Source organism: Odocoileus virginianus, chromosome 10 (genome assembly GCF_023699985.2).
Source record: "Odocoileus virginianus isolate 20LAN1187 ecotype Illinois chromosome 10, Ovbor_1.2, whole genome shotgun sequence".
NCBI classification, from domain to species: Eukaryota; Metazoa; Chordata; class Mammalia; order Artiodactyla; family Cervidae; genus Odocoileus; species Odocoileus virginianus.
Genome location: NC_069683.1, coordinates 51,082,080 through 51,366,783, shown reverse-complemented (window position 1 = coordinate 51,366,783; position 284,704 = coordinate 51,082,080). Strand labels below are relative to the sequence as shown.

The 284,704-nt window shown below is 49.4% G+C and overlaps 2 protein-coding genes, 2 long non-coding RNA genes and 1 other non-coding gene across 11 annotated transcripts in view; 4 read left to right on the top strand and 1 right to left on the bottom strand.

The window, feature by feature from the left end:
- The window catches only part of HTR3A (5-hydroxytryptamine receptor 3A), a 14,541-nt gene extending 1,002 nt beyond the window's left edge, over positions 1-13,539 (top strand). The window contains exons 2-9 of one of the 5 annotated variants that reach the window (XM_020872789.2): positions 1,504-1,670; positions 3,045-3,089; positions 4,229-4,338; positions 5,736-5,905; positions 8,665-8,825; positions 9,131-9,341; positions 9,444-9,665; positions 13,325-13,539. In XM_020872789.2, the coding sequence (XP_020728448.2) occupies positions 1,504-1,670; positions 3,045-3,089; positions 4,229-4,338; positions 5,736-5,905; positions 8,665-8,825; positions 9,131-9,341; positions 9,444-9,665; positions 13,325-13,416 (1,178 nt within the window). In that variant the 3' untranslated portion in view covers positions 13,417-13,539. The other 4 variants (XM_070473561.1, XM_020872788.2, XM_070473562.1 and 1 more) reach the window with 4 other exon arrangements.
- Positions 13,540-40,359: 26,820 nt separating this feature from the next.
- On the top strand, positions 40,360-40,432 carry TRNAG-CCC (transfer RNA glycine (anticodon CCC)). Its single transcript has one exon. It is a non-coding gene; the product is annotated as a tRNA-Gly (tRNA).
- Positions 40,433-44,689: 4,257 nt separating this feature from the next.
- On the bottom strand, positions 44,690-48,177 carry LOC139037179 (uncharacterized). Its single transcript, XR_011490026.1, has 2 exons — positions 46,607-48,177; positions 44,690-44,904 (listed from the first exon to the last, which is right to left on the bottom strand). It is a non-coding gene; the product is annotated as an uncharacterized lncRNA (long non-coding RNA).
- A 30,427-nt stretch (positions 48,178-78,604) lies between these two features.
- Positions 78,605-278,359, top strand: ZBTB16 (zinc finger and BTB domain containing 16). 3 transcript variants are annotated; one of them, XM_070473559.1, is made up of 7 exons: positions 78,605-78,902; positions 82,212-83,569; positions 174,564-174,661; positions 209,448-209,534; positions 264,937-265,107; positions 270,361-270,528; positions 272,764-278,359. In XM_070473559.1, the coding sequence occupies exons 2-7, from the start codon at positions 82,302-82,304 to the stop codon at positions 272,991-272,993; spliced, it is 2,022 nt and encodes a 673-aa protein (XP_070329660.1). In that variant the 5' UTR covers positions 78,605-78,902; positions 82,212-82,301; the 3' UTR covers positions 272,994-278,359. The 3 variants fall into 3 exon arrangements, with proteins under 3 accessions (XP_070329660.1, XP_020728461.2, XP_020728465.2); XM_020872802.2 differs by lacking the exon at positions 78,605-78,902 and adding an exon at positions 78,928-79,162; XM_020872806.2 differs by lacking the exon at positions 78,605-78,902 and adding an exon at positions 80,366-80,569.
- LOC139037178 (uncharacterized) lies at positions 218,982-247,350 on the top strand. Its single transcript, XR_011490025.1, has 2 exons — positions 218,982-222,474; positions 246,072-247,350. It is a non-coding gene; the product is annotated as an uncharacterized lncRNA (long non-coding RNA).
- Positions 278,360-284,704: the final 6,345 nt, after the last annotated feature.

Genomic DNA, 284,704 nt, shown 5'->3' with positions numbered 1-284,704 from the left:
GAAGCCAGGGTGGGCACAGTTAGGATATGCTTAAACATGCAGCTCTGAGGGGCTTAGGGGCACGATGGATTTCCTCGTGTCGTTGGGGGTGGCCCAGTGGGATGAGCAGGCCCGGGCTGTGTGAGTTAAGACTGTGGTCTGGGGCTGCTCTGGCTGAGGGGGAGCTCTGTCTCTCCCGGCACTGATCCTCGGCTCTGAGGTCTGGTCAGAATCCCAGACGATAAGACCTGGGCTGTTGCTGGTGCAGTGAAGACACGCAAGGACCTGGGTCTGAATCCCAGCTCCCTTGCCTGCAGGGCACGGTACTCGCCTGTCTGAGCCTTGGGCATCTTTATCTGTAACGGAGGCTCTCGTAACAGCCAGCCCAGGGGGGCTGATACTGAAATGAACAACATGCTCATTGACATTATTCCCAAAGGGGACGCTCAGTAAACATCCTCTCATCTTCCTCGCTCTCTCTGCTGTTGTTTTTCTGAAAGTTTATTGGGGAGCGGGGGAGGGGCAGGACCAATTTTCTGTAGGGATTGCACGCACGGTAGATGAGGTGGGAGAAGAAGCAAACTTGTCTGGAGAAAGCCCAGCCTGCCGGCCCCTGGGCTGTGAAAGGCCCCGCACCCCGCCACCCCCAGCAGCGCCCTGTTTCCTCCAGGGTGCCCCCTCCCCCACCCTGTCTTTCACCTTCGTGTTTCTGGCATCTTTCAAGAAATGCTCTTACTGTTTCCCAGAGGGACAACTGAGGCACTCGTGTGAAATCCCCGCAGCGTGGGGCGAGGACCAAGGTCTTGGGTTTCACGATTTTATCCTTGCAGGCCTCTGGCTCTGGGAGCAGCTTGGCTTCTACCTGGCTTCCTCCACACCCCACCCCAGCCCTCTTCCCAACCCTATGAAACCAAGCCCAGAAAGCTAGACTAAGGAGGAGCCCCGGCAAGGACTCCTCGGGAGTTTGCGTGAGCGTGGAGACGGGGCGGGCTCTCCCCGGGGTGGGTTCGCTGGGTGCCCACCCCTCTCTCCTCGTCAGCTGTGGGCTGGGGTCCCAGGGACTGTAAGCTGTGCAGACGCTGAGCTCTGACCTCCGCTGAGGCTGACACCCTGCAGACCGCTGGGCTTAGGACCTGTGTGGGGGCCACACTCTCTAGGGTCTCATGCCAGGGCCAGCTTCCCTCGGCTCCCAGAGTCCCTCGTCCAGGCCCCAGAGGCCCACCTCCTCTGGACGAGCAGTGACTCTCAGCCCTTCTCATCCTCGGCCGACTCGGGGCCTCACCTGCCTCAGGCCACCTGCTCTCACAGCCCAGCTTCCTTTCTCATATAATCGGGGGCCGGGGCTACCCTTATGAATACCTTTGGGTTTTGGCAGGAACCTCTGTAGGCAAAAAATTCTCCGGAGATGGGAATTTCAGTCTGTGGGGCTATCTGGGAGTTCTGGGAGGTGGGATTAAGTCGGGACACAATTTACTAGCTTTGAAACCCGGTGCAGACTCAGGCTTCGCTGTGTGTCCTTCCCAGCCAAGCACAGGGGGGACCCCCAGCCCCCCAACGCCTCCAGGCCGGCTCTTCTGCGGCTGTCAGATCACCTGCTGGCCAACTACAAGAAGGGTGTGCGGCCCGTGAGGGACTGGAGGACACCGACCACCGTGTCCATAGATGTCATCCTCTACGCCATCCTCAGCGTGGTGAGCACCCGGCCCCACTGCCCTGCTCCAGGGTGGACCTTCTGAGTGGGAGACCATGTGAGACCAAGTCCAGGGTGGGCTTTTGGGTGCCCACAGCCCCTGAGCCCTGATACCACACACAGCTCAGGATGCTCCCCAAACTGAAAACTGGGGTCACCTGCGTGGCTGCCTCTCCCACACCCTACAGCCCACGGGTTGTGCGTACATGTGGTTCACACATCGCACCTCCCTGTGTGAGCTGGATGAGGGTGCAGACTCTCCTATTCACCTCTACGCCCTCACTGTCTTACACACGTCCCTGGTACATGGCGGGTGTTACTAAATCGTGGTTGAAGAGTTATAAATAAAGCAGTTAATCAATTACTGAAGTAGGGTGGAGTGCATTACCCAGCTGAGGAGGTTAGACGCTGGACAGAGATAAATAAGAAGGCAACTGCAGAGATGCAGGTGCTGCACTGGGGTAGGGTGGGCAGAACTGACTGCTCTGGCCATCTCTACTAGAGTCAACGGGATGTTTCAGGAAGGGAAATTGGGAACTGGATGGAAGGGAGGGAGAGTGATGAATTTTTCATTCTATGTCGGTCTATACCTTTTGACTTCATGCCAAGGTAGGAAATAGGTGTAGATACATAGATACAGATATAATTGTACAGATATACGTCTATATGATGTTATGTTGTTGTTTAGTCGCTAAGTTGTGTCCGACTCTGCGACCCCATGGACTGCAGCACACCAGGCTTCCCTGTCCTTCCTCAAACTCATGTCCGTTGAGGCAGTGGTGCCATCCAACCACCTCATCCTCTGTCGTCCCCTTCTCCTCCTGCCCTCAGTCTTTCCCAGCATCAGGGTCTTTTCCAATGAGTTGGCTGTTCGCATCAGGTTGCTAAAGTGCTGAAGCTTCAGCTTCAGCATCAGTCCTTCCAGTGAACACCCAGGACAGATCTCCTTTAGGATGGGCTGGCTGGATCTCCTTGTTGTCCAAGGGACTCTTAGGAGTCTTCTCCAGCATCACAGTTCAAAAGCATCAATTCTTTGGTGCTCGGCCTTCTTTATGGTTGTTATATATGTCTTCTATTATTATCTTTTACTATGTTATTATTTATATATGTTTATGTAAAATATACACAACAGAAGATAATAGAAGACATATATGGGAACACACACACACGTGTTAAAAAAGAAATCCTTGAACTTCTTCCTAGGTGTCTCCTAGTAAAAGACCGATTTTTTTCTGGCTGGCCCCTTTCCCAGCCCCATTTCGTCATTCTCAGGGGAGCAGGGACACAGAGCAGCAGCCCCCATTGGGGCTGGTGTGTGCCAGGTGGGCTCCCAGCCCACAGGGCCGCCTTTGCTGAGCTCCTGTTCCTTCCACAGGATGAGAAGAATCAGGTCCTGACCACCTACATCTGGTATCGGCAGGTGAGCCAACCAGCCCCTCCCCCACCCCCATGTCCTGGGACTGGGGGGCGGGCAACCCTTCCTGGGGGCACTCCTCTGTCTCAGAGGAGCCGGGCCTTCAGCAAGGGAAAGAGGGGAAGAAAGGGGAGAGGAGAGAAGGGAAGAGGCATGCTCATGAGATCTGGGGTCTCCTGGATCTGGGCCCCTCTAACCTCAGGACTGGGAACCGGAAGCAGCTTAAAGATCAGCGGAGGAGAAATCCCCCATCCTCCCCTCTGGTTTCCAAGGTTTTTCACAGCATCTCTAACAAGTGCTTGTCCTGCTTCTGCTGATCAAACACCTTGGTGACTGGCAGCTCACAAGGCAGCCACTTTGCTTTCAAACAGCTCTAATTGCTAGAAAGTTCTTCCCTCCTTGAAAGCCAAATTGAAAAAAAAAGAAAGCCAAATTGGACGACAACCAAATCGGGCGATTGAAACAGGATGATCCCGTCACTGAGTCTTCCCATGCCCAGCCATGTCCCCACTCCTCCAGCTTCTGATGGATGCTGCTCAGGGAAGCTGCGAGGAGGACTCTGCGACAAAGCAACACAGTGGCGTTTACATTTTAGACCAGTCATTCTGGCAGGGCAGTGGAGGAGGCATTAATCAAAATTTAGCAATAGGCATATCTACCCTGTGAGGTGCATACTATTATCCCCATTTACATATGTGCAGATCAAGACCCAAGAAGGGATTTGTCTAAGAGGAAATGGCAACCCACTCCAGGATTCTTGCCTGGAAAACTCCATGGACTGGTGTAGTCTGGTGGGCTACAGTCCAAAGGGTTGCAAGGTGTCGGACATGACTGAAGTGACTTAGCCCACATACCTCAGTTGATGGCTAGGTGGTTTATAGCATTAGAAAGGATTGGATACCTTCCCCGAGGGAGGGGCTACGTCTGTCTGTGTTGTATATATTCGCATGTAGGGATGTGTGAGTGCAGAGGGGAAGGGACTCTTGGGTACCAGTGAGTTACCTGGGCGACACTGACTCCCAGATTCTCCCAAGAAGATGCCCGCCCTGTTGCGTGGGCTCTGAGCGGTGAAGTTGGCCTGAGTTGCAGACGACCCCGCCCATGATGGACTGGGTCACCCGTGATCATTCCTGCTTCTTCCCTAGTACTGGACCGATGAGTTTCTCCAGTGGGACCCCGAGGACTTTGACAACATCACCAAATTGTCCATCCCCACAGACAGCATCTGGGTCCCAGACATCCTTATCAATGAGTTGTGAGTACTGTCATCAGATGCTTGGCAGCCAGGGGCATGGGGGCTGGGGATGGCGGGGGGTAAGAGACAAGATCCCTGCTGTTGTATTTGAGATGTTGCACCAGATCTGCAGAAATGGAGATAAAGTTGCATTGGGCCCTCATTCCCCTTTATCTTTTTCTCCCTTTCTTTTCTTTTAAAAGCTCCTCTTTTTCTATGTCTGATGCTGAAACTTTGCTCTTCTCCCTGACCCAAGGATCCCTTTCCAGGAAGAAAGGAGGCCAGTGAATGAATCCACGTTGCTATAATAGTCTAATGAGGAGCAGTGTTTTTAAAAGGGACAGGAATATTTCTGAAAGGAATAAAGTGCCAGCAATGGTTACCACCCCTGGCCCAGAGGAGGCTTGGGGCCAAGAGACACTCAAACTTTTAAGCCACACATGTGTCTGAGTGGGCACAAATTGCACCCCAGGGTGAAGTGGGTCCCACCGGCCTTTATTCCCAGCAGCCAACATTCCTTCTCCTCATCCTTCAGGCTCCACTGCCTGGGCTTCTGAATCCAAGGGCTGGGAAGATGGCTGGGGAGACAGATGGAAAGAGAAGGTGGCAGGAGCCAGCCGTCCTCCACCCAGTACCCAGTGCATCGCCCACGTCCAGGGGGTGCCGCTCGCAATTCAGGGAGGCAGCTGACTCAGAGCCTTACTCCCTGCAGAGCTGAGGCTGGAGGGACCGAGGATCTCCAGTTTCAGGCTGGATCTCCATTTTCAACACTGAAGGAGCCTTGGTCTTGACTTCTTGTCTCTCAGCCTGATGCCACAGAAGGCCACAGGCTCAGCGCCCCTGGCTTAGCTCCAGGGCTCCCCTAGGGGAGCTCGGCCTGGGGTCTGCCCAAAGAGAGTGGGATGAGCTCTTATAGGACTTCGCCACTTGCCCTAATTCTTCTCATTGATTTCTCCAGTTCTGTTCCCACCCCCAACCCCTGGAAATGATTGTTTTCATTTCAAGGATTCCTAGGGATGGAACCCAAGGGTCTGCTCTCCCACCAAGCCTGCCCATTGCTCCTGGGAGCTGAGCTCTGCTCAGCCCGGGTGGGCGGCATATGGGGGACCACTGGGTGTTTTCCTTACGGCCTGGGGCTTTGGGGCCCATGGACTCCTGGCTTGCATTTTGTGGCTAGGTATCCAGGGGGATAAAGGTGAAATGCTCTTTAACTGCTTGAAAAGTGGCCTTGGCAATGGCAGGTAAGGAAGCCTGAGATAAGAAGCTTGGACAAGCCGAGGCCAGACAAAGCTGCCAGGTTGTCCTGTTGTCCGGACCCTCTCTGCATTTCTTTCCCTGCCAAGCTGCTCAGAGACCTTCTGACATCCAGGGCTTGACCTGCTCCTTGAGCCCCAAACCCACCCCTCTTCCCTGGCCAGTGTGGACGTGGGGAAGTCTCCAAACATCCCGTATGTGTACGTCCGGCATCACGGCGAGGTCCAGAACTACAAGCCCCTCCAGGTGATGACTGCCTGTAGCCTGGACATCTACAACTTCCCCTTCGATGTACAGAACTGCTCGCTGACCTTCACCAGCTGGCTGCACAACAGTGAGTCCAGGGGCTTTGGGAGGCGGGAGAACAGGTGGGGGCCCAGGGATGCCTGCATGAGGAGCACTCCCAGGGATGTAGTCTCCCTTCTCCAATTCGCCCACCTGTTATTTGCTCAGCCTCTGTTTCTTCATCCTCTAAATGGCACTTGTTGCCTCCCTCAGCTGTCCTAAGGATGGAATGAGGCGGTGTAAATTGAAGGCAAGATGCTCGGTCAGGGATGATGCTTTTCCCAAATCACAAGTAGGATCTGGCATGAAGTGTCCTTCAAATCTACGCACTTCTTTACTGATGGACCCTCCCCCCAGCGCCAGCTCCCCTCATCTCCACCCAGGTTACTGCAGCAGCCCCTAGCAGTCGGCCCCCATTCATCCTCACCCCCATGCCAATTCATGCTCCTCACAGCAGCCAGAGAGGTCTTATGCAAACGCAAACCTGGGGACTTCCCTGGCAGTCTAGTGGTTAAAGCTCAGAGCTTCCAGTGCAGGGAACTCAGGTTCCATCTCTTGTTGGCGAAGTAACAGCCCATGTGTATGTGGCCCCCCGCTACCCCAATTTTTTTAATTGAAAAGTCATGAAAACCTGATCATGTCTCTATTTACTTAAAACTCCCAGTGTTTCCCCAGAACTCCTGAGACAGGATCCAGGTCTCTTTCCTGGTCTCCAGGCCTCTGCGTACAGACACCACCCGGGCTCACCTGCTACTCACTGCCCGGCCAGCTGCCTGCCTTCCGGGGCCCCAGCACCCCTTGTTTTTTCCCTTACTCACATGCTGCTTCCTCTCCTTGGACACCTTGCCCCTCCCTCTCCTTTTCTCCTTCTGGCCCCACTCCTGCCCTCTGACACCTGTGGCATGTAGGATCTTAGTTCCCCAACCAGGGATGGAATCCATGGCCCCTGTATTGGAAGCGTGGCGTTGTAACCACTGGACCGCCAGTGAAGTCCCTCCGTGAAAGAAAGAAAGTGAAAGTGTAGTTACTCAGTCCTGTCCGACTCTCTGTGACCCCATGGACTGTAGCCCACCAGGCTCCTCTGTCCATGGGATTCTCCAGGGAATACCCTGGAGTGGGTAACCATTCCCTTCTGTCCATTCCTTTCTCCAGAGGATCTTCCCAATCCAAGGACTGAACCCAGGTTTCCCACATTACAGGCAGATTCTTTACCGTCTGAATGACCAGGGAAGCCCTAAGTCCTTCTACACAACTTCTAATCACAGCGTCCATGTCAGTCACTCCGTAAACCCCCTCGCGTCCCCCAAACAAGGCACCTCCATCACCCAATTTTATAGGCTCTAGTTTTCTCTCTACTTCTGTTCATTTGGAAAGACTTATTTCAATGTCTACTCCTCCACCAGATGGAAACTTAGAGAAACTTAGAGAAAACGTGATTTCTGGCCATGATTAGCTCCCCAAGGCAGTGCTTAGCACAAAGGAAGATGCTTGGCATCTTCCACTGAGTGGATGCACACTAGGTGCCCTCCCAGGTCCAGTGAAGTGAGCATCACCCTACTGCACAAAGGCACCCTTCCAGTTCTATCCTGATTTTATTGCATTAACTGTAAATGACAAAGGTAATACTTAACTCCCTTGAACAAAAGTCATCATTGCAAATAATCTTTGACCTTTGACCTCTACTCTCAATCCCAAACTCTTACCAACAACTCCCTGCACCAAGACTTAATTTTTATCAGTATATATATATATATATATGAAATGATATATATATATACTGATATATACTTCATATGATATGTTCTTCCAGATCCTTCTCTAGCCTTTGAATACAAACACATACACACACATCTATGGAAGGTGCCCAGAAATTGCTTTATGGGTTTTTATTTTACATAAATTTAAAATATTTTGTGCTCTATTATATACTGGCACCTGAGTCTTTTTGCTTAATAACCGGTCTTGGGCATTTTTCCAGTTAGTGCAGAGTTAGCTCCTCCTCATCAGTGTTGACTGCTGTAGAATAGTTCATGGTTTGGACTGCATAAACTTTATAAAGCATTTCCCTGATTTGTGGGAATTTAGATCTTTCACAATATTTTACTGCAACAGATACTGCTGTCTTCTGGTGTATATGCGTATCTGTTTCACTAGTATAGATGCAGAGCAGTGAAACTCCAGTTCTGTAAGTGAGGATTTTGCTTATTTTTCTAATTTATCTTTAAAGATAGGCAGCTCAGGGACTTCTCTGGTGGGCTAGTGGCAGAGACTTCACGCTCCCAAAGCAGGGGGCCTGGGGTCGATCCCTGGTCAGGGAACTGTATCCTGTATGCCACAACCTAGATCTCTCAAACTAGATCTCTCACATGCCATAACAAAGATGTGGCATAGCTGCATAAATAAATATGAAGGCAGGCATCTCTATCAAGGCAAAGATGAGGAAAGCTGCCTCTTGCTCCTTGCTCGTTGCCTAAATGAGAAATTCTCACAGGAAACCTAGAAGGGTGCTTGAAGGTATGAGTGTGTGTGAGAGACACAGAGAGACAGAGACAGGAAGAAGATATTCTTATAAATACTTTGCCCGGTTGTTTGCATTTTGCTGGTCTCCATCCAAGACCCGTGCCCTCTGTACAGCCCCACTGCACGGACAAGTACACAGTGCACTATGACCTCAGCTTCCAGCCAAGAAACAGGCTGCAGATTAACAGCTGAGGCTTGCGCCACGCCACGTGGGTGCTGCCCCACCACCACAGGGTCCGGCATGCCCCTGGCCTGGGCTTCAAAGCCACCCAGTTTCTCCTGTCTCAGTCCAGGACATCAACATCTCCTTGTGGCGCCTGCCCGAAAAGGTGAAGTTCGATAGGAGCGTCTTCATGAACCAGGGCGAGTGGGAGCTGCTGGGGGTGCTGACCCAGTTTCAGGAGTTCAGCATAGAAAGCAGCGACAGCTACGCAGAGATGAAGTTCTATGTGAGTGGGACACACCCCGGCAGGCGTCAGGAGGCACATGGGGAAGAACCTCCGCAGCCCTTTCCCAAGTGCGGGGTGCCCTGCAGCCTCAACGAAGCGGTTGGGGAAACACAGCTGCGCTGTCTCTTAGCTTTTCCTGAACGGCCAAGAGCCCGGATCCAGAGACAGTATATGGGGTTTGTCTACATCTTTCAGCCGTCCAGGCTGAAAGCTCCATGCAGCAAGAGGCTCTGGGATGGGGAGGGGGGTTCCTGGGCCCAGAACCTGTCTGCCCCCACTCCCCCGAGCTCCTCTCTCGATCCCAGGTCGTCATCCGTCGCCGGCCCCTCTTCTATGCGGTCAGCCTGCTTCTGCCCAGTATCTTCCTCATGGTCGTGGACATCGTGGGCTTCTACCTGCCTCCGGACAGTGGCGAGAGAGTTTCCTTCAAGATCACGCTCCTCCTGGGCTATTCGGTCTTCCTGATCATCGTGTCCGACACGCTGCCGGCCACGGCCATCGGCACGCCCCTCATCGGTAAGGCCGACTCCCGGGGAGGAGCTCCCCGGGGCTGAGGGACCGGGGCCTCTCCTACCTCCCGTGTGTGTCTCCCGCCCCGCCCCATCCTGGGGCACATAGGTGTCTACTTTGTCGTCTGCATGGCTCTCCTGGTGATCAGCTTGGCCGAGACGATCCTCATCGTGCGGCTGGTACACAAACAGGATCTGCAGCAGCCCGTGCCCGCCTGGCTACGCCATCTGGTTCTTGAGAGAGTCGCCCTGCTCCTCTGCCTAGGGGAGCAGTCGACTCCCCGGAGGCCCCCGGCCACCGCCCAAGCCGCCAAGACCGATGACTGCTCAGGTGAGACAGGATCGGGAGAGCCCCACGTGGAGGGGAGCTTCTGGCCCGGAGGCAGGGACTTGGGGGTGCGGGAGGCTCTGGAGGGCTCGCCAGGCCAGGGAGCCAGGGCAGGGCCTGCAAACGGTATCATCCTGCACTAAGAACTCATGGCAGACTTCAGCCCAAGGCGTCAGTCAAGCCCCTTCCTCACTTTGTATTCACTCATCAGCCTGGGTGGAGGGGAAGAGGGTTTAGGAGTCCCAGAGACTAAGCGTGTCAGGACCCAAGACCTCTGGGCTGAGGGTGATCTCGCCTGCGATGAATCCCAAGCGAGGTCAAGTGGATGCCCCTCAGGCACTTATTGGGCTTCCCTGCTGGCTCAGCAGTAATGAATCTGCCTGCAATGCAGGAGACGCGAGCCTGATCCCTGGGTCGGGAAGCTCCCCTGGAGGAGGAAATGGCAACCCACTCCAGTATTCTTACCTGGGAAATTCCATAGGGTCTACAGGGGAGCCTGGTGGGCTACAGTCCCTTGGGTACCAAAAGAGTTGGACATGACTTAGCAACTAAACAATGACAACAGGCACTTACGGGACAACTACCCTCCTGTCGTTCAACACTGCAGCCTGGTTCCTAACACTCTCTCATTGGAATGAGCCAAAGAGCAGGCCCTTTAGAATTTCAAACATCTATGAGGCAGAGAGACAGGGCATAGAGGAATACTCGATTCCTCCTGCTTCTGTCGGTGGTGGTGGTGGTGATGGATTGGTTGGTTGATTTCTTGAGCACTTTACCAGGTGTGTACGAAGCATCTTCTGTGCATTATCATAGGTGATTCTCATGGTGACCCAGTAGGATCCTCATTTTCATTTTTCAAATGAGGAAACAGAAGCATAAAGAGGCCTAACAGCTTGCCCTAACCCACAGAGCCAGGACCTGACGAAGCCATGATTCAAACTCAGGCTCATCTGACTCCGAACTGGTGTTTTAAACCCTCCACCCTTCTCCCCTCCTTTGCATCCTCCTCTGGCTGGGGCCTGGCCTTTCACAGAGGTCTGGTTAACCTAAGACCATCTCATCATGAGCTCGTAGGATAGACTAATGCCTAATTCTACTGCTCACCTGGTGAAGGCAGTGATCCGAAGGTGTATTTTCTGGTCCAGAAGGATTCAAAGTCATGGAGAGGAGTGCAGGGAGGTGATATGATGTAGTGGACAAAGCAGTGGATTTGGAGCCCGGATACCTGGACCTCGGTGGCCTCACTGTTAAATGATGCTCTGCCTGTGTCGTCGCAGGCTAGTCACTTAAACTCTCTGAACTTTCACATCTTCATATGAAGAGTGTGGTTAGTAATCACTCTTAGTCTGCCTCTCCATGGGGCTGCTGGGAGGTTCTAATGATATAACGGATATATATGGCTAGGGAAAGCCCTTGACTTAAAAAAAAAAATGCGTGTGTGAAGGATAAACATCAAATTCATGGTCTTGCTGACCTGGGGAGGGATGAAGGATGTGACTAAGGAGGGAGGATATACAGCGATCTTCAACTGCATCAGCTTTCTTTGTTTGCTTAAGTTGGATGGTGGGTACCCAAAGATGTAAGTTATTCTCTGTACTCTTTAGGTCTGAAATCATACATCATAAAAATGTCTGAGGCCTTAGAAACGTAAAGGTCAGTGTTCACACGAGCCTGCTGGGCCTCCCTCCTTTGCCAATGCTCTGTCCTTCTTCTAGACATGGGAAACCACTGCAGCCATCTGGGGGGACCCCGGGACTTGGAGAAGACCCCGAGGGGCAGAGGCAGCCCTCCCCCGCCGCCTCGGGAGGCCTCCCTGGCGGTGCGCGGGCTGCTGCAGGAGCTGACCTCCATCCGGCACTTCCTGGAAAGGCGGGAGGGGAGTCGGGAGGTGGCCCGGGACTGGCTGCGTGTGGGCTCCGTGCTGGACCGGCTGCTCTTCCGCATCTACCTGCTGGCGGTGCTGGCCTACAGCATCACCCTGGTCACACTCTGGTCCATTTGGCAGTATTCCTGAGTGGGTCCAGCCCAGCGCCTGGCCACAGGGGAGTGGGGAAGGGGGGATGGCGCTTGTTAGGATGGGGATGGGGGAATTTCAGGACCAAGGGGCACCAGTGATGTTCTCAAAGCACACGTACAGTTCCTGCCTGTTTCCAGTGCCAATGCATCTCAGCAGTCCCAAACCAGGGCCTTCACTCTCCCTCCCCCAAACTTGGTGTTTAAGATTCTTCCATCCTCATCCACTCCCCTACAGGCCTATTATAGCTTTAAAACACACTCCTGGATCAGAAGAAACACACACATGGCCTGACTTCACTCTCTCTAAACATCAAGCCTCAGTTTCCCCAAGGGCGTGTCCCTGAACTGGCTCTTTGGAATTCTGCTCATCCCCGCAGCCTTGTTTTGAGGTGGAGATAAGCCAGCTCTCTGCCACATGGGCCTCATTACTCTGCATTAGGTTCATCCAACCCTAAGGTCTCCCTGCTCACCGGTGGCCACTTCCCTGAACACCCACCAGATGAAAGAGATAATAAAATGCAATGAATCCCTAAACTCTCTTATTGGCCCTTTGTCAGCATCCAGGTGGATGGAAGATGAGGTCTGAAGTTATTGGTGGTAAAGAGGTTGGGAAATTAATCTGTGGTTTCAGATGTTTGGTGCTTTCTGGCCCAAGGAATGAAGAGGTGACCAAATGGTGGCTGTTCTGAAGGAGACAATTGGAGGTGGGATTCAAGGTGTTAGGATCAGAACCATGAACACTTAGCAGTGGGGAGGTGGGGAGAATGATGCTCAGTTCTGTAATCCCCTGGAAAGATGATGGAAGGGTCTACATAGTCCTGTTATCAATGTGGGCTCACAGCCTCTTGGGAAGCTGGGAACCCGCTCTTTCCGGGCAAGAACATCAGCACCACGGCCAGCACCCACTGGTTTGGTGTATGAAAGCAGAGAATGCTAAGTCTTGTGTTCATCTAGCTCCTTCTCTCAGCAGCCGACCCCTGGCATATCCACAAGAAAGCAGGACCATGAGGGAAGGAGAGTCCAAGGCATGGTCTCTGATCTTACATATCAGATCCTGGCCCCTCTCTCACACATTAGGGTTTCAAGATATGCTAAGAACATCACAGGCTTCCTCAGTGGCTCAGCAGTAAAGAAACTGCCTGTAATGCAGGAGACACGGGTTTGATCACTGGGCGAGGAAGATCCCCTGCAGAAGGGCATGGTAACCCACTCTGGTATTCTTGCCTGGAGAATCCCATGGACTGAGGAGCCTGGCAGGCTACAGTCCATTGGGTCTCAAAGAGGCGGACACAACTGAAGCAGCTGAGCATTCAGGCATGCACAAGGAACATCCAAACTCCAACACTCCCTCCACCTAACAAGTATTCAGAGGAAAGGAATGCTAGAACACACTAAGAATGATGGCTGGGAGTCTGCTGTGTTTGCCTGAGACTTTCTCTGGTTCTTCCTTTCTCATTCCAGTCTTAGTCTCCCTGTCTCGGGCTGCCTGTCTCTTAGGAACTGAAGTCTTCCAGGCTAAATGAAAAGGACTTCTTAAAATATCTAGGATGAGCTGTTTCAGGCTGGCCAACTATAAGGGGTTCAGCGCGGAATACCTGAACTGATACCTTCCCTTGACCCCAAGCTCTTGCATCTCTAATTTTCAGACCATCCAAGGAGGCTGGATGGAAGGCAGAGCCTTGAGAACTTCATGTCTGAAAAAGCCCAGAGGCTGAAGAAGCAGGCTTGTCTGGTTTAGATTCCCGGACCTGCTTCTCACCCAGCCTCCCCAGCAGAAGGAACTCATGAAATATCATCTAACCGGTTGCTGGTTTCTAAGATAAGCTGGGATGAGTTTCATCTGCTGCTTCCACCTCAGACATATGTGCTCTTGATATCAGTAAAGGATTTTCCTGTGTTTTGTTGATGCGTAGGTTTTCCAGAAAAAAAGCAGGAGACTATAGGGCTGGAGATTGGCTCCCATTCACAGTGGGCTTCCCAGGTGACGCAGTGGTAAAGAATCTGTCTGCCAATGCAGGAGAAGTAAGAGACGCTGGTTGGATCCCCGGGTTGGGAAGATCACCTGGAGGAGGAAATGACGACCCGCTCCAGTATTCTTGCCTGGAGAATTCCATGCACAGAAAAGCCTGGTGGGCTACAGTCCAAGGGGCCACAAGTGGGACATGACTGAACGACTAAGCACATGCGCAAGCACACAACAGTTGCCTCCTGCTGAGCAAAGGCTGGGCTAAAGATGCTTATCCTGTTTATCCCGACTTTCTCAGGATGATCCTGGCAGCCCATGCTTGGGAGCCTGGTCTTGGGATCAAAGCTGTTCCACGCCACTCTCCACTTGGACTTGCTGGGCCAAGTCATGCAGTCATGGGCCAGTCATGGGTCTCATGTCTCAGGCCAGAGAGAGAGAGAGAAAGCAAGCTGGATGGTCTGGCACCGTCCATGCACCGCTGATCAGTAAGTGGGTGGCTATTGACAAAGTGTCCAACCAAAGAGCTAGTAAGACACTCATCAACCTATTGATTCCCCATCTCCCCCTCCCGGCTCTTCACCTACAATCAATGGGGCAACAGAGCCCAGCGTGGAGGCAGCCAATTAACCACCTGGAGAATGAGCTGCCACGTGTAGCATCCTCCGCTCCACTAGCCACAGCCAATCAGCTCATCGATCCAGCAACCAGGCTGGGAAACTGAGGCCCAGGGCCGAGATTCACCGGGTTTACTCACTCCTGTCCATCGGTATCGATCTAGGGCGCTGCCCAAGCAGACCTTTACCCGGTCTGGGATATGAGAACACGCAGAAGCTCCCTCCACCTGAATCTCTCCCAGAACTTCCCTTCTGCTCCCTCCCTCTTTTTCTGTCTGAGGCAGAGAGAGAAAACCAGAAACCACCTGTGTCTTTTTTTTTTTTTCTCTTATCTTTCTATTTTTATTTTCAATTTATTTTTTGTCTTATTTAAGCCAATTTTCTCTGTCTTTAAACTTTTAATTTTATATGGCGTATAGTTGATTAACAATGTTGTGATAGTTTCAGGTGAGCAGCAGAGGGACTCAGCCACACATACACATGTATCCATTCTCCCCCAAACTCCCCTCCCATCCAGGCTGCCGCATAACATTGAGCAGAGTTCCCTGTGCTAGACAGTAGGTCCCTGTTGTCTATCCATTTTTTTTTTTATCCTTTTTTTTTTTAATCCATTTTTAAATATAGCAACGTGTACATGTCCGTCCCCAAATCCCTACCTATCTCTTCCCCGGTAACCACAATGTTCCTTCTCTTAAGTCTGTGAGTCTGTTTCTATTTATAAATAAGTTCATTGTATCATTTCTTTCTAAATTCCACATATAAGCAATATCATATGATATTTCTCATTCTCCACCCAAGTCTTTAAAAACAAGTGCTTCTGAGAAGTGCCCAGTTCAGTTCAGTTCAGTCGCTCAGTTGAGTCTGACTCTTTGCGACCCCATGGACTGTAGCACGCCAGGCCTCCCTGTCCATCACCAACTCCCGGAGATTACTCAAACTCATGTCCATTGAGTCAGTGATGCCATCCAACCATCCCATCCTCTGTCGTCCACTTCTCCTCCTGCCCTCAATCTTTCCCAGCATCTGGGTCTTTTCAAATGAGTCAGCTCTTCGCATCAGGTGGCCAAATATTGGAGTTTCAGCTTCAGCATCAGTCCTTCCAATGAATATTCAGGACTGATTTCCTTTAGGATGGACTGGTTTGATCTCTGTGTTGTCCAAGGGACTCTGAAGAGTCTTCTCCAACACCGCAGTTCAAAGGCATCAGTTCTTCAGCGCTCAGCTTTCTTTATAGTCCAGCTCACACCCATCCATGACCACTGGAAAAAACAGAGCTTTGACTAGACAGGTTCTCTATAGCTCATCTCCACTTCTCTGCTGCAGCCTTCTCCACTCACCTCCCAAGAGTCCCCGTTCTCACCTCCTTTCCCATCCACACTGCTTTCCAAATCTGTCATTTCTACTCAAAAGATTGCCTTAAAGGACTTGAAAGAGCCCAGCCTGAGCGACCCAGCCCTGTATAGAGCTCCCAGCTGTGGAGCTCACTGCCTGCATTTCAGCGAGGCTGCCTTTCCCGCGCGGTGGGGTTCATCTGCGCTCCACGACCCCAGCCCCCCCTGCAAGAGTGGACATTCCGCGGCTCTGGCGAGGGTCCAGGCGAGCAGCGGAGCTCAGAGTCAGGGTTTGCGCTTAGGGGAGATTCCGCTCAGGGCCCGGGAAGGGAAAGTTGCCCACTGCCGGGAGGGGGAGGGCGCGCCCTCGGAGAGGTGTGGTTCCGCACTCCCCAGCCACATCCCTCTCCTCCCCCACCCCCACCAGACTCTGAATCAATACATTTTGAATCTAATCTAATAACAGAGATTTAACGAGGGGATAATGCTTGTGGAGCGGCCGGGCGCTTTGTCTCTTCTTGCAAGCGGCAGCTGGGGCCCATTATGTGGGGACAATGCCCCATGCTAATCACTCCCTCTCTCTTCCCAGGATTTGGGGGGAGGGTGTTGGGCAAGAGAGGGCAGCTCCTCCCCTGATTGGAGGGGAGTGGTGGGGTGGCAGAGGGGGGAAGACGTGAGAAGGGTCTGGCTGGGGGCCCCTCTCAATTGTCTTGGCCTGACACCAACCCCGTGGCCTGGTCCCCACACTGTCCATCCCGAGTAGTCAGGGCTGGAGCCCCAGTAGCACAGCGCACAAACAGCAGATAATTACCCATCAGCTGCAGTACCAGGGGCTGGGAGTTGGGTGGGTTTTGTTGGGTTGTTTTTTTTTTTTCTTTCGTCTATCTTGGTCCTCTATAATTTAAGCTCTCCCATTAAGGTCTGTGATTGGCCGGCCCTGACTGTCATGGTTAGAGAATTAAACCCTGGTTTTAGAGACCAAGAATACCCTTCTCTGAGACAGAAGCCTGTCCACATGCTCTCTCTCCCCTATCTGGGACCTTATATCTGGACTTGACCTGAAGGAAGATGGGTGAAGGTTAGACTGCAGGAGGAACTTCCTGAGAGCCATATTCCTGACATGCATGAGACTGGGAGTCTGAAAGGGAAGACTGGAACCTCGTTTCCTAGAAGCCTTTGAAGAGAGACCTTTATCTAGGTTGGGAAGGGGCAAATCAGGGAGAAAACTGCATCATTTTCCTGTCAGAGCTCAAGTTGGGAGAGACCCAGAGCTAGGACACCAGAAGTGCGGTCACCCCGTTCCTTTTGCAATACAGTATGAGCATGCTATGTGGAGTGGACTACTCCACATTGGGATTTTGGCCCCATCACATGCTCGCTGTGAAACCTTGGACAAGCACTTCACTCCTCCGTGCCTCGATCTTCTCATCTGAAAAATGGGCACACATTAGTACCAGCTCATAGGGGCTGCGGAGAAAGCTGATTTTCACACTCCCAACTTGGAGATAAAGCCCAGGGAGATCATGAGGCTGGAGTGGAGGGATGTCGCATGGCATATGGACCCTTCCTTGATCCACTCACATCACATTGTGAGTGGGTGAGAACTCCCATTTCCTTGTCCCCATTTTAGAAATGGGCAGGAGGAAGTGAGCTGGTCACTCACTCACTATAAGGCCAGCTCTGTCCACACCAGGCTGAATCCAGATCTCTATGTCCCATTCCTTCCTGTTCCTTCTTCTGCTACTATTACCCCCTCTGCCTTGCCCCTGAGCACTCCTAGTCTCCTTTGTACAGAGTTCCTTCCTAAAACCACATCTTCAAGTTCTCTGGGAAAGCCTGTGGATACTGGGCAACACTTGGGTGGATTATCCTGATTCGAGTTGGACGTCTTCTCTTCAAATCCACCTCCTGTGTTCCTGTCTGCAAAGATAACCAGATTCTTGGCAGAGGGACACATCATGAGTATGACATCCGGAATCATGGGCGCCTAGGATTCACTTCCATGTGCCCTGGAGAACCCCCGACTCAAAGCTCAGAAAGAAGTACCATCCTACGGGGCCTGGCGTGAGACTTCAGCCAAGGGCAGCCACAACCCTGTCCTTCTAGACTCTGTCCACAAGGTGGCGGCAAAGTCCAGAAGGTCTATGGAGGGGCCTAGGAAACACTTTTAGACCCCACCTTGCCCCACTTCCCCCCAAATGCCCCATCTCCTCGGAAGTCCTGAGTCCCCTTTTCTCAAGGTAAGCCCCTTCCTTTTGGCCAGCACCAAGGATCATGTTTCAGAGAGCTCGGTGCCCTGTTCCGATGCTCTGGGCAGAGGCTGTGCCCATAACTGATCCCTCAGCAGCGGCCTCCTTTAGTTTCCGTGCTCGGGCCTCAAGCCTACACCGCACTGCACACCTAGTTTATTTTCCCCTTTCTGTTTGTGTGATGAAGATATCAGTGCCCAGTGGTGAAAGGAGCCGTTTTGGCTAAAACCCGTACACACACAGGTCCATGGAGGACTCCTGTTTCTCTTCTGCTCATGTCTCTAGGGCCCCGACTCCAGCCCACTTCACACAGGCTCTGAGATGGTCCTCGATGGTCCTAGGAAGAGAAAAGTGAGAGTGAGGGGCTGCCCAGAGCAGGAGCCGGGAAGGTGTGGGAGGGGGGTGGAGGTCAGTAGTTAGAGAAGGTGCAGCCTGCGAGACACTCATCCAGTGGAACCAGAGATGATACTGGTCCTAAGCAGAGTGAATGGCTTGATTTCTTCACCCATCCCAGAGCAACAACCATAACTTTTTGCTATTGCCACATGCTAGCTGTGTGTATTAGTCTGCTGCTGCTTCTGTAACAAATTACCAATTTACTTATTCATTTTCTCTGTTGGTTCTTTTTTAAAATTAATTTTTATTGTAGTATAGTTGCTTTACAATGCTGTTAGTTTCTGCTGTCCAACAAAGTAGATGCCTTACACGTGTACATATATCCCTTCTTTTTTGGATTTCCTTTCCATTTAGGTCACCACAGAGCACTAGAGTTCCCTGAGCTATACCATAGGTTCTCATTAGTTATCTATTTTATACAGAGCATCAATAGTGTATGTATGTCAGTCCCTATCTCCAAATTCATCCCACTCCCTTTCCCCCACTTGGTATCAATATATTTATTCTCTATGTCTGTATCGCTATTTCTGTTTTGCAAATAACAAACTGCCAATTTAAAAACACAAATTTCTTATCTTACAGTCCAAGTTGGATTGGCAGGGCTCTGTTCTTTCTGGAAATTCCAGGAGAGAATGTGTTTCCTCACCTTTTCTGTATTCTAGAGGTTGCCTCTATTCCTTGGCTCACTCATGGCCGCTTCCCCCAGTCTCAAAGCCAGGAGTATAATATCTTCCAGATCTCTCTTTCTCACATGTCTCTCTGTGTTTTGCCTCCCTCTTCACTTATAATGACCTTTGTGAATCTGATGGGCTCACCCAGATGATCCAGAATTAAGTCCCACTTCAAGATCTTTAAATTAATCACATCTGCAAAGACCCTTTGACTTGTAATGCAACATAATCATGGGTTCTGGGTGTTAGAAGGAAGTTATCTTGGAGGGGGGCATCATTCTGCCATTTTTAAAGTCTTTATTGAATCTGTTACAATATTGTTTCTTTTTTATGTTTCGGTTTTATGGCCAAGAAACATGTGGGATCTTAGTTCCCTGACCAGGAATGGAACCTGCACCCCCAGCATTGGAAGGCAGAATCTTAACCACTGGACCACCAAGGTGGTCTCCCTAGGGCTTTTTGAGGCAACAGGTGTTAAACATAGAACAGGGTACAAAATCACCTCCCACCTGAGACCTTCATAGAGACAAACACCTCCTTCTCCTGATCCGCCCTGTTTGAGAAAGCAGTATGGGGAGGAGGGGTTGGATAGAACAACCCCTGGAGGATGTTCCGAGGTTAGGGTCCAGGAAATGGTGCCTTTCCGCTAGGTGACCCTTCATCACGGCCCGAGGTGCCAGCTCTGTGCTCTATCCTTTTCTCTTTGCTGGCATATCCACCCCCTGCCCTTTCCACCCAAGGACTCATCTTTCTGCTCTCACTCATGAAACTCGAATCTAGCCACTGGATGGGTGTGTCACTGGGCTTCAAATTCCCATGAGAAGTTCCCCCTTCAAAAGTCACGTGAAGGTGAGCGGTGTGTTTCTCTCACTGCTTTAGCCTCGCTCAGTATGTCTCTTTCAACTCCCACCCTGTTTCTTTACTCTCTCCAGGACTGTATTTCATTTATTTATTGTCGGGTGATTTCTTTAGCATTTATCCTGAGTCCCAGCCCGTAAGGTCTCCAAGGCAGGTTCTCATTTCGTTCACCACTCACACAGGGCTAGCACATAGTTCATGCTTGGCCTTTAGTGGGCAAATGAGAGAATGAGCTGTGGTTGGAGAAAGACATCTGGTGTGCAATGGGGAGCCCTTATCTGCAACCCCTTCTCTCAGCTTCTCTTCACCTCCCATCACTGCCAGTTGCGGGGGGGGGGGGGGGTGGGGGTGGGGGAGCAGGGAGGAAGGTAGAAGACAGACCCAGGCAGCCAAACAGCACCGAGGAATCTGGAGGTGGGGAATGAAGAGAACGAAGCACTTTCCCCCAGCACCTCCGTGCTGAGCCATAGTTGGTTTGGGGCTGTAGCAGCCAAAATCTATGAGCTCCCATAGCCGGGACTCAGGCAGAAGGCAGGTGGGCCCCCCTAGGGTAAAGCAGTTGGAGATTCATTCCCTATGGACTGAGAAACTCCAAGAGGAGAACAGCAAGACAATTAAGGGAGGAGGCTGGGCCCGGCCCAGACCACGTATTTCTCATTCTCCAAGTCAGGAGAGCTCTCCAACCACACATGTGCCGAAAGGCTCCTTGGAGGCAAAACGTGAGCTACCCACAGACCTTATTGGTAGGGTCCATTTTGGCTAAGAGATGTGCGCACGCAATTGGAAGGATCCTGAAATACACCAAATATGGACTGTGAACCAGGGAAATCAAAATGATTGGCCAAAGAAAAACCAGAAGTGCCTCATATAAGTGATTTAAACTATCACTAGGGCGCGACTCAGGGACTCTCCATCTGAATCTGGTTGTGTGCCTATCCACACGTACTGTACTCTTTTTTCCTCTTAATAAATACTTTGCTTGCTTCACTACTTTCCATCTTTGTGGAAATTCTTTTCTGCAAAGCCAAAGGGCCAGGCCCTTGTCACTGACCACTGGTCTAGTGGCTAGGATCTGGTGCTTTCACTGCCGTTAACTGGGCCTCATTCTCCGGCTGGGAACCCAAGCCCTGCTCCAAGTTGTTGCAGACTGAGGGCACCCGAGATCAAGACTGTCTGCCTCTTACTCGGCTCTGTGTCTCCAGGACCAGACCTGTGCCAGGCTCAGGGCGGGAGCTCAATATTCCAATGAATGAAGGGGCTGGCGATGTGGATTCCATGTGAGTCCCCCTCCGCCAGGATGATCCTGTAATTACCACCCAGACCAGAGCATTTCTGTCCTGGAAAAGGAGGCACAATTAATTGTAGAGCCCCTGGCGGGCTACAGACCATGGGGTTGCAAAGAGTTGGACACGACCGACTGACTAAGCACAGCATTCGTGTCAAGGTCACAGATGTGGAACCCGGTACCAATGTCACAGGATAAAAGTCTCCGGAACTGACCAAGCCCCATAGCAACTGTTGCCATGAGCCTCGGATCTAAACTGGCCAGTTCCCTGACCCCGTATTAGGTAATATGCCCACCCTATAGCATCCTAACCTCCACTTAATGCCACTGTTCCAGTAGGAATTGTCTCTGTCTTGAAGCTATAAAAATTGGCTACTAGCCTGTGAAAGGGTTCGGCTCTCCCTTGAGCCAGCCCGCTATTCTAACAGCATCTCCCTCTCTGATAAACTTTATTCTCCTCTCATTCTGCCTCGTGTCCAGGAATTCTTTTCCAACCCGCGCACAGACCGCGACATTAATAATTACACACGGGCTGTCCTGAGCCGGCAGCATGCAGGAAGCTTCTCCCCCTTTCTGGTTCCCCTGGTCCCCTGCCCAGGCTGAGGCCTAAGCGGGCTGGCTGGCTGTGAGAGTCTCCACCCCTGCAGATGGAGAGTTGAGCCGTCATGGGCTGGGGGAGGGGAGGAGAGGCCTCCGCACTGCCCTCTGTCCATCCTGGGGTCATGGTTTCCCTCCTGAGGTTGGTCTCAGAGGTTGGAAGGATTTCCTGTGGGGGTCATAGGTCAAATGCCGCATGTCCTCAGTAGAGCGAGCTGCACTGAGTCCTCCCTGGGCCTCTGCCCTCCTGCCCCCAGGAAGAAGGATGGGCTGATTCTGGAGCAGGAAGTGGTTCGGGGGTGGGGGGGGCAGGCAGGGAGGAGCTCTGAGGCTCCCACTCCCTGCCCCCCTCCCCCACCCCCGCCAGGCGCAGGACAAGGTCCTGGGGGCTCCCTCACCCTCAGAGATGCTTGAGCTTGAACGCGGGGGTGGGGTGCTGTGTGGAGCGGACACTGCTAGCAGGAGATGTGCCCCAAGGGGTTGAAAGTTGGGGCTGGATTGACAAGGAATCCCAAGGCAAACCATTGTCTTAAAAGTTTACTTTTTTGTTAAGAATCCCTTTTGTGGAGGAGGAAACCCATATGCCCTCCTGCAGAGTAGAGAGAAAGGGCAATTTCATTGCTAAAGGGGAAAATGGATTGGGCCTTTCCCTAGCTTCCTGACAGTTCCCTGGGGGTTCCCCAAGTTTGGCAGTAAAGCAGAAATCCCCTGGGGCCAGCCCACATTTAAGCAGTAGCACCCCAAGGGGCCTGATACAGGGGAACTGGTGGGAAATGGGGGTGGAGGTGAGAGGTCCAACCCCGAAGGTCTGCTGTGGTGCATGCAGGGGTGTGGGACCAGCCTCGCCATCCCCGGCAGGCACCTGGGCCCCAGCTTCACGGGGTGGCTGTGTTAGGCTGCACAGGTTGTGCACTGTGCAACCCCAGAAGGAACATTTACACAGACCCCAAGTACCACTCAGGAAGCTCTGATCCTAGGCCTTCTACACATGCTAGGCTCCCTGCCTAGGATGTCATTCTGGCAAGTTCCTACCCAACTTGTGTTGACAAGATGCAGCTCAGATGTCATCTTCTCAGAGAGTTCTGAGTATCCATAACACCCACGCATGCCTCTGTTCCACAGCATATTACGTGGGAACTGCAGCGATCGCCACCTTTCTCAGAATCTTAGCCTTCCTCCCTCCGCCTTCCTAACACGGTGCCTGGAATGTGGGGGCACTGGGTGGGCAGTGCTGGAGCTGGGAGAACCCGGGAGGTCACTATGCACTCTTTTTTTTTTTTTTTTTTAATTTTCCATTTATTTTTATTAGTTCGAGGCTAATTACTTTACATCATTACAGTAGTTTTTGTTATACATTGAAATGAATTAGCCATGGGTTTACATGTATTCCCCATCCCAGTCCCCCCTCCCACCTCCCTCTCCACCCGATCCCTCTGGGTCTTCCCAGTGCACCAGGCCCGAGCCCTTGTTTCATGTACCCAACCTGGGCTGGTTATCTGTTTCACCCTAGACAATGTACATGTTTCAATGCTGTTCTCTTGAAACATCCCACCCTCGCCTTCTCCCAGAGTCCACAAGTCTGTTCTATATATCTGAGTCTCTTTTTCTGTTTTGCATATAGGGTTATCGTTACCATCTTTCTAAAGTCCATATATATGTGTTAGTATACTGTAATGGTCTTTATCTTTCTGGCTTACTTCGCTCTGTATAATGGGCTCCAGTTTCATCCATCTCATTAGAACTAGAACACTTTCTAACACCATACACAAAAATAAACTCAAAATGGACTAAAGATCTAAATGTAAGACCAGAAACTATCAAACTCCTAGAGGAGAACATAGGCAAAACACTCTCCGACATAAATCACAGCAGGATCCTCTATGACCCACATCCCAGAATTTCAGAAATAAAAGCAAAAATAAACAAATGGGACCTAATGAAACTTAAAAGCTTTTGCACAACAAAGGAAACTATAAGCAAGGTGAAAAGACAGCCCACAGATTGGGAGAAAATAATAGCAAACGAAGCAACAGACAAAGGATTAATCTCAAAAATATACAAGCAACTCCTCCAGCTCAACTCCAGAAAAATAAATGACCCGATCACTATGCACTCTTATCCTTCTGAAGAACATGCTGTGGTCCAGGGCGGCAAAATGACTTGTCCACGGTGACTCAAGTTGTCTGCAGCAGTGAGTGAGCGGCAACTAGTCCCTGAGAACTGGGGACAGGACTGCCTTGCAGGAGTGACAGTGGTCCTTCCTCTGAGACCACCTGGGGCCCCAACCCTCTTTCTGGCAGAACACCCCCTCCTGTCCTTGACCTCTCTCCCTCTCACTTTCCAATGATGGCTATTTTAAAGGCTATTTTGACTCTCTCCACTGTAATAAGAAACTAGCAATTAACTATTAAAAGGATGCTTTACAATCACACGGAAGCCCCTTTCATCCACTTTGCTTTAAATGGTTATATCTTTTATCCCTAGTTTTCAGGAATATAAAACTTTACAGCATTTGCAGCAAACTGTCATACTTTGCTTCACAGTTTATTGCTCCCTCTGTAGATATCTTTCACATAAAGAAGACTTTCATCTATACAGTACTGGGCTTGGGCCACTGTGGCTCTGCAGTTTCATCAGTGGGACCCAGCCCTGGACGCAAGGTGATTCACACCAAGTCACTGGCCTGGCTGGCCTCTCCTGGTCCCTTGTTGTCTGATCAGGGCTGGATGGGCAGCCCGGCCTCAAAGGAGGGCATGGACCCCAGGGAGAGGGAGACGTGATGGGGAATCCCTTACGGGGTGCTACCATTCCCCCTGTTCCTGATCTGAAGTTTGCATCCTGGAATAAACCAGCCAAGAGTGTCCTGGCCTCTGCCCTGGGCAAGGAATCTTCCTGGAAGGCAGCCAGGAAGCAGCAGAGGTATGCTCAGTCAGAGCTCCCCAAGGCGTGCCTGGAGCAGAGCACAAACCTGGCTCTTGGACAGCCCTGGCCCTCCGGAGGCCGGCCTGGAGAGCCTCTCTGAGCAGCGGCTCCATCTAGAAAAGCCACGGTGACAGAGGGGACCGCACAGCCGATTCTGTCCCCAGGTGAATTCTCCATGTTTGAACAGTTTAATCTGTTTTTTATTCTGGAGTGTTTGTATCAACTGCAAAAATAAACGGCACCTCCTAGGGCAGCCGTGAGAATGCCCCGTCCCTGGGCTGAACTGAGGGTAACTGATCAAGGGCCTCAGATGCAGCTCTGAAATCCCCAGGTGGGGGTGGGTGGCGGAGAAGGTTGGTGTCGAGGCCACACCTCCCAAGGACTGCTCCAGACCAGGGACTGATCCTGGCAGAGAGGCTAAGAAAGACCTGTTCCTGGGAAACAGGGACCCCTCTGATGAACGACCAGCTATAGGACTCCCCAACAGCCTTGCCAAATCTTTTCTCCATTGCATGGCAGTCGAGAAAGACTTCTCTCTCCTTCACTTCAGACCAGTGAAGCAGTCTGACAGCTCTCCTTACCTTCCCTGTCTCCCTCTCCAGACCCCATCACAGGCATTCCCCTTAGTAAAATACTTGCACATTTAATCCCACATAGGCATCTGATTCTCAGACGACCAGGACTAGCACACCTCTCATTTACATAAGGAGAGAAAGTTGTATATATCAATGTCGCCGCTGGAGATTCTGGCCTCCCTGTTGTTTATGCAGTAGCTGCTAGAAAGATAGGTAGACAAGTAGAAAGATGTGTGTATGTTTATATGCAATGCCAGAAGCAAGTGTTTTTCTAGGTATAGACATATGTAGGTGGGTATAAGTTGATGGCTATAAATATACTTTTTTTTTTTAAAGACATTTTAGAGCAGTTTTAGATTCATGGTGAAATTAAGTGGAAGGCACAGATTTCCCATGTACCCCTCTAACCACCCCCAGACATAGCCTTTCCCATTATCAACTTCCCCCATCAGATTGGTGTGCTTGTTACAAAGGATGAACTTACACCGGCACATCCCATACCCACAGCCCACAGCCTGCATCAAGCTTCACTCTTGCTATTGTACCTTCTATGGGTTTGGACAGATGTATCCATCACTAAATGTCCTGCAGAGTAGTTCCACTGTCCTAAAAACCCTCAGCGCTCTTCCTGTTCATCTCCCGCACCCCCATCCCTCCACAAGCCCTGGCAACCACTGATCTTTTAATGTGTCTATAGTTTTGCCTTTTCCAGAATGTCATATAGAGGGACGCATACAATATAAACATACCTTTAAAACTGCACTCATCCATCACTTGGGAATCACTGTCAGTTGGCTGACGATGTGATGTGTAGAGGGAGTGCAGCCATAATAACAATTCCATACGCCCATTTTTATTAATACAATGATCTCAAGTCTCACAACAATCCTGTGAGAGGTGCAGTTGCTGTCTGTTTCACGGCTGTGACAATGGGGGCCAAGAGAGGTCTTCCAGTAGCAAACGCCAGAACATGGACTTGTCTCTAGATCGCTATGTATACACGTGAAGCTACACAATAAATGTGCAGAGAGAAGCAGGTGGAAAGGGATGGTCCATAGGCACGTCTGAACATATGAGGAGACAGATGTCTGGACGCAAATACATGAGGATGTACTAAGCTTTCCCCCACAGTCACGACCTCGTCTGTAACTCAGAACTCAGGATGTGGCTAGGTTTGAACTTGAGCTCCAAACACTGAGTTCTGTCTCAGTAAATCTGTTTTCACCACTCACCAGTAACTCAAAACCCACTGCCCCCTCTTGTCACTCACCTAGTTACCTGGATTCCAGGAAAACCAGCCAACTCTAGGAACTGACTCTTGGGCTGGAGGTGAGGCCTGGGACTGTCGTTGACAGGTTTGATCGTGAGGAAAGCAGCCTCAAGCCAAGCCAGTAGGTTGAGAAAGGCAGAGCAGGATGATGGAAAGGGTCTGTCACGGGCTGCAGATGTAATTAATTAAGGTTATACTCAAGTAGGATGTGCCCGTAGTCCAATCTGACTGGTGTCCTTGCAAGAAGAGGAGACACAGAAAGAAGATGGCCCTGTGACGATGGAGGCAGAGACTGGTGTCTCTCCTGTGGCCTCCGCAGGAACGTGGCCTGGCTGACAACTGATTTTGGACTTCTAGCCTCCAGAACTATAAGGCAATAAGTTTCTCTTCTTTGAAGCCATCCAGTGGGTGCGATTTTTTAATGACAGCCCTAGGAAATGAATCCAGGTCCTTCCCACCTATCCACCAGCCCTACCTTGAGACCGCTTGTTATGCATAATACATAATAGCATTTTTTTCTTTATCATCCCATCTATTTGGAGAGGGCTTTTTGTTTTGTTTTTGGGCTTTTACATTTTATTTATTTATTTTTGGTTGTTCTGGGTCTTCACTGCTGCGCGCGGGCTTTCTCTGGTTGCGGTGAGCAGGGGTTGCTCTCTCGCTGCAGTGCGCAGGCTTCCATAGCAGTGCCTTTTCTTGCAGAGCACAGGCTCTAGAGCAGGGACTCAGAAGTGGTGATGCACCGGGTCAGTTGCCCCGAGGCATGTGGAATCCTCCCAGAGCAGGGACTGAACCCATGTCCCCTACACTGGCAGGTGGATTACTATCCACTGCACCACCTGGCAAGTCCTGGTTTTGTTTTTTAATCGCAATAGTTTCTGGACTGACAACCATTAGGTCTTTATATTCCTCAGGCTGCTGTCCTTAACCTCTTCTCTGGACAACACTCCTTCCTGGGGAGATCTCAGCCACTCTCACAGCTTCAAATATCACATATCCTAACTCTGTATCCCCCAACCCACACTGCACTCCTGAACTACATATCCAGAATCTAGCCAACATCCATCCTCGGACATTCCCCTCAAACTCAGTGGGTCAAATTTTGATCCCACCTCCCCCCCCCCGACCCCTTCAGCTGTACCTTCCATGTCCTCTGTTTCCATGAATGTTACAATTGTTGACTCAGATGTCCAAGCAAGACACCTGAGCAAGGATGTCAGCCAATCATCTTTCCTTCATGTCTGGAACATCCACAGATTCTGTTGATTCTGCCTTTTCTCCCTAAAATCTCTTCTATCCATCCTCTCTTTGCCATCCCATTTTTACTGAAAGAACGTTAAGGCTCCATCATTTTCCCCTGGGATCTTATAACATCTATTTATAATGTTGGCCAACTCTCCACATTACCGAGTTTAAAATGCATCTTTGAAAGTTTGGTAAAATCCCTAGTGAAGTTATCTGGGGCTATAGTGCTTTTTGTGGAGAAATTTTTTTTAAATTACAGATTCAATTTCTTTAATAGATATGCTGCTGCTGCTGCTGTGTCATCTCAGTCGTGTCCGACTCTGTGCGACCCCATAGATGGCAGCCCCCCAGGCTCCCCCACCCCTGGGATTCTCCAGGCAAGAACACTGGAGTGGGTTGCCATTTCCTTCTCCAATGCATGAAAGTGAAGAGTCAAAGTGAAGTCGCTCAGTTGTGTCCGACTCTTTGCAACCCCATGGACTGCAGCCTACCAGGCTCCTCCGTCCATGGGATTTTCCAGGCGATGACTATTGGAGTGGGGTGCCATTGCCTTCTCCTTAATAGTTATGAGGATTTCAAAATATTTATTTCTTTTTTGTCAATTTTCTAAGTGTGTTTCCCTAGGTATTTGTCTATTTCATTTAAATTTTTGAATGTATTAGAATAAAATTGTTATAACATCTTTGTATAAGTTTCCTAGGGCTGCTGTACCAAAATCTCACAGACTGTGTGGCTTAAAACAACAGAAATTTACCATCTCGCAGTCTGCATTCTGGAAGCCGGAAATCAAGGTGTCAACTGGTCCATGCTCCTCTGAAACCCACAGAGGAGACTCCTTTCTTACCCTTTCTAGTTTACGGTGGTGGTCATCGCCCTTCACTGTCCCTTGACTTGCCAGCGCATCACTCTAGTCTCTGCCTCCTTTGTAATCTCTTTCTGTGTGTCTGCTTTCTGCTTTTCCTATAAGAAGCCTATTCATATTGGAGTAGAAGCCACCCAACATACTGGCGCACCCTACTCCGATATAACCTTATCTTAACCTGATGACATCTGCAAAGACCCTAGTTCTAAATAAGGTCAAATTCTGAGGCACTGGGAGTTAGAACTTCTACATATAATTGGAGGAGGGCATAATTCAATCCGTAGCAGACTAATTATCCTTTTAGTATTTTCATTTTACTTTAAAAAAATTTTCTGGCCAAGCTGTACGGCATGTGGGCTCTTGGTTCCCCAGTCGGGAACTGAACCTGTGCCCCCTGCGCTGGCAGCAACAGAGTCTTACTCATGGACACCCGGGAAGTCCCTGTCCTTTTATTATCTGATCATATTTTAATGCGCTTGTAAAAAATGTTAAAAGCGAAGAAAATCTTACAAGAATAACAAAATTGGAATATTTCCATTACTGTTTTTTTTTTTCCAAGATTTCTTGCATAATTACAGTAATAAAGACAGATTGGAGCAGGGGCAACCATAGGTACATAGACTAACGGAACAAAATAGAAACTCCAGAAATAAACACAAACATATATGGATACTTGGCTTATGACAAAGATGACACTGTATAGCAATGGTAAAAGAAGGATCTTTGTGGTTGCCAAGGAGGAACGGGAGGGGAGGGGTGGATTGGAAGTTTGGGATTAGCAGAAGCAAACCTGTATTATACACAGGATGGATAAACAATAAGATCCTAGCACAGGGAACTCTATTCAACAACCTGTGATAAATCATAATGGAAAAAATATGAAAATAATGTATACATACACATATAGAGGAATCATTTTGTTGTAGAGCAAAAATTAATACAACATTATAAATCAACTTTGAACTGTGGTGCTGGAGAAGACTCCTGAAAATCCCTTGGACTGCAAGGAGATTAACCAGTCAATCTTAAGGGAGATCAACCCTGAATATTCACTGGAAGGACTGATACTGAAGCTGAAGCTCCAGTATTTTGGTCATCTGATATGAACAGACGACTCATGGGAAAGGTCCTTGATGCTGGGAAAGATTGAGGGCAAAAGGAGAAGAGGGTGTCAGGGGATGAGATGGCTGCACAGCATCACCGATGCAATGAACATGAACTTGGGCAAACTCCGGGATATGGTGAGGGACAGGGAGGCCTGGTGTGCTGCAGTCCATGGGGTCACAAAGAGTCAGTCAGACATGACTGGGCAACTGAACAACAGAAAATCAACTATACGTCAATAAAACAAAATTTTAAGAAACCACAATGAAATGCCATTTTACATCCACCAGGATGGCTAAAATAAAAGAAAGGCAGTAACAAGTGATGGTGAGGATGTGGCAAAATTAGAGCCTTCAGACACTATTGGTGAGGATATAAAATGGTCCAGCCACTTTAGAAAACGGTTTGGAAGTTTCTCAGGATGTTAAACATAGTATGACTTAGGTTTAACATGACCTAGAAATTCCACTCTAGGTATATACCCAAGAAGGAAGAAAATATATGTTCATAGAAAAATTAGTACACAATGTTCACAGCAGCCTTATTTATAATAGCTAAAAAAGTGGAAACAATCCAAATTTCAATCAAGCAATGCATGATCAGTAAAGGTGGCCTATCCATACAAGCGAATAATATTAATATTATTCATAAAAGGAATGATATATGGGGGACTTACCTGGTGGTCCAGTGGTTAAGACTCTGTGTTTCCACTGCAGAGGGCACTGGTTCGATCCCTGGTCAGGGAACTAAGATCCCACAAGCTTCATGGGGTGGCCAAAAAAAAAAAAAAAGGAATGAAGTATTGACACATGCTATGACATAGATGAAACTTGGAAACATTACACTAAGGGAAATGAGTCAGTGACAAAGACCACATTTGTTTGATTCCATTTACATGAGCTGTCCAGAACAGACAAACCTATAGACAGAAAGTAGATTAGTTGTTGCTTGGAGTTAGGACTGGGTAGGGGATAGGAAGGGGAAAGAAAAGTGACTGCTAACAGGTGTGATGGAAGTGTTCAAAAATTAGGTCATGGTGGGGGTTGCTCCGTTCTGTGACTATAGGAAAAATCTGCACTGTATACTGAACATGGGCCAATGTTTGTGGCATGTAAATGGTATCTCAATAAACCTGTTTTTTTTTTTTTTAAGTCATTAAAAACCGTATTGTCAGGGACTTCTCTGGCAGTTCAGTGCTTAAGACTCCACCTCGTCAAGGAACGAGGTGTGCTGCAAGATGTGACCAGAAACACAAGAAAACCTACTGCCAGCCTTCAAGCTGCCAGTTCCAGAGGCCGCTGTCCCCTCCCCCACTCTTGCTTGACTTCTCAGCAGCCTGGTGGCTGCCCATCCCTCCTCTTGCCTTCCATGACATCACCCCTCCGGGCTCTCTCGCGTCACTCACCACACCTGCTCGGTCTCCTTTGCTGGCTCCGCCCCCAGCCTCTGAGTGCTGGAGGGCCCAAGGCTTTGCGTAGGGCCTTCTGACCATCTCTATTGATACTTTAGTCCTTTTGGAGTTTATTCAATCCTCTCCCATAGATTTATTTTATTAATTTTTACTTTTTGGTCAAGCCTCGCGGCGTGTGGAATCTTAGTTCCTGACCTGGGAATGGAGCCTGTGACCCCTGCCTTGGAAGCACAGAATCTTAACCACTGGACCACCAGGGACGTCTCTCCCATGACTTTAAATGACCATGGCATGACTTTAAATGCCATCTTATTGGCTGATGACTCCAAATAAATCAGAACCTCTCCCCAGATTTCTCTAACTGCTTATTCACTATTTCCCTTTGGTGATCTGGTTATCTCAAACTTAGTATGTTGAAATATAAGCTTTATATTCTGTTTCCCACTCCACCACCAATCCTGTTTCCTGGTGTGACACCACCAGTCACACAATTGCCCAAGTCAACCTCAATAGATGTATTTTCCTCCTGCCCTATACCTGATCATTCAGCATCTTCCACTTCCAAAATGTGCCCAGACCCACTTTTTCCTCTATTCACGCTACAAGTCATCATAATCTTTCCACGGCAACAGCTTCCTAACTCTTCTCTGCATGTTCACTCAATATGTTACTTTCCCGATTAAGGTCCCTCACTGACTTCCCGACACATGTCAAGCCTGACCTGCCCCAGGACCTTTGAACATGCTGTCCCCCCGCCCGAAATGCTCTTCCCTCAATTCTCCATATGGACAATCCATCCTCTGCCTTTCTCCCTCAGCCCATGTCACCTCCTCAAGGGAGATTTCCCTACACTATCTGTGTTCTTCCCTCAGCCCAATTAATCTCTAATATTCATGATGTCTTTTCCTTAATGGCACTTACCACAACCAGTAATTAACTTCTGTATTTTACTTACCTTGGTTCATCAATGCAATAATTATCTATCATGTCTCCTCTGTATCAGGCACTGTTTGTTGTTGTTGATTAGTCATTCAGTCATGTCCAACTCTTTGCAACCCCATGGACTGGAGCCCACCAGACTCCTCTGTCCATGGGATTTTATACAGAAGAATATTGGAATGGGTTGCCATTTCCTTATCCAGGAGAGAGTCCCAACCCAGGGAAGGAACCTGCGTCTCCTGCATTGGCAGGTGGATTCTTTACTACTGAGCCACTGTGGAAACCCCACCAGCTACTGTGGCACTGCTAAGGATAAAGTCGTCATCAAGTAGACAGGGTTCCGGTCCCAAGGCAGCATACAATTTAGTAGAAGATAAAGATATTAATTGGAGAAGGGAATGGTAACCCACTTCAGTATTCTTGCCTGGAGAATCCCATGGACAGAGAAGTCTGGCGGGCTATAGTCCATGGGGTCACAAGGAGTTGGACACGACTGAAGTGACTGAGCGCTGAATACTGATATTAATCAAATAATCCTACAAAGGACAACATAGCCACAAACTCTGATCAGTGCTCGGATGAGAAACTGTTAGAAGATCACATACCTAGCATTTCCTGGATGCTTATGTGCCAAACACATAAGTTGCAACCCATCAAAGCAGGGACTTGTAACCCAGTTGACTTGTGGGGAAACCAAGGCTGAGTGCATATAAGAAATCCAGAGTCACATAACTAGCTGGTGTCTGAGCTGAGGTCAAAGTCAAGTCTGTCTGCTCTCAGAGCCAGAGTTCCCGGCCACCATGACACCCAGTCTCATGACACTCCGTCTCATTTTCTGCTTTCCCTCCTTCCTCTGTGAGCACGTTGATCAGAGTCTTCACCATCATATCCACCCCCTCTGCTCACTCCCCAGATTCTGGTGCTTCTTTGGTTTCTGTTCTCAGCCTTCTCTCCCCAGGGGCATCCCAGCTGGGTTGGAGCTGAAATGTGTACGTCAGTCACGAAGAGCCAGGCAAATTTTGGAAAGCAATCTGGTACTACTTACTTAAATAAAAACCTGGCAATTCTGTTCCTGAGATCCCAAAGTAATTCTCCCAGGAGCTCTGGAGGTTTCCTGAATGAGAGTAATCATGACAGCTTGTCCTTTGATGGGGTGAGGCTGGGCACCTGGGCATTCATCACCAGGTGGGTGCATGGGTACCTGTGGAGGCTGCATGACTCGGAGGATTATGCATTCACTGGAAGCAACAGAATCCAGGTAGACATGAACAGTGCTCAGTGAAAAAGGCAAGAAACAGAAATAGATCTATAGCAAAGTATCAGTTACATAAATTAAAGATGCGTGCTCGCAAAACAAAAATACACATTGTATGGAAACATATCAAAGCAAAACACAAACTAAACAAAATAGAGCGGTTGTTAGAGGGATACAAGATTGCATGCAGGAATATGCATGGACCATGTGTCCTGGTTTGCCCACAGCCATCCTGGTTTACCCCTGAGGTCCCAGCATAATGATTTTTAAAGTCCCTCTTTTTCTTCTCGAAAGTGTTCTTGCTTGTGTGATAAATGGTCGCTCTAGGTATGGAAATAAGGGGAAGAAATAAATAAGAGGAGATCATATGCTGATTTGGTGGTGATAACACAGAATGAGGATTGTGGTTCCCTCGAGCCCCCACATCTAAGATCCCAAAGCAAAATCAAAGAGTAAGCAACCACAACAAAGCAAGCAAGCAAACAAAAAACCCAGACCCCAAAAGTACACCCTAGGATTTGAACAAGACTCGTGTCTCTGAGCATCTCCCTCCGTGCACTGACCCACTGGGTTGAGGACTGTTTGTGTGTGGGGACAGACACTCTGTCCACATTTGGATTCCACCCACATAGAGGCATGTCAGGTGCGGTGGGTGGGGTGGGTGGGAGGTTGGGGGCAGCTAGCAGAGGCCACATTAGAACTTCTGGGCCTCTGGGAGAGAATTCACCACATATGGAGACATCTAGTACAGTAAGGGACATCCACCAAAAGTGCCCAGTGGTCATAGGAGGGCAAAGATCTAGGTACTGATCTGGGTGCTGCAGGGCAGCTGGTTCGGAGGAGCCCCCAGAAGCTAGCGGATGGCAGGTATCTACCCGGGGTACAAGGGCTCCAGAGGCGACACTGTTATTTTTCTCAGGGTATAACATACACCAAGTACGTAAAATTCTCTAACCTTAAGGCACAGCTTGAAATTTTACCAGGGAATCACCTACCAGAGTAAGATACAGACCTTTTCCAGCATCTCAGAAAAGTCCCTCTTTTTCCTTTCCATCTCTTTGCCCCCTCTGACCCAGGTGACTACTATTCTGATTTCTGGAACCATAGAATAGTTTTGTCTGCCCTTGAAACTCCTATGAATGGAATCATACGATATGAGCTGTTTTTGTGTCTGGACTCTTTTCATCCACATACCATATGTGACTGTAATCTATAGCATCACGTGTGTCAGCAGCTTGTACTTTTTTTCTTATGCTGCACCACACAGGCTGCAGGCTCTCAGTTCCCTGACGAGGGATTGAACCCAGGCCATGGCAGTGAAAGCCTGGAATCTTAACCACTAGACTACCAGGGACTCCTAGCAACTTGTTCTTTTGTATGTAAAACATTGTATTCCATTGGAAGGACATGCCATAATTTGCTTCTCCATTCTTCTGGTGATGAATCTTGGGCTATATCCACTCTGAGCTATGAATAAATCTGCTATGGAAGTCCTTTTTTTTAAAAAAGGATTCTCACTGTGAGAGCTGTATGGTCTATGACATTCTCATCACCAAAGGGGAAGGAACTTTCCCCTCTGACCTCCCAGCAAGTGGCCACATGCCTGTGAACCCCCTACAGCTTCTGCATACCTGGGCAGAGCTCCATGAGGCTGCTGGTGCCAATGAGAGGGCAGGCACAATGGATCTCTGTCCTGCACAAGTAGCGTTCATGTCTAATGACTCAGATGGATTTGTGAATGTGGGTCAGACGTTTTAAGATGCCAGGAGTTCTTTGAGAAAACTTTGCAATCATCCATAGGTGGAGCTTTGAGTTAGTAAAATTGATAGTTATCCTGTTAATGTGATAGCATTTGTCTCCATGAACTGGTGATGCTAAGGCACAACCAGATGACATTATCACAGTAAAAAGAACTACCTTCACTTAGTCTCCCCAAATCAAAACCCAGGTGCTATCACAGACCCTCTCTTCCATCTTTCAAAACTAATTGGCCACCAAATCCCATTCAACTTGTAACAATTTTCTGATCCATAATTTCCTGTGTATTGCTGTAGCCAGTGTTCTCATCCAAGCTTCTGTCATTTCTCTTTGTGTGATGATTAATTTTATGTGTCAGTGAACTGGATCACAGAGTGCCTATACATTTGGGCAAAAGCTATTCTGGGTGTGTCTGTGAAGGTGCTTCGGGATGAGATTAACTTTTGAATTGTCAGAACTGAGTAAAGCAGATTGCCCTCCCTACTGTGGGTGAGCCTCATCCAATCAGTTGAAAGTTGGAATAGACCAAAAGGCTGACACAAAAGGGGAACTCCTCCTGCCTGGGTGCATGATCTGGGATTTTGTTTTGTCTGGTCTTCAGAACTCAGACTGAAACATCAGCTCTTCCTGGATCTTAAGTCTGCTGGCTTTCCAATCAGATATACACACTGACTCTTCTGTATCTCCAGCATGGCAACTGTAGATGTTAGAAATTCTCAGCCTCTCTAATCTTATCAACCAACATATAAACCTCTTTATACAGAAAGAGTTTATAGAGAGAGGGAGAGTTCTCTGGAGAACTTTGATTACTTCCTTGACCTTCCATACTACTTTCAGAGTGATTTTCCCAAAACATAATCTGAGTATGTCTTTTAGATGTTTTGCTTTCTTCAATAACTTCCCATGGTCTTCAGGATAAAATTAAAACTCTTTAGTATTTATTAAAAATCCTTTACGATTAACCCCTCCACTGTTTTGTCATACCCTCTCTTACCTCTTTGCCCAGGTTGTCCTTCAAAAGGACTGTGCCACCACATGCCTAGGTCTTTGCACAAACCTCCCCAGATGCCCTGCAGGTCTGAGGCTTGAGAGCTCATTCGAGGCCGGCTAGGTAACTACTATTGCTCCAGGTCCATGCACAGAGCCCAGGAATACACATGACCAGGCTATGCCGGAGAATCTGAGTCAGGTGTAGAGCGTGCCTCAGTGTACTATGTACACGTAGCAGCCACTGTTTGATACGCACTTGGTCCAGGCAAAGGGACCATTCTCCTCTGAGAATGCTGTGCGGGTTACAAGCCGATGCTCTAGTCTTGGGTCTAGATATGGATATGTGACTTACTGGAAGCTGAATTCCAGGACTTCATTTTTTGCATAAGAACCAGGAAAAGATTAATGTTTGCTTAATATGCTAGCTTTTTAAAATGCATAATTTTCTCTGATTTTTTTCATTCTAATATTCACTCTGCACCTAATCATGTATCTATAATTGCATTATTTTTCTCAAAGAGAACCCTTCCAAACTTCCACATTTCAAACCCATAAAACCTAGAGATATGTACTCGTCTGGAAGGAGACAGGCTTCCAGAAAATCCAATGGAACCCTTATTTACACAGAAGTCCTCACCTGTAACTATGGGCCACTGTCCTAGGGAAGGTTGTTGGTATCTCTGCCATGTGTCCTGACTTCCTTCCTAGCTGATGAGTAAGGACACCCTGTTTGGTTTACCTACTAAGTGGGGTCTGCACCTGGTCTTTCTCTCAGTCCAAACCTAACGTGGACACAGTTGTTACCCACTTCTTTCATCTGGCTTCATCCTTATTGCTCTTTTGGATTCAGCTCAGGAGCCACTGTCTCCTGGGAGCCTTCCCTGATGCTCTCAGGGTAGGCTGGGTGTCTACTCACTGTAGACCTTCAATAATGGTTAGTTGAATGAATGAATGAGTAAATGAATGAAGCTGATCCATCAAATGATCACTCTCTGGCCCTAGAAAAATGTGTCCTTTTTGGTTGGCTCCCGTGGAATCCAGGCCTTCCATGTCCAGCAATGCCCCTAGTCCTCTGCTTCCTGGATTGCTCCTTGCCCAGCATCCTGAATCTCCCATTCCTGATGCCTCCAGACAAAGGCGGTTTCTTTTTCTGTTTTCATACTTGACCTCCTCTCTTACAGCTCCTGGCCAGGCACTTACTGTGGCAAGAGACTTCACTTCCTGTCTGTCATCCAGGTCGCCCAGCACCTCCATGAGGTGTTATTTTTTTTTTTTTTTTTCCGCTAAGTTGTGTTTGTTTGCTAGAGCTGCCAGAACCGAGTGCCACAGATAGGGCGACCCAAACAACTGAAGTTTATTTACAGTTCTGGAGACTAGAAGTTCAAGGTCAAGGTGTCAGCAAGGTTGATTTCTTCTGAGGCCTCTGTCCTTGGCTTACAGATGCCGAATTCTCCTCCCTATGTCTTCACAGGTTCCTCCCTCTGTGCATGTCCGTGTCTTAATCTCTCTTCTTATAAAGATACCAGTCATACTGGCTTAGGGCTCATTTTACTATAATTATCTCTTTAAAGGCCCCCATTTACAAACCCATCAAATAAATTAAAGTTCTGAGATGTTAGGAATTAGGAATTCAACATATGACTTTGGTGGGAGGGGCATTATTCAGCTACATAACAGAGTTTTCTTCATTCTATGTATAAGGAAACTGATACCCAAAGGGATTAAGTAACTTTCTGTTACTGTGTGAGCTGCTATAACAGAGCTAGCATAGACTGGGTGGTTCAACAACAATAATTCATTTTTCAGAGTTCCAGAAGCTTGGGAAGTTCAAGATCAAGTCATCTGCAGATACATGTCTGAAGACAGCCTGCTTCCTGGCTTGTAGAGAGCTGCTTTCTCAATGTTCTCACAGGGCCAAGAGAGGGGCCACGTCTCATGTCTGTTCTTATAAGGGCACTAGTCCCATTCATGAGGTCTCCACCCTCATGATCTAACTACCTCCCAAAGGCCCCACTTCCAAAAAGCAAATTAGGCTTCAACGTATGAATTTGGGGGTCACAGTCTAAAGCACTTGCCGTGGTCACTCAGGCAGCAGGCTGAGGAGTGAGGCCTTCTGACCCCAAGTCCTGCTGATTTCTGTCCCACCCACAGCCTCTGTTCCCTGGGCTTCTCTAAGAGCTCTCTGTTCCCACTGTCATTTTCCCACCATTTCATTTCCTACAAAGTGACATATCTCTATGTGCCACGTGAACACTGGTGGCCAGGGCCACATAACTGGAGGACCCAGGATGGGGAGTTCTGAGGCCAGTCTAGGCAGCAGCAGTGGTTGGCAGGGGCGGAGGTGAGGTTGCAGGATAAAGGAGAGGCCAGGGGCCCGGATTTTGGGAGCCAAACCACCTAGGTTCAAATCCAGGTTCACTCATTCTCTAACCCTGTGGTCCCGGCCAAGTTACTCAAGCCCTCAGTGCCTCCGTTTTCCCACCTGTGAAATGGTGATAATAACCGTACCCACATCATCGGTTACTGAGTCCACTGGATGAGTCAACTGTGAACAGCAGCCAGCACTTAGTACGCCATGACTGAGTGAACGCAATGATGATGGTGACTATCATTTTCTAGGGATGAGGTTTCCTGAGTTTGGTATTCTCCATGCTCTGTTGAGTGACATTGCTCTGAGGAAGGAGTGGGCCTGGATTCCTGTTGGAGGCTCGTGGAGGGAAAGCACAGGCTGAGATGGATAGACGGTCTGGATTATGCCCGGAGCTCGGGCGTAATGACGCTTGCTCACCTTAGAGCCAGGAGACACAAGGGCCTTGGGGTTTCCAGTGGGCAGTGCCCTGCAGAGATCTCTGTGGCCATCCCTCTGCCTCCAGGTAGCCCTTTTGTATTTCCTCTGCTAGGATGAGGCCTTGAAGAGCTGGGTGACAGCGTATGGCTGCCAAGAAGTTTTATGGTGCCTCATACTAGCTGTGACTTCTATTTCGGGACCCACAAAGGTCAAAGTCAATCCCTGCCTGCAGGAATGACGAGACGCATGCAGGGAGCAGCTGGGTTCCCCAGCCTCCTGGGTCCCACTAACCGCGAGGCACGAACCTCGAACCCATCAAGCACAGGGGTTGACATAAACTCCAGGGCTGAGCCCCAAGGCGCTGCTCTGTGTGAATCCCCAGTGAGCCCCAAATGGAGAGAAATACAACTTCTCACAGCTCATTCTGAGCCCTGCCCACCCCCCACCTTCTCCATCACTCAGCCAATGGCAGAGCTTAGCTAACAATTAAATACAGTAGCAGTTTAAAACCTCCCCGCCTGCCTGCCCAGCCTGCTGTTGGCTATGGCGGGCCTGGGCTCCCCACCCAGCCTGATGTTGGCACTAAAAACTGGATCGTAAAACACCCTGTAAAAGAAGGTCCAGGGGCCAGTGGGCCAGGATCATGACCAGGGCCGCGTCCTCACACCTTCTCGCTGTCATGGGAGCTTGCTTTTGCTTCACCCCATTTCCCGGGAGTCTGGTAGATCTATGGTGGGCCCAGCTAGTCTACTCGACTTACAGGTAGAGCGCCCTCAGGGTGCTGATGGAGATCCTACCCAGACCCTGTGCAGAGAGAAGCCAGCTGAGGTGGATGGGAAAGGACACCCTTAGGATCAGAAGCCTGGGGTTTCAATCCCGGGTCTGCTGCCTGCTGGTCGCAACCCTGGAAATCAGTGGTCCTCAAACTCTGGTGCCTGAGCAGCAGCATCTGCGTTGCCTAGGAACTTCTTGGAACACCAGTCAACAGGCCCCACTCTAGACCCACTGAGTCAGAAACTTAAGCTGGAGCCCCGCCATCTGAGTTTTAACAAGCCCTCCAAGTGACGCCGGTACTCGCTGAAGCTCCAACCACTGTCTTAACTCATTTCCTTTGTCTGAGACTCACTTTCCTAGTCTGGAAAATGGGAAGAAGACATATGTTTTCCAGGTGTTGTATTTAACGAGATTATAGTACATGACAGACAGGCATCACCTGGTCACAGAGAAGATGCCCGCAAGTGTTGCTGCTGGAGGGCTGAGGATGAGGGATATCGCTGGCATCTGAGCCCCCATCCACACTCGATGCAGGACGCTGCCTCTCGCTTGGCCTTGGCTCTGAGGGATTCTCAAGTCAGACCTCATGTCACGAGCCATCAGAGGGACTGAGTGAGCAGGTGACACCAAAAGTCTAGCAAAGTTACAGGCGGGAAAGATCAAGAAGGCAGAAGAAGAGACACAACAGGGTTAGGGATCAAAAGAGAACAAGAAAAGGTGCAAGGAAAAAGGAGAAGTGCTGGTAAGTGTGCGATGCCACACTCACTTTGTTGCCTTCGGTGCCGATGGTCACTCATTCGGAAAAATACTTGTGGGGAACTTCCCTGGTGGTCCAGTGGCTAAGACTCTGCACTCCCAATGCAGGTGCCCCAGGTTCGATCCCTGATCAGGGAACTGGACCCCACACGCCACAATTAAAGCTCCTGAATGCTGCAGTGATTGTTGACGATCCTGTGTGCTGCAACTAAGACCTGGCTCAGCCAATAAAACTTTTTTTAAAAATAGAAAAAGAAAAACACTTGTGGTCCTAGGGTTGTCACCGAGGAGAAAGGCCTCATGTGTCGTTGCTTCCACACAACTCAATTTGTGCCCTCTACCCCATCCTGCCATAGTCTCCCACGTTGCCTGCCCCTGGGTTGCCTGCCCCTGCTCCCCATCTTTGTCATCAGGAAAGTGCTTACTAGGCATCTTCTCTATGTAGGATGCCAATGGTGTATTTTTTAAGGGAGGTGACATGTTTCCTGCCCTCTAGGGATTTCTTGTCTGGTAACTTCAGAAGAAAAATATATTCTGGCATCTACACTGACCCATAGCCCTTACCAGAAATTGCACTGGCCACAGAGTGTCTGTTGGGTTGGGTGTGGTCCTGTGGGACTGTCTTTATGTATTTGTGAGAAAGAAAGTGAGACGAGGAGAGAAGGGAGTAGGCTGCAGACCCCACATCTCCTGGAAGACCATGTGACATGTCTGTTTCTCTTATACTTCAGTACCTGCTGCTAGTGGTAAAGAACCCACCCGCCAATGCAGGAGACGCAAGAGCTGCAGGTTTGATCCCTGGGTCAGGAAGATTCCCTGGAGGAGGGCATAGCAACCCACTCCAGTATTTTTTTTTTCATTTATTTTTATTAGTTGGAGGCTAATTACTTTACAATATTGTAGTGGTTTTTGCCATACATTGACATGAATCAGCCATGGATTTACATGTGCTCCCCATCCCGATCCCCCCTCCCGCCTCCCTCCCCATCCCATCCCTCTGGGTCTTCCTAGTGCACCAGCCCTGAGCACTTGTCTCATGCATCCAGCCTGGGCTGGTGATCTGTTTCACCCTTGATAGTATACTTGTTCCAGTGCTATTCTCTCAGAACATCCCACCCTCACCTTCTCCCCACAGAGTCTAAAAGTCTGTTCTGTACATCTGTGCCTCTTTTTCTGTTTTGCATATAGGGTTACCGTTACCATCTTTTAAAATTCCATATATATACATTAGTATACTGTATTGGTGTTTATCTTTCTGGTTTACTTCATTCTGTATAATGGGCTCCAGTTTCATCCATCTCATTAGAACTGATTCAAATGAATTCTTTTTAATGGCTGAGTAATATTCCATGGTGTATATGTACCACAGCTTCCTTATCCATTCATTTGCTGATGGGCACCTAGGTTGCTTCCATGTCCTGGCTATTATAAACAGTGCCACGATGAACATTGGGGTACACGTGTCTCTTTCAGATCTGGTTTCCTTGGTGTGTATGCCCAGGAGTGGTATTGCTGGGTCATATGGCAGTTCTATTTCCAGTTTTTTAAGAAATCTCCACACTGTTCTCCATAGTGGCTATAGTAGTTTTCATTCTCACCAACAGTGTAAGAGGGTTCCACTTTCTCCACACCTTCTCCAGCATTTGTTGCTTGTAGACTTTTGGATAGCAGCCATCCTGACTGGTACTCCAGTATTTTTGTCTGGAGAATTCCACAGAGAAGCTTGGCGGGCCACAGTCCATGGGGTTGCAAAGAGTTGGAAACGACTGAAGCGACTTAGCTCACACACACATACCTGGCTCTCCCAGACATCAGGTAACAACCACATTTCAGAGGCAGTGGGAATGCAGAATCCTAGAATCCCAGGGCAGGCAAGCAACTTACATTTTTGTCTATCCATCCTTTTGCCTCTAGGCAGGGCAGTCATCAAACAATCCTAAGAGAGAACTGTCCATCCTTTTTGTGTACATTCTCCATAACTTTCTGAGTCTGAGTGGTCCACGTTACCAAAAAATAATCATAAAAATTGCTACTATTTTTAATCCACTGAGCTACATGTATGGTCTTGCATAATTGTTATCTGTTGTCTTCCCCATTGCACTGGAGAGTGGAACTATTCATCTTTGTTTTTCTTAGTGAGAAAAATTGAAGCTGAGAGAGGTCACATTACCTGCCCAAGGGCACATGAGAAGGAATAGGTTCAGAGTTTGAACCTAGTTCTAATTCCAATGCTCTTTCCACAGCATTGCCCAACTGTAAAACTTTCCCTGTCTTATCACTCATGAATTCACTCAGTTAACATAAATTTTTGAGCACCTGCTTTATGCCAAGCATTGTGCCAGCAGAACAGCTAAATGGAATTTCTTCTATTTTTATATAAGCTAACTCTTATTTACCTTTGTTAGTAGGGAAAAAGATGCAGGTTGATCAATGAGTGATTATTTGGGGGGTTGAGTCAAACATGCTTCTGTTGTTCAGTCGCTAAGTCCTGTCCAGCTCTTTGTGACCCCATGGACTGCAGCACCCCAGGCTCCTCTGTCCTCCACTGTCTCCGAGAGTTTGCTCAAATCCATGTCCATTGAGTTGGTGATGCTATCTAACCATTTCATCCTCTGCCACCCCATTCTCCTTTTGCCTTCAATCTTTCCCAGCAAACATGGGAACACGACAGATCCAAAAAAGGAGTTTTAGGCCCTTAATTCTCTCTTGTTTGTTGTTCCCACACACATTTCCACCAGCCTGAGAGGCAGATCAGAGTTATTTATGACTAGAAGGGGGAACGATGGGAAGGTCTTCAAGGGCAAGGATGAGAAGGTCCTGTAAAGGGGCGCGCTCCTAGTGTTTGGAATTGAGATGGTTATCTCAATTCAGTCAGTTTAGTCACTCAGTCGTGTCCGACTATTTCCAACCCCATGGATGCAGCACGTCAGGCTTCCCTGTCCATCACCAACTCCCAGAGATTACTCAAAATCATATCCATCGAGTAGGTAATGCCATCCAACCATCTCATCCTCTGTCATCCGCTTCTCCTGCCTTCAATCTTCCCCAGCACCAGGGTCTTTTCCAAGGAGTCAGTTCTTTGCATCAAGTGGCCAAAGTATTGGAGTTTTAGCTTCAGCATCAGGTCTTCCAATGAACAGTCAGGACTGATCTCCTTTAGGATGGACTGGTTTGATCTCCTTGCAGTCCAAGGGACTCTCAAGAGTCTTCTCCAACACCACAGTTCAAAAGCATCAATTCTTCGGCCCTCAACTTTCTTTATAGTCCAACTCTCACATCCATACATGACTACTGGAAAAACCATAGCTTTGACTAGATGGACCTTGGTAGGCAAAGTAATATCTCTGCTTTTTAATATGCTGTGTAGGTTGGTCATAGCTTTTTTTCCAAGGAGCAAGCGTCTTTTAATTTCATGGCTGCAGTCACCATCTGCAGTGATTTTGGAGCCCCAAAAATAAAGTCTGCCACTGTTTCTACTGTTTCCCCTTCTATTTGCCATGAAGTGGTGGGACCAGATGCCATGGTCTTAGTTTTCTGAATGTTGAGTTTTAAGCCAGCCTTTTCACTCCCCTCTTTCACTTTCATCAAGAGGCTCTTTAGTTCTTCTTCGCTTTCTGCCAAAGGGTAGTGATCTGTGATTCTGAGGTTATCGATATTTCTCCTGGCAGTCTTGATTCCAGCTTGTGCTTCATCCACCCCGGCATTTCACATGATGTATTCTGCATATAAGTTAAATAAGCAGGGTGACAATATACAGCCTTGATGTACTCTTTTCCCAATATGGAACTAATCCATTGTTCCATGTCCAGTTCTAACTGTTGTCTAATCTTGACCTGCATACAGATTTCTCAGGAGCCAGGTCAGGTGGTCTGGTGTTCCCTCTCTTTTTAAGACTTTTCCACATTTTGTTGTGATGCACACAATCAAAGGCTTTGGCGTAGTCAATAAAGCAGAAGTAGATGTTTTTCTGGAACTCTCTTGCTTTTATGATGATCCAATGGATGTTGGCAATTTGATCTCTGATTCCTCTGCCTTTTCCAAACCCAGCTTGAACATGTAAAACATCTGGATGGTTATCTAAGTTTATCTAAATATTCCTCATAGGTGTTTCCAGTCCCTTCCATTTCTGGATCCTGCAAAAGAAAGAAAGAGGGAAAGATGGAGAGAGTTTGTTCTGAGATGGACTGGAACTTCCACAAGGGCCATCAATACCTGCCTGCAGTCGCTGGTCTCTTGGTGCTGGAGACGAGTGATGGCTTCCCCTGACACCTGCTCTAATCCAAGATTGCACTTCCCTGGCTCCACCCTGTAAGGATTGTCTTTGACCTTCGAGAGACTCCAAGGTCTTCTTGGTCACTTCGGGTAAAAATAAGTAAATCAAGAGGAGACAGCATGGCAGATTTGTCCCCTTTAATGCAAAAAGAAATATAGCAAAGGCCTTGTAGAGAAGATGTCAAATGTGCCATTGTTATGGAACAGGCTGCTTGGCCATGGGCAGTTTCACAGCCTTTTGGAGTTGGTGAAGAAGATTGTCCTGGAAGCCCCGTTTGGGTTGCCATTTCACACAGCTGCTGTCTGCTGAGGCTGGCTTCCCTCCATGTCTGATGAGCCTAGGAGGGGAGAAGCTTCTGGTGATTGACAGCCACCCATCCCTAGGCTGCCTGACTCCCAAACGAAGGGGGTGATTTTACTTTGGACCCCAGTGAAGGGTAAAAGACTCCTTTCTTTGCTCCATAACAGTAACAAACTTCCCTAAGCCCCTAAATAATAAGTTCAAAAGGAATAGGATTGAGATCCTGGGTGTCATGATTATGCCCCAATGGAAGCATTTAAGGAAAGAGATGAGCAGAGGGCATTAGCTGAGGCACCTCTCTCTGGAGGGTGAAGCTAGGAACCTGACATTAGAAGCCCTCAGCATTTGGCCCTTTCCACCTGTGGTGGAAGCCAGAGATCCTGGTCACTACAGAAGCTTCAAAAAGACTGAGGACTGGTTGGTTGTGTGGATAGTTGGTGCAATGACTGGTCTGTGCCTAGGGTACTTGAATCCATTCATTAAGCAACTACTTATGAGGCACCAAATGTGCCTAAGATAGTCCATGCCTCTGAGATCTGATGGGACTACCTTCTAAACTTTCTCTAGGAAGAGGACCTTGGGTTCTTTTGTCTAAACCCATCTCCCTCTCTGGTTCTGTGGTTTATGCTTCTCCCTCTCCAGATATGACTAGGAAATTGGCGAATTCCAATAAAGTCTACAGTTTAGCAATTAGCATTGTACCAATGTCAAGTCCATACTTCGGCCACCTGATTTGAAGAGCCGAATCATTGGGAAAGACCCTGGTGCTGGGAAAGACTGAAGGCAGAAGGAGAAGTGGGCCACAGAGCTGAGATAGTTGGATGGCATCATTGACTCAGTGGACATGAGTCTGAGCAAACTCCAGGAGATAGTGAAGGACAGGGAAGCCTGGAGTGCTGCAGTCCATGGGGTCCCAAAGAAGTGAACACGGCTTAGTGATCGAACACCAGTGTTAAGTAGCAACAATGACAGTGCGAAGTCCTGTCCTGGGTAGCTGTGCCATGGTTGTATAAAAGGTTAACGTCAGGGGAAGCTGGTATGTGGGAAGTCTTTGTACTATTTTATTCAACTTTTCTGTAAGTCTAAAGTTGGTTGGAAATAAGTTTAGAAAAGAAGGAAGTCTCACTAGGAGTCTCACTGATTGCTTCTTTTCCATCTCTATTTGGGCCTCTGTCATTTTCTACATCTTTCTATGGTCCTTTTTTTTACTATCTCCTTGCCTTTCCTCTCTGCCCATTTCCCTTTCTTAGTCTCTGTTTCTGCCCTTCATTTCTCCTTCCCACAAAAAATCTGCTCTCCTTCCAGATTTCTCCTCCTCACATGTAAACACCTAATCAGTCACTGAATTCTCTTAATTAAACTTCCTGAATATCCGTCAGCAACTCCCTCCCCTCCGGTGTGGCTTCCAAGGCTCCTGGGTTGCACCATCATCACCCACACCCTGATTATTCCAAGGGCCCCCTCGCTGGACTGGCCCCCTCGGGGATGGGCTCCAGCTGGTTCGTTCTCCCCACTGGGCAGCTCTGGCTCACTCCAGCCCCTGCTTCCCACCATCACTGTATCTACATCACCTCCTGAGAAAAGCCCAACTAAAGCATCATCATACTCTGGTCCCTATTTCCTCAACTTCAATTCCCCGCCAGGGGTTTCACTAAATCCCAGTTCAAAGTCTGACAAGTGCTTCTGCACACAACAGAAAGAACAGTGATGCTTTATCCTGAGTAAAAGAGGGTTATTACGTGTGAAGTTGAGGTTCCTGGGCTGGTAGTACAGAGACAGGAGGGGAGAGAGGGAGAAGAGAGAGGTTTTCCATTTCAGCGTCGGTTAGAGGACCCTGAGGCAGGAGGGGAGGGAAGCGTCTCAAAACTTCCCAGAATCACAGTCTTGATGGGCTTGGCTGGGGCTGTGATGAGATTCCCAGAGATGCCAGAGCACCCCGTCTTCAGACGGATGAAGAAATGGACCGACATCCAAGCAAAGACCACGACCGCATCCTTCCATGTCTGTATATTGTCCGTTTCATTCACAAGCTTTCAGCAAAGCCACCTCCAACCCATTGGAACCAGCTGAACACACACTTTAAAAGCCCACAGATCCTGCAGTACATGCATGATGATGGTGAAAGTCACTCACCCGTGTCCGACTCTTTGTGACCTCACAGACTGTAGCCCGCCAAGCTCCTCTATCCATGGAATTCTCCAGGCAAGAATACTAGAGAGGGTGGCCAGTCCCTCTCCAGGGGATCTTCCCAACCCATTGAACTCAGGTCTCCTGCATTGCAGGCTGATTGTCTACTGTCTGAACCACAAGGGAAGCATCAAGTATGTGCATATTCCTGGCTTTAGAGTGAGCTCCTCCATCCTCAAGGTTTTATGTTTCAACAACACCAAACACATCGCAATGCAGTAGCCCCAGGAGGCAAGGAAGCCAGAGGGTTCATGGGTTTGTGTCCACCAGTCATTGGTTAAGGGCTAGCCCTACTGGGGTCTGAGTCCTCTACCAAAGGGGGGCTGCCGTATTAGATGAAAAGCCGAGGGATGACTTCACTGAGAAGATGACATTTGAATCACATCCTTCAGGAAGTGCAGGCAAACTACTCGGGTGGCCCTGACGTCCATCACAACACCCGGGAGAAAGCAGACCCTCCGTGTGCTTTGCTGAAGAGATGAATGGATGGATGAACAATGAACGACGCTCAGTGCTCCTCTTCCCCTGCGTGGGAAGGGTGCTGGACTCCAGGCCCCCACCCTGAGGTCCAGATCGGATGTTGCAGCATCCACTTGCAAGCCTCTTTCGGCGTCTCTCCTGCTGACCGCCAAGAGCCGGAAGAGGAATGAGCACCCCGGGTCCCCGAGCATCCTCGTGAGGAAAGCACTCCAAGTGGTGGAGAGTTGCAAACTTGCTGGGTGCGTGTGGGCTGCCTCGGGAGCAACAAATGAGCCTGTGCAGATGGCGCTGAGATAAACGGTGCCATCTTTTTACTGTAGCAGTGCAGTCGTAATTTTCCAGAGACATTTATTAGGTGGCGTCTCCCTTCTGCGGGCCTGTGCTGTGGCTGGCGCGCAGACCGCTGCCAGCAAGGTGGAGTGAGGTACCCAGCGCTGATGGTGTGATGGGAACCCAGAGCGCACCCATTCCTTTCCTCCCATTCTTGCTTCTGACAATTTATAGGTTAGTCTGATTCTTACATAGCTGTGTCTCTCTAGTCATCTGTATTCTTTGCGAGTATTCCCTGCTGTGGCATATCCTAAGAGAACTCCATCAAATAATTATCTTCCCTTTTATTTATTCTCCTTCTTTTCACTGGATCTGCATCACTATAAAATATTCGATGGCCTCCTCAGAAAGCCTTCCCTGTGATTGTAAAGTGTATTTATGTACAGTGGTAAATCTGCTCCCGGCAGCTCTGGGTCAGACAGGGCTCAGGGTCCAAGGTGGGTTCCCACCACCTTCTGTTGGGAGAAGACCTGGGCTCTGCCTACCTGCCGCAGTGGCATGGAGAAGCCAGGTCAGGAGCTTATATCCAGGGACGTCCCTGGTGGTCCAGTGGCTAAGATTCCATGCTCCCATGGCAGGGGGCCCAGGTTCAATCCCTGGTCAGGGAACTAGATCCCACAAGCTGCAGCTAAGGGTTCACATGCCCATTCTAAAGATCCCCCAGGGAGCAATGAAAATCAAGGGTCCTGTGTGCCGCAGCTACAACCTGGCACAGCCAAATAAATAAATAGATGGACAGATATTTTTTAAAAATGAGCCTATGTTCAGCTGCAACCCCTGACTTGGAGGATGCAGCCCTTCCCCCAGGGCCTGTGGATCTTTGCCCAGGACCCCCAGGGAGCCCCCTTTGCCACTGGGAACCTTGGTCCAAGTTTCCACACTTCTCAGAGTCTGGAGAAAGCGAAGCTCACTGGGGGACCACAGCAGCTGAGTGTCTGGATCCCCTGCCAGGCCTCAGGGGCCTGCTTGCCCTGGCATCCTCCATGCCTCTCAGGGGCACATCGCTTCTTTAACTCCACCGAAAGCTTCCATGGGCAGGCACAATATCCTTGCTTTTTTCCCCAAGCCTCTAGCACAGAGCTGGGTGGTCGACCAGCTCACAATTAACAGGAAGCACTTATTGCTTCCGGTCCTTTTCTAGGAAACATTCTCTGATAAGGTCCTTTCTTCTATGAACCTTATGCTATAATAACTTTAATAAATGGCTTTATAATTTTGTGAGAATCTCTCCAACTAGATGGCAAGCTCCTGTAGCATCTTATTCCTTCAGAACTGTGAATCTCCTCTGGGGACTCCCAGCCCCTTCATATCCACTATATGAACACAAATCCTAGATCTTCTTTAGCTCTTGTTTTATCTTCCCAGTGCCCAGAATATATAACTTGAAATTTAAAAAAAATTCTCTCTAGAAAGAGTACATAGAGTCAAGACATGTGGGTTCCAGTCAGTTTTGATACCACCCTTCTTAGGAAGAGTCACAGAACCTTTTTGGCCTTCATTTCCCTCATCTATAAATATGGAAATGCCATCAAGTTACAGAAATGAAAGATCTGAAGGCCACTGTCATCTCTCTGCCTCCAGATGTGTATCTGTCTAACTGAAGAAGCCACCAGGGGTGGAAATTCAACAGCCTTACTTGGGCCCTTGACCCAGAGGTTGGTTAACCACCCCAGAGCTAAGAATGCCTTCCTTCTGCGTCTCCATCTTGCTCACTGTTTAAGCAGATTCTCAAGTGTTCTGTCAACTGCTTACCAAGGACAGTGTGGGTATTTCCTTCCACAGTCTGGAACTGAACGGGGAGGTCAGAGCGAGCATGAAGTTAAGGTGCAGAGCCATCCAGGGAAATAGTTTTCTACTCACTACTGTGTCAGGACCCCCTGAGCAACTTCAGCACCTACTCTTAGATCTGCCAGATTAGGGTCTTTATGGTGGGGCCTCCCCAGTTGATTCTGAAGTTCCATCAGGGTTAGGGAAGGCCTATGGGGCTCCTGTGGCCTTTCCTCAGTTCCCTATCCCCACATGGGGGAACCTCTGGGGGTTCAGCTTCTATCACTGACCCGGGGAGGCAGGATTCATAGATAAGGCAGCTGACAGCATCCACTTCAGGACCACAACCATGGCTGAGCATCACAGACCCAAGACAAGCCAGGACAGTACAGAAGGTCTGCACCAGGAGACGGGCTGAACATGAGGCTGGTCCTTCCCTCTCCAGCAGATTGTGAGGGTCTCAGACCCTACCAGTGCTGCCTGGAGGACCTGTCACCCACACTGATCACCTGGCAGGTGGATGGACAAGTGGACTTTCTCTCCTGGTCACTCGTGCAGTTTACTCCTCTGAGAATCAACTCACTCAGCTTCCTGTGTGTGTGCAGGGTGCTGCAAAGATCAGTTTTCTTGCCCTCCAGAAACTTAACCCTGACGGTAACGTCTCATCCCCCATCTCACCCATAAGCCATGAACTCTGCCATGTGCACGGTATTTCCTGATGCCACAGCTCAGGAGACTTGTCCCACAAGCCCTACCTCCGGGATTCCAGAGCCCGCCCAACAACCCAGAGGAGGCTGAAGCTACTTTAGTCCACAGCAGGAAAGTGGGCTTTGTCCTAAGCTCCTTGGGAAGGATCCACATGGCCATCCATGATCATCGCTTGAGAGGTCTCACATCTGAGGCCAGGCCTGCCTCTGCCTCCTGGTTGGTCTTAATGACCCTCCAGATTCTTCTGTACATTTTTGGTTTTCCCAGCTTTATCGACCCAAGCCTCTTCCATTGTCCCCTTGTTTGTTTATTTATTTATTTTTGGCTGTGCTGGATCTTCATTTCTGTGCGTGGGCTTCCTCTCGTTGCAGCAAGCAGGGGCTCCTCCCTAGACGTGGTACGCAGGCTTCTCATTGCAGTGGCTTCTCTTGGTCCTAGGGTGGGAGGGCTTCAGTAGTTGGGATGCCTGGCTCACTAGGTGTGACACACAGGCTTAGCTGCCCTGCGGCATGAGGGATCTTCCCAGACCAGGGATCGAACATACGTCCCCTGCACTGGCAGGCGGATTCTTAACCATTGGACCTCCAAGGAAGCCCTCCATTGTCTTCTTGATTTATGGGAAGACTCCTTATTCCAAATACCTACTCCCACCTCTCAGCCTGCCATGTTCACTCTCCCTGAACACCGGAGGGCCGGGCACACAGAACTCTGCCAGGCTTCTCCTCTCTGTCGAGTGCTCTCCCAGAAAGGACATTTCTGAGCTGCTCTCCAAACCACAGCCTGGGCATCCACAGCGGGATGTGGGCTGTGGATGGGGGGACCGCAGCCTCGGAGCGTTCCCTCCCTGCACACCTGGCTTGATCTGCTCTGGGAGACTCTGTGCCTGATCCTTCTCCTCCATCCTGGCCAGGGTGGGTGGGTGGGCAAGGCTGTGGCAAGCTCCAAAAAGCAGGGGCGGGTGTGGGGGGTTGGGGCGGTGGGCGCCTCTCCTGTTGCTGTGTGCCTCTCGCCCAGGGACCAGACACCACTGAACGTTCAGCGGCAGCTGTTCGGCATTTACATTTTCCACAATGCAAGGTTATTTGACTGGCACGATTTGATCTTTTCTAGTTAATAACCTTGACTTATGGAATAACCGCAGCAAAGGCTCAGCTCCTTCTCCTGCCAGGATTCTCGCTGCTGGTGAGCACAGACCCCTCTCTCCACGACCCTCTGTCCTCTTGTCCCACAGGGAAGGGGACCCTGCAGGACTGGCAAGTTCCAACACCCTGCGCCTGTGCCCAGGTCTCCTGGCAGCATCTCCCCGGCTTCCTGTCTTCATGGACCAGGATCCTTGGCTTTGGTCCCTTTCTTTGGGTACCGCCCCTTTCCTGCCTCTCGCTGTCTTCCTCCACTCAGAGCCACAGGTAGAATGGGTTGCAATCTTGATCCCTCTCCTCTCTCTGCGTCCTTCCTGGCAAGGGTTAACTGTGTGTATAAAATTGATTGCGATTTTAGTAATTCGGTATAATCACAGTCTACCAGCAGGTTGCTTTTCCAGCAGGAGGGTTTGGAATTATTTTCTGGAGTTTGCAATATAGAACTTAAATTAAGCCTCAGAAGTCAGGGGAGCTCCGTAGCATCCCTAATGTGGTGCTAAATTCTCAGCAGCACAGTCTCTGTATTAAAGCCTTTGCTGGCAATTAGGTTCATTAACTATCACAATACCTTATTTATTACTCGTCGTGCCATATGGTTTCCCAGCTAAAGAATGGCGCCCGTTCTCCTACAGACCATTTGGCATCATAAAAATGTTAACAAATAATATTATGGCTCTCGGGGGCACAAGGCCTCACTGGGTTGTGGGTCTGAGCGGCGGGAGAGAATATGAAAACATTTTTCTTCTATGGCGAAATAAAAAATTCCTCCAGACAGAAGTATTCAAAGAATATAGCACTTGCATAACATAAATGGGAGTTTTATTTACTCCCATAATGGTTAAGTCAATATTTGCCTTGCTTAGGACTTTCACTCATCTTCCTCTCCATTCTCTTTTGGGGCTGTTTTCCCTTCCGTGGTTCCCCTTCTTCCTTCTCTACTTCCATGGCATGAAGCCAGCTCTGGCCAGCACCCCCCAAGGCGAGAAGGTGAGCTGCCCAAGCCGTGAGGGTTGCATGCGGGATTCTCCCATGACTCATCCGATTTCACGCTCCATCGAAGCTCAGCCACCTGAATGTGGCTGCCTTTTCTGCTAGAACCCTATCTCGGGGCTTCATCTCCCAGTTCCATCTTCGGCGAGTGTTTTCAGCAGAAATAGGGAAGTTGACACATGTGCCAGTGTTGGCCCCTTATGCAAAAACATTCTGCGGCTGAGGTCTTGCCAGTCATCCCCCCGGGGAAGGTGGGTGGGCACGGAGGTGGCCGGAGCAGGAAGTGAAACCTCAGGAAGATAGGAGAGAGATGCCTCAGAGGGCAAAGCATTCCGCTGTTCCTTATGCTCTGGATGTGGAAGTACAAGGCAGATGCCTGCAGGCGACTAGCAAAAATCAGAGGGGAAACTCCCTGCCCATTCTTGTGTGTGCACAAAGCAGGCGCTCAGAGGTCAGAGGTTCCCTCTTCCTGTCCTTGGTCTGTCTCTGAAGTGGGCAGCATCCAATGAGGGTACCAGAGATGACTTGGTGATTTACCTTCTCCCCAAAGGCTCCTTCATCCTGGATGAAGATGTTCTTTGGGAAGCAACATAATTTAATGACTAATATTATGAACACTGGAGCCAGATTCCCTGAGTCTTGAATCCTAGTGTTGCCATCAACCAGCAGGTAAACCTTTATGGGCTCAGTGCTTTCATCTGTAAAATGGGGGTTATATTAGTACCCACCCCCACAGGGTTGCTCCAAAAAAACTCAATGAGTTGGTTTCTCCAAGGGTCAGGACAGTGGCTGGCACCGAAGTTCTATGCAGGGGGCAGCTGTGATTCAGAACCATTCTCTTGGGATATCTACCCTCTTTCTTTGTCTCATACTTCGTTTTACTCCTTTGAGGTATTGGAAAGAGAGTAACTCCACAGCCACACTGCATTATCCCCAATCCCTGATTCTGACCCTGAGATCAAGCCACGTGGACAGGGGCATTGCCAGGATGGCATTGGCTCCCACTCACCCACCATTTCCTCCACTGTGATGACACAATGTCATCTGAGGCTCACAAATGCAGTGACCCGCCTGAACACACTACTCACGTTACCTGCTACCAACCGGAGTGGACCATGGCTGATGGAGACCTGATTAGAATCTTATTAGACTGAGAATGTCAGGCTGAATGGGACCTGAGAGCTGACCAGAGAAGGTAATGACATGGCCACAGTTTTACAGCTAGAAAAGGGTGCAAGCAAGTCCCTAGTCTAAGTCCCCACCCCCAGCTCCAAGCCGCAGACCACTGGGGAAGGGACCAGAGTGCATGCAGCAGAGAAGAACTGGCAACTGAACAAATTCCATTAAGTGTCAATCACATGCAAGGCACAGAAGGGATCAGGCCCCTTGTTGGAATGAGTGGATGAAGCTCTGGGATGAGCTGACTGCAGAACGGTAATGCCATGAGCACTGCTCCTCAAACAGCTGGGCCCCGGAGTCCCTAGAAAGAAGCAGGCTCATCTGGGCAAGGATAGCATCACAGGAAGCCTGGTTCTCTTCCCGTGAGTTGGCTTCACAATCTGAGGTGTGGGTGGCCTGGCTGGTTCTTGGATAATCTCTCCCTCTGTCCAAAGGCGCCTGGCTTCCCTTCCCGCTAGTTTTCTCCTACCAGCTCCAGTGGCTAGCTGGCTTCCTCTTTACTTCTCCAAGAGGTGGCCTCCTGAGGGGAACTCCTTCTAGGAGGAAAGCTGCAGGGTCTCTGGTTATACAGTGCAACGTGCAAAGACGTGTGTGTACGTGTGCATGTGTGTATACATGCATGCACGTGTGTGCACATGAATGTGTTGTTATATGGTCACATACATGTGTGCAGGCATCACATTGTGTGCGTATTGTGTTTGCATATGTGTGTATGTGTGCATGTGTGTGCATGTGTCTGTATGCATGTGTAGGGGTGTGCACACACTCTCACATGCAGAGACAAGCAAGCATTATACCTCAGTCTGGGCACAACCCAGTGATACATTCTCCCAGGAAATGTCAGATTTCCAGGGCTCACATTTCACGTTCCAGGTCCCCCACTTACTGTGTGCCTTTGGACACATCTCCCAATACCTTCTAACCTCATTTTCCTCATTTGTAAATGGAGATAATAAAAGGATTTGCCTCAGCACATTGCTGTGATGGTTAAATGATACATGCAAAAAGCCTAAAACATAATCCTGTAATGTGCCTTCAAGAAACACTATTTATTATGTATTTATACAGCTATCACTATAATCATTAACATTATGTGTGATCATCTAATGGTTCTATCCATTTTATATCTACATGTCATAAACATATTTTTGTCTACATATTATCTCATTTAGTCTTCACAACAACCTGGAGAACAGTCTCTTCTCCATTTTACAGAAGACAGGACTAAGGCTCGGAGGGAGACGAGCTGGCGAAGGCAAGCACAGCGCGTGAGCGCACACCCTCCACCCCGTCTGGTGCTTGTTCTAAGGAGGGGTTTGCCTTTCCTTTGCTCCCTGGAAGGACAGGCATGGGATATACAAGGTTCCACTTCCCTGGGAATTCCGTGAGGGCTGAGCCACTCCCCACTGCCTGTCCAACTCCTGAGGGTCACGCTGCACCCCCGAGGTCACCCCAGTACAGCTCCCTGGGCAGGTCCGGGAAGGGACGGGTCTCCCGAGGGCTGTGTCCCCAGTCACACCTACAAGGAGGGAGGGCAGAGGACCAGGAGTAATTTACCAAAAGCTGAGACCATGAGGAAGAGAAGAGTCCAAGTGGAGAATCAGGAGATCGTTTTCAGGAACACTAGACAGAGACCAGCGAGAAGTGGGCAATTTTAATCCCATGCAGCTGCTGGAAATTAATTGTGCTGGGGCTGGCTCTTCTCCCTTCTAACCCACTTCACCGAGGGCCTGATGGAGTTTGGAGCCTGGAGAAAACCACCCAGCCCATCCAGGCAGGCAGCTGCGAGTTCTGCAGCCTCAGGCCGACTCCCTACACTGCAGCTGCTACCAGAGCTGATGGGTAAACTGGCATTTTGGTTTTTTTTTTTTCATTCGAGACTTTTCTTAAGAGGTGACAAGGTGAGACCACAGGAAGAACCTCCCAGGAGCAAAGAGTGTAAACTATGCGTTTATGGGAAAGCTTGTAAACCATCTTCACTAACTCTTAGGACAAATTGACAGGACCCTTCGCTTCTTAAGTCTTTTCCTAGGGTCTGAGTCCCACCCAGATCTCTCGCTGCATGTGGCCACACGCTCACGCATAGAGATCCCCACGGGATGTTTTCAAAGGTTCCAAGTCTACCGCGCAAAGCAAGGATGAGAACGCCGAGGTTGAAAACAAACCCCGGTTGCCCACTCTGGCCCAGAGTCCTGTCAGTTCCACCATGTGACCACTAGAGGTCAGCAGGGCTTGGAGGAAGCGGCCGCGGGTGGCCGGCCAAGCCCCGCCGGGCTCTGGGCTCTCTGGGGGCGCGCCGTCCAGCCTTCTCGCCCCCGCGGCCTGGAGCTAATGGAGGTCCGGTCCCCGGCTGAGAACGGACACCGCGAGGGGGCGGAGGCGGCCTGCTGGCAGGATCACGGCCTGTGAGCCATGGAAGGTCAACTTCACTTACAACATTTTTTAAAAAGTGTTTCAATTAAAAGCTCTCAATCCCGGAGCAAGCGCCTCTCCACCTGGTCACCGGCGTGCTCCGGTGCAGGTGGGCGTGCCCTGCACACCGAGAGAGCCTCTGTCAATTAAGAGAAATTATTTTGCTTTTTTGGTAGGAGGAGTCAGCGTTTGGATTCCAGGGGTTGTTTATTTTGACTCACTGTTGCTTTTGCTGGAGAAGGGCAAAGCTGAAAGTCCCTTTATTTTGGCATGCAGAATCGCACAGAGCCCGAATTTCAGATGAACAACCGGAGGTAAACCTGTGGTTCTATCTTCTTTCATCATGTGCAAGGATAATGTCAAGGGTGGACACATGTCCCCTTAAGAGAAGAGAAAGCTGAGGTATTACCACCTTCTGCTGACAGTATTCCGTCTCAGAAATGAAACATTTGGAGATCCCCTTGCTCTGCTTCCTGTTCCTGCTTCTGGACACCCTCTGGCACACAGCTCATGCCTGCTTCTGCGCTGCTACCACGACTCCCTGTGGTAGTAACTCTTTACCAAGTCCACCCGGCCCTCTAAGCTGAGAGGCAGCTTGAGGGCAGAATTCGTTCCTGGCACAGAGCAGGTGTACGGTAAACATTTGTCAGACCAAAATGTTTGTTGCCAGTCTTGTCTTCAGTCTAACTTGCATGGTATTTTAAAATCAATCCACAGGGGAAATATTCTAGATCTTTTTTCTGTTCAACCCTAAAGACCCTGAAACATTTGCGGGAAGTTTAAATATACAAGCTTCTGAGTCTCATGCTCCTGGGAAACAATGAGTGGGTATGTTTTAGGGCAGAGTTCAGGGTCATGCATTTTTGGCGAAAGCCTCTGGTGATTCTGAAATTGTCAGGCAGGTGAGCTCTCCCATCCCCAGTTCCTGGCTGGGCTCTTTACCCAACCTTGACTTCAGGCTGATCCAGGATGGGTTTTATGATCCCACAGTTGATTTGAACATTCAGAAAACTAAGATCTTGGCATCTAGTCTCATCACTTCATGGCAAATAGATGGGGAAACAATGGAAACAGTGACAGACTTTATTTTCTTGGGCTTCAAAATCACTATGGGCAGTGACTCCAGCCATTAAATTAAAAGACACTTGCTACCTTGGAAGAAAAGCTGTGACAAACCTAGACAGCATATTAAAAAGCAGAGACATCACTTTGCTGACAAAGGTCTGTAGAGTCCCAGCTATGGTTTTTCCAATAGTCATATACAAATGTGAAAGTCGGACCATAAAGAAGGCTGAGCACCAAAGAATTGATGCTTTCAAACTGTGGTGCTGGAAAAGACCCTTGGAGTCCCTTGGACTTCAAGGAGATCCAACAAGTCAATCCTAAAGGAAATCAATACTGGATATTCATTGGAAGGACTGACACTGAAGCTGAAGCTCCAATACTTTGGCCACCTGATGCGAAGAGCCGACTCATTGGAAAAGACTCTGATGCGGGGAAAGACTGAGGGCAGGAGGAGAAGTGGGCAACAGAGATGGTTAGATGGCATCACTGACTCAATGGACATGAGTTTGAGCAAACTCTGGGAGACAGGGAAGGACAGGAAAGCCTGGCGTACTTCAGTTCCTGGATTCACAAAGAGTTGGAGATGACTGAGCGACTGAACCGCAGGGATTACAGCCTTCCATTCAGCCAGCGGGGAGGACTGTGGAGTGCCATCCTCATTAGCAAAGACAGCCGCAGCTTCTGTTTTCTCTTCCACCTGGTCTGTTCACTTTCACCAGCCCAAGTTTCTTTCTTTAGTCGTCCTATTATATACTGCCCCTTTCCTTGGATTCATTTATCAACCCCAGCAGCTGGGGCAGGACAGACATGCCAGGTCCCCACCCCAGCATGGAGTAACTTGTTGGGGGGGTCCTGGAAAACTACGCTTGGGACCCTTGTGGACCCTTGTATACTTAGGAACTTGTATTCTTACGTTCTGCATCTTAACCTGGTCCCTAATGGAATGAAAGAATTTAGAGCAGTCAGAGGATAAAGGGGACTGAGGGACTAGATCAACCTGGTTCCCACCTGGTCACTGCCTGGACCTCCACCAAGACCCTATTCATGACCGCTTAAGAGACATAATTAGGATGAGTTATACAGTCCAGTCTCCCTTCTCACGAAGACAATGTCAGAAGGGTCACTTTGCAGGGAGCCATCTCCATGAGCCCAAGTAGGCTAGAGAGAAAAAAAGAAACTATAGTAAAAACAGCCACAGTATTGGGCAGTGATTGCCCTGGACTAGGCACCTTACCAGACATTAGACTGAAACTCATATGACAACTTTCCATTTTACAGATGACACTGAGAGTTCAAATAACTTGCCCAGGACACAGCTAGTAATCGGCAGAGACCAGATCTAATCTCTGATGTGTCTGGTCAAGGCTATACCTCAAAAAAAAAAAAAAAGGCGGGGGCGGTGGGGGGTGCGGAGAGCTAGCTCCTCTGGTTCTTCAGGCTATTTGGGCAGAGTCTTCCAGGCTAAGTGCCCGGGGCCACAAAACTCAGCAACTGCTTAACACCTGGAAACCTGCACTGACTCCAGAACACAAAAGGAAAATGACAAACTGTAAGTGTTTAAAAACTCGATTTAAATGACAACAAAACAACAGTAGTTAACCACAACTCACATCAGGTAGAGTTTTATACAAAGGATGTTGATGAGGGGCCTGTGCACATTCTGAAGTCCTAAAGGAGGAAAGCCCAGGGGCTGCCCTCCATCCCCACTGCCGAAACCTCCTCCCCCACCTGCAGGGCCCTACTCATCTGTCAGTACTGTCACCTGCCCAGGATGCTGGGATAGAAAAGGAAGGAACACAAAGATGACCAGAGTAGATGGCAGGAGCTCCTGCTCTGACCATCTCCTGACAGCCACTCTGATTTCCATTTTCCTGCCTGCAGAAGGGGGATATACATTTGTCCTGCCTAACTCCCCAATAGTCATCAGGCTCAAATAAGACCATCTTTTGAAAAGCGTGAAGTCCCACAGCCTGTCCAAAGAGCCTGGATGGTAAAGGATGATCACCTCTCAAAATAGAAGACAGTTTCCAATCACAGTAAGAAACAGAAAAAATAATCTTCATATGTGAAAAACAATTCCCAGTAATTCTGTTCGATCCCAGATCTCAGGGGGGTCTCAGATTTCATAAAGATAATTACTAACCCTTACAAAGCACCTTACATTGCTTATCCCATCAACCACCCTAACTGGCTTGTAAGGTAAGGAGGACCAGCCTCCTTATTTCTTTGTCACAGATGCAATTCAACTGAGATGCAAAGAGATGAAGTATGTGTTCAGCATCTCCCTCTTAGTAAAGACCTAAAGTCTTTGGGGTCAGTCTAGACATTAGCATTCCTTACTATTTGACCCTGGGTTAACTGTATGCGAGCTTCCCTGGTGATTCAGATGGTAAAGAATCTGCATGCAATGCAGCAGAACCTGAGCAGACTTAGGTTTGATTCCTGGTTCAGGAAGACCCCCTGGAGAAGGGAATGGCTACTCACTCCAGTATTCTTGCCTGGGAAATCTCATGGACATAGGAGCCTGGTGGGCTACAGTCCATGAGGTCACAAAGAGTTAGACACGACTAAGCAACTAACACTTTAAGTTTATGTAACTGAGGCTTGACTTTCTCATTTAGAAATGGGTACAATAGAAACCATCTTTTTTATATTTATTTAGTTGGCTGTATCAGGTCGTAGTCGCAGTACACACAATCTACCTTGCGTCATGCAAGATCTTTCATTGTGGCATGCAGGCTCTTAAGTTGTGACATGTGGGTTTCATTGTGCCGTGTCTGTGGGACCTTATTTCCCCAACCAGCGGTTGAACCCATGTGTACTACATTGCAAGGCAGATTCTTAACCACTGAACCACCAAGGAAGTCCCATGAACCATTTTTAAAATGGATACACAGCAGTCACACCTAGGAGGTTGAATGAGAAAAAGCATAAAAAAATCACTCAACCCAGTTACTACGTAGTTAGTTCTCAGCAAATGTAGGTATCATTATTATTTATTATTACTGCCATTATTACTATCCAGCCTGCATGGATATCCTTTCTTCTCTAGGCCTCTCCCACACCAACACATACAGTAATTTTCTTTCCAGGAGAAAAAGTTCTCAGATCTGAACTCCTTGGGGAGACTGGGCCAAAATGTCAGCCTGACTTTGGATTGATTCTCAAGATCATGCAAAACAGACAGAAGAGTTAGACATGGAGGAGGAAGAAAAATAAATAGATGAAAACTTAGAAAGTAGAGGTGAGGGGAGCCAGGCAGAAGCTGGGCTCTGCAGTGCCCGTGTGTTGAAGCTACAAACCAGTTAAACATCCTTGACCCTGACAGCTTGGGAAGCTGATGCCAAAGGACAAAGTCTAAAAGTAGGCCCTGAGTGAATGAGGAGTGTGAAAAAGTTGGCTTAAAGCTCAACATTCAGAAAACAAAGATCATGGTATCTTGTCCCATCACTTCATGGCAAATGGAGAAACAGTGGAAACAATGGCAGACTTTATTTTTGGGGGCTCCAAAATCACTGCAGATGGTGACTGCAGCCATGAAATAAAAAGACGTTTACTCCTTGGAAGAAAAGTTATGACCAACATACACAGCATATTAAAAAGCAGAGACATTACTTTGCCAACAAATGTCTGTCTAGTCAAGGATATGGTTTTTCCAGTAGTCATGTATGGATGTGAGAGTTGGACTATAAAGAAAGCTGAGCGCCGAAGAATTGATGCTTTTGAACTGTGGTATTGGAGAAGACTCTTGAGAGTCCCTTGGACTGCAAGGAGATCCAACCAGTCTATCCTAAAGGAGATCAGTCCTGAATATTCATTGGAAGGATTGATGCTGAAGCTGAAACTCCAATACTTTGGCCACCTCATGCTAAGAGCTGACTCATTTGAAAAGATCCTGATGCTGGGAAAGATTGAAGGTGAGAGGAGAAAGGGATGACAGAGGATGAAATGATTGGATGGCATCACTGACTCAATGGACATGAGTTTGAGTAAACTCCGGGAGTTGATGATGGACAGGGAGGCCTGGCGTGCTGCAGTCCATGGGGTTGCACAGAGTCAGACATGACTGAGTGACTGAACTGAACTGAACTGAATGAGGAGTTTCCAGGGTACCTGAGAGCCTAGTTTCTTTTCATTGCCAACAACTAGGATCCACATTATCAAAGGAAAATATAGTTAGTTCAAAGACTGGAGTCACGCCGAGCCTATCTATAAAGTCAGCACTGCCTAGGCTGAGTGCTGGGGGTTACCCTCCTGGCACGACCCCATCTGTGCAGAGAATGTGGGAAGGAGACCTCAGAGGCCCTGACTCCCCGGCTTGCTGAGTCTCAACCCTCTGCCTGTCACTCACCTCCTAGATTAGGTACTCCTCTGCCCATCCCTGGCGAGCTGGCTTCACTCAGCTTTGCTCTATGTCTTGAGACTTCCTGAATGTTGTAGTGACTTTGGGGTTAGACTTTGAAGGGCAAATGATTCAGACCCAGACAGACAGGGAAGGGGTCCCCTGGGCCGAAGGCATAGCCAATCTAAAGTTGTGGAAGCATGATAATGTTCTGGAGGCAGAAAGGTGCCAATGTGTCAAAATCTTAAAGGCCTTGCCAGGTAGTTTAGGTCCTAAAACAATGTAGACATGGGAAGAAGCACTGAAGGGTTTGCAGTGGGGCAATGACCGATCAGCCCTTTAGATAAATAATTCCAGTGGCCATTTGGAGGGAAGGAAGCCACGAGGTGGCTAGAAGCTAAGTTGGAAATGAGAGCCAAGTCCTTCCCAAGAGCCATCTAGTCATTTTGATAATATTTCTAGACAAAGAAGGAGTGTATGACATGAGAGAAAAGGACAGACAAAAATGCCAATGAGCAGGACCAGGATGAGGTGAGGCAAGCCTGGTGCCTGGGATACAAAATTTAACCAGGCATTTCTCAGAATCATGCAAGGGCCTGGAGAGTGATACCCCCTTCCATTCTGTCCCTGTTTTCCATGCCTGACCTGCCTCCCGGTCCTGGCCCTTCTAAGGAACCTCTTACTACCACCCCCATCTGTGGGTAGGCACTCGTGGTCTCTCCTAGGGTGGGTATGCGGAGCCAGCTAGCCTGTGTTCATTTGTCGATGCTGAAATGCAGAGGCCAGAGCACCCGGTGCAGGCAGACCTGGATTCAAGTCCCGACTCTAGACTTGATCTTCCTCAAAAGGATGAGCCTCGTGAGCTTGGGTGTCTTTATGAAACAGTCAAAAGAAACTTCCCTCACGGTCCGGTAGTTAAGAATCCACACTTCCACTGCAGGGAGCACGGTTCCGTCCCTGGTTGGGGAACTAAGATCTCACATGCCCTGTGATGCTTGCATGCGTGCTCAGGCATTGCAGCCAAAAAAAGAGAGAGAGAGAACCGGCCGAATGATGTGAAAGTTCTGAGGACACTGCTATCCACATTGCAGGCGTTGTCACTCAGCCTGCCTTCTCCTTGGCTGGCACAGCCTCCGAGAACGGGGACATCGTGATGCATAAGGAGGTTTCTTTTGGAAATAGTATAAGTAAAAATAACTAGCCTCATCAGCCTTGTTACCTCAGAGCCCGTGGAAGGACAGAGTCCTCTTACTTCCCTGGCTGGTAATGATTTGGGCCCGAGTCTCTTGGTCTCAAGAACTTGCTGCCTTTTTGTTTAAAAGAAAAAAAAAAAAAGTCTTCCTGGGGAGAGGGAAAAAAAACCAAACCCACATTTCTTGCTCTGTTCTTTCACTTTTTGAACAAATATTTATGAGCAGCCTACTATGTGCTGGCATTGTCCTCGAGCGCTGGATGCGGCTGTGGTTTAGCCGCGAGCTCTGCACACAGTGACCTGCAAGGGGGTCCAGCCCTCTGCCCTCACAGAGCTTACAGTAGGTAGGAGGACCAGGGAGGCTCCAGGAGAGAAACCAGGAAATAAACACCAGTCCTAGAAACACAGGAAACAATTGCCGGTAGTAACAAGTGCTACAGAAACAATAAAAGCAGGGCAGAGGGCCTGGGGGCAGGATTCTGCTCCAGATAAGGCAGTTGATGAGTTCCAAACTTGGCAACAAGTGTGTTGCCTGGTGGGAGGAAGGTCTGCCAGGGGCTGGGATGGGGGTGGTGGAGGATGGAAGGGAGAGCTCAAGTGCAAAGGCCCTGAGGTGCGAACTAGCAGCCTTTAGTGATGTCATCTGCTTTGAGTCAGGTGCATAAGGTTTGGGGCATGACTTCTGAACAAGGGGCTTCCCAGGGGGTGCTAGTGGTAAGGAACCCAGGTGCCATTGCGGGAGACCTAAGAGACACGGGTTCGATCCCTGAGCTGGGGACAAGGGAAGAAAAAAAATGTGTTTCTAGACCTGATTCAAAGTGGTGTATCTGTATTTCTATCTAGTTCTCCACCCCCCTCTCTGTTACCAAGCACACCTTATTTGGGTCACAGCTGAATCCCTTTACTAGAGCTGCCCTGCCCCCCTCCTTCCTCTATGACCTGGCTTATGGCTTCACCACTGATTATTTCCTTTCCTTTCTAGAACCACAGGCAGTCATCACTGACAGAAGCATTTCCTGCATAAGCTGAAGCGCAGCTCGCCCTCCTGTGTTTTGCCTGCTTCTGTGTACAGGTGGATGGCTCCCCAGCACCTGGGTCCCTTCATGCTGGGAATCAAAGTTAATGATTAAGAGAGATGTCTTCCCTTAAAGACACCCTCATCATTCCTTCTCTCCATCAGAAGGTGCTGGCACCTGATTTCACTGTATCTGAGGGAGTTCAGAGAGTATTATAGGATTTCATAGCTCGAGTTGGAGATTTTCACGTTATCCACAAGGAAACTGATGCTCCAAGGAGGGGGAAGTAACTTGCTCAAAGGCAGACAGTAAATTAAGACAGGTCTTAGGGCTGTTCTCAGGGAACTGGGCAACACTTTTAAATGCTCACAGACATTTCCCATAAATATCTATGTTCTTACAGAGGAAAATATTGAAGAGACTACCTTGCATAAGGTGGCACAGGAGGTGTTTGGCAAAGCTGGCATTGAATTCAGGTCTTGAAATCATTGTTCTTATAATTTCACCATGCTCTTTCCAATCTGCTTAACTGAAAATCAATAAGTAAACATTCCAGAATGTTCCAAAGAAATATTAGGGGAGAAAAAAATTGTCATAATTTACTATTACATTTTTTCTTTGTTACTAAAGGCACTCAATAGGCAGGAAACTCAAAAGAAGGGAGCTTCTTTCTCTCTTTTTGGGAAACATGACTGTCCTATCAAAGATAGGATGTGAAGTCTTTGATGAGAAGTTCCACACAGTCAAATATCAGTGCTTATTTATTTGAATGATTCTCCTTGAAAGGAGCTCCTACAGAACGAATGGGGCTTCAATAAACCAGAGAAATCCATGTCTTGCAGCACACTCTGCAGTCAATTTATAGTCTTTCCTGCTTTTTCACCAAACTTCTTTTCCTGGTAGTATTTTTGGCATTTCAATTTTAGACACTGGTGAGGGAGTGGGAGAGGCTTTTTTTTTTTTTTTTTTTTTAACTTGTCTAACATATATTGGGTTGGCCAGAAAGTTCATTTGAGTTTTTTCCATACACTCATACAGAAAAACCCACACTCAAACTTTTTGGCCAACCCAATACATTGCTAGAATCATGTTTGATCTTAACCTACTTGCTTCTTTCATGCAGGGTGTTAAGAGATAGCTTTGAAAGGACTGGGCAGGTTACAGACCTCCTCTCCAATCTTACTGGCCAGCTTCCTCATGGGGATTCACCCTCTGCTTCCCTAAGCCTGGGGAGCAGGCAGAAAAGAGTCCAGGACCGAGGTGGTTTGGGGAATCCAATAAACCAAGGTTTCTGTCCCAGCTTTGTCCCTTACAAACTGTGATCGTGGCCAAACTCTTTTAACTTCTTTAAGGTGAGAGAGATCTTAGACAGCCTCAATATACAGAGCAAGAAACCAAGACTTGAGTCAAGAAATATGCCAAATTTTACATTACTATTTACAGATCTGGGTTTGAGACCCCTGGGGTCTGATTTCACAGCTAAGACCGTTTGGCCTGCTGCTTCTCTGTAAGATCGTCATCATTACTAACCCCCAAAGGAACACATTCATGGATTGTGCACCTAGGAAACATGATTATCAAGTAACAGATTCAATTTTAAGCTTATAGTCAGAATGGATATATATATATATATATATATATATATATATATGCCTGTACATATATATATATGTACATACACTCAGATATAGATAGATAATGTATCTCCAAATATATTTTACATGCTTTTAACTTATCATTTTGGGAAAGATGACTTCGTTTTTATAACTGTATGGCTATCATTGGTGGATCTGGATCCCTAGAAGAATCTCAGCCTCGCTGCTTTCTAGTCCCTCAAATTTTCTTCTGACCTCAAATTTTCTTCTCCAACTTCACCTTCTTGAACTTTTAAAAAAGTCAAATCTTCCCTCTTATGGGCAAGTTATGCTACAACCAAAGACTCCAAAGATTACTGCTATGAATTCCCATGAGGTGGGTACCATTGTTATTCCCCTTACAGCTAAAGAAACCGAAAGAGAGACTTTGAAGGTAATTTCACAAAATTTCCAGGAAGGATTGAATGGCTCTGGTGACATTTCTTGTGATGGCCCCCAAAAGCTCTCTGGCCCCAAGTCCTGGCTCTAACTGACCACACGACTTTGGGAACATTGTTCGGCCTCTCAGTTCTGTTTCCTCTCTTGTAAAATGGTGAGATTGGACGAGATGGTGTTTTTAATCCCTTTCAGGTTTGAGTCTATCAGGTCATCTAAGCCCTCGCATGCTCATCAAAAAGTGGACTGCCTTGCCTTCTTGTCATGCCTGATGGCCCTAATGAATGGTCGTGAGGACCTCATAGTCCTCATTTAGAAGTAAATGTAACAGCTCCACCAGCCTATCTATTTTTCATATTAGCCCATCACCTCATTTCATTCTTTCACCCTAGAGGATACAGGGTGCAAAAGAAAAATATTAGATGTACCACCTCCTTACAACCAGCACCTTCAGAGTCCATTCACTACTTCCTTCAGACATCTGGGCTCCCTTCTCTCGATTCCTGCGGCGTTACTCTAGCACCAAGAATATCTGTCCCTGAATTCTCTCACTAGGAAGGATGCTCTTTGGTAGGATCTTCCGCAATGTTTCCTTTTCTGCTTCCCCAATTGTTTACGCTGGAAAATTGCTTTTCCCTCATTGCTTATAGAGAATTGTGAAGAAACTCAGAACAGCTTGTTGTTAATAACAGACCTGCCCTCTTGCTCCACAGCGAATGGGTGAGGGTCCCTGAGAAACAGAAGCATCTCATGGCCAGGTGGTTAGAATGGGAAAGCTCGGTGCCTTGCAGATTGGTTCAGTCCCCCTCTTTCCCTTCTGTTGATGAAGGACCAAGAGACCCTGCCACCAGGAATGGAAATTAACCAGAGAGGAGAACATGGCAGAGGTTCCATAGGTGGCTTTGGGAGGCTGGGAGCTGGCTGTTTCCTCCTGTTAGCTGTGTAACTAAAGGGAGGCTGTTTTCTTTCTCCATCTTAATGTCTTTAGCTGTAGAATGGGAATAACAACAGTAACACCTCAAGGGGATTATCTAGGAGAGTAAAGGAAATGACCTATGTCAAGGGTCAATGTGCTTGCTTATTAGCCATGGTTATTACCTTGGAAGTAGTATTCAATGCATATCATGGAAAAAATAAAATGAAGGCATGATTTAAATTTGTTTAAGCTTATCAAATAATATTAATTCTACATAAACTACAGTGTTTATGTAGTTGGCAGCCCTGCGGTCCCACCCCCCACCCCCACAACAAACTGTGGGAAGGGGCTTAACAAAATCAGAGGAAATGAGAGGTCAGATTCAGGCTTCTTTGGTTACTCTGTTATCTTCATTCACAAGAAGGTCCTGTGCGGTGCCTATCTAGTCAAATGCCTCCCCCAACCATTCACTTTTTTTTTTTTTCAGCCATGCCTCTGGTATGTGGGATGTTAGTTCCCTGACCAGGGATCAAACCCTTGCCCGCTGCATTGGAAGCACAGTCTTAACCACTGGATGGCCTGGGAAGTCCCATTCACTTTTATTTTGAAAGGAAAAATAAAAGAAGCAACACTACAACACCCTACCCCACCCCCCACCACCACCTGTCCTATTTGACTCCAGCCTTACTTATTAGACTGTAACTTTCTGAGGGCAGAATTGTTTTTTCTTTGACTGCATCTTTCACCCAGTAAGGGATCACAGGTATACTTGAATTTTTAACAAAGAAGCAATACAAACACCCCCAAGGCTCCGGGGTGGCCTCCTTTCTTAGAGATTTTGCAGAGATGAAATTGTTCAGAAAAGCAAAATATAAAGCTGCCCACACTCAGGGGTCTGCCATCCCTGCCGACTCCTGATTAATCAACAAGGAAGAAGTTTCCTTTAAGGAAAAGAAGTATGGACCGGGAAAGAGAGCGAGCTTGCTTATCACCCTCCTCCGGCCCTGCCACCCTCTGTAATGCTTGGTCTCCAGTACAATCATGGCTAAATAGACCTGGTCCAGGCAAACTAGCTAGCAATGGACCCAGCAGGGAACAGCTGGATAACTTAGTCTCTGACTAATAAATACATGGCCAAGAGAAAAAAAAAAATAATCTGAATTTCAAGGTTAAGAATCCGCCTGCCAATCCAGGGGACAAGGGTTCGATCCCTGGTCCAGGAAGATTCCACATGCCATGGGGCTACTAAACCCACACAGCACAACTACTGAAGTCTGAGTGCCCTAGAAGCCACAGCGCTGAGAAGCCCAAGTAGGACAACTAGAAAGTAGCCCCTGCTTTCCACAACTACAGCAAGGCTCTGCACAGCAGCAAAGACCCAGTGCAGCCAAAAATAAATAAATGAGTAAAAAAAAAATGTAAAGGCACCTCTAGAACAACTCTTTCCCCTCTTTTACAATTTCCCCACAATCCCTGGCCAGATGCAACAGAAAACACTCAACATTTCCCCATTTCCCCTAGTACAAGGGGCTTCCCAGGTGGCGCTAGTGGTAAAGAACTTGCCTGCCAGTGCAGGAGACATGTGAGACAAGGATTCGACCAGTGGGTGGGGATGATCCCCTGGAGGAGGGCATGGCAACCCACTCCAGTTCTTGCCTGGAGAACCCATGGACAGAGGAGCCTGGCGGGCTACGGGGGTTGCAAAGACTGGAACACAATGGAAGCAAGTTAGCACGCATGTACCCAGCACCAGAGATTACTTACCGCACCCCCCCACCCCCAGGCTGGTGGACAGCAGCCTCTTTGTAAGGAAAGTGAACAATGGTGTGCAGGCTGGGTGGACGTGAGTGGGTGTCTGCAGTCCGCGCCCTGCCTCATCCTGGTCTTGCGAATGCAATACGCGATCCTAAAGGTTAATAATAATCACAACAGGCAGCCCATCATTGCCTCCCTATCTGGCTGAGAGGTTTACAACTTAAACTCATGGCAGAGGGAGAAATTGGCTCAATCACTTGGAGTAATGGTACATGGAGAGCCAGTTGGGCATGACTGCTATTTAACTCAAGGAAACTGGGCTGCTGCAGCGGAGTCTAGGTACACGTTAATAAACACGTCATGCTCTGAGGTGAAAATTAACACTGCCCCCTGCGCTTTATACTTTATATATGCACTCCCCAACTCCAATCTCCATTTGCCCGCTTGCCTTGTCCCAACCAAATAAATGGGACAAGACTGGGAGAACTGGGCTGCAAACCAATGCTTACGGCTATCATTATGTCAATAATCACAGGTCATCCTTCATTCTTTCAAAGAGCTTTTGCTTCTCATGAAACCTTACCCCGAATATTTATAATCCGGCATTTTGTAGGGGGAAGGAAGAAAAGAAAGAACATCTGACATTATTGCTAATGATAGCTAACATTTTCGGAACTTTCATTGTGGCCAAGCACCCGGGGCATATTCCCAGCCGCTCTATCAGATGGGTACCATTATTTGTCCTCGATTTAGCTGCTGAGGACAGTACAACTCAAGAGTTTAAATGATGGACCCCAAACCCCCCAAGATCTAGGAAATGGGATGTGGTATTTGAATCCAGATCCACGTGAGTAAATGAGAGCCCAAGTTCTCAGCCTTTTTGTTACACTAGCTGTTTAAGGGATGAAGGAAAAAGTGGAGGAAGACACAATGATTGGCTCAACAGTGTTTTCAACTAGTCCTCGTTTTAGCCTCAAAAGCTCAGATAGGTCCACATTATGATGCCTTCCCATCCGCCCTTCCCTAGCGGGCATGCTGCTCTTCCACCACAGATTAAGGGCTTAACTTTATCATGTGCCAAGTATGGCAGATACAGAGGTGAAACTCACAGCCATCTTTGTCCCCAGGCTTACAGTCTAGTAGAGAGGCAGCTAAGAAAAGTATGTTCATAGGAAAATGGGTGAACTAAAAGCTGTTGGACTCTTTCTTGGTTTTCCCCTTGACCCTGTCCATACGAGATGCTACATTCTCAGTGGATCTGCTCCATGTGTAACCCAAGTTGTCAAGAGGGCCTGGGGTCAACCCCTTGTCCCAGGCCAGGATCCCAGCTCAGGCGCCATGGCCCTGCTGCTCTGACAAATGAAACTAGGTGTATTGTATTAAGGTAATGCTAGTTACTATAATAAACAAACTGTAAAATACATAACAGCTGAAAGACATCAATTTAAATTTGAATTTCAAATAGTTTTAGCATTACTATGTGCTGTGCAATATTTGGGACACGCTTATATTAAAAATTGTTCATTATTTATCTGAAATTCAAATTTAACTGAGTGTCCTGCATTTTCTTTGCCAAGACTACTCAAGACATCAAAGGTTTTTCGGCTTGTTTGTTTTTTATATTTATTTATTTGGCTGTGCCAGGTTTTAGTTGTAGCATTTGGGTTCAAGTTCCCCGGCCAGAGATTGAACCCCAGCCTCCTGCCTTGGGAATGGGGAGTTCTAGCTTCTGGACCGCAAGGGAAGTTCCTGACATCAAAGGTTTTTTTCTTGTTTATATAAAGCCCACATTGGGAGTTCTCAATAGACAGGTAGGCACCCTCCAAGGCTCCTTCCATCTTGGCTCTGTCATTTTCATCACTCAGTTTTCAAGGTATTTGTAGGCTCATGGGGCCAAGTCACAGGAAGGGCAAAGGCTTGGGGAACTCCACATGGGAGTCTTCATAGGTTGGCTCTGGTAGAGGCATAATGGACTTCTGATCACAATCCATTCATTGGCCAGAACACAATCACATGGCCTGTACCTGGCAGCAGGGTAAGCTGAAAAATGTAATCCAATGTGTGCTCAGGAAGATATCTGGAAAACAGCTAGCCAGTCTCTGCCACACTGGGTAATAGCAGAACTCACCTGTCAGTACTGGTGCCTAATCTCCTATGCTAGTTTCAGGCTTAGTCAGCAGTCCTCCACCCACTGAGGTCCCCAGCAGGAGATCAGATGCTTCTTCTCAGCCCTGGACTAGTTAACTAATAGCCACAGGGATTAGGGGTACAAGGCCACTATGGGAGTAGTAAGTGTTACTATGAATTAATAACAATTCATTTTGATCCAATGCAATTTAATAAATATTTATTAATGCTCTTAGGATACTGAGAAAAGTCTGGTTCTAGGCCCCCAAGGGAGATACAAACTGATCTAGAACCCAGTTATATCCTCAAGAAGCTGTATACAATTAAATTCAACAGTTATTCTCCACCCTTATCTATATCCTTTGGATTTTTCAAAAGCTGATGAAAAACCCATAGGTTTTTACATACAAAGAATTCTGCCCTAAATGTTAGGGTACAGAATGGTTCCTCCTCTCCTAAATTCCTAAAACTTTTGGTGTCTATGTCCATTTGTTCATTCATTTATCCATGCATATATGCATTCATTCAATGCGTTTATTCATGAACAATGGTTGAGACCTCTTTGCTTGACAGTATGAAGGCTCTAACGACAGGGATGGGGAATCTAAGTTGAACAAGACTGAGACCAAGCCTTCCAGAACCTCTCAAAAAAAGGAGTGATCAGAATGCACATAATTCAGCCAGATACAAGGCAGATGGTAGTCAACATGGAGAGGAAGGAGAAATTAATTATAAGCGGAGGGTGGAGTGGAGAACACTGCATCAAAGATCCAATGAAGGGGACTTAACTGTGGTCCAGTGGTTAAGACTTCATGCTTCCAGTGTAGGGGGCTCATGCTTGATCCCACAGGCCACGTGGCAGGACCAAAAAAAAAAAAAAAAAAAAAAGGCCCGAAGATCCAACAATGAACTTTCCGGAGACAAATGAACCTGCCCTGCAGACAGGGCCTCAGGCAAACCCTTCACCCACTGGGCATCCGCCTGTCTCCCACCCACTCAGGCCCAATGGAAAGAAAGGCAGTGAGCTCTCCTCAAGGGAGAACTCCAAGGCAGTCTCTCATTTTATCTTAAAAATTCACACAAAATTTGAATTCCACTCCACAGGTTACTAACATTTGTTTTGCTGTGATAATTTTAACATAATTGGCTTAAATTACCTGTCATTGAGTAAAATCATTTCATCTTGTGGCTTATGTACCCTCAACACACCACTTCTGTTTGAAGAGTACCTTTTCGGGAAATTTGGCTTCCCAGGTGGTTCAGCGGTAAAGAATTTGTCTGCCAGTGCAGGAGATACAGGAGATGCAGGTTTGATCCCTGGGTAAGGAAGATCCCCTGGTGAAGGAAATGGCAAACCACTCCAGTTTTCTTGCCTGGAAAACCCCATGGACAGAGGAGCCTGGCGGGTTACAGTCTATGGGGTCACAAAGAGAGATTGAGCATGAATGCATGCATTTTCCAGAAACTTAGCTTCTGCAAGCGTAGGGCTGGAAATTCAGTTTTCACTTATTTTATCTCTTCTCTTTTCTCCCTCAGAATATAGGAAAGATTCCGCTTTAAGGATTCCGAGGCTAGCCATATGCTTTGTGAACATATAACACAATAACCATTGGTGAATTTTGTATTAGATAAACAGGCTTGTTTTCATACACTTCTCTCACATCTGGTAAGAAATATACAAAATAATACAACTTGGATACGAGTTGTTATTTCTGGATGGTGGTGCATCTGGGGACACCTTCAAGGAGCATGACCCTTCTCCTGCAGCTCCTTCCAGGTTATGCAGGTTGCTCCTGCTGTCAAACAGCTGCCCTGGATTCCAATGTGCAAAGTTAAATACCTCACAATGTAAACAACTGACTAAACTTTAAAAGCACAAGAAAATGTTACATATTTCCCTTTTTCCTGACCTCCTCACAAAGAAACACCAAAGTGTTAAAAAAAAAAAAATCCTTTTTCTGATGAGGACTCAGGGGTTAATTTTTAGCAGGATGCCTGGGAATTTTGTGGCTCAGCTGGTAAAGAATCCGCCTGCAATGCGAGAGACCTGGGTTCGATCCCTGGGTTGGGAAGATCCCCTGAAGGTAGGGCATGGCAACCCACTCCAACATTCTTGCCTGGAGAACCCCCATGGACAGAGGAGCCTGGTGGGCTGCAGTCCATGGGGCTGCAAAGATTTGGACACGACTGAGCGACTAAGCACAGGACAGGGGATTTCATCGTGGGACTACCGTTACTTGTAATGGGAGTCTTGCTGCTTCATTTCATGCATACTGTATGCGCCCCTCGACAGCCACAAAATTTTAGTTTTGAAATTGAGGCCATCTTTTTCAGAACAAATCAGATTACAAGAAAACGCCAAAACTACTCTGTGTTGGCCTGGTGCCAGAGTTTGTGCTTGTGTGAATCTGAAGGGGGAGAACTGCCTTTCCCTGGCATGCAAATGCCCCTTTCAGAGACAACAACATTAAAACATTATGCCCAAGAGCTGACAGCCATGGTGTGTGCCTCACCCCAAAGCTTTGTTTGGAACCCCATAAAACCTGGCACATGGTTTGTGACACCCAGTGAAACACAGGGCTTCTCCCTGATAACCTGAGCCCTGCTGCCTGTCGTTAAGGGACCTCGTTTATTAAGCATCTCTTTTTTAAATGGCTGCCATCATCTGGTCCCAGTGTACATTAAATCCCATTATAATTATAAGCACACTTCCCCATAACATCCATTGCAGATTTCATCCACACTGCCTACCCCCTCAGGGCATCTTTGCACTAATAACAACTCAGATTTTCTATTTGAGTTGACAACATTAGGTCCCAACACCATTTGCAATATGCTGGTGGGAGAGAGTGAAGAAAAAGCTTTCTCTTCCTCAGTCACAAAGATCTTGGGGTCACAGTGACTCAAGGCCTCTGGGGCTAAAAGAAATAACCCCTCATGTCCTCCTTTTGAAACACTCTCTGCCTTACAGAAAAGACGGGCAATCTTAGTACCTGGAAGAGAAACCTCGGTGTAAATATCACTAGCCAGACGTCCACTGGGAAAAGATGACAATTACTAGTCAAAGCAACTATCTTCTTGTTTTCTTTTCTACACTTCAAATATCCAGAAGCTACACCTCACCTGATTTTTTTTCCCTCTGCTTTTTAGAGGGGGGATGAAAGGAAGTGGGATGAAATAATTAAATTAAGAAAACAAACAAACAAAAGAAAACTATCAACATATGCTGCTGCTGCTTCTAAGTCGCTTCAGTTGTGTCCGACTCTGTGTGACCCCCATAGATGGCAGCCCACCAGGCTCCCCTGTCCCTGGGATTCTCCAGGCAAGAACACTGGAGTGGGTCGCCACTTCCTTCTCCAACGCAATCAACACATGCATTGAGGGCAAATATGACTCTGCTTAGCTTTCTTCTTCTTCTTGTTTTTTTTGGTTGAGTCTCGTGGCTTTCGGGATCTTAGTTCCCTGACCAGGGATTGAACCTGGGTCTCCTGAAGTGTGGAGTTTTAACCACTGGATGGTCAGAGAATTCCCAACTCTGCTTAGTTTTTGACATTATCGGTATCTATCTAGAGGATATCTCAATGATGGCCGAGAAGCATCATAAGATCATTTGACTCCAAAAATGGACACAATAGGCTTGCTGTGTTTTTTCCCTCAAGAGTCCCCAGTGGGGTAAAGAGCTGAGAGTACGTGTGATGGCCTAAAGATCTCACCTGCCAATACAGGAGACCTGGGTTCAATCCCTGGGTCAGGAAGGTCCCCTGGAGGAGGGCATGGCAACCCACTCCAGTATTCTTGTCTGGAGAATCCTATGGACAGAGAAGCTGGAGGGTTCCAGTCCATAGGGTTGCAGAGTCTGACTCAACTGAAGTGACTTAGCATGCACACATGACTGCCTGGTGCATCTTCTGTGGCAACCTGGAAGTCTCCATTGTAGAGGAGACTATTTACTTTTTTAATTTTTTTTCCATTCAGGGCCTTCACTGCCAGCATCCCTCCCTGAATATTCTTCATTCTGTATCACAAGGTTTTGGAGAAATATGAAGTGGCTGGTTCTCCCCCAAAGACAGGAGTCTTTGATTTCATTTTCATGATAGGAAATTTTACCTTTCAATTTTAAGACTATTTTCCAACGAAGGAGCTGAAACAAAATGGTTTGGAACATTTTGTTAACCCTCAAGCAGAATATTCAAAACAACACAATCACTTTCTTCCTGGGCATCTACTTAATTGGAATTTTATTGTAATTCCAGACTCCCTTCTCAACTTTTGCTGAGGGTTTTTTTTTAATTCCCAGTGCTGCACCACTCAGCTTTCGGCTTGCGGTTCTGACTGGGGAGTGAACCTGGGCCCCTTGGCAGTGAAAGTGTAGAGTCCTAACCACTGGATCTCCAGGGGACCCCCTTGATTGAGATTTCTGAGGAGGAAAGAAAGTGCAGAGATCTGGGCATCTAAGTCTGCCTCCTTGGTGGCCTGATTCAATGCAGAACTGTTCGGTTCCCAGCTTGGCTGGCTGTTGTGGAGGCCTTGATCTTTGTGGAGTAAGAGGAGAAGGGAAATTAAATGCCCTTGTTTCCTTCTTAATCCTACTAGAGGCTATTTAGGAGCTTCCCTGGTAGCTCAGTTGGTAAAGAATCCGCCTGCAATGCTGGGGACCTGGGTTCGATCCCTGGGTGGGGAAGATCCCTTAGAGGAACATATGGCAATCAGTCCAGTATTCTTGCCTGGAGAACTCCCACGGACAGAGGAGCCTGGTGGGCTATGGTCCATGGGGTTGCAAAGAGTTGGACATGATTGAGCGACTAAGCACAGCACAGCACAGAGGCTATATAATCTAGAAATTATGATCATGAGCTTTGAAGTTGGAATGGTCTGATTTAAGTCTTGGCTCTGATAAATAATAGCTCTGTAGTCGGGTAAAGTGCTTAACCTCTCTGAGCCTCAGGTTTCCCATCCACAGAAATGGGGGAAAGAACAATACTTGCATTATGAGAGTTGTTACAAGGATTAAATAAATCAATACAGGTAATGTGTTAAGATTCACAGACAGTGCTCAGAATGAGGTATAATCCTCATGGTCTCCGTCCTGTACGATCACTTAGACCTGACGTACCCTTCTCTTCCACAACCTGAGTTCTGAAGGGCCGCTACCAGAGGGAGGCACATGAGTAAAGGAGGAGATGAAGGGATAAGATGTTTTAGCGATGCAATTCCACCCAAAGGTCAACTCATCTGTTCCTCTGTTTCCAGCAGGATGATGTCCCTAAGATTGAAGTCTCTCCTATTTTTAGGATCTGTCAAAACTGATGTCCCAGTTTCTCTTACCACACCCAGGAAAAAAAAAAAGTTAAAAAAAAATCTACTACAGATCCATGAACATGAGAGAGAGAGAGAGAGAGAGAGAGAGAGAGAGAGAGAGAGAGAATGAGAGTTTTCTGCTGTAATTTTCCATTCTGCTGGTTTTTAGGTGCTGCCATATGAAATCTCTGAACTGGAGATTCTCATCAGCCTTCCCGGGGCCCAAGGACACACAGCTCTGGCTATAAATGGTGCCAGTTTTGGTGGGGGAGCTGCTGCCACTTTATCTGGGCCCAATAAACCTTATCAAACTGCTGTGCAGTCAGCCTTCAGCACTAAGTGGAAATGCTTGGAGCCCAACGCTGGCACTCAGCCCAAAGCCTCGCCTGCCTTCCTCCTTTTTGTTACCTTCTCCACCTCTTAAATTCGGGCATTAATCTCTCTTTAACACTTACTAACAAGGGCCGTGCTTTTTAATGGGTTGAGTTTATGAAGCAAGGGATATTTTCACATAGCGTGAGTACGGCATGGAGGTTGGGGGGGAGGGGTCCAGGGCCACAGAGGATTTCTTCTTTCCCATTGTTTCCCCAGAGAGTCACCCTGCCTCTGATTGAGGATTAATAGGAGATTAGATCAAGGGTTAATTGTGTGCTTCGCTTCTTACTACACTCAGGAGGGGCTGGTAGGTGGACATGGAGAGAGGTAGCAACCTTCGGAAGGTACTATCTAGGCAGAAGCTAAATGCTTCTGTTAAATGCTTCCTTCTATTTCCCCGGTAAGGCACTAGGACCATCCTCTCTTCTTCCATCTCTCTCTTCTTCTCCTTGCGGATCAGTTCCTTTTTTAAAATTGAATTATAGTTGACTTACAATATTGTGTTAGCCTCAGGTGCATAGCAAAGTGATTCAGTTATACGTATATTTAGATTTTTTCCATTACAGGTCATTACAAGATACTTAATATAGTTCTGTGTGTGTTAGTCACTTAGTTGTGTCTGACTCTGCAACCCCATGGACTGTAGCCCGCCAGGCTCCTCTGTCCATGGAATTCTCCAGGCAAGAATACTGGGGTGGGGAGACATTCCCTTCTCCAGGGGATCTTCCCTACCCTGGGATGGAACCTGGGTCTCCTGCAGTGCAGGCAGATTCTTTACTGTCTGAGCCAAGCCAGAAGCCCTCCAGTTCCCTGTAGTGTATAGTAAATCCTTGTTGTTTATCACACCAGCTTTTTCTCAACTTTCCTTAAATTTCTTTCTTCTTACAGACTATAGACCTTAGGTAGAAAAGTAGCCTTATCATAGACTGGTCTTTTCTCCCCTGACTCTTGCAGGCAGGTCTGAGCACTATTCCTGCGCGCAGGAGACAGGGGCAGGCTTGCTGGGATGGAGCTGCCTGTTCTCGAACTGCTCCGTTGGTAGCTCTTGTGAACCCGGATCCGTTCTGATGGAAACTCCGGCCAACTGGCCTTGCCAGGCCGGAAGTGGATTTTTGCCTCTAGCAGGCCTCTGCCACCTTCCAAGACGCTTCAGTTCTTGGGGCCTGACCCTCGTTTTGGGGCAGTGCCAGAGGGCGCATCGGGATATGCTCATGCCTGAGTCCGATGGGAAACCTTTGACCCACCCGCTTGTCAGGGACTGAGTGTGGGGACCCCGGATTCAGTGACTGCAGCCCCGCGTTGAGAAGATTGTATGACCTCCAGGGCCAACTGGAGACCCAGCGAGGGCGCTCTCAACCACCACCCTCACCCTAGCCGGAAGTCAAGGTGTGTGCCCAGAAGAAGGGCGTTTTCCACCTCTCGCCCACCACCTTCGCCAAGTTCCAAGGAAAGGGCGAAGACCGGGGCTCTCCGCAGCCCGCGGAAGGGCGCGTTACTTCTGGTTGCTCTAGGGATTCCTGACCTCAGCTCCGCCCTCTAGAGTGGAGCGGTCATCAGAGAGGAGGCATTTTGGGGAGCCTTCTCCAGGCTCTCACTCGCCCCCTGAAGACTTTGTCCCGAACTGAGCGCAGTTCTCGCGGAACTGCTCCCAGCCAAGGTTCCCTGAGGGGACGGGGGCTGGGGGAAGGGGGACGGCGGAGAAAGGAGGGGTGGGGGAAGCCCAGGGGATGCACAAGACAGGGAAGAAAAGTTTCCCTCGTGCCTCGACCTTGGCCTCCAGGGGTCGCGACAGCTAAAACGGGGGCGTCTCCCCTCGACGACAAAGCCCCGCGGGAGCCTCTGGCACTCTGTTCACCCGGGCCCGCGAACTCTGCGCCTGGAGGCGAATCGCAGTCTGGATGCTCAGAAGGCCTGGAGGCCCCAAAGCGCTGGGTTTGGGCACCGCGAAAACGACCTTCTAAAGCTGACGCCGGGGTCCAGGGGTGCCGTCCCAAGCCCCGAGAAAAAAGTGAAAGGCGAGATGACACGCACTCCTGGGGCAAACGCTGGGAGACCAAAATCCCGAGCCTGGAAGCAGCAGGGAAACACGAAACCTGTTCCCACTGGAGATTAACATTCTGGGGGTTGAAGATGGGGGCAGCTCCTAGCCCCTCATCTCCACTGCCCCCACTGAGGCGCCCATGTCCCTGGTGCGCCTCTCCACGAGCTCCTTCTCTCTCCGCTTGGCGGGTGAGCGGCGGCCGCCAGCGCCCCGGCAGCAGCTAGATGTCAGGCGAAGCCCGGAGCGCGGCGCACGGGGAAGGGAGGGGACGGCAGGGGAGGGGAGGGGTGGGGCGGAGAGCGCGCGCGGGCTCGGCCAGTGCGGGGGGGTGGGCGGGCGGAGCGGGGAGACGGGCGGGAGGGGGGGAGGGAAGGGGGGCAGCTGTGGGCAGGGAGCCGGGCTCGGCCGCCAGCACTAAAGATGGAGAGGCGCCGGGGCCTCGCAGGGGAGGGGGCTCGGCGTTGACGTGGGACGCGGCGGAGGCGCCGCAGCCGGTGGTGATTTGCTAACCTCGCAGCACAGAGGAGTTGAGGGCGATGAGAGCGGGTACTGCGAACTGCCGGGCGATGCCGCCGCTACCGCCGTGATACCGAGAGCAACAGTTCCCCAGCAACACCCCTCCCCGACAGAGGCACACACCCCCAAGAGGCACGCACACCCACCCCACGGCACCCGGCTCGGCAGTGGTGAGTTGGGGGCCAGGGAGAGGCGCACTGCCCAGACATAGCTGTGCGCCCGGGCGCCCCAGGGCTGGAGAGGTCTGGGGGGGCGCGCTCGCTTCGGCCACTCGACCGCTGGGCTTCTGCCTTATTTTATTCGGCTTGTTTCCTTCCTTCTGCTGCAGCCGTCGCCGCCGGCGGTTGGGGGTCGGCTGGAAGGGAGAGCCCTGGCTGTCAGCTTGGGCGCAGTTGCCTCCCCAACCCTTCCACTCCAGGGCACAGTCGGGGTGAGAGGTGGGGGCCAGAGCGGTCTGCGGGGCCGGGAGGCACAAGCGGAGGGCTGGGAATTGGAGGCTTTGTACCAGCAGGGGCCGGCGGAGGAGCCGGGAGCCTGTGGGTGCTCATATGTATGCCGACCGGTGCGCGGGCGCGAGATAGGGCTGTGGTTTATTTGTGTGTTTATTCGCCCGCCAGCTGGGAAGCTAGAATCGGAGGATCGGAGGAGTGGTTTGGGGGGCGGAGGGGAGCCGGACTGGGACTCACTTGGGTTTTGTTTCTCTCTGGAAAACGTGGTGGGCTCCTTTTTCTTGATTGGACTTGATCCCCCCGGTTTTGGGGGGGAGGGGCTCGGTGGTGGAGCGCTGGAGTGTCTCCAGCGCTCCGGGCCCTCTTCGGCTCTCGGCGGGACCGGCCGTGGCGCCGGAGCTCGCTGTGCGCTCCCGGCCGCGCTCGGTGGGTGCTCCGCTCTGCACCTGATGCGTTCGGGATGCCTTTCCCACCCCGGCGCGCCAGCAGCTCGCTCTCACAGCCCCTCGAACACTCCCTCACGCGCTCGAAATGCGCACGGTCTCGCCGGCCCGCGGACCCGCTGGAACGCACAGACGCGCTCAGCACCGACTCACTGGCCGCTCCCCGGAACGCTCGCAACGTGCCTGGGCCGGGCGCGCCTGCTGCTGGCGCCACCCGCCCGAGGCCGGGGACCTTGCCCGCCGCTCCCGGGGATCCCCGCCCTGGGTCGGAGAGAGAGGGCCCTCAGATCCCTTCTTGCCTTTCCTCCCACAACTCGTTGTCGGGCTTTTGTGCTTCCCCTTCGCCTCAAGGCGAGTCCGCCTTCTCGCCTCTCTCGCCCCGGCGTCCGGCCCGCCTGGACTCTTGCCTTTCGCCCGGGTCTCTTTCGCTTTTCTTCTTTCCTAATCCGGCTCCCTTTCTTGTTGCCATCTGGCTTCCCCAGAAAAGTTGCTTCCCCAAGTTTGCTGAAGTCGTCTCCAAGTCTCCGTGGGGGGTGGCTGGGAACTGGGTGGGGGGTGGGGGGCGGGAAGGTGTGAGCGCGCGATCGATCCCCGGAGCTCGAGCTGGTTAGCGCTGGCTTTCCGCCGTGACGAGGGGCACGGCGCTGCAGCCAGCACTAGCCGGCTCCCGGGCGCCGAGCCGCGGGTTTCAGGGACGGCTGATCAGGGCACCCTGATTTCCCTCAGGACCCACGGTGCTTGTTTTGGGGAAGGAATTCGGGTAGACCAGCTTCCATTCTTTCGATTCCTACCTCCTAGTTCTCTGAAACCCGAAGTCTGCGGGGAAAGCGCATGGTGCCAAGGCACTTGGGAATGCTCACCGCCCCCCACCACGGCCTCCGTTCCCACCCCAGGGTGGGGAGCAAAAGTGTCTTCTTGATTGACCGTCCTGTTAACCCTTTCTAAGTAAGATTTGTGGCTCTGGAGTCAATAGGGTTCCTTTTGGGGGCGGAGGCCAGCAGTATTCCAAGAGGAAGAGCCCTTGCTCTGCGTTGCTTCCAATTGATTTCACAGCAGTGCTGGCCACAGCAAGGCCGAGGCTGGGAGGGACCTGGGCCTGTGAGGTCTTTCAGACAAGCTTTAGACAGGTTTGGGAGACCCAGAGCCCTGTTACTGATCCCAAACAGCACTTCGAGAGAGGCCTTTGTCTCCAGCCCAGTCTTCCCTTCATGCTGGTAACTCACACCATAGATGCTGGTGCCAATATCACCTCTCACCCCTCTGAGCCAGGTCTAGCAGTCTGGCATCAATTCCTCTTTGGGTCATGGGACTTGCCCACTCCAGGGAGCCTGTGGGACACACTGGGAGTTTGTGTTCCCAGCACATGCACTCCTGGCTTTAGGGGTGCATGTTTCCTAGGATCTCTCTGTAGGTCCTTCAGTACCTAGCCTGCATATTACAAATCCTCCTCACTACTGGGCACTTGTGGGCAGGAGTTAAGTGTGGCACATTATATAAGTGTGGCACATTATGTAAGTGTGGACACGTGTACTTGGGGTTTCCCAGGTAGTGCAGTGGTAAAGAATTGCCTCCCAGTGCAGGAGATACAGGAGACACAGGTTCAGCCCCTGGGTGGGGAAGATTTGATGGAGGAGGAAATGGTAACACACTCCTGTAGTCTTGCCTGGGAAACTCCTTGGTCAGGAGCCTGGCAGGCTACAGTCATGGGGTCTCAAAGAGTTGGACACGACTGAGCATGCATGCACGCATGTGTGCTGTTTCTGCTTCTCTGGCTGGTGCATGCACACATACGTGCACACGACACAGTTGAGATTTTGGATTACTTATACAATCACTTTGAGGCACCCATGATTGGAAGTGAGCCAAGCTAGTACATAGACTATGTGTGTGTATTTCTCTTAGGGCCTAAGGAGAGGGTCAGGGCGTGGGTTCATCAGTCCTTTGCAACCCTGAGAAGAGTGGAAGGGCAGAGGCCCAGGAAGGCATTAACTGAGGGTGAAAAGGTGGGCTGGAGGAGAAACTTGCCTGTAGATTTCTTTGAGCTGTGACTCTAGGCTGCTAGCCCCAGCTAGGCTGGGCGTTGTTCCTGGGGCTACCACAATGAGGCAGGATTTAGAGAAACTTCGTTTTGAAGATGAGATTTGCTGCACAAGGGGTTGAAAGTGAAATTGAGTGCTCACACTGACTAGAAGAGGGGGTTAAATTCTTACTCATTTAAATTAAGCACTGGACATCTTCTCACAATCATTGTTGACTTTGCACAGGAGCCCCCCACCCTCAGACTTAAAGAAAGCTCAGGACTCACAAGACTTCACTGTAATTTTCATTTTACTTCTTCTAACAGATGTCATAGACCAGTGAATTAGGCATGTGCTATGTAGCAGAACCTTCTCCATCATCCTTGGGCGTGTAAAGGCAGTCATGTAGATTTCTAGAAAGCCCTTCCCTTCTCTTAAACTCTCCAGGACTGTCTTGCTGCAGGTTTGGGTCAGGGGCTATTGATTGAATTCTTACTTTTAGGGACAGTAACTAATTTATCTTTTGTTCTTGCGTCTCTTTTGCCTCTTTCCCGATTTCTCCCCTCTAGCCCTTCCCATTGGCCCAGGAAACGCACCCTGCCCCGCCACGCAGAGCCAGGAAGGAAAGAGAGCCTCATGCCTAAGCCTCGGGGAGCACCATGGATCTGACAAAGATGGGCATGATCCAGCTGCAGAACCCCAGCCACCCCACGGGGCTCCTGTGCAAGGCCAACCAGATGCGGCTGGCCGGGACGCTGTGCGATGTGGTCATCATGGTGGACAGCCAGGAGTTCCATGCCCACCGGACTGTGCTGGCCTGCACCAGCAAGATGTTTGAGATCCTCTTCCACCGCAACAGCCAGCACTATACTCTGGACTTCCTGTCTCCCAAGACTTTCCAGCAGATTCTGGAGTATGCATACACGGCCACGCTGCAGGCCAAGGCGGAGGACTTGGATGACCTGCTGTATGCCGCCGAGATCCTGGAGATCGAGTACCTGGAGGAGCAGTGCCTGAAGATCCTGGAGACCATCCAGGCCTCAGATGAGAATGACACGGAGGCCACCATGGCAGAGGGCGGGGCCGAGGAGGAAGAGGACCGCAGGGCGCGCTACCTGAAGAACATCTTCATCTCGAAGCATTCCAGCGAGGAGAGTGGCTATGCCAGTGTGGCGGCCCAGAGCCTCCCTGGGCCCATGGTGGACCAGAGCCCTTCCGTCTCCACCTCATTTGGCCTTTCAACCATGAGCCCCACCAAGGCGGCGGTGGACAGTCTGATGACCATAGGACAGTCTCTCCTGCAGGGGACTCTTCAGCCGCCCCCTGGGCCTGAGGAGCCGACCCTGGCTGGGGGTGGGCGGCACCCTGCAGTGGCCGAGGTGAAGCCGGAGATGATGCAGGTGGATGAGGTGCCCGGCCAGGAAAGCCCTGGGGCCGCGGAGTCTAGCATCTCAGCTGGGATGGGGGACAAGGTGGAGGAAAGGGGCAAGGAGGGGCCCGGGACCCCTACTCGGAGCAGCGTCATCACCAGCGCCAGGGAGCTGCACTACGGACGTGAGGAGAGTGCTGAGCAGCTGCCGCCTCCGGTCGAGGCCGGCCAGGGGCCCCCCGGCCGACTGGAGCCCCCTGCGCCCCCGGCTGAGAAGCACCTGGGCCTCTACCCCGTGTTGCCCAACCACAAGGCCGATGCCGTGCTGAGCATGCCGTCCTCGGTGACCTCCGGCCTCCACGTGCAGCCCGCCCTGGCTGTCTCCATGGACTTCAGCACCTACGGGGGTCTGCTGCCCCAGGGCTTCATCCAGCGGGAGCTCTTCAGCAAGCTGGGGGAGCTGGCTGTGGGCATGAAGGCCGAGAGCCGCACTGTTGGGGAGCAGTGCAGTGTGTGCGGCGTGGAGCTTCCTGACAACGAGGCCGTGGAGCAGCACAGGTAGGCCCCTCTGCCCCCGTCACCCCCAGCCTGAATTTCTGTCCCCGGGCCCGCCTTCGTTCTCAGCTGTCCTCTAGTCCTGGGGCCTGACTCCCTTGTTCTCTTTGCTATTTGTGAAAAACCATCTGTGGGGGGCACTTTCCAGGTATGTTGAGAGAGCTTCGGGTCTTTCCTAAACAAGGGGGATCTTATGTGCCCAGTTTCTTTTTAAAAAAAAATTATGATTTTTGTTTATTTATTTTTTGATCATGTCAGGTGGCTTGCAGAATCTTAGTTCCTCGGCTGAGGATTGAACTTGCGTCCTCAGTAGCGAAAGCTTGGACTGCCAGGGAATTTCTTTCGCCCAGAGTCTTCACTAAGCTCTTTCTGCTCTTTTTCATTTGGGCTCCCGTTTTGATTTTCCTGCTGTTGGGTCGCTTCTCCTCTGCCTGGAGAGACTCCTAAAGTGGAGGGAAGGAAAGGTGGGGTGAGGAGGAGGGGCCCATGGCCGGGGTCTGGCCACTCTGCCGGGTTTCAGGTACCTGAGTTCCCCTGTGGTGGTTCCTGCCCAGGCCAGCGCGTCTGCAGCTCGGGAGGAGGGGAAGGGCTGGAGTCTGCTTAGACCCCAGAGCAGCTGCAGGTTCCAAGCGTTGTTCCTGGTGAACCTTCATCACCAGGAATGTTGCTTCCTCTCCCTTTTCATTCTCTGTCCCTGTAAACACATTTCTGGGGAGCTGATTTAAATTCAAGGGAGAAAGATGTATATGAGAGACATTGGTTTTGCAGCTTGCAGTCTTATTCTTAACCCATCCTTACTCACATTGAATTTAATACCACTTTGGGCCAGCATCGGCTTCCCTCTGGCTTCTGTTTCCTTCTCTGTGCAATAGCTTTTATGATGTGCCTGGTTCAAGTGCTTTTCGTGGGATCATATTTTTGTTAATGGCAGTTTTCCCAAGTAGATGATGTTCTTGTCCATAGGGAGATAATAAGACCTTTTCCCAGGGTCATGTAGATACTGAGAGGTGGAGCTGGATTCAAATTCAGGTTAACCTTCTTGCACGTTGCTGCCTTTCGGAGTTATTCAGTCTGAAAGAGTGTCTTGTCTGCAGAACGGAGGGTTTTGAAATTGCTCATCGGAAATGGAGTAAACACAGAGGGACTCTGTAGTGAGTATGATGTGCCCGTCACATTACCCTCCAGTTCCTGGGTCAGGCAAGGGATGTCAAGAAACCCAGTTTCTCTTTGTCATCTGTGGTAACATTTCCCTGCACACTCTCTTGCCTGCTGTGCCGCAGATCTTGGGTGGATTCTTCAGTTTTGCACTCCTCTCCTCGCTGCCCCCCCCCCCAATTCTTCTGTTGACCATTCAGGAGGGGGTGTGGGGGAGAGGAGGTGGGGACATGGAGTTAGAGGCACCTGGAGGTCATCTGATTCCACCAAACTGAGTCGGAACCTCCTCCAACACTGCTTAATCCGGTCTTCTGAGACTTACCTTGCGGAAAGTGCCGCTGAGCTCCACGTAGCTGATTCTCTTCCGGTTGGGTGCAAAAAATAACCGCCACTAAGGTGTGTCTTCGTGATGCCTGTACTGCTCAGAAACAGACCGAGGTTGTGTTTGGTTTTGCTCACACTTTCCTAAAGAGGAAACCCTCTCCCCAAACTTGACCAGATACGTTGATCGCCTTCTCCGGATGTGAATTATCTCAGTTATGTGCTCTGAGAAATGGGGTATAGTGGAAAGTAATTTTAAAATGAATATATCATTGACGTATAACAGTTTCAGGTATATAATGATTTGGTATTTGAATATTTTATGAAATGATCACTATGATAAGTCGATTTAGTTAAAATCCATCACTCTAGATAGTCTGAGAATTTTTTTTCTTGAGCACTTCTAAGATCTACTCTTTTAGCAACTTTCATTATGTAATGCAGTGTTGTTAACTATAGTCCTCATGTTGTGTGTTATAACCCCAGGACTCATTTATTTTTTGACTACCTTTGACTACCTTTTCCCATTTCCCCCAACCCCTGTTCCCTGAAAAGTAGGTTTTTTTCCCTTGGCTTCCTGGGTCCTTTTTGCGTCTCTTTACCTGAGAGGGCTGCAAAAGATATTCCTCTCCCAGGAGTTTTCTGTGGGACCCTTGTTCCTCTGGGGAGAGCTGGAGGGTTGGCTGTGTTCTACCCGCCCTCCCCACCAGAGCATGGGTAACAGAACTAGCCATGTCTAGCACTGAGAGCTTGGCAACGTTATTTAACCTTTCTGAGTCTTGCTTTACTTTCTTTAAAATGGAGGTGTTCTGCAGGGTGGGGTGCTGAATTAACGAAGTAACATCTGGAAATCCCTGGAGCCGTGATTGGCACTTAGTAACCAAGAGGGTGAGGGCTGGACCCTCAGTGTCCCCCTGTCTCTCTTGGGTCTTGTCTCTGCTTTGCCCTCGCGGCTCTGAGTTTTACGGTGTAGTGTCCACGGCCCTGCCATTGAGGGGTTGAGTTGGCTGGGAGGTGGTGCAAAAGATGTTGCCGTTCTTCTGAGCTTGTGATGGTGAGGCGCCCGTCCTGGCATCCTCGGCGTCATGCCCTGGGCTGCTGACATGGGAGAATGTGCTACTGACTGAGGATGGAAAGTGGGCTGCCGCCGCCCCAGAGGCTGGAGCCTGGGGCTGTGCCCTGGGTGGAAAGCTGTGGGGTCCGAGGAGATCAGCGATGGAGAGAATGTTCCCGCGTGCTTTCCTCCCTGGCAGCCCCTGGCTCCCGATCTGACGCGCTTTCAGGAGGCTTCACCTCTCTCCCTCTCTTTCTCAGACCTCCAGGATGAGGGTGCTGCTTCCCAATTTCCTACTGTTCTCTTGTGTAAAGCTGCCAGCATAACACAAACAAAAAAGTCAAGACAAAAAAATCAGAGTGGGAGATTTTGATGTCAGGAGGCTGTGGATGTGATAGTGATGCACATGATGAAGTAACAGTCTAGAGGATTTATTTTATTTTGTTGCTAAGCCAGTAGGTCAGAGCGTTGGAAAGGTTAGGTACCTGCTTGCCATTGTAGTCGCTTTTCTGATTGGGGGCGGGGGCTGCAGGTGATGGGCAGAAGGGCTCGGAGAGGAAGGAGGGGGAGAGAGCAGAGAAGGGAGGCAGGCAGGAAGGGGTGTGATAGAATCATACCAGTGTGCTTTCCTTGTGACTTGGTTCCAAGCTGGGGAGAGGGGAGCCTGTCAGGTGACAGACAGTTGGAGTGAAACTTTGTGAAGTTATGGTCCCTGCAGTGCATGATGAGATGTAAAAGCAGTGTCAGATGTAGTCTGATGGATTGATGGAAGGCCCACACAGAGATGCTACCTGGGTAAATCAAGTGGGGCTTACCTGCCTAAAGGAGAAGGAAGGAAGTCAGAACAATCAGAGGGCCTGCTGGATAAGCAGATCTGTCTCCAGGCAGATGCTGGAGCAAGTGCTGGATTCTAAAACCTCCCCAGCAGGCTCACATCGCAGAAGACAATGTCTGAGGGAGGGAGGGTCTCTTTGGGAAGGTTGGACGACTCTTCTCTAAATTTCCCTGGTTGCTCAGATGATAAAGAATCTGCCTGCAATGTGGGAGACCTGAGTTCAGTCCCATGGCTGGGAAGATCCCCTGGGGAAGGGAATGGCAGCCCACTCCAGTATTCTTGCCTGGAGGATTCTGTGGACAGGGGAGCCTGGCAGGCTACAGTCCATGGGGTCTCAAGAGTCGGGGACGACTGAGTGAACGAACACTTTGTTTAAACTTGATCTCTGTTCTGTCTCCTTCTCTCCCTGAAAGGCTGGGCCTGTTCTGCATGTCACCTTGTCTGGATCTGATCTGGGGACCAGCTGAACTAGGCCAGGTGCAGTCTCTGTCTCAGAGTTATGTACATGTGATAAGATGATCTTGAATAATGTGATTGACTTAGGAGTCAACGCAGCCCTCATGGGCCTCAGTCTCCCCAGGTTCATGAGCCTAAATCTTTTTTCTTTTTTATGGCCATGTTGCATGGCTTGGGGTATCTTAATTTCCTGACCATGGATTGAACCCTCGTGCCTCCTACAGTGGAAGTGAGTAGTCCTGACACCCTGGACTGCCAGGGAATTCCCAGCCTGGTCTTAATATGTTTCTGAATTAAAGTGCCACAGAATCAGAGTGGGGTCTGGCTTCCCAGGAACCTCTGGATCTCCTGCAGACAAACCCTCGGATCAGCACTGTGTGTCCTGCATACACACAGGAGGAGCTCTTGTCTGCTTCTTGCAGGCATGCTCAGGAACCCCAGAGGTGGTCCCAACCCTGTCAATGCACTCAGGAGTTCAGAAGCTCCCCAGGCCAAGTCTAGAGTGCATGACCATGTCACTGAGCCCTCAGGTTCTGCCTGGCCCTTGCCTTGGCCTCTTTCAGATGGCCAGCTGCACGGTTTTCAGTGGTTGACCATGTAGAGGGCCAGTCACTGTTGACCTTGGTTTCGGCCACTTGGAGAATTTAGATGTTGCCCTGAACTCTTGGTCTCTTCTCATCATTCTGCCAGCTTTAGGCACCACTGAGGTCATACCAGATTCTATTTGGAAAAGAGCATCCAGTGGCATAATGATAGCCACAGTAGTAATATTTTTTTTTAAAAGGTAGTTAAATTTATTTTTATTTGTTTATTTTTTGACCATACCATGCGGTATGCAGGATTTTAGTTCCCCAACCAGGGACTGAACTCATGCCCTCTGCAATGGAAGCGCAGATTCTTAACCACTGGAAGATCCCACCCTGGAAGTCCCAGCAGTAATATTAACAATGCCTTTTATCAGTTGTCTCACTTTTTCCTTTGCGAAGCTCCTGTTTTAAAAATACTTCATTTATTTTTGGCTATCCTGGGTCTCTGATGCTGTGTGGACTTTTCTCTAGTTATGGTGGTCAGGAGCTACTCTCTGTCGCGGCACACAGGCTTCTCACTGTGCTGGCTTCTCCAGTCGCGGAGCATGGTCTGGAGGGCTCATGGGCTTCAGGAGTTGCAGCACATGGGCTTGGTAGTTGTGGTTCCCGGGCTCTAGAGCACAGGCTCAATAGTCGTGGTGCGTGGGCAAAGTTTCTCGGCGGCACGTGGGATCTTCCTGTACCAGAGCTCGAACCTGTGTCTACTGCATCAGCAGATGGATTCATAACTCCTGGGCCACCCAGGGAAGCCCCTGCCAAGCACCTGTAATGACTTTGTCTCTCTTAACCTCCCAGCCTCCCCTCAGGGGGTGCAGGTCTCTCATTCCATACCTGTGATGAATTAGTCTGAAAACCTAAAGGCTTTGTGTAAGTTTGTAGTTAACTCACTTAGCGGCAAAACCTGATCTGAACTGATGTGAGGTTATATTTATCTCGCCTATTTTGAATATTCATGTATTTTGCTGCAAAAATATTAATGCGTTTGATTACGGAGTGGTTCCCTAGACTACTCTGGGCCTGGTGAACACTCAAGTCCCCGTAGTACCTTTTTAAAATCTGAGCAGTTCGGATTTCCAAAGCACCAAGGATTTGGGTAAGGGATTGTCACCGTCATCAGCTCCAACTTACAGATGAGGAAAATGGGCTTTGAGTGAGTAAGTGACATGCCCAAGGTCACATAGCTGTCTATAAATGGCTAGAGACAGGAGCTCGGCTCACCTTCTAATTCGCAGTCCTGGGTGTTCCGCGCCAGGCCATATAAGCACATGGGCATTGCCATTCTAGGTCAGATCCATCTGACCTAGTCTTTGGGTGCCAATACCATCACTAAGATACCACCGTTGGAGGCTGCAGCTCTCTTCGTTGACGTCAATCGTAAAGGTCAGGTGGAGCCCGGCTTCTCTTAATAGCTATTTATGGCTGCTCTGTCATTCACAGATTTGCCCAAATCCTTTCTGAAACCATTTCTGTTTCCAGGAAGTATCCTTTGGGGGATGATGAATGACTTAAGTTTATAAGCTCCTGGACTCCTGGAAATCTAGTCTGTTCAAGAGGTCACTGGCTGTGAAGATGGGAAGGTGGCTTTGTGGTGTTGTGTCCTGCCATTTTGTAGGCTGGTTCTGTATTTTTTGTTTTTCAGTTCTGTCATTATTGTCAGTCTCTTTTTTTTATCTGGAATTTAACGTCTTCATTTGTAAAACCAGGCCCTTGGATGAAGCTATTTCTGGTTTGTTGAACTCTTAAAAAAAAACTTCTCCTTTGCTCTTTCGGCACTCACTTATGTCTTCATGAAGTCATTTTGGTTATTTGAATTTTGCTCTGTTTTGGAATCTGGTTTGGCAGTCAGCCAGCTAAAATAGGGGGTCAGTTTGATTTGATTCTGTCTGCTCTGACTTTGTTTTTTAATGCTTCAACCTGCTTAGGGTTACTGAGTCATCTGGAATATAGACTAAACTCTTGGGAAGTTTGAAGATGAGTTCTTTTATTTTCTTTCTAATAAGAAAGTTGCCTACTCTTTCATCTCAGTGAAAAGTCCCATTTTAACTTGCTGTCACTATTGGTTGGAACTGCTAATTGCTGGAAGGAGAGGGGAAGAAAGCTTTAGTTCAGCAATGCTTTTCCCTCTTGCTTGTTCTCGGAAAGCTATTTATGAATCTTTAAAATAGTGATTATCCTAAACTGTTAAAATCAAAACTCCATTCACAGCTCGGATTTCTTGCTAATTCAGGGGAAAAACATTTCCAGTTATTTTAATTCAAAAAAATTAATGACTTTAAAACAAGTCCAACCGAAAGTCCACATGTGAGACATAAAAAGTCTTGCTAAATGAATACAGGCGTGCCTCAATTTGCCCATTGGAAGGTTCTGGAATTTTCCACGATAAGTGAAGGTTTTTGTAGTCAAATTCTGTTTTGGCGGTTTTAAGTGAAAACTCTGACTCAGTGGCATTTATTTTGTTAGTAAGGAAAACCTACCACCGCATCCCCGCTCCCCAACCTCCAGCACCTGAGATGGGCATTTTGAGCAACTTATACTATCTGGGTCAGAATCTCGATTTCACCACTTACCCGCTGTGTGACTATGGTTACGTTACTTAACCTCTCTTTACTTGTTTTGTCTGTAAGATGGGAATAATAACCCAGTACCTACTCACTGGGTTGTTGCAGGAATTAATCACTCAATATTTGTCGTGAGCATGGAAGAATAGCAGAGAGCAAATGTTTGCTGTTGTATTTTTGCCACCATTGTTGGTGTGAAGCTGGCAGGGCAGGGTAAAATTTTTGTTCCTGTTGGTTGGTGTCCTGCTTGCCCTCAGAGGTGTCCATCTATCCAGCACCTGAGAACTGCTGGTGTTTTTGCAGCTGGTTCACAGTGGACATCCGCATTTCCCCCCAAAAAGCTGATCTCTTGAGGCACGGTGGCCAGGGTACTGTTTGTCCCATTGACCTGAAGCCTTATGAGTCATTGCAGCTTCTTTTAAGCTTAGCTGGGCAGCACGCCACTGTCATCAGTTACGAATGCTGAGGCCGCTCACCGACGCCGGGTCCTATCGCGTGTGCACGTGGCCAGGCCAGCAGATCACTGTGATGGGAGCACAGCTGCCTCCTCACCTGGAGAAGTCTGGGCTCTCCGGGCGGCATGCTGCAGAGCCCCTTCCCATCCCCACCCCACGGTGCAGGATGCTTCTAAGGGCAGATTCAGCAAATGTCGCCTTGAGTTCTTGATGCATATGCTAAGTGCATTCTTGTCAGCATCTTCTCAAAACCTCTAGCCACCCGCTGGGGTAGATATTCGTTTCCCATTCCCCGATGCACAGAGGGAAGCCCGAGAGGTTCACGGACTGGTCCCTGGTGAGACGGTGAAGGGTGGCACCAAGGTTTGTGCCCAGGTCTTCTGACTTCATGTTCATGCTTGTTTCCAAATGTCCCGCTTGGATCTTCAGTCCCTGATGGAATCAGAAGGGAAGAGGGGATACAGGAAGGACCAGTTCCATGTTCCCAGAAGTTGCTAACCAGGAGGCTCATCGCTTGACCAGTTCTAGCCTCCTGGCTTTGTCCGGTGGCTTGAGAAGAGGGAAGGAGAGTACTGATTACCTGGAAGGGTTTGTGTCTCCTGGGGTCACAGGAGTCCATCATCTCTTACAGACACAGGGAGAGACCAGCTTCTAGTGATAAAGGGGGTTTATGCTGACTTCAAAAACAGAAAAAAAGAGAGAGAAAAAGGAACCCACTTACAAAAATAAAAATCCCGTGCCGTTAATTTCATGCCAGCATAATCAGAAATACCCCTTTCTACTGTTTCCCCTTAAAAGCCCCCGTGTCCTTATTATGCTGGCTCAGTCTAGAAAAACTCCGGTCGGGTTTTGCCTATGTGAGGCTTATCTCTGCAGCTGCCAAGAGGGAATCCAGTACTTGATCGTCAGCACGGAAACTTCGGCTAACAACTCACAGAAACCTGCTTGATTCTAAATTTCTTGCCCTCTTTCAACTCTTGTCCTCAAGACATGACATTCTTCGGCAGGGACAGAATGTGTCCAGCTTTGTAGTAGGAGGAATCCAGGTCAGATGAGAGAAAGAACTCCCTGAAACAGTGGGGACATTACTGGCAATTTTATTAGAGTATGCAGTCACAGAAATTTTGATGGGAGGAGGAGGAGTCGTGGGCCAGTTGGAAGGAGTGTTTTGAGGTCTCCCCTCTTTAGGGTCATTTAGATCCTCCGAGGTGATAAGTAAGGGTGTATACACCAGGCATGCTAGGAATGAGACAGGCACCCTGCCACCCCGACTCTGCAGGCAGACAAGGTGTGTAGGGCCGGGGCATAAAGACTGATCTCAGACTTGGGTTTGAATGCCTCATGGTGGATCTGGGCAGATTTGGGTAGATGGCTTCACCTGTCTGAAGGGTCAGGCGCCTCTGTAAAGTGAGGTTGTAGCCCCTTACCTCTCAATGTGGTGCAAACGTGTTAAATGGGGTACCATGTAACATGAAGCACCCAGCAGGGACTCACATGTGAAGCTGCCCCCACCCCCCACGCTTCCCGCTTCTCCTGTGACCCCAGCCTGACAAGGGAGCCTCTCGCTCCAAGCCCCCAGCCACCCTCTCCTGCCGTTGGTCTCTAAGTGGATTAGGCGAGCGTTGTGATCTTAATGCCATTAGGCCTGTTGGCACAACTCTCCTCGCCATAGTGAGAAGCAGATGTGGCCGAGCGTAATGGCCCTCGGTGATCCATCAGGCCTGGAGTGCTGGGGGAAACATTATGAGTGTTAATTTGGGGGAGTCTCTTTATGGTAGCTGGGGGAAATGTGGAGAGATTGTTGGAAATGTATTTATTTAAGCCGTTCAGCAGGTTAGATGCTGCCGGGGGTCTACGGTGGCTGAAGCTCCCACCTCCCTCCACCCACGCCCCCCCAACCCCTCCTTTAAAGAAGGCCCCTCCCCAGCCCTGCAGCCCAGGCCTGATTGCTTCCAGAGTTGGAGAGACAGCTTAGCAGGCTCTTGTTTCTTGCCGATGTACCTTATTAGTAGCACCTGGCATCATAACCCGCTAATGGGAACCAGCGCTCTCCTCCTGCGTGGCCAGTGACAAGTAGCCCTGTCAGCCGGAGCTCGCCGTGCGAGGAAGTTCCTATTAGCTTTATGGTCAGGAGAACTTGTCCTGTTCAGGAAATGAATGTTGCCGCTAAAGGTCCTCGGCCCTGACCCTGGCGGCGTAACCTGTGCGGGCTGGGGAGACCCCGCTCAGGATGCTTGGGATTTCAGCCCCTCTCTGGTTCTTGTCATATGTAAAGAGGGAATCATTGTGGTATGTTGCAGCCTTGAACTTTTGATTTATGTAGCGAGGGCGACTTAACCGTTTCCATGCCTGGACGGCCGTGTGGTGACAGAGCTGAGGGTGTGCGCCTAGGTGTTGGGGGGTGGAGGACAGAGCCCTCGTGCTGGCCGGTGGAGTGGCCGCTAGGACCTCAGGAGGACGCTTTGCTTGCTTTTCCTTCCCAGAGCGTCTGGATGTTCAGGGGTGCTTGTTGCCTGCGGAAGGGTGGGAACCTGGGACACTTTGCGTCTGCGATTGAACCTGGCTTTGAATGCATTCTCTGCCTGTTTGGAGCTCCGCGATAGGTACCTGGCCACCCGCTTCCTCATCTGCACCAGGAAGTTAATAATGTCAATGTCATGCATGCTGCCATGATGATGTTCCTAGGATGGTGCACACGGGACCCCCGGGCCAGGCACGTGGCCTGGTCTCAGGGTACAGTGTCGGGAGGGACACGCGTGTTTCCTTTTTGCTCATCGTAACACGGTTTGAAAAACGGAAAAGAACGGCAGAGCACTTTTTTCTTTTTCGAGTATCTAGACCGTTTCTCCCCCTCATCACAGGCTAAAATCTTTAGGGAAAGCTTAGGTGGCTTCCCCTTCTGTCTTTTTCAACCTGTGAGTAAGGTTTGTAAATGTGACTTTTGTGGAGAACAGCAGCGTCTGACCTCATTCTCTAGGGGAACTCTGGCCTGACTCTTTGAGAAGAGGCGTTTGTGAGTTGTCTGGCAAAAGGATGCGTCACTTAGGCTGTGGCCGCTGCCTTGCTAAAGGCCCCTGGTGACAAAGGGGTGAACTGCACCAGGGTCGCCAGGAAAGGGTGGGCCTGGCTGGGGAGGGAGGCCTGGAACGGGACGCCTCCGGAACTGCAAAACAGACCTGTCCCTCTGTCTCTGGCATTTATGGCGTCGTTGACAGTAGTTCAAGGAAAAATAAAAATAAGTCCTTACCGACTGTGTGGTTGGGTGCAAAGAGTGAAGGACAGACGTGGTTAGCGGTGGCGGCAACTGATGACCACCGTAACTCTCTGGTAACTCTCTGTTACCCAGAATTTTGGGGAGTGGGACCCTGGATTGTTGCGGGGTACACATACTCTGGGAGGATGTTCTTACTCCCCTCAACCCTCTCTCCATCCTTTTACGTAAAGAGCAGCTCCTGCCCCTCTTGGAGCAGGTGAAAGCTGCTTTGAGGGCGTTCGCAGAGTAGGGATTGGAAATGTTCGATGCAAAAGTGAAATCGTGACAGTTGTCCCCTCGATTCTCTGCTAAATTAAGGATCCGCTCACATTTCTGAGTCTACCTCCTTATATACCCCCACCCCCGTCCCCTTGGCAGAAGGGATAAAGCCGGTACCTAAAAACAATGTGAAGCCGCTGCTAAATCGAGTGACTCTAAAAACATTTTTCTTTCCTTGAAGTTGAGTGTGGAAAACCAGGGCTGGACTCTCGAGCGCTGCAGACCCATTTAGGGCCCGGGGCTGGCCCCTTCCTCAGTTCCTAGCACAATGGTTTTTCATTGCCACCGGCGCCCCCCCTTCCTTCCCCCCTTCATAATTATCCACTATTTTACTTTTTGTGTCCTGACAGCTACAGAGTGGGTTTTGTGTTTTGAGCAGAGTAGCTGCTAAATATTCCCCAGAAGCCAGATTCAATGGCTCGAGGGAGGGGATAGGCCAAATCTTGGCATCTCCTGTTGCAAAAAGTGAAAAATATTTCTGTTTGCAGTTAATTTTAGTGGCAAGCAGATCATGTTAACTGGATGTAATTGCTTCCAGATATGGCGGAGGGTTTTGTGTGTTGAGATGAAGGGTCTGGTAAGTGCTTACTTCCTGTGTAAATTAGCCTATTCCATTCAGGCTTTCATTCTGGCCAGCCCTGGATTCTGTCATTCTCCCGTTTCCCCCTCCCCAGCCCACAGCCTGGTGTGAGAAACAGCTTGCTCCGTCTGTCCATCCGTCCAAGTGCAATTCTTTTGTCACTTGGAACCACTCACCTCTTGGTGCTTGATGCGAATTTGCCCTTAAAATAATGAGAAGGGTTTGAAAAGATGCCAGCTGGGCCTGCTTCTTTCTGGGCAAAGGCAGATCTGCTGAACCCGGGGGGCAGGTAGGCAGTACCTGCTGGTCCCATGGATGGTGTCCAGAACCCACAACTCATGGTTTTCCTTGGGTTTTTTTTCCCCCTGTTGCCCACTGACCCCTACTCTCACCTTGGAGAATACCTTTTTCAATATTTCTGAACAAAGCGTACTCCAGTGGTTCTGAATCCCAGAAAAATGAAATGGCTGTTGCAAGGAGGAGAAAGTTTGGGCCATGGAATCTAGCCATGGAAGGTTCTCTTAGATACGAAGCTGTCACTCTTGCAAAGCAGGTTGGACCAACACACACTCTCACCTGCCCCTCCCTGCAAAACAGGAGACGCAGATCCACCCAGGGAATCTTCTCCATGTTCCTGTGGGTTTCCAGGGTTGGAACCGAGGGAAAAGTGTTAAGATTCATGTTCTCCTAAATTCCGATTTTGTCCTGTGGCCAGTCCTACATTCTTAGTGCTATTTGCATAAGAGATTGCTGTTTATCTTCCTATATCAACTCCACTGATAACCCCTGTGGTCTGTTTAACAATCTATGAGGAGTAGATTACTTGATAAATGCCAGTTTTTCCAATATGCAAAGATAAACTGTTGGGGTCAGGGTGAAGGGTGGAATGAGGAAGGAGAGACCAGGTGGGGAGCTCGGACCCTCTTTCAGATCGGGGTGGAAATGTGTGAGGGCACCTGATGGCAGAAAACAGGTATCTTGTAAAACACAGCCGCTGCATTTATCACACAGTTTATCAGCTTCCTGCCCTCCTCTGCCTTTCTCCCCCTCCGTGTGGACAGGCAGCCTCTGAGAACGTTTCACTGAGTGGGCTGTCAAGGCCCATGTTCATACAAGATGGGAGAGGGTGTAGGTAATCTTTGCTTCTTTAGTTCCTGTCTTCTTCTCCATCCTTTCCCCCTCCCACAAGTTGTAGGCTGATAAGTAATGCGTGCTTACTAAAAATATGTAAATCTGAAATCTTCAAGGGATGGACTTTTCCTACCTGCTCTGAATTTGCTTTTTTAAGCACAGTGCCTGGTTGGGGAAGAAGCGAGGTGAAAACTTCTGACCCCATCACCTAGTCAATAAGCTGTCTGAGAATCAAACAAAGAGTTTGGACTGGCTGCTGAGGCTTGGAACCCAACTGATAGCTTTGTTTTGATGTCCTTGTAATGTTTGCAGATCACAGAGGGTGCTATTTAGAGCAGGGGTATCTGCGGGGACAGACTTACTGGGAAGTTGAAACAGTGAGCACAAAGTCCAGGAGATGCTGAAGATAGTGAAATACAGCCCAGGAATTGGGGGTGGGGGTGGCAGGAAAGAGGCTTTCTGGGAGGTGATGGAAGTGGTGTTTTCTAGGAACAATATGCAGTGATGGGAAGAATGCAAAGTTCAGAGTAAGACATCCTGGATGAAAACCCAGACTCCAGATTTACTAGCTGGATGCTTTGAGCAAGTTACTTAGCCTTTCTGTGCCCTTATTTCCTTGTTCTCTTAAAAAAAAAAAAATGTGGCCAGTATACCTTTTAGGTGGTTATTTGGATAAAATAATGTTTAAAGAAGAAATTCCCTGGCAAGTCAGTGGATAAGAATTGATGCTTTCACTGCTGTGGGCCTGGGTTCCATCCCTGGTCAGGGAACTAAGATCCTACAAGCTGCATAGTATGTCCCCCCCTCCCCCCCCCAAAAAAAGGTATAACAGATAGAGGGCACTGTGTAAATAGGCAGTACTGAGCCTTAGAACTAGGCCCTTAGAACAGCCTTCTATTTTGGCCCAAGGGAGCAACTGTAAAAGAAATCAGTGAAATCTTTTGTTTTGGGCACTGCTAAATGGAAGGTAGTACTGACCTTGTGCTCGCAGTCAGCAGGTGAACTAATAGATGAATAATTTGAGTGCTTCCCAGGCGGCTCAGTGGTAAAGAATCCCCCTCTCAACGTAGGAGACACAGGTTTGATCCCTGGGTAGAGAGGAACCCCGGGAGAAGGAAATGGTAACCCACTCCGGCATTTCTCCCTTGGAAATCCCACGGACGGAGGAGTCTTGTGGGCTGCAGTCCAGGGGGTCGCACAAGAGTTGAACGCAACTTAGTAATTAAGCAAGCAGACACGTGAGCGCATAGTGAATATGAAGGTCTCCATTTGTGAGGTGCTACTTGCTGTTATAAAGAAGCTCTGTATCCAATAAGTGATCACTTAATCCTCTGATGTGGCCCAGGCCCCAAGCATTTTGGAAGTCTTTCGGAATCCTTTCTGAAGCCTGTGCCACATTCTTTTGCGTTGTCTTCTGGGAGGGTAGATTTGACTTTTGGAAATGGTGGAAATAATTCAGTGACAAATCTGGTGAATATAACATGTGATGACCTTGGTGACTGTGGCTGACTCTGAAGGCAGAGTTTTGGAGAGAGTGTGTAGAGAGGGCACGTCAGCTCAGCCCAGGGTGCATGGGGCCTTACTTCTTGGGTGGGAGGTGAACAGGGCCAAGGGACTTGTGACTTCCAACTGATGACCCTGAAGGAGTCGCTGCCGCTGACTGCGCCCCCACCCTCACCCACCCCCTCTAGGCCTGGGGCAGACTCATCTCATTGCTGGAGTGTTTCTGCATTTGTGGTTTGGCCTCCTGTGAGTTTGGGCTCCCAAGAGGCACTTCTGGTGTTAAAAAAAAAAAAATCTAGCCCATCACGAGTCCGTGTTGCTGGGAATCAGCAAGAATGGATTGAGTTCAGACAAGTATTCTCCAAGGGGATGGGCACAGGAGGCTTTAGGGGCCCCAGTGAATCCTGACCTCCGTCTCTTGGGAAGGTTAAAGGAGCTCGTGTGTTAAAATCCTGTCCTGGTGCCCGGCACATCCTCAGCATGGCTGGTCCCCTTTCTGACATCCTTACTTGTCCTCAACGCCGCAAGGCTGGAGGGAGGAGTATTTGACTTGCCTCTCCGTGGGAACCACCAGTGCGCTGTCAGTCAATCCCATTCACCTTGGGATTGTCCGTCAGACCTGACTCTTTTGTGACCTGGCTGTGCAGGGGGTCGGGGAGGGGGGCAACGCTCAGAACCTCTCCTTCTCTCTCCTCGCTCTCCGCATTATTTATAGTAAAACATATTAGGACCGAGTGTTAAAGAGGAAGGATGAGTCATTCCATTGAAACCATTGATGACATAAATAAAAGCAAAATGCTTACTATGTGTTTTGCGCAGTATTTAAGGCCAGGTGGTGCTAATTTGAACGCTCCCCGACTGGATCTGTGAAAGTATACACATGTGGGAAAAAATTCAGGTTTAACCAGAGGGAAGTTAGTTATTGAAAATCTATTTCGGTATCTGCTTTCTCCCTTTTATTTACTTCCGATCCATATTCAAATCCTGGTTGTCATCCTTCCTAATGAGAGGGACTGGCTTGTTCTCTCGCTGGGATTTGTTTATTTTTGGAAGGTTGAGGAATGGTGCAAGGGGGGTTCTGTGCGCCCCCAGTCTTCACCCCTCTTCTCACCACCTGTGGAGGGAAAGCTCTCAGAACCCTCACCTGCCTCCCAGCTGTGGGTTCTCAAGGTGACCAGTAATCATAGACTGATAGGCCTGGAAGGACCCATACATTGTTTGTATCAGCATGCTCATTTAGGATGTAAAATATGGAGGTTCAGAGAGGCTCTGTGATTCACCCAAGGTCACGTGGCAAATTAGTAAAGACTAGAATCCATATCCCTGCCTACTTTAATTCCTTCTTCACAAACCTCCCTGTGACTGCTGGGGTCTGCTCCCTGCTTCCACCACCAAGGAGGAATTAAAGTAGGATAAGAATAGAATCTGACTTAAGGGCAGTTTCAGATCTTTGGCTGTGCGGGGTGGATTTTTGGCATGGTGACTGGCCTTGTGGGGTGCTCATTAACCTCTCTCCTGCTCAGGCCGAGTGGACTAGTGTGCACTGAATCCTTTAGATTTGCAGGCGGAGCACTGCTCTGGAGTTTTAAGTATTGGTAAGACCTGGGACTTGCCCTTGAGGAGCTTATAACTTGAGCAGTTGAGTTAAAATACTGCATGCAAATGTGTACGAGTAGGTTGATAACCATGAGAGAAAGTAGAAAATGGAAAAATTATGGCAGATATACAGGAAAAAAAAAAAACACAAGGCAATTCAGAGATGAAATGCCTTCCACCTGGAGGGATTCATTTTTAATTAAACAAATTATTTTGTTGCACACTTACTATGTGTGGGGCCCCAGATTAGGCCCTGGAATTCGGTGGTGCACAAGACAACAGCGTTTCTGGCCTTGTGGGGCTTTCTGGATGGGGGAGAAATGTAGCTGGTGTTCTTCTAGAAAACTGTGGGGTTGCAATTGTGGTAAATGCTGGGGTCCTGGATAATACAACTCCCTTTGGCTGGAATGAGGGTGATTACTGGAACGGTAGGTTGGGGTCAGGTGGGGGTGCCAGAAAATGCCAGGCTAGGAAGGGGACAAGGCAGGATGGAAGGGTGGGGAGAACACGGGCGGCCTGAGGACAGATTGTCATGCTGTCACTTGGAGACTCTGATCTTGGCCGCACGCCCAAAACACTGTCAACTGTGGTTTCCTCATCCTACGGTGGGGTTATCATGCGGGATATCGTGGGGGCTCGCCTGAGGATTTCAGATAATGCAGTTAACACATTCTGCATGGCACCTGGACCAAGGTAGTTGCTCAATAAACGTAACTGTTGTTAGTTTGGGGACTTTATCCTGGGGCAGTTGGGAACCTCTGAAGGTGTTTGAGCAGGAACGTGACAAGGTCCGAGCTGTCCTCGCCGGTCGTCTTGACCCCCGGGGTTCTGGCTCCCAGGCTCCGCCGGCTCTGTTTCTGCCTTCAGGTCTGGAAGGAGTTTGTTTAGCGGTTAATCATCAGCCCCTCTCCCTGTGTCTTGCACCCAGCATCTGCCAAGATGGAATGACGTGACGTGAAATGGACCGTTGCTACCGCTTCTCCGTGGGCGGAGGGCCGGGGAGAGGGCGAGGCAGTGGGGAGAGGGGACTGCAGCCCTGGGATCAGAGGAAACGACACCACGAAGCTGGCCAGCCGGACTGTTACCGGCTGTCTGCCGCTCTTTTAATAGAAACCTGAAGGTCTGAGCTCAGCCTAACCGTCCGTCGCCCCGCTTGCCTGCCTGATAGCGCGCGGAGGGCCGGTATGCCGGTATCTCTCGTGGGCCAGTCTGGGCTGTGGTTGCAGCCGAAGCCTGCGTCTGCAGAGCGACAGCGGCTGGGGGAGATAAGGGCCGCGTTGTGTAAGAGGGGCTCAGTCTGTTGGCCCCGCGGCTCCCGGCCCCTGGTTAACTGCTAACCTCAACGGAGGAGTGGGCCCTTGCTGGGAAAGGCCGTTCCAGGGCCCCTCGCTGGCTCCACTGATGCCTTTTTGTGGTTGGATAAAGGAAGCTCATGTAGGCCGCCCACAGTGCACACTTGGGCTTGGGCTACGGCTGTTCACTTGTTTTGTTTTTCTCCTTTGTCTTTCTTAAAAAAGAGAAGCTGAAAGGGGGACAGTCTTGCTTGGCACCTACCGCCCATAGCCCGAAACGACAGAAAACAAGCAGTTCCTAAACCAGACAGGAAAACATCTTCCTTCCCTACCTGATATCCCCGGGTCCCCAGAGGCCAGCTTGGAGAATTCGGTTTGGGGGCTTGACCGGAGGGGGCTTCCTTGGTGGCTCAGCGGTAAAGAATCCAGCTGCCAGTGCAGGAAGATACAGGTTCGATCCCTGGATTGGGAAGATCCCCTGGAGGAGGAAATGGCAACCCACTCCAGTATTCTTGCCTGGGAAATCCCATGGATAGAGGAACCCAGTGGGCTACTGTCCACTGGTCGTGGAAGAGTAGGACACGACTTGGCAACTAAACAACAAGGACAACTTGACTAGAAGCTCCTGTCCTGGAACCTCCACCCCAGGCCAGCTTTTCTACTATCCCAGGGGCTGGGTCCAGGGAGCTGTGGTAGAAAACACATTGTACTTTGCTTGCTTCTTTCCGTCTTCCCCAGCCACTTTCAAGATGGATGAGCGAGCCATAGTGCGTTTCCCCTGCTCTTGAAAGGATGATGGAGTCTAGCATCCTGGCTTCTGGTGTTGCCCTGTTGTGATGGGTGATAGGCTAGAAGGGGCTTTGGTGGCCACAGCCCCCATTCTGAAGCTCTCGTGTGTTGATGCCACCAAGTCTCTCCATGGACCCCTCAGGACCGGGATGTTGCTGTTCCCTGAGCGCCCAGTTCTTTTTCCAGAGAGTTCTTACAGCCCCACCGCTCCTTCTGCTCTTTGGAGTTACAGAGACTATGGGCCACAGTCTGTGAAAGCTTCATAGGATAGCTACGTGTCTTCCTTAGTTAGGCAGTGGCTTACCATATGCCATGATTTTAATTCACTTCACCATTCTCATAACACTGTTTTAGGTGCTTCCAGATTTGTCAGTTTTGTATCAACTGCAGACATCAGAAGGATCATATGCACTGACATGAGCAGGTGAGGAACCAGACACTCACCCCCGTTGTTTGAGGTGTTACACTTCTATTAATGGGCCTTCTGAGTGTCTGCCTTCTGTTCTTTCCTCTGGCTGCCCCGAGGTTATTACCCTTGTTTTGGGCTGTCTTATTGCTCCCAGAGACTGCAGTGCTTTTTCTTTTTGTGGGTGAGATCACTGGGGGTAGCAGGAACGAGGGGTTGTATGGGAGATGAGCTCTCTGAATGTTAGCCAGAATGGATGGTCATTTGCAGGCTTGGTGGTTGCTGCATGCCCACTGCAGGGGTCTGACTCAGGGATAGTCGGGGAGGGCAGGTGGTGATTTAAAAGACTCGAGGTGGTGGCTTATATTGATTTTAGCTTATCTGACCCTTTAGCTAGAGGCTGCTCTTCCCTCAAAGTGTCTTACTAGCTGTAACTTAAAGCAACAGAGAAATGTATATCATTCCTTTCTTTGCATTAATTAGGACTGGGAAATTCATTATTTAGAAGGATATGTGCTTCTGAGGAGGGAGACTTTTGAACCAGTTTAGAGATCTGTGGCCAGACTGCGGGATTCCCAGGTAGCAAGTGGAGATGAGGGTGAGAGAGCTGATGAGACATGAGTGGGGAGAGGGAGGGGTGAAGGGTCAGGAAGGGGAGGCACCCAGAGCCCTGTGCAGCCTAGCAGAGATCAGACGCCCTTCTCCAAGGGGGCCCAAGTTAGCGGTGCTGGGAGCAGGCTGATCCTGGATCTTCTAGAAATGTTGCGAAGGGTTTAAAATACAATGTTTAGATTAACTGCGGCTCTGGCACGTGGTCTGGTTAGCCAGGGGTTAAATTGTACATTTCCCCCTTTTAGTCATAAAGCCAGTTACAGATCTGCCCTGGAGCGGGGTCTTCCTGCCTTGGTGGGCGAGTCTAGAGGACCTACCAGAATGATCAGTAACTCTTACCTGAATTCCAAAACCCTACCATGATGACTCTGTTTTGAAGCTGTGGAGTCAAGGGCGAGTGAATGGGTAGTGACCCCTTTCCCCTCAGGAAGTCTCCAGAAGTTATGTTTTGGGTGAAACCTGTGATAACTAGCTTTTTTCTTTGCTGGTTTATCCTAGAACAGAGGCTGTGGCCCACAGAATAGTATATTTTTCATCTAGGCCCAGGCCTTACACAAGTATACCTAAAACTGAAGGCTCAGCAGAACTCTTTATCTGTATTCTATGTTATGGGCTCTGATAGTTTCTCTTCTGTTTATCTTTTCCTGTTTCATTTAACATTTGTTAATCAAGACCCACTAATGGTTTGTTACCCATAGTTTAAAGGACACCCTAATAAAGTGAGGATTTAGCCACGGGTATTCAATTCAAAAGACATTTACTGAGCACCTACTGTGTGCTGGGTGCTTACCAAGTGCTGTGAGGAAGCACACAGCTGTTAATAAAGCCTCTTAAGAGCTCACAGTAGAACACATGGTAGCCACACACATGTATATGGCTCTGTGTGTGTGTGTTTATCAGACATATGCTCAATTATTGGGTTAGTGAGATACTAGGGGAGCACAGGAGAGGAATTGAACAGTTCTGATCGAAGCTTCAGGAGGGATTCATGGAGGAGGTGTCATTTGGCTGGTCTTGGATGATGGCAAGGATTTGGAGAAGTAGAGATAGGTATTGTCATTTTTAGCTGGGAAGTGAGGAAAGGTGACCGTGTATGTGTTTGGGCAGGTGGCCCACAGACAGCTCAGTGAGCTGGAGTGGGGGATGGACATGGGATGAATGGGGAGAGCAGGCAGAAAAAATGGATCGGGGCCAGGTCTTGGAGCTCTTTGAATGCCAGGCTAGCAGTTCTGGGCAAGGCTGAGTTGGTTGGAGGTTTGGTAACTGAGATTTTCGTAGAAGACAGATCTGGGAGAGGAGAGGCCGTGAAGTCTCTCAGAATGCTAACCCCCCTCTGTTGCTATCCAGCCTCCTCTGAGTATTTGGGGGTGGGATGGAAGTGGTGTAGAGCTTTACAAGCAGCCTGGATTGGATGCTGGCTTTTCCACCAGAGTTCTTTCCCATCCTAACTCCTTCCCACAGTCCACACCCCACTTTGGGAGAGAGAACTGCCTCTGTGGGGCTTCCCTGGTGGCTAGACGGTTAAGAATCTGCCACAATTTGGGAGCTCTGGGTTCGATCCCTGGGTTAGGAAGCACACCAGGAAGGGAATGGCTACCCACTCCAGTATTCTTGCCTGGAGGGTCCCATGGACAGAGGAGCTTGGCATGCTAGTCCACGGGGTTGCAAAGAGTCAGACACGACTGAGCGACACTCACTGCCTCATGGAGCCGCCTGGTCAGCGACATTGAACAGGCCCCCTTAGACCTGGCGCACACCTGTCCTTTCTCACATTCAGTCTCTACCCTTGGCAAACATCACGCAGCAGCTCAAACTCAGCCCTGGGCCTCCCAGAAGTCAGGCCCCTTCCAGGAGAGCAGGGTTTGGAATGAAAGTGCTTTTGTTTGGGGCGTTTTCTGCTCCCCCACCCCCACCCCTGCCGGACCTGAGTTGTCCTTCTCTTTCTCTGTGGTCTCCAAGTCAGGCCTCTGTGGAAGCTCCATCTCAGCGTTTGGCCCTCCCCAGCTTGCCCCGACAAGTGTTTCTAATAGTTTCTAAATATACACCATTTCTCCGTAAGCTCCACGGCCTTCTTACCAGGCTGTTTGGGCTTGCGTTTCGTCTCCCCAGCTACCGCACAGGTTCTGTGAGGGTGGTGATCGTGGTTTATCCAACCTGTCTCCCTCAACTACCTGACGCCTTGCTGAACACGCAGCCGCGATTCCATAAATTATAGCTAAGCAGCACCCGCTCTGGAGTGAGCCCTTCATGAGCGTGAATACACTTCATCCTCATAACCACCCATGGGGGTGGGTGCTGGGATTTTAGGAAATAATTTTATTTATTTATTTTTGGTTGTGCTGGGTCTTCGTTGCTGCTCGGGGGCTTTCTGTAGTTGGGGTGAGCGGGGGGCTACCCGTGGTTGCGTGCATGGGCTTCTCTCGTGGAGCGTGGGCTGTGAGTGCAGGGGCTTCAGTAGGTGAGGCTCATGGGCTCAGTTGCTTTTCGGCATGTGGTATCTTCCTGCACCAGTGGTCAGACTTATGTTCCCTGCATGGACAGGTGGATTCTTGCCTACTGTGCTACCACGGGAAGTCCCAGGTGCTGTTGCATAAATCCTTGGGTGTCCAGGTTCCCTTTCCTCAGCTTTGGATTTAGATTCTCCTGCCCCAGGATGCTCCTTGGTTTATCTCCATCCAGCCTTCATCAGGGTGACTGTGTTGACGCTCTTATTTCAAAGGCTGCCTGTGATCTCTTAGTTCTCGAAAGCAGTGTCCCTTCCTGGATTCTTTAACATCAACCCCCCTGCCCATCCCCCTCAAGATTCCTGCAGCTCCCTCCCTAGAGGTGGTGTGATCTAGTACACGGACTTCTGCAGGATCTCTGCTTGCCTTTATTTAAAATCTTCCTGGGTGAACATTTTTATTAAGCCTTTTTCTGAGAAAACTGAAGTGTGGTTGATTTACAGTGTTGTGTTACGTTCAGGTGCTCAGCAAAGTGATTGAGTTACACACACACGCACACATACACACACACACACACACACGTATATATACATTCTTTTTCAGGGTCTTTTCAGTTGTAGATTGTTACATGATACTGAATACAGGCCCTTGTGCTGTACTGTAGGTCCTTGTTGGTTATCTGTTTTCTGCACGTCTTTGCTTCTCGTTGAGGGGCAGACACTTTGGTCCCCATGGTCTGCTTCCTCGCCTCCCAAGGGCTGGTAGCTTCTCCTCTGCACAGCAGCGGCGGGCGGGGGGCGGGCGGTGTGTGTCCCCAGTGGCTGAGGGTGGCCCTGTCACGCCACGGTGGAGGTCTTTCCTGAGCTGATATCCCTGCTGTCTCTCCTCTCTCCAGTCTCCTCCTTGGCCATCTCGTGGTTTCTGTGGTCCGCTCTCTGTGGAAGGTGTCCAGATCTCTGTTGCTAGTATTTTTGTCTCCCCTGTGTTGCCCACATGCCTTTCTTGCTGCCTGCCGGGTACATCAGTCCTGCCAGAAACTAGAATTCGGTGTGCGCAGGCTGGGTTCAGCCCTGTCCCTCTTGGATCTTCCCCTCTGTGTCCTCAAGTTCTGCCAGAGGCTCTGCCCCCTTCTTTAGACCCTGGCATTGTCTGTGTGCCCTGCCTTCCCTTTGCCTCTCCGGCTCATCTCCTCCCTCTCACTTAATTGGATGGATATCCCAGCCTCCTAACCAGCCTTCCTGCAGGTCCCCCGGCCGTGGCTTAACACCACATCCTCCCGAAGCAGGGCTCTGATCATGCTACTGCCCTGCTCAGAACCCACAGTGGCCATTAACTCTTTCTAGAGAAGCGACTGGAGAATTCTTAGCTTGGTGTTCAGAACCATCGAGATCCTAGGTTCCAGCTATGTTTCTATGCTTCTTCCCTTTCTCAGCACGTGCCTTAGGACATACACCCCTCAAGCGGAGGGACCATCTTTTTCATGTCCGAGTTACAACCTTTTAGCCCATCGTTCAGCACATGGAGGCTCAGAACATGTTCCTATTGCATCAGACTCGTTCCTTAACTTGCTGTAACTTCTCTACTCATCACAACAGGGCCAGGGATTCCCAGTTCAAGCACAAATGCTGTCTCCTCACAGCCTTTCTTGGTGCATCCTTCCCTTGGCTGCCAGTGGGAAATAAGATGCCCTTGGAAACCTCCCAAGCAAAGGGGTATAGATAAAACTTGATGCTTATTATCACCACTTCTGTTCATTTCTTCCCTCTGATACCCTTTCTCAGTACCATCTGGGTTCTCTTCAGTTCCATAGCCATCCCTCCTCCTCTCCTCTTTCCCCCAAGTCCAGGGCCATGCCCTGGATATTGTAAGTGTTCCGTGAATCTTGTTGCATAGTGAACTGGAGGTTGTCTGATGAATGGTGGCATTATTACGAAATGGGTGCGCTGAACTTTCTGAATATCTGCAGTGTAGTACTACGGGTTCAGTTCAGTTCAGTCGCTCAGTCATGTCTGACTCTTGCAACCCCACGGACTGCAGCATGCCAGGCCTCCCTGTCCATCACCAACTCCCAGAGTTTACTCAAACTCATGTCCATTGAGTTGGTGATGCCATCCAACCATCTCATCCTCTGTCATCCACTTCTCCTCCTGCATTCAATCTTTCCCAGCATCAGGGTCTTTTCAAATGAGTCCGTTCTTCACATCAGGTGGTCAAAGTATTGGAGCTTCAGCTTCAGCATGAGTCCTTCCAATGAATATTTAGGACTGATTTTCTTTAGGATGGACTGGTTGGATCTCTTTGCAGTCCAAGGGACTCTCGAATCTTCTCCAACACCACAGTCAAAAGCATCAACTTTACGGTGCTCAGCTTTCTTTATAGTCCAGCTCTCACATCCATGCATGACTACTGAAGAAACCATAGGAGTTAGAGATAGTTCAGTAGCATCACCAACTCAGTGGACATGAATTTCAGCAAACTCCACGAGATAGAGGAGGATTGAGGAGCCTGGCGTGCTGCAGCCCATGAACTCGCAAAGAGTCGGACATGACTTAGTGACTGAATAATCACAGCAGCAACTAAGGGTTAGCTATCAAGGCAAAGCTGGTAATAAAAAGAGAACCCAGAAAGTGGGCCCAGGCTTGGGTACTGTCAAAGCAGAACTATCTTTGCTTGGAGCTTTTTCTTTTATCTTTTCTTTTTTCTGTCTGCTTTCCCCCACCCCTTTTTTGATCAGTGCCAAATTTGTCCTAATTGGCATCTTTGTTATGGCAGGAATCGGCCAGGCAGCAGCAAGGGCTGGGGTGTGTGAACGCTGTGTGAAGAAGGGAGGTGGCTGGGAATGCGGATACAGTGCCTTGCTGTGCAGGGGCAGGCATACACTGTACAACTGCCTGCCTTTACCCACTCGGTGACAGTGAGCAGGCCCCCGGGGCCAAGGACCGCCAGCCCCTGCAGCTGGATCCTCCCCTTCCCTCGCCCTCCAGCGCCCCAGAGGAGACCCACATTGCAATGAACAGCAGTCCTTGGAGCAAAGGTGTCAGGGAGAGCTTTGCTGGGAAGGGTGGCAGGGCCCAGGGGGTGGACATTGGCTGGTTCCGCCAGGGATTCCCTGTGGGTTAAGGGAGCCTGGGAGGGGCTGATCCTGAAGGGAAGGACTCGCACAAGAACTTCTCATCTGCACCTGCTCGCCCGGTGAACACGCTGGTACCATCGCACTGAATTCCTTACTGTAGCTCCAGTAAGAGGGCCGAGACTGTGGCTTTTCTTTTCTTTCTCCCAGTGCCCAGCCTGGCACAAGGTGGTGACCTGTGATGTGTTCAGTGGGTTGAGTTGTAGAGGGTGCCTCTGATCCTCAAGACCTGTGTGGGGGGGGATCAGCCTTCTCTCGGCTCCTGGAAATCATCCCTGCTCCAGACTAGGCTTAGATGGGGAGAGGCAGAGGCCGCTGAGCTAGTTGGTGAGGAGGCAGAGGGGAGGACCATCTGGCTGCTGTCCTGAAGGGCTCACTGGGGAGTCGTTCTTTTGCCCCTGAGTTTGCCGGAGTGCGGTGTGTTCTCGGCTGGCCTGGCGAACCTGGTGTAGGTGTGAGCTAGATCTGGAGACGAGAGGGGCAGGGAGGCTGGGCGACTGCTTCCCTTTTCTGTCCTTTTCGACTTGGCAAGTAAGTCCCGAAGTGTTTGCATTGTAAAGGTCCATGGGTTTTATAGGCACCCGGATGGCAGGTGCAGGTCTATAATTCCACTCGGGGCCTCCCTGGGGCAGCCAGCCAGGCTCAGGGCAGGAAATGGCTGATTCTGGGTCACTTGGCGGCTCTTGTTTGCTGCTGAGATTGTTCCTGTAATCAAGATCTTAGATCTGGAAGGGACACGAAGAGATGATCTAGCTTAGCTCGTGGCCTTCGGGCCTGAAAAGTGGTGCTGACAGTCTCATGCCCATTTCATGGGCAGGTACCTGAGGGCCCAGAGTGACAGAGTGCCCTTAGGTCATTCAGCATGGCTCCCTCCGATCTTCTTCCAGCCCCTGCCGTGACATGCTGTGGATGGTTGTGGATGAGGTACTGTCTCCCTGGTGAGGTATATTTTCTGTGGGGTGAAGCCATTCTTGTCATTTGATGCGTAAGAGGGCCAGGAAGAACGCCCTTGCTTTATTTCTAGGGGCCCGTTGCAAAGAGCGGGTGGGAAGACAAGGTGGCCTCTTGAACTTTGGGGTTTCTCTGAGTTGAGGCTTTGCCTCGCTGGCCCTGGGAGGCTGTTGGTGGTTTGGGAAACGAAGGAGGGAACGTGGCCCAGCCAGAGAGCTCCTGGGCTCCTGTCTGCCAGCCCCACATCACAGAAATGCCTGGACTTTCCGGTGGTCAGAAGGTAGTTTTGGAGAGCCTGTGTGGTTGAAGCCTTGTCTGGGGCTTGTCTGAGGTCTGGGTAAGAACTTCCCTGTCCATGGCTTAGAGACTCAGGCTTTATGGTCCCTCCATCCTGGGAAGCTTGTTTGCAAACTTAAAAAAGGACTTCATTTTCTTAGATGCCGTGTGGACCAGCCCTGGGCTGTCAGTGAGAAAGGTCTGAGACCTTGGCTTTCCTGGCCGAGATAGGGGTGTGTGCGCCATGGCTGTCTGCCCTTTCTCATAAGATAACTAATATCTCTACCACTCTACCAAACTCTCAGATTGTTTCTGCTTTTTTTTTTTTCCCCCCTGCAGCATTTTATCTTTGTGGGAAGTTTAAGCAAAATGTATCTGACCTTGTTGTTTCTGCTTATTTGTCTTGTCCTCAAAGTTTCTGGTTTTATCCCCCCTCCCTCCCATGGTGGAGTTAGTGGAAATTACAGTGGGTGTCATGGGGTGGTTAAAGGTCCTTACGCCTTTGTCCTCCTTCCTGGCTGCAGGGAAGACAAGCTATAGGCATTTAATAAAGAACCTTTCACTATATTCTTGTATCTTTCCCTGCCAACCCCTAAGCTCCGTCAGATAGCGAATAGATGTGAATTCTCCTAGCCTGTTTGTGCCAACTTCCGTAAGTGCCTTGCCGACCGGCTCTGGGCTGAGCGTCTCCCGTGGGGTTTGGCCTCTCTTTCTGGGTATGAGAGTTGGGTTGCTACTTCTGTACTTCCTTGTGCCTTTTTCCTTTTTCCTAATCTTATCTTTCTTTCTTTGCTTGATGTTTTCTTGTAATTATGTGACTGCACCCAGTGTGATAGGGTTCCTTTCTGCTTCCCTCGCTTCCCGGGACGGTGTCCTGTGGCTATGATCAGGGTGGACTCCATCTCTCCGCCCACTCCCCTTCTCCTTGCTTTTGTCCAGTTGACTGGACAAAGAGAAGAAAACCAAATGGCCTCCCCGCCCCCTCTCCCCAGCCAGTCACGCACTGGTGTTCCGAGCTGATCTTCCTGCAGCCACTGAAACACGTGCTTACATGCCTCCAAGTCACTGGGACTGGCCAGGCCCGTGCACCCCTCCTCTCTGCACCCCCAGACCAGCCAGGGTCTTCCTGCCCCATGGAGCCCAGTGGGTGTGGGGCCGTGCAGAGCCCTTGAGGCTCTGCTGACCAGCAGCTCTGTTACAGTCGAGGAGCCGGAGGGCTGGGGCTGGGACAGGTCAGCCAGGCCTCTTTTATTTACAGTACTCTCTTTCACGGCCCCAGTGAAACGGGAGCCCCGAGAGGCGGCAGTGAAAGGACACTGTGTTTGTGCACTCAGGCCTTCCAGGGCTTGCTACAAAAGGTGGGGGCGCCCGGAGCTCTGAAGGGCTTTTTGTCACCAGCAGTTTGGCCTGGGCTCGCCGAGGGCCAGAGTGCGAGGGTCGCCGCTGGGATTCTGAGCCTGTGCCCGTGTGGACAGCTCTGGGTTGCTCCTTAGGGCTAATTCTGCAGTCTGGGGGTGGGGGCGGGGGTGGGCACTGCACGTCTTGATCCTCTCAATTTTATTGTAGCGAAGCCTTCCTTTCTCCTCAGGGTTTCTCCTAGTGCGCCCCTCGTCTCACAGAAGCTATGGTTGGGAGTAAAGTGTAGAGGGGACCCCAGTCTCTTCCCCTACTCTCCTCTCTCCAAAGAGCAATTTCATGGGCAGCAAGTCAACTTCCATGAGCTCTTGCATTCTTGTAGCTGCCATTTCCTGATTCTGCCTCCCCCCAGTAATCCCTTTGAGCCTTAGTGTGCCCATCTGTAAAATGGGGGCAGTGATAGCATCTACCTGATAGACTGTTGCTTCTGTAACTGTTGTAACCTCTGGGTCAGATAACACGTGGGGTTGGCTCACATAGGGTTCTTTTCTTTCAAACTAACCAGCCACAGTCCCTTTCTCGGTCTGAGGAGCCAGGTTGGGGACCCCACTTTGTAGAGACCTCAGACTTACTTCCATCCTGCCTGGCTCCTGGGGTTCTTCATACTTGTCACCCTCTGGTCTGCGTTACGTGATCAAGGGAAGAGAAGTTTTCCAGAAGAACATTCAAAGCATTAAGGTAGAACAGATGAAAGAACACATATACCACACCCCTCCCCAAAATTACCCGTTAAAAGGAGATAAAAAAACCACAAGTACCTACCATGCATTGGTAAATTCTGGAAGCCTGACAGTATTTTCTTCACTGACCTGCTGTAACTCCAGTGGTTGAGTCCAGATGGGTGTGGAAGCCTCAAGTGTTTTTGCCTTTGCCCTTTAATTCTATCTTTGAATGTCCAGAACCAAAAATCAGGGGATTTTTTGCTCATCACAGATAAGCAGTGGCACAGAATGGTTAAATTCAAGCCTGTTTAGAGAGCCTCAGGACGTTTGGAAGCCCTGGGTGGTCCGTGCAGTGGGGAAGCTGGTATTCCCCAGCTACAGAGGGGCCATCTTCCTTTCAGCTTTTGTTTTCTTCACCCCCCTCCCTCTTACACTTACCACCCCAGCTTCTCTTTTGGGGGCAACCCCCTCATGTTCCTGCCCATCTTCCCAAGAGGCTGTTAATAAACAGCCACAAGCAGAAGCAAGAAGACATCTCGAGGGAGTGAGCAGAAGGCCCGGATAAGGGTGGTAGAGCGTTGGCCTGAAATACAGAATTATAAAGAGCCTCAGAAAATCTCCTTACTGTGCTCACTCTTCAGGCCATTTCTGTGTCCTGTCTAGCTGAAAGGAGAAAAAGATAGGAAAGACACAGCCAAGGGGGTTTTCCGTCTTAGCCAGCACTGATTTCTCTGCTGCCTGGTTTCTCTGAGGGACTAATCTGTAAGAAAAATGGAAAACCTTATTTCTACCACTTAACCCATGTCCATTTTCTAGATGGTTTATAAAAAAAGGTCTCACACTAGCTCTTTGGGACTATCTGTCATACATTAGGAATGGTTCTAGATGATTCTTGCATTGTCAAGAGACACTTTTTCTTTCTGTCTTGCTGCATTTGAAATAGTGATGATGTCACTGATTCAGACTTGAAGCCCTTCTCTGGTTAAATTCTTCCATATTGGAAGAATATCCATATTGGAAGAATATGGAAGAATATTCCTGAAAAATGTATTTTTGGGCTTTTCAGTAGAGCATACGTGATTAGTCCACCCAGCAGTCGGAGATGTTGGTTCATTCACACGGGCCACTCAGAAAGGTTTACTCTCCTTTGCAGTTGGTGAGGGCACAGGCCACCCCATGAATTGCAGTGTTGTGACTGATTGGGCACCCAGCTTCTGGGAGTCAGAGGGTGAACTTGGGTGTGCAGACAATGGAAAGGGGCCTCCCGAGAGCCATTGCTGCTCAGAAAGTTTCTGTGTGGGCTCAAGCGTGGCTGCCAGCCCTCCACACAGTGCTTTTCTATGAGTTAGAGAAGGTGCCCCTTTCCATTGGGTGGGATGGGTGGGATTTTGCACCTGCTCAGCTCTCAGTTGGATATGCCAGGCTCCTGGTCCAAGGAGGCTTCAGTGCTTGGAGGGGTCCTGCAATGAAAGCTCTTCTAGTGAGATGTTTCAAGCCATCAGCTCATTGAGTGTCAGTGAGTGGGAGCCAGAGTTTCCTAAAGCCAAGGCCTCCTGAGGGTTTCACTGATCCCCCCACCCATCTGGGGTCCTCCAGCCCAGAGCCAGTCACAGCCCTATAGTGACTGCACCAGGCTGTGGGCCACTGCAGCTCAACTCCACAGGAGCCGGGGGCCTCTCTGCCCGCTCTGGCATCCTTAAAGCTGCCAGAAATGTCAGGTGGGGTTTATGGCATCCTCGTAACATGGCTGTCTCTAGTGATCAAGGCCAAGAAAAACAACGGAAAGGGGTAGGAGTGGCCACGCGCCTGCACACAGCTCCCAGTCCCTGGCGTTGCCGTCTGTAGGGTTGAGTTTGGAAAAGCACAGAATCTTATGCAACCAGTTTCTTCGGCATGGATATAGAGCTGGGAGGGGGAGACCCGTTAACAAGGCAGAGTTCAGCGCTTTGCAGGAAGATCCGATTTGTTCACCTCTTTTCTCGTAGTGTTGCTCATCAAGGCTGGGTCTTTAAAAAGCCACTGCCAGGCCTAGGCCAGTGGTGGAGTAACCCCAGGTCCCTTTAGCCTGAGTGCCCTTGAGTGCTGTATTGACAAGACTCTGAAGGGCCCATGGTAAGTAGACCAGGGCCTGAGAATAATTTCCATTTAACTAATGATTATTCTTACTCCGATAGATTTGAAATCTATTTAACTTTTCAGGGTCCCATAGCCTTTTAAATGTTTCAAATGTATTCTCTCTGATAGGTTACCTTTTCTCTCCCTGTAGGCTATAATTAGTGTCCTTTACACAAAATTGGCTTAGAATTGGATTTAGAGAAGATAAGAATCAAATTACCAGTATTTATCTTGTAAATTCCAAAAGATCTACTTAAGACACTGTAGTTTTTTTTTTAAAAAAAAAGGAGTTTAAAAGAAAAGTTTATTCTATGAAAAAGTAAATTCCTCATAGTCTGAATATCCCAGGGCCATTTTAATATTAAAGCTGCAACTTCCCTTGGAGGAACCTAAAATTGCCTTTTCCCTTGTCTCTCGTTTTATCTTCAGTGGAGCTGAAATATGTTGCCAGACTTTGGATGGTGGAAAGCTAATGTCCGGGTTTTCATTAAAATTTGGAGGGTTTGGATTGTCTATGATTTTTTGATTTGTGGTGAGACAAACCTCTAAACATGTGTATCCTAAAAGATATACATGTAATTTTTTTACCTTGACATTTTAAGTTATTAAGCTGTCGGGAGCTGAGAGAACAGACCTCGGAAGTCTCCTGCATGTTTGCATGACCTGGAATGTCAGCATGGTAGTTTTCACCTGCTGCTTAGTACAGTAAGTCTCCAGCAGGTTTAAATAAGGTCATGTCAGAAAAATATGCCTGAGTTTTTAACACTGTTAGCTCATAAAGCTGCCAGGCAGTAATGGCATACTCAGATCATTCATTAAGCGTTTAGCTACAGTCCTCGTCCCCTACAAATCCTTCCTCTATTCAGGTGCACTTCTGGTGTTGAAGGTGAAACTCTCACCCCCAAGCAAGGAAGTAAAGGGTTTCAGCTCCAGCTCCCAGTTTGTGGCCGGGGTCACACTTCACTGGCACTTTTGTGACCTCAGAGGCACTCTCTGCATGGCCTTTTGCTTCAGCAATATTGTTGACTGCAGTTTTCCAAATTGATTCTGACTTTTTTTTTTTTGGTTCTGATGAAGGTGTTGGAGGCCAAAACACAAACAACAGATTCCTTTTAAGGGAACAAAAATGTGTTTCATAAGCAGTTCCATTTCTGGGTATGGACCCAAAAGAATGGCAAGCAGGGACTTAAACAGATAACTGGTACACCCATGTTTGTAGCAGCGTTATTCACAATAACAAAAGAGTGGAAAGAACCCAAATGTTCATTGACAGATGAATCGATAGATAAAAATGTGGTAAATACATACAATGGAATATTATTCAGCCTTAAAAAGGAAGGAAGTTCTGACTCACACACCTGATATAGCATGGCTGCTCCTTGAAGACCTTATTCTACGTGAAATAAGCCAGACATAAAAGGTAAGTCTTGTGTGGTTCCATTTCTATGTTTATAAGTATCTCTGTTTATAAGTAGCATATTCATAGAGACAGAAAGTAGAATAGAGGTTACCAGGGGCTGGTGGGGGTAGGAGTAGGGAGTTAGTGTTTAATGGGGACTGAGTTTCAGTTTGGAATGATGAAAATGTTGTGTGGATGGACGATGGTGGTGGTTGCATGCACTTATGCCACTGATTTATACACTTAAAAATAGTTAAAATTTTAGTGCATTTTAATGTAATGTCTGTTTTACCATGATAAAAAATTACATTAATTGTGATACCTGGCTTTTGAAAAGAAATTTCTTGGAAAACACTTAGGTTATCATACTGTTAAAAGCCCTCTGCTAAATGTTAAAGAAACAGTTACCTAGATATTGTATTGATTTAAGCCACTAGCCTGGGACCCTTAAACTATCAGCATTGTTATTAGCAGGATAAAATACTTTCATCCACCTCTCAGTTGGTACGATTACTTGCTAAGGCCCCGTGTTGTTATTACTTATGTGGTTCTAGAAAAGTCTCCCCTTTTTGGCTCTGATACTTTTTCTGGTTGACCTCTTCCCAGAGAGAAGGCTGAGGAACATCCCCCCCCCCCCCCCTGATTTTTATTCTACCTCAATAATTTTTAAAAATGTCTGTGGTTTTACAAACACAGGGAGGTTTCAGTGAGGAAGGAAATTCATTCTGGGTTTGCAAAATTTCTGAAAATTGTGGAAGAGGTGTTTATGCTTTTTGACTTTGTACCTGTGTGGTCAGGTTTTTAGAAGCTTTCTGTTCCCCATCTGTGGTGAGTCTCGTCCTTCGCCAAGGGTTGCAGACATAACCAGAGATTTTTGTGAGCTTCTGAACAGAAACTTCAGCTCCTCTTAGTTGGGTTTTTAGTTAAATGAAAAATTTAAAACTCCTAAGGAAATTCACAGTGAAAAATCTATGCCCAAATAAGTTAGCATCTCAAGATGAAAATATCAGTTCTGGAAATGGAAGTTTCCTCTACCCCGTGGTGGCGTTGCAGCCAGCAGCCTCGTTCTGTGCGTCTGAGGGTTTAATGGCCAGCATGTGTAGGTATGGGGCTCGCCATATATATAGTACCAGGCGTGTGGGCGCCTTGGCGCTGATCTGAAAATGCTTAACTTTGGCATTTCTAGGTTTATTTTAAACCTACAACCTTTAACGCCAGACACAGAACTGCTTTCCCACTTAATGTAACCATACATTGATTGCTTTTAATTAGCGTTGGATCTTTTTTGGTGCTTTGCAGCTTGGGATATGTAAGAAGTCTGACTTAAATTAAAAGGAAAAAAAAAAAAACCAACTCCGACAGTCTCACGAGGCATGGGAGCTTTTGAAATCCACACCCTGCCGGGGTCCTCTTTATTTTTGTCTTGAGTCAGGTGGGCTGCGAAGCAAGTGAAGGGTCCGGTATAACCCATGTAATAGATAAAAGGTAGTTTACTTGTGGTGTTTTGGCAGAAATTAAACGTCCGTATGTAAATAACAGCAGCGGGGAGCTAGGTTTTTAGAGCCTGAACATAGTTGATGAAGATCAATGATGCCCGAGTCATGGGTTGTTGGCTAGGACGGGAGGGGTAGGGTCAAGCCTTTTCGTTCAACAGTTTGGAAACGCTAATGATCAACTGTGGTTTTCAAGCCAGGATTCATAGTTGCTTGCATGTCGCCTCCCCTTGTGGGAAGCCTCCATGCCACCACCGAATTCTCCAGTAAATATTTCAGACATCCTGGGCCCTGCTCTCCTTCCCCTGCAGTAAATTACATATTAAAGAAGCCTGGTAACTGAGCACTGGTTGCCGTGAGATAAGGACTGGGAAATCAATATGTTTGCCATGTGGCTGCTTGTTTATGACACCTGCCTGTGGAACAGTTGAGCAATGTTTTGTTTGTTAAGGCTGCATTTCAGAAGCTTGTATCCTCCTAAAACAACCACGATCTTACTGAGGGGGAGAGAGGAGTGCTACAACAGATATTGATTTTAGTTTTTCTAAGTATGGAATTGCCCTTCTAAACAGTGGTCTCACAGGCTGCTTTTTCCTTCCCCCCCGTTGAGGAAGGGAGGCAGATAACTCTGATCCTCTGAGCATGTAGATCATAAATCTATTTTAGAATGTTTATGATGTGGTCAGTTAAAAGAAGGAGTGTAGCTTATAATAAGGAAGTGTAGGTGTTGTTTAGATTATCTTTTCTCCGGGTACCTGGCTCACACCAGTTCCGTTCTCTCCAGACTCCTGATCCTCCCTGAGAAATGCTTTTCCAACAATAAGAGCAAAATGCAACAAGAAACATATCTGTGGCCGACAGTAAATAAGCATTTTAATCTCAGTCCCCAGTGGGGTTGTATTTTAACTAATGGATAATACTATTGTCTTGTGACCCAGCCTGCTGGTGAGTTAATGGTTCTTAGAGCTGTGCATTGTCAACTCAAGTGAGCGAAAGAGTGTGTGTGTGTGTGTGTGTGTGTGTGTGTGTGTGTGTGTGTTAGGGTAAGGGGTCAGCTTTGGAGAGAGGAGGGAGGCAGTCTGAATCTTTCACTTGGTCTTCCATTTTGGGAAAGAGCAACAGTGACACAGCTTCTCTCCTTGCCTTAGGAAATTCAGTGGTTATAAGTATATTTCAAATACGTTTGGTTGTCAGGGTGTAAAACACGTATTGTGTTGGGGCAGTTGGGTTGCCAATGGCACACGCCCTCCTAGTGTTCCTACACCCAAGATGCATTCTTCTGTCTCCAGCCCAGTTAGTGTTCTGCGACTTCAAATGCACTTAGATGGAAACAGTCAGTTCTGCTTTGTTTTGCCAGAAAGTGAGTTAAAGATCTGAAAGGAAACACGAGCTCCTTACTGAGCGCCTCGGAGGCACGACCCCTGAGTTGCTGCCCCGCACCGGGGTCCTGAAGACCGGGGAGATGACCTCTTAACGACGTGGAGATATTCTGAGCCCTGATTTTTGTTTGTTCGTGTGTTTTTTAACCCAGGTTGTCAACAGTGGCAAAACATCGCTTTTCTTTCTGTGTTCCACGGAATGGTAAATGGCTTATCCAATCATCATCTCTCTCTGCTGTGTTCAGCCCAAGGTGACACTTAACATTAGATGGAGGTGATGGGCAGGAGGGCTTGGTGAGTTGAGCACCAGCTCAAACCTGGGGAAAGTGAATGAAGCTGGACCTGTGCAACTGTTTGAAAGGCCGGTGACCCAGGTATCAAAGTCAAAAAATTAGTTCTCCACTGCCCCCACACCCTTAGTGTCTAATAATACGGTAGGCATGATAGGTGACTTATCCTGAGGAGGCTGGGACATATTTGAGATGTATTTAATTTTTGTAGTTCTGGCTTGGCTGGATGACAAAAGCGTTTAAATCAAAACTGATTCTAGGAAGCATTTTATCCTGCTGGTAATGGGATGTGGTCATAGCACATACGTACAAATTTGGTGGTGAGGGGATGGGGGACGGTGTTGGAGGTTGGCAAGCTGGCCTCTCTTCTCTTGAATTTGCTCAGCCACTGATGGAAAGAGAGGAAACTCAATGAGGACCCTTCTAGTGATTTTAGTTTTCCAGCGATTTTTAATCACTGAAGAGTGCTGGGGACTGAAGTGACTCTGACCTTTCTGATAGATCCTTTTGTGAGAGGTGGCACTTCTAACTTTATGAAATTGCTAACCTGTTATAAGACTGGGATGATTATAAATGCAGAGTGATACCAGACAACGGCTGTAGGATTCCTCAGTTGGAAAGATCAGGTGTTTACTGCCTTCACAAAAGTTAGAGCTGGTCCAGAAGGACCTTTGGGGTGGGGAGAGACCCTAGAGGAGTTTTAACGAGGATGTAGTCACAGGGAAAGCTTCTCGGGAGATCCAGAGGGACTTTTAAAGCCAGGAACATTGCAATCTGGGTTTTTGGGGTTTTTGGTGAGTGTTTATTTTGGACAGTTACCTCCTGTAAAAGGATTTAGAGTATCCACTCAATTATGACCCAGCCCTCCCAATATCCTCCAGCTCAGCATTGTTTTTTTGAGCTATGGAAGCATACTTTCCTAGGACTGTGTGTAATTCATCTACTTAACCAGATCTATTTGAGGGGTTTTCAGAGCCTTGCATGACTGAAGAGAGAAACATGATATGGTAGAAAGAGCCCAAATTTTAGAATCAAGATAGACCTAGATTGAGAGAGAGTTTGTCCACTTTTTAAATTGTGTGTCCTTAGACATGTCACTTACACATTCCTAGCCTCTTGTAAAATGGGGATGATGTCTCCTAGCTTGTAAGGTTATTGTGAGGATCAAAGGGAAAAACACATGTAGTTCTCCTTGCTGTTATTGTGGTGCCCACTAAATGTTCGTTCCCTTGTCCTCCTTTCTGTCTATGAGAGCAGGGGACCTGCTTGTATTTCTTTGTTTTTTGATGTCATGGTGCACAATGGAGATACTTCGATGTACTGTGGCTCTGTTTTGTATCCATCATGGTGGTGATAAAGGAGCTGGTGGTGTCCCAAATGGGGAGAAAACAGGCAAGGTTTTCCCGGTGGCTTTTCTTGTCTTCTGTAGGAAATTGGGCCCTGCTCCAAGGAATGAAAGTCCTGGGGCAGACATGTGTTCCCTTGCCTTTGGCCTCCACACCTGGGACCTCCTTCGTTTGGTGGTCTGTCTGGTCTCGTGGGTCTTGTCTGGTATATTGGGGTTGGCACTAAACATATCTCCGACGGCTGCGTGTCCTCATTCACAGGCCTCTGAGCCACGGACCTCAGCTGCTTCACTCTGCAGACTTGCAATTTCCTTTTCCAGGGGAAAAAAAAAATCCTTAAAAAATGCTTTGGGAAGTCTTTCTTATTGTAGCTGTAAGGTGCTGGTGCTTCGTTGGCAGCCAAGTTTGGGTTTGGATGTCCCTGGGGTTTGAGGATGCTCAGCGACCATTCCTGACACCTCTTGCCTTTTTATGCATGGACCGAGCTTGGGATCCTTGGTGAATGTTTCACTGTGGGGCTTTCAGGAGAGAGGTTTGTCATTTGTCATCACGCTCCTCATCCATCATGATTGCAGTGAGAGTCGTTCCAGGGACAAGGTGGAATCAGTGGTTCAGATTTTTGCTTCTTCCTGATAAGTCAGTCCCCATCTCCCGCCTCTCCCCCCACCCACCTCCCCCCCCCCCCCCCCAGGTCTTTCTGGAAATGAACCAGTTGGGAAATGCTTGGGCCAGTTTCTGGGATGATCCTGGCATACGTAGGAAGAGGGGTGCTTTTTGCAGATAGCCCTGGGATCAGTCCCATATCCCTGAGGTGTGGTTTAGTAAGAGGTAAACAGTCACTTAATTATTTATTAGGTGCCTACAAAATTTTATAGGCAGGAGAGCCTAGGGCAATTCTAGAAAAAAAGGCCAATCCTGGAGCCTTCTGTGCAGCTCCCTCCTTGGCCTTGAAGCTTTTAATGATCCCTGCTATCCATTATAGCCCCCAGTGCCAGCTGAGTGTCAGGTGGGGACAGTAGTCAGCCAGAGCTAGGTCATTTGGTGTGTCCATAGGAACCAAATCCAGTCAAAAGTGAGTGTCCTTCCAGACCATTACATCTTGCCCCTCTCAGCTGCTGGGAACATTCCAGTTCCAGTTCAGTCGCTCAGTTGTGTCCGACTCTTTGCGACCCCATGAACCGCAGCATGACAGGCCTCCCTGTCCATCACCAACTCCTGGAGTCTGCCCAAACCCATGTCCATTGAGTTGGTGATGCCATCCAACCATCTCATCCTCTGTCGTCCCCTTCTCTTCTTGCCCTCAATCTTTCCCAGCAACAGGGTCTTTTCAAATGAGTCAGCTCTTCGAATCAGGTGGCCAAAGTATTGGAGTTTCAGCGCCAACATCAGTCCTTCCAATGAGCACCCAGGACTGATCTCCATATTTAAAGACTATATTTGAAAGCAAACATGACTGTACCAAGGATATGCTGGAACCAGAGGTCTGTAAAACAGCACTTCGTTTCGTTGATGATTATTCCTGTTTTGAGCCCTAATGCTGTGATCACTGAGGTTAAAGTGTAGGGGCTGAGAGAGCCTTGAGGTCACTGAGAGTAGTCTCCTGCCTTTAGACTGGGCCCTCTTCTGTCTGAAATTCAGGAGACCTGGGTTTGATCTCTGGGTCAGGAAGATCTCCTGGAGGAGGTCACGGCAACCCACCCCAGTGTTCTTGCCTGAAGAATCCCATGGACAGAGGAGCCTGGTGGGCTGCAGTCCATGGGATTGCAAAGAGTCGGACACAACTGTGCTGACACTTTCTGTTGAAGGAGGGAGGGAGAAATGTGGAAGGGAGAAGTGTGGACTCTGCAGAGAGGAGGATCAGAAAATAACTGGGATTCGGGAGGCAGACCTCCTCCCTCAGCCTGGGTCCAAAGCACTGTTTAACCTGGAGATGAACTCAAGAGGGCATGGGCTGTACCAGCTCTGAGACGCGGCTGAACATTCTGCTTAAACACACTTTTAGTTTTTTTTTTTCATTTCTTTTTTAGCATGTACCGTCTGCTAGGACTGGAGAGGTTTGGGTTTTTTTTTTTTTAAACTTTGGGACACAGAAGTCTCTGCTTGCATTTGTGTGTTGGTAACCACATGTAACAGCCAGTGGAATCTTTCTTCTCTTTGCTTTCTCTGAACTTTCCAAAGAGTGGGCCCCTGACTCTTGGGGGGGTTAACTCCTCATCAGCCGTGTGTCGTGGGTGCTCCCCCCACCCTGTGTCAGCATCTCAAGCTCTGTACACAGGATGTTTTCTCTAGCGCTTATCAGATGGTTTAGGAGATGTGGGGTGGAGATACAGGTAACGTATAACCCATCCTGAATTCCTTTCACAAGTTGGGGCCCAAGACCAACTCAGCCGCAGCACAGAGTGGGGTTTGGCTGGAGTGAATGGTGCTGAGCTTTCTGTCTCAGAGGGAGGTGTGGGTGCCTGTGGTGTTACGGCACAAAGGAGCTTCATTTCGGTGGTGGCTAATTTAGCACCCCTCCCTGACATCAGTGTGTGGGTTTGGAGCCTGGGGAATCAAAGAGAAATCTAACAAGCTATTCTTTCTTGTGTGTGGGCTGAATAATTGAATTTGTGGGTTATCCGTGCCAGTTTCTTCTCTGGTCTCATCTTCCTTTCTTCCTACTCAGACCAGCATTTTGATCAAGGTGCCCAGTCTGAGATCATTGGCCAAAGAGGAGCAAGGGAGGAAGCAGAAACCCAAGTAGCCATGGAGGCTCTTTTTACATGGATGCGTTTGGGTTCCATAGAGGTTGAGATTGTTTTCTAAGACTGAACATGCGTGGAAAACTGGCAACTAGCTACGTTCTTGTCTTCAGCCTCCCAAGAGTTCCTGCTTTGGAGGCGGAAAGGATGGAAACAGACTTTAGCATAACTCTGTAAGAACCTTGCAAGCATGTGCCAGCCTGTTGACATGGCCTGCTAGCTGGTGAAGGACACCGCTGATGAAAGATACCAGAACTCAATCCTGCTACTCAACTAAGACTAAACATTTCTTACTCTTTCTGGACCTGGCCATCTCTTGGTCACCTTTTCTTCCGATATACCCCTCTCTTTGCATAGCAGGAAGGGAGAAGAAAGTACCCCAGGATAGCTAGCCATCAACCCTATTCCTAAAGCACTCTGTAATACCAAGTCGTAGGGCGAGCAGGGATGAGAGAGTGAATTGGTGCCATTTTGCGGTGGTTTGCATGCATGTTCCAAAATCTTTCTGGGTATGATTGTCAGATTCAGGGAAGATGATGGAACTCCCAGAAGCCATGAAGAAGGAGATCCTGTGGCCGGGCAATCAGAAGACCTGGACTCTGGAGGCATCTCATCATAGCATTCAGCTCACCCAGCCTCCAAAACAGAGAGCATCCTTTTAGCTTCTGCAGCATGTTTCCATTGGAAAGCCAGCCATCCTATTGAATGGATATTGACTCATTCTTGCTTTTCTTCTTGCTGTACAAAAGAGAAAAGGAGCTCCTTTCATCATTGGGACACTCTTGTTAGAGGCACCAGAGTCTTCTCCCCACCATTCTGAGTAGCAGGATTGAGTTCATTTGGCCATCAGAAGGGGAGTTTACCGTTCCTGTCTTCCCTGAGGTCAAGGTTGGTCACCAGACTGCAAACCAGAATTGCCTTTTCCTGACCCATATTGGCAGACAAATGAACAGTTTTACCCATAGAGCTCCAATACTTTGGCCACCTGATATGAAGAGCTGACTCATTGAAAAAGACTCTGATATTGGGAAAACTTGAGGGCAAGAAGAGAAGGGGGCAACAGAGGATGAGATGGTTGGATGGCATCACCGACTTGGTGCACATGAGTCTGAACTCTGGGAGACAGCGAAGGACAGGGAGGCCTGGTGTGCTGCTGTCCATGGGGTTGCGAAGGGTCGGACACAACTGAGCGACTGAACAACATCAGTTCACCCACCTGGGCAAGACATGTCTGTGTGATCTAAAAATTATACCAGCTGGTATTTGGCACCTGAGAGGTGGACATAGCAGCACATGGTAACTCATCGTAGTTTCTCTTGTAGTCTGAATATTCTCTGATTCTTACAACAAGCCCGTGAGCTGAGGCTAGCCAGGCAGCCCGAAACTCTGAATTAATTCTTCTGGTTGAAACATTGGGTGTGGCTGTTTTTTTGGTGGAGGTGACAAAAGAGAGGTGAGGTATCTTCTAAAAAGCTTCCTTGGAGGCAGAGAGAGCTGGCCTGTCTCTGGGTTCCCCTCTTTCTTTGCTGGCTGTGCTTAGATGAGGTTGTTTTTTTTTTTTTCCTCCCCCTCCCACTGCTCTTTCCTTTCCCTCTTATCCTAACAGTCTCGTAGGTAAACTTAGAAGGAAGACAAATACTTCTCAAACTGTCATCGAGAGGGCCATAAAAGAGACATTTGGACAGTGGTATTGGAGACCCTTGTCTTGGCTCCGTGTTAATACAAAGGGATCAGGGTAGCCCAGATCACCAGGGGAAGGCAGTTTTTCTTCATTTAGCTTTTAATTGCTTTCTTTCACTTTTATGTATAAAAGATTGTCCATTTAATTAACTCAAGAATGCAATTTCAAAAACACTAATGCTTTACACATGATGGCTTTTAAAGTAAAAGTAGCATTCTAATATTGCGTAATGTTTTCCTCTTCCCTTGCTCTCTCCCCCCACCCCCACCTTCCCTCCAGTCCGACTTAACCTTTAATAGCCGAGGGTTGTTAGGAAGAAAATGCTGGGTCCTGGCCATGTGTCTGCTTCCACTTCCCACAGAATAAGTACTCCCATCAGTGACAGGATGGCTGCCCCTTTATGAAGCATTCTGTCTCTTTTGTGAAAAGAAGGCAGCTCCATCCCTTTTTCCTGGGCTCATTTCAGGGCTGTATTTGCTGTCTTTTGAGGTCACAAGAACCTTGCTTCTGTTCCTGACTTCAAAAAAAAAAAAAAGGTGGATTATATAGAAAAATGAAAAAGGAAATAAAATCCTAATGCTTGACCTTGGTTTCTTTAGTCATTTCATTAAAAGAAGCCTGTGAAAATTGGCCTCAGAGCTAACGATATTATTGTCTTCTGTTTTCTGATTTCTCAAAGAAGGCTAGCTCTTTCTCCTCTCTTCTTCCCCTCTTACTGTGTGAGTTCCCTGTGTCTTTGGTCTGTCTGCTTTTCTGATCCTGGTTCCTCCCAGCCCAGACTTTTCCACTCGGACCAACACTTACAGCCTAGTGCCCACGCAATGGTTATTTGAAAGCACAGTTGTATTTTGACCGGTTGGGCTTGGGAAAGGTTGCTGCTGCTACTGCTGCTAAGTCGCTTCAGTCGTGTCCAACTCCGTGCGACCCTATAGATGGCAGCCCACCAAGCTCCCCAGTCACAGGGATTCTCCAGGCAAGAACACTGGAGTGGGTTGCCATTTCCTTCTCCAATGCATGAAAGTGAAAACTGAAAGTGAAGTCGCTTAGTCGTGTCTGACTCTCTGCGACCCCATGAACTGCAGCCTACCAGGCTCCTCCGTCCATGGGATTTTCCAGGCAAGAGTACTGGAGTGGGTTGCCATTTCCTTCTCCAATGCATAAAAGTGAAAACTGAAAGTGAAGTCGCTCAGTAGTGTCTGACTCTTTGCGACCCCATGGACTGCAGCCTACCAGTCTCCTCCGTCCATGGGATTTTCCAGGCAACAGTACTGGAGTGGGTTGCTATTGCCTTCTCCTGGGAAGGGTTAGGAGTACACATAGGGATTCTGCACATCTGTACGCCCCGAGAAACACAGTCTTACCTGGTACAGCAAACCCAGCTGCGAGGTGGGAGGGATCCTGGTGATCCCTTTGATTTTGTAGCTGAGATAAGAGAGAGAGTGGAGCCCCCGAGGGTTCAATGACTTGTCCGAGGTCTCCTTGTCAATGGGGGTCGAGTCTGAATGAGGTCCCCTTGCTTGGCTGATGGCTCAGTCTTTCTGCCTACCATCTTCTTGGATTTTTCTCTGTTGCGTTATGATCTGGGTCCTGAAAGGGACCTCAGGCATCATGTGACATCATGTCACTCACCTACCTGGACACCTGCCTGGGTAGCCCTCCTATTTTGGTTCTGATAATGTGCAGAGAAGAGCTCTTTAGACCTTGTAACTGCACCCTACATAGAACTCTTTGTGTTTAGATCTAATTTAACTTTCTCACCTTAGCCCTGCTGTCTCTTGCTCTGGCCTCCCTGGTGATGAAACGCGTGGTCGTTTAGAGGGAATAAATCCAGCGACTGCCAAGTGTAGCAGCGCAGGTCGCTTCGGAGAGAGATCTTTTCTCCCATGGTGTCTCTTTTCCAAAAGAATGTGATATTTGAGCCTGTTAAAGTGAGGGCAGTGCTAGATCTTCCACCTCAGAAGAACAGTTGTAAAGCTGTACAAGTGATCCAAAGGTTGTTTCTTTCCCTGGGGTTAGGTACGTAGCCCTGACTCTTTCTCCACTGAGTGTTGTGAATGTATACATATGCATCTTGGGAGAGCTATAGACTCTTGATTCCAGAATAGGTTGGTCAAACTGACCTTAGATATAGATGTTGTTCAAAGAGGAACAGTGTGCTGGACTGAAATGGCTAGAGCTTGGTGACAGTGTGCAGTTCCACATTTTTTTTTCCTTTTCCTGTTTGGAGAGAGAGATTTTCTAATTAACCTGGAGCGAATAGAATACTTTAGCAGGAGATTTGGGGCTAAGTCTTTTTTCTTTTTTTAAGTTGTCCTTCCTTATAATGGGATCCCTTTTCCACCTCCTACCTTTATTATTTATTATTGGTTTGTACTTGGGAAGCATTCATTGTAGAAGATACTGGGAGGGTTGGAGTGCTGCTCGGGAGAGGACAGGCAGATAGGGACTGTACGGCTTTCTCATTCATTGATTCTAGGGTTCATTCACTGAGCTATTTAAACCTCTGTCTGTAAGCCCCAGATGGTCTTTTGGTGCCAGCTTTAGCTCCGAGACCCCAGGCTCTTGACAAAAGAGGGTACAAAGAACAGCTGAGTGTACGAAATATTTGCGGTCATTAGGAAGTATGTTCTGGAGCTAGCTACAACACCTAGCATCTCCAGCATCTTAGGGATCTTTTTTTTTTTTCTTTTTCCATTTTTAAAAAGAGCCCAGCATGAATCAGTGAGCCAGATTTTATTATTACAGAAGTGGTCACCGTACATCTCTGATTTTTAGAATGGAATTGAGGTCCATGTGTTTATTCATGGATTTCCTCCGTCATAGCTCCCTGCCTTCTGTTCTGGAAGGAGTTCACTTTAACATCACGGTGAACCTTTGAGCTCATCCCCATCCTTCCCCCTCCGCCCACTCCTTCCCCACTCAGCAATCTACAGGACCCCTCAGTGGTTAGGAAATGGCCAGGAGGGTCGAGGGTAGCTGGTAGTGGTGACTGATTTCCCTAGGCACGATGGAGGCGGCTCCCCTGAGTTGACCACCTGAGGTGCCATGGGCTCTGAGTTCAGTGTTGGGTCCACATCACATTACCTCATTCAGTCCCCACGACGGACCTTTGGCATCCTGGTGTTAACTGATGAGAAACCTCATGTGTACACATGAGATGTTCAAAGAGATTAGACTGTTTAGCCCATTCTTTTAAGTTGGGTGTCTGGAAATCAAACCCAGGTCTAATTGCTTAGCCTATGCTCCTAATGCCTTCTTGGATTTTCTCTGTGAATGTTGGGATAGGGTGGCTTCAGAGTTGATGGTTAGACGTGGGCACACGGGCGGAACTGGCTTTGCCAAACTGCAGTCAGGCACCCTCTGTGTTTGCTCCTCTAGTGAGTCTGCCCCCTGAGGGGACTGTGGATGGGACACATGGGTCATCCTATCCCATGTTGGGCTTCCCTGGTGGTTCAGATGGTAGAGAATCCACCTGCAATGCAGGAGACCTGGGTTTGATCCCTGAGTTGGGAAGATCCCCTGGAGGAGGGCTTGGCAGCCCACTCCAGTATTCTTGCCTGGAGAATCCCATGGATGGAGGGATCTGGGGAGCTACAGTCCATGCGTCAAAAAACAGTCGGACACAACTGAGTGACTGAACACACACAGGCAGAGGCAGGAAGAGTATGGGGCATGTCCTCATCCTTGGGAAACACTGCCGCTCCTTCTTTAGTGGATTTAGCTTTGTCTTCTCATTAGCTTTCCATTTGAAAGTGGCAGTTTTCTAAGGAACTTTGTCCCAGTCCTGAACTGGCCTTCTGGAAAATGCTGTTTTCTCCAGAAATAATGCTGTGGTGAGTGAGATTAGTTCTTTGAGGGTTGAGGAGGGACATCTTTGGCCAGACCAAGTCTTTGCTAGACTGAAAATGTCTGCAGCCTCCCTGGCCTCCCAGGCCCTGATGCCAGGCCCTGTCCCCCGCTGCCGTGGCCTGGCACTCACTCTTGGGGAGACCTGGAGCTTGATGAAGTGCCCCAAGGCTGGGGTTGGGAGCACAGGGAGGCGCAGATGTTTTGCATAGTTTTTTCCATTGCCCCATTAGGAATGTGTTCCCTCGGGACGGGTTATGGCCTGGAAGTGAGCCTAATGTAAACATCCTCGCTGTGGCCAGTCCCCTTAATCGAATAGAAATGGTTTGGGGATAAGCGGGCTTAGGGGAGGGAGGAAAGGGAAGGAGGGGAGGGGAGAGATTTAGTGACTGAATTCAGAGACAAGACTGTCTGTCGGGGGCTGTTCTCCCGGTGGGTTCCAGGCTGATGCAAAGCAGGACCAGCCTCCCTGGAGCTGGTGCAGGGTGGACCTGGCCGGTTCTCTTAGGCAGTGGGATAAGATGCTGAGGCCACGGTGGTTCAGTTGACCGGCCGGGCGGAGCAGTGAGGCGTACAGAGGTGTACCGGATGAGCCGGGACTAGGGGCAGGAGCTGGCGGGGGCCCCATGAGGACTTCTAGGGGAGCCTGCTAATTCAAGTACCTTATATTTTTAAAAAATATTTATTTACTCATTCATTTGGCTGCGTCGGGTCTTAGTCGGGTCTTAGTTGCCCATGGCATGTGGGATCTAGTTCCCCGACCAGGGATCGAACCCATGTCCCCTGCATTGGAAGGTGGGTTCTTAACTACTGGACCACCAGGGAAGTCCCTCAAGTACTTTAAAGGCCTGCAACATCATATTCAGAATTTTACTCTTTGAAATGCTATATTTTAGGGGCACTAGACTGTCGGAGAAGGAGTGTGAAGAGAATGGCAGAGTTATGTGAATATGTGTGAGCTGGGGGTGGTCTCAGGGCTCTTGGCAGGGAGCCTCCACACCCCAGGGAGGCAGACCCTCTTTACTGCATCCCGCGTACCTCTTTTTCCTCTCTCTTTAAGGGGCTCAGGCTTTCTGGGAGATCCTGGTACCTCACTCAGACTTTGAAGTGGAAGATTGGTCATAAAGCTGTCCTCTGTAGCAATCTGTGTGCAGAACACCCCCAGAGCAGTCATCTGGGGTCCCCAGGGGACATTAGACTTTAGAAATCTGACCTGGATAGTTTCCTCTTGTGTGGGAGAGTCTAGGTGCGCTCCGGGCAGCGTCAGAGCAGCTGCTCTTTCCTGGCTGGTACACTTTAAGGACTTCTGCGTGAGGTTGGTTTTAAACAGTTGGCAGAGATGCCCAGACCGGTGGGTTGGTTTCAGTGGTTCAGGTTCTAACAGTAAGAATCAGGCAGCAGAAGAGACCTCAGGATCTGCGAGGTGGTGGGAAAGTCCTGTTCTCACACCTCGGAATCTTGGTGCCTGAGTGTGCCGAGGAGACCGGAAATGTAAACAATTCAGTTTGCCTTTGGGACGCAGGCTCTAATCTAAACATGATTAAGCTGATTTGATTTTATAGATTGGAATTTCTAAGTGATGGAAACTGATGAGGTTAATGTGAAATATTTACTTAATAAAAAGCCTCATTACCTGATGCTGAAGGATAGGGGAAAAAACTGATTCTTGGTAACTCGTCTGATCTGTTGGAAATGAAGTTGGGTTAAAGTTTTCTTGGTAAAAACTGAATTCTGTGATCTTGTTTTTACACATGCTGTGCTTAAATATTAACACCAATTGAGCAAATTGCCTTTTAACTGCCTTTATTTGCTTTCATTAACAGTATAATTTAAAAGCTCAAGAATTTGCATAGAACCTGTTGTGCATGTTGAGGAAGGGGCTATTCATAAATTAATTAATCGTGAGAATGTTATCTTTAAGGAAGGTCATGACACACCAGCATGGTTTCTGAAAAGCAGTGACATGTTTTGCTGTTTCTTGATGGAACTTGATGTACTTTTGGCTTAGAGATTGTGTGTGTGTGTGTGTGTGTGTGTGTGTGTATGCGCAATAACTTGGCTAAATCAAGAAAAATTTTAATGACTGGACATGTTTTAAGTTAAGTTGAGTGAACCTAATTAACACTGTTGTTTCTAGAGAGCTGAAGGCAATACCATTGGTATTTAAGTACTAGTTTCAAAATTAAAACCAACCTATATAATTGCCTGTGCTCCTTAAATTGTTTCTCTCTTCCCCTCTCCATCTCTGAACACTACCCCCACTTTCACTTTCACACCAAAAGAGAAGAAAGAAGTTGGCCAGTGCTGTTGACAACATCATTCTTGCGTCCTGCGCATACCGTGAACTGCGTTGTCTCTTCCTGAAATGACTCCCAACATGTGAAAAGTTTCCAGAATGATTTCACTGAAATCAGTTGCTTCCTTCTGTACAGATGTTTTTGTGGTTTGGAGCCTCAGCCAAGGCAAACGTTATGAATGGGACCAAGACCACCGAGTCCTCTGATGGACTGAAGTTCCCAAGGAGTTACTGTGCCCAGACTCTTCTGACACCTCTGTTTTGACAGCGCTCAGCCTCTCCTTCCCCTTTCGTCTCCCTTTCCTGGTGCTGTTGGTTTGTTGTGGGTGGTTTTCCTAATTAATTTAATCTGTAGTCTAGTTTTTCTGGGTCTGCAGATGCCAGAATGCTGAATTTATTTATCTCTAGTGTTTTTGTTGGCTGCTGTTGAGACACATTTTTTTCCTCTTCTCTTTACCCTAACTCTTTTTGGAGGCTTCTAGACCCACATCAGTAAAGAATTTCTGTTTTGTGAATGCTTGTTAGATATGTTTTCTTCAGTGTCAGGGGAACTATACAGTTTAAATAATATATATGTATATATATATTTAACAGGTCATATACAAAACCTGAAGTATATAGAGTTTTATCTTTACTTGACTACATCAAAATTTTAAACATTCTGTGTGTTTTTCTATTGAGTTTTTGCCTTTTCCCTATTTATTTGTTGGTTCTTTTTCTATATAAATCAGAAATGTTCATCCTTTATTTGTTGAAGGCGTAGCAGATATTTTTCCAGTTTATCATTTGTCCTGTAATTCTGATTATGGTTCCTTTTACATCATCTACCATTTTTACAACTTAACTAATTTAATTTTTTAAAAAAATTTTTGTTTATTGGCCACACTGCACAGCATATGGGATCTTAGTTCCCTGACCGAGGATTGAACCCACACTCCCTGCATTGAAAGGGCAGAGTTTTAACCAGTAGACACCAGGGAAATCCCTATAATTTATCTAATTTTAAAATGTCTATAGAATGGAGAGTATAACGCTTTAATGGTTGTGTTTTAAAGTTTGAATTTGTAGTGTATTCAGGTACTGAAACAGGGAGGAAAGAGGGAAGGGGAAGAAAGGGAAGAAGAAGAGAGGGTGAAGACAAAAGGTTGATTTTTTTTCCTGCAAAGAAATCCATGGTCATCTGAGGCCCCCTCTCTCTAAGGGGAGTGTTGTTCTGGCAATTTCAGTACGTACTCGCCTCACGAAAGTTTCCCCTGTTCTGAAGAGACTCCTCCTACATACAAGTTGTCCATCCACAGAAGGAAGCCTCACCCCATTCTCTCTCCTGGTCATCTCTCCTACTGAGGCTTTTGAAATAAAAACCCCATAAAGCCACCTCTGTTTCCATACACTTTATTTTGACCTCTCAGAGGACCTACTGCTTTCTAGGTTATGACAGAAATATTTCTGCATATCTAACCTTCCTTTTTTTGGGGGGAGGATACTTTAGGCAGAACGGCAGGCTGCTTTCTTTTCTTTTTTAACTTTAATTTTCATTATTATTTTATTTTTTTGGCCAAGCCCTGTGGCGTGTGAGATCTTAGCTCCCTCACCAGAGATCAAACCTGCGCCCCCTACATGGGCAGTGCAGAGTCTTAACCACTGGACCGCCAGGGAAGTCTCTCACTGTCCTCTTTAGACTTTTACTTGAGAACAGAGACCTCGCTTTTCTGTTGTTCTGTCTTATCTTCAAATTCTTCGCTTTCTTCAGTCACTGTACAATAATTATTTATGAGTAAGCAATTTACCAGACAGATCAACTTTCATCCATTCGTTTTTCCTACGCTCTCTTCTGAGACCAGTATAGGCTTCCCAAAAGGCTTCTGGGAAGGGCCTGGAGGTTTAACACTGCATGTTTTTTGCATAAATAAGGTTGAGGTCTTGACTTGGAACCTGGTTGGAGTTTTGGGAAGAGAAAAAGGAAGAGAAGAAGGAATTTCAGAGCTGCTCATGGTGACCTCAGGATTTTCCCAATCTAAAACCCGTCTAATCATGACCTTTTATTCTCCCAGAGCACCGGACAAGTGTTTTGCTTTGAGTGAAGTGATGGAGGGCAAATAGAAATGTCATGATCTCTGCCCTCGTGAAGTATTCTCTAGTTTGAGATCTGTTTGGGACAAGGGGTTACAAAATGCAGACATTCTGTGAAATGACTCTTCTGAGTTAACCCTCATTCTGTTTTTATTCCCTATCCTTTCATTTCCTCTTCCTAAATGAAGCTGATTGGGAGTGTCTTTTTCAGAGCCAACTCTGTTGAGATTGTTGGGGGCAGCCAGAGTTAGCTGTCTTGTTGCCCAGATAGTCTTCACTTGAAACCTGGCATTTATTCTTTTACTTGTATATTCATTTATTCATTCAATTAGTCATTCAACAAAACGTTGTTTAATCGATATTAGATTAGTCTAGTTTTAAGTACTTGAAGCGACTAAGCTCCTACTCTCTTTCTATTAAAAAGCTGATTTATTAGTGGAAGTAATGGATGGTAGGGATAAAATTGTTACTGAAAAACTCTCCCTGTCGGCTGTCTTATAACCTCCAGGTGATTCAGTAGAAAGAATACTATTTCTGTCTCTGTGACATACTTTCAGGAAATAAGTAGAAATACCATGAGTAGAACATACTATAAATACTCCTAAGAGTCTAGAGTAACCTGATACTCTAATTGGAGATGATTTCTGGAGAATGTGTTCCTAATACTTGGCACGATGTTTGTCGCAAAGTAGGGAACCAGTAAATATTTGTTGGAAGACAGAATAATGAAGACTGAAGGCAGGAAATTGATGAGAGAAGTTACTTTGGGTTGTGGGTTTGGGAGGGAAAATCCGATTGGGAAAAGACCCACGGGGGACTTCATTGCATATGGGTGGCTTATTATATCATTCTTTAGACCTTGAAATATTTGGAATATTAAAAAAAATTCTATTCTCTCATCTGATTGATCTGTCTTTGGTGCCAAATTCCAGTCTTAGTGCTATAGAAGGTGCAGGGAGATGAGTTAAGTGGTAGTGTTTATAAAAAATGTTTGCTTCAGTTCTTACCAGAGTTCTTTCCAGAAACAGAACATATGTTATTTTACAGAGTATATGCTATTTTTCAAGACTTGGGATGGAAGTCAGGGTGGATATTAATGCATTCCCTAGAATGTTCTGGTCCTGAACGGTGATTCATAGAAGTCCTGCTGATCATTCCACATTGATGGGCTAGAGGGGCAGAGAAATAAAGATTTCAGGAGCACAGATTCACACGTTCATTTATTCCTCCCTCCCTCCTTTCCTTTCCTTCTTTTGTTAAAGGGGAGGTAGGACCAGGCTTTGTTAGGGTGGAACATCGCTGAAAGCCTGAAGGGCGCCTTTAATTTCTGTACCCTCACCCAAGGGGCTGAAGCTCTGTATTACTGTCTCTAGAAAAGACCTTCCAGAAAAAGGGATGGTTGCATTTATATGTGGATGTGACCGGAGTGGAGAACGGGTGCTCCCTCCCACCCAGCTTAAAGCGTTCGGGGTCTGCCGCCTCTCGGGAGGTCAAAGGTGAGGTAGGCTTTCTGTGGGTATTGTTCCCTTCCCCCCTTTTTATTCCCTTTGCTTGTTATCTCAGCTCCCAAACATTGGCTTTGATGTCTATTGTGGGGACTTCAAGAGGACTCTTAGCACACGGGCAGGTGTTGGTTTTACTTAGCAGGCGCAAGTCCCATGTTCTTCTGTTGCGGGGAGGGAAGGGGTCCCAGCCATTCCTTTCGATGCCCTTCCCCCGGGGCAGCCCCAGGCCATGCCCCTGGGAGCCAGAGATGGGAACGGGGGTCCCGTACCTGATGGGGAGGTGGGTGCACACCGGGACTTTCTCCTCTTATTTTTAAAGCCTGTTGGAAAGGATCTGTCTTCCTTCAAAGCTGCTGAAGAGACGTTGTCTAACAGGCGCGTATTAGGGTTTCATTAATCAAAGACACTTCCACTGCCCCTGTACAGAAAAACAACTGCTGTGGCTGTCCTCCACTGACAGGCCGCTAATTTATCTTTCCTGGAGGGAGGGAGGGTGAAAGGCGGGGAGGCAGGCGGGGGCTGGCCACGCAGGCTCCCAGGGTGCACACGTGCGGGCACATGCTGGTTTTCCACATGCGTGTGCACAGCGCCGGGCCTCAGGTCGCATCCCCTCCCCGCCCTGCCCGTGTGCCACAGGATCACGACTACTGGGAATATTCTGGAGAAGCGTTTCCATGGTCTTCTTTATTTGCCCAGGACGTTTTCACTTCCAACTTCCAGGTGGTGTATGCAAATGTGTGTTTGCTGAAATTGGGGGCAGAAAGACCTAGAAGAAAGAAACAAGACTCTCCATGCATGTGTTTAAGTGAGGGGTAGAGGCAGGTGTTAATACCTGGGAGCTATTGACCTGCAATGTACAGTCTTCCTTTGCTGAATTACTCCTCGTTCTCAGGTTGGAATCTGACCCTCTGTAACCCTCAGCCCAGAAGATGGATATTTGGATCTTTGGAAACCTCTCAGGGCCTCCTAAGTAGGTGATTGAACATTGTGTGTGTGTATGTGTTTTTAAAGTTACGTCTCCACTGGCAAGTCGCTTTGAACTCACTTTATTCAATTCATCAACTATTTACTGAATACCTACTAGATGTGTTTGGCTCTGTTGGAGAGGTAATGGTGAAGCATAAGCCTTTTCCTCACTCATAATTTGGGGTTAGAACTAGTACACAAATAGCTGTAACAGAAGACAGAGTAAAAACACGTTCCCTAAGACGATTAGGAAGTGCCCTGGAAGCTCCAAGACCAGTATGACCCCATTTGACTCATTCTTTCAATTGGTATTTATTGAGTTCTGCTATATATCAGACGGTGGGGATACAGGCATCTGAAGAAATGGTCCTTGTCGCCAGGAATATTGTAAGTTAGTAGGGGCACACAACAATCCCTTAGAGTATAATAGAAGTGATGATAAAGTGAAGAACACAGTATAGAGGGAATGGAGGCCAGCATGATGGTGCTTTTTGAGAGGCTGCAGGTAAGACTTTGCAGAGGACGTGACATCTGAGTGGAGTTTGGAAAGATGAGAGAAAGATCAGTAGTTAGGCAGGAGAGCAGGGCATTCCAGGTAGAAGAAACAGCATGTGCAAAGTCCCAGGGGAGGAGGGAGCAGAGAACTGCAGGCCACTGGATTTCACTGGAGCTTGAAATGTGTGATGAGGTAGATAGAGGCCATGGTTGCAGGCAGTGTTGTCTACCAGGAAGGACTTTGTCAGCAAAAGGACATGCACTTCATTCTGTACGTGTGGGGCAAAGTGTTGAAAGCGTTCAATCAGGAGAGTGAAATAATCAGAAATACATTTTAGCAAGAGTCCGCCGAGTGTGGAATTGAGGATGGATCTGTGGGGGTTAGTTTAGAGTCAGGGGCACCACTTAGGAGCCTGTTGAGTGGTTTTTGGCAAGGTAGTGCCGGCTGAATTATGATAGCAGCAAGGGAGGTGGAGGGATCAGGGCAGCTGGCGGATGAGATGGACAGGTCTTGGCTGGGCAGGGTTGTGAGGAGGGAGTTGGGAGAGACCCCTGAGTTGTGGCTTGGATAACTGGTGGGAATATAAAAGAAATTCTGGGTGGAAAAATTAAGTTGATGTTTTGAACGTGCTGTTGGAGGAGATCTTGGGGAAAATCTGTAGAATTTGTAGAATTCCATGTAGAATTTGTCTGTGTATTTGCAGTGGGTCTTGAAGGAAAGATATTTTGACAAGTCGAAGTTTTCTGTATATGAATTCAGTTGTGTTTATTGACTTTTGATGATGCTTTAGAGTGCATAAGAATCAGAAGTATCTCAATTGCATGGCAGGAAACAGTATTTTTGGAGTCCCCTGAATAATGAGAAGTGTTTTCATCAAAGACCTTTGTTCGTGTGTGCTGACATCTGGAGAACAGAGATAGATATTTTCCTTAGGTCTGGATTCCCGAGCCACGGGCTCTTCCCTCGCTCCTAATTAATCCTTTATAGTTAGTGACTGATGAAATCACGACTCTGAAATTCTAATCCTTGGCTGTATAGACACAACAGACTTTATCACAGGACCCCAGGTGTGTGTCTGAAATTAGTGTTGAATCTATTGCATATTTGATGACTTTATAAAATCCACAGATTCTGGAGAAGACAGACTGGAGTTTTGGCAAGGTTTATCATTTTTATTGTGGTGCTTGTGGGAGCTCAGTCATTTCAGTTGTCTCTGACTCTTTGTGACCCACTGGACCATAGCCTGCTAGGCTCCTCTGTCCATGGGATTCTCCAGGCAAGAATACTGGAGTGGGTTACCATGCCCTCCTGCAGAGGATGTTCCCAACTCAGGGAATGAACCCATGTCTCCTGTGTCTCCTGCGTGGCAGGTGGATTCTTTACCCCTGAGCCACCAGGGAAGCTATTATCATGGTAACCTGGACTAATTCTTGAATGTGTATCATGGAATCTTAGAACCTGGAGACCATGCTATTATCTTCCCTGAGGAAACTTAGGTCCAGAGATAGGAAGTGATCAGAACCTTGGCCTCCTGCTTCATAGTTTCATTGAAGTTCATAGTTCATAGTTCTCACTGAGGAGTCAGTCTTGAGTGAGGGGTTAGGAAGAGAATAGTGTTTCTATTTTTTTTTTTTTTAAAGGCCTGAGGCATGTGTCTGTAGTTGTTTTTGAGCTCTTGTGGTATTGCTTGTCTCCAGGTTGGAGCAGTGAAGGAGAGGGAAGCATGGATCACTTGGACAGTGACTTGGAGTTCAGTTGACATTTCAGGTTGACCTTTGTGATGAAGGTTGCAGGGGGTCATATATGTGAGTGAATGAGTGACAGAGGGTGTGTGTGAGAGAGAGTATATGAGAGTGAGTGTGTGCCCACACATGCACGTTCACGCTCCATCACCGCCTTCTTGTCTAGGAAGCCTGGGCTTTCCTGTAGGATTTCCTGGGAAGAATTCTTACTGGGGACCTCCTCATTCAGTCTCCACTCTGTTTCTGCATGGTGCAGAAGTCTCTCTTCCTGCGAAACCAGAGAGAGCTTGCACAGGGCTATGTGCGTGGTGGGGGGGTGTGGGGCCACAGAAAGTTCGGGTTGGACAGCGTGATGGGGGCTTCTGTCTGGGCCCGCCTGGGTTTCCCCAGTGATGCGGAGTGTGAGTTTCGACAGCAGCCAAAGCATCACATCTCTGGTGTGTCAGTCCCTGTGTGGGTCCTTTAAAAGCCAGACTTTATTTAATCATCATGAGAGGTCTGTGATAAGTGTTGTTATGTCAGGGTACAGAGAGTAACGTGAAGCTCAGAGTGGTTGCGTGCCTGGCCTGATGTCACCCAGCTGGGAGGGTAGGGCCGGGACCTTGACTGACACGCAGCCTTCCTGCTGCCACGCCTGCCACTGATGAGGATCGCTCTTATCGCCTAGGCTGTTCCCTCTGGAGTGAGGAGCAGCTCTCCTTGGAGGAGGGATTTCTCAGAAGAAAGATGAGTGTTCTCTCACCATGATACAAAGGGTAGAGTTCTGTGACAGAGCTGGAGGGAGTGGAATGAGCTAGGCGGCTTTCTGGGGCCTTTCCAGGAAGGGAGCTGCAGAGAGACCAGCAGAGGCTTTCTCTAATTTCCTGGGAATCAGAGAGGCCGTTGGAGCCAGCCCCAAACCCCTCTGTTTCCAGGGTTCTCTCAGACCCTGGGGGTGGAGCCAGCACTTGCTAAGGAATGGGGCTGAGGTGCAGAGCATCTGGTGGGTTGCAGGCGATGGAGAGGCTGTCCCCCCCGCCACACTTCCTCAGGGTCCCTGCAGCTTCGTCCACCTTGAACCTGGACCTCCTTTTCCCTGGAGAAAATTTCCTTCTGATTGTCCCACTTTCTTCAACTCCTCTCCCTCTTGGTGTGTTGTTCCGTAGCTGAGTTGTTTCTGACTCTTTGCAATCCTGTGGACTGCAGAAGTACCCTCTTGATGCCCAGTACATATTCACCCCTAGAAACCACCAAGCTTACATTCCTTGGCGTTCTTCCTTGGCATCTCTCTGGATGAGTTCTTTATTCATCCTGATCACCCAAGCTCTAAAGGGTGGCAGTGTCATGGTAGGAACCAAATCAGGGCCTTCTCTGGGACCTGAGAACCTTTGACAGAGTCTGTGGATTATGGGGATGGTAATTGGAGTTCTGGTGAAGTGTAGGAATTGAACAAGAAAGATGGGAAAGGGATGGACCAGCAGGGGCCCTCGGGTCCCTTCTCCTTGCCAGCCCTCGTCTCTAAATCTTCTGCCCGTCCTTCAGGGCTCTTCTTCCCTTTCCTGAGAACCCGTGTAACCTCAGCCCCTCCATGACGGCGTCTCATCAGGGAGCCAGTCCCCACAGTCTGATGGGTGGAGGAAAACGAGATGAAGCTAGGAAACGAGGAAAACTAGATCCCCTCTCAAGGGTGCCCAGTTGCAGTTCTTGTGTCCTGTGACATCCTGCCTGAGAAACCTGAGGATTGCACAGAATCTTAGGTACAGAATCTCAGATCCCACTTGCCTGGTGAGGGAGCTTTTTCACTGACATGCTAGGAAATGTTTAACAACTAATTCTATAAGATGCACATCACCTGATTTGTAGCGTTTCTAACTTTTGTGGTATAAATACTCCCATGCTGATTTGAAGCTGCTAATTCCCTCATAGCCTAGTCGGTAAAGAATCTGCCTGCAATGCAGACCTGGGTTTGATCCCTGGGTCAGGAAGATCCCCTGGAGAAGGAAATGGGAACCAACTCCAGTATTCTTGCCTGGAGAATCCCATAGACAGAGGAGCCTGGCTACAGTCTATGGGGTCACAAGAGTCGGACACGACTTAGCGACTAAAGAGAAGAGAGAGAGAAGAGAATGTGGAGTGTTGGGGGGAGAGGTGCACAGTGGTGTGAGCTAGCCCCAGAAGATCACCACTTCTGATGCGAGCATCCATGTCCTGGCAACCCCAGTCAGACTCCAGAATGGAAATAAGTTGGGGAGGGTAGTTCCTCACCAAGTCAGAACATGAAATCCATGACTCTGCTCTTTGTCTTGATTGTTCCCATGTCTGGTTCTTGATTCTGGCCAGCACCATGGCTATTTAGCAAACATACTGTTGACATTGCTGGGCTTCCTAGGTGACTCAGTGGTAAAGAATCCACCTGCCGATGCAGGAGAGGCAGGAGACATGGGTTTGATCCCTGGGTTGGGGATATCCCCTGGAGAAGGAAATGGCAACCGACTCCAGTATTCTTGCCTAGAAAATCTCATGGACAGAGGAGCCTGGCAAGCTACAATTCGTAGGGTTGCAAGAAGCTTTACATGACTGAAGCGACTTAGCATGCACACACACACACACACACACACACACACACACACACAATCACATTTAACCTAACGATATAATCCCATGAACTATGCACTGTTATTATCTCCACTTTACAGATGAGGAAACAGACTTGGGATGGTTACGTCACTTGCTCAAGGCCACGAGGTCTCTTAAGTAGTCATTCCTGAATTTGAAACCAAGATTGATCCCAGATTCCAAGCCTTCACCCACTATGTCATATTTCCAGTCTCATAGCATTTCACAGACGTCTCTGGATTTGGCTCTACTCCCAGGGGAGGGTCCTCGAACACAACCTCAGCTCCTTTCGGCAACTCTTCACGTTGGGCTGTCAGGATAGATTCCCAGAGACGTGAGGTGTCATGACCTTGGCTTTGGTCAGTGTGGTTGCAAGGTACTGGCTGTCCTCTAAGACTCTTCTGAGCACCAGAACCACAGATCTCACCGAGGACTGAGATGGCTGCATTCTTCATAGACACTGGGTTTGCCTGTTCCAAAAATGGTGATTTCTATAGCAACCATTTATTCTAGCAGATGTGTGCCTGGTATGGTTGGCAGAGGGTGGGATCAGAAATGGAAACGGCCTTTTATTCTTCGTTTACTGAATGCACACCCTGTGTGCGAGGCACATGAGATGGGAAAATATGGCATCCTTAGAGTCTGTGTAAGATCTGTGGCCGAGCAAAGAGGCAGTTGTTGTTTATGACTGACTTTTGTCTGAAGCTTGCGCTGGGCCATCTTTGGTTTCTGGTTCTTTAAGGAGCATTTTTTTGGCAGATGGACCTGGTTTCAGTTCAGTGGATACTTGTCGCTTTGGTTTCTGTAGAATGCGGGCATTTACTGTGGGGGTGGGGCAGTTAAATAAACATCTAGAAGACATTGCTTTGGCTCTTAAAGATCTCAGTGTCTGTGTTCGTGTTTATTGCTTAGGGCTTTTTTTGGGTTGTAGCTTTAAAAAAAGATTTCTGCCGGCTTAAAATAAATAAGACTATTTGTTGTCATAATACGGGAGCATTCCTTGGTGCCTGAGGGTAGGAATACAGCCCACCTTTGAAAGGCAAGTGAGCAGAACTGAAAAGTAGCTGTCAGAAACCGGAGCAGTGTTCTCTTTCTCAGCCTCACTTCAGCCCAGTCACGTAGTTGCATTTTTATCTCTCTGTGACCCTCTGGGTGGTCTAAAGATGACCATCCCAGGACTCCCACCCAGGTTTACCTGTAACAGGACTTAACTGAACTTTCCTGTCTGTGTCCCAGATTCTAGAGAGGGAATCTGTTTCTGCACCTTGCATGGGTGTCTGCCCTCGGCCGCTCGCTCACCGAAGGCCTTGTGGTAAGGGTCCTGTCTGAGTCTGCTCTGGCCGCCGTAAAAGAATACCACAGACTGGGGCGTTTTCACCAGAATTTATCGTCTCATAGTTCTGCAGACTGGAAAGTCCAAGGTCAAGGTCCAGCACGGTCAGGTTCTGGTGAAGGCCCTCTTCCGGCTTTCAGATGACCACCTCCTTGCTGTGTCCTCACACAGCAGAGAGAGAGAGGGAGAGAAAGAAGGCAAAGAGGGGAAGGGAGAGGAAGAGATGGGGGAGAGGGAGAGGAGAGCGAGGAAGGGAGCTGCTCGCTGCTGTTTCTTCTTAGAAGGGCACTAATCCTGTGGGATGAAGGCCCCGCCTGTATGACCTAATTTAACCTTAATTACCTCTTTAAGGTCCCATCTCTAAATACACAGATTGAGGGCTAAAGCTTCAACATGTGCACTTGGGGTGGGAAGTCCATGGCAGTCATCTAAGTATAGTACAGCTTTCAGATTCTACCCTTGAGCCCAGCGGATTGGAAGGGAGCTTTTATCAGGCTCCTAGAAGGAGACTGCTATAGTTGGAGAGGCTGAATACAGTGCGAAGGCAACCCCACATGCCGTATTAGAATCTGAACCTCATTGTCAATATGCTGCCTTTGGGCTGGAAGACTCTGCTGTGTGTGTATATGTGTGCATGGATGTACTTGTGTGTGTGCATACATATACTCACATATACATCTCTCTGTAACGCTAGAGAGGACTTTCTGGAGAAGGAATGCAGGGATATTTGAGGATGGCCCTGGGTCCCTGTCATCCCTCATCACACTGCAATCAGCTGCTGTCCATACTGGTTTACACACAGAATATGAATGAAGGATAAATTCCCATTTCTCACGCTCATGGGTTCTCTGTCCCTCAGAGGAGCTCGGAAGAAAGAGCTGAGTTTACAGTTTACCAGGCTCTTAGCTCTATGATCCAGAGGCATTCAAACGCTTATTGACAGTGGCCTTAAAATAAAGAGTTTTTAATAAAATAAAAAAGGTGAGTGGGGCCACACACTCTTGTCACCTGTGGCTAAATAGATCTGCAGTTGCTGGACCAGTGCATGGAGCCTCCCAAGCCGGTGAGATAACATGCTTCTGCAGAGACCAGATGATGAATATATTTTTAAACTTGGAACCCGGAACCACTGATTATTTCTGAATTAGGAATCACAAAACATATGAATAATCTCAACAGGGTTTCTGCAGATGTATTCTGCCTTTAAGGTCACTTATGTGGGGGAGAAGGTTGGGGCTGGCGGGGGAGTGAGGTCTGGCTTGGGTCTGTCTGTGACTCCCAGGAATCCATGTCATGTGTGTGCAGTTTCCCAGTCACCGTGAGTGTTATGCAAGGCACATTGCTGCGGGGTCAGGCAACACGGGGAAGCACACAGCCTTCTTTATTTTTTAATACATCAGTGTCACCAGCACTTAAGCAGTTGTGAGAAGGTGGGCTCTGGTAGCCGTGTGTTCACGGCTGTGATGATTGAGGAGGCAGCAGCCTGCACCGGAGTTCTCAGGCTTGTCCCCAGTGCTTCTCCCCTCCCTCCCAGCATCTCTTCCCCCAGCCTCCTACCAAACAAGGTCCGGAACTGAGGTGTTCTGGAATGCCGCCCTTGCTAAGCTCTGGGATTAGGGCCGGTCATTTGGGAAAGGGGATGGAGGGAGAGGAAAGAATACCCAAACATTAACCCCTTGAGCCCACAGCGCTGAGAGGCCTCACCATTTCAGCCACGGGCAAATCTGCGTGTCTTGGCCACATCCCTGAAACCCGAGCTGCGTGCACCAGAAGGAGACAGTTAAGCCGAGCCAGGCTGATGAAAATCTCTGTCCTTAATGACTCTGCCGGGCACACCTGCTCCAGCCTCTCACTTGCTCTCATTGTCAGATGGGCCCAGGTATTGAATGACCACCCCAGTGCAGAGTGCGGCTCGAGGGGCCGTGGTGGAGGGGGATCGTGAGCGAGAGGGAGGCTGTGTCTCTTGTCCTCAGGGAGCTTGCGCGTGTCTGGGGGCGTGTTCAGGCTCATCCAGCGCCCAGGGGGTGGCCAAGGGGAGGGGACCGGAGGGCACTAAGCCTTCCCGACCATGCTCTGCACCAGGCACAGATCCTGAACCCTCTCCCTCCCCATCTGCCTATTTTTCTTGAAAATTTTGTTCAAGTTAAAAAAAAAAAAAAAAGATAACAGGAACACACACTCTTTTTAAGAAAATGAAGCAATACAAAGATATATAAAGAGTTCCTCCTCTAAGGAAACTAATCCTGTATTTTATTTTTATGAAATAATTTCAAACTTACAGACGAGTTTCAAGAATGACACAGAGAACTTCCGTATCACCTGTTCCAATTTGGGGTTTACCAGTTTTCAACTTCTTGCCCCTGGGTTTCTTTCCTGATCTCATGCCTTTGGCAGCTGGAGGTAGGTGGGATTACTGTTTTTGGATGTGAGGAAGCCACGGCCCAAAGTCGTTGAGCAACACCCCCAAGGTCACATAGCTGTCAGATGGCACCGCCAGGATTCCCACCATTCCCCCATGATGTCACCCGTGTTTTCATTTCTGTCATTCCTCCTAGGACTTTGTTTTCAGTCAAGACTGCAGAAAGTGGATCCATTCGCTTTGGAGGAAGGAGATGGTAGGGAAGTAGGAGGTGAAAAATCCCGCCTTCCTTGGTCCTCCCCAGACTGGTGACCTCCCCTCCTCTGTTCTGGTTTTGGGTGATGGGAAGGGTCCAGGGTGCATGTTGCCGAAGTGGCTCCTTGCTTTGAACCCTTTGGGCTTCAGACAGCTAAATGGGGTCTTTCAGGGCCAAACCCGAAATCAAGAAAGTTCACTCCACAAATGCATTTGTTTTCATGAAGAAGCAACAGAAGAACAAAGTGAATGAGGTCTCCCTTTTCATGGAGAGAGATTTTTGCCATTGCCTTTTGGCTGGACCTGGGTTCGCACAAACACTCGTCCTTTTGGTGAAAGGAGAGGACCGCAGTGCGCTGCCGTCCCGCGTCCCACCCCCGGCCCCTGCACTGTGTGTCCTCACAGTGTGATGGAAAGCTTGCACAGGCTGCACCCCAAGCTTCTGCCATTTTGAGGATCTTTCTGGCTCTGAACTTTTGCTTCTGTGAGGTCTCATGGAATCCCTCCCTTCTGCCCAGGTGTGAATGGTACCTTCATCTAACGCCAGCTCTGCCTGAGCTGCTCTTAAAACGAGGTGAATCCACTGCTCTGCCCTGAAATCCCTAGAAGGGGGCCACAAACCAGCAGCCTCGTGACCCCAGCCTCCCTGGCCCGATATGCACGTGGAGTTTTCCTGGCAGCTGTCCCTATGGCCTCGCTCCTCCTCACGGGGACCGGTCAGGTTACTGGGGTGGTGGTGCCCGTGGGTGTCAACATAGGTCTTCGCAGGGTCAAGGCCTTCTCAGGATGAGGGCCGGCTCACTCAACTGGGTCCTGTGTGGATGGTCCCAGTGGACAGACAAAGAAGTGAGGCCCTTCCTATCTGATTCAGAGAGCCCAGAGTGGTCCTGGCTCTGAGAGTGGTCCTGGCTCTGTCTTCCTCAAGGGTGGGGTTGGAGGACTTCCCTGGTGGTCTGGTGTCTAAGACTCTGTGCTCCTAATGCAGGGAGCCCAGGGTTCGATCCCTGGTCAGGGAACTAGATCCCACATGCCACAGCTAAGACCTGGTGCAGCAAAAAGAAAAGTGGGGTTGTTCCCCTGCACCGCGGTTAGCAGGGGAATGAGAGCTGGGCAGATATTCCTGCCTTGCGAGGAGCGTCTGAGAGCTCCTGCCCCAGAGATTTTCACAGACTGGAGCAAGGCCCTTGGTGTGTCCTCAGTGGAGGCAGGGAAGCCACTCCTGGCCCATCAGCGCCTGTGCCTGTGAGAGGCCGCCACAGTCTCTCCACCTTCCAATCCACAGCAGAGTCCCCCCACTCCACAAAACCACACTCACTCACTCTACCGCCAGCTGTGGCATCCTCGACGCTTCCGGGTATGATGGCTTCATCTTCCCCAGTGGGTTGTAAGCATCCCAAAGGCCAAGACCTTGTCTCCTTCTGGTAGGACGGAGGTGGGGAGTGCTGGCTCCTGGACCCCACCTGGGCTCCTGGCTGTGGGTTGCACTGCGTTTGCTTCCCTGCCCTCTTCCCTGCAACCCCCCACCTGGCAGTCACACACCCTGGTGACAGCAGTGTCTTCCCGGGGTCAGGGCCTTCCCGGGATGAGGGGATGTGAATGCGTTCTCCTGGTACAGCTCCTCTCATGAGCATACCTGCCCAAGGTGGTCCTTCTCCTCCACTGCAGCCTGTAGATCAAGGGGTTCTCAGGGTGACCCGTTAACCCACTTGTGTTGGAAGCCCACATGGCAGGTGTTTAAGCCTTTTGGCCCACAGGGATGGGCTGGGATCAGAACCCTGGAGTGGGAGTAGAAATCTGTGTTCAGTAAGTTCCCCGTGCACTGGAGTTAGAGAACCGCTGGAGTGGTCTGAAGCCCCTACACGCCTCCCCTGTCATCACAGACACAGACAGACAGACAGGTATGCGGGTGGCTGAGTGGCAGTGCCTGAGTATGGAGTAGGGAGGGTTCTTCACTCGGACTCATGTCAGGGATTAGAGGATGGAAGAGTCAGAAGGGGGGTCTCAGAATGGGGTTCTTTGGGGTTGCTGGGAGGAGGGCTCAGGGAGAGGCCTGCTCCATCCCTGCAGAAGTCTGCAGCTGCCACCTACGTAGCCCCTTGGACACACAGAAGTCTGTCTGACTTTCTCATCAAGTGTCACGGGTACCCCCAGGGCAGTCCTGAAGTGGGGTTGGGGAAGCGTTATGTGATTCATCTTGAGCCCTGGACAGGCAGCTGAGCACATGTCTGAGAGTTGCAGAATCTCAGTGCTGTCACCTCTCTAAAGCCTGAAGACCAGAGGCTGAGGGTCCTCCCTTCATCCCCGGCCTCTTGACTCTACCACTAGTGATGTGAGGCAAGGTAATAAAGATCCGACGGCAAGGGTGCAGGTCTGGGACTCAAACCTGCCTGGATCTAAGCCTTTCTTGCTTGGTTCTCATAGGACTTTGGACAATTTCTTTCCCTTTCTGGGAGCTTAATTTCCTGTCCCCTGTTCCCACCCTATCTGGCCTGTTGCTTTTTTAGCTCAGTGTCCACGGCTGCAGCAAGGAGTGAGACACTTGTAGAGCTGCATGCCTTTCTTAGGAAGGCTGGAGGATCCCGAGATGTTAGTGATTTGGGGGCATGGTGCTCCTGGGAGCTGTGGCATCAGCTTGCCCTCATGCCTGCCCTGTGCCAGCAGGAACACCCAGAAACAGCCCTTTGGGGGTGAGGGAGGGCGGTCCCTCCCAGGCCGAGGCCAGGCAGTCTGCAACTTAGCTTGTGCTTGCCTTATCAGCAGGCAAGCTGGATACCCAGACCCCCAGCTGCTTCTGTGGAGGCCACATGAGTGGTGACTGAGTCTGGTTCTGGGGGAGGGGAGACACCATCCACATGGTCGCAGTGGGAGGGATGAAGATGTCAGCTCCTGGACTCAGTCCTGGCTTTGAATCTCGGCTCTGATGCTTTTAGCTGTGGAGTCTCGAGCAGATTAGTCAAACACCTGACCCTTAGTTTTCTCACCTATAAAAAGGGAGGAAGGTACAGCAGCTAGTTCCTAGGATATGTGATGTTATGAGGGTTTGGTGAGGTGGAGCCTCGAAACCCTTCTTAGCGCCTGGCTCAGTCAACCTTCAGTGAGAGTTAGCAGCAGTTGTGACCCAGGGTGTGTTCCCGGGACACTCATGAGCTTGTAACAAGAAGCTCAGTTCCTCAAGAATAACCAGCCTCTGGTTTGGGGTTCGGGCTGGTGGAACCTTGGGCCGCTTTAGAACGTGCCTGAGTTAGTGCAGTTTGCCTTCCCCAGAAATGGGCACGCAGCTGCCATCTGCCCTTGATGTGCCATTTGCCCTATACTGGTGCCAAGAATATGTCTTGCAGCCTTGACTTTGAGCCTGGGGTCTGCTCGGGAGGTGGTGCGCTGCACCCCCAGCTTGTTTGGACCAGGTCTGTCCGTACCGTTCACTCTGCGGCTCCGGGACCGCTCACATCTCTCTTCTTTACTTCACTTTGAAGAGAGTCAGCAAAATCCTTATTTCCATAAGCATTTTTCTGGCTGTAAAAAGCTGAATCCCAAACCTGTTATTATAGCTGTTCATGCTATTTTAATCTGCTCTGTTTAGAGGTAAGAGGGTAGCAGTGACTCTGCAATTACCGAGTACATTTGATCCAGGGCGCAGCTACCGGAGCCGGCAGAGAGAGCCCTCCGAGTGGGATGGTGCCGTGTGTGGCAAATCACTTTCAAATTTACTAAAAATATGCCCCTTTGCAGCCATGCAGATATCATAATTTTCCTCCCTGAGGCTTATTGAAATTCCTGTTCGCTTCCTGCCATTCGCTCGTGCCCAGCACGTGTCCCGTGGCCCTCCTGCCTGCTCCCTTTCATTCTTTGTCTTGGCCCTCTTGGCCAGATTCTGTCTGGTTTCCCTCGCCTCCCCCCCACCCCACCCCCTCTGCTTTTTCTTCCTCCCTCTTCATTTCCTGCTCACAAATATTTTATATTCTACTGACTGGCACGCCCATGAAATCATTTGCGTTTGCCACGGTCAGAAGAAAAATTACTCAGAATTCTAAATCTCCAACTATTTCACATTTAAACAAGCTGGCCCCGGCACTGCGCCTCCTCCATCCAGTAATTGTTGCATCCCCAGGCTCCCAGTTCTATCTCTGTTCCTATTTCATTCACTTTTCTATTTGCAGCCAGTGTGGAGTGTGGGGCCGCCCCCCTCCTGCAGCCGGCTTTCTAGCCAGTGACCTTGGCCTTCCCGAGGGCTGCGCTGTAAATGAAATGTGGCATTGCCACATGTATCTTGATAAAATATATCAGTGGATGAATTGATTTTCATATTGATTTCCTCGGACGAGCAAGGTGTGTGTGGAAATCATGTCTCTTAACGGTAGTCCTGGAGAGAGGCAGGATGCTGCAGGAAGGGCAGGTTTTGTTTTTCTCTCACTTACGAAAACTTTCTGCTTGTTAGCTTGGGAGAGAGGCCTCTTGGCTTTGTCAGCTCACCCTCTTTGTAGCGGGAAGAAGTAAATATCACCGGGGTGTGGCCAGTTCCCAAAGAGGACCATGCCATCTTAGTGACTTCCTGGGTCTTTGGGGTGAGCACGCATCTGGATGTCCCCAGCTGGTTTGTCCCTGAAGAGAGCTGAGAAACTGTCCAGCCCTATTGGAGGCCCAGCAGGATGGAAAGTCTTGGATGGGCCGAAGGATTTCTTATGCGATCTTTATACTTGCCCCCCTGGCCACCTCCACTTTGATTTGTCAGGTTAGTCGAGATGTGACCCTTTTGAATCCAGGACTGATGCTGTGGCCCAAAGGAGCCATGAGGTTGTGCTTGACCAGGTGTCATTCGTATGTGTCAGCATCAGTGAGTGGGCATGCCTCTGTGTGTGTGCTTTCACTTATATGTATATAAAGAGCTGTGTGAGCCTTGTGTTGGGGCTGAGTGTGAACTCAGATGGACGACAGTCTCCAGGCTTGCAGTGGTTTTTATTAGTGAGCTCTGGATACCTGAAAGGACAGTATCCAGTGAGGTGATCAAAACTTCATTTTCTCTTCTCTGCAGTTGCCTTCCCGATTCTCACTCCTAAATAAAATAGATGCATTCAGCCCCTTTATTCGATCCTAGAAGTGAGCTGGTAGTTGAATCCTTTTATTAGGCTAAACAAGCTTAGCTTAAGGTGATACCGTGCATGCATTTGTATACTCATGTAATAAAACAGAGTTAACTGGAATATTTGGGAATGAAACTATGGTAATTAATTAAATTTTTTGGCTAATTGAGGTTTTAACTAGAAAATCCTTTTGGTCATAAGCTCTGCTGAAATGCTTTGCAAAACTGAAGTAGTATGTTTTCTTTTGTAAGGACCATGTAGTAAGATATTTAAATCCTTTGACAGCATATGAGAGCTAGCCTTTGGTTATTACCTACGATTGTACATGTCATATGGAAGGTGTAGAACTGGTTTGAATTAACATTCAAGAAGGTGCTCCAAGAAGGTGGTTCCTACCCAGGGACAGTTTTGTCTCCCAGGGCACACCAGGCAATGTATGGAGACATTTTTGGTTCTTGCAACTGAAGGAACCTGTTACTGGTATGTAAGTGGGTAGAGATCATGGCCACTTCTGAGCTCCCTACAACCATCAGGGAAGTCTTCCTCCTCATCCTTACCCCATAAATACAAGTAATTATTTGGTCTAAAATGTCTATAGGGCTGAGATTGAGAGGTGCCAGTTTAAGATATATCTTTAAACACTTTTGTCCAAAAAGTCTTACTAACTTCTTGCACACAAATATTTTGTTTTCATGGGTCTGGCTTTTCTGAAGAATCAGGTGCTGGAAATGTACTGAATTATTGAAGCCTCTAATTCATTGACATTTATTGTTCCACAGAACAAATAGGGAAGCCTGCCAGTTTGCAGATAGGCAGGCCTGTCCCCAGATGGCCCGCCAGTGAATGCCCAGATTCATTGAATCATTTAGGACCATTAAAAACCATTAGGGCCACACTAGCTTTAGATTGAACTAAGCAGAATAAATAATCCCAGAGGGGGCCATAGTTTACCCCTTTCTCTTTGTCTTTACAACCCAAACTAAATTCTCAGAGACTTTCTAGAACTTTCTGTTGAGGCAGAATTTATTATACTTATTGCAGGTCACGGATGATCTGGCCTTGGAACACATTAGAGTGCTTCTGGAGTAGGCAGACATGTTCATCGGTTTTGAATGGCCCCGAGCGAGCCTTTGGCAGTGTCTGTCTGGTCTGGGTTTGGTGGGTGTACCCAAGAGCGAATGATGGGGATTTTGCATACTCTGCATCTTTGACTCTCTGAGGACATCCCTGGAAGTCAATGGATTCATATACTAAAAAGTCTTTTGAGCAAAATCCAACTGGTTTGGAGGCGTTAGGCTGACTTTGGGGCCTGTCTTATTAGAATAAATTCATTTACTGTACACTTAAGCTCAACTCAAACTTCGATGTCAAGTGTTCTGAATTGTTACATGTCATTTTATTAAGCCACACCCTTTATGTCTAGAATGCTGTAAGAATCTAGTTAAATGAAGTCTGTTGTGTTGTATGTCTGGTGAATGCATATGAGTAGTTGAAGAAAAGATGTTCATCTCTTGGTTTAATGTGCAATTTATCAGTCCATGGCAACCTCTGGCAGGGGTTCATTATTTCATATAGACTAGAAAGGAAGAAGTTGTCCCCTGTAAGACACAGGGGGTGAAGTCGTGCGGCTGAAGCATGGAGTCATCAGGTGGAATTTTTAGAGATTTGCCTTCCAGTGTCCATCAGAAGGGGTGACTGCAGGAAAGAGGGCTGGAGGTGGGGCCAGGTGCCCAGCATCTCATCTGCGTTTGCTACCTTCTAACTGTGTGACCTTGAACAAGTTGCTTAACCTTCCTGAGGCTCATAGAGACAACAGCACCCATACTGCTCTATGGAGGCTTGCTTGGAGGGATCAAAGGATGGGAAAGCACTCTGTAAATTACAAAGAGCTGAGTAAACATCAGGCATTTGGGACATTGTTTGTTGTTAAGCAAGAGCAGTGCCATTTTTAACCCAGGTTTTCAGTACATCCCAAGTATTTTTTATGAGAGGAGTCCAGGCTTCTCTGCACATACTTCTTTAAGGAGGATGGGTACCATGGATCTCTCCATCTGACGTATTCTAGCTGAGATGCTCATTGGAATCGTGAGTGTACCTGGGGTCTTTCTCATTCCAGTGCATCCTCTGTTGGGGGCTAGCTGTGTCTCCTCTCCTCTCTCTCAGATGGAACTGTATTTATAGCCTGGTATAAATACAATCAGAAGGTTCCTATAAAACTCTGTTATTACTGCAGCACAAAGTTAGACATGCTTGAGGTTTCGGCTTCTTGGCTCTTCCATGCGGCAATGAATATTTTATGGGAAAGGAAATACTTAGTGTCTGACTCTTTTTATAGTGCAGCTACGCACAGGGCTGGTAACCTTCCAGATCTCTCCAAAATCAAAAGCGTTGCCTGTCCATCTCTCGTCTCCTTTCTTCACAAAACCCATCGCTGCTCTGCCTTGCTGAGGTGTTCGTGTTCTCTTGGTGAATGGGTCCATTTACATGGTGTGAGGGGTACACTTTCCGATCCTAATTAATGCCCTGAACTGGAGGAGTTGGCTGCTCACCAGCTCTGCCCCACCCCTCCTGGCACTGGGTCGCTCTGGTCAGCCCCTGGGGAGGTGTGCTGGCGGAGTGCCCTCTGGGCTCTCCACTCGAAGGCCTCCATCTGCATTTCCTACCATGCTGCCTTTGCTGAGTGCCCACCAGAGGATGTAGCCCAGTCTTTCCAAAGGCTACTCTCATCTTGGATTTCAAAATGCAATCAGGAGTTTGAGGTCCAGCACAGAGACCCAGGGGCTCTTGCCTTTCAAGGCCTGAGCTTGGGGCTGAAGGTCTTACCGTGAGGAGCCATCAGGTTGATGGTATTTTCCTCCCAGGTCCTCTTACTGAGGTCCTTTCAGTGACCTCAAGTGTAAGGCTGGGAAATGGGGCCTGGGCGGCCGTGGCCCCGGCTTGTGAGGTCCAGGCCTCTGAGTAGGGGAAGTGGGTCTCCTGGCAGGTCAGTGTCCATGGAAATTGCTCCTTTGGCACAGATGTTCGGCTGGATTGGCCTGGTGGTCCTCAGACACGTGTCAATGACTACAGCAGCATTGCAGACCAGATTTCTGGCCATATTGTTATGGTGCCTGGGGTAGTTGGCCTATGGAACTCTCCCAAGAGGCCCCCACAAGCTGGCAAAGTACTTAGGTCTCCCATGGGTGTGGGGAGAGCAGCCTGGGTCTTTCTGCCAGCGCCCAGAGAGCCCCGGTGTGGAGAGCATGGTGGGCTTGGGTGCAGCTTCTGAGACACAGGAGCAGGCCTGGCTGGGCCCCACCACGGGCTCAGGATAGCTTTCCCTTGGCCGGGGTGGATCTGTGAAAGCAGATTATGCTTCCCGTAATCTGCACGTGATCTGCACGTGGACCCCACGCTTCACCAGCGGGGCTCAGGAGCCCAGCATTTCACTGTGTCTGCCTGCTGTTTGTCTTGGTACTGAAGGAGGTCCAGGGAGAGAGTGATTTGCAGACCTCCAGTGGCTTTGATTTGTTCTCCCAACTCTGGTTGCATTACTGCCAAATAGAGCTGTATTTCCTCACCACAGCTTTGCATTGGGTCGTCCCCTGTCCTCCTCTCCCCCTCATCTTTCCTCTTTTTCCATCTGCAGACTCCGTGGTGTAGACTCCATGGGCGTGTAGGCTCACAGGCTCAGCTGTGTCTTCAGTTATGAAGATGAGGAGAGGATTATTTCTTACTTTTAACAGACGGGAATGGGGCCAGCTGATGGCCCTCCAGGGAAACTGAGCACAGAGTTTTCTACCTGGGATTGGCTACATGGTGAAGGTGTTTAACATGTCAGCATTTACGCTTCACCAGGTTGTTGGGTGGGATGGATAAAGGCAAGGCCAGAAGAACTGAAATCCTCAAATGTTCTTAAAGCATCATTATTGGTCTTTACTTGTATTTTGATTAGCCCTCCCCTGGCTCAAATGGTAAAGAATCTGCCTGCAGTGCAAGATACCTGGGTTCGATCCCTGAGTCGGAAAGATCCCTTGGAGACAGGCATGGCAACTGACTCCAGTGTTCTCTCCTGGAGAATCCCATGGACAGAGGACCCTGGCGGGCTACAGTCCATGGGGTCGCAAAGAGTCAGACACAACTGAGCTACTAAACACTTCCCCCAGCTGGAAAGTAAACAATGATGATGGATAAAAGAAATGTAACCAGAGAGAGAATTAAGAGGGAAAACTTTTACTAAGTATTTGTTTTATAATAAACACTGCCTTGTGTTTTTAAATGAATACCTTTCAGGTTAATTATAAAGCTTAAGATTTAGAAGTTCCCTGATTCTGGGATTTGAGTAATCCACATTACTCATGGGATCATTGGTCCAGGGGTCAGATAAGGCACCAGTATTGAGTGTTTTATTCTGTATCTAGAGATGTGCTGGATACTGTGGAAGATTCAAAGATGTATATGCTATAATCCCTTCTCTCAGGGGTTAAGGCCACACACACACATGTACATGCACATCTGTGTACACAAACGTAGATGTAGCCTCTGGATCCTGTTAGTGCAGCTTGCGTTCCAGTGCTCCAGAAATTCACCAGGTGTTGTCTGGGGTATCAGTAAGGTGATATGAGACACTCCTCCTCCTTAGTAAAGCCTTATGGGCAGATGTGATGGCAAGTGTGGTCACCAGCAGAAGATCATGGTCTCAGACAAAAACTCACGCCTGAAGTTGTATGGTTAATGAATGTGTAGGCAGAATAGTGCCTCCCGCCCTCTGAGATGTCTGTGTCCTCCCTGGGAACTGTGAAGCTGTTTCTGGCAGTGGGGAATTAAGATTGCTAATCAACTGACTTTGAGACAGAGAGGTATCTTGGATTATCTAAGTGGGTCCATGATAATCAGTGTAATCACAAAGGCCTTAGATGTCGGAAAGGAAGGAAGGCAGAAGAGACAGTGTTAGAGTCAGAAAAGGAGATGTGGGGACGGAAGCAGAGAGCCAGAGAGACGGCAGCCTGGGAGAAACTCAGCCTGGAACTGCTGGCCTTGAGGATGGAGGAAGGGGCCATGGGCCAGGGAGTGAGAGCTGCGCCTGGAAGCTGAGAAAGGTGAGGGGACAGACTCTCCCCTAGACTCTGCAGGAGGAACACCGGGCGGCCCACACCGTCATTTTAGCCCAGGGGGACCCACTTTGAACTCCCTGCCTGTAGAACTGTGAGATTGTACACTTGTTTTATTTTAAGCTGCTAGCGTGGTGGTGACTTGTTATAGCAGCAGAAAGAAACAAATACAGCCAGGTGGAGGAAATGTGAATGACTAGGGAGAGGGAGCCAGTGCTCTTTACTGTTCTTAGGAGTTCCTGCAACACAAGTGATTTTTTTCATCCCTTTCTGGAGAGCCAGACAGGACTGACCCTTATCCCACCCAGATTCTCAAAGCAAAACAACCACACCCTTGTCTGTCCCTCCCTTCCTTCTGTGGGATGTCTCCTCTCTCCCTTGCTATGTACTCACTGACTGGGTACAGATTCTTGAGGTGGGGTGCTGGCTAAAGACGGGAAGACAGTTGCATGAAATTAGGTTGACATTTTTCTGTCTTGAGGGATAGGCTTGGACCCTAGTCAGCGTGGTATCTGGGATTCTGATGCCTTACTCCACCTTCCTTTACTCAGGTTTTCTTTTGAACTTATCTTCCTTGTGTGAACAACCTGAAGTTTTTCAAAAATAAGTAGGTTCTCCTGGGAAGGGCTAAAAATAGCATTTGTTTTCAAGTCTTGGCATTTTGTGAAGGTTATTGACTGCCATTTGGAGGGTAAGGTGCCATCTAGGAGCAGCTCTGGAAATGAGGTCCTGTCCCCGTAGGTGAAAGGGTCTCATGAGCTCATCAACCACAGATCTGTCCAGAGGCTGTCAGAGTTGGGGGGAGCATCCTCACTTTACAGAGGGGGGAAACTGAGGCTTAGAGAGCTTACATGACCCAAGGAAAATCTTTACGTTTGTGACAATCTTTAAGCTTTTCCTTTTTCTGGCTTTGCTGTGTTTTAAGGGTTTGCCTTCTGATATTGCCAGTCCGGGAGCGGTGGGTGAATTGTGGTGGTAGAGACAGAGATCGGCTTTTCAGTGTTCCCCCAAGAGATGAATGAAACTAATCAGATAGAATATTGCCTGCCAAAGGGTTTGGTTGGCGAGGTATTACTCTCCATCATGGAACCTGAGAATAACGTCTACTGAGGATGACTTTGTCTTGGGTGTTTCAGTTTTATTTTTTAAGGTTTGAGTGTAGGTTTAAGTGAAGGGCATCAGCCTCCTTGAAGGTCATATTGTGCTGTCTCTGGGGTTTGTGACTTAGCTCTTTGTGTTGGATGATATGTTTAGTACTGTCTCTTACTGTCCTGTTCTCCTGCCTCCAAATCTCAACAAGGGTCCCATATTCTGTGTGACATTTCTTTCCTGTAAGTCTTTAAAAATAGTCTAGGTTTTCTGTCTGTAATGCTCAAGTACCTTTTTCCCTGGGTACAGAGAAGGCCCAAGGACCTCCCAGGCTCTCTAAGCCCTCTGATTCTTGGAAGGTTAAACTATTATGGAAACTGCATCTGTGTCTTCTCTTATTTCCTGCATGCAGGGGTGACCTTTGGGGGCACATTGTTCAGACCAACCATTATCTCTCCCATTTGAAGTCTGCTTCTCTTCATCTCTCTACCAAAAGAGAAACTAAACCTTATTGTCATGATTAAGGTCACAGCTGACAGCCAGGTAAAGAAGTCAATGCTTCCCACTCACAGTGCTTCCCCATTCCCCGGCTCTCCCATCCTCTCCACGATGCAAGTGTCTTGGGAAAGAAAGAAAGTGGAGAGTAAGCAAGAAAGATGAAAAGGCTCCTTGTGGTCCTTTCCATCTCTCAGCCTCACTGAAGAAGGAACTTGGCCACACACTTGTTGGGTATAGGGAGGTGACATGATGTGGATATTCAAATGGCAGTGAAGTATTTATATGACCAGACCCAAGGATTTCCAGGCGCTTCCAAATCCTTCCAGCCTCCTCACAGTGAGAGTCCTGGAGGCTTCTGACAATTAGCACATGAATTAAATTATGTCTGCTGGAAGGGAGCCAAAGTTCCCTGCCCACTGTGGTATAGTTGATTTCATTAAGGTTGACCATGTCCTTTTCTTTGGGCAGAGAGAGTAAAGATGGGTTCCATGGAGAAGACAATGAAGCAATAGCATTGGAGAATGACTCTGTGGATGGTAGGGGGCTCTCTGAGACCCTGATGGAGTCTCCCTCCTCCCCCAGTGGCTGGTGCAGTGTTGGGGACAAATCCTACCTGGCTGCTCTGAGCACATCCCCCTATCTGGGTGATGAATGCAGCAAGCCCTGTGCTCTGCACGTGAAAGGTGCAGAGGGAACCACTTGGGTGAGCACTGACCTCCTGGTTGAGTCACAGAGAAGGCAGCAAGTGAGGAGTGGCTTGTGGGGCCCTAGAGAGGAGCCTGGAGAGGACCAGGATGAAAGGGTGCTCAGGGCTGTTGACAGGCCCACCTTCAAGTCCTCTGTTCCTAAGCTGGAAAGAAAAGCAGGTGGCAGGGAGAGCAGGAGGCAACTCCTAGAGCCGTGATAGGGTCTAACCCTGGGAGCTGCCCATTTAGAGTGTAGCAGGCCTTGCGACTGAAGAGTAGCCAGGGTTAGTGTCCCCAGCTTGACAGACCACAGAATCCGGAGCCAGGAGAGGATGTAAGAGCTGAAGGAGGGATGCATGTGGGTTTGGATATGGCTGTGGTATTTCCAGGCAGCAATAAACCTTAGACAGAGAAGGAGCTCTCTCTTTTGCCTTGTTGTTTGGAGCCTGTATGCAAAACTTGTAGCACCCTCCATCTGACACTCAGTCTTGCATCTCCTCTCCCCCATTCTTGTCCTGTGCTGTTAGCTTTTTACACGCTTATGTTCCCTACTATGTTTTAAGGTCCTTGAGGGTGTAGATTGTGTATTACATTTCTTTGAACCTTTCTACAGCGGCTAACACCATGCTTTGCATTTAGTGGGCAATAAATATCTGTCAACTTTGAGTGAACGGGACTGCCCCTCCCTGTTCCCTTCCTCCTAGGGGAGCTAGTTACTCTTATTCCCATGGTCTCTGTCATCACCTGTCCCCCAGCCAGCTTTCTGTCTCAAAAAGAAGCTGATGCCAGCCTCTTCCTCATCCAGAGGTGCTTTTGTGAGCGTTTGTAAGACGAACATGGTGTGATGCAAATGTCTGCCACCAAACAGAGGGGTGCCTGGAGCCACACTTCTGAAACCCGATGGAGACCCTTCTCCAGACTGTTGCTTGGTTTGTGGATCTCTCAGCTCATTGATCACGCTGATCCCCTCTCCTGAAGGGGGACGGGGGCAGCTTGTAATTCCCTGACCTCTCCAGTTATTATTTTTACCATCCTTCCTTCCTTCCTGCTCCTTTCCAAGCTTCATTATCTGCCAGCTCTGCCAGTGTGTTCAGTGTGATTGTTTCAGCTTTATTTGGAAACGGGAAGCCTCATTTTACTATCATAGTTCTTAATGATTTTCTAAATGAAACTTGCATACTTCATCTGCTCCCTCACTTTTCAGATATTAAACAAATAATCTCTAAGAGGTTTCCTTTCTTTTTTTACCTTTTTTTTTTTTTTTCAGAGACCAGCAGTTTGCTCAGCCAGATGGTGAGAGATGGGGTGTGTTGTGGGGACGTGCCCGCTTGTGCGTGTCGTGTAGTAGGGGATTCTTGGGGAGGGTGTGGCTTCTGCTCACTCTTTGCTTGTCCCTCTGGCATCCAGCTGGGGAGCAAGATAGAGCCCCCTTGGCAAATGACCAAGACAGAGTAGGTGGCAAGAAGTCCCCGTCACCCTGATATTCCTGTGAGGAATCCACTTGTCTACGAAGGGGCGGCTTTGCAGGAGGTCGCAGAGCAAGTGTCTGGCCAGTCTCCAAGGCCAGATGTTCTTTGGTGCCGTGTGTCGTGGTAGGAGGGCTTCGGGGCGCAGCGGACCTCTGCTGTAGAACCACCCTTATCCTGAGTCCCCTCCCCTGTGTCAGGGGCCTGCGATGATGCCCTTTGTGCTTGCTTCCCAATCCCACCTTGTTGACTTTAAGCATCTGATCTACACTCCTCCCATGCTGCTCCGTGACTCTCAGCTCCCCCTCACCTGCCTTCTGGCTGGCCGCCCTTTGCTCGGGAACCACGCAATTCCCAGGCTTGCTTTGCCCTCATCTGAAATGCCTTTCCTCTTCTCTGCCTACTACACATGCTTGTTACCTTCTAGGAAGTCCATCCTCAGGGGAGTGCTTGAGTTGTTGATTCCTTCTGAATCTGGGTGTGGCGGTTGAAGTGAGGACCTGACGCCTAAGCGTGGGAGTAAGAACTGGCTTACATTCTTCTGTGAATTGTCTTCTCAACCCGACGGCAAGCTTCAGGGAGGCAGGTGTTGTCCTGTGCTTTGGTTGTATCTTTCATTGTGCCCATACCTGATTGATTCCCAACCTGTCTGGGCTGGTGAGAGAGAACAGCGACTTGGATATTTTTGCTTCCTGCCACACTGAGTTGGTGACCAGTCCAAGATGACTAAGAGGAAGTAGCACGGTGTAGCTCCTCCATTGCACGTTCTTGTTCCACATCGCCATCAGGAGATGATGGTCTGTTCAATGGCATGGACATTGCTGCCAGGTAAAACAGAAGTCGTGGCTCTGCTGAGTTCCCTGCCTTCGTAACATGGACTCCATGGAGCCAGGCGCCTGGTATTGAGACAGGTGGTTAATTCTAATCTCTCTCTTCTTGGACCTTCTTGGGGGACTGAAGTATCTTATACATATGTAGCTGGGATGTTGTGTTGGCGTTTTGTTCTGGGAGGCTGATCTAACTACCATCTTTGGAAATATCCTCTTTCTCCATACAGAATTTGGGTACTTCTTTCTGTCCCTCTCCTTCTGTGGTTCCTGCCTACACCAAGCCTTCCACTCCAAGTCAGCTCCATTGTTTGTTTCAGGGAGGGTTTTGGTGGCTGGTCAACAACTGCAGTGCTCAAATCAAAGTCCACCTCTGTCTTAGGACTCTGCACAATCCAGCCCTTGCTACAACCCCTGCAACTCACTTCTTCACCTGATCCCTCTGGATAGCCAGCCAGACTCCCAGAGGCTGGTCCAGCATGACTTGGCAACTCTTGGCTCATGTGATGCCACTTATCACATGGAGCTTATCTCACTTATCCGAGGCCTTTCCATTCCTAATAGTCCCTAACATGGGTTGGTAGAGCTTCAGAGCTTACAAAGCCCCTGAAAGGACCAGCGCAGTCTCACCATGCCCTCCAGCCATCTCTAGCCACACCACTCACCTTTTAAGCTGCTCCTCTTCTGCACATCTGAAACATGGATTATTTGTCAGCATTCTCTTCATAACCACATCTTCCACTTGGGAATCTTTGTCTCTTTCTCACCAGCTATGTGATGAACCAACTGGAGGAGCTGGGTCTATCTTTCTTCTTCTTCAGCTTTCTGCTAGCTGATTTATTTAGCACATGTCCTCAACTCTTTGTTGTGTCTTTTTATATGCAGAGTCTCATTTTTCTGTCCTCTGGGATAAAGATGTCATTATCCCACTTGGCAGATGAGAAAACCAAGGCTTAGAGAATCACAGCAGCTTAAAGCTAGTCAGTTGTCAACCTGAAATTTATAGTGAGGGCTGATACTAGAGTCTGAGTTTTTAACCTGTTTGCTCTGCCAACTAGAAATGTAACAGGCTCTGCGGCCTACCAACTTGATAACCTCAGACAAGATGTTTACTTCCTGTGCCTCAATTTCCTCATGGCAGAACAGAAATGCAAATATCCTTGTCCAGTGGAGTTGTTCTGAGGGTTGAATGAGATGGTGCACGTAGCAAGTGCTCAAATATATTTTGGATACCATTTTCCTAATCCTTCTTCATTATCAACATCATCTTAGTATTGTCTGTGTTACATTATCACCTCTCAGGTATCACCTTAGCACCTAACACAAGGTTATGCATGTGGCTTGTGCTCAGGAAATGCTTAATTAATGAATGAGAAGATACTTCGGTTTCCAGAGGTGACTTAGTGACAAATACTCAGTATGATGTTGTCTTCGTGACGGATACTGATTACAAGGTTGTCTTTGCCAGCATTCAGTCTTGGCAGGTTGTTGCGGTGATGGTGGTTGGGGGTTGTGGGGGGCTGGGTGGGGGACGTGGATGGTGGTGGTGTGATGGACGCTGTAGCAGGAACCTTCCTGCAGTCTGAAAACTTTTTCTCCTTCCCACCCCCTTCCCCAGTAGCTGTGAGCCCTGCCAAGTCTGTGCACAAGCCTTGAAATGACAAAGTACCCTTTAGTTAATTGCACAACGGATTGCCTAGAGTTAAAAGTTCTGATTTATATGACTATAGCTCTAACTGCTCAATAACACAGGCCTGTAATCTACTTTCATTTCAAACAGAACGGTGATTTATAGGGCAGCATGCCGCTTTAGCTCAGAAATGAGGTGTTCAACATATGCTCTGTTGACATAAATTTGGAATTTATCGCTGTTGTCAAAACTGCCTGTTGGACAAAGGTGGGTATTAAGGCAATAAATGGCTCAGAATAGTTTTCTGTCACATTTCCTAACCATTGTATTCAGTCTATTTGAGGGGAAAATATATACTTAAAAGTAATCAAATGTCCAAAATCCATGCATCTTGTTTTGAGTGGTGAGAAGGGGGAGGTTGGCGGGGTGCAGGGGCTGGGAGAGGGTTGGGGGTGGGTCGGGGGTGTTGTCCAGGATAAGCCTTTTGGTGAAGTTATGGCCTATTTTAAAAAGATTCCACTTGGCTTCCTCTCCCCCATCCCCATTAGGAGGTGGACTTTCCTTTCTCATTTACAAAGAAGGGGAGGAAAATGAAAGCTCATTAAATAAAAATAGTAAAGGACATTTTTATGTGTGGGCTTAAAGCCAGTGATGTCAGGGAGGAGTTAGTGAGCGGGACCGGGAGGGAGGCAGAGTGCGATTTTGTTTATGGGGAAATAAAGCCACTGGCTTGCGTCGGCCTCCGTTTCCCTGCCACCCCGGCGAGCACCAGCTTGCTGTCACCTTCCTTCCCTGGGCTCCGGGGCTCCCGTGGGCCACGTGACCCCTCAACTGCCTGATGCAGGTTAAGAAGAGTTGGGTACCAGGCTTTGCACACTGTGCCCTATGTACCCCATCCCTCTTCTGTTTATTGATTACCCACAGGCTGGCCAAGCCGCTTCTGCCCACTCACTCCTCCCCAGAACATGTTTTGAGCACCCCACAGATCCAGCCCCTTTGTGAGGCTGGAGATTACGGAGACGTGAGGCTGCGTCTGTCTTCAGGTCGTTTTCCGTCTAGTAGGAGAATCAGACAAGCAAGCGATGCAGCCCCAAGCGCTATTGGTGCCACAGTAGATGCACAGGCAGAGGATGGCGTGAAATGGATGCTCGTCAGCTTTGGGAGTGGAAGGACCGTGGAAGCGCCCCAGAGGTGATGCTAGCTTTCCTATGAGGAGAAATATCCCTTTGTGGCTATTAGATCCTGTAGGGAGAATATGGGAAAAACAATACCCTAGTGATAGGCTTTTGAAAAAAGGTGTGCGATGCTGTGGTCAGCGATCCCCGAGGTGTGTTGGTGTGGGTTTTCTGTGCCGTGTACTGTAAAAGTGAGGCCAGGGTCCCTGTGCATCGAGGCTGCCCCTCCAGTGTTCTGTGCATTGGCTCCATGCCACGGACTGGTCGCTGCATCTCCTGAGTGCGGGGCCACCAGGCAGGTAATGCGGAAGATTGAGCGAATGTGGTCAGAGTCATGGTTAAGAATCTCTTTTCTCCATCCTCTGTTTTATGATAACATAGCTTGTGGTCTGCGGTCCTGAGTGCGTGTCTGTGAGATGGAAAGGACGAGCACACTCAGAGCCGGCTGTGTGGTGGCTGCCGGCCGTGCCCAGGGTCCTGGGTATTACGCGTTTCCTGCACGCCCGGCTCGGCAGGCTTACAGGTTAGGAGCTGGAGGAGCAAGCAGGCTGCCTGGTACTCCTCCCTGTGAAAACGAGGCCCAGCATGGGGAGAGGATGCATTATTGCTTTTATTTTGTTTTCCCTTTTATCTCATGGCCACATACTCGGACCATCTCAGTGTTGATATATGTGCACTCTTGTACACATACACAACCCTCCTTTCTCTTGCCCTCGTGTGTGACACCCAGATGCACGCTCGCACCCACAGTCCTGCGCACACCCGGTGTGGATGCTGCTGTCAGCCTCCTCCATGTGGCTCGTCCTCCCTGTGCCACCAACCCTTGTCCTTTTCACACAAAGCTCCCCGTTGGGAAAACTCATAATTTTTACACCACACGGTCTTGACTGGCCATTGCTGGAATTACTGTCTCTTTGAAGTGCTTTCTGCTGGGGCATTTACAGGCTGTTTTAATTACCTGCAGCTTGCAAGGGGCCTTGCTCTGTCCCAGCCTTTGTTTGTTCTTTGCAAGGAGTCTGTGCAGCAAGCATAGGGCTGCCTTCTTTTACAAAGAGAGACAAGGGGAGCCAAAGAAGTTTGAGGAGCCCTTCTCGAAGCTTCTCCCCTAGCCCCCACACTTTGGGAAGAGAGGCCAACCTTGTTCTTGGCTTGCCTGTGTTGTCAGCTCTGTGGGTCTCTCTCCTAGCCTTTTCCTGGGATAGTTTTGTTTGTATGTGTTGATTTTAAGTATATTTTCAAACTTCCCGTCTTAGATAAGCAGGGCTATCAAATAAAGCTGCTCTCCTTGCTGACCAAATCAGAGTCAGCTGCAGTTGAGCTGGAATCCTGGTCATATTTTTTTCAACTAAATCTGTTTAAGGCATGTATGTTATTAAATTATTGAGTCTGGACGTGGGGTGGAGGGTGGGGGTTGAAATCATATGCGAAGGTAGAACCCACTTTGAGCTGTCTGGGGTTTTATTTTCCTTGTCTTCATTTTTTCATTCGATTCTCTCTCTCTCTCTCTCTCTCTCTAGAATGAGCTAAATATAAATAGCCTTCTTTGGGGTTTCTGTTAAACACGAGTGTGGCATGTCATGTCTGCAGATGAAGATGCGAGCTTAGTGCTGGAGCCTTGGAAATGTATCCCCTTCCCTGCAGGCTTTTAGAGCAGAAAGAATCTTCATTCATTTATTCATTTAGCCCAAAAATGTACTGAGAAATTGGAAACCTCATACATTGTTGATGGGAATGTAAAATGGTGCAGCTGCCTTGCAAGAGTCTGGCCTTGGAAGGGTTCTCAAAAGGTTACACATAAAGGTACCAGCAAGTCTGTTCCTAGGTGAATGCTCAGGGGTAGTGAAAGCAGATGTCCATAGATAAAACTTGTACACACATGGACATAACGGAAGCATTATTTATAATAGTCTAAAGGGGGAAACAGTCAGAAGTTCATCCACTGATGAGTGGATAAATTAGATGTGTAAATTAGCTCTATGTATGTACATACATACAGGGCTTCCCTGGTGACTCAGGTGGTAAAGCATCTGCCTTCAATGCGGGAGATCCAGGTTCAATCCCTGGGTCAGGAAGATCCCCTGGAGAAGGAAATGGCAACCCACTTCAGTGTTCTTCCCTGGAGAATCCCATGGGCAGAGGAGCCTGGTGGGCTGCAGTCCATGGGGTCACAAAGAGTCAGTCACGAGCATGCACACACACATATATATATCCCATGGAATCCTAAAGGAATGAAGTACTGATGTATGCTACTAAATGGATGAACCTTGAAAACATTATGCCAAGTGAAAGAAGCCAGACAAAAGAGGCTTCCTGTATGATTCCATTTCATGAATGTTCAGAATAGGCAAATCCGTTGAGAAGATAGATTGGTGGTTGCCAGAGACTGGGGGACAGACAAATAGGGAATGACTGTTAATACGTAGGGAGTTTCTTTTGGGGGTGATGGAAATGTTTTGGGAATGGAAATAATGGTGATAGTTGCACAGCTCTGTGAATATGCTAAAAACCATCAACAGGTATACTTTAAAGGGGTAAATTTTGTGGTATGTATGTAAATGATCTCAATAAAGCTGTTATTTAAAAAATGTATTGAATGCTTACTCTGTAACACGCACTGCGCCAGACTCTGAAGCTACAGCAGATAGTTTCTGCTTTCAGGGAGCTTAGAGTCTAGTAGAGATAAGGAATAGCAGCAAAAACACAGTGTATACCTGTCAGTTGTGGCAAGCGCTATGCAGGAAATCAGTAGAGTGCAATGATGGAGAATAACGCCAATGGAGAACCTACCCAGACGGACTTTGGCTCCATGGCAGTCCTAACTTTCCCAGAACAGGGCACCCAGAAGGTGCTTAACCGATATGAAACAGCCGTCAGGGGTGAGGCTGCCAAGTGTTCCTGAGGCCTTCCCGGTAGGAGGTGATGAAGTCCCTTCAAGAGCCAGCCAGCCGTGGGCGCTGGGTGTCATCATTGGACTCACCACTCAGTGGCTCCATTTCCTTCCTGATTCGTATTCGCTGAGTCCTGAGCATGCTCTCAACGTCTCCTCTCTTGTTGGTTGTTTTCTGGTGCCTTTAGGGCCGTGAGGGGACGTTACGCATGGAGTGCGTATTCTCCCAGGTGGGAAAATGTGAATGTGGATCAGGAGGTGAGCGATCTGGAGACTTCTGCCTGCTTTACAGGGAAGATCAGTGACTCACAGTGTCCTCATGTACAGAAAGGGCCCTGTGCTCCCTTCTCCAGACACGAGGTGGCTGAGATGGTCCTCAGCAAACCCTCTCGGACTCGGATGTCATTTATAAACGCACTAGCCGTATTATTATTAAATCTCCGTGTACTAGATTTTTTTTTCACTTTTCTAGAAGAAAAAAAGAACTAGCAGAGAAGTGGCTATCTATTGGGGTTTTGCCTTTTTCCCTCATTAAAATGACAGTGACTTTCGCAGTGTGATTGGATGTCCATACAGGTTCATCTCTGCACTCCCCTATCTTGAGTTTCGAGACTGATGTTCAGAATGATGGCTCCAAAGCTCAGCATCCTCATTGAAAAGTAATTCAATTTTTGGTGTGCTAAAGCAGAAAGAATGAGGCAATATACATTAAGAAGGTTTTCAGAAGGGTTTAATTCCACAGGAACTTTCTCCTCAGGCCCTTAATAAACCTCAGTTATTTTCAATAGTCTCTGAGGATCCATGGCTGGTCTGTGGGATGGGAAAGCGGTAGAATTTTGGCTGCCCTGGCTAATGTGAGAGCATGTCAGGATGAGCCTAGATAACTACGAGAACGAAATTTCCTCCGCACACCCAGGCATAGCAGGAAGATTAAGGGGGAATCTGTAGCTTTTTGAAAGGATTTTCCTAGAAATTGGCTATTTGTACTGGTTGAAAGCTTCATGTAGGAGTGACAGAGCAAAAAGCGCTGCTCATCCGTAATCATAGTTCAATTCCCTTATAGGGCCTTTTGGGATCTGGAGAGAATATTTTGGGTTTATTTTTGTTTCTCTTGGGCTGACATCATCAAGCATGCCTCATGGTGCCCTGTTTTGGGTTTGGAAAAAAGCTCCGAGAAGCTATAAATCTTAAGGCATTTTCCTCTTTTTCCTCTTCCCTTTTCTGAAAGCACAACTTTTCTGGTTTCTTTAAAAAAAAAAATTTAAAAAAATAAAAGAAAGAAAACCACAAAAGTGTGTATTGATCCCTTTCCCTCAGATCTTAACTGGCCCGGCTGTAATACCTTGCTTACATCTGCCAGGTTTTTTGTGCAGTTTTGCAACATCTCCTTAATCCAGTGAGCATAAATAGAACATTTCAATCATATTTGGCTACCAGGAACTTCGTAGATAAGCACGCTAAGACCTTGTTGAAAGAAGACTGTATGAGATTGTGTGCGATAAGATCATCCTATAGCCTGGTGCCCAAATGAAAAACTTTTGTTCTTGGTGAAATTTGTTGATAGAGATATTTCAAATAAATGACTTGGGAGAACTTGGTGCTTTAAAACAAAGGGCCGGTTACATAACAGCTAGAAGCCTGGGCCTCCTGGTGCTGGGCCTCCACGAAGATCTTTCTTTGAGCAGTTGCTGCGGGGAGATTAGCATGGCCCTTTGTCATTTTTGACGTTGTGTTTTAACACTCTGGGGCAGCCTTATCTGAAAGCACTGTACTTTGTGTGGTTATGCCGTGGGGAATGACATTGTCCTTCCTCATATTTTCAAGGCTCAGGACAGCCCCTGCCCCTCTTTAGTCAGCTCCAGATTGGCCTTGATCCCGGGCCAAGGCAGAGTGCATGGTTTTCTTTCCAAGAAGCCCAGGGAGGTCTTCTCTTTTGGACGGCAGGGACAACTGTTCTATTTAAAAAATTTATCTTACTGAAATATAGTTGATTTACAACGTTGTGTTAACTTCTGTATAGAAAAATGATTCAGTTATACATACATTCTTTTACATATTCATTTTCATTATGCTTTATCATAGGGTTTTGAGTATTGTTCTCCGCGCTATGCAGTAGGACCTTTTTATTTATCCATTCTGTATATAATAGTTTGCATCTGCAAATCCCAGACTCCCGGTCCACCCCTCTGCCTCCTCCCCCTTGGCAGCCACAGGTCTGTTCTCTGTGTCTGTGTGTCTGTTTCTGTCTTATAAAAAAGTTCCTTTGTATCATATTTTGGATTCCACATACAACTGATATCATATGGTATTTGTTTTCCTCTTTCTTCACTTAGTATGATATGATAATCCCTAGGTCCATTCATGTTGCTGCAAATGGCATTATCTCATTCTTTTTTATGTCTGAGTAGTATTCCATTGTGTGTGTGTATGTGTATATCTTTATCTGTATCTGTATATCACATCTTCTTTATCCATTCATCTGTTGATGGACATTTAGGTATTTAGGTTGTTTTCATGTCTTGACTATTATGAATAGTGCTGCTTTGAACATTGGGTTGCATGTATCTTTTCAAATTATAGTTTTCTCTGGATTATATGCCCAGGAGTGGTACTGCTCCATCATATGGTAATTCTGTTTTTAATTTTCTGAAAACAAAATATTGTTTTCCATACTGGCTGCACCAGTTCACATTCCCACTAACAGTGTAGGAGAATTTCCTTTTTTTCCACACCTCTTCCAGCATCTGTTAATTGTAGACCTTTTAATGGTGATCATTCTGACTTTTTGTGAGGCGATACCTCATTGTGGTTTTGATTTGTATTTCTCTAATGTTACTGATGTTGAGCATCTTTTCATGTGCCTGTTGGCCATCTATAGGGACAACTGCTTTTTACTGGTGTGTGTGTATGTGTGTGCGTGCGCATATGTAGAAGGCAGTGGGGTTTTTTAACCTCTACATTTTTTCTCCTTGAATTCCCTTTCATATTTGTCTTTTCATTCAGCAAAGATGCACTGAGTCCCTCCTGTGTTCTGGGCTCAGTGACAGAGATTGAAGGGATGTTAACCAGTATGGATTCATCACAAAGAAGATTGTAGTCTGGCTAGCACAGGCCCCTGTCAACCCCACAGCCTTTTAATGTCATAAACCTGATTGGAAAAGGCCTAGGAAATCATCTGACTCAATTCTTGTTTTGTTGCAAAGCTGCAGAGTGAAATCTGGAGAGGGTAAGTGCTTTGAGCAAGGTCGTTGGGATGGTTCCTGGAAGAGCTGGAGTGAACACTCTGTCCCCCACCCCCAGTCCAGTTTTTTGGTCAATATGTGTGTTAGCTGCTCAGTCATGTCCGGCTCTTTGTGACCCTGTGGACTATGGCCCACCAGGTTCCTCTTTCCATGAAATTCTCCAGGCAAGAACGCTGAAGTGGGTTGCCATTCCCTTCTTCAGGGGATCTTCCTGACCCAGGAATCAAACCCATGTCTCATTATGTCTCCTGCACTGGCAGGTGGGTTCTTTATCACTGGTGGTCAAAATACCACGCTTCTAATCTAAGCTTTTGAGAAAACATGCCTCTTTAAAAGGCTCTGAGACAACCAAATGGCCTACATCTTCCATGGCCCATAGGCCTGGATTCCCAGCAGAGGGACGCTTGCTGTCGGCCTGCCCCCCATTTAGCAGCACAGAAGGTGTTAACTAGCACTCTTTTAGTTCTTGGTTGCTTTTTTTAATCTGTTGTTTGAAATCCTTGCCTTTTATTGGTATATTTACTTTATGGCATACATAAAGAGCTGTATTAAAAAATAAATTGTGTTGTAAAAGCATTCGCTAATGTTTATTAATATTGACTAGTCAGAGAGCAACGAACTCTATTGCTAGAAGGATAATTTGCGGTAATACCAGCTAAGCATTCACAGCTTGTCAAATGACTGTCTAATCTCAACGTTTAAAAAAAGTGGGCAAAAGGACAATTTCCCTTATTTATGCCTTGAGAAAATGAACGTGACCCACTCCCTAGCCAAGATTAGAACTATGCTTTCTTTTTCTCCCGGGGGGTGCCAGGCCTCTTCTCTGAACCCAGGCAGTTCCAGGGCTGGCTTTCAGTGTCTGGTATCCCTGGGTTTTGGGGTGCTTGGCAGCTGCTTCAGGAGCTGTAGCCTCTCAAGGCTCTGCTCTAGCTGCCTGCGTCTGTGCTGAGGGATTGGGGGGAGAAATGGGGTCTTGGTTCCTGTCCTCCAGGAGCTTGTAGATCTGAAGACCTTACAAATGGCTTAGTCCAGAATTGTGGACTTGATACTCCAAGAAAGTACATAAGGAGGATACTGGATGTGACTGTTGACCCTTGGTGACTGAAATAGATCGCTCACTATTGACAGCATTAAAAGATGTTCCCTTGTGGGACTTCCCTGGTGGTCCAGTAGTTAAGACTTTGCACTCCCAAGGCGGTTTCAGTTCATGGCTGGGGAACTAAGATCTCGCATGCTTGCATGCTGCATGGTATGGCCAAAAAAGGAGAGAGATGTCCCTTGAGAAGATACCCTGTCACCCTGAGAAAGTAGAGAACGTTCCGTGAGCATCCCAGGTATCCTGTGGATGACCTGCCCTGGCTTAGGGTGGAGGCTGCTAGTGGAACGGTTCTGTTCCGCATATTCTTTCCCGCAGAAAGGCATGTGGAGAAAGAACAGGAGGCTGGACCGTGTGCAGAAACACCCTGCAGTCTCCCTAGAAGTTGCTTTTGGGAATAAATCCCTTGTAACCCAATCGCTTTTCACTCATCTCTTCTTAAAATTTAAGCCCAGAATGGTGTTGACTGTTTGGCCCTGCTCTTGGCATTTGAATTGAAGGCAAGTGGACATTGAAGGCACATTGTGAATTTAATGGTCTGGGAAAGAAGAGTAAGCCTGTTGCTGAAGCGCATAAACTCTTTTCCTCTGTCAGTTCTGTTTCCACTTGGAGAGGTGAGGGAGGCCGGGGAGGTTCTCTTACCACTGGGTTTAAGGGCCGTTTGCTGCTTTGCAGACTGAGAGCCTTGTCAGAGCTCCCAAAGGGACCCAGCTCACAGGGTGCCCACGTGGGGAGACACGGCTGCCAGTCAGGGCCAGTGGGCAGGTCCTGCTCAAGAGCGGAGCAGGAGGTTTGCATGGAGCCACCTTCCCATGGTCAGTAGAGATCCTTGGGCATTATTGACTCCTGGGAGGCAGCAGGCTTTTGAGAGAAAGGGATCATTGAAACCATCGTGGGGAGCTGAGTCATAGAACCTTCTGTCTTGTCCTCATGTCTTCTGAGTACCCCTAGAAGCACTGTGTAGGTCAGGTTGATAGTCACGGGATCAGAAGGCGAAAGATCAGCATTGGGTTGACTTCTGCACGTGGGGCAGCTCAGATCAAGTAGAGGGGTGAGTCGGAAGGACCGTCAGAGCTGCTGAAGCTAGGGTGTTGGTGGGAGCAGGGAATGGCATTGCGTAGGGTGAGAACAAAGAAAGCATCATCTTGTAAAGGCCCTTCTAGGATGGCTTCCCCACTGCATCTTTTCTCAGACAGAGGTGAGTCGGTGGTTCCCCCACTCACTTAACCCTCAGGACAGATCTTAGTTTTCAGTGCTGCTGTGGTGTGACCAGCAAAGTCACAGGGCAGGCACTTTCACCTCCCCAGGAGGACAGCGAAGGGCAGCCCTTGGGTTATTGGAAGACAATTCCCCACTTGTTGGTCTGTTCTCACTGCCATTTGTCTCTGGCAGAGGAGCTTGGGAAGAAATGGAATATTGGCGGTGCTGGGTCTTGAACCCCTCTCTCTCAGGCAAGCAGTGCTGCTGGCCCTGCTTCTAGCATTCTCCCCTTAGTCCTTGGCTGTGTGGGATGACGGAGGGCTGAACCTGTCCTGCAGGGCATAGATGCAGAGGGCGCCCCTTAGGGAGAAGCTGGTATGGACCGCTGTCCCTGGAGGCTGGGCGGGTGAGGATGGCCTCTAGCCTCGGTCTTTGCCTGCTTCCACTTACTCTCCTATTGTGTTCTAGTGGGGAGATGAAGACTCATCCCAAGGTGAGGTTGGTCTGAAACTCAGGCTTTGTGCAACTGTGATGTCACCATTGGCCTTCCATGCGTGGCTTCAGGGGCACAATCAAGGTCCAGCTCTGGGTTGGAGGTGCCCATGAAGCTCTTGTGCTCGGCACAGTGTTCAGATGAGAGGAGGCTGTCTGGAATTTCTTTGGCAGCACTGAGCAGTCGCTTCTAAACTAGGCCCTATGAGTAAAAGGAAAGCGAAACAGGGCCTCTGCCATTACATAGTTAGAGCCTAAAGCACATGACTATGAACGTTCAGGGTCATAACAGCATGAAAGTGGTTTGAATGAGCGTGCAGCTTGCTGACTTGGTTTTACTGGGCGAGAATTGTGTGGTTGAGAATCAGTGAGGAGCGTGTCGTTCTCTCCAGTTATTTGTTAAAAAGTTCATCTTAACTTACTTCTGACTTCTCATAATGATTCAGCTCTCTTGAGAAAATAGCTAGAAACCTGTTAGAGGTTAATTTTTTTTTGTCTTCTTGGACTGAATTGAAAATCTCTTGCCTTCAGAGTGAGCTTACCCGATGAGTCAGGTGTGGACGTGCTGGGGCAGCAGCGGGGCTTGGGGAGCATCTGAACCTGCTCCCCGAGAGTGGGTGGTGGGGCCCCGAAGCCTATGGGGGGATTGGACTCTCTGCCGACTAGAGTGTGGAGAGGCTTGGGCCGTCTCGAACTGGGTTACTTTCAAAACTGTGTTCGGTGCTATTGCTTCTCTGAGAAGAGAGTGTGAAAACCAAGGCAGCAGGCGTAGAAAGGTGCAAAGATGTCCCGAGCTGTCCTCCTTTCCTGTGTTACAGTGGAGGCTGATGACCTCGGATGGCCACGAGCAGTTTGACCTTGTGAGAAGGCATGGCTGGGCTGGGAAAATATAGGTGTGTGTGGTTTAGGAAGAAAGAGGCGGACAAACTTTCCATTTTCATCAAATGCTTTGCAGCGGCACAGTGAGGGACGGAGGTGATAGGGGTTGTGGTCTAGAGCGGGGGTCCCCAGCCTCTGGGATCTAAGGCCTGATGATCTGAGGTGGAGCTGATGTAACAGTAGTAGGCATAAAGTGCATGATCATTGTAATGCACTTGAATCATCCCCACACCGTTCCCCCCACCCCACCCCGTGGTCCATGGAAAAATTCTCTTCCAACAAACAGGTCCCTGGTGCCAAAAATGTTGGGGACCACTGCTCTAGAGAGACAGACCCTGAGTTCTGACAGTTTGTTCTTTTACTCTAGAAACCGGTTGGGATTTTGTTTCCATGTTGATCATTCCCACAGACGGTGCCATTTAGAATCTATTGGTGACCCTTGAATACACTCAGATTCTTCTCTGCCTTTTCCCTTTTCTTTGGATTAGGAGAGCTCACTGCCTCGTTGTAGCCATCTCCTGGCAGCTAAACGGTAACGAAGGAGATGGGCAAACCGGCTCTGGGCTGCGCTGAGCTCCGGGCCTGTGAGGTGCCTCCTTCTCTCTTCTGGACTTTGTATGCTTTTGTCCTAGTCTCTCCGCCAGTGAGGCAGGACCTCAGTCCTTGAACTCCGCCTGGGATCGCTTGGATGCCACCCTCGGCACCTGTGTGGGGGCGCTGAGTTAGTGGCGCAGGAGCAGGGCAGTTTCCTTACCCCGAGGCTTGGGCAGGAGAGGACACCCGTGTCTCTGGAGGCTGCAAAGTGCATGGCAGCAAAGTGGTTCCATAGAAAGGCTGCTCGTGAGTTCTGGACGTTTCTTCCACTGAAAGATAGACTGCAAGCGGGTAAAGGAGGGAACTTAGGTCATCTGGATTAGGATTTAAAATGAATAGATTTCTGGGAACGGGTGTCAGATTTTTGCTTGGGTTGTCCCAGCCTGACCACCTAGGTGTTGTGAGACATCACACAAATGGAATATGGCTCAGAGAGATAATGTGTGTGCACGCTCGCTCAGTCATATCCGGCTCTTGGTGACCCTGTGGACTGTAGCCCATCAGGTTCCTCTGTCCATGGGATTCTCCAGGCGGGAATACTGGAGTGGGTTGCCATTCCCTCCTCCGGGGATTTTCCTGACCAGAGAGGTAATAATACCCCTCGGAGGAATCCCTTGGAGGCTGGGTAAAAGGACATGGGTAAGACTTTTGAATAATAAAATTTTGATTCCATGAAATTCAGATGGTAAAGAATCTGCCTGCAATGCGGGAAAGCTGGGTTCAATCCCTGGGTTGGGAAAATATCCTAGAGAAGGGAATGGCAACGCGCTCTGGTATTCTTGCCTGAAGAATTCCATGGACAGAGGAGCCTGGTGGGCTACAGTCCGTGGGGTTGCAAAGAGTGGACACAACCAAGCGACTTTCACTAGACATCATCCATCACTTTACGGGTGAAAAAAAACTGCAGAGAGATTGTGACAGCAGGACTTAGCAAGGTTGTACGTAAGGCAAGTTAGTGACCAAGTTAGGACCAGAGCCCAGGTCTTCTGGCTGCTCCCCTGCCGGCCTTCCCCTCATCCTGCTCCCCCTGTAGTAGAGGGCAAGAGTGCATCGCCCTACACACCACGCAGCTCCTGTTGGCCAAGAAAGCTGCTGACGCCAGTGGCCGGGCAAATCCATTGGCACCAAAAAAGGCGATGGGGTAACCCTGAAAGTGGTTGTGGGGGTGAGAGACTTGATCTGGAACCTGCCGGGGGAAGAAACAGAAGCCCAAGGCGGGGGGTTGGGCATGCTTTCCTGGTGGTGGCTGCTGAAACCCAAGGCTGGGACACTCCAGTGTCCTTTGTGAAAGCCAACCTGAAAGGGTGTTCTCCTCTTCCTGACAGCCACCCCAGAGGTGGGCACTCCTGGAAGCTAGGGAGGCATTAGTGCAGACAAAGGTGGAGATAAAGGAGACTAGAACCCAGGCTGACCAGACCATGAGCATGTGTACCAGTCCCCTGTGGGACCACCTGTGCACCTTTAGCTGCTTCACAGAACAGCTCTTGGGAAAGTAAACCCCTGTCCTGCCTGGGCAAGTGACAGGCACAGTCAGCTACCACGTGTACACACGCATGGGTGCACACACACACACACACACACACACACGCCTGGGTGCATATTTTAAAACCCGCTTTGCCCAGAATGCTATTAAGACATGTTCCCGTGCCCAGCATTGTGAAATATATTTAGAGTTGAGAATGTTTGGTAGAAATGTTCTGTACTGTTACTATTTCTCAATTGGGATGGATCGGCCCCGGCCACAAATCAGATAGCATGGGGGTGGGGTGCACGACCGTGTCACAGATGAGGGTGTGTGTGTACTTGTGATTGAGAAATCATGTGTTGGCTTTGGCACGCGGTTAAAGGGAAAGCAAGCAAACACAACTGTGATTGAGAAAGAGTTCTGCGAAGGGGCCTGGGCGTGATCGCCGACAGGAGCTGCCCACACTGGACCCCAGATACGGTCTTCAGGCCACCAGCCTGGGCTCATACTCACCCCGGGGCCCACTCTGGGTTCTCATGGGACTTGGAAGGTGCTGGTTGTGGGTGGCTGGCCCAAGTGTCATGATCTGGGCACCGCTGACTGGAATGTACAATCCTCCTCCTCCCCACCTGCGTTTATCTAGTATCCTGTACCAGCAGCCCTCCAACCTTTGACTGTGGGCCTAACATATCAGCCTCCCAACTGTGATGGGTGGTTCGCCTAAGAGTGCCTGCCTGCTGCCCCACTGCCCTCGGCTCCTACCTCTGGCTGCAGTACCTGCCCGGTTCCTCGGGGCTGAGGCCCCTGGGGAGGCTGCAGGCAAGGCGGGGGTGGATTCTGTATCCGGCGGAGGCCCAGAGAAGCCTGAGAACAGGAGTGTGGGTGGGAGGAAAGGTGGAGTTCCGGGCCAGATGGCCCCTGTGCCAGCCCGCAACCGACTCTGTAGACCTGCCCCGCCAGCCACCTGCCTCCCTGCCTCTCACCAGCTCCATCACTGGCTCCTGCCTGAGCGGTGGGGTCTGGTGGGCAAGGACCAGGATCAGAGGCTGGGCCTGTGAACAGTGGTTACCAGGGCCCCTGTCTTCCTGGTGTGCTGGGGTGATGATCATGGGTGGCTGGCCCACCTCACAGCATGGCAGTGGTGGTCAAATGAGATAACGTGCGTGAGAGTACTTTGGAAAGCCAGCACCGCCGGCTCCCACCTTCCATTTATAGAATGACGTTATCTGGTTTCTTCAAGCCTTTCTTCCCATCCGGGTTCAACCTCTGGTGGGAAGCAGAGGGAAAGCACATCGGAAGCTGGGCCTTTGGGGAGGTTTTGTGTGTTGAAGAGTGACGGCGGGTCTCAGAACACCTGGATACTCTCAGGGGAGCATCTGATGTCCCCGAAGGCCTCGGTTCACTAAGACTGCTCTGTGCCCATCGCTGGGTGGGCGCTGGGTTGTGAAGGAGAGAGAAGGTGCAGGGCGGCCCTCTGGGGTCGGTGGTCTCCTGGGGGAGCCGGGGGCTCTCACAGGGCAGTTCAAGTGGGCCGTGCTGTGAGTGAACCAAGGAGAGGGACCTCGGCCTGCGTGTGTGACCTATGCTTGTTCGACTGTGAAGGTTGTGTCTGTCTCGCTGTCCTGGGGCTTCCTCCTTCTTCCCTCCACAATTGAACCTGACTTTTTCCCTTGGTCTCTGTGCCACGGGGTGAAGCGCTAGGGCACGCCCTATCCTTCTAGGCCTTGGACAGAACCAGGTATAGTTGCTACCTTGGCAGCCATCCACGGGTAACGGGGCTCTGGGCCACCTGTGGGATTGCGGATGTGTCAGGGCCCACCTCCAGCTCCCGCGCCCTCTGTCTCCCCCTTCCTCCTGTCCACCTACTGGAGGGTGGCTGCAAATTCCCCCGGTGAGGGTGGGCCTGCTTTCTGTGCAAGCAGAGCGGCAGCAACCTGTCTTTTCCTTTCCTGCAGGAAACTGCACAGCGGGATGAAGACGTACGGGTGTGAGCTCTGCGGAAAGCGGTTCCTGGACAGTCTGCGACTGAGAATGCACTTACTGGCTCATTCAGGTAGGCGCGGGTGCCCTGACCGCCCCCCTGAGCACGGACGCCCACCTCCTGCCTGCCTGCCTTTCCCCCACCCAGAGCGCGAATGTCCCCATCGCCGGCGGGCCTTGGTCTGCCCTGTCCCGTGGATGCTCCCTCCAGGCTCCTGGAGCGAGAAGCCCATCCTGACCACATGACCGTCTGGATGGGTCCATCCTCTGCCCTCCTGGGCTTCCTGGGGCATCGTGGGTACCCAGTGCCCTGTGTGAGCCAGCTTCCCAAGTAGACTGCAGTTTCATTAGCAGAACAGTTGTGGAATTAGGTTCTCGCTGTCTAATGAATCTGACTATTGGGTTCACATTATACAGGAGCCTTTAATTAAATAGATATAGAAAGGTTGGAACACAAAGCTAGTTACAGCGTGCTGTCTTTTGCAAGTTAATTTTAATCCAATTCTGGTGGGGTTGACTCTGCGGCTGCGGGTGTTTTTTGCTCGTGTTTGGGCAAAGCTTCTCTGCCCCACGAGGCGTGAAGGGAGGAGAAGCAGGCAGGCAGCGTGCCCTGGCGTTCTCGGTGGAGGGGCGGATACGGTAGGTCCAAGGCTGCTGCCTTGAGGCCAAAGGGACTGCCTGGGTTCAGTGGGAGAGGCCGCCACACTTCCCTGCTGGGGCCAGTGCTCTTTTCCCTCTAATTTGAAGCCTTTCGACTCTGGAGTCACGTTTTAGGGGAGAAGATCGACTCTCTTCTCGTCTGGTCTCACTCTTTCCCACCTTGTCCGCACTCAGCATCTCTGTCCTTTTCCACGTTGCCTCCCTCACGGGGCCCTCCCGGCAGCCGGCAGTTCAGTGTTCGTGAAGTGAGTCTGGACTTTGGGGTTGGCCAGATCCCCATCTCTGTGACCTCGGGCAGGTTTGTCTTCTGAACCCCAGTTTCTGTATAAAGGGCCAGGTGTTGCCAACTCCTATCAGTTCGGTACCAGATGTCTGATGAAGGCATCATACCCTTCTTAACCTACAGTTGGTGTTTAATAGATGTGGGTTGCTTCCACCTTCCCCGCTTTGCCTCAGTTCTGAAGCTGTCGCCCTGGAGTGTTGCCGTCGCCGTGCTCCTGGAGGACAGTCTGAACGTCCGTGGTCTGTCCTCACTGTCTGCATCGCCTTGGTCGTGCTGCTGGTAGCTTTACGTGCCTCCGCTCGCGCTGCCTTCCTGCCAGCCCCGGTGCCTCTGCCATGTGTGGGATGCTGTCCCTCTCGCTGGCCTTCGTGGCCCTGCATCAAGTGCTCCAACTCCTTCCCATTCTTCCCGCTTCCAGATTCAGGAACTGGGCCACGCCAGGCAGCTGGGTGTGTCTGTGTCCACCCTGTCCCCACAGCTTTGTGTTCCTCTCCTCCTTCCCCTGGGGCCTCCCCTCCCCAACACCTGGCCCCAGGGCACCATCCTCATCCCCCTCCTGCCCCACGTTGGCCGGAAGTCCTGAGTCCAGGCCTTCCTGAGCTTGGCATCAAGCTGGGTACCTGTGCGCTCTCTGGGTTTTGTTTTTGTAACTTGCACCTGCTGTCTTCTTGCTCCCCTTCTCTTTGCAGGTTGTTCAGGATTTAGTGAGGGGTCCCGTGAGCTGTCTGCCCACAGGTTGGCCACCCTCTCCCGGTCTTTAGTTTCATTTGTTCCCTGCTTCTTGGCACCCACCTGTGTTGGTCTCTGCGGCACGTGCTGTCGGGCACTTCCCTGCGGGTGATGCAGCCTGCGGATCAGGCCTCCTCGCACGCTCTGTAACAGCCCAGTAAGCTCCCTTGGTCCTCACTGTTTCCTGGAGTCTAATGTGCCAGCCATACTCGTGTGCTGGTCGGTGTGACTGGCGCTGGTGTGCCGACCAGCACAGCTTGCTCGCCGAGCTCTGTGGCTCTGTTTACCCAATCCCTGTGCGGGGAATAACCCGTCCCCAGTCTTCCCAGCTCTTCCAAGGTCTCTAGAATGATCCCATCCTTGACTGTCCCCCACCTCCGGCCAGAAGCAATCAAGCCTTCTTCTCAAGTCCGTATTTCTTTATCTGAAGCTGTCTCTGGGTACAGTCTTTCTTCTCTGTGTTATTGTTATTAATGGACTTGCCTTATCTCCTCCTACTTGGGAGTCAGGGTTAGGAATTTGGGCATCTTCTTCCTAACCATGTGACTTTGGGCAAGAAATGTAAGCCATCTGAACCTCTGAACGCAAGGCTCCGTTAGATACTTAGCACTCTGCCCGGCACATGATAGGTTCTCAGGAAGTGTAACTTCCCTTTCCCTCAGTTTTCCCCTAATAGACTGGAATAAGCTCCTTGGGGACAGGGTCTGTCCCCATGATGTGCAGCACGTTACCTGGTACAGTGCTGGAGTCTGGATTACTACAACCTGGGAAGCCAGGCGACTTAAGAAAGCTCCAATCTCTCGCTGGGTCTCTCCTGCAACAGAAGGACTTTAGACTGTGTTTCTAGGATTCACTGCAGGGCACTGGCTTCGTGTGAGTTAGATGAGGTCTCTGTTGTGAACCCAGTTCTTCAGGAGTGTGGGTACGGTGGGTGGAGTGGCAGAAGGAGGAGGAGCTACTTATTCACATTCAGGTGGGTCCAGGGGCCCCAGGTCCGACAAGATGAGTAATGCATCACCCCATGACCGAGTGCTGCTTCAAGGTCCCGCAGTCTTGGACATACCCTGGGGCCTATTTTCCTAGGTTTTCATCTATGTCCCTGGAGTCTGTGCAAATGATTTGTCCCTCTGAAATTCGCTTGCCACTGCCCTTGTAAAAGAGGATTTGGCGATGGGGGAGTTCACAGCAGGGCCTTAGTCTGCCTTTGCAGATAGCTCAGAGCTTGCTTTGACTGATTTTCTCTTCTGTTTTTCCTTTCTCTGGCCCCACATACCTCTCACCCTTGTGTCAGGATGGCTTGAGAAGAAAACAGCGACAAGCTTCGTGAGGCTAGATCTTGAATTGTTCATCCCCCCCCCTTTAAACACTGAAGGCCCTGAGCCCTCTAGAGAGACCTGGCCGTGTCCGGGAGGTGGGGTGGGAGGGCTGGGCCAGGGTGCCAGGTCTTCTCCCAGATTCCAGTAGTAGAAGTTGTACTTTCCTCATTCCACTTCCTCCCCCCAGTTGCACGATAACAGAACTATGTGCGGTCTTCGAGGAGACGTTTAATTAGATGACGTGAGGTTTTCTTGCCGCTCTGTTTTGAAGGCTCCGTGCAGGGAGCAGACAGCCAGGATGGCCCCTGAGCATCTGGGGGGCTACCCCCGCCTTGGAGGAGCTCAGGAGGGGCTGCAGCAGCAGGGCGGAGTGGCACCGAACTGGAGTTGCCCTGGGGATCATGTTTGCAAAAGGGGGCAGGCGTGGGAGAAGGGGGTCTGGGCTCTGGGTCGAGGTCAGGGAGCTGCTGACGTCCCCCGAAGGCCATCTTTGCCCGAAAAGGCTCATCCCACTGCCTCTCCTCCTGGGAGCGGCGCAGGCTCACTCCCTCACAGGCCCTGCGTGCGCCGCCCACCCCCTCTTGGCGAGCGTGGCCGTGTTTGTTATTGTAGCCCTGGCGCTGGGCCAGGCCTGGCCGGGCGCCAGCCTTGTGGGTACAGTGTGTACAGTGAGTGCCGGGCCAAGTTTGTCATCATGCGCCATTAATTTCTTTTTTTTCTCATCTGGTAGGGGTGGGGTGAAGGAGGAGGCAAGAAGGAGTTTCTCCAGTGCTTGAGAACAGGCCTCATTGAATTCTGCAGAGATATTATTTCTGAAAAGATAGCGCGCTCTGGCTCACCGTTCCTCCCCAGCGTTCCTCTTTCTCGAATTATCTCCCTCCTCTCCTCTGCGTTTCCCTACCCGAGGAAATCAGCCTGTGTGAGATCAGCACTGTGAGGCCTTATTTTCAGTGACTGGAATACCAAATTTATACTCCTAAATCAGTTTGCATTGTGTTGAAATTGACAATTTGTTTAATTAGAAGTTTGCCCTGTAGGAGGCCCTTCTTAGAGACAATTCTTTCTCTCTCTCTCTCTGTCTCTCTCTTTTTTCTTTTTTAAGATCCTAAATGGTGGTAGTGAATGTTCAGTTTAATTGAAGTTTTGATTTCGATTTGAATGCGTTAACTAACCAAGTGTTTGTGAGTTATACCTGATGATAACAATAAGTTTAAATTAAGAAACAATAACCTAACTCATTCAGTAATGAGACTGATCTGGCAAGACCTGGCGTTCTCAGACATGGTTTGGCGATCTGGAGGGTTTGAGCATTGAGAAAGAGACTTGGGGTGAGAAGAGTGACCACTGGAGTGCTTTGCAAAGCTGCTCCTTGTGGAACTTGAATCTCAGCTGGAGGGAACAGAGGAAGGGTCCCAGCCCCTGTGTGCGCCCAGATCTCTCTGAAGTCTCCCACCCAATCCTTTGCTGCCCCTTCCCTTGTGGGAGCATCTGTGACCCGCTGTCTCTGTGCCACTCCTGTTCTCTCCTAAGAGAACATCCTAGCTCTGGGATGTCTGTGCAGAAACCACAGACTCGGGCGATGACTGGAGTTGATCCTGAGATGTGCTGGGGGTAAGGTTTCCCATTAGGTAGTGTTTCCCACAGCTTGGCCTAATGTCCTGGTGGATTATAACTGAGCACACCCAGCGCTGCTTGCCCCTATTTTTGCCTTGGCTGCATACTATTTAGAGGCTTGCATATTTCTGTGGCCTGCTTCTATTCTGGGAGTGTCGTTCATTTTTGGAGCCAGCAGATGCTTCAGGCTCCGTGTACTTAACCCTGGAGAACAGGCAGCACCCCTGCCCTCTGGGTGCTTATGTCTAGTAGGAAGGATGTCTGACACTGTGAAGTTATGATAAAAGAAAGTGATATGTGCAGAGTGCTAAGAAAGAGTTCTAGGAGGAATTCAGAAGAGGAAGGGGGCTCCTGGAGAAGGTGGTAGAGTGGATTTCTGAGAGGACCTGATGGCGGCAACCCATGCCTCCTGGGGTGATGCATAGTGTAGCTGGGGCGTACAGGCTGGGCGTGGGGTGGCGGAGGGGCAAGGTTGCAGGGGCTTCGAGTTGCAAAGTGAGTTGCACTTTACCTAGGGCACTGAGAAACCATTGGAAGATTGGATAAGGCAGGGACACTTTTATTCCTCTGGAATACTGGACTCTGTGAGAGAAGGCGAGGGTGGGATGTTTCAAGAGAACAGCATCGAAACATGTGTATTATCTAGGGTGAAACAGATCACCAGCCCAGGTTGGATGCATGAGACAAGTGCTCGGGCCTGGTGCACTGGGAAGACCCAGAGGGATCGGGTGGAGAGGGAGGTGGGAGGGGGGACCGGAATGGGGAATACATGTAAATCCATGGCTAATTCATTTCAATGTATGACAAAAACCACTGCAATGTTGTAAAGTAATTAGCCTCCAACTAATAAAAATAAATGAAAAAAAAGAGAAAGGACTGTTGGTCTTTGATGTACTCTAGACTGCAGCATAGGGTTCATAAGACTCTTAGGGGAAATGGTGCAACTGACAGACGGTCCTGAGGCATGGCTTCAGTATGGTGTGGCCTGTGCCTCTTGCACTAGTGAGGGGCCCGCAGCCTTTCTTTGGGGGTCCCGTCTGCATGCTCCCTCCTCCTTGCCCTTCTCTGGGCTCTGTGAGCCTTGGCCCTTGAGGACCACCCCGACAGCAGATTCTTCCCCATAGTTAGAAGCACCAGGAAAGAGGATGGTCTTTGGCCAACAGATTTTCTGATTGCAGCAGCAGCGTGGTGTGGCTGGGCGTATCATCCGGGGCTGGGTCACCAGCTGGCAGGGAAAAGGGCAGGTGGATCTGGGTTCAGAAACGCGATTGTTTCCTCTCTTGCTTTCTCCTGTCCAGATCGGATGGAAGTCACAAAATTTTACCAGATGTCAAAGATCTGTGGATTGTGTACTTGGCCTCTATTTTTTTTTCCTTTTGGGAACCACTAACGTTTAGGTGTTCTGGGCCCTTCTTTGCAGAGACAGAGACTGTGGGGAGGGGGCAAAGGAGCTGTGACTCTGAGGTGGAGCTTATGAACAGGTCCCACACTGATGATGGAGAGGCATCTTAGGATGCAAAGATGGCTGCTTGGGACCTGCAGCTTCTCCTGACCTCTCATTCTCTCTCCTGTCTTTCTTTTCTTTCCTCCCAGATTACCCATCTGCTAGGAGCATGAGAATGGGGTTGTCTAGGCGGCTCTGAACCCAGGGTCCATTTGCTCCCTCTCTGCTTGCTCGCTCCCTTCTGCTCTTGGCTTGCTGCCATTGGGGTAAAAGCACGAGATAACCAAGAAGAGACTTCCCAGGTCCAGGATCTGCAGAGGTGGGCCCGATCGAGGGTTAAGCTGGGGTGTGAGTGGCTCAGAGACCGCCTTCGCCTTCCCTTTGGTCGAGGGGGCGCAGGGACAAGGAGAAGCCACTCTCCCCAGCTCTGTCTCCAGCATGCTCCTCTCTCTCCCTCCCTGCTCTGAATCTGGCCTGCTTCCCGAACTTTTTCCCAGAGTGGTGTCGTCACTGGCCTGCCGGCAGGTCTGGATGTTCTGCCAGCATTCCAGAGAGTTTATGATCACTTGCAGATGTGCCTCCAAGAACACACTGTACCCAAAGCAGAAATTAATGCAGGCTTGACTGCCGTCCAAGCCCCTACACGGGAGAGAGGAAAAAGAAAACAAAAACTGTTTAATGCTGTTTATAAATTATACACTGGCTGATGAAAAATACATTTCTTCCCCCTCCTCCTCCCCCCTCTTTGCTGCCCCCCACCCCCGCCCCTTCTCCCTCTCTGCCTCAGGAGCCTAAATGGAGACCAGAAGAATATGGTTTTGCCTTTTAGCTCCTGTTTTGGCTGGGATCCGAAACCCCACTGCTGATTCACAGCCAGGGTATTTTTCCCCTTTACCTGATGAAATATACTGATTTTTCCAGCCCAGATGGGGTGTTTTTGGTTTTGTTTTCTGTCTTTTTTTCTTTTTTTTTTTTTTTGGCCAGGGATGTTGTTTACAGCAAGTGGCAGGTCCTGTGGTGGCATTGGCTGTAATGGGGGCTCCATGGTAGATAAAGCCCCCCATCTCCCCACGGTAGTGCTGCTGGAGGTGTGTGCCTGGGTCCCCCAGATGTCACGTCAGGCCAGCTGAACAGAGAAAGTTCAGAAAGTTCATGGCAGGTCATCATATTAAACAGTGTTTTCACCACTTCCCTCCCGCCCCTTCACCTGCAGCCCCTGTGTGAAAAAAGGGGTTCACATAGTGCCCCCCCAAACACACATATCTCTCCCTCCATATGGTGCCTTAGCAGGGGTTTGGGAAGCGCATGCATCTACCCCTCTGGAGCCCAGCCTCTCCCCCTATGCTCCAGTCCCCCCGTCCCAATTTATTCTATAAATTCGTTTCCACATTATGTCTATCCATTTACATGGCTTTTGTGTTTTTTAATACCGCTAATGTTTATCATTTGCCCAACAGGCTCGACAGATTTTGCTTCCTGTAGCGCATCGAGGCTTTAGAGCCCCCTCGTTGCTAAGTAGCAGTCTCCCTGTACTGTAATGGGTTGATTTTGTATTCTGTTCAGCGCTGTATCTTATTTTTGTATGCAAGACAAAGTGTTTTGATGGAGGACGATTGCGGCAGTGTCTGGAGGCTGTTTGGAGTTTTATGGGCTGTACAGTACACTGTGTGCTCTCCGAACAGAACACAGGCTGTTGAATTTTGGATTGGATTTGTCATTTTTCCCCCCTCGGAGAGGAGCCTGTCAGATAGAACATTACTTTAAGGGTGGAGGGAAGAAAGTGGAAATTATGTAATAACCTTCTTTCTCTCTCTGTTTCACTGCGGGTGTGTGTGTCTCTCTCTGATTTTTCTCTCCCAAAATAGGGTGTTTTCTACCCCCCCGCCCCCAACACACACTCCCCTTTCGTGCTGTCTGATTCTGTCGAGTGAAATAATGACGTGCGTATCAGGAAATGATGGCCCTTGAGAGATGAATGCCGGGACATCTCGTCTGTCTGTCTGTGTGTCCTCCTGTTCTGTCCTTCCCCCTCCCTTGCTTCCGCCACCCTGCCACCTTCTGGGCTGCCTTGCTGTCCCCTGTTTTTGTCTGGGGCTGGCTGGCTGATGGGGTTGCAGGGGAGGATGTTGGTGTGGAATCCACCCAAAGGCGGTGGCATGTTCTTACTTTGGGGGTTCTTTTCGCCTCCCCAGGTGTGCACCCTGCCAGGATTGCGGGTGGTCCTCCGCCGCCCTCTTCACCCTCAGCCCTTGCACCTTGCTCTCTCCCCAGGCTGTCCTGGGTCCCAGGGTCCAGGGCTGTACCCAAGAGACCAGCTGCCACCAGACCAAGGCGTGATGGTTCTCTCTGCCAGCTGTCCTTCTCCATGTGGTCTTCTGAACTCTCTCTGGTAGAGGGTGTTCTTCTTTCAGGTCTGCCCTTCTCCTCGCTTCCATTTCCACCGTCTCCTTTCATCTCATTTCACCTCTTTGCCTCTGTCTTTGCATTTGTGTTGGGCTCAGCCTTTTCTCAGTGCTCCTTGCATCTCCTGGCTTCTTCCTTATGTCTTCATTAGACTTCGTCTCCCGCCATGCAGGGGTGGCCTTTGCTGTCTCACGAAGTTTGAAGGTTTTTCATTGGGAAGTTGAGGGTGGTTGGGGTGCAGAATAAATTGTTACTCTGGCCCGGAAGGCCTGGGGAGGACTTGAGAGTGCTCCTGGCACCTTAGCCTTGTGTCTTCCTGCCCCATACCTCTTGGGGACCAGAGTGGGGCTTCTCTGGCTTGGTTCCTGCTTTTCCTAGGTCCCTGGATGTTTCCTTATATTGAACTGAGTGTGGGCGAGTGGATGAGCAGGGTTAGGTCTGGTAAGATCCTTGTTGGACTTTGCTGCTAAAAAAAGTGCATCTTGCTGGCACCGTGCTCCCAGAGGTCTGCACCATGCCCCTGAGTGCAGAGCCCACTGGACACCTGGGAGTGTGCTCACCCGCATGTCCCCGGGGCCTGGCAGAATACCCGGCACACAGAGCGCTTTTGATGAGGACTTGTTGAGTAATACCCTGTCACTAAAGAGTTTGTACTTCTGGGTGCAGATCTGGGTTTGCTGAAGCTTCTACAATTTGGGCTACCCTCTCTCAGAAAAAGATGATGAATATCAAACGTTAGAGCCCCTCCTGAGGAATGGGCCCGTGCAGTGGAAGGAGTTGGGGCTGTTGCTGGAACTTCTGCTTGTTGAACTTCAGAAAGAAGGGGCCTCCCTACATACCATGAGGAGCTACCAGTTGGGGCCCCCCAGAGTTGGAGTGACCGAGTGGGGAGATTCAAGTTTAAGGATAGGATGGTGACATCTGCTGTGCTTTGGGGACCCTGGGCTTCCTAGGTGGCACTAGTGGTAAAGAACCTGCCTGCCAGGGCAGCAGACACAAGAGATGCAGGTTCGATCCCTGGGCTGGGAGAGATCGCCTGGAGAAGGAAATGGCAACCCACTCCATGGACAGAGGAGCCCGGCGGGCTACAGTCCATGGGGTCGCAGAGAGTTGGACACGACTGAAGTGACTTAGCTTGCATGCTGGGGACCCTTAGAACGTGGGGGCAGTCATGTTTGCAGGCCTCGGGTTTGCATTCTGCAAGGGGCAGGACAGATTCTCCTGCCTTTGGTGAACTGCCATTGGTCCCAGTGGACTTGGTGGACACCTCTGTATTTGAGTGCCCTCTTCTCAATGAGCCTGGGTGGGAGCTGCATACTAACCCCAAGTCCTGTCTCACCCAGAGCTGCCAGGTAGATCAGTGTACACAGTAGTATCCTGCCTGCACCCTGGGCTTCAGTGACTCTCAGTGAGGGAACATGGAAGCCACCCTTCTTAGGTACCCTTATCTGCCTGGGCCATGTCTCACTGGGGCAAAACACTGGTCCTTCCATGGTCTGCACACGCGTGTGTGTGTGGTATGTGTGTGCGTGTGTGTGTGTGTCTTGGACAGGAACTGGGAAGGTGAGTGGCCCTGGAGGTGATGAGAAGTGTACCTAGAGGTCTAGGAGTCTATTCTGCTGTGCTTCCAGACTCATTCTTAATTAGGATCAGGGCAGAAGTGGGATTGGACCATCTTTTGGGAAGGACACTCCTTACTTCTTGGAAGATGTGGAGAAGCTACAGTTATGTTCCCAGTAATGAGGGCAGCTCTGTGTGTGTGCATATGTGCATGTTTGTGTGTGCACACGTAAGAAAAAGAGATTAAGAAGAAGCGTTTACATGAAATACTCAAAATTGTTCCTTTGCTATAATGGCTCCGCACAGACCATTACCTTGCAGATTTAAAAACTAAATGAGCTCATCATATCTAGTGACTTCCCTCGGCATTCATGCCTAATTGCAAAGCCTGCGTTACCTTTGAATTTCAACTTCGTTGTTTGTTATTAATTCTTAGATATGGGTGGTGGTATGTTTCTGTCTCTTGGATTCTACCATGGACATGTTGATTTGGTGTGATGAATGGAAGTGTTTCTCAACAGGATCCCACTCAAGAACCTTTTCATTTAAAAAAATCGTATTGGAGTATAGTTGCATTACAGTGTCGCATTGTTTTCTGTTGTACGGCAAAGTGAATCAGCCACACCTATCCAGCAGTCTGCAACCTTTTTGGCTTCAGGGACCCATCTTGTGGAAGACAGTTTTCCCACCATTGGAGGTGAGGGGATGGTTTCAGGATGATTCAAGTGTGTTACTTTTATTGTGAACTTTATTTCTATTTTTATTACACCAGCTCCACCTCAGATCACCAGGCCTTAGATCCCAGAGGTTGGGGCCCCTCCATACATATGTCCACTCTTTTTTTGGATTTCCTTCCCATTAAGGTCACCGCAGAGCGCCACATAGAGTTCCTTGTGCTGTGCAGTAGGTTCTCAAGAAGCTTTCCATTTAAAAAATAGCCCCGTGATCTCTAGGATAGAGTCTCGCATTTCCGAGGCATCCAGTGGGCTGAGGGGTTGACTATGGAGGGGGCAGAAGTTTTCACATGCTTTAGTTTAATAACTTGGGTTTCCTGTGAATGGTTCTGCGTTCCATGCAGTGCTCTTGCATTTCATAGCTGTCTCTTCCACTGTGGGCAGAGGAAGGGAGGGAAGAAATACCAGCAGCAGTATTCTGTGGGCAAAGGAAGAAAACAGGAGAATGGGGCAGAGAACAGGCTAAATTTAAAATTGTAATTGGCTGACTTCCACTGGCTTGCGGGTGTTTTAATGACTCATAATAACTTCATTTAAAACCAGCTGAGCAGAAAATAGATTGGAGAGGAGCCTCGGGCCATTATGGATTTGTTTTTTTTGACAAGCTCGGTGTTCGGCAGCCAGGAAGGCTCTCAGAGAGGGCTTGGCTATGTTCGCTCCCTCTCTCTCTCTGAGGGTTGGTGGTCTGCCCGGGAGAGATTGTATAGAAACCCAGGACTGCTTTTTTTTTTTTTTCACCCTCCCTATTTTTTTTTAACTGATTAAAAATAGACGCCTTGAGGTATTATTTTAGCATCAGTACGCTTTTTTAACTTTTGATGTGGTAAATGGAACATAAATAAAATTGTTTTTGAAATTACCGAATTAATTAGGTAGTAAAAGCCGCTACAGTGCATACCTTTCCTTTGCCGGTTGCCCTGATCCATATCTGGGGGGGTGTTCCCCCCTTTTCTCAATCCCCCATTTTTTTCTCCCTGGCCACCCACCCCCCCCCCCCCAGCCCCACTTTCCTCCCCACACTGACCCTCCCTTTGAATGGCAGGGCTCTTTTATCATCCCGGCTGTGACAGCTAAATGATTTTTCTTTTTTAAGATCTGTAAGATTTTGACAGGATTGGTTGCGTCCCGCTATCCAGTCGGCTCGAGGAAGCAGGAGTTTTGGGAATTGCCAGAAAAGGCGCTAACCTGCCTCTAGCCGTTTTTAAATAGATCCTGCCTGCTTCCCGTGCGGGGAACAGTGCCAGTGGGCCAGTGATCTTTTTCGTCTTTTTTAAAGTCAGCCGGCTTTGCCATGGGCTGTGTCGGTTTGGGCAGGACCAGAGGCACCCCTCACCCATCTAATTGCTCATGGCCATTTATCTGTCCCCTCTTATAGCACCTGTCACCTTGTTTGTCTCATTGCTATTTATTTGCTTATCCTTTTTCACCTACCAGACTCTTGAGCTTCTTCAGAACACGTGGTTTATTTCCATGTCTCCCATACTACCTAGCAGAGTAACCTGCAAGGTGGGTATACCTCAGTTGCTTTTTGAATGAACTAGTGGGTGGGTGGACGCGTGCGTGTGGCTAGGCGGGGCACACCCCCAAAGTGCTGCCCTGCATCCTGCCAGCCCTGGGGGTCAGCCATCTGGATGGGGAGACAGAGCGGAGGCAGGACCTTATCCGGGGCGTGCTCCATGGCATCCCCACAGCCCGACACCCAGCAGACACTCAGGAAATCCTGTTGAATAAATGAATGGCTCGGATGCACCGCTGGGCGGAGGGGAAGAGAGAGAAATCCCTCCAGTACATGTATTGGATGCCTCCTGTGTTCCAGACCTGGTGCTTGGAGTTCTGCATATCCGAACTCACTTATCTAACGCTGACCTTGGAGGGTAGTTATTCTGATGCTACTTTACAGGTGAGGACACTAGAGTGTCCTTAAAGAGCCAGAGTGACTCGTGGAAGGTCACACAGCCAGGAGTGGCGAAGCTAGAAGCTCTCTGCCCTCCATGCCCCCAGACCTCACTGTGGTGCCGGCCCAAGGGCTTGCTTTAGTGTTTGTAAAGATAACCAGGGTCTCAGTGACTGGGGGGCCGAGACAGGAAGAGCCAGTAAGGCCCTGTCCCCGGGGGTCCTGGGGATGGGAGGGGGTCACCTGCCCTTGCTTGGGGCCTTGCCCCTGGGCCGCCAGGAGCGGAGTGCAGCTCACGAGCCTCTTCCTGCTCTTCCCGAGTCTCATGTGTTCACTTGCGGATGCTGCAGTGGCCCACGGCCATCCCCTTGTAGTGCAGTGGACAGGGTGGTTCTGGGAGGCTTGCTGGAGGGGTCTTTGGGCAAGGATGTGGTCCTCCCCCCTGGGTGAGAGCTTAGGGGTGTCTTTTGCCCATTCCTTCTTCCCACCACAGTCCCACACAGAGAGGAGTGGCAGGACTAGAGAGCTGTTGCCGGTGGTCTCTCTTGCAAGGAGACCTAGTGGGGTGCTCTGCTGCTGAGCAGAAGCCCTCTGTTCTGCGATGCTGAATCAAGAGTGAAAGGGGCAGCTGGCCATCCCTGCACATGGGAGCTGTGATGACTCGGGGCTCCTCAGACTTTCCGTCTTGGGAGTGAGACTCGCTGCAGGAAGGTCCCTGCCTCCCCGGTCTTTTGGATTCTGTCCAGTGGAGCTGGACCACTTGGCGTGAGGCTCCTTCTGTCTGTTCTCTAGCAACCTCATCTTCCCCAGGCACGCGCTGGGCATGCTGGAGCCTTCTCTGGAGACCAAAGCATCAACCAAATGGGAACCAGATGGTGAAGCTTGGGGCAGCAGAGAAGCCTCAGTGACTATTCTGGGTCACTCGATGTGGCTCTCTTTGCAGGGCGGTGGGTGGGGTGGGTGGAAATTGTCCGTGAATGAGTTCATCAGTTAGCCGATGGCCAGGGAGGGCCCATTGATGCAGCGCCTGGCAGGACAGACAGAGGGGCTGCAGTCAGGGTCCTCACTTGCCAGGGGCTGTTGGTCTGGCGGAAAGGGTAATGTGAGACCCCAGCGAGGCTGGGTGTGCCCCCATCTCCACAAGCGGGAAAGAGTGAGTGTGGCAGTTTACAAAAGGGAGAAGTCCCAAGGCCCAGGGTGATGAGGAAGGAGGTTCCTGGGATTTTGATGGACTGTCTCCTGCTGGAGTGTCCACGTGGAGCCACAAGGTGGGCAGTGGATCTGTGTCTCTGGACAAGAGGAAGCACAAGCTTCCGTGAGTAACAGCCAACTGGGCGGGTGTCTTTTTCCTCTTCTTCCTCACATCAGATCCTCCTTCTCCTGTCTCATCTCCTCCTTCTCTTCATTGCAGTCTTGAAGAGACTTAAAGCCCAGCTTCTTATACTGGAGAATCCTCAAGAGTCCTAAGGATGTTATGACCCACCTTGGGCTGCAGGTTGAGAACGACTGCATTAAAAACGAAAAGCTGAAAAAAAAAAAAATAAAATAAAAACGAAAAGCTGGCACTTCAAGCGGTCCCTCCAGTGCAAGGTGTCCACGGAATAAGCACACGTGTGAATGTGGGCTGTCAGATTGGACACAGATCCGGAGTGTTCTGTGTTTCTCCTGCAAGACTCGCTGACCTCCAGAATACGTCCCGAGTGTCCAGGCTCCACAAAGCCCAGGTTGAGAACACATACCTTAGAGGGCTGCACCTCGGAGGCGGACAGACTCGGAGCCCTGGAGGGTGTGGGGGCACAGAGAGGAGTTCCTTAGGCTGACAACCGCAGGTCCCAGCCTCCTTCCCAGGCCCCTGTCTGTGTGTCTCTTGGAGGCGAAGGTCGGCGCTTCTTCCCTGGGGCCCTCTCCTCATTCATCCTGATAGAGACATCTCTTCTAGACTTCTCCCTGGCCTTTTAACACGATCTTTCCTCCTCCCTACTAACCATCCTATTTTGATTGGAATTCTTGATTGGAATTCTTTTGCTTGCCAGGGAAAGGAGAAAAAAAAACAACAACACTAAGTTCTAAACTTTTCATTAGGTAGTTGGGATAAGAAGTCTTCTGGGGTAGTCGGATTAGAGCTCGGTGGCTCTCACTGACTATTACAAGCTAATTGAGCGTCAGGAGCTCATTGGCGGTTGCAATGAGCATTTTGCTGGAGTAATTATGCAAAGGCCTTGGTCGTCGTCAGTAACAAGGTAACTCCAGGTAAGGAGAGAACTCCCTGAAACTTTTGATTTGCTGGAATCCTCCTCATTTTCTTTCTTCATTAAGATGAGCCCAGGAGAGATAGAGGCCCAGAGACCAGCTCTTTTGAGAGGCTGCTGCTTACTGGGGATTTCTGCATGAACATCCCTGCCCTGATCACGTGGTCCCTTTGTGAGGGCCTGTTAGGAGCCACCCTGCACATGTGGCCCCTGATGGGCCGGGTGGACATGGATTGAGATTTGGGGTTCAGAGTCAGACGCCCCGGGATACAGGCTGGAGAGGAATGAAGGCAGGCATTGGGAGCCTGGGGACACCTGGTCAGGGTCCGGGCCTCTGTTTGCTGATGTGTGCGCTGAGAACATGCCTGACCGCAGGTAACGAGGCTGGCATCGTGCCCTCTGTCTCAGCTGGGCTCGGTTTGTCTTGGGTGGGCGATGTGTGGGCCTGCATAAATGTGGTCTTTTCTGTCCCAGAGAATTCTTTATGGTGAAACTTTCTTAGATAAGCTATACGCTCCCTGGTGCCACCTCCCCGGCCAGAGTTGTAATCAGGAGGTCGGGGCCTGAACCTGCCACCTGCAGGTCTGGGCTAAGTGGCTTCGGGAGGACTTGTCAGCACCCTTTGGCAGGGGGCCTGGGGCCTTGCCAAGCCGACCTTGTCCTCTGGGTGGCCCTGCCCGGCCTCTGGCCTGCCGCCCACCTGCATTGAGTCATGCCTCTCAGGGGACAGCGTGTAGCTCTGCTTCCAGATAGAGCACCCACCCTCCAGGGGGACAGGGAGGGTCATTGTTACGGAGCGCTCCATCTTTCTGATGCTGCATGACGCACGTGGCTTTCTTCTCAGCCTGGCGCAGCCTAGAATTCTGCTCTGCAAGCAAACGTAGAGCTGTTTCTTTCTTTTTTTTTTTTAAAGTATGTGGCCCATCCATTTTCTTCTCTTTTCCGTCTCCCACTTCAGTTTTCAGGATACTGCCTTCAGTCTCTGGCCTGGGCTGTCTTCTTCCTCCATCTCACAGTTATAAATTTGTCCCAGTCAGAGGCTGGCTGCATCGAGGCAGGAATGTGTTGTTTGGTTAAATTGTAAAATTAGCTAGGAAAGTTAATGAGGCATTCCGCCTCTGCCTTCCCGAAGAGCAGAAAAGTTTATGGAGGTGCCTCGAGTCCCTCGCCTAGAAGGGAGAGAAAGAAAGGAGGGAGTGGGCCAGGAATGTGGAATAGCCTTGTCCAGGTGAGCCTGCAGGCCTGGGACCCGGCTGTGGCCTGTTTAGCTGGGAGGGGCCTGAGAAGTCGTCCCTCCAAGCTTCAGCTTTGGGACAGCCTCCGTCAGCCACTGTGAACCATAGGGACTCCCTCCCTCTCGTCTGAGGACTCTAAGGCCACTCAGCTGCCTATGGTTAGCTATTTTAGTGCCACGTTTCTTTTTTGTGGTTGTGCAAGGCTGAAGGTGAAGGCTGAAGAGACAAAGACCAAACGCTTCGACTTTGAGGGTGTCCACAGCAGAAGGGGGAAGGCCAAGAGCAACAGTTATAATGGTGACTGACATTTACTGAGACCCGACAGGTGCTTGTTACTATGCCAGATGCTTTATTCGTCATCTCCTGTGATCCCCACAAGATCCCTGGGACAGCCTCTGTTATTAAGTCCACTTTATGGATGAGGAAACTGAGTTTACGTGCCCAGGATCAGTTAGCGAGGAAGAGGCAGCGTGGGGTTATAAATGCAGGTCTGCCGGCCTCCCATGCCCCTGGTCTTAACCCCAGAGGCAAAAATCGCTTCCAGTTCCTTTCCGGGCTGCCTGCTTTTCCCAGCCTCTAGCTCACGTGGCACAGACTGCAAGCTTGCAAAAACTACCCCCTGAAATTTTGGAAGTGACGGTCTCAACGGTGCCTGCAGAAGAGTTGCCCACAGCCTGTCTTCTGCACTCACCAAATTCTCAGGTCCTCTTATGACGCCGGACGAACCCGACAAACCCTCCAGTTTTCAAGCAGCAGCTGTCTGTCACTTTAGTTGTCAGATGCGTTTTCATAAGAGTTAGCATGACACAGTTACCCTGCTTGGGCCTCTGGCATGAGATCAGCCAGAAAAGGAGAGGTTTTTTTTTTTTTTTTCTTGGCTGGTATAGAGGGGTGATGGTTCACACTAAGAATGGGAATTAAGTATGACAAGCAATATTTCCGTTTGGAAAAGTGTGGAGTCTTAAGGCTCCTGAATTTTGAGCCTGGAAATGTCAGTGCCGCGGTTGTAATGTAACACCTCAATTATGGTGCAGGGGGTAAGGAAGAAAGACTCTGAAACCTGCAACCTTCTTTAGATCCACAGCCTGAGCCACAATTAAGGTTTCAGAAACACCAAAGGCAAGCCAATGAGTGTCATTTTTAACCAGTTTGAACATTTTACTACTTCCTAACATCAGAAGCACTCGGGCTAGAGAGCCTGCTTCTTGTCCTCAATAAAGTGATTAAGCTGAATGGGTGTTGGGGAGTATTATTAGGCTGAGAAGTGCTAAAAATAGAAATGCTCTGTTTTCTGAAAGCCACAGCAGGCCTGGAGAGACTGGCAGCCTGGAGGTGCCACTGAGGGGCCTGAAGAAGGGGAGGTAGGGTGGCAGTCCCCAAGGTCCCCGGGCTGAGATGGGGTGGTGGGTGTTGTGATGGGCTAGCCGGGCGGTGGGCCTCTTTCCCAGCTGACATCAAGAACAGAGTGACAGCCAGAGAAAGGAATGAAACTGGGTCATTTGCAGTGATGCGGATGGACCTAGCGTCTGTCATACAGAGTGAAGGAAGTCAGAAAGAGAAAAGCAAATATTGTATATTATCTTATATATATATATATATATATATATATATATATATATGGAATCTAGAAAAATGGTGTTAGTTGCTCAGTCATGTCTGACTCTCTGCAACCCCATGGACTGTAGCCCGCCAGGCTCCTCTGTCCATGGGATTCTCCTGGCAAGGATACTGGAGTGGGTAACCGTTCCTTAAGATTTGCAGGGCAGGAATAGCGAGTGGGCTTGTGGATGCCGCCGTGGGAGAGAGGGGGATGCCCTGCACAGTGCACTGACTTAGGTGCACTAGCGTGTGTAAAGCAGACAGCTAGTGAGAGACTGCTCTGTAACACAGGGAGCTTGGCGCGGTGCTCTGTGATGGCCTGGAGGAGTGGGGTGGGGTGTGGGGGGAGGCTCTTGGGGAGGGGATATACGTATGCATGCAGCTGGTTGCTTCGTTCTACAACAGAAACCAACACAGCCTTGGAAAGTGGTTATACTCTAATGAAAAATAGTAAATGAAGAAAAATAGGAAGCTGTGGATTGGTCGCTTCTTGGCTTTGAAGGCCACCCTCACCCCCCCATATCTGTTTATGTGTTAAAGTAACTGACAATGCTTAAGTCTAGGATGGACACCTTGACCTAAAATTTACATATTTCAGCCCTGAACTAGTTGGATTTACCTGCTGCTGCGGTGAGGGGGTGGGGGGGTGGGGAGTGGGGATGGGTGAGGAATCCAGTTTGGGCAGTGAGCAAAGGGCAGATTCTAAGGGTTGCTTGCAGACAGAGCTGGGGAAGGGGAGAGACCACAGAGTGTCTGCTCTGTCAAGCTGGGATTAACCAGAATGCTCAGAGAAGGTGAAAGAAAGGGACTTTTTGGTTAACGGAAGGTCAGCCTAGAAAGCCTTGTCTGTTTTATTCTTTGTAGTTTACTGTCATTCATCAATGTGAGAGGCTTTTTTTTTTCCTGCTTTAAATGAATAGAGTTGACTTTCTTTCATGATAAAATATCTTGCTGGCTTAGAAGTCACAAGGAGAAGGCCCATGAAGGGATGTTCCCAACTGTGATTTCACTGGAAGTCAGTCTTAAAGATCGGTGGTAACTTTTCTTCTGTCAGGCCCTACATGTGTTCTTACCTTGAACTCATTCCTCCACAATTAGGTAGAGGGGTGGGGCTGGGAACATGCTGTCCACCTTACAGGTGGAGAAACGGAGGCGGCGTCCCATAGCGGAGTCCACAGCAGGGGCAGATGAGTCCAGGCTGTGCGGTGGGCATGGTGCGTCCCTGGACTCAGAGAGGAGAGCTGTTCTTCAGACACGAGGATATAAGCTGGGGAGGTGGCCTCAGAGCTTGTGAGAAAGACCTCCCTCCAGGAATGAGCCAGAGTGTGGAGAACAGCAGAGGCCAAGAGCTCGCTGCCTCTGCGTGTCTCTTCTGCTCCCCTTGATGTAAACTTCTTACTAGCTAACCTTTTACATCACCGGAGACCCTGGAGGTTAGGTGGGTTTCCCATACTGCCACCCTGATTGAGTTTGTGTCTTTTTCTTTACACTTACTGTGAGACCTTGGGCCACAAACCTAAGCTTTTCAGCCTCAATTCTTTTTTTTTTTTTAAGTTAATTTATTTATTTTAATTGGAGTCAGCCTCAATTCTTACCTCTATAAGATGGGAAGAAGTTTAGAATTGATGGCAGAATTAAATGGTATGTGAACTAAGCTTTTCAGACCTCAATTTTCACCTCTATAAAATGGGGGTAATCTTAGAATTGATGGCAGAGTTAAATGCTCTATGGCTTGTAAAGTAGTTAGTATGGTATTTATCTTGTAATAAATATTCAATAACTGAGTTATCAGGGACTTCTCTGGTGATCCAGAGGTTAAGAATCTGCCTTGCAATGCAGCGGGTAGGAATTTGATCTATGGTCAGGGAACTAAGATCCCACATTGGGGCAATTAAGCCTGAGCTCCAATCCCAATGAAAGATCCTGCATGCCACAACTAAGACCCGATGCAGCCAAATGAATAAAATAAATCCGTTACAAATAATAATGTTATCAGTATCCTTATTATTATTCTGAAGGCTGCAGCAGCACTGTTGCTTTTTTCGGCAGGGCGGCCCTTGCAGGAAGGACTCCTAGCATCCTGGGAAGGGAAGAGTTAGGGTGCAGTTGCCAAGCGCCAGTTTCTGGTGCTGGGCGCCTTCACGTGCATCATCTCATCTGAACGTCCTACCAGGCTTGTGGCTTCATTTCTGGCTGAGTGGTGCCCCTGGAGTTGTACACTTTCAGATTGTAGGATATGACAGGTGTATTATTAATATTACCTCTTTAGCTGGTGAGGAAACCGAGGCTCTGGGAGGTTGAACGGCTTCCACTCCTAGTGCAGCTGGTGGGCACCTGAGCTGAAATATGTCAGTGTCAAAGCCAGGGATGGACTTGACAGTGGGTGAATCCTGCCTCTCCCTGGTAATCTGGCAGGGTGTCTTCAGGGGCTGTGGCCGGGCGTCCTGGTGGGGCTCCCAGGAAGGGGACGTTCCTGTCTGCTGGGCTCTCACAGGTCACAGCGAAGGGAATAGTCAACAGACGCTCATATTGCAGACCCCTGCCCACTGGTTTCTTAGAGAGTGCAGTGGTTATTACGCTGTGACAGCATTTGAAGTCCTCTGAAATGTCTTGTTCTTTGTAACTTGTCAGGATAGGATTACCTATGGGTGTTTTAGGCTTCCTCGGGATCTCAGTGGTAAAGAATCCACCTGCCATGCAGGAGACACAGTAGACGTGGGTTCGACCCCTGGGTCTGGAAGATTCCCCTGGAGGAGGGCATGGCCACTCCAGTGTTCTTGCCTGGAGAATTCCATGGACAGAGGAGCCTGGAGAGCTACAATCCACGGGGTTGCAAAGAGTCAGACACGACTGAGCAACTGAACACACACACACACACACACACACACACACACACAGGTATTTTAGCTTAAAAACAAAGAACACATGCACGATTGGAGGTGGAATTGGAGAGAGATGCTGGTTGTAGGGAGAGAGCAGGATAGTCTGAGAGGAGTGGGCATGAGGGCATTCCCTCTGTAGGGATCTCAAAGAGCTTTCAAGGTTGTGAGAGACCTTGGCGTACTTTGCAGTCAATGAGAAGTGAGGGAGGAGGGATCCTGCCAGGAGACAGGGAGGGCCAGAGTGCAGTCAGGGATGAGCAAGTCTGCCCTCCCTCTTCTCTGAAAGTACCTCAAGGGACAATTTAATTGGAGGGGGTATCAGGGGATGTTGGGGGACTAGGGTGCTGATAGCTATCAGGTTGTGATGTTGTGGGTAGGTGCGGTTTTGATTCTGGCTGTCTCCCCTGGAGTAGCCTGGTTTTGCCTTTCTCTATTGTTCAGGTGGCACTAGTGGTAAAGAACCTGCCTGCCAATGCAGGAGACACAGGAGATGCAGGTTTGATCCCTGGGTTGGGAAGATCCCCTGGAGAAATAAATGTCAGCCCACTCTAGTATTCTTGCCTGGAGAATCCCATGGACAGCTGGCAGGCTACAGTCCATGGGGTCACAGAGTCGGATTGCCTGAACTGACTTAGCATGCATTGTCTAGGTAATACTCATGCTTTCCCCCTGGAAGGTGGGTGGGGGTGGACCCACCCGGAGGTGGGTAGGGGCGGGGTGGGGACCCTACCCCATGCTGGATTTCAGGTGCAGACCCCTGATGGGGAACTCCAGTTGAAGGAGCAGAGTGGGTGAAGCTGAGAGCAGGAGGCCAGAGGCTCAGATCACAAACAGGGCTTCGAGGCTGCTGGATGCCAGCAGAGAGCCCTCTGTCCTTTAGGAACCTCTTATCTGAGAATCCCCGAGTGGGAACCAGGGAGGAAGATCCTTGCTGGTAACCAGGGGTTTGTTGAGGGGATGTCCAGTGAGATCATGGCAGAAGTGCCCCACCCCACCCCCCTGAGTTTTTGTGGCCTTTCTACCTCGTCCTTTACAAACACCAAGAGCACAGTGCCACCTCTTTTAAGCAGGATGAAGCCGTGGATACCTGAAAGCTTGGGTGTTCCCTGGAACTCGGGTCAGCCTCTGCCTCGGCCTCACTGGCTCAGCCCAGCTCTGCCTGGCTAATGATTCTCTCAGTGTCTGGACTGTCTGCCCCACTTTGCCTGTCGGATGGAGCAGAGTCTGCCCCTGGGGAAGGAATCCCCTGGTGGAATCAGGGAACCCAGCCCCAACTCGATCCAGCAGCCCTGCCCTGTTGCCAAGGGTTGTAAGCGTTTGGGCCCCGTTACAGCCACTTTAAGCCTCCTTTGCCCTGTTTTCCCAGCTGCTTCCCCAGCAACGCCCCTTCGTTTTTTCTTCTCCCTTGGGTCTCCACTTAAAACTAGTCATTTATAGATGGAAGGATGAAGTGATTCACCCACAGCTACACAGCTCAGACAGAGCCAGTTCACCTGCCTCATCCAAGGGTATCCCTTCTCTCATCCCAAACAGCTGAAGACCTTGCATTCAAGGGCCCCAGAGAATGCAGTGTCTCTCCTTTCTGAGCCTCTTGCTCATGATAGGTGGGAACTTTGGGGCTAGAGTATTACGGACTGGAGTTTCTAAGACTCTGTCCAAAGGCTGGTCTCCTGGAGTTCATCAGCTTGATGAAGTGAAATGATTCTATAATCATAATTATTCAGGTACTTACTGTGTGCCTGGTACTTCATACAGGTTCTTGTTCATGCTCTCTTATAAAGAAAGATAACCCCATTTTAAGGAGGGAAGTAAGGCCACAAAGTTGAAGCCAGGCCCATACCGCCAATGAATGGCAGAGCCCCAGAGCCGTATCTGGCCAGTGGCCACTGCAGGGCTGCACCTCGGGGAAATCTCTGAGTTGGCACGGCACGTCTGGAAGGAAGTCTGCTCCATCACACCAGAGGCTGGCGTTCCCGTGGTAAGAGAGGCGTTGGTACCATTGCACCAATTCCCACTGTACCTTGATTAGCCAGACATGGAAGCTGCCCAGGAAAGAAAGGGGTTAAAGGCAGTGGGAATGTGAATCCCCATATCAGTGCCCTGAGATTTCAGTGACATTTGTATGTTGTTTTTACTGCAACAGATTTACCATCCTACTTGTATTTTACTTAAAGTAATTCACCTTTAATAGGTATGCACTCATCTCAGTAGGAGGCTGACAGTGCTGTGACTGGCAGCTTGCCCCACAGTGTGTAGGGACCAGGGTCTGGTGCAGAGAGCCCTTCGTCCTGGGACAAGGGGGCGTGGCTGGAAATGTGCATTGTTGGTTTCTGTGGTGGCTCATTAGGAGTGCATAATCATTGGTGTCATCCGCCTTTATCTTCCACTCCCCAGAGAAAGTCTCCTAGAGACTGGACCAGAGAGGGAGTCTCTTCTCCTTCGTTTCTCTTGTTCTTTGGTCTGGGGTGGTAAGAATATTTTAAATGTTATGAGATGTGTATTACATTCATTTGATGTCTGTGTGGGTCTCAGACATTGACACCAGGGGAAGGGGAGGAAGCAATGGTAATGATGAGGATGTTAACTTGACAACCAGCTTTTATTGAGCAATTACTGGATGCTGAGCATGGTGGTAAATACTTTACATATAGTATTTAAATGAGTCACCAGCCAACCCTGTGAAGTAGATACTCTGTGCCCAGTTTTACAGGTGAAGAAACAGGTCCAGAGAAGATATATTAGCTTACTTGGGGATGGTAGCTAGAAATGGTAGAACCCAGGACTTGAACGTGTGTGTGTTTTGATTCCAGAACGAGGGTTCTTCCCTGCTATGCTGCTGTGTATTTAGTGTTATGTGTTTCTACGGGCTGTGGACTGTGTTTCTAAGCCTATTGGGTTATCTGCTGCTGTTAAAAGTGGTAACAGAAGAGCTTTTCTAAGCCTCTCGGGGCTGAGAACTGGGTGATAGGGATAAGGGACACGGTGTTTGGCACTTAGCAGTGCATTGATGGGAAATTGACATCTAGTGATCAGGAGAGCCTGCTGCCCAGAATCCCCGGTCATTCCGTGGTCTCTGTCACCTGGCCGGGGAGTCTGTCCCGGTGACTTTCCGAGTCCTGCCTTTGATTGAGGCCCAGTGTGATTAGTTCACCCTGCCACCCCCGTCTTGTGAGCAGGGCCAGGCCCGGAGGAACTTTCTCCTTGGTTTTCACGGAGAACTACCCTTGAACCATATTCTGAGCCAATCGATAGAGCTGGTTGTTTTCCGGGCAGCCCACATCTGCCCACCTGCTTTCCCTGTTCCCTCTCCCCTAAATCTGTGTATCTTACAGAGATGCTGGTTCTGTATCAGTTTTTGTTTTGTTGATAAAGGTGAAAGAGAGAGAGAGTGCGTGAGCGAGCTAGAGAGCGAGCGAGCGAGCAGGCTTTCCAGCTCCTCTTAGGGAATACACATCTCCTTGAGTGAAGGAACACGCAGTGCTGGCCTTTGGAATTGGCAGCCAGTGTACTGTTCTCTGTCAGATAAGAGGTACTGTAAATAAAACTGTACACCATGGCCTGTTGTAAAATGCCCGGAGTCTGTACTCATTGTTCTGACAGCTTATGCTTTTTTTGGGTCTGCTGTTTTGGTACACTCTGTACTTCCTTATGTAAGCAGGCATGCATATCTCATCAGAACAGTCAAGATGTTTATTTTAAAATCTCAAGGAATTAAAAGAAAAAGGACACAGTACTCAACATTAGATGCTGGCAAACGTTAGGTGTTTTTTCAGTGGTTTCTCCTCCCCCCTCCCCACCCCTCTTGTTAGCACGGGGGTGGGAGGGGTTTGGGAGACGAGGGATTTTGAAATTTTTTCCTTTTATCATTGGCTGGCGCCTTATTGGCTTCAGAGAGACTCCAGTCCACGTCTGATTGTGTGCAGTGCCTTCTCGTCCCCTTCCTTAGGTGCTTGGGACCCCCAACCCCTTTTCTGGGCAAGAAGGCACTGTGCTTTGCCAAGGGGGAGCGGCCCAAGGGGGTGGCAGGAGAGGAGGGTGGCTGCGGGCAGCCTGCCTGACAAGCTTCTACTGGATTTCACCTCTGTTGTTGTTGGAATGCTGGGCATTGATAGAAAGCTTTATGGTTTTCAAAGTGCTTCTCTGGCATGTCTCTCCTTTGATTCCTACGAGTCGGGGTGATCCTTAGCCCAGAGTGAAGTGGTTCCCACACACAGAGGCCTCAGACCGGCTCCAGCCTCCCTGTGGGCTGTGGCAACTGCCTCCTTTATTTTCAGCCAGTCTTAACCCGCTGTGAGCCCTCCTTCTTCCTCTGGCCCTTGTTTCACTTTCTGGAGGCATCAGGGAGGAAGGGGAGAAGTCAGAATGGTCAGGTGGCTCCTCCCCACTACGTACCTCCCCCCCGCAAACTCTTGTTGGATCCTTGGTTCGGGAAGATCCCCTGGAGAAGGGAATGGCAACCCACTCCAGAATTCTTGCCTGGAGAATTCCATGGACAGAGGAGCCTGGCGGGCTACAGTCTGTGGGGCCCCAAAGAGTCGGCCACGACTGAGGGGCTAACATAGCACCATTTCTCTCAGCTAAACTCAGCATCTGGACTGGGAGTGGGTTTGCTCAGCAGATCTCTGCCAGCCTGTGGAGGGTCCACTCGGGCCAACCAGACGCCTCCGAGTGGGCTGGAGGGAGGGCTTGCTTGTTTGCTGTAGTGGAGTGAGTCCTGGGCAGCTGGACGGGGAGCAGGGGGCGGGCAGAGAAGAGGGACATCTTGCTCCAGGGGAAGCAGACAGCTCCACTGCCTAAGTTTCCCTTTCCTTCGCCTCCAGACTGCCTGAGTTCCAGGCGGAGACTGTGTCCTTGAGTTTTGAAAAAGGGACAGCAGACAGCCCAGCACGTGTAGACCAAGGACTCTGCCACCCCCTAGGGGACGGCCTGGCAGCGCCCTGAGTGGCCAGTGCCCCCGTCACAGGCCAGTTCTGCAAACCAGGAGCCTGCTGAGGGTTTCTTTGTTTATGGGGCAATTAGTGAGCATGTCAGGTGCTGTGGAGAGAATTGGGGATGGAGTAGAGTGGTGGTCCCCAATGTTTTTGGCACCAGGGACCGGTATCTGGGGATGATTCAAGTGGGCGGGGAGCTGGTTTGGGGATGATTCCAGCAGATTGCATTTAGCATGCACTTTATTTCTGTTATTGTTACATCGGCTCCACCTCAGATCATTAAACGTTAGATCCCAGAGGTTGGGGACCCCTGGAGTAGAGGACAAGCCAGATGGCAGCCCTGCTCTCATGGAGCCTGCAGTCTGCTGGGGAGACCGAGAGAGGAAAGGGCCCGGCAACAGCACAGGATCTGTGAATGGAGATCCTCCGGCGGCGATGTAGGAGCTGCAGGGGTGTGTGGGGACGGGGGCGGGATACGGAGAGCTGCCAGTACTGACACGTCGGTCCTCTGATAGACTGCTCTGCTCCCTCAACAAGACAGTCCCTCACCCTTTAAATTAGCACGGCAATGTGTGTGTGTGTGTGTGTGATTATAGTGAAATATGTCTTTACAAATGTGAGCTCACTTTACACAAGATAAATGGCCCCCAAATAGCTGTACATTGAATTTCAGTAAAATCAATCATACTCCGCACAAAGGAGTTCTTGAAAGGAGTCCTGGCCCCGAGCCCGCCTGGGCTGGTGGTCGGGGTCACTGACCAGTTCTGTGGCTCTGCCCCGGCCCGTGGGGTCCAGCCCTTTGCCCAGCTTCTCACAGCCCCTTTGGGACTGCTCTTGCTGTTCCCATTTTACAGAGGGAACGACAGTCTCACTGAGCTTAGGCAACTCGATGAGGGTCACAGCTGGTGATTCGCTTAGCTGGGATTTGGATTCTGATCTGTCTGACGCAAATCCTGCACTCCTAACCACATTCTGCTGTGCCCCTCCCACCTGCCAGGGTATAAAGAACATCAGTAATCTCCTGTCTGCAGAGTGCCTGGTGATTAACCAGAGATTTGTAGTCATTAACATCCATGATCTCCTTGGGTTCTCGTAGCCTCCAGTGAGGCAGTTGGATCTGCTCATTCCCATTTTACAGATGGAGATGCAGGTGTGTTGAGGTGTGATGAGGAGTGTGAGGCCCACGGCGGGGCATGGCTGAGGCGGGCCTGGGGCCATTCTCCCCACTCTGGATTCTGCCATTCTCTCCTCTGGTTCGCCCTGATCTGTAATTGCCGGGGAGGACAGCGAGGGTCTAGCCCGCTCAATCACCGCGTGGCTCTGCCTCTTTGCTACTGAATTAATCTTCCTGTGATCCAAACCCTACCTGTCCCTCCCCACTCTCTGGCGCATGCCAGCCAGCCAGCCTCCTCACTCTTCCTTTGTCTGGAATGGACTTTCTTAAAACTGTGGGCTCACCTCCTCAGATGTCAGCTCATCGCATAAAAATAGCCCCCGCCTTCTCTGGCCCTCTTCACATATTTAGTTCTCTCTTTTATGGCTTATTGCCACCTATTTTATATCTACTTGACTTTTAACAGTGTGCTTCCCCTGTTGAATATAAGCTCCTTGAGGGCCAGGATGTGTCCTTTTCTTCATGTGTTGTAATTCCCCCTCTTGGCATCTACTTAATAGACATCCAGAGAACATCCCCTTTGTGTAGTGAGGGGATGGCAGGGAATGTCTGTCCCTGAGCCGTGCCCTGCATGAGCCCCAAGAAATTTTTTGGGGGGGGTGTAAAAAATGCTGCTATGTCCTTATATGCCCATTGTGTTCAACTGGCATGACCTTCCCCCCACCCCCTTGCCCTGATGCTTTATAAATGTGTTAGTGGCTGGGTGATGTCACCATAATGCATTTTGGGAATGGCCATGTGGTTTATGCACACTTGAGTTGCTCTGAATGCAAACCTGACATCAGACTGGAGGCAGCAGCAAACAACATATGCACAGTAAACAGGCAGAGACTGTCCTATTGATTAACAGATGAGGCCTCTATTATCGATCAAAGCCTGGCGAGGAAATTTATCACTTTTAATTTCAGGGCTGCCAAATATTTCTGCCTCTGAGCCAGCCATTACAGAGACAATTTAAAGGCACATGCCTCCTTGGGAGAGGGGGCTCTCTGCCTCGCTCTACCCAGTTCTTATGTCCTGTAACTGCCCGTCCTTGCTCCTGGGCTTGGGGTTTGCGGAGGGAGTCTGGGTGGGGATGGGGAGTGCAGAGGCTTCATGAGTGGAGGCGGCCGTGGGAGCCTATGTCCATGGTATCCACGTGGGAGGGGGTCGTCACCCACAGTCACTGAGGATGGGGGACTTTCACACACTCAACTCAATGTTGTGACTTCAGCAAGGCAGGGGGTGGAGAGCGGAGGACTTTGAAGGCAGCCAGATGTGGTCAGGCCTGGGCCAAGCCACTACCCTTGCTCAGATCACGTGTGCTGTAATCTGCTTTATCTTCATTTGGCTTCTGCGATGTCACACATCCGGCCCGTGATTGCCTACCTGGCCTCCCTGCTTCTCAGTCATTAAAGCAGATGCTCCTGCAGCCACATGGATGGCTGTTTTCTAAGAACCGTCGTCACCGCTGCCCTTTGAAGCTGCAGCCTGAGTGGGCTCCTCGCCCAGAGGCAGGGCTCCGGCATCATGGCGATGGTAATGGTGGGCCCTCCCCTTTCTAGCCCCTGCTTGCCTCCTGAGGCCCTCCTTCCCTTTCTTCTTTAGGGACCCAGGAGGGGACCTCCCTGGTGGTCTAATAGTTAAGACACTCCACCTGTCCATTGCTGGGAGCACAGGTTCAGTCCCTGGTCAAGGAACTAAGATCACACATGCCATGTGGCGTGGCCAACAAAATCTGTAAGTCCTTTAGGGAGCTATGAGAACTGGTAGGGTCAAAGAAAAAATTAGGGTTAAAATCCAGTTCCTTACAGGTCTGCAGAAATTCATTGCTAGCTGATGATTTGGAGCTGGGGGGAGTTTCTCACTATAAGCGGGGATGGTTTCCTCTGCCCTGAGTCTTCCCACCTCTGCCCTTTGAGGTACTTGCTGCATTTCCAGTATGAATGGATGAAAAGTGGCCTGGCTGCCTCCAGGGTGGAGGCGCATGGTGACTGCTTTGCCATCAAGTTCCCTGGATCTTTCTTAGAAGCTCTTGAAGCCGCTTACAGGTGCTTGGCCCTGGGACACCCTGCAGCTTGTAGGGACACCCAGAGGGGATCATGGTATTCTCCCTGCCTCGAGGCAAAATTCTACTTCAGCCACTGAAGACAAATGACAATATTTATTTTTGAAACTCTTAAGGAAAAGCAATTTCATATTTTTCCTGGGGCACTTTATCATTCATTTACTTAGTCCACTGTGTAATATTTATTGAGCCCCTAATAGAGTATATATCCTGCTCCTTATCAGGAATGTAGTCAAGATCATGCCCTAAATGTTTATTAGTATTTAAGTCTATACTAGTGTAACTTGTATTCTGAGTTCTTGCCCTTAGTGTGCTAAATACTCCAAGACAATTATAAGATGCTTGCTCTTTGGAAGAAAAGCTATGACAAACCTAGACAGTATATTAAAAAACAGAAACATCACTTTGCTGACAGAGGTCCATATAGTTAACGCTGTGGTTTTTCCAGTAGTCATGGACAAATGTGAGAGTTCATCCATGTGTGAGGACAAACTGTGAGGATCATAAAGAAGGTCGAGCACCAAAGAATTGATGCTTTCTAACTGTGGTGCTGGAGAAGACTCCTAAGAGTCCGTTGAACTGCAAGGAGATCAAACCAGTCAATCCTAAAGGAAATCAATCCTGAATATTCATTGGAAGAATTGATGCTGAAGCTGAAGCTCTGATACTTTGGCCACCTGATGCCAGAAGTCGACTCTTTGGAAAAGACCCTGATGTTGGGAAAGATTGAGGGCAAGCGGAGAAGAGGGCAACAGAGGATGAGATGGTTGGATGACATTACCAACTCAATGGGCATGAGTTTGAGCAAACTGTAGGAGATAGTGAAGGACAGGGAAGCCTGGCGTGCTGCATTTTATGGCATGCACAGAGTTGGACTTGACTTAGTGACTGAATAACAAAGATTTAAAAATTACTTAAAAGCAGTGAAACACCTGGAATAACAGGCAGATTTGGCCTTGGAGTACAGAATGAAGCAGGGCAAAGCCAAGAGAACTCACTGGTCATAGCAAACACCCTCTTCCAACAACACAAGAGAAGACTCTACACATGGACATCACCAGATGGTCAACACTGAAATAAGATTGATTATATTCTTTGCAGCCAAAGATGGAGAAGCTCTATACAGTCAGCAAAAAGAAGACTGGGAGCTGACTGTGGCTCAGATCATGAACGCCTTACTGCCAAATTCAGACTTAAATTGAAGAAAATAGGGAAAACCACTAGACCATTCAGGTATGACCTAAATCAAATCCCTAACGATTATACAGTGGAAGTGAGAAATAGATTTAAGGGACTAGATCTGATAGACAGAGTGCCTGATGAACTATGGACAGAGGTTTGTGACATTGTACGGGAGACAGGGATCAAGACCATCCCCAAGAAAAAGAAATGCAAAAAGGCAAACTGGCTGTCTGAGGAGGCCTTACAAATAGCTATGAAAAGAAGAGAAGCAAAAAGCAAATGAGAAAAGGAAAGATATACTCATCTGAATGCAGAGTTCTAAAGAATAGCCAGGAGAGATAAAAAAGTCTTCCTCAGCAATCAGTGCAAAGAAATAGAGGAAAACAATACAATGGGAAAGACTAGAGATCTCTTCAAGAAAATTAGAGATACCAAGGGAACATTTCATGCAAAGATGGGCCCATTTAGGGACAGAAATGGTATGGACCTAACAGAAGCAGAAGATACTAAAAAGAGGTGGCAAGAATACACAGAACTGTACAAAAAAGATCTTCATGACCTAGATAATCACGATGGTGTGATCACTCGCCTAGAGCCAGACATCCTGGAATGTGAAGTCAAGTGGGCCTTATAGGAAGCATCACTATGAACAAAGCTAGTGGAAGTGATGGAATTCTAGTTGAGCTATTTCAAACCCTGAAACATGATGCTGTGAAAGTGCTGCACTCAATCTGTCAGCAAATTTGGAAAACTCAGCAGTGGCCACAGGACTGGAAAAGGTCAGTTTTCATTCCAGTCCCAAAGAAAGGCAATGCCAAAGGATGTTGAAACTACTGCACAATTGCACTTATCTCACATGCTGGTAAAGTAATGCTAAACATTCTCCAAGCCAGGCTTCAGTGATACATGAACTGTGAACTTCTAGGTGTTAAAGCTTGTTTTAGAAAAGGCAGAGGAACCAGAGATCAAATTGCCAACATCCGCTGGATCATGGAAAAAGAGAGTTCCAGAAAAACATCTATTTCTGCTTTATTGACTATGCCAAAGCATTTGACTGTGTGGATCACAACAGACTGTGGAAAATTCTTCAGGAGTGGGAATACCAGACCACCTGACCTGCCTCTTGAGAAACCTATATGCAGATCAGGAAGCAAGTTAGAACTGGACATGGAACAACAGACTGGTTCCAAATAGGAAAAGGAGTACGTCAAGGCTGTATATTGTCACCCTGCTTATTTAACTTATATGCAGAGTACATCATGAGAAACACTGGGCTGGAGGAAGCACAAGCTGGAATCAAGATTGCGAGGAGAAATATCAATAACCTCAGATATGCAGATGACACTGCCTTTATGTCAGAAAGTGAAGAAAAACTAAAGAGCCTTTTGATGAAAGTGAAAGAGGAGAGTGAAAAAGTTGGCTTAAAACTCAACATTCAGAAAACTAAGATCATGGCATCCGGTCCCATCACTTCATGGAAAAGAGATGGGGAAACAGTGGAAACAGTGGCTAACTTTATTTTTCTGGGCTCCAAAATTACTGCAGATAGTGATTGCAGCCATGAAATTAAAAGACGCTTACTTCTTGGAAGGAAAGTTATGACCAACCTAGACAGCATATTAAAAAGCAGAGACATTACTTTGTCAAAAAAGATCTGTCTAGTCAAGGCTATCGTTTTTCCAGTGGTCATGTATGGATATGAGAGTTGGACTCTAAAGAAAGCTGAGTGCCAAGAATTGATGCTTTTGAACTGTGGTGTTGGAGAAAATTCTTGAGAGTCCCTTGGACTGCACGAAGATCCAGTCAGTCCATCCTAAAAGAGATCAGTCCTGGGTGTTCATTGGAAGGACTGATGGTAAAGCCGAAACTCCAATATTTTGGCCACCTGATATGAAGAGCTGACTCATTGGAAAAGACGCTGATGCCGGGAAAGATTGAGGGCAGGAAGAGAAGGGGACGACAGAGCATGAGATGGTTGGATGGCATCACTGACTCAATGGAGTTTGGGTGGACTCCGGGAGTTGGTGACAGACAGGGAGGCCTGGTGTGCTGCGGTTCATGGGGTTGCAAAGAGTTGGACATGACTGAGCGACTGAACTGAAAAGCCGTGGAACTTTTTTTTTTTCTAACTATAATTTTACCCAAAACTTTGAGGTATAAAAGGGATAGATTGGATTTTTTGTGGGGGGAGGAAGTCTAGAGCCCAGGTTCATATTCATGAAGCATCTTTGCAGATGGACCCCTGGTGAGGCTGAAGGGTACGGGGAGGAAGAGGAAAGGCTCTGAAGTGAGGCTGCCTGCGTTTGAGTCCACCTCTGCAGTTAGCCACTGTGTGACAATGAAGATGCTACTTAACCTCTCTGAACTTGAGTTGAATCATCCGCTAAATGGGGGTAATCACACTGTGTCCTTTAAAAGTTTGTTAGGATTAAATGAAATGATACATGCTAAATACACAGGCCTTATGCCTGGTATATGCTATGTTGTTGTTTAGTTGCTTAAATTGTGTGTGACTCTTGCAACCCCATGAACTGTAGCCCACCAGGAAATCTGAGATGTTTTGCAAATAGCACTAAACTACTTTCTTCTATAAATATGTGAGAGAAATAGTTGTGCCTCTTATGCGACTCGAATACAGAACTAAAACACAGGCACACTTACAGAAGTGCTCAGGCTTGAATAAGGAACAAAGCGCAGAGCAGATAGCAGATTGGAAAGGGCAGAGCCGCGAGGGGCTGGCGTGTTTGGCACATGTGCACTTTGGTCTTGGAAATGGACTAGGACTGGAATGGACAGGAGTGAGGAGGGGTGTTGCTCGGTCACTGTGACCCAGGAGAGCCGAGCGGCTCCCAGAGAGGGCTGGCAAGGACAGTTCCCAGTGGAGCTGAACAGCTGACTGGGTGAGGTGATGGAACACCTTGAAGCCAAGTAGAGGAGTTTCGTGAAAGTTGCTCAGTCGTGTCCTACTCTTTGGACTGTGTAGTCCATGGAATTCTCCAGGCCAGAATATTGGAGTGGGTAACCGTTCCTTCTCCAGGGGATCTTCCCAACTCAGGGATCCATCCCAGGTCTGCCACATTGCAGGCAGATTGTTTACCAGCTGAGCTACCAGGGACGCCCAAGGAGTTTAGAGTCAGTGCAAATTGTGAGCCGTTGTATATTTTTGAGCAAGGAAGTGTGAGGAATCAGGAACCTGCCTCTGTTGGGTGGATCAGAGGGTCGCTGGTGGTGTGGGAGTCCTCCTTGAGTCATCCAGTGTTCTGGGCACGACCCACACGGGCCTCGGTAGGGGCAGTGGTTATCAACACGCAGGGGGCGAGATGCATCTAGAAGACATTTGGAGGGAAACCTGCCAAAGCTTGTGACGGGTGCCCCCTAGACAAAGTAACAGAGCCCCAAAGCCATGAGCAAGTGGTAGAAAGTTATCATCACATTGTGGCACTGTTATTTTGATGCTTGTAAAACTGGTTCCAAAAACGCTGATCCAATTGAATTGTACTGAACTGATTTTGTTTATTCCACAGATATGTAGTCATTCATTCCCACTGGGTGTTAGGCAGATACAACTGTGCATGTGTGACATACTTCCTCCTTGGGGAGCTGGAGACGGGTCCATGGGCATTTAGGAGAGAGCCTGGTGAGACGGCGACCTGGAACAAACAGGATGCCATGGGAGCTTTGGAGAGGGGCCCCCTTGCTGACCCGGGGCAAGGGTGGGAGCCGAGGCGTGATGATGATGTCCGGTGGGGCCGCGGAGCGGGGTGGACCGTCAGAGCCAGAGGCGGTCCAGAAGGATGCTCAGAGAGCTCACAGTGAGGAAGTGCGGGGCTCCTCCAGGGGACCAGAGCCTCTCAGGAGGGCTGGAGACCAGGGAATGAGACTGAGGAGCGAGAGAAGCGCAGGAAGGGCTTTGTGAGTTACCCTGTGGACTGTGGACCTTATTCTGAAGGAGAGTCATTCAGAGATTTTAAATGGTCAGCTGCAGGTGGTGCCTAGGGGTTAGGCAGTTAAATATTTTTATGTTTATTTTTTGGTAGATGTGGTATGGTTTGGCGTTTTAAAAATACCTACATTTATTGATTTATTTGGCTGCTCCAGGTCTTAGTTGGAGACCTTTGAACTTCTTTGAGACATTCTAACCCTTAGTTGTGGCATGTGGGATCTAGTTCCTTGACCAGGGATTGAACCCGAGCATCCTGCATTGGAAGCATGGAGCCGTAGACACTGGACCACCAGGAAAGTCCCGGCAGTTTGGTTTTAGACACATGGAAAGTGAAAGTGTTAGTTGCTCAGATGTGTCCCACTGTTTGCAGTCCCACAGACTGTAGCCTGCCAGTCTCCTCTGTCTGTGAGATTTCCCAGGCAAGAATCCTGGAGTGAGTTGCCATTTCCTTCTCCAGGGGATCTTCCTGACCCAGGGATGGAACCTGGGTCTCCTGTATTGCAGGCAGATTCTTTACCATCTGAGCCCCCAGGGAAGCCCCTAGGCATACTCAGGGAATTTTCCAGGTACTGATGTGTCAGCAGTTTCTTTTTTCCCATAAACTGTAGTCTGGGCAGCAGGGCACGTTTCCCCTCCCAGTATCAGGGACTCCTTTCCATCCCTCACTGGGCGCCAGCCCTTCAGGATCCCCCTTCTTCTTGCACATCTCTCCCGATCCCTTCGCTGTTTGTTATGGCTGTTCTGGTTCTGTTCCCTCTTCCGTCTGGGAGAGCCCTCGGTGGGGGCATTTGGGAGCTCAGTTGGGGGGGTGGTCACATTTTGGAGGTGGGTCCAGGCTGGCTCTGGGGCCATGGGTTATCCCTGACTTGAGATCGTCACAGGTGTTCAGCCCCTTCCCCCAGGGCCCACCTGCACGATTTTAGCCAGGACGCCTTTTCCTAACGCAGTGTCACTCGGTAACTGCCTCGCCTTTCTTTCAGCGGGTGCCAAAGCCTTTGTCTGCGATCAGTGTGGAGCCCAGTTCTCGAAGGAGGAAGCCCTGGAGACACACAGGCAGACCCATACTGGTGAGTGAGTGACCCCATCCTCCAGGTCCTCCATTGTGATGGCGCATGGATGTGAGTATCTTGCCCTTGTTTCCCTGGGGAGTTGTGAGTGGGGTGGTTTGTGCCATGTTCTGCTACCCTTGCCTGTGAATCTGGCTGGGCAGGAACTTATAAGTGTGACTTTGCCCCGGAAGAACAGCTGCCCTGGATTAGGCCAAGGTCTCTGTCTCTAATAGGCCACTTGGAGCCCATCTCCATGGAGACGCTGGCACTTTCAGAGGCTTTAGCAAGGCAGTGATGTTGTCTAACTCTGAAGCCCTCTTGCGGCCCAACGGGCTGGCCCTCCGTCTGCAAGAGGCTAGTCACTGTCTGAAAGAAAGCAGTCTGTCCACAGGCGTGTATCTGAGCAGTACTGTCCAACAGTGATGTTACCGTGATTTCAAACCATTGATTTCACAGCATCAGCGTCGTCTCATCATGGTACTTGGCGTCATCCTCATCATTGTAGCTCACGCTTGCTTAACGTTCACGACGTGCCAGGTCCTGCTCCCAGTGCTTTACCTGATCTCGTTTAGCCAATCTTTCCGTTACTCTGTAAAGTAGAAAGCTACTCCCGTGTCCTTGATAAGGAAACCGAGATTCAAAGGAAAGTAAGTGACTTGCTGAAGTGAACAGTGGGGACAGGAATGGTACAGGTTTGATCCTGACACTGCCATTTACTGTTGTGGAGCCATGAAACAGTTACTTAAGCTCTCTTTAATTTGGGTTTCTTCACCTGTTGGAAAAGTAGGGTAATACCAGTATCTACCTTGTAACATAGATTTGTTGGGGGGATTAAATAGGATATTTTATTTGGCATGCTTAGGGGAATGCTTGTCTCATAATAGCATTCAATAAATAGTAGTAGATGCATATAATTTAATAAATATTTATTGAGTTCCTGTAATGTGCCTGGGCACTGTTGGGGTCTTTAAGGTCTAGTAACATATGAGATAGATAGCATTCTTCATGGAGATTCCAATAAGGCAATAGGATAGGCAAATGATCATGTAGTATAATGCCAGGCATTATACTCAAACGAGTGAGAAAAAATATAGCAGGATAAGAGAGGAAAGTGGTATTTTAGGTCAGATGGTCAGTCTTCTCTGAGAAGGTGACATCTAAGCCCGGTCCTAAAGTTGGAAAGTGAGTTAGTTACTTAAAGGTTTCAGGGAAGAAGGTCTGAGTAAATAGAATAAACACTTGTAACACTCCTGCGTGTGGGATGAATTTGACAGGTTCGTGGACGAGCAGTGTGGTGGTAGGGGGCAGGCAGTGAGGTGCAGAGAGTGGTGGGAGATGAGGTCAGAAATCTGGGAGATGAGGTCAGGAATCAGGTGGGTCTCTCAGTCCTGGCACGAATTTGGATTTTATTCTGCGTGTGCCGAGAGTCCATTGTGGGGGGGTGGGGATAAAATATTTGCAAATCATACATTTGGTTAGAAACCTTCGATTCGAAAGTATAAGGAGCTCTTAGGACTCTAATAAAAATACAAATAACCAAAGCAAAAACTGTGCAGAGGATCTGACTGAATAGACATGTCTCCAAAATAAACAAATAGTCACTGAGCACATGAAAAGATGCTTGACATCATTAGCCATCGGGGAACTACAAATCAAAATCACAATGAGATACTAAATGCTTTACACCCACCAAGATGTAGCTTAATAAAAATGCAGGCGATGAGAAGTGTTGTTGAGATTGTGGAAAAATCAGAACCCTCATACACTGCTGGTGGGAGTGTAAAATGGTGCAGCCACTTTGGAAAACAGGCAGTTCCTCAAAAGGTAACACATACTGTGACCCAGCAATTCCACTCCTGCATATATGAAAACATATATCTACACAAAAACTTTCACATAAGTGTTCATAACAGCATCTTTATAATGGCCGAAAAGGTAGAGATAACTCAGTGTCCACCTACTGATGAATGGATACACAAAATGTAGTTTATCCAATGGAGTAGTTTATACAATGGAGTATTACTCATCTATAAAAAGGAATGAACTGCTGGTACATTCTATAACATTTTAAAGACGAATCCTAAAAACATATGCTCAGTGGAAGGATCCAGTCACAAAGGCCACGTGTTGTATGGTTCTACTTATATGAAACATCCAGAATGGGCAAATCTCTAGACAAAAACTGAATTAGTAAGGGGCTGGGAGATTTGGGGGGAAATGGTAAATGCTAATGAGTACAGAGTTTCTTTTTGGGGTGATTAAAATGTTCTAAAATGATTGTGGTGATGGTTGTGCATCTCTGAATACATTAAAAAGTACTGGCTTTGTCCTTGAAAAGTGTGAATGGTGTATCATATGGTATATGAATTAGGACTCAGTAAACTACATATACATACACACACACTGTGCACGCACACACACCTCTGCAGACAAACATTTATAGAAAATGGGCAAAACAGTCCTTTGGAGGGTGTTGAATGGAAGATGACATGACTTGATTTATGGTTTAAAATATCACCCCAGTTCCTGTGTTGATAATTGACCGCAGGAGTATTTGTTACCAATTGGTATGCAAGGAAAACCACTCTGACAGTAGATTAAAGCCACAATGCGTTAACGTACCAGACATTTGTGTAGGTGAGTGTGCTCAGCTGAGCAGCTTTCACCTGGGCTCTCTCACTGGTCGCCTGGGGTGGTGTGTGGGCCTGGGTGTCCGTGGTGGCGCCCTCCCTCTCGTGTCTGCCTCCGGGTCCTCCTCACGGTGGCCTCTCTCTCCTGCAGAGCTGCCTGCATCTCTCACTCAGGACTTCAGGAGTCAGGAAGCAGAAACTGCCAGCCTTCTTAAAAGCTGGGCTGGAAACACGTAGCCACCGTATTTCATTGCTCTCAGCAGGCCCAGGTCAGCCCCAGATTCAGAGGATGGAAGAGTGGATTCCCTCTCTTAGTGGAGATGGACACAGAGGGAAGGGAGAACTGGTGGCAGCCCTCTGTGGAGACAAGCCCCTGAGCTGGTACCGGGGCCGGAAGGGAAGAAGGAAGACCAGTCAGCTGCTGCTGCTGTTCGTGATCGCCATCAGTGTTTTCTCGTCTTCCTGCCCCTCAAAGTCAGCCTCTGCACGTGGAAGACGTATGTCATAGCCCTGGTGTCATGCACTCTGGGCTGGTGTTGCCCTGACCTGTGGCATTAAGCAGGACTTTCTCGGTGAGCTGCCATCCCAATCAGTGTCTCCCTGGCCCAGTTCTAGAGAAGGGCACTTGGCCAGAAGATTTTGCCCAGGATCCCAGAGCTGGTTTCCTTAAAAGCCAAGGAAGGACGCATGTATCCCAGGCTCCAGGCCGTTTCTTGTTGCCTCTGGGCCGCACATGTAACAGAATCCTCCTCTGAGAATTCCAGTCGGGGGCTGAGGACACCGAACTCTGAGCCAGCTTTGCGAAGCAGCTTAATTCTGTCCGTCCAGATTAAATTTGCAGCAGCAGGGAGCAAGCTGCCCTCACTGCCAGGGCCAGGGCAAGAGACCGAGTCCCTGCCGGGTGAGCAGATGGGGATGTCGTTCACAGACAGGACCCCACACACTTACTGAGCACTTTCTGTGTGCCTGGCACCCACCGGGGATATGGCAGTGAGCAATGCAGACGTGCTCCCTGTATTGTTTTTCAGAAAGCTTTAGTGAGATGTAATTCACATCCTGGTCACATGTTTAAAGGATCCACTTCTGTAGTTTTTGATATATTAGTGTATTTTTAAGACTGTCATAAAAGATATATAAATGTGTGATTTTAACTTTAAAGTGTATAATTCAGTTGTGTAGATGACATTGCAACCTGTTTTTAGAGTTTAGTATTGATTGGGCTTTGAAAACCAGGAGGTGTCTTAGGACCAATGTCCTTGCAGGATTTATTACGTTAGTGAGGACTTGAAAGTGATCGACATTTTTCAGAAAAGAATATTAGTTCCAAGTACCTGATGCAAAGGGTCAACTCTTGGAAAAGACCCTGATGCTGGGAAAAGACTGAGGGCAGGAGGAGAAGGGGGCAACAGAGGATGAGATTGATTGGATGGCATCATCACCTCAGTGGACATGAGTTTGAGCAAACTCTGGGAGATAGTGGAGGACAGGGAGGCCTGGCGCATCAGACATGACTGAGAGACTGCACAATGATTGGCAAGAACCTGAAGTTTGAGTCAGAAGCTGAGGAGGGGGTGGGGTCTAACTTCGCTGTCTAGCAGGGGGATAACCTTGTTCCTCGTCCTTTCTGCCCTTCAAATCTCTTTACCTGCAAAGGGGTGTAGTGCCCATCGTTCCTGTAGCAGAGGTGGAGCCCGGTGCCTTCAGACCTGTTTGGGGGCAGGGGACAGTACCGTGGAGCAGGCATTGGGAATCTTAGATCCCTGACCGAGGATCAAGCCCGTGCCCCTTACATTAAAAGTAAGTCTTAACCACTGGAGTCTTAACTCTCAGACCTACTTCTCCTTTATCTCTGAGTTGAATCCAAATTGTGCAGAGGAGACCAGGGTGGATGTTTTAAGAAGGGCTCCCTTCCCACCTGGCTGTGAGCGAGGGGCAAGCTCCCTTGCCATGAGAAGCATTTGGCCCTTCCTGGCGTTGGGCCAGGCTGTCCTTGGCTGGGGAGAGACGTGGTGGTGGCCGTATCGCCAGTGTCAGGTTGGCAACGAGGCAGTTCTTCTGACGGGCAAAGCTGGGTTATCACCTATAGAACCTGCAGAACCCAGATGGGTTCTCAGACTTCCTGAATAATCAATGAAAAAATACAACGTGACATCTAGATGCCTTCTCTATTCTAAGAAAGGGGGCCTCTGAGGAAGAGAGAGGCCTGGTTATCAGGAATGCTGAAAGTGATGCTAAAACTGTTGGACTGGGGAAGGCAGGGGGTTGCGGGGTACCAGATATCCTTTAAGAGAGTGACCAGGAGAGCAGGGAGGAAGCTCTGAGAAGGAAGAGACCCTGGGAGAGTAAAGTCATGGTATTGCCATCTTATGTTTCTGATACCTACGTTTATCAAACACTTTCTTCCACTGTACCCATTTCACAGATGAGACCATGGAGGCCTAGAAGCCCAGCACTAGGAAGTGAAGAGCTGGAACTTGACCCAACTCTGACTTCAGTGCTCTTTCTACCAATCCCCAGCCGCCTGCTCATTGACTTACTATTGTCCATGGGTATGTGGCTGAACAGTTTAGGGAGAGCTTGTGTCCTGGGCAGAGCTCTTTTGGATCCCTGTGACCTATTTAAGCATCCTCAATACCCTGATGACCATGTGCCCCTCGGGAAACAGTATACAATATCCCTGAAATAGATAGGGTCTGAGAGTTCCATGTCCAAAGCCGCCCCGCCACATGGGGAATTCACAGAGTTGATGTGTAGCGTGGCGTTGGATGGGTGATCGGGGTGCTTCTCAGATAGTCTTGACACTGCAGAATGAATTTAGTAGAAAGTATTTCCAATCCCGTTTTCGCCAAACAAACATCATCGGCAGGTCTCACCCTTTCCGGGCCTCCACTTACCCTGGGGGACTTCTGTCCCCGTGGGTGTGACCTTCCTTATCTCCTCCCTCCAGGGTCTTGGCGGGCTCCAGCTGGTGCTCAGGGACAGCACATTTATGGTTGGGCTGGGCGCAGGCTTCGTTGTCACACTTCAGTTTTCTGTTTTGCTACAGCTAAGACTTTGAGGAGATAAACAGAGATCACTTTACACCTTTTATATTATGACAAATACATATTGCAAAACACTGCTGCTTCCAAAATGTTTGGGTTGCAGAGCAGTCAGGAATTAACAGCTCTGCAGCTCCCCAAGATGCCTGTACTTCATTTACACATCAGAATTTTTTTTACACTGTTCAGTAAAATAAAAAGCGAGAAAACACACATACAAGCACGTACACACACGCGCCCAGCGCACCACTTGGGTTCTATATCAGGAATGTCTTAAATTAGTAAGTAGTTCTTTAAAAGTCCAGATAAATTGATAAATACCATTAATGGCTTAATTTATACTCCGGGTTTGAAATTTGACACACGGACAGTATCTTGGCTCAGGAAACACAAGTGGTTTTGTGCCAGAGGTTTTAATGACCGATCAGTAATATAAATTGCTGCATCACTGAACAGAAATAGCTTCCCTGTGTCATTTGATCTGGAAACTTCTCCGGCCAGGCAGCAGTTAATAAATTTAAAAATAATTACCCTCTTCATTCAAAGTCAAACTAATTAGGAGTGGATTTTACAAATCATAATGTTGTCCGAGCCACTGTACATCCTCATTTGGGACGTGAACAGGCCTGGGGGCAACAGATGGGATCGGGTGGCATTAATTAGAGGGCAGGGGAGATACCTCAGCTGCTGAGCTGAGGACGAGGGGGCTGGGGCAGTCTGCAGCAGGCCTTGTGGGGGAGGGGGGAGGTCTCAGTGCGGCAGGCTTGGAGTTGAGCTGAAGGAACCTTCAGCTCTTTTAATCCATATGTAGGAGACTCAGAGGCTTCACAGGTGGCGTTAGTGGTAAAGAACCTGCCTGCCAACACAGGAGACACAAGAGATGCAACTTCGATCCCTGGGTCGAGAAGATCTCCTGGAGGAGGGCACGGCAACCCACTCCAGTACTTGCCTGAAAAATCCTGTGGACACAGGAGCCTGGCAGGCTGCAGCCCATAGGGTCACACAGAGTCAGACACGACTGAAGCGACTTAACGCGTTGGCACATAGGGAACTCAGAACAGCTCCCTGTGTGCGATCTGAACATGAGAGACGGGGCCAGTGCTAGTGTTTGGGGGCCAGGCCAGAGACCCTGAGAACCCCCACAGCAGGAAAGCCAGATGTGCAGATGCTGCTCGGGGAGGATGACCTCTCGAGGGCTTTACTCACCCGGCAAGTTGGGGCCTTGATAGCACGGTTCAGGTGTGTCTTGCAGGTTTCAAGAAAGCGGGACCCTTGGAACCCAGTCTTGAGTGTGACATTCAGGGTATTCAGAGCACTTGGGATCTGGTGTCAGACTGTCTAGATTTAAGTCCTCTCTAGTCCCATCACTTCCACGTTTTATGAGCTTGGGCAGGTTGCTTAACTTTCCCTAAGCCCATTTCCTCCTTGGTAATGTGACAGCAGTGATGCTGTCGTACAAGGAATGTTGTGAGGATTTAATTTGATGCTCCATGGAACGCACTCAGCATAGGCCTTGCATGGAGTAAGCGCTCAGTCAGTGGCGATGGTGGTTACTAACACTGCACCATCATGGTCTTTGCCATGCCCTTGGAGAGCATCCTTTCCCCTGACTAGGTAGGTGAGAGGGGAAGGGGCAGGTCATGGTAAGAAAGGAATAAGAATGGGGTACAGCTGCTTTGCCGAGCTGATGGGATCTTTGAGGATCCCTGATGTGTCCTTTGGTCAAGAGGATGTTTCCAGTGTACCTGTAGAGCCAACAGCCCCTGCTGTACGTGCAGCGGGGAGAGGTGAGGGCAGAATGGAGTTGTACATGTGGAACCGCCTCTCCGAGCAGATTTCATGGATTTTATTTAAGGCCCTAGTTCCTAGAATGCCCGAAGCTTCCCGGGGGGGACTACCCTCTTCTGATGTTTAAACCGATGACATATCCAACTAGGCTGGACAGGCTACAGAACTGGGGTTAGCACAGAGCAAGGTCTTGTGTTCCCCCTTCCAGGAGCTTGAGTTCCCCGCTGGTGTCCTTGCCCATGTCTGTTACCACTAGGAACCTGGGTATTCTGGAAATATAAGTTGGACCTGTGTCATCCCACTTTATGCCCTTGTAGGGCTCTGGTAAGGAAAAGAGACAGATACTAGATGTCTGAAGTCATTCCTGAGCTTAGGAGTTCTGGGGCTAGGAAGCTTCATAGATGCCTTAGAGCCCAGGACACTCCATCTCCAGACTTGTTGCAAAGCAATTCCACTCTCTCCTGCAGCCCACGCCCTGCCCCACGAGGTCGGCCAGGTGAGTGACTTGTGTTCGCTACACATCAGAGTAGCCTGTGCAGCTGATTTGTCCCATCCTTCCTTCATTCATTTATCCCCTAAGTTTTAAAGTACCTACTGTGTGCAAGGGGTGGGCCCTGCCTTCCTGAAGGCTACAGTGTGTTGTGGAGGAAATGAACAAGTCGGGTGAATTTGCTTTGGTTGCAGATAATATTGTCTTCCCAGGTGGCGCTAGTGGTAAAACAGACAAACAACAACAAAAAACCCTGCCTGCCAATGCAGGAGACACAGGAGATGCGGGTTCAACCCCTGGCTCAGGAACATCCCCTGGAGGACGGCATGACAACCCACTCCAGTACTCTTGCCTGGAAAATCCCATGGACAGAGGAGCCTGGCGGACTAGAGTCCATGAAGTTGCAAAGAGTCAGGCATGGCTTAATCTACTTAGCATGCATGCAGAGATAATATAGTAGCTGTACTCTATTGTATATTTTGGCGATATAATTTTATTAAGTCCTTATTACCATCCTAAAACATAGACATTTTCCTTCCCTGTTCTTTGCTAGAGAAAATTAAAACTTAGGAAAGTTAAGGATGACCTGACCAGGATGGCTAGAATGTGTGCTTCGGGCTCCTGCACCCTAAAGCCTGTGTTTTAATGCTGCTTCCCCTCCCAGTGCGGCCTGGGCATCATACCTAATGTGTAGACCGGGGGCTCAGCTCTGCCCACTCAACAGCCGAAAAAACTAGGGCTCGGAAGCCTATATTTGCTGAGGGGGGTCAGTTGAGAACAAATAAGCCAAACCAGAATTAGGACCCACGAGTTCTTACTTCCAGGCCAAAGTACTCTCCACTCTTGACTACAAATAAGGACTTTATTTTGCTGGCCTAGAAAAACTTGCTTCATTTCCACCTTCCTGCGTCACAGAGAAAGCCATTCAAGCGGATGCAAATGCTGAGATGCTCGTTCTCAGCTTCTCCATGTCAGCCTCAGGAGGGTCGTGCGGTCCAGAACAGCTAACTCACCTGGCAGTCAAGGGCCAAGGGCAGCGGTGCCAGCCCCTGATAGCACGGAGCAGGGCACTGGAGGTGCCCTGCTCTCCTCCTGAGTGTGAAGAGGCTTGAGGCGCCTTGTCGTGGCTCTGGGAGGAGAAGGCAGTGACAGCACACAAACACACGCACACACACGCATGCACACCCTTTGATCGTGCAGAGAGTGTGCCCCCACCTTGGTGTTGTCGGCTGCCTGCTTGAACTGGCCCCTCTGTCCCTCCTGATATATTAGGGATGCTTGGAAAGAGCTTCGGGGACGGTCTCTGGCCCTGTAATCCAGAGGAGAAAATGAAGTCCTTGTTTGGAGGACTTTGGGTGGTGGATGAGCAGGCGGGGCCGAGAATTGAAGAGGGTGAGCAGCTACATTCCTTCCCTGGGGTGGCTGCTGGCCTGGGCCCCCCCCCCCCCCCGCCCTGGGCCTGGCACAAGGGGTGGTGCTGGGCACGGAGGAGCCCTGTCAGGGTGGCTGGCTCATGTCCTCCCGCAGTAGGAAAACCAGCAACTGTTCTGGCTCCTCCTCCCAAGGGCAGTCTCTTGGTTCCCCTGGCCCTGCAGAGGATGGGGGAGGGAAAGGGAGAAGGGCCAGCAGTTGAGAAAGAACTTCCTCTCCCCAAAACCTGACATGGAGAAAAGGCAGAACGAGCCTCCCACCCCGGCCCACGCTGAAGGGCATGGGTGGGACAGGGTGGGGGGCGGTCATCGGATGGCACGTGGGCTCCCCTTGGATTGCGTGACCTCCCCATTGAAAGCATAATAGCTTTTGACTTTTATAAATATCAGGGGTGATTTGTATAGCATTTCACGTGGTGTGCCAGGGAATTGAACCCAAGAAAGCCTGAGCTGGGCACGGCTGCAGGACGTCATGGACACCTGGGGAGGGAGGGTCATGTGCTCCTGTTTATACAGTCACTGCTCCAGCATAGACTTACTCTTGAGCTCGTTTTGTGGTATTACTATCAAGGCATGTTTGATGCCTAATATAGAGTTTTGTTTTCCAAGCCCAGGGCTCTTGGCTCTGTTGGAACTGCTTGCTGTGGTGTAGAGAAACACAGCTTGGCTGTCCCCTGCTGCCCAGACATGCCTTCCTTCTGCACCGGTCACCCTAGCGGTGCCAGGGTCCCTCTGGCTCCTTCTGGACTGACCTCCAGTGCTTCTTCTTATGAATAGATTTTTTTTTTTGAGTGATTTTAGATTTACAGCAAAATAGAGTGGAAAGCACAGAGTATCCCATATACCCTCTACTCCCCACCCCAACACAACTCCCTCACTGTCAACATCCCTCATCAGAATGGTGCATTTGTTACCCCTGATGAACCCAGGTTGATACATCATTATCCTGCAAAGTTTATGTTAACGGGTCACTCTCGTTGTTGTAAATTCTCTGGGTTTTGATAAATGTATAATGATGTGTATTCACCATTGTATCATACAGAAGAGTTTCACTGCCCTTCAGAACCTCTGAGCTCTGCCCATCCATCACCCCAATACTTCTGCATGAAGCATTAATGTTTTGAGGGGATTGGTGGTGTTTAGCTCTCTTGGGATTGGAGAGGAAAATTGAACTGAGATTGATTTGGGTTAGAAGAGGTTAAAGCTCATTCATTCAGTAGATGTCTTGAGCATCTGCTGTATGCTGGACATTGATGCTGGGCCCTGGGATAAAGATACAGCAGTGAGCAGGACTTACCCGGTCCCCACCTCCAGCAATCTCCCACCATAGTGGAAATGATGAACATCATTGTTGTGTGGGGGCTGCTTGGTATCAGGGAAAACAAGAATGAATTAGGGGAAAGGAGAACTGAGTTCTTATCCTGGCTCTGTCACAGGCTTGCTTTATGGCATGGGACAAATTGCTTTGTTTTTCTACCTCTCTCAAATATCGGGAGTGGGAATTAGGTAAGAAAAATTGCTGTTTGAGAGGCTGCATGCTTCCAAGCATAGGCTAAAGTTCTGATCTTGGATGAATGGTCTACATTTTTCTTCACTTCAGCGCATTTGTACCTATGACTGTTATAGGGGCTTCCCAGGTGGCCCAGTGGTAAGGAATCTGTCTGCAGATACAGGAGACACAGGTTCGATCCCTAGGTGCGGAAAACCCTTTGGAATAGGAAATAGCAACCCATTCCAGTATTCTTGCCTGGAGAACCCCATGAACAGAGGAGCCTGGTGGTCTATAGTTCATGGGGCCACAAAGAGCCGGACATAACTAAGCACATTAGACGTTTACAGTTTCTGTCTTACCAGTAGACAACCGCTTCTTTCATTTTATTTAGATGCATATTAAAAATAAAAAATTTAATGCATACTGTGTCTGAAGAAGTTAAAGGTGAAGATCTTTTGTCTTTTAAAAACTATTCCAGAAGTTTGAGGAGATTGAAACTATTTTGATCTTTGAGGACTGTTGTTCAGAGCTTGGACTGTGCCTGGCTCTGGTGCTTTTATATATTATCTGGTAGAGCCCACTAAGAGGCAGGTTCACTGCCCGTATCACTGCTGGGAGCTGCAGGCTCAGAGCAGTTTAAGTAAGATGACTTGTTTGGTGGAAGGACTGGGATTCAAGTTCAGGACCCCCAGCTGTGAGTCTGATGGAACTTCCAGGGTACGTGTCATTCTCCTACGGTACTAAGTCCCCTGCATGTGGACAAGTTCTGGTCCACGAGTGGGTTGGTAAGTCCAGTTTGTTCATAAGTCGATTGAAGTTAGCCTAGGTACCCAACTAACAACCAGCTCCATAGTACTATTCTCTCATAGGTTTACAATACTTCTCACACACATAATACATAGCAAACATGAAAAATAAAACATCTTACCATACAGTACCTTGAAAAGTACAATAGAGCAGCTGGCATCGGGGGGCTGGCATGGAGTGAACGGGCAGGAAGGAGGACTGGAGGAGGGAGAGGAGGTGGGAGATGGTAGCGCTGGTGGATCGTCAGCAGCGGGAGACGGAGGGTAAGCTGCAGCCTCACTCACGCCTGACGTGGGTGCCACAGGATCTGGTCCTCGGTGGAACCAGACACCTGCTCACCTCTTTGAAAGTTAGCAACTCGAAGGTTCATATGCAGAGAGGACTTAACTGGATTCAGAATTGCCTGTGTTCAGAACGGCCCCTTCCCTTTCACGCAGTCCTCATGCCAGAGTCCCCGTGGACAGCCTTGGGGCTCCCACTCACCTCTCTGCCCCCCACTCCCGCTGGCCCCAGGTTTCTCCTCCATCTTCTCAGCTCCTGCCCCTTCCTCTCTGGCTGTGCTCCCTTCTCCCCCCGTGATGCTGCTGCTGCCTGATGACAGAAAGGAGTTAATAAAGACCAATGTGTAACTGAAACGTGAAAAGCCATAAATCGCCTTGTTTTTTCTAGGATGTTGGTAGCATTTTGATTTAATAGTTGGACAAACACAAGGGCCTATTTTATTCAGAGTTTACAGGCCTCAAGGCTGTTATTCCTCCAAATTTAATAGCATTGAAATTGCAGGGTTTGCTATAATTTGCCTATCGCTTTCTGCTCCACCATTGATGTTTATTGTCAGCGGGATGGAATCTCAATCCGACTCACTTAGATAACATGTCTGTTAAACATTTAGATAATTGTACCATCATTAACTTGTCACATTATTTTAAAGATTCAAAACAGAAGCAGGGTAAGTAGAGGTACCGGGAGGGGTGGGGGGAGGAGGAGGAGGAAGAGGAAATCTCTCCTGAGCTGAACAACCAGGAGATGAGAGAATTGATTTCACACTCCTGACTTTTTGTCAGAGGTGCCTGAGTCGAGGGGGCATGTGGCAGAGCTGGGCTGGAAACCCTGGGCAGGCCACCCCTATTATGATGCCACAGGTGCTCAGGGACCCTTGGTGGTTCATGCCCAGCTTTGGCCTTTACGTCACGAAGATCAGTTTTTTAGCTTCCCTTAGAGATGCTGATTACAGCATTATAGGTAATTACAAAGCCTGAGACCGACCTACATCTCTAAAGGTAGGGACTCTGTGAATTATGGCACCTGCATGGAAAAATAGCCATGTTTTTTGCGATAAAAGGTGATTAGAGGAGAAGGTGGTTTAGTGTCATCTCATTTCATCTAAAATACAGAAGCCATCCTGTAAGATTCTATAAGGCTCTACAGTCTACCTATTAACAGTGATTATCTTTAGAAAATAGGATTACAGAGCAAATCGGGTTTTACTTTCTGCATTATCTATTTCTGAGTAATCATAAGAATTAGTATTTATTTTCTTTATTATTATATAATAGTAATGACTTACTGGCATGTTTTACTTGTACAATTTTACTTTTTAAATTTACTTTTCGGCCATGCCGCATAGCATGTGGGATCTTAGTTACCCAACCAGAAGTCGAACCCATGACACCTGCAGCGGAAGCATGGAGCCTTAGTCATAGACCTCCAGTGAAGTCCCGTGTTTGACTTTAAAAATTAAGGTCACGTTATAAATAATGAAGAATATCACCTTTGAGCCTCATTCTTTCCATGGAGGAGGATTTCTAAAAATAAAAGGCTACATGTACAAGTAAATGGGATTTGAGGCAGATGTAGGACGTTCCTGCCTCCTCTGCCCTGGTAGACCTCGGTTTCCCACTCTTAAGGCAGGTGACTGCCAGATGGAGAACTGGGACCTGGGAGGGGCTTGTGCCAGCGCTCAAGGGTCACAACCACTGTCTGTGTTCACCAAGGCCTGATAGAGGACGTGGGTAGCAGGGGAGATTTTCCTTAAACTTAAGTGAGGACTGACGTCACACCTGGAGGGGTGACCCAGGCCAGGGCTCAGTAGGAATGAGCTTCCATTTTTCAGAGAGCAACTAAATGTCAACACGGGTGGGGTACTGAGCTTGGCATCCAGAACTGCCTCCCTAGAAATTCTATGGTCTGTGCCCTCTGGTCCCATGGGAGTGACAGGTGTGGCCCGTTCTGTCTGTCTGGCTTTGAACACTGTGTTAGCGCCTGTGTCCCCAGCGCTTGCTCTGTGACTTGGGCCCAAGAACTCATTGTTGCCTCTCATGGCTGTGTGCACCCAGTGACCCCCAGGAAAACTGCGCAAGTCACAAAACAAAGGTTGGAATGGACGTGTACACACCGCCATGTAAAATGGATGCCTTGTAAAATGGATCACCAACAAGGACCTACTGGATATCACAGGAGACTCTGCTCCATGTTATGTGGCAGCCTGGATGGGAGGGGAGTTTGGGGGAGACTGGATACACATATATGTTTGGCTGAGCCTCTTTGCTGAAACTATCACAATATTGTTAATTGGCTGTACTCCAATATAAATTAAAAGTTAAAAGCAACAACAAAAAACCCTACAAGGGTTAATGTTTTCCTGATTTTACTGTAAATAATGCAGATATTTGGGGGTGGGAGGGACAAACAATGTAAATATTTTATAGACTGTAAGCTAAATAATGTATACATTTAGAAAAACAGCTTAAATATTTCATATGCTGCAGTGCAGATTTTTTTCTTAGAGGATAAACTGGAATGGTGAAGCCCATGGGGTAAGGATGGTGACACGGTGTCCCCTGGGGTGGAGGGACAGAGGAGTTGCAATAAAAATGTGTGTGTGGGATTGGGGAACAAGGACCCACAGCTCTCAGTTTCTTGGAACCCAAGTATGTAATTGAAAGTCTCAGATATTTCAAACTATCTTTTAAATATCCTGTGCTTTTTTTTTTTTTTTCTGATGTGTGAGAGACACAAATGACAACCTAATAACAAGAATTTACTTTTAAAAAGCAACTTCTAGTCCAGGAGAATTGAAAAACACCCATCCATACAAAAACTTGTATATCAGTGTTCATAGCCACTTCATTTATACCCTCAACATAGAAACTGGAATCCACATGTCCATTGGCTGATGAATAGAGGAACAAAACATGGTATATCTGAGGAATCATTATCCAGCCGTAAAAAGGAATAAACACACTTGCATGCTACACCATGGATGTATGTTAAAACCAACGTGAAAGAAGTTGGGCATGAAAGGCTGCACGGTGTATGATTCCATTTATGTGAAATATTCAGAATAGGCAAATCTTTGGGAACAGAGCAGATTAGTAGCTGCCAGAGGCTGAGGGGAGTGGAAAATGGGGAGGGGCAACTAGTGAGTATGGAGCTCCTTTTGAGGGGTGATGAAAATGTTCCGGAGTTCGTGTTGGTGATGGTTGTGCAACTTTCTGAGTACATTGAAAACCATTGACCTGTGTATTTTAAAAGGGTGTATTTCATGGTTTGTGGATTATATCTTCTCTGAAATGAAAAGCAACTTCCAGATCTTGTTGGTTTTTACACCCTCAGCCCAGTCCCCTCTACCTGCTGCATCTCAGGATATTTTTTAGAAAGCTAGCAGTTTGTAGAATGGTGACCATTCAGACAATGCAGGAGGCTCTGGTGCCTTCGGAATCATTCTATTCTTGGAAGGCACTGGGGAGTAGGATGGCTCAGAGCTTTCCTCCTGTCCTTCCTCCGTATCCACTACCGGGAAGAAGTAAAGAAGGGATCAGGTCAGGACCGTCAGTAGGAGAAGGATGTGAATCTGACATCCGCAGTCATAGGAGACTGGGAGTTGCCTTGCGTTGTACATCTTCAGAAAAACAGCCAGGTCCTCTCATGCCCGAGAGGAATCACTCTGACCAGAGGGCGTACATGAATAGCATGGACCCATGCAGCCTGTTTTAAGAAAAGAATCACACAAGTAATATGCGCTCCATGTGGGGAAATTAGAAAATACATGTAAACAAAAGGAATGTGTTTCCTGTAGTTCCACCATCTTTTTCTGTTGTCTTTTAAACAACATTGAGGCGATAATAGGCAGTGCCTGCTGTTTTGTAATCTGTTGCTCGCATGCCAGCAAACCTGTATCTTGATGATCTTTGTAATGCTTCCCTAGTATTGTCCCCTACTCCCCATATATTTTTTTCCTGGAAGCCTCTGATTGCCTTACTTTGTGCACTGGGATGCCCCCTTTGCTCTCCACGCTTTGGTGGGGGTTGGGGAACCAGTCCCTACACATGAAGGCCCTTCCTGGGGGCTGCGGGCAGCAGAAGTGACTAACAGGTACAGCACGTTATCACCTCTTACCTATCACTGCTTCTGTCAACAAGATGAACTGGGCTGGCCAGGCACTTCTGCGGCAGCTGTTTACTTGGTCATTCCAGGCAAGCTTGAAATGCTGGGAACACAGCCAGTCCTCACATTTGATCTTCTTAGAAGCTGTTTGCCTTTGGTTTTCTCCAGCCTTGCAAATGGCCACTCGCCCTGGGCATGATCTGGGCAGGTAATTTACCTTCTCCACTAACTTAACGGATGGCACTGCCTGGGGGCTGGGCAGACCAAGGAAAATATAGGCATCGATTTATTTGCCAAGTTAAAGCCCAGAGTTAAGTAGCAAGGTAAGCATCTCCATGTGTTAAGTGTACCAGGCCCAACTAGAGTAGATTTCCTACCAAAGAAGAAGCCCAAACAGATATTAAGAAAAAGGCTTTTCTTTTAGCATTTCCTTCTCTGAACATTAGGAAAAGTTACCTAACAGGGGGATTGCAGGTTTGGGTCAGATGAAGTGTTCTCTGCCCCCGTTCGGAGAAGATCCATTACAGATTGGAAATGACTTTGTCTCTAAGTGCCATTGTTAGATGGAATACACATTCCCCTCCACAAAACAAATATAAAATGCTTCCAGCCTCTGCCTCAGATTTTCTATTACTGTTTCACAGGACTCCAGAGAGTTTTAAGATAGCAATTTGATTAAGCTTATGGGGAAGATCCCATCAGATAACATTCTTTTTCTGCAGGTAGAGATAATGTGTTCAAGTATTAAGTATGTTTTAAAGGTAATTATCTTTTCCATATTCATTTTAGTTACAGGAATTGAAAAGGGGGAGACTTTGCATCGGAAAGCTGCCCCTTGGGCCCCAGAGTCACTCTGACTTCTCTCCTCTGGGAAACACACTTGAGGTTTTTGACAAATGAAGGAGCACCAAGTGTTTCTCTGTTTTGAAATGACTTGGGAACTCCTGTCTCCAGGAGGTGGTCCAGAAGGCGGTGTCTTGGCCACTGCTGTCATCTGGCTCCCAAGCTTGGACCCCCTGTCCTGGGATGCCTTCTGGCCTCCCCATCTTAAGCTCAATGGACATAAATTTGAGCAAGCTCCAGGAGATAGTTGAAGGACAGGGGAGCCTGGCGTGCTACAGTCCACGGGGTCGCAAAGAGTCTGAGATGACTTAGCGACTGAACAACAACAACGTCTTAAGCTCCTGAGTGATGGAAGGCCTGGCTGCTGCTCAGAAAGAGAACTTGCCTCATCCAACAGTGAGTCATAGTGTTCCAGCCCCACCTTCCAAAACAGACCCTGGGATCACCATTTACATTGATTAGCCCAGCTTTGGGGTGTACTCACATTGGAAGAGGCTAATCCCAGATATTGAATTCTAGCATTTTTAGAATCCTAGACTTCAGAACTGGAGCAGGAGGCATTAAGGAGTGTGATCCCAAGCCTCAGAGAGGTTCAGTGATTTGCCCAGGATCACACAGCAAGTCAGAGAGACATACTGTGGTCTAGGGGGTTTCCCAGGTGGCTTAGTGGTAAAGAATCTACCTGCAATGCGAGAGATGTGGAAAATGTGGGTTCAATCCCTGGGTCAAGAACATACACTGGAGAGGGGAATGGCAACCCACTTTCTTGCCTGGAAAATCACAGAGACAGAGGAGCCTGGTGGGCTACAGTCCATGGAGTCGAAAGGAGTCGGACACAACCTACCTTGCACGCATGCACTGTGGTATGTAACCCAGGAATCCTGGTCTTGGACCACTCCTCCTGTCCCCTGGGATTCCCACAACTCTTCCATCTGGAAATCATCCTCAGCCCCTTTCCTGGGAATTTCCAGAGTAGGAGATTCTGCCCACGTGGCCTTCCTTGGTTACCCGTGCATGAAGGTCTGCAACCGAGAGCCGCCAGGGCCCCTAGGGGTCTGAGAAGCCGAGAGCGAAAATGGTGCGGATGCTCTGAGCTTCTTCAGACCTCACTTGCCCACCGGCTGTACTGTTTGAATTACTCTTATCAATTTTTTTTTCAAAATAGAAAAATCAGATCGGAATCCTACCTTCAGAAAGTGAACCATTGCTAGGGAGGGAAAAACACAGACATATCTAAAATGGTAATTAGTGATACAAGGCACTTGAATCAGATGCATGCTGTGGGGATCCAGGGGTGGTGATTGGAGTGTCTCTCATCCCTTCGTCTGCCTGAAATTCTTTCTGCTGCAGCCAGAAGCCCATAGTTTCTGCCCACAGTATCCCCCACATTATGTCTCTGCCTGATTGCTCAGGAGCACGTGATTAGACTGCAGTCACTGGTCTGAAGGCAGTTGATTCTGGGAAAGGACCCCAAGTGATGGGCTTATCGTGTAGGACCCGGGATGGTGGCATGGAGAGCCCCATTGTCTTCACATTCCTGCCCAGTTCTGCCAGATGGAGATGGCAGTGGAGGATGGATGTGGAGTTGATGGATCCAGCATGGGTCTAGGGCATGGTCTCATGCACTTACCTTAGCTAAGGATGGCTCTGGATCCTTACCGGTGTTGTCTCTCCATGCAGGAGATGCAAGAGACGTGGGTTTGATCCCTGAATCTGTAGGAGGAAATGGCAGCCCATGCCCACTGTTGTCTCTCCCATGTTCATCCTTTAGAAGGTCCTCATTGTTTTATACCAGCTACACATTAAAATCACTTGGGGGGAAGTTTAAAAAAAAAAAAAGAAATAGCAAGCAAAGATTCCCACCACAAACCAACTGAATCAGAATCTCCAGCGTGGGTGCCAGTGAGGGGCTCAGGCATGGATGTTTTCTAAAGCTCCCCAGGAGGCTCACATGTAAAACCAGGGTTGAGAACTTTTGGATGAGATAAGATCAGACTCCACTGCGTGGCCCAGAAAATGCCTCCAATCAGAATTTCAGGCCATCTCATGCTACCACCTACAGTGTTCATCCTGAGTCACTTATAATTTCCTATCTCTCCTTGCTGCTTTTCTTCTCCTTGTATTTTCCCCTGACTCCCTCATTTCCCTATGTCTTATTTTTGTAGACTATTTCTTCTCAGCTCCATTGTTTATGTTATATAAATGTTTGTGTCTGCCCTCTACCCCTGTTCCCTGCCCCAATTCATGTCTTGAAGCCCTTACCTCTAAGGTGAAGGTATTTGGAGGTATAGCCTTGGCAGGTTTAAATGAGATCATAAGGATGATAGAACCCCCATAATGGGATTAGTGTTCTTATAAGAAGCAGAAGCAAAGACATCACTTTGCCAGCAAAGGTCTGTCTAGTCAAAGCTTTGGTGTTTCCAGTAGTCATGTATGGATGTGAGAGTTGGACCATAAAGGAGTCTGAGTGCCAAAGAATTGATGCTTTCAGACTGTGATGCTAAAGAAGATGCTTGAGAGTCCCTTGGACTCTAAGGAGATTAAACCAGTCAATCCTAAAAGGAAATCAATCCTCAATGTTTGTTGTAAGAACTGATGCTGTAACTGAAGCTCCAATACTTTGGCCACCTGATGCAAAGAGCTGATTTGTTGGAAAAGACCTTGATGTTAGGAAAGATGGAAGGCAAAAGGAGAAGGGAGCGGCAGAGGATGAGATGGTTAGACAGCATCACCAGCTTAATGCACATTGATTTGAGCAAACTCTGGGAGATAGTGACAGATACAGGAGCCTGGCGTGCTGCAGTCCTGGGGCTGCCAAGAGTTGGACATAACTTAGCGACTTACCAACAACAGAAGAAGCAGGAGAGACTAGCACTCTCTCTTGCATGTAAGGACACAGCTCCAAGGCAGCCATCTGCAAGTCAAGAAGAGCCCTCACCAGGAATCCAGCCACATCAGCACCTTGATCTAGGATTTCCAGCTTCCAGAACTATGAGAAATGATTAAGCTGCCCAGTTGTAGCATTTTGCTAGAGTGGCCTGAGCAGACTAAGACAGGGTCCTCCTCTGTCACCCCCTTTTCCCCAAATAAGCAGTGGAAAGCATGCCCTCCTTTTCATCTCCTGCACCATGGACATACCTCCACTTGTACCACTTGGCCATCTTGTTACTTCATGTGTTGGGGAGGGGCTGTGTCTGAACCATCTTTGGGTCCCTGGACCCTTTGACTGTTTTAGAAGACTAGCCACCCAATCAGTATTTGTTGTGTGGTTAACCAAAAGCAGTAAGGGGAGCTTCCTGGTGAAAAGCAGGAAAGGGGAATCTGTTCTTGTCTGAATTCAGAATTTTGCTCCTCACTTGGCAGCTGTATGGCCGTGGACAAGTCATTCAACCTTTGTAAGTCTCAGATTCCTTCACTGAAAAACTAGAACTTCATGCTTGCCCCAGTCACACCAAAGACGGATGTGATGACTAGAATAATCTTAGCAGAACGTCCTTGTGAGCTGAAAAGCAAATTCAAATGTAAGGTATTGTTCTAATTGTAGAGCTCTGGAGACTCTTGGGGGCCTTGGTTTCTGCCCTTCAGATACCCAGTCTGTACCCTCTGCACCGCAGCCCTCCCAGCTCTTCCTGGCCCTTGCCTTCCCTGGCTTGCCCTGTTGCACCTGCCATCCTGTCGCCTGCACATGCATGAATGCTGTATGAAAAAAAAAGTCAAATTCTATTATCATATATTTTGAATTACACAGAAAGTAAGGGGGGAAGCAGGCTGGTCCACCCGGAAATTAAGTATTCAGTGTAACGTGATGGACAGACATTAGAGAGAGAGGTGTCCTAGGGTTTTTGACTGAATGTGACCTGAATAGGTCAGATCCCCCATGCCATCCATTCCAGATCCATAATTTCTAGTGCGGAGAAGGTTCCAGAAGGAACCTGAGCTCACCATTCCTTCCTCATCCGTCCTGTGTGATCGGAGCACCGACCACGGGCGCGTGGCTGGCGCCCACCTGCCTGCATCTGAGGCTAGCCTGCCTTTCCTGCCCCCCACCCGCACTCAGGGGCTTGCAGATGAGAGGACGGCTATGTCCGGCGTGCTCGGGAGCCAGATGGGCGGGTGCCCGGCCGTGATGGGGCCAGGAAGGACTTGGAGGCAGGAGGAGGCCCTCAGGCTGAGTTTTCTTCACATGCTGCTTTAGGGTAAATTTATCTCATGCGGATGGTGACTGAGTCGCTCCCTGTATCTTGCAGAGTAAAACCTGCGTGTTTAGGCTTGCAGATGGAGGCTGTCGCTAATCCCTTTGCTTTCTCAGTCTCCTGTTTCTGAGGCTGGCGGTGTCTGGCATTTGTGCAGGGAGGAAGGATATAAAAGGGCAAGACAGGAGACCCTGGTGCCTGGATTCAGAGCCTCTGCATTCCGGGACCCCCCAGAGGCCCCGCTCCCTGGACCCTTCAGCCCGAGAAAGCCATTGTGCTCCGTCCTGGCCTCTGACCCCATGGCTCTGAGAAGCAGCAGGTTGTTGACACTTGGACAATCATTTCTCGCAGGACCACTGCCTCTCTCGGGAGCTCCCCTGTCTGCCTTGGGGTGGTGACGGCTCCCCCAGCTGGAAAGGGGGGTGGCGAAGGAGAAGTTTGCTCCCAGCCAGGGTGGGAGGAGCAGAGGGGGCGCCTCCACGGCAGCCACCCCCCACACCGTTGTGTCTGTGTCTTTTCCTCGCTCACCTGCCAGTTCAGTGGCAGCCCCCTCCCCGGGGGGGAGAACTTCCAGAAAATGAATCCAGGAGACATTTCCGGCCCACATTCCCTCTGGCCTTGTCGTGGGTCTCCCGCTTGCGGGGGAGCCCCGTGTTTCTGCATGAAGGATGTCTGTCTGTCTGTCTCCTGCAGTCACAGCCACAGAGACTGTTTCTGGCCTTGGTGCTGCCGCTTATTAGAAGCAAGACTCTGGACCAGTCAGTTGCTTGCCCTTTTAGAAGCTCAGTTTCTGCATTGGTAGAAAGGGCTCCAAAAAGCTCGCTTACCTAACAGGCCTGCTGTGAGGCTCAGGGAATAATAGATATGGAGCGCCCTGCACCCTGTGAAGCCAGTGTATGGTGAGTTATTAGAGTTTCTTTGAGAACCACAGTTTGCTGGCAGTTCGCGTATATGATTCTTACAATTTCTGTGTGTGTGGGCAAGGTTCCCCAGCATTTTCTCCCCCTTCTTTCTCCAGCATCTCAGAAAACATTATTTAGAAGTGGGTGGAGCTGGACAGAGGGACTCTTACATTTTTTAAGTGCCACTTTGCATTCCTTTCACCTTGGTCTTAATAATAAATAACTCTGACCGAGTGACCAGGGCCTGGGATGGTCTGTCCAAATAAATGCAAGAATGTCTCCAGTAGCCAGGCGTCCCCATTCAGTGGGCTTGCTCAGGACCATTTCTCCAGCCATGAGAAAAGCCGTCTTGCTAAGCTACAGAAAAATCTCCCTTGTGCTTTAATTCTGGAAGAAGCGGATTAGTGTGGCCATATTTAACCTTTGACCCTGACACAAAAGCATTATCAAAATTAGTTGCCAAGAGGCTCTGTCTTCCTCTCCCTGCCCCCCATGTCCCTGTTTGCCTGGACTGGTTTAGGACCTCGGTAAACTTCTGAGCAAGAGCAAAGGTTCAGAAGACCATTGTTGCCTTAGAGACGTCCGGGCCTGGCGCTGGCTGTCCGAGCTCCTGGGGTCCAAGGTGAGCTAAAGGGCAGAGCTGAGAATCTTGCGCTGCAGTGGGCGTCAGAATTTATGGGCTTCCTTTTAACACTCTTTCTGTCCTGGGACCAGCCTAGTTCTCGGCTTGCTTGAAAACTGGACACTAGTCAGATGGTACACTGATTTTTAGACCCACATTCGTCAGAACTTTTTAATGCCTCCTTCCACCCAGTTGCTATATGATCTCAAAGTACTGGTTGATCCAAAGGATTGATTTCTGACATTTTCCCCCTCCAGGCAGAAATCCGTGGACTTGGGGATGGAGCAGGGCAGGTCTCTGGACCTGAGTCAATTCTCTGAGTGTAAATCCCTCCCCTGTCATTTAGTCACTAAATTGGCAATTTGTGTGAACTCTGCACCTCACTTCCTCATCTGTAAAGTGGGCATATTCATGACAAGATACAACAGGATAGTGTATGTACTAGGATAACATGGGAAGAGCCTAGAATGGTGCTTGGCATTTATATCAGTGTACTCACTGTTTAGCAGATATTAGCTATTGTTATTCCTGTTGCCATCAGTATCATTATTGAGTCTTTATTATTTCCACAGGTCCTGTGTGTCTTTGGCCACACCCCCATCCCTCCCAGTCCCCGCCACATTGGCACCCCACAAGTTTTCTGGGTGACTTGCCCCATCTCTGGCTCCTCTAGCCTAGCTTTCCTTGCAGTGATTTTTGGAGTCCCCTCTTGGATGGGGAGTGGGGGTGCCTGGGTGAGGACTGTCTTCATTTCATACCAGAAAGTCCAGCATGCAGAGGGGGATTGGGAGGGAAGAGCGCTTTATAAGCTCGCGATGAAAGCTGTAAAACGAGATGGTCAAGGGTCTGGCCGGGCCTGGTTCAGGATTATGGCCGGCCCCTGGAATGCAGAGGGGGCCTCTCTTAAGCAGCCAGTGTCTATTTACAGTGTATCTCTCATAAACCCCAACGCTGGGGCGAGGGCAGGGGGACTCGCCCTCCTGGCATGTGATTGATTATCTGGTATTTATGCCATTGAGGACTTGTCAGCGGTTCGGGGTCAAAGGGTCATCTCATGTGTCTTGCCGCCGATCCACCTCCTTTTGTACAGTGCGGACCGGGTGAACGGTGCACAAAACAGCTTTTTCTTTGCCTTGGGAAAAGGGAGAGGGGGTGGGGAGGGAGTGTCAATGAAAATTTTTTTCAACCTTTTCTGAATAGTGTCCTTTTAATTCTAAAGAACTTTTAATTAAAAGTAGCAGGAAAATTCATCTTGAGAAGGTTTAACTTACCTTAACAGATAACTTTTGTGTCCCGAGAAGCTGGGAGTGACTTTTGATTTAAAAAAAAAGAAAAGAAAGGAAGGGGTTCTGTTGTGTCTCTTGCCCTCCCCAGACATGTTTGAGGATCCCTGGAGGTCCCTGCCCTCCATCCCTAAGTGTGGCCCCAGCTTGGGAAAGCAGGAAGGACAGAGGTGGTCTTTCAGCTGTTGCATAACCTTAAAAACCTAGAAAGGGTCTCTCTGCTCCAGCATTCCCCTGTTTTAGATGAAGAAACAGAGCTTTGGCAGGTGAAAAGACTTACTTGGAGTCACATAGCTGGTTGGTTGTAGAGGCAGGAACAGGGTTCTGTTCTCCTGACCCTCCTTCCGCTGCTCCTCTGAGCACATGCAGTTGTTTCTTAAAGTTTTGGATGCCAAGTGGAGATAAAGTGATGGTATCGGGTTGGCCAAAATGTTCGTTCAGGTCTGTTTCATAAACCGATCGAGCTTTTTTGGCCAACCCACGATTTTGTTGCTTTTAAACCCTAGATGTTTGAGACTTGGGGGCCTATTCTAGGTTCCTTGAGTTGGAGTGACCCTCCTCCATCTCTATATAGACAGTGTGTGCTCACATGGCCCAGAGGAATCACTCTGTGCCCCCTTCCTAAATATCTACTGGGAGGGTGGTGGGCTCCGTGGCCTCTGCTTGGTAGAAAATAAGCAGCATGCCTCTCCCAGTCTTTGTCACTCTGATGGTCTGGATGTTCTTCTGAACAGTAAGCTTCCTCTGGCCTGGAGCTCAGGAGTGGCCTGAGTGGAGGCTGACTGTCTGTTCACTGGTGTGAGAGGGGCCGCCCAGAGCTGGGACATCACAGGGCACCTCGTTTGTGTATAGTTCTTCTCTGCCGTGGCCTCAGCATCCCAGAGGGACATTTAACCCCCCAAATCTTACCCAGCTGACTTACCTGGTGACACCCCAGGATAGCAAAGGGACACCCTGGTCATGCCTCTCAGCTCGTTGAACACTAGTGGAAACCCGGGCAGAGAAATTCTTTGTCTACAGTTATGTATCTGTGGGAGTCACATCATATCCCTGTTGGCCATATTCCTGATTTTGTCCTTCTCGCTGCCACTTGAGAAGATATAGTACAAAGAATTGTCTTCTCGGGAATTGCTGCAGAAACCCCAATTCCTTCTATTCCCCTCATTCCTATTTCAGTTAAATTAGTGAATGCTAATTTGGGCTGACGGGGCATCACCATGAGGAAGAGACTGAAATTGTGTGAGACCTGGAGAGAAGAAACCAGCATTTACCGAGTTCTTATAGAATTTGCTGAGTGTCAGACACTGTTCTAATGCTTAATTGTAATAATTTTATTTAGTCCTTATATCAGCTTTTTGAAGTGAACATTCTTGTCTCCAGGTGAGGAAGGCATGAACTACTTTCCCTGGAGATAAATCTGATAACCATTATAGTGAAAACTGATTGAACATTTGCTTCATGCTGGGTAGTGCTAAACTTCTAAAACACAGATCTTCTTGAATCTGTACGAAACCCCTGTGAAGTAGGTACTGGTATCATCCTGGTTTTACAGAGCCTGAAACAGGCACGGAGGAGTTAGGTAACTTTCCTGAGACCACACAGCGGAAGCAAGTGGCCTACAGAGTTTCCCCTTAAGCCGCATCGCCACTCTGTCTCTTTAGGTTTCAGAGCTGGGCTGGAACTCGAGTTTCAGATGTCAGTGCTCATATTGTTTTTTCTCACTATCCTAACATAAATTTGCTGGGAGACACTATATATAGGCGTATATAAATCAACCCGAGACCAGCAAAAGGTCACTGTGTAATCAGATGCCAACCTGGGTGGTGGCTGGAGAGGAATTTTGAGGAGCAATATGTTAACGAGGACATCACGCAGCCCCATCTCTCTAAGCTCCCACAGTAAGGGCCCTGTGCCTTGCCTTTCCATCACTAGACCTCACCCAGGACTGGTACACGTTAGCTCTTCTATAAATGCTGATTAAATTACTAGGGAGGATTGAGTGGGGGAGGTGGGGTGAAGTGAATTTGTTTTAGGAAAATGACATTTTTAACTAAAATTTGTTTTGGGAAAATGCTGTTTTTAGCTGTCTCCGTTTCATGGCGGGCTGATCAGGTGCTAGGCCCTCTGCTAGGCATGTTATTTATGCGGTATACGTGCGTGTGTGTGCTGAGTCACTTCAGACATGTCTGATTCTTTGCGATCCTGTGGACTGTAGCCCACCAGGCTCCTCTGTCCATGGGGATTCTCCAGGCAAGAACACTGGGAAGGGTGGCCGTGCCCTCCTCCAGGGGCTCTTCCTGACCCAGGGATTGAACCTGCATCTCACATCTCCTGCACTGGTGGGTGGGCTCTTTATCACTAATGCCTCTTGGGAAGCACCTGTTTATGCTCTACGTTAACCCTTATACGTCAGCCCTAGGGCTGTTGTTATCCCTAGAGTAAACTGAGTCTGAAAAGAAGCTCTGTATCTTGACCAAGAATTCTCCCTATGATTCCAAAATCCATTTCCTTTCCCCAAGGCCAAGAAAAAGGCACAAGGGAAGGGTAAAAAGAGTACGCATGACAGAGGTAGACTGCAGAGAGACTGCTCAGTTGGCACCGGGGACCCGGAAAACTGAGGCGGAGAGCGTGTCCTCTTTTCTTCTGCTTGTGGTTGGGAGTTAGCTCTTTGATATAAGGATATGTGGATCTATGAAGTTAACTGTGTCCAGTTAATTGAATTTATAATTCAGCCCCCCAAATGCTGAAATGAATTGTCTTTTATATTCCTTAATGAGAGCTATAAAAACAAGTGGTGAATCTAATTTTATGAATGATCCTTTATGACTTACCTGATAACTAGTAGCTGTTCAACACGAAGGACTCATAACTCAGTCTGGGCGCGAGCTGGCTGCCTGCAGTAAAAGAACTTGTTTTAAAGTTGCCATCTTGTTTCTCTTGAGTGGCCGAGGCTTGCAGCTGTTCCCTTGTCCACTCTCAGGCTCCTCATTTGAGGGGGATTGTGGAGAAGGGTCACCTGGCCTGCCAGCCCGGGACGACCAAGAACTCTCACCTCTCATTATTGGCTCCTACCCAGAAGGGGAAGGGAAAACATGACAAGTCATCCCAGTCTCTCTCTGCTGGAGTTTCACCTCATTGTGGCCAACTGTGCTAGGGAAGAGAAGAGAAGCACAGAGAAAGAGGTAGAAGGGCAGTAAACGAGTTTCTTTTATCTATACCATACAGTGAAGATGGTGAGCTTTTGAAAAAAAATAAGGAAAAGAAATCTAGGTGAGATGCTGGTGAGAACTTCCTGAATTGAAGAGCTATTCTTAAGAGACACTGAGGCAGGTCCATCACTAGAGTATGCACACATACATGTGCCCTTAGCTTTTTATAGTTTTCATTATTTTTTAAAATCTTTCTAGGAGTTGAATTTAAATGGTTCGGTGATCACACACCTTAAAAGTAATAGAGCTTAGTCATACAATTTGAGCATCATTCATGAAGACCCTTGAAGAAAGGTTGGCTGAACTCCCATCTGGAAAGTCAGAGGCAGGGGGCTGGACTCGGTGGCCAGGACCCTGCCCATGGTGCTCACCCAGGACAGGAAGGGCTTTGGGGAGGGAAGCCCTTGAACCAGGCAGCCAGAGTGGGGGTGTGGGAGCATCATGAAGGAAGGCCAGGATGAAGCTGTGATTTCCATGGGTTATCACCTTTCCCACTTTATCTGGGATAAGAACAAGGTAAGAACAGGCCCTGCAGCCCTGAGTGAGCCTTTCCTTGGGGCTGCTGAGTGGGGAAGCAGACACACCACCCTGTCTCCCCACACCCCTCTCCCTTGTACACATTGCACCGGTAAAGGCTGCAGCTTTGGTATGTGGAGTGGGTGGGGACAAATACAAGAAAGTCCCTGATCTGGGCACTGATGACTTCCTGGCAGAGTAGGGGTAGGCTGGGACCTTTGTGGCCATGGTTTGAGTCTTGCCTTAGCTGGCCTTGTGCCCAGACTGCCTGGTGGGCCTTCCTTTGTCTTGTCCCCACTGTCTCTCCCTTGTCGCACCCTCATCAGGCTGATGACATGCTCTTGGAATCCACCGGGGCTCTGACTCTGCTGTTATCTTTGATCAGAAGGAGTCTGGGTGAAAAGGACAGGGAGAACTATTGCTCTAGCATCATGTTTGGAGGCTGATGAACTTTGGCAGGGGAATGCCCACCTAGCTGGTCTGGAAAAACTTGTTTGGGCACCAGAGAACCTGGCAAAACTGGGTGCTATCAGCCTAAAAACATGTATGCTGAAGGCAACCAAGAGCACACACATTCCATCCACTGATGAACGGCTGGAGACAAAGGATGTGTGAGGCCTCACTGCCCCTTGCTTGAACCAAGTTCAGATTCTCACTGTGCTGGCATGTTCCTAAACAACCCCCTGTTTCCCGCTAGTATTTTCAGAAGCAAAATAGCCCGACATTCATTCATTCATTCAACATTCATCGAGTGTCTGCATGTTTGTTTGCTAAGTCACTTCAGTCGTGTCTTAACTCTGTGCACCCTCTGGACTGTAGCCCACCAGGCTTCTCTGTCCATGGGATTCTCCAGGGAAAAATACTAGAGTGGGTTGCCATGCCCTCCTCCAGGGGATCTTCCCAACCCAGGGATCAAACCCGCTTCTCTTACATCTCCTGCATTGGCAGACAGGTTCTTTACCATCAGTACCACTTGGGAAGCCCCCATGGAGCGTCTGCTATGTGCTAAATGCTAGGGATACAAGGGTCAGTAAGTCCTGGTGTCTTGATTCCGGGGACTCAGAGTTGAGAAGACAGACAGTAAGCAGGTGGTTATAACAGACGGTGCTGGTTAATGGAGATGTTTGTACTTGGTACTGTGAGCACTCAGAGGAAGCGTGCACAGTGGATAATTAGGGGACAGATAAGACGTCCTGGAGAAGACATCATAGGCTTGACAGAAGAAGTGGAAATTAGCCAAGATGAAGGGAGAGCTGGACACAAGGAACAGACCTGTGTGTGCTTAGAAACGGCGGTGGGGTAGCTTAAGCATCATGTCTGAGACAGGTGTGGCAGGTAAGGTTGGAGGGGAAAGCAGGCCTAGACCACAGAGGTCTCGCTAGGCCATCTTTTTTTAATTTTAATTAATTTATTTTTTTATGATTGTGCTGGGTCTTCGTTGCTGCACTCAGGCTTTCTCTCGTTGCCGCAAGTTGGGGCTGCTTTTTGTTGCACAGAGCGGGCTTCTCGTTGTGATGGCTTCTCTTGTTTCGGAGCGTGGGCTCCAGGGTCCTGGGCTTCAGTAGTTGTGGCAGCTGAGCTGCAGCATGTGGGATCTTCCCAGACCAGGGATCAAACCCATGTCCCCTGCATTGGCAGGCAGATTCTTAACCCTTAGACCACCAGGGAAGCCTCTAGACTGTCTTAAGGAGCCTAGAAATTCTCTCTAGGTGATGGAGTGTCCTGGGAAGCCTTTAAAAGGAAGCTGCAACAGCAGATCGGTTTCCAAGAGGCCACATTGGTGGTTGTGTGAGATGCGCTGGGGAAGATGTGCTGCATTCAGGAGCCTCTTGCAGGAATCCTGGTGGGGACGCTGGTGGCTGGGGACAGGCTGTGCCTTTCTGGGACACACATGGCAAGGTCTTAGGTCCTAAAACATTAGCCGGATTGGGGTGGGTGGTCGGAAGTCAAGGGGCCTCGGGGATGACATCCAGGCATCTAGCCTGAGGACAGCGTGGGTGGCAGTGCTGACAGTTGAGACAGAGATCCAGGAACGGGGCGGGATTGGGATGTGGGTTTCAGGCTTGGACACGCTATATCTAGGGTGCCTGTGGAGCATGCTGGGGCACTTGCTTTTATGGGTTTTGCGCTCAGAGGTCTGGGCGAAAGGCATTGCTGTTGGCTTCTGAGGGCCACTAAGACCAGGAGAGGAGAGTTCACTGGGACAGACCATGGGGCGCGGGGAGCATCATGAGCTGAACACTGCAGGGCCAAAAGCTGAGCAAGGCCTCAGCCCTCATCAGCCTCAGACTTTGCAGAAAGAAACACGGGCCTGGGGTGCAGAGGGCTGTCTCTGGAGGGCCCCCCAGGCGTGGCGTGTGTAGAGACACCCACAGATGAGCGCTGAGGAGGAGCTCCAGGGTCCCAGCAGGTGGTGTTGTTGAACCCCAGGGAGCTCCTTTGACCAGTGCCCTGGTCTGGGGCAGGAGAGAAGAAGAGCTGAAGGAATTATTTCAGAACTGCTGGGGCCTTAAGGGTGTCAGATCTCCTCTCCTCTTCTGGGATGGAACGGTCAGTCCTCTGGGTCATTCTAGACGGTTCGAATACCCGACCCTGCCCTGCGGCACAGCCCTTCCTGGGGGTCACGTCCAGTGAGCCCTTAGGGCTGGTCCCGCTTCCCATGGCCCCATCTTTCGCATGTGTATCTCTTTTCTGAGGTTTATGGTGCTGGGTTATGTTGCATATTCTGGAGGGAATATAAGCATCCCCGCTTCCTTCCAGAGGAAGCTGGGATCATGGCCCCATTTGGGTTTGACCTTCTGTTAAACCCCATCCCCCACTTTCCTGCTCTCACCCGGATCCCCAAATGAACACTTCTCTGGGCACGTAGGTCCCACTCTCCCTGATGCCCTTCCCTGGTGGCTTGGCATTTTGGGACCGGCTGCTAGAGTGATTGACATAAAGCCAATCTATAAATAAAGTCTTTTTCTCTTCTCATAAAGACTTTGTGGTTGAGTTTGCCTTCAAGGTCAAGATTAGACCTTTCTAAATAAACACATATCAAAGGATCATTAGCAGAGCAGCACTGTTAAATTGAGATATTAACTTCTGTCAACTGCTTGTTTCTTTTTTGTTCTGTAACTCATGACTGCAGTAGGTTTTTATTATTTTGTCCTTAGGCAGTAGCATCTGGCTTCTGTAGAGACTGTAAAAATTAAAAAGCAACACAAATCATTGCGGGAGAAAAGCAGTAAATCCAATGATAAGAATTTAAAATTAAAATGTTTCAGCGCTTTTATATTCTGCAAAACATGAAATGAATGAGTTTGCTGCCTGTTGCCATAAACCTAACCCAGCTAATCGTCCGCTTGGGTTTTTTCCTTGCTCCTTTGCTCATCACCATCAATTCTGCCTTGGCACAAGGCGAGACATCAAGTGAAAGCCATGTGTGTGTGTGTGTGTGTGTGGAGTGGAGTTGGGACAAGGGGAAGATTGACTGAGACCCCCTCATCTGAATGGTCGAGACAAGAATAGGGGGTGAATACGGTGGAAACCGGGACGGGGGAAGAGGCATGAAGATTTGCTTGTCCCCCTGGGTCAGAATTCTCTTTGTAATGCACTGTTTCCAGTTAAGCACTTAAGCCAAAATATAGCAAAATCAACACGCCAAAACCCACAGGTCACAGACGTAAACAGCATCTTGTAGCATCCAAGTGAAATGCTTAAAGGGAGTTTCCTTAGCAGGTAAGTGATCTTGGATTAGGGATCTGAACAAGTTCTGGCTCTTTTCCATCCCAGAGAAACCCAGGCCCTCCCTTGGGTACAGAGCCAGGGTGGGAGATGAGGCTGCATTTGAAACTCTTTAATCTGGCTCGAATATTCATGTTTTCTGTGCTGGGGTCATTCATTCTTATTGCAAAATCAAGTTGTGATGCCTGACTTAGCTATTGCTAGGCCATGAGGGAGATCAAAGTAGAAGATTGGTTTTTTTTTTTCCCCCCCCTGCTCTGGAAGAACTGTAGCTTAAAACAATAATGGAAAAGAGTATTAAAAATTATATATATATACACACACACACACACACATATATATATTTATAGCTAAGTCACATTGCTCTGGGCTTCCCAGGTGGCTCAGTGGTAAAGAACCTGCTTGCCAGTGCAGGAGATGCAGGAGACATGTGTTTGACCCCTGGGTCTATCCCTGGGTCTGGAAGATCCCCTCGAGAAGGGAATGGGAACCCACTCCAGTATTCTTGCCTGGAAAATCCCACAGACAGAGTAGCCGCGTGGGCTGCAGTCCATGGGGTCACAGATAGTTGGACATGACTAAGTGAGCACTCACTTTGCTTTACAGCAGAAATTAGCACATTGTAAATCAGTTACATTTCATAAAACTTTTTTTTTAAAAAAAGAAAAAATAGATATGACACTTCCTATGTTAAACCGCTAGAGGACAACTTAAGGCAGATGTGGGTAAGGATGCGACACTGTTGGACAAGTCACACGTCCAAGATCTGGGGAGCGTGTGGATTATCAGAGTGAAGTGAGGCCAGTTCAGGGAGAGCTTTTAGGACATGAGTTGCTAATGGACTTGAGAGCTGATTCTCAAGTCCGTCCGGCTCTGGTGCCTGGGAAGCCTGGGGTGAGCATTGCTGGGGGACTTTATCCCCATATTCAAACAGGAGAGTAGAGGGGGGGTGGTTTTCATCCAGCCTGTCCCAGTTTGACTGCTGGACCCACAGGCATGAGGGCAGAGCTCTTTGTCCTGGACGAACTTCTTCAGCCTAGTGAGAGGTGAGAAAAGAGAGCCAGTCCTTGGCCTCCGTCAAAGGGAATGAAGGGAAGTGTGAAGATTAGGGGACGGAGGGGTCGAGTTAAGAGGGTATGACTAATACGGCCGGTCATTCAGATAGGAGAGCACATTGTTCTCTGTGCCCAGATGGTCCTTGGAATAAATCAGCTCAGGCAGAAACAGACTTCCAGTACAAGGACGTTGGAGCAACTGCTTGCCTGCTATTCTCCAGCCACATAACCCAGCCCTGTCTGGAAGAGCAGACATTCATATATGTTCTGTGGGTGTTGGAATGGGGGGCTGGTGGTGGATGTGTGAGAGAGAGAAAATATGTCCTTTTATAGCCTCTTAAAGAAGAGTGTATGAGGCTATGTTGTGAGGGGTAGACATCAGGAGACTTCACCTAGAGCCCGACTTTAGATTCCAACCCTTGAGAGCTTTAGAAGTAGTCACACTGGTTTGTCTCCCTCCATAGACAGGAAGCTGTCCAAGGGCAGGGACTGTATGTGTCTGATTCATCAGCGTGTCCCTAAGACCTGCATTGCACAGCAGATGCTTCCTACAAAATGCCTAATAAATAGAAACACAGGGAAAATTCTGGCAGCATTCTGTCTTTTTTTTTTTTTTTTGGCTGCACCACATCTTCGTTGCATCTTGTGGGATCTTTTTTTTTTTTTCATTTATTTTTATTAGTTGGAGGCTAATTACTTTACAATATTGTAATGGTTTTTGTCATACATTGACATGAATCAGCCATGGATTTACATGTATTCCCCATCCCTATCCCCCCTCCCACCTCCCTCTCCACCTGATTCCTCTGGGTCCTCCCTCGTGGGATCTTTACTATGGCATAAGAAGAGGTCTTGATTAGTTATGGTATGTGGGATCTAGCCCCCTGATCAGGAATTGAACCTGGGCTCCCTGCATTGGGAGCAGGAAGTCTTAGCCACTGGACCACCAGTGAAGTCCTGTTAGCAGCCTTCTTATTTTCCTCTGTGGCCTCATGGTAGCCACCCATTCATTTATTAAACTAATAATTGGAAGTGAAAGTGTTAGTTGCTCAGTTGTGTCCGACTCTTTGTGACCCCTGTGGACTGTAGACTGCCAGGCTTGTCTGACTATGTAGTTTTCCAGGCAGGAATACTGGAGTGGGTAGCCATTTTCTTCTTCAGGGAATCTTCCTGACCTAGGAATTGAACCTGGGTCTCCCACATTGCAGGCAGACTGTTTACCCTCTGCGGCACCTGGGAATTGGTACCTGAGTCCAGGAGCCCAGCACTGATCCTGGCATTCCTCACATGGTTCCCATCCAGGGATAGTTATAAGGACTGGATGAGATGGGCAGGACACCCTCCAGAACTGTCGCTTAGAAGGTTTGGGGTGATGCAGGGCTTTCTGTCATAAACGTTCTCTAGGTAGATATCTCCAGTTTCCCGTGATGACGATTTGCAGGCATACACGGACGTAGAATATATGTAAGCATCCTGATGCTTGGTGGCAGCTTTTCCAGCCTGGAGGCCCACAGGCAGCAGAAAAGTCAACCTGCTCTGATCTCTGGCCCTAGGGTCTCCATCTACAGGCCACACAGATTCCTTTCCTCTCACAGAATCTGTTTAGGCTCCTTAGGATTTAGGGGAGGGAAGAACCATGTGGCAAAATCACTGAGTAAATAAGAATAATCAAACAGATACTCCCTGGAGAGGTTTCTTTCTATGAAGATGTTAATTAATATGAGCATTCTGGTCTCGCGTTCAGAGGCAGTCTTCTGTGTAAATGGTACACGACCGCCCATCCAACCCTGAGTAAACCGACTCTTTGGGATCTTCGCCTTTTGGGGAATGAACTTCTTTGGGGGAATCAAGCCAGATTCTGTCAGAGATGGAAGTTGCTTTGTCTGAAGTTAAGCACATCATAAAAATTAAAAAAAAAAAATCACAGTGGAAAGAGAAGAAGACACCTTAGCCCTTAGTGCAGCTGAGTTAGAAAATGTTGCAGGGAATCCATGTGCATCCCTCAACCTCCTCTCAGCCTGTCCTGCTTATGTACCGCCATCAATGTTTCAGAAAACCCAAAGCTCATGAGCTTCCCAGGTTGTCAGAGCTGAAAGATTTGAGGGCTGTGTCTGCGCTGTCCTTGTCTGAGGCCTGGTACAGTCCACACGGCCACCTCCCCACTGCTCTGTTCTCCAGGCCCCTGAGATCAAGAGGTGGTGTAGGCTTTCCCCGTGCTGGTATTACTAACGAACTAGTCTTATCTCAATAGGCTGTTGTCTGCAAAAACCAACTAACGTGAGGAGGAGGAAGGGAAGAGCAGGAAGAGGGAGTAGGATGTGTGACCTGGGGAGCATTTGGGGAATGGAGGAGCCAGGGAGAGGAAGACACTGGCCCATCCGAAGAGAAGACCCGGGCTGTGAAAAGGAGTGGGTGTGACCACACGATGTCCATCGGGGCTTGTCGCTGGCGTTCCCTCGTGGAAAACCCTCCTGGAACCAGACAGCCTGCGAGAGTGGTGTAGGGGAACCTGGCTTGAAGTCCTTTGGAAGGATAAGGTCTTTCTTGCTGATCTTTGCCACTGATCCCAGAGGCTGCAAAAGCTCCACAGTACTTCTGTTTGAGTTCAGATGGGAACATTTTGACGATTCCTCACTCCTTTCAATGACCTTTGTGAAAATCCTCCAAGTGAACAATTACTCTAACGTGAATAAACAGAAAGCGTCCTCAGTATTTGCCAATTCTCAGAGGCCCTAGCACTAGTCTTAAAAAATCATAGGCTTCCCACCTTCTCACCCCCCAGAAAAGTTAGGAAGGAGGTGTAAAGATGAATGATTAAGCATTGCTTTCTCATTTCCAAGGGTTTTGAGAAGTGGGGGTAGAGAAATAGTTGTGGACAAGCTGGAAAAACAAAGGGATCTGAATGGATGTGGGCAATGCCAAGGCCCCTTTGCCTGGGACCTGGTATCTCCCAGGGGCTCCCTATGTGGTCACGTTTGCTTATACGGACTCTGGCAGGTCACCCATAGAGCCACAGGAACTGGGTCTTTGACCAGGTCAGAGAGCAACCCTGGGCTCAAATCTGCAAAAGCCTGTTGAACTCTTGAAGAAAAATCAATCTTGAGTTTCCGAGCAGGATGGTATTGGAGATCACAACTTATGTGCGTGATAGTGACACAGCTTTGGGCATTTCCATTAGCAGCTCTGTTTTAGGGGTTTTCCATCTGCTGTAGAGATGGAGTCTCAGAATAGTATAGTATACATCACCCTCTGAAGAAGGTTGAAGCCCACCCAGAGCATGATTTGGGGAAGCGCATTGCCTGAGTGTAGGGGACTCTGTCCTCTGGGCAGCTCAGAGCAAGTCCTGCGGGGAGAGCTGAGGGCCTGCTCTGATCTTAGAGGAGACAGAGGTAGCAGGTGGACACCAGGTGCACATATAGCCTTGGGTCCGTGTCCTGCCAGGGGCCAGGAGGAGTTGCCAGTTTTAACATCAGGTTCCAAACTGTTAGTGACTTGTTGGCTGCCAGCTCACAGCTTTGGCCAGAAAGAAACATCTTGTAACTCCATTCTACAGTCCTTTCATTCAAAGAACTGGATCCTCCTTTGATGCAGATGACTTTCCATCTTGAAGAGACATCTGGGTCATTCTGCACTGGGTACCACATGTACGCCCTGGGTAGTTCTGCACTGGGTACCACATGCACGCCCTGGGTCGTTCTGCCCTGGGTACCACATGTACGCCCTGGGTAGTTCTGTACTGGGTACCACATGCACGCCCTGGGTAGTTCTGCACTGGGTACCACATGTACGCCCTGGGTAGTTCTGCACTGGGTACCACATGCACGCCCTGGGTAGTTCTGCACTGGGTACCACATGTACGCCCTGGGTAGTTCTGCACTGGGTACCACATGTACGCCCTGGGTAGTTCTGCACTGGGTACCACATGTATGCCCTGGGTAGTTCTGCACAGGAGGGCTTCCAGGTTGGGAGGAGAAGCCAAGCCCAGGAGAGCCCATGCCCAGACTCTGGAGCATATGGATACGCGTTCACACTTGTCAGTCATACTATTAAGTATATTGTAACAAATATTTAAGCTTGTAAGGGATCCGTTTACAACACACTTTTTGGTGGTTTTTTTTTTTTTAATCTCAATTTATCAGCTTTCGGATGATCACTACACCAAAATACGCTGTTCCCAGAACGCCACGACACAAAGACTGCAGACATCTTGCTAAAGATTATTCTACAGTCAGGAAAACTAATCATAGAAACAGACAGGCCCAGAAGCCTGCAACTCACAGGGAATGTGGGCTGGTGGTGGAATGGCTGAAGAGGGTAAGGTGGCATGTTTTACTTGAAGTCATAAGAATCAAATGTTAATGGCTTGGACTTTAGAAATTGTGACTTGCTAAGAACCGTGGACCAAACCCACAGAGATATTAATAGGTTAAAACTTTGTGTATCATTTGTTTATTTATCCACTCAGTAAATATTTATCAACACCCGTTATGTACCTAATAGTATATTAGGCTCTGGGAATGCAGTGGTGACTAAAACAGAATTCATGTCCTCATGGGGCTCATGTCTTACAGGGAGGCAGACAGATAAGTAAGCAAGTCACGTACAGAATAAATATTGTTACAGTGGAGGCATAAGATGTTATAAGAGCACACATGGAGGCCTCCACATGGATGGGGAATCGGGGAGGCTTCTTGGAGGTGGTGTCTTCTGCAGGATGAGAAATTATTAAGTAAAGAAAATAGGTTACTGGGGGAGAAAGGGAAGAATGCCAGACTGACGTCAGCACCCTGAGTTGGAGACAAGTTAGGCAGATGTGTGAACTGAAAAATGGGAGTGGGGAGTAGTGCTGAGGCCTGACTGTGGAAAGATGATGGACATTAACTGTGAAAGACCCCTAAAAACCTTAAGTAACTGTGTGTTTTTCCTGAGGGTGACAGGGAGCCATTAAAAGGTCCTCGGAAAGTGACATCAAATTATGTTTTAGAAAAATGACTTGGACTACGCAGTTGTGAATAGACTGGAGGGGTTTATACTGAAGGCGACATTGGTAAGGACAGTATTGCCGTAATCCAGGCAAGAAACTGTGGTAGCTTGAACCAGTGTAGTTACGGTGAGGATGGATAAGAAGTGGGTAAAGTTCATGGTATTTAGGAGGCTGAAGAAATTTGATAACTGATCTGTTGTGGAAGGTGAGAGAGAAAGGAATCAAAGGTGATTGCCCCTTTTCTTGGGGCCCAGTGGGTGACAGTGAGCCCTTAATGAAATCGGGGTGAAGGAGAAGAAGGAGAAGAACTTTGTTGTTGCTGTTGTTAAGATGATGAACAGTTTTGGTGTCATGGTAGTGAGGCTTGTGTGACATCCAGTGGGGACCCATCCAAGAGGCATTTAGATTCATTGTTATGTCTGGGATTCAGGAAAGAGAGAGATTTGCTGGCCATGTATCTATTGGCATCATCAGCATATAAATGATTCTTGAAGCCAGTGAGTTTACAAAACGAGAGGAGAGCTTGGAACAGAATCCAGAGGAACTCCAATGTCCTGTGCCATCGAGGATAGTCACAACCCATCATGGAGATTAAAACAGAGTTGCTGGAAGAAACCGGATGGAGACCAGGAGAGTGGTGTCATGAAAGAGGTTTCTAAAGGGAAGAAGTAGTCGTCAATCTTAATGCTGCCGTTAAGCCCCCTAAGAGGAAGACTAGAAACATCTGTTGGATTTAGTGACATGGGGGTCACTGGTTATCAGAGGCGAACAGTCTTGGTCTTTGTGGAATGATGGAAGCAGGGCTGAGATCATGGTGGGTTGAGGAGTGAATGAGCACATGGGAAGGGGAGGCAGCGTGTGTAGGCAGCTCTAAGAGTGGAGGAGGCGAGGAGTTAGACTGATCCAAGGGTAGCATTTGGCGGGGGTGGGGGTGATACAGTGGCAGGATAATGGGCAAGGGAGTTCAGGAATTGGCCAGGAAGCAGATGGGAGTTGAACCATGGGCCCTGAAGTCGGGGCTGATGGAAAAAGAAGGCAGAAAGGAAGGACATGTTGGGGATCACTGGGGTCCGAGAACAGTTCTGGTGAGAGTAACTGGATGGGAGAGCTAGAAGGGAGGGAAGGAGGTTTCAATGTAATATTTCAGAGGAATAGCTCTTACAGGTGATGAAAGGTGCGTTGTATTCTCTGTCAGCATCTCCTGGAGTGGGCCTGCACAGTTCAGAGTGAAGGTGAAGGTGTTAGTCACTCAAGTCATGTCTGACTCTTTGCAACCCCTTGGACTGGAGTTCGCCACCCTCCTCTGTCCATGGAATTCTCCAGACAAGAAGAGTGGGGTGGGTTGTCATTTCATTCTCCAGGGGATCTTCCCGACCCAGGGATTGAACCCGGGTCTCTTGCTCCGCAGACAGATTCTTTACCATCTGAGCCATCAGGGAAACCCTCAGTTCAGGTTACCTAAGTTCAAACACCAAATCCATTATTTACACACCTGTCTCCCTCCGGCCTTCAATCAAGTCCCTGGATTCCTGCTCTAATCAGCTACCAATTCTCCACTCCCTGCCGTCTCACACTGTGGTGGTTGTTGGTTTTAGTTGCTTAGTCATGTCTGACGTAGTCCATGACCCCATGGACTGTAGCCTGCCAGCCTTACCTGTTCAAGAGATTCGCCAGGCAAGAATACTGGAGTGGGTTGCCATTTCCTTCTCCAGGCGATCTTTCCAAGCCAGGAATCGAACCCGGGTCTTCTGCATTGCAGGCACGTTCTCCACCGACAGCTGCGACAGAAGCTCTCACACTGTGGTAGACTCATGTATTACCTCCAACCTTCTCAGCAAGCTTGAATTGTGGGTGTTATCACTCTAATAAAGAAAAACCAAGACCCAGAGATGTTAGTAAATTTGCCTACGATTCTCTAGCTAGTAAGTAAATGGCAGAGCCAGATTCTATCTGACTTCAGAGTTGAGACTTCTTGCTCTCCATTTCTTGGACTGCAAGCTTAGTGAGGGCAAGAAGTGTCTTCTTAGGGCTAAAACCTTGTTATTTGATGCCTGTGCAGAATTGGAGCTCAAGAAATGCTGGGTGCCAGGGTACATGAGAAAATGAGTGAGTGGTGCTAAGAATGATACTCCAATGCTATCTCCTAAGGGAAATAAAAGTACTGCCACTCCAAGAGAGACATGAAGATCATTGGCAAGAAGGAGGGGCAGCTGTGGTAATCAAGTGGCATCGTGTTGGATGAATAGAACAGAGGTGTCTGCTCGGGCTCTTTTGTGACCAGGGTGCTGGGCGCTTGGCTGTGGCATGGGAGAGTCGACTGTCAGCTTTCCCATCTGCGCTGGGGCCAGCCTCAAGTTCCAGTCCTGGCAGGGAGTGGCCTAGAACCTCGGGAGGAGGAACTGAGAAGGGAGGGACCTAGGAAATAGAACCCGCAGGGGAGAAATGAGAAGGCCCAACCACTCCCTGACACTCCCCTGTGTTTCCTTTTTAGAATGTGAGGCTAGGGCTTCTCTGCAGACCTTCCATCACATTGTCAAGGGGCGTGTGTGTGTGTGTGTGTGTGTGTGTGTGTGTGTGCGCGCACGTGTGCATGTGAGGGCGTGGGCAAGGAGGCCCAGGTTCCTCACCAGTTGTCTGAAGAGCATCCATGCTCCCTGGTGCAGGCTCAAGGCCCTGGCTGATGTCCTCTGGGTGGCTACCCCATCCCTTTCCCTGGGAAAGACTTGGTGAGTCAGGTTCGCAGCCTGCTTGAAGGGAGGGGACTCCCACGTTTGGGGGAAGTGGGGAAGGCTGGTGGACCATGTGGTTTGGCTTTTGTTCCTGACCGCATCCTTCTCTCCCACACTCCCCGAGTAGCAGAAAGGACAGTTTCCTCCTTCCAGGCTTTAAAGGCCACTGCGCGCTGCCTGACGCGACCGCAGGGCCTAGTCCTCAGGCCTCCCTGCCTCCCTCTGGTCGCCTGTCTGTTCAGCAGGTCTGTATATTCATCGTCCTCTGTCTCCCACCATCATTACCAGCCCATTTTTTCTCCATGGGCCGAGGCCCGGGGTCCAGAGGAGAGTTGTGGGGCCCGGGGGCAGTGGCCCCTTGCCCTCAGTCTCCACATCAAGCATGCTCCTGCCACAGCCCATCCCCCCCAAGCTGTGTGCACGCACCCGCACCCCACCCGCCGTCTACTTCCGAGGGCTGCGTGCTGGAGGCGAGGTGTGGGCAGTAGGCAGGGGAGCCTGGTGAGCAGATGGGGCCCTTAAAGGATCACAGAGCCCATCCTCCTATGTCCCAGATGAGATCGAGGGTCAGAGAGAGGACATTCATCTATTTGATCTTTCATCCGCTGGTCTGTCCTTTCCTCTGTCCAATAAAGATTCATCAGACACCTGTCAGATCCAAGAGCCACAGCCACGAGGTCCCCTGCTCTCACGCAGCTTTTGTTCTGATGGGGAGGGAGACACCATAAACCTTGAACTTGAAGCAGCTCTGCCACGGCTAGTTGGCAGCCACAGAGCTGAGCCTGGACCTTCTGCGGTGCCCTTTCCGGGACCCGTGTGTGATGACTCCCCACCTTCCTTGGAGCCTGAGCTTCAGTTCTCTCTAAAAAGCAGATGGAAGCATTTAGAAGGATTGAAACTGGATTTTAGCCTTGATACTTCTGAGCAGCAGAGGGTCATAGAAGTCCATGTAACTTTTGACGAATTGAGACTGAGGATTCTTCTCGTTATTTTGGTAAAATGTATCTCACATAGGATTTAGCATTTTTTTTTTTTTTTTTTTAGGATTTAGCATTTTAACCATTTTTAAGAGTGCTATTCAGTGGCATTAGGAAATGGCAGCGCACTTCAGTATTCTCGCCTGGAGAATCCCATGGACAAAGGAGCCTGGTGGGCTACACAGTCCGTAGGGTCACAGAGTCAGACATGACTGAGCACGCACGCACAGTACTCAGTGGCATTAAGTACGATCGCATTCTTGTGCAGACATCACCACTATCCGTCCACAGAACTTTTTCATCTTCCCAAACCGAAACTCTGTCTCCATTGAACAGTAATTCCCTCTAAGTCCCCCGAGCCCCTGGACCAGGAATTCTTCACATTTCGTGCCGTGGGCCCCTTGGGAAATCTGGTGAAACCTAGGAACCCTGCCTCAGAATAATGTCTCCAGTTGCATAGGATGAAATACCTAAGATTACAAAGGGAAACTTTAAATACAGATAGCAAAATATTTTTACACCATTTGTAATGTAGTTCATATGTGTGATCCTTTGTCATCCTGCTAACAAGCTCAAGCAGTGGTTGGGTATCTGCAGTTGGCATAAATAGTTCAAGGTAACTGCAACATTTCTTCTAACGTGGTGTGAAAATACCTAGCTATCTGTGCATGAACAGGTCACAAGTTCGGTTCATCTGACTGCTTTGTCTCTTTCACTCCCCCATTGAAGGAACTGCTGAATTTCAGTTTGTTGTTGTTTTTTGGTCGCTAAGTCATGTCCGACTCTTTGCCGACACCGTGGCCTGCAGGATACTAGCCGCCTCCACTGTCTCCGGGAGTTTGTTCAGTTTCACGTCCATTGAGTTGGTGATGCTATTGGACCATCTCACCCTCTGCCGCCGCCTTCTCCTTTCACCTTCAGTCTTTCCCAGCATCGGTTAGAGGTTGGTAAAAATTAAAAGGGAATATTTTCTCCTCCACGATCAGCAGCCTCCTGAATTTTCTCCCTGGGTTGTGTCGGGGTTTCTTGGCCTGGAGGTTCGGAGAGGTCTTGCGGAGCCAGTTTGCTCCATCTTTTCCGCCTAAGAGGGCAATGCCCAGGGCCAGGAGTGTGCTGATGGGTAGGACATGTGACGGAAACCCTCCCTGTGCACCGGCTCGAGAGAGAGGGATGGCGGGAACATCACAGGAACCCAGCCAACAGGGGACGAGGTGCCCCCTTTCTCCCCAAGCTGCCAGCCTGCTGTCTGAGGTGGGCGGGGCCAGCGCCCTCTGGAAGCGTGCCTTCTGGCAGGCTCCCCGCCCCCCTTCTACCCCCTTGTCCAAAGGCTCAATGCAGAAGGGAGCCATATGGTCCTTTGTGGACACATTTTCCCTAGTACAGTATCTTCCTGGTGTGAATGCAAGGGCCTGGCTCCCCAGTGTCAGCTGTGTGTCCCCTCCCCCCGCGATGCCCCATCTCCCATCGCCAGTCCAGAACATAGCAGGTTGTGGGGGGCAAGCTCACTGAGTTGGGGAGCCCTGCAGAGTCAGGGTGAGTGAGGCGTCTTTTTAGTAACACCCAACCGCACGCACTCACACAGAAACTGTTGAAGTCAAATGTCTCAAAGTCAGATCCCTTTTTAGTATGAATTTGCTGTGTCTCATTCTGAGCACTAATTCCAATTTAATTGCAAGTGGCCTGAAGCCTCTTCAATAGGAGTAACAAATGGTTTGATTTTGTAAACTTCATCAGACTGCATTTTAAATGCGACACAGTAGCCCAACTCGAATGCCAATGAAGCAGTGGAGTAGCTCTCTGTTTACTAATTATCCGTTTTTACTCCAAGCCACGCTGGCTGGCTTGTCTGATTAAATCGGATTTGTGGGATAGAGAACAGCTAGCAGAGTTTTCTCTATAGTAAACGAGATTGAAACTATGGGCCGCCTGGCTGCACACTGTAAATTATATTTCCTTTTAAAGGGGACGTGTCTCTTTTATTTCTGTGGCGCCCCTTCTGCATATTAAACCTCGTGGCGCAGAAATGTACCTGGCTCCTTCTAAATCCAGCCTCCTCGCGCCGTCCACCAAGTAGCCAGTGCGCTTCTGTCGCTTTCCATCTCCCTCTCCGAAGGACCAGAAAGGAAATTGGCGGCTACGTCCTTTATTGACCTCCCACACTCCTTTTCTTTTTTAATCCTTGGCATTTCTCCCCTCTATTCTAGGGGTGAGTTTTCATTATTTCATTATTCTAAAAGGTCCCTGTGATGATATGGATTCTTACAATTCATCTTGAGTTGGATAACACAGAGTTCTAGCAATAAAATTTACTGATACCCAATGTGGATTGGGGTTTAACTTTTCTGAAAGACGAGAATATTGGTGGCATTGGGTGGGCGGGCCTGAGTTGGTTGTGACAATGTGGGTGATGGAAGAGCCAATTTCTGAAAACTTAAATTTGTTCTTCAGTCCACCCTGGAATGAAATCCTTTCTTCTCACCAGGGTGAAATTTAGATCCCAGTGTTCCTCACTGTGATCCAGCAGAGAAGGTATGGCTGGAGGAGTGGATGTTGTGGACCAGTGCTCACTGTGTAGCCTGTGTCAGGGTTTAACTGGTTTCTTCTACCCACTTGCTGGGGTCTGGGGTCTGGCCTTAAGCTCCTGGTCTCTCTTTAATTGTTTATTCCTCTGTCCCCAGAGGGCTTCCCTGGTGATTCAGATAGTAAAAAATCTGCCTACAATGCAGGAGACTCCTTCATCCTTTCCGTCACACACACACACACACACACACACTGAACCCAAGGCAGCCCTGAATAAGGTGTAATCAGGTTGTGCTTAAACTCTCCCGTTGCTAAGGTTTGACTCCACAAGCTAGACCTGCCTGCCCTGCCTGCACTCCCTGTCTGTGCACCAGAAGCTTTTTATATTTTAATTTGCTTCTGAATGTCCTGCAAAATTAACGGTGTGCGGACTTTTCCCTCTCTGGCCATTGTGTGCGGTACAGTACAGGCAGGCCTGGCAGTGCCTCTGATAGCCTGGTTACCGTGGGAATGAATGGCCACCGCACTCTCAGGCTCACAGCCCTCCTTCTAATTGTTGACAGTAAAAAGCGTTTAAATGCTGCTTAATTTGTAATCATCTTCTGGGGGGTTGGGGGGAAGGAGAAGAACCATTAAAATGTCAGTAAAATGAATACATCCATCTCTCTCTCTCTCTGTCTCTTTGGTTTGGTTTTGTTTATTTATATGGGATGGTTTCCTTTGCAGTGCCCAGTGTTTGTCTGAAACAACCAGTATTGCATTTGATTTTGAGTTTCCGTCTCCCCCAGCCCCTGCTCCCCTTCCCGCCCTGTTCGTCCCCAGCCTTTGTCTACAGAGGCCTCTCTCCTCATCTGTCCCTTCTCGTCTAGGTAGGCCTCCCTGCTGGTTCATCCTCATCATCTCTGAAATGCACTGGGATTTACAGGACCGTTTAGATAAGACCCCAGCTGAGCTGATATCTTTTTTTCCATTGATCCCTCTTCTGGGTCCCAGTTCTAGCCTGGGGGGCCTCAAGATGGTTTTGGGGATGCCTGGATCTAGGGAGATGGGCTGTGTTGAAAAACATCTTGTACACCTGAAGAAGAAGAGAGAGGGAAGCTGCCTGGGAATAAGTTGTTGTATCACTGCGATAAGGAAATTGGGTCTCATCTTCAGGTGGAACCGCAGCACCCTCCCGTGAAGCCTTGGACACACAGCTGAAAGCTGAAGTGCCTGCTGTGTGTTGGGCAGAATGCTAAGGAGATGAGGCCACTGGAATCAGGGGGTCTGGTTCTCTGCCCCACCATGGTTGTGTTTCTGTCGCCCAGTGCTGGGGCCCTGAGAGAGAAAGCCCCTTCTCCCCTCTCCCCTCCCCATCAGCCTGGCCCTCGCCCTGCAGAGAGGCTGGCAGGGACTCTCAGACCCAGCAGCTCATGAATTGCCCTTCTAGGCGTAGGGCCAGTTCTAGGAGGTACTGAGTAACAGGTGGCCCCTTGAGAGAAGGACCTAGCAGGGTCTCTCGAGTCTTGCTTGGCCTGTCTTCCTAAACACCCCTGTCTCTCAGGACAGGCAGAGGGTTCGGAGGGAGAGACCTGGAGCGCCCAAAGCTAGGGCTCAGTCAGGCTTAGCTCTCTTCTGTGCCTCTCCTGGGGCTGGCCCTCTGTGAGCCAAAGATGGTGGTTCCCAGTGAAGCTCTGAGGTTCTCTTTAACCAAAGAAAAACTGTCAAGGGGGACTTTGAAGGAGAAATGTCTGGAATGCATCTTAGCCAGGGAGAAAGGCCTTTCAGCGTCCAGCACCTTCTTACAGGCCTAGGATTACTGACAAAGTGAAGGCAGGAGGAGAAGGGGTCGACAGAGGATGAGATGGTTGGATGGCATCACTGACTCAGTGGACTTGAGTTTGAGGAACCTGTGGGAGAGGGTGAAGGACAGGGAAGTCTGGCGTGCTGCAGTCCATGAGGTCATAAAAAAGAGTTGGACACAACCGAGCGACCGAATACACAGAGTGAAGGGAAACTTGAAGATTGCTGACTTCTACCTGTATTCTTCTGATGAGGAAATTGAGGCCCAGAGAGGTCCAGGAACCTACCTGAGCAGGCACAGCAAGTTAGCTGCTGAGCCAGGACTTGAGGATGGGCCTTCCAGTGCTTTCTACCCTTCTGGTCCTCTTCAACTGGGAGCCGGTAGTGAGACGTCACCGGAGGGGGAAGGGCAGGAGGACCAGGGCAGGACGATTACCCTGGCGTGTCCATCGCACGTTTCAGGGCTTCTTTCCCAGAAATCTCAGGACCAGGGGGCTCCTGACTTCTTCCAGGCCAGCTCTCACACAGCCTGGTAGAGAGCGGCAGGCTTCTCGCTGTGGTTATAGGCCACAGGTGCAGAGCTGAATACATGCCAAGGAGGCTGGATTGAGGAAGGAACCCATTGCAGCTCTGGGTTTATTTGCACCCATCTACCCACCAAAGGAAGGAAGTTGGGAGCCCTTGGGTTTCAGGAACCTTCTGGGCAGACAGGTGCCTTGCCTGTCTCCTTTGATCTTCAGTCCTGCAGAAGAGACAGCGTAGAGAAATTGCGGAAGTCAGTCCTTCTCTGCCTCTTGGGAGGAGAAGCCGGGTACTGGTCCTTCTAGACAGCCCGAGGCCCCTCCTCTCCCAGAAGGCCTTCAGAGGCCCATCTCCCACCGCCAGAGTGGGCAGCACCCAGGAGCTGCTTCCATTTCCGACCCCTGCTCCTGGGCCAGGCAGGCTCTGCGGGGCTGGGCTAGGTTTAAGGGACTGCCGGCCGCCCCTCTCCACTCAGGGCTGTTGAAGTTGGTCCAATTTTTCAATCGTGGGCCAATTAGTTTCACAAATGGGGGCCCCCGTGGTGCCAGGGCGCATTTGTTCCGGGCCTGCGCACTGGCCGGGCCCCATTGTCCTGCCTCCCACCCCCGTGGGGGCCCATTGTCCTCGCCCCCAGCGGGGGCTGCTCACGGCTGATTTATACGGGCAGGCGTCCTGCGGCACCGCCACAGCTGGCCGAGGTGCTTAAGGCCTCGGACCCCCTGACCTCTGCCCCAGTCCTGCTGTCATTTTGAAAGTTACAGACCAGAGGGCCGCATACCTCTCCGGATTTACTTTCCTCCCCCCACTCCGCATGCACCGTGTCCCTTCCCTTTTTCCTCCTTTTGCTCTTGGCGGTGGCAGTCTGGGCTCCTTCTAGAACGTCTGGAAGGGTCCAGGAGCTGGGCTGGGGTGGGGACGAGGGGCAGGTGGGAGGTTCCAGGAGAGGCGGCCGGTCTGATGGGGAGGCGGTGGCTGCGGCTTCCTCACAGGGCCTCTTCGTCCTTGATCCCTTAGTTTCCTCTCTGATGTGGGGCAGGGGGAGTGTGTTCCCATTGGTGCAGCGCTGCCAGGGACCCCGGGACTCGGTTTGACATCTTGCAGTTGAGTTTGCCCTCGCCACCTTTCTGCCCAGGGCCTGTGCATCCTGGACAGAGCAGCCCAACATAAGGAAACTGGAGGCGGTCATGTAACCAGGCAGCAGTGCACAGATGTGACTCCCTCCTAACCCGTGGACTCTCTCTTGCCAACCAAATTCAACTCTCCTCTTCCTTTTTACTGCTTTTCCTTTCTTTTCCACCCCCCTCCCCCGTTCTTGTCCCCTTCCACCAGTTTCTCCCCCTCTTTGGCTCCATTTGTTGGAATGATTGACAAAATTAGTAAATCCATTCATGTTACTTTTATTGTGCAGGTCTCAATAAATCCCCCCGTGTCCGGGGTGCACCTTAATGAGCTAGTGAGCTGACAAATTTGTTTACTGTAGCTGGAGGTGCCGAGTAATGAAATGCGTTTGTGTCTGCAGCTCACTGCTAAACAAATACACAGTTTTCTGGGCGCCAGCCTTGCCTGCTGCTGCTTGAGGATGTGGCCACACTCCCCAAGAGACTGAGAGTGGTGTGTGAGTGAGTGTCTGCCTTCGTGTGTGTGTGTGTGTGTGTGTGTGTGTGTGTGTGTGTGTGTGTGTGTAGAGCACACACATGCCCTGACACTTGTAATCACTCCCCAGTCCATGTCTTAGTTCCAAAACAAATTTGAATCAGCAGCTCCAGCTCCTCCCCCTTTGGTTATTCATTGAGCTCCTCCCCCTTTGGTTATTCATTGAGAACTCTACTCCCTGGGCTAATCATAGGAAACCCCAACATTCCCCCTTTCCCTGGAAATGGAAGGTTATGTTGATGTATGGGTGCCTCCCAAGATTCTAAGCAGATAAGAAATAAAGGAAAATGTGGCACGGAGGGCTGGATAAGGAGACTGGACTTGACGAGACTGAAGTTGACAAGAAGGTTAAGATGCTATGGTTTTCAGCTCCTGGCTTGGTTTGGGAAGCTGTAACGAAGCCGATGGTTAAAGGTGCCCTAGAAGTAGGTGATGATATGTAGGAGACACGCACCAGTGCACAGATTTGTGGCTAATTTGGTTTGAGGCAAGCCTACCAAAGATGTTTTTTCAGCCTTCCCTACCCTTCTTGGGAGAGAGGCTGTAGGCAGTAAAGGAAGCAGTGGGACTGGTCTCCCACTCTCCAGCAGCTGTCGCTCCCAGGGCGGGAGTGGGGGGTTAGTGGGCTGACATTTTCTTGGACTGGGCCGACTGGGCCCTCTTTGTGCACATAGCTAGCCTTCACAGGAAGGCTGGGAGTTGCGGGTTCATCCCAAATGATGCTTCAGCTTGTGCCCAGGAGGAGAGCAAGAGCAGGATTCGTTTGGTACTTTCTTCAGTAGATCCCTTGAAAAGGACCCAAGCCTGAATGATGGCTCAGGGGGGTCAGTAGAGAGGCACCCCTGCCCATGTCATGCGCTGGGCTTTTGCTTCCTTTCTATCTGCTCCTGGTCCTGTCCCCACCCACCCCCACCCCCCCCACCACACACCTCCAGCCTCTTGGGATGCAGACAGAGCCTTCCTGCCTTCCGTGTGAGTCAGCCCTGGGCTGCTTGTCTCTGTCTGTCTGTTTCTCCTGCACGGTGGATGACGCAGCTCTGCCACTTTTTTAGCAGTGACCTGGGGCGGAGGGGGAAGGAGGAGAAAGATGGGGAAGAGGGAGAGGTGGGCAGTTTCTGCGACAGTTTTGGTGTGTGGTTACAAGGCTTCACAGGACTGGAAATGGTGTCTTAGGAAAGAGTACTCCTGAAGGTCAGAGGAAGTAAAGTAGGTAGGCCTGTCTGAGGACTTGGGGATAGGGTGGGGGTGGGAGGGTGGAGGTGAGAGGTGGTTCCAGTTTAAATCAAGATTTTCACACGGTCTCCCCCCCTCCAAATTTGCTATTTTCTTTCCTCTGGAAAGAGGAAGTTGCAGGGGATGGGGAAGCAGCTCTTTCTTGGGTGAGGTTGGGTGGGGTTGCACATGAGAAGCCCATCCTTGGCTTATGTGCAAGCACACGCTTATACACACGCACACACATGTAACAGCCACAGCCGGCTTACCAAAAAAAGCCCGAATATATTTAGATCCCTCTGCTCTTTTGATTAAGAAACTGCTTATGTCTAGGGTTAATAAGAGCCTTGCTCCAAGAAGGTGTAGCACCTGAATGTCTTCTCCAGCTGTGTGCCCCTCTGATCCTGTTCCTGCCTTTCTATTAAAGAGCTAATTGGTATGGAAATGGTACAGGTGTAAACATGAGGGTTTTTGTGTCTCATAATTTCAGACCCAGTCATCACCGGGGTGAAATAAATACCCTAGGTTGGTGTCACCCCTCCTGCCTCCTGTTCCATCCTAGCCTTGGCTTCCTCCCGTTCTTTTTTGTTATTGTTGTTGGCTAAAATTAAACTTGCTTTAAATTGGGAATCTGTGAGTCGTTCAGGCCCTGCAGTGGCTGCACTGCCCTTGAGGATGGAAGGCGGGTGTGGTGGGGGCCACCATCTCCAGGTAGGACTGATGCAAAGGAGGGTACAGATATTTGCATGCTCTTCCCCACCTTGCCTAGGGCCTCTCTCCATCAACCCCACCACACCCATTCCTTCCTCCTGGTTCATATTCCCTTCAGACTAGGCAGACACCCTTGGGGTCCAGCCTAAAATGGAGGCCCATTCATAAGAGCAAAGGGGGTACTATTCTTTGACCTGATAAATGATTTCTTTGGGCCACGCCTAATTTATGTATCTGATTTACATTTGAATGTACAGATTGATTGAAAACAATACCTGTGTAGGATTTACATACTCAATAATTTTTGCCAGTTGCCTATTAACAGCATTATGAAGTTGGTGTTGGACAGGGCCGCTGAGTCGTGAATACCATTTCCTACATGAAGATATGAGGCCAAGGGCAGCAGGTACCTGGCCCTAGGTCACAGAGTCAGGAAGGGCTTCACCTTTGGGTGAGAACCAGGGTCTGCTGACTATATCACTGCATGAAGGTGGCAAAACTGATCCTTCTGTGGGCTGGGTCTTTGCTTCTGGGTAGCAGACCTAAGACATGGAGCCAAACCAGGGTGTCCTGTTCAGCCCACTAGACAGACATGAGAGGCCCCAAAGATATCAGCTCTCAAGGGGTCACTGGGCATTACTCATTTCCAAGCAACATCTTATTGGAAGCTCTGCATTCAGTCTGGGCTTTCCCCAGCTCTAGCCATCCATTGCTTTGTAGCATGACTTTCCCATCCTGTGACCCCCTGTGCTCTTTGTGATTGCCCCACAACCCCTTATTTATTCTTTTAAAAGAAACAGCTCTTTATTGATTATTATTACTTTATATTTTCTTGGCTGTGCTGTGCAGCATGTGGGAACCTGAGTTCCCTGACTGGGGCTTGAACCTACCCCCTTGCATTGGAGTCTTCATCACTGGACTGCCAGGGATATCCATCCTTATTTATTGTTGAATGCAACATGTAGCTGTTGAGTGCCTACTATATGCCAGGCCCTGTGATTTATGTTGGGGGATATAATGATGAAGAAAGTGCTTTTGCTTTGGAGGGCTTACCATCTCCTACCATCTACTGGACAGAGCTACATGTCAAAAATAAGTACAACAAAGGGTTTAATAGTTGTGCTGGGATCGTGAGGGCTCAGAGGAAGAAGATGTTCTTGGCACTGAGTCCTAAACAGTGTCTCTCATCCAAGATGCCTTCTCTAGAGTCAGTTTCCTGGAAGAAATAGCCCAGAGTCGATAAAACAACATCGGCTTGTGTATCGTGCAGAGTGGCCGTGATCTGTATCCAGGTTGTTCACTGCAGGAGGATGCCAAGCTGAGGGAGAAACAGAGGCTGGAGTCCAGCCGTCTTTCCGTGCCAGAGCTGTGTGCCCAGGCAAGGATCTGTGTTGGGCTAGAGAAAGAGGCATTATTTTCTAATTCAGACAAAGGCATCCTCTAGGTTGGCTTTAGTTCTGCTACCACTTCATAGCTAAGAAGCTTTTCCACTTGGGTATCTCATTGGATGCTCTCAGCAGCCACAAGCAGTGTGGCAAAGGATGAACAGACTCTGGTCCAGAGAAGCTGAGTGACTTGCTCTGGGTTGCAAGGCAAGTGAGCGGCTGAGGCAGGATCCACGTACTTCTCTGGTCTCCCTCGTGTCCTGCCGGCCCGCTGATTTCTGAAGGTCTTTTGCAACCAGTGGCGGCTCCTTGCCTCTCCCCTGTGTGTCAGGCCTGAGGTTCCTCCAACAGCAGAGGAAGGAGCAGTGAGCGTCTCAGGGGCTCAGGCATTGAAGGGAGCAGAGTTCTAACGCTGCCGGGCCCCTTGCTTCACCCTACATCTCACTGCAGCTAATGAATTGCTAATACAATTTTCTAGATAATTTTATTTCCATAGTCCCACATTTTAATGTGTTTCCAAAAGCTAGCATTTATTTGCTTAATCTCCCAGTGTAATAGAATCTGCCCTGACTCATCATACATGCGAACAATCAGCTAGGCAGAAACTACAGCAAATTGTTTAATAAGTCAAATCTAGTCTCTGGATTTTTTAACTTACATGCACCAATAGCTTTTCTTGTGTGTCATCCGTTTCTCACCCACTCCTCCTCTCCCGCCCTTTCATTTTTCCTTTAAAGATATTTTCTATCCTCTCAGCTGCTGATCTCCAAACAGAAGAATGGGGAGTGGAGGGGGGGCCCTCCTTTCTTCATCTCTGAGCCCCAGGCAGTGTCATCAGTGACCAGGGGGAGCCCCTGTGCCCTATGGAATGCCTAGGAAAGAGAGACCACCTTGGGGACGCTGTAATAGATCCTTTCCAGGTGGTCACTGCATGACTTTACCCTTGTCACCACCGAGGTGCAGAGCCGATGTCCAGAACTTCCGATGCATGAAGCTTCCTGACTTGAGCCCAGGCTGAGGGTCCTGTCCTGCCATTGCCCTGGGATTCCACTTCGCCAGTCCTCCTCTGTCCTCCCAGCCCCTACCTTAGACTGGTTCCAGCACTCCTCCAGTGATAACACAAAAGCCGTCACCTTTGTCCCTGATCTCAGCCACTTTGCCTCTGCCGTTGGTCCCCACTTAGCCCCCAGGGGCATTGCCTTCATGTACTGGTTGGAACATGCTAGCCCCCGCTCCCTGCATCTTTTCCTGGCACCCCTGAGGGATGAAATCTAACCTGTCCCGCCTGGCGATATGGCCTTCTGCCATCCGACCTCCAGTAACTGTCCCTGCTTACCTTCATCCTTGGTGGGGGGGGGGTCTGTCCTTTCTTCCTGCCTGCTTTGACATTTGATTGTGTTGTTTCTAGCTTGGCTCCTGTGCCCGCTCTGGTCCTTAGCTCCTCAGTACACTTCATTTCTTAAAGCCCAAGAAAGAATCTCCAAAGCCTTCTTGGGGTCAGCCTGTCTTATCCTCTGGCTGGTGGTTGGCATGTCTGTGTCCTCCACTCGGCCAGGACCCTGTGTCTCTGGTTGATCTCAGCATCCCTCTTGTCACCTAGTACAGTGCCTGCGCTAGGTGAAACTCACAGAGTTGACTGAATGGACACGAAATAGGCACAGATGACCCTGAGAAGAAGGAGCTGCACAGTGGGGCAGCTCTGGGGCCCTGGGAAGACCCGGAGGGTGAGGCTGCCAGGGTTCTCAGTCTTCTCTGGGCTGGGACTGACCCTCAGATCTCCTCTGGGCTTGGCTTTTTAGGCTTGGGATCTCCTACTGGGAATGTGATTCATGTTCCCTCTGACCCAGGCTCCTTCCACACCGGGGATTTTGAGGGATCCATAAGGAGAAACCTGGGCTCTTAAAGGGCATGGCTTGCTCAGGAAGCTTGTTCTCTCTTAGCGATGAAAGGCAGATGTTTGATGTCTGGCTTCATCGGGACTCTCTGTGGGTTGAGGTTCAGGCCAGAGATGGAGCTGATGCTGGGGGCTCGTGGGATGAAGCAGCCGGAGTTTCCGTGCCCCTGGATGTGCTGCAGGTGGACTCCACTCTGGGGAGCGCTGCCCAGGCCAGACTGGACTTTGAGGACTCACTGTCAACCCTTGTCTGTGTCTGCTGGGCAGACCACTCCTCTCACTGTGCCCCCCTCAATCAAATGGAGTGACCACCTCAGTTCTTCTTGCAGAGGCCTCGCTGGCTCCCAGCGGAGTTGGAAGGCTTCAGAGAGCCCTACCTCGTGACTTGGCTTCTAGGGCGCTCCTCCTGGCCTGGGCTGTCTGTTGCTCAGGTGGACCTTGGATGCATGGGGGCTCCTGAGCCAGCCGGGTTAGAGCTGGCTCGCTCTATCATCATTGTGCCTCTTCTCAGAGAGGCCCAGGCAGGAAGGGAGACATTAACCCAATTCTGTGGTTTCTGAAATCAGACAAACTGAGGCATGTATAAATCCCAGCTCCTCTTCTTTCTGACTGTGTGACCTTGGGCAAGTTATTTAACCACTCTGTTTTGCCATTTGTGAAAAGGGGCATGAGCATCCTACCGGGTACAGTTGCAAGTTTTAAATGAGATGATGGCATCGATACAGCGCCTAGCACAAGGCCTATAGCGGTTCCCCTTCCCTCTGCTCTTTGAGGCCAGGAGGAAGTTTGTGCCCTTGCTGGTACTCATCTCCCCTGCCCAGCCTTCCCTGGACCCGGATGCAGGCAATGCCCGCAGGTGGGATGGATTATGGCTTCAAGTGCCCTGAGGGGTGGGGCTGTAGGGAAATGAGAAGCCATCCTTGTCTTCCGGCTAGTCCATTGCAGACCCAGCCAAGAATGGTACTGAGGCAGCCAGAAGAGATCTCTTGTTTGCTGTCTCCACTGATGGGACCCAAAATAGCAGCCAAAGAGCTACCAGCTGGGACTCAGGTGGAAGGTTCAGATGCTTCCTCCTGTGCTGCTGAACCCCAGAAAGCCACGGCTCCACAGCAGCGCTGGACAGAGGGTTGACGAACAGAAAATAGCAGCCTGTCTTTGTAGGGCCTTCCTGGTGGCTCAGTGGTGATGAACCTGCCTGCCAATGCAGGAGATGTCGGTTAGATCCTTGGTCAGGAAGATCCCCTGGAGAAGGAAATGACAGCCCACTCCAGGATTCTTGCCTGGGAGATCCCATGGACAGAGGAGCCTGGTGGGCTACAGTCCATCGGGTTGCAGTTAGACACGACTTAGCGACGAAACAGCAGCAACAACTTTGTAGGATATCATGGGGTACCTGCTTCTACTTCTGATCAGCACAGAAAACAACGAGAGTTAAATAAAAATTTCGTGTCCCTCATTAGCTTAAAATCTCTTGACAGAGGACTCCCCTGGTGGTCCAGTGGTTAAGACTTTGTTTTCCAATGCAGAGAGTATGGATTCAATCCCTGATTGGAAATCTAAGATACCACACTCCTCATGGCCAAAATACCAAAACATAAAACAGAAGCAGTATTGTAACAAATTCAATAAGGACTTTAAAAATGGTTCACATTTAAAAAAAAAAATCTTAAAAAAAAAATCCCTTGACAGTTGCACGTTGGTCTTGGGATGAAGCCTGAAGCTCTTACCACGATTTTCAAGACCCCATACAAGCTGGCCCAGCCCACTTGTTTGACCTCCTCCCTGTTTTCTCTCTCCCTCCCTAGCTGCACTGTTCTGCCTGATCCTTCTACCTGCTGTGTTTCTCTCCAGTTTACAGATACTATTTTTTCTTCCTGGAATGCTGTCCCCATGTCCCCAGTGTGTTGGGTAACATCTGTGATGAGGGCAGGCACTTTGTACAGTTCTCCATGGCTGCATCTCCAGGGCCAAAAAGAGCCCTACTTGTAGTAGATACTAAAATAGTGTTTGTTCAAAGAACGGACCCTTAGGATGTGTGCATTCATGAGTGGAGATGTGGTTAAGAGAATCGGGTCTGTAGCGTCAGGGGAGGATCAGATCCAGGCTGCCTGGCCTTGAATCCCAGCTCCGTTTGCTTGTGAACTCTGCTACTTTGGACAAGTTATTCAGTCTCTCTGTGTCTCCTTTTCCTTATCTGAGGGGTGAGGCTGTTGAGGCCCCCTTTTGCAGATGGGATGTTTTAAGTGTTACATTCCAATGACGGCTTTCATCTTCGCTATTGTGGTTCCTCACAGAGGCCCCCGGACACCCCATCTCCTGCCCAGGCTTGGAAAGTCCCTCTGATAGACGGCTTCTTGGTACCCTGCCTTTGACACAGCACTCCAGACAATTGCAGACTCATTTGCTGCCATGATGTTTTTGATTAATATCTCTGTTTCTCCCACTAGACTTTAGGCTCCATGAGGATGGGAAGTGAGTGGATTTTATCCACCAGTGGAGCCGTGTGCGGGGGGCTCCATCAGCATCACGTGGCCCGCGCTGCCTCTGGGTTTGATGCTGAGCGTGGGGCCGTGGTGCTGTCCTGCCGCTGGCTCGTGCTCCGGCCCAGCTGAGGCTCTGCCCTGTCTCCCTGCAGGCACGGACATGGCTGTCTTCTGTCTGCTGTGCGGGAAGCGTTTCCAGGCACAGAGCGCGCTCCAGCAGCACATGGAGGTCCACGCAGGCGTGCGCAGCTACATCTGCAGCGAGTGCAACCGCACCTTCCCCAGCCACACCGCCCTGAAACGCCACCTGCGCTCACACACAGGTAGGCTGGCCATGCGCGGCGGGGCAGGGTCTTTGGGAACCGCTGTCTGAACAGTTTACCTTCGGACTCATCGATGGGGGAGCCCTCGGCCCTTCTCTGCTCAAGGGTCCGGTGTGCAGGGGCCTCCAAGGTGCAGGCCAGTGTGGACAGCTCTTATCCCGTCACACCTTGGGGACGTTTAGTTCTCAATATCTCTGTGCCCAACAGAGACGGCTCTCATCAGAAATGTAGGCTCATGAGTCCCCCCACCCCAGAAACTTCCATTCAGTGGGCATGGGTGGGATCTAAGACTCAACATGGTTAGTAAGTATTCCCAAAGATTGTGATGCCAGTGCACCTGAAATGAATTTTGAGAAAAATCTGCCTGCTTGGTCTCTGTTTCCCACCACTGGTCCTACTCCACACACACACACACACACACACACACACACACACACACACTGTGCCATTGTGTGCACACACGTATACATACCATGCACACATATTGTGCACACACACATTGTGCAGGTACGCACACGCTATGCACACATACATGTTGTACATACACACTGTGCACATACATACTATACACACACAACACACACACATTGTGCACACACGCTGTGCACACATGTGCACACACTGCACGCTGTGCACACACACAGCATACACACATACACACACACACGCTGTGCACATACGTTTCTGAGGTCAGCCTTGGGCTTTTAAGGGAATGTGGCAGAAGTGATCCTGCTTATTCCACAGTTAACAGAAGCACATGTTCTGCATTGGGCCTTACCCTGTTGCGGGGAGACCGTGTGGGTGTATATACTGTGAGCCGTGCTGAGCCAGTCACAGATGCTGGGGGAAGAGAGTAGCTGGAAGTCAGGGGTTGGGGGTGGGTACTTGACTCTGAGACCCAAGGGGCATTGGCTTTCTTGCATCATCCCCTAACCCCCAGCAATGTCATAGGTGACTTGAAGCCTCCCTTTGTCTGACTACATGGGTAAAGGATTGCCCGTTTCTAAATCCACATGTGTCTCTGCTTATGTGTGTTCTGTCCTGGGTTTGTGGCGAGAGGTGGGTGATGGGCCCGGGGAGATAGAGAGGCACATTCTCTTTCTGGGGGTGTAACAGGGTGTGTTCTCTTGGCTGCTGGAGAGGGTATAAAGAAGTCTGCGTGCCTCAGGACAGACTTGGCAGGACCCTTTCTCACTCTTGGGTCTTGTCACAGCCCCAGGGTTAACTGGCAGGCTTTGCTGAATACGGGAGAGGTGGTTATCCATCACAAGCTGGCCTGTCCTGCTGGCCGGAGGCGTCCTCACCGAGGAGCCTCCCGGGCTCTCGCCTCTGGATGCCATTCTGTTCAGGGGAGCATGTTGCCTTAGCATAACCAGATTTGCTTAGAACTTCTTAGATTTGCTGGCTTAGGATGAGGGGAGGTCCCAGAGGGTAAGGCCCAACAAGAAGGGCGGAGGAGGAGAGGATGCTGGCAAGAACTTTCTCTGCAGTGACCGCCTAAGCCTCCCCGGCAGGTATCACACCTGCCCCACTGGGTCCCTAAGCTCGGCTTATCGAAGATGGCCAGTTAGCTTTCAGACACTTCTTTTTTATTACTTTTTGTTTCTTTTTGGCTGCGGTGGGGTCTTCGTTGCTGCACGTGGGCCTTCTCTAGTGGCAGCAAGTGGGGGCTGCTCTCTGGCTGTGGCTTCTCATCGCAGTGGGCCCTCTCGTCGCAGAGCATGGGCTCCACAGCCTGTGGGCTCCGTCGTGGTGCACAGGCTCAGTTGCCCTGAAGCATGTGGGGTCTTCTCAGAGAAGGGGTCAAACCCATGTCCCCTGCATTGGCAGGAGGATTCTTAACCACTGGAACATCAGGGAAGTCCCCCTTCGGCCCCTTCTGAGCACGCTGCTGGGTCCCATCAGCTGGATTCATGGGACTGGGACGATCCCACCCAGGATCGCCATGCTCTGCCCATGCTGGCTTCTCAGAGCTCAGATACCGAAATGTCACGGGTCCCTGTGTCAGTCTCGGTGCGGATCCATCGGGAGGGCCTGTTTCCAGACATTTTGGGAGAAGTACTTGTTTCATCCAGGAAACATGGAGCCGTGTGCACTGATTGTGCACACACAGACCAACACCCATCAATTTCACACCAGCCAGGCCCTGTGCACACAGCGCTCACAGGCCGAGCACACCCCCACACAATGCCTCATTAATATTCCGTTGTTCTTGGCCCATTTGCTGCTGGGGCCGGGTGTTTAGCATCGGCAGCTGTGTTTGGTAGGTTAGTCCAGCCACGCTCTTGGCATTGATGGATCCCTGATTCACACGGCTCATCATATAATAAACTCTCAGCTGTGTTGGAGGGGTGGCTGAGGGGCTGCCGGGATGGGGCTGGGGTGCGGAAGAGGACATTGGGTTTGGCCAGTGCCACGGAAACCAACCAGGTGAGGACGGACCACTGGTGTCACAGGTGCACTGGGCAGGCCGTCGGGGGCTCTAATTAGTCTCGTTTGTCCTGCACTTAATGTCAAGCTCATTAAAGAGGCTACAGAGTTAATCAACATACCACAAATTGGATTTTGAGTTCTGCAGCCAGTTTTGTGTACATTATGGCAACACTGACACGATTAACTCTCAGGGTGAGGATTTTGAGCCAGGTGCTTCAAAATCCGTGTGTGGGGGGTGTGTGTGTGTGTGTGTGTGTGTGTGTGTGTCTGTGTGTTGGTACATTGCTGTGTTTTTTCTTCCTAAATGTTTTATTCCTTTCCCTGGACTGCCTCTAGAGATTTCCTATTTAAACTCATTTAATGTGATCCACTTCATAATTAAATTCATAAAAATCTGATCAAACCAACCTCTCTGCCTTAACCCTTTGTTTTTTAAACTCTCCAGGCCCCCTCTAGAGGGGGCAAGACGCAGACCGACGGCGGTGCCCCCCGCCCACCCGCCGAGTGGCTGCCGATGTACGTTTTAATTACCGGCTCCGGCTGAAGTCTCACGTGGGCCCTGCCTTATTTATTTATTTATATCTTAATGAGGATACTGAATCCTTGATTAAAGTCGTAATCGTTGCCGATTCAGTAAGGAGGAGGGGTTGGATGTCAGACGGTGGTGAGCACAGACGTCTACACACACACACAGTGGTGTGCGGGGCCAGATCAACCCTCACTCTGTTAGACACACAACTAATTAGGACCAGGGTCTGCTTGGGCCTCGTCTCCCCTGGGGTTGGATGAGGCTGGCGGCTGGGGGACCGGGCAGTCTGCACAGCCCCGCAGCGAGAGGGCAGGCAGGTGCCGGAACCCAGACCTCTGCTCATCCCCAGATCTGCACGTGGGGGGGTCTCTCCTCTGAGCCCAGGGCAGGGCCCCTAGGATGGTGGGGACTGGCGTGGAAGGATAGCTCTCCTCTTCGAGCTTCTTCCATCCGACACCTCAATGGGAGTGTTCCCACCCACCCCTTTACACCCTCGGAGCATCTTACAAGTCTTCCTCCTGTGAGAGAGCCCACCAGCCAGCGGACCCCAGCGTCCTCTCCCCACAGAGCCTTAAAAGCCCTTCAGAGCCATAAGAAGAGATGAGAATTTATGTGGGTACAAAGGCCTGCCTTCAAGAATGGGGAGGTTTGGTTAGAGGCCTGAGGAGGGGAGAGAGAGAAGAGAGTAAAATATCATTTTAAAGAGGAAGTGAAGGCGCAGGCATGCAAGTCTATAACGAGAAGGACAATTTATGCCCAGGCACGAGCGCAGTTTGACATGGGGATAATGAAAAAGCGTAGGTCATTGTGGATGACTTAAACCTTCAGTGGCTGAAGAAAATGTATGAAATGCAGAGGACATTACACGGTTGGCAGCCTCGCACATCTGCAGAGGGACAAGTGAAATACAGTGGGCCATTCTTTACCATAAACTGTGGTTGTTGGAGATGCAGCCCAGAGAAATTGTAATTACAGTGACAAGACGAATCAGCGATATTTAAATATTCATGAACAAAGTCTGGGGTGATCAATCTATCTTTATTGTCTGTGCCTTCACTCCTGTAATAAATAAGTAGCTGAAGTCTTCACCTTTCATCCCCCCTGCCACCGAAGCCCCCACTTTGGGTACAAAGGGAAGGATGGTTAATCCCCACGCCCCAGCCTCTGACCTGGTAGGGGACTTCAGGGTGCATTACAAACAGGATGCTGATGGGCATAGCTGCCAGGCCAGGGAAAGGGAAAGGCCGTTCTCCCCCAGTTTCATGTACTGACATTTTCTGAGCACCTTGATTGGTTTGACTGTGTGCTATGTACTGAGGCCACAGGGATGAGTGAGGCTTCCTTCTGGCCCTCGTGGCGCTTCTGTTCCGTGGGCCCAGTGGGTGTCACAACAGATACAACTCAGCATGTCGGTTAGTATTCAGCTAAGTGTTCAGTGTCCAGACCCTGGAACTAGATACAAATCCCAGCTCAGCTCCTTACTAGTTCTTTGACCTTAGGGACCATGTTTAAGCATCTCTAAATATCTCATTTTTCTCATCTGTAAATTGAGAATGATACTATCTTTTTTGTACGGTTGTTGAAATGATTACGTGAGGTTCTCAACGCAGTGATGAGCACTCAAGAAACGTGGGCCATTTTAATTAGAAAGCGCCATGACAATTGTACCACTATTACAAAAGGGACAGAATGCCGGACAGTTCTTCTCTCTGGAGACAGAGGAGAAAGTGACTCAGTTTGCCTGGGCTAGGATGATGGGGGTAGCGCCAAAGGGAAACTTCTGAACCGTGGTGACAGGTGATCTGGGTTTTGACAGGTGACTAGGAGTTCATCAAGAAGAGAGTATCAGGCAGACAGAACACCTGCATGAGACTGTGGGGGAGGGGAAAGCAGGGCAACTGAGAACACTGGAGGGGTGTTCTGAGAGGAGTGGAGTCAGGCTGGAATGGCTTGCACCCTTGACCTAGAAGAAAAGGAGCTGGGAGCAGGGTCTAGAAGCCCCTGGGTCTGCTCTACCCCCAGGGCGCCTGCCTTCTGGGGGCTCTGTCCTCCCTGAGTTAGATGGGCTCTCTTTTCCCGGGACGAGCCCTTGAGGCATGGATGGCGGCGGGGCTGTGCGTGCTGCTCCCCGTTAATGCTAAGGGGCTGGCAGGGGTGCGGGCTCCTCAGTCATCTCTGCAGGTGGTGAGTACAAGCAGTCTAGTCCTTCTGGTGCTCTGATCCTGCCCCGAAGTCCCCTAAAGAGAGGGCGGGCAGAGGCGAGGGCCTGATGCAGCCCCTTGTCCCCACAGGCGACCACCCATACGAGTGTGAGTTCTGCGGCAGCTGCTTCCGGGATGAGAGCACACTCAAGAGCCACAAGCGTATCCACACGGGCGAGAAACCCTACGAGTGCAATGGCTGCGGGAAGAAGTTCAGCCTCAAGCACCAGCTGGAGACGCACTATCGAGTGCACACAGGTACCGGGGACAAACAGCCGGCTCCGGCCTGGGGGCGGGGCAGGCGGGTCCCCAGAGGAGACCAGGCGAGGACGGTCCCAGGCTGAAGCAGGGTGGAACGGCTCCTGTTAAGGCTCAGTATGGTGACCTGAGTCCCACTACCTCCTGGACAGGGCGAGGCAGACATTGCTAATCGATCACACTTTCTGGGAGCCCAGAGCAGCCTTCCAGGCAGCCATGCCAATAGCTCGCAGATGATGTCCATTCATGAATCCTTAATTAGGGTTCACTTGCCCGATTAGCAGAAAATGAAGGCCAGGGTTATTTCCTATGACTTGAGGGTTAGAATAAGACCCTAGGGGACTTTAAGTTAGGATTTATCATGAGGGTTGGGAAAAATCGTAAGTTCGATTGAGTTCCAAGATTAGAAAAGCCGATGATTTTTACTAACCCCTCCACGTGTATAATGTTTTACCATTTCAAAGGGCCTTCCCCTTCCTTTTTACGTGAATGTGAGCAACTGTTTCCTTAGGGCCTGAGGACAGAACAGGTGGAAGTGGTCCTGATGTCCCGCGCTTCCAGAGCTGGGGGCAGTGGGAAGCTGGAGCTGGCCCCAGCCTGCCTGGGAATGCCACAATTCAGATGTCTTTCCTGCCCCCCCACCGTGTTCATTGTTACCACCTTGTTTGCTTAAAATCGGCCACGTGGGAGTATTCACAGCATGACCATCGGCAAACACTACAAAATCAGGGCTTTGTGGAGAGTCCGACATAAACACTTAGCACCAGCACACTGCTGGGTTGGAGGGTAGATATTCAGAAGGGCTTCCTCTGAGGATAAGAAGTGGTGGAAGGTAGTGGAGTGTGGCCAGAGAGAAAGCTTCCCCTGATCAGGGAAAATAGCTGCCTGAGCAGTTAGAAGGGAGAGGTGATTCTGCTGCTGGGGAGGGTGTGAGTTCCTGGGAGGGGAGGTGGATGCAGGGGGTAGTAAGCGTAGGATCTGTGTTGTCACAGGTCTGCGTTGGGCCACACGGAGAGGACTGGGTGGTCGTTGCTGACAACTGCAGTGACCCCCAGGATTTCACAGAACCTCAGGGGCTTCCTTAGCCCCTTGTGGGAGATATGACCTGGCGGGCAGATCATTAAATGCATTGGCACTGACTATCGTAAATAGCTGGTCGATAGTTAGATCACTTTGGCTGTTCATTACTTCATTATTTGCAGGGGCCTCTGCACGGAGGAGTATCGATAGCGAGATGGCTGGCCAGTTAATTACTGTATCGAAACAAGGTTCTCCTGCGTCCTCTGCTCAGCTCCAGGGGACTGTAACAGAGGGATGGGTGGTCACTGCTAGGACATGGGCCACGGGCTCCCAGGGTCGCCATCCCTCCCCCATTCTAGCTCGAGAGGGAAGGCAGGGTCCAGGGCAGATTCTTCGAGTCTTAGAAGAGGAGCCATTCCCAGGGGTAGTGTGCTTGCCGTACTGGGGTCCTCTTACTTTCACCACCCCCTGCTCCCCACCAGCTGTAGCCCTGAAAGAACTCTATCCCCTTGCTTCCCTAGAAGGAGCTGTGTGCTAAAGAGCCATCCCTAAGGACTTTAGAGGCTTTGAGAGCACTTTTCTAGACTTCTGTTTCCTCTCTTAGGAAGGGGAGAGTCCACCCACTAGAGAGAGTTTAGAGTAAGTCCAGGGGCTGGAGCTGGCCCACGCATGACCACTACCTCTGTGTGGCTATTTATTGGCTTGGCCAAAAAGTTCATTCAGGATCCCAATACCCAAGACTTCCCTTGTGATTCAGCTGGAAAAGAGTCCGCCTGCAGTGCAGGAGACCTGGGTTGGGAAGATCCCCTAGAGAAAGGAAAGGCTACCCCCTCCTGTATTCTGGCCTGGAGAAATCCATGGACTGTACAGTCTGTGGGGTCGCAGAGTCAGGCACGACTGAGTGACTTTTGCACACACACACGCACACACACAATACATTAGTTACGGTGAACAAGATTAAGAATGTAATATACTGGAAACTAATCAACTACACTTCAATTAAAAACCCAAAAGAACATAGGGTCGCAGTTGCACGGGCCACATTTCAGGCACTTGGGAGCCAGCTGTGACTCGTGGCCGCCACCCTGGGTGGTGCACCCATCACTGTGGAAAAGTGCCGACCTAGAGGGACTGAATGTCTCCAGCAAGCCTGAGTGGGGGTGCTCACAGCCCCCTCCCTCTCTCCTGGCTTCTCCTGCCCCCCTCCCCCCACAGGTGAGAAACCCTTCGAGTGCAAGCTGTGTCACCAGCGCTCCCGGGACTACTCGGCCATGATCAAGCACCTGCGAACGCATAACGGCGCGTCGCCCTACCAGTGCACCATCTGCACGGAGTACTGCCCCAGCCTGTCCTCCATGCAGAAGCACATGAAGGGCCACAAGCCCGAGGAGATCCCGCCCGACTGGAGGATAGAGAAGACTTACCTCTACCTGTGCTATGTGTGAGGCCGGCCTGTGGCCGCGGCGGGGGAGCGAGGAGCAGGAGGAGAAGAGATGGAGCTGGATGGAGTCCAGGAGGACCGTGCAGGGGAAAAAAAAAAAACAAAAACACAGCAAAAAACAAAAAGCAAACAAATATAAAAAAGCAGAAAGGAAAAAGAGAGAAAGGAAAAGGAAGTCTCGGAGCTGTCTGGCTCTGGTTCTGTCTGGGGCTCCAGGTGACCCGGATGCCTGGCTCAGCCCCTCCACCCAGGCTGGGGGTCCCTCCTTTCCTGGCTGGGGGTTGGCCTGCTCTTTTTGGGTGGGGGTGGAGGCAGGGGTTTGTTGAGCTCAGATGGTGGGATGTTTCTCTCTTCCCTCCACCCAGATCCTCCTTTTGTGTCCGGAAATAGAGACTAGGAAGGGGCTGAGGGACCCTCTGGTCAGAGTCAGACCATCCCTGCCTGCCATCTTTTCACTGACTCCTTGGAAGGTGCGGGGCTGAGGGATGGGTGGGGGTGCTCCAGGGGGGCAGACTGCAGAGGGGTGGGGCTGGGCTGGGTCACTGGTTGACACTCACAAAGGCAGCTCTAGTTTGCTGGGGGGCACATTGGGGTGGGGAGGGGCCCTCCCGCCCTGCCCACTGCTCAGTTCATGTGTTGCTTTCTTCGTCCGCCACACCCGGGGGTCCCTTCACAGTCTTTCAGGAGCCTCGGGGCTCTTGCCCACTGCTCCCCGGCTCTCATTGACTCCTGTCCTCCCCGCCCCCTCCATGGATCGGAGTGTCTCCTGCCTCCTCGGCTCCCTGGTGGAGAAGCTGGGTCTGACTCGAGCCCCTCCCCAGCAACTTGCACCCTTTCGCTTCCTGAAAAAATGCAGACAAATTCAGTGGAATAGCCCATCCCAGTCCAGCCATCCTGAGCAAGATTCCTGCTGAGCTGCTTTTGCTTCCAAAATGGAAACGTAACAACTAAATAGTGCTGTCCCAGCAAACAAACAGCCCCTAGGAGGAGGGTTCGGTCCCTGAAAGGGCTCGTGGCCCGTGGAGGGATGTGACGTCATTCTCCAGAGGTGCCCTACACCTGGGGGGGGGACCCCTGTCCTGGGAGGGAGTTAGCCGTGCTGGGGACCCTTGGAACTCAGGGGACCCCCCAGGCCTGGTGCTCTCTGCGGGGAGAGCCAGGTCCAGAGGGCTGTGCAGAATTCCTGACTCCCAGGGGCCCCCAGGCCGCCGAGAGGAGGAGTTGAAAGCGCTTTGCCTTGTGTTCCGTTTTGCTTCTTTTCTGTCCTCTGTTCACCTGTTAGCACATTGTACTTGAATTACCTCAGTTTTTTGTGACCTCATGAGCTTTTTTGACCCCTGTATCTCTGTTTTGGTTGGGGGTTGGAGGAATGGGGAGAGTGTTCTTTTCAGTTTCTTGTGTAAATTAATAGCTGGTTTAATAGACTTCAGCTGGCCAAGGCCCTCCCCATCCCCTTGGACGAGCCTCCCAGATGGAGGGAGCCGTGCAGAAGGAGCTGAGTACTCAGGATCTGAATGGGAGGCCGGGGCAGGAGGTGGGTGCCCGCCGGGGACACCGCAGGCCCGCAGCTGGCTCCGACCAGGCATGACGTCACCAGGCCTCGAACACTCTGGAGCGGATCCCACCTTTCTTACAGTTTGCTGGGTCCTCCGGGTCTGGGGGCCTGTGTTCTTCAAATCCTTTTTCACGCGTGTGGCCCTATCTCCGTGTGCATTATCACTGCCAAAACTGGCCTCTGGTCTCTGCAGGGCTGGTTGGGGATGAGACGGCCCGTGTGTCGTTGCGATGGGGCGGGGGTGTTGTTTTTCTCAAAGCTACCTCTTACGTTTGTCCAGTTCTTTTGTCCCCTTCACGCCTCCCCTCTGCTGCTCTGTGTCCCCTCCCCACTTCGCCCCAACCTCCTCTCCCTGAATTTTTGGAAAGCACATTTGCAATATTTGTGTTCGCTTTGAGACGGGTTTTCCGTTTCATCTCATGCTTTATTTGTAAGAGTTGTTTATGGTTTTGTTTTTTTTCTTCTTTCTCTGAGAAAATTGTGGCTGCGTTTTTATCTTTAGGTTTTAAAAAGGGGTTTAGGGAAGTGGTTTGGGGGAGAAGGGTTGTGAGGCATACAGGGAAGTCAGAGGGGTGCGTGCTGCTGTGACCACCCCCTGTTCCTGGGCCCCGTCCCTTCTGTTCTCCCCTGCAATCCCGCCCACCAAATCTGAAGGCCTTAAACGTGGTGTGTTGGGGGGATACGGATTGGGAGGACTGTGTCACTAGACCGTCACTGGGGGTGATAACGTAGGGAGGATGCTCTTTTGCAACTATAATGGTGATTTAGTGCTTTGGAAAGGAAAAAAAGTTAAACTTGAAATATGTAACTAGAACAGTTGTCTTGTTTATAATGTGAAAAGAGTGGAATCATTGGGGGAGGGGCAGTCCGTAAGAAATCTGTGTGCACTATTGCGGCCTCCCCCAGTCCTGGAAGAAGGGGGGACAGGCTGGCCCTCAGGGGATCTATAAATCCCAGAAAACAGTGTTTGAACAGCAAGATACCATTCACCTTAGGTGGGGAAGGGTAAAAATAAAAAATCAAACTATTCCATAGGCCCAGCTGACCCCTCTCCCTCTCCCCCTACCCTTCCCACACAGCCTGGGTCTCCTCCCCTGTTCATAAAAGCTGAGAGGGTTGAGCTAATATTTACAAATTGTAATATTTTTGTAATATTTGTTAGTTCCTTCATCAGTTCTACCAGACCTTGTCCTTTTCCTTTTGTAATGTGAATAGGAAAAAAAAAAAAAAAGACAAAAAAATTCACCACCACCAAAATAGCCCTCTGTACATGCGTGTGCGTGCGTGTGCTTGTTGTGTGCGGTTGTGTGTTCAGTCATCCAGTATTGTCGTAATCTGGTGTTGCAGCGCTGGATGGTACTTAATCAGCCCCTGCCAGCCCCCACCATCCCAGAGGGATCCTGGCCGCGACATGGGGAGAGAGAGGGTGTGGGCGTGGGGTCTCTGAAGGATGCTGAGTGGGGAGATCTCTGTACCCAGCTCTCCCCTCCTTCCACGAAGCCCCAGACTCCCTGAAGAGACTCCAGCATGCCTCTTGCCCCAGCTTCCTGCTCACACAGACAAAAACGATGCTGACCTTGCCAAGGTGGTCGGGCCTGGTGGCCTAGGTGAAGGTCAGAGGTGATCTGGAGGCTTTAGACGTGTCTGCACAGAGGGCCAAGGAGACGAGGAGGGTGGAGGCCGCGCTCTGCCCAGGTGAGACCCCAGTGCTCTCATCCCCTCTTCTCTGCCACCTGGCTCCTTGGGCGCCCCTGCCTCTGGCTGTGGTACTGCTGACAACCTGACTTGCTACTGCCTTACCCAGCACAGTGAGCTTGTCCAGTCTGGGAAGTCCACGAGGACTGACAGTCCCTTTCCTGTGTTCAGCTCCTATAACTGTGCCCCCTTAATGCTTTTGGTGACATTTCCCCCCTCACTCATCCGCTCTTTCCCTGTTCACTCCTTCACTCATTCAAAGCATTAAAATCCTATGTGTATATAGGATAGACAAATATATAGAGAGATATATATATAGCAAGAGAGAGATATAAAATAGTAAATATCATTGCTGCTTTGGGCTGCTTTGGAGGAGGCCACGAATACGGGGAAGGGAGATGTGGGGTGTAGGGGTGGGGAGGGAGGCTGGGGGACCCAGTGATTCAGTACAATCCAGGGATGCAACGCGGGCTTGTTTAATCTTTGTGCCTGAACAGTTTTTCCATGTGTAGAAAAGAAAAAAAAAAAAGGAAAAAAAAGAAAAAAAAACTGCTGCAATTTTTCACAAGTGTATGGTACCCTTCTGGATGCTGTTGGTACAACTGGCTGCTGGGGTGTCAAGGCCTTGGAAGGACAGAGCTGATTGGTTCACCTTCTTACAGGGGAGTGAACAGTGGTGGGGGGCAGCCTTCTGACTCTCAGGGGTGCTGGGGGAGATTGGTGACCAGTTCCCTGCAGACCCCATGAGGGCAAAAGCTGGGGGCACTGGATGTTAAGACAGAAAAGTGGAAAGCGAGCAGACCGTTTGTTTTTTCCTAGGCCTTTGTCAAATCTGTTTTCCCCCTCCTGTCTTTTTTCCCCTCCATCTCGGAGCTCCGTTGGTGGCACTTATTAACCTGATATTTCAGTAGGAGGGGAAAAGGCCAGACCAGGCCTATACGGTGGGACTGCTGGGTGGAGGGGAAAGGCACAACCAACCAGGAAGAAGGTGTGCAAGACAGACCAGGGGAGCTGGGTCAGGGAAAGAGGGCTGGGGAGAGGGCCTTCAGGCCCCGCAGCCCTGCCTCCCTGGGTCCTTGGCATCCCACTTTGCAGACAGGGTACCGGCCTCCTGATGTGTGTCATAGGAGTTGTTCACATAGTGTTATGCATGATCTTTGTGAGGTTAAGACGCCGTGGTGGTGCACCATGACATCCGACCCATATATATAAAGATAAATATATATATATATGTATGTAAATTATAGCACTGAGGGCTCTGCCGCCCTGCTGGACCAAGCAAAACTAAGCCTTTTGGTTTGGGTATTATGTTTTGTTTTGTTACTTGTTTTTTTTTTTTTTTTTTTTTTTGTGGCTTGTCTTCTGTCGTGACAGCACAAGTGCCAGTCCGATCGCGCTGTATTACAGAATAGTGTTTTTAATTAATTGATGTTCTAGTTCATGTCTACCTCAGCACCTCCTCTTAGCCTACTTTTAGGAGGTTGCCCAATTTTGTTTCTTCAATTTTACTGGTTACTTTTTGTACAAATCTCTCTCCCCCCTCCCTCCTTCTCCTCTGTTCCCCACTCCTCTCCCCTCCCTCCCTCCATCCCTTTCCCCTCCCTCCCTCCATCCCTTTCCCCTCCCTCCCCTCTCACTTCTGTTTGTTTCACTTTCTCTCTCACTCTCCCGTTCTTGCCCCCCCTCTGGCCCCACCCAGCCCTGAGACTCCCACGTTGTGCTTGCCAGCCCCTACCTGTTCTAAGCCCGAAGCAGTTCACCCGAACTTGTGCGGTCCTGGTTGCAGCTTGCCGCATCTGCCTTCGTTTCGTGTAGATGGACGCGTTTCTTTGTAATTTCAGTGTTTCTGACGAGATTTAAAAAGAAAAAGGAAAAAAAAAAAAAGAAAAAAATGAATTTACTGCTGCAGGTTTTTTTCTCTCTCTCCATGTGTCACTAAGTGAAGTTTGTGCCTTCTATAGCAAAGAGAATATTTTTTACATCCTACTAACAGTAGATTTTTTTGTAGTGAACATTTTTTGTATTTTTATTTATAAGTCTCATAAGAAAAATAGCAATGTTCAGTTGTATACCTTGAATCTGCAGTTAGAAGAGAATAAAGTTAATTCAGTTGTCTCTGGCTTGAAGTGTCCCCCCTTTTTTAAAATGTGCTTTGCCTTTTCTGTCTTTTCCTGGTTGGGGAGGAACTGAGATTTCTGTCTGGGGATGGGAAAGAGGGTGCATTACACCTCAGCCTCACTTATGTGGCCCTTTTATGCATATTTGAGAGGCTCATACCCACCTCAAGACATACTTACCTAGTAAGTTTTCATTTAAAAAATAGCATTAAATACACAAATAGCATTTGGCCCTTGGTATGGTATGTGAAGCAGGTTTCCAGGGTGGCTCAGTGGGTAAAGAATCTGCTTGCAGTGCAGGAGACGCAGGTTCGATCCCTGGGTCAGGAAGACTCCCCTGGAGGAGGGTCGGTCAACCCACTCCAGTATTCTTGCCTGGAGAATCCCATGGACAGAGGAGCCTGGCGGGCCACAGTCCATAGGGTCTCAAAGAGTCAGATATGACTGAAGAGGCTGAGCACACAGGATGTGTGAAGCAGATATTTGTCCATTTATCGCTTCAGCATAAATGTTCATCCAGTAATTTGCACAGTTATTGTCATAAACCTTGGGAATATAGTGAGAAGGGAGCAGACATCCCCTCAGGAACTGATATTCTAAGCTGCTGGGTTGGAATGTTCTTAGATTATAACTTGTCCTGATCCCACAGCTGGTGAGTGGCAGGGTCACAACCTGCATCTAGAACTCTCTGTTCCAAATCAGGTTCCTTTTTTCGTGAAGCCAGAAGCAGGGGGACTCCTGTCTGGTCTTAGAGACATTTTCTACTTTTTGCTCACAGCCAAGTGAGTTTCATCTGTTTCTCAACAAGAAGCTGCCCCCCAGTTAAAGGTCCCTCGGTCTGGCAGCCGGGCCTAGTGGAGAGAGGAGTTTGGAGCTGGCGGGGCGGGAGTGGGGGGCAGGGGGTGGGGACACAAGCCCAGCATCACCACTCACAGAATAAAGCCTTTGTACAAACTGGGATGGCATGGCTCCTCCCACGCTATCCTGTCTTAGGGTCTGTCTGCTTTCCTCTCCTCGGGGATAGGAGCGTTTGCCCCGCGGGTAAGTGTAAGCCAGAAAGCCAACGTTACCCAATCCCAGACACACTGGCTCAACACCTCTGCCCGAGGCCACCTACCTGCCTGACGCTGACCAGAATAATGAGGAGGAGAATCCGTCTGGTCACGAAGACCTAGCTAAGAACACAGCAGCCCGCCCCCCTGGGTGTGCAACCAGGGCCAGGCCTCGGGCCGGCCTGGCCTCCAGCGGCATCCTGGGCCTGACCAAAAAGCATCGTCCGCGTGACGCCTTCCCAGCACCAGCTGGGCGGTGGGGCCTGATCTCCGGCCTCACCTGCCAGCTCTAGGCGCCGTCCTTCCCCCCCCCGCCCCACCCCCGTGCTGTGTGACCCTGGGGCTGCGCGCTGCAAACCACCTGGAGCTACACTCAGCTGCCTGGGTGGGTGGCTGCGGGTGGCCGCTCTGTCCGTTTGTCCTTCCTCCTCTCCCGGCCTCTGTGCTCCGCTCTGGTCGTTTTCCTTCACCTCCTCGTCTCTCTTTCCCTCTCCCCCAGCCCTTCTCCCCTCTCCCCTTCTCTCTCTGTCTCTCCTTTCTCTTGAGGTTCCTTTGGGTCCCATACTGCCTTCCCCTCCCATGTTTCTCATATTGGAAAACAACCCTTTGCCCCTTGATTTCGAGCCCCTGCCCCGTTCTTTGGAGCCCTTCCTTGGGCTGGGCCTTTCTTCTCCAGGTCCCTGCTCATTCCCATGCCCCCCCACCCCCCATCCCCGGGCCTCCCTGCCCCTCCCCCACGCTCCCTCCTCCCCCCTCCCCCCCAGGCCTCAGCGTTCTCTTGACAGATGGGAGGGCAGTGAGTGCTCCCTCTTTAAAACAACATTTAATCGCCGTTTTCTGTTCTCGGACATCAAAGCTGGGGCTTAGGCGCTGTGCTGGGGTCGCGGTGCGCGGGCTCTGGGGGAGAGGAGGTGAGTGAATAGGGCCGGACTGAATGGGCTTTGTGTGGCCGCTGGGGTCTGCCTGCTTTACATGCTCTTTGACCCAGATATGATCTCATGGAGAGAAAGAGGCCCTGGCCCTGGCCAGCCTGAAAACGCTCCATGGCCTGACTCAACCCCCGACCCCACCCCCCAGCCTCCCTCCCCAGGACAGGGGGCCGCCCGCCCGCCCGCCTGTGGCCAGTCCAGGTGCAGCCGCCCTCGGCTCCAGCCTTCAGCCCGGGGCCACCTCCTCCAGGACCGGACTTGCCCAGAGGAGCTCCGCTGGGCTCAGAAGAGGGACTGGGCTGCTGGCAGGGCGGGCTGGGGGCTCCGTTCCTCCTGACTGTGTCTCCGAGGACATTAGGCGGGAGCCGGCCCCTCCCTGCACACAGGCACACTGCCCCCTCTTGGTTGAGGCCGGTGGTTTTCGGGTGGGTGCTGGGGTCACACGGCTCAACCTCAATGCTCAGCCGCTCCGAGGGGCCCCCCTCCCGCCAGAGGTCGGAGCGCCAGGCGGCAGAACCAGCAGAGCCTTGCTGAAGACTCAGGTTGTGGCAGGCCAGCAGAGTTGTCCAGCTGAGTCCGAGGCCAGGGCGTTCTCCACCCCGGTCCACATTGCTGGGGCTCCTGCCTGGCCGCTCCGGGGCCCCTCGTCCCCACCAGGAAGGCAGGGAACTGCAGGGTGCTGACCCCACATGCTCTTCCTCTCTCTGTCCACTCGAGTTTGCAGCAGCCAGATGGATTTCCCAAAAATGCAAACAGCATCACGTCACTCCTTTGATTAAAGTCCCTCATTACTCTGCAGATGGAGTTCTGATTCCTTCCTTAACAGGGTTTATAAGACCCTCCATGAGAGAACCCCTGCCGGCCGGCCCAGACTCATCTCAGCATCACACCCTGCCCTGCCCTTGTCCCCGCCTCCCCCGCCCCTACCTGTGCTCCAGACTGCAGAGGGTTTCTGGAAGACACTGAACTCCGTCCCCCATGGGCCTTTGCTTGTGCTGTGTCCTCTTCTGGGAAGTGCATCACCCACATACACACTGGCCTCCCTTTAGTCTCGGCTCAGGTCCCGGGCAAACCCTAGGTTCCCAGGAAAGCTCTCCAAGGGGCCGCTGAGACTGAGTTCAGAGTCACCCCTTCCCTCCCTGGTCCCATTGTCCTCGTGCGTGGTGATCACTCGCTTCCTTAACTGTCACCGTGGCCCCAACGCTAAGTTCCTTGAGAGTGGGCATTGTGTGTCTTCATAGTCCCAGAGCCTAACGCTGTCCAGCATGTAGAAGGCACCCAGTAAAGCTTTGCCAGATAAATGGATGGGGGGAGGGAAGGAGAGGCAGCATCAGGGGTTGAGGCCGGAGTTTCTAGGGTCAGCAGGTGCACACCCATGCCGCCCAGGCACCTCCACGAGTGTGAGTGTCACCGCGTGCAGACTTCAGTGGAGGCGACCGTGCCTCCCCCACACGTGCCCACATCAGTTCAGAGAGATGCCCAAAGAGTCAGCTCATTGCCATGTGCAAGGGAGGAGCAGTCAGCCCAGGAGAGCGCTGCACCTCAGCTTGGACATCACTCTGGGTGCATGTATGCGCGTGAGCACATGGGTGTAGACACCTGGTCCCCAGCCACTTTGGGGAGAGGTTATCCCCCAGCTCTCGCCGTGGCTCAGACCCAAGCCCACCGTCTTACCCCCCAGCCCCCACCCCTCGCATGGGCTGGCGGGAGGGCAGGCTCTTCTCTGGGCTGTGTTTCCTGCTCTCCGGGGGGCATCTCAGTGAACGTGAACTCACTCATTTAAACCTGACTCTGCAGCCTTGCAGCCCCCTGCAGCGCTAATTACCCTGTAGCTCTAAACTGATTGCTGTACACTACGCTTAAGCCCTCCTTTATTTATTTACTGACTACATTAATAGCAAAGCCGCTGCTTTCTGCGGCTCACGACTGTACCCGGCTGGCTGCACCCCATTCCTCTGCCGCTGCCTCTCCGGGGGGGTGGGGGGGAGGGGTTAGTGGTGCAGAGACACAATCTGGAAAGCCCACCCTCTCCCGGAGACCCCGGGGCCACAATGTGAAAGTCATGGCCTTCGCCCTCATACTCCCTGACCCAAGCGGGGGCCTGCTTCTCTTGTTCTGGTTCTTCAAAAGAGCAGGAGCATGCGACACCCCGCATCCTCAGGGGGATCTGCTATTTGGGGGACTCTTGGAAGCCTCCCTTTCTTCATAGCTCCTGTGAGGTGCTGAGTGCTGGCCGCATTTTACGGATGGGTAAACGGAGACTGTGACTCATGGTGGTGGCCTGTGAAGGTGAGACTGGAAGCCAAGATCTGTCATTCCATCAGCTCCGTCTCTTCTCTCTGCCAGTCCACCTGTCTAGGTGACACCCTCCCACTCCTGGCCTGATCAACCCAGGTTGGACCATTTCCATTTAGTGATATGTTTTCATAGCTTCCACTCCTGTGTTGAATCAAAGCCTTTATCTCCCGGCTTTTTCTGCCTCATTCACATACCCGCCCAGAATTTGCTGGAAACTTGGGCCCTAGAGCCTTTCCTTCACTCTCAGTAGCCTGTCCCAGGGCAGACCTAAGTCCAGCCTTAGCCAGAGGACCACATCCCTCCACCCCTCACACCTGGGCAGGTCTGGAGAGCAAGGCCAGCTGTGGGCTCCTGCAAGGTGGTGTCACCAGGCTGCCTGGCACTGTCTGCTTCACTGAGTGCCCTCAGGCCGGCCCCATGAGGCAGAGCTGAGCCCCGGCCTTGGGGCCTGGCAGCAACCGAAGCCCAGATGGGTCCCATCAGGGTGCAGCATGTGGACCCACGGAATCGAGCAGTCGAGCTCCACTCTGACTGATGCGTGGTGGCTGCTGTTCTGGGCACCCCCCCCAAGGAGCAGGGGCAGCTGAGTCCTGCCTGAAAGAACCTGGTGTCCAGAGTCAAGAGGACCTAGGTCTGAGGCCAGGTCTGCCAATCTCCATGTGACCTTGACCGTAACTCCAAGCCACGCTGAGGTTCTATGTCCTCAGCTGTAAGTGGGGTGCAGAAATGCCTGCGCTGTCTACCTTCAGGACATTGCCAACTGAAGCAAGGCATGTGAATCAGCTTTCTAAACACCACAGTGCTATAAAATGAAAGTTATAAATTAGTGGGGGCAGGGGGCAGGCTCAGGGCTGGCCTGAGCTGGGGGAGGGGGCAGTGGTTCTAATGGCCTAGACATTCATTTCCAGAGCTGGAGCCCTGTCGCCAGGACCCAGGAGACTTGGGGTGGGTTCCTGGGCGCTACTGGTATCACTAGGACTCTGTCACCATCTCGTGGACACTGACTGCAGGTGCCTTTACTGGGCGGGCAGGTCTGGAAAGAGACTGGGAAAGCACATCCCCTTGTAAGCAACTTTGGTTATTTTGGGGCACCCTATGCTATCCCTGGTCTGAGGTAGGGCTTCCCAGGTGGTGCTAGTAGTGAAGAACCTGCCTGCCAATGCAGGAAATACAAGAGACGCGGGTTCGATCCCCGGGTTGGGAAGAACCCCTGGAGAAGGGCATGGCAACCCACTCCAGTGTTCTTGCCTGGAGAATCCCCATGGACAGAGGACCTGGCGGGCTACAGTCCATGGACCAGGTCAGGCTTCATAAGGGGAGAAAGTGGTCCAGAAAGGAAATGCTAAACTACCTGGGAGATGGTGCACTTGGATTTTCCAGAAGTTTGCCTGAGTCAGCATTTCTACCCTGATCCTTTTTCTGCCAGCTGAGCAACTGGCTTTGTCAAATTCAGCCCCTCCCAGCCCCAAAGGCTGCTGTCAGCCAGCGCACACCCCAGGGATCCCTGCGGCCTCATCTGACACTAAGGGAAGATCAGCCTCGAGGGGATCCAACCCCTCAAAAGCTTCGCTGCTGGAGAGAAGCAGGCAGGCCAGGGGCTGCACCGGAGCTCAGGGGCCCCCAGCTCCACGTGCGAGGGCCTGAGAGGCGACAGCAAAGGGCAAGGGGCGGCGGGACCAACTCTTACTCTGAAACCCTTCAGAGAGCCTCGGAGAGCCGTCGTGGAAGGTTGCTAAGGGCAATTCCTGCTGCTCAATAGAACTGCCCTTCTCATAGAGCGGGTTGATCTGTGCCTGTCCTCAAACCCTCCACAGCCCCTCTCTGGCTGCTTAACACCTGAGTTCTCCGGGAGGTAGTGGACTCTCCTTGGACATTTGGGTCTGCAGGGTATTTGATTGGAAGTGATCTTAGGTTGTGTCATTTTGTCTCTCTTCTCGACTCTTGGCACCTCTGACCGTCTCAAACGGATTCAACTGCATGGTCTAGAAGACCCTTCCCGAGGCTAAACTTCTGAAATTCTATGACTCTTGCCAACTATGAAGATCCTCAGAGCAGAGGATACCACGTGG

Excerpts from the sequence above, each read along its gene's own strand:
- ZBTB16 (XM_070473559.1), top strand. The coding sequence starts at position 82,302 with ATGGATCTGACAAAGATGGGCATGATCCAGCTGCAGAACCCCAGCCAC. Across the intron at positions 209,535-264,936 it reads ACACAGGCAGACCCATACTG|GCACGGACATGGCTGTCTTC; the intron begins GTGAGTGAGTGA and ends GTCTCCCTGCAG. Across the intron at positions 265,108-270,360 it reads CCACCTGCGCTCACACACAG|GCGACCACCCATACGAGTGT; the intron begins GTAGGCTGGCCA and ends TTGTCCCCACAG.